This window comes from Centruroides vittatus, unplaced genomic scaffold (assembly GCF_030686945.1).
Source record: "Centruroides vittatus isolate TY-2023 unplaced genomic scaffold, ASM3068694v2 contig_919, whole genome shotgun sequence".
Lineage (NCBI taxonomy): Eukaryota > Metazoa > Arthropoda > Arachnida > Scorpiones > Buthidae > Centruroides > Centruroides vittatus.
Window position 1 is genome coordinate 1 of NW_027122606.1, and position 240,419 is coordinate 240,419.

The 240,419-nt window shown below is 31.4% G+C and overlaps 2 protein-coding genes across 2 annotated transcripts; one reads left to right on the forward strand and one right to left on the reverse strand.

Annotated features, from left to right (window-relative positions):
- The first annotated feature begins 3,158 nt into the window (after positions 1-3,158).
- On the forward strand, positions 3,159-4,463 carry LOC136984444 (uncharacterized). The gene has a single exon (XM_067281431.1). The coding sequence runs from the start codon at positions 3,159-3,161 to the stop codon at positions 4,461-4,463; it is 1,305 nt and encodes a 434-aa protein (XP_067137532.1).
- Positions 4,464-14,905: 10,442 nt separating this feature from the next.
- LOC136984445 (dynein axonemal heavy chain 7-like) lies at positions 14,906-219,776 on the reverse strand. The gene is given in 75 exon segments (XM_067281432.1): positions 14,906-15,097; positions 15,373-15,477; positions 17,699-17,787; positions 22,975-23,112; positions 29,731-29,935; positions 35,426-35,529; positions 37,233-37,418; positions 41,073-41,142; positions 42,665-42,966; positions 47,104-47,244; positions 49,910-50,089; positions 51,288-51,512; positions 54,198-54,342; positions 54,422-54,577; positions 55,452-55,592; positions 56,036-56,208; positions 58,992-59,181; positions 60,690-60,882; positions 63,788-64,002; positions 65,799-65,944; positions 71,009-71,156; positions 75,299-75,540; positions 77,478-77,618; positions 80,489-80,578; positions 82,235-82,366; positions 86,021-86,197; positions 88,570-88,813; positions 93,879-94,012; positions 97,226-97,420; positions 103,516-103,677; positions 105,433-105,625; positions 106,604-106,800; positions 107,119-107,197; positions 107,276-107,350; positions 108,867-109,072; positions 115,567-115,759; positions 116,751-116,917; positions 129,233-129,368; positions 131,602-131,750; positions 133,029-133,340; positions 136,554-136,736; positions 139,855-139,938; positions 140,219-140,356; positions 141,334-141,517; positions 147,457-147,566; positions 155,358-155,477; positions 158,031-158,276; positions 161,024-161,170; positions 161,255-161,347; positions 162,059-162,139; positions 162,141-162,255; positions 163,863-163,992; positions 166,649-166,928; positions 167,627-167,680; positions 168,801-169,029; positions 169,274-169,395; positions 172,980-173,174; positions 174,205-174,399; positions 175,638-175,823; positions 180,533-180,743; positions 183,089-183,210; positions 187,716-187,922; positions 189,210-189,335; positions 189,403-189,538; positions 193,482-193,660; positions 195,551-195,642; positions 201,865-202,039; positions 203,187-203,375; positions 206,039-206,159; positions 208,470-208,553; positions 210,152-210,313; positions 211,758-211,809; positions 214,819-215,008; positions 218,599-218,686; positions 219,539-219,776. Coding segments are annotated over 74 exon segments (11,628 nt in total). The 5' UTR covers positions 218,659-218,686; positions 219,539-219,776; the 3' UTR covers positions 14,906-14,943.
- Between the last annotated feature and the right edge of the window lie 20,643 nt (positions 219,777-240,419).

Sequence of the window (240,419 nt, forward strand, 5' to 3'; positions counted from 1 at the left end):
CCATTTAACAGGATAACAACGATTTAATGGAAAACAAAATATACGTTACAAAAATCTGACATAAAAGGGGTGACATATAATAAGCTATATATCCCTATCACGCGACGGGAGAGAGAGAGTTCACATAAGTGGGGTCCATACCTCTTGGACAATCAGTAATTCAAATATGCTGTTCGTCACGATGATCGAATATTCCTTTCTAGGGAAGGTTCGATGGTACTTGAGGCACAATAGTCAAATATATTCCGTAGGCACACAGGGTAAGATCGCGACTCGATCTTAATCGATGATAGATTCTCCACCGGAGGGAGGAAGGAAGCCTCTTATATATCTTTTTCTGCTGGGAATTTTTGTCACGTGCAGGTGCTTAGGCCATAGGTGTTCCCGGGATTGGAAACAATACGGCGAATTCGGACGCTAACTATAAACTTAAGTTGCAAGATGATCTGTACGCAGCATAAGAACAATGGATAGTTGACAGTTATACGGCCGGGGACGCATATTTTCTCGTCCGGGACCGTTTTTAGGCAGGATGTTTACATCCAAGTCAGTTTTTAGACAGGGATGTTTATAATAGGAGAATTTTTTGATTCGATATAGGGATTCATTTTATTATAATTCGTATTATATTCGGATTATAACCGGATAGAGGAAAGGGGTAATTATTAATTCGAATATAATATATTACAACGTTCGTTCCAGGGGATTTCCAGATCTCACAAACACATTACTGAAGATCATAATGCCTTTAATGCACAATATCAGATCACTCAGAGATTAAAGCAACAAAGTATCAAACAAACAGACTATGGCATATAACAATATAACTCCTTCCATTCACACTGGTATCGTCTCCTCCAACACTGCTAATAGTCACCTTACGAATAACGTCAACATAACTCAGATAAATCTGCAGAGATGCAAAGCTGCTTCTTCTCTATTGCTGAAAACTGCGGAAGATTGAAATTCCGATATACTGTTAATTCAAGAACCGTACCTGGTGAACAACAGTATTGTCCGGTTCGGGAAATGGAGGAAGTATCCTCCAAAAGACTATACAACCCGTATTACTACCGGTATTTTGGTACGTAACAAGAATCTCAACACTCAGTTTTGCCCTACTTGCAGTACTGAGAGGGTTACTACCATCCTGCTAACTTTCGATAATGGCGTCTTGTACCTCTCCTCTGCCTACTGCTCTCCTAATGATCAGCTCGAGAACCTTATCAATGATCTTGACAATATAAACAACTCTATTGGTCATCACCCATGGCTTATTGGGGATGATTTAAACGCCAAATCTACAATTTTGCACAGTCCGTTTGGTGACCCCAGAGGACACCTTGTAGAAGAATTTATGGCCAAAAACTCTCTTACTTCTAGGAACACCAGTAACCTTCCAACTTATTTCACTGATAGAGGCAAAAGTTGGGTAGACGTTTGTCTCACCAATTCTTTTTCCCACCATTTAATTACCTTCTGTGAAACTTCTGACACCATTACTGCCAGTGATCACCGGTATATCCGGTGGAATCTCCAGAATATCCGGACTAGCCACACTAACACTGAGGCCAAATACCACACAGATTGGCATCAGTTCAAAGATGTGTTCAGGGACATCTGGTTGAAGGCTAACCCTTATAAAGTGGATATTAATAAATTAGTGGACACCTATTCTAACTTCATTCTCCAAGCTTACCACAAGGCAACCACTAGTACTACTAGCAAAAAGAAGGGGGCACCTTGGTGGAACAAGGACCTGGAGGTGTTAAGGCAGCAGGTGAGGGCTAACCTTAAGTGCCTACAAAGGTCCCGGGACCCCATTAACAGAGAAGACACCAGGAATAAATATAGGCAATCTCTGAACAACTACAAAACGCAAATTAATAAGGCTCGGACACAGGCCTGGAGGGCCTTCTGTACTAAAATGGGCAATCTTTCTGTTTGGTCGGATCCTTATTACATAGTATGTAAGCCAAGAAAGAACACTAGTATCCCAATTAACCTTTGCAAAGACAATGGGGATCATACTACAACTTATAAAGAAACTATGGAACACCTTATGGACGTCCATTTTCCATTGGATAATGCCTTTTTATATAACGAGGTGTACAGGGCAGTCAAATCTTTAAAAAACAAAAAGTCCCCTGGACTTGATGGTATTACGCCTCTAATGCTCAAACATGCATTCAATGCCGTCCCTACAGCCCTAGTATACATCTATAATAAGTGCCTACAGCAAGGGGTCTTCCCAAATAGTTGGAAGCATGCAGACATCAAATTTATCCCTAAAAGGGACAACGATAACATTAAGAAGGCTGACCAACTTAGACCCATCAGCCTCCTTTCCGTTCCAGGGAAGGTTTTGGACGGCCTCATTATCAAAAGGATTAATCATTTTCTCAATACTAATAACCTCCTAAATAAACAACAATATGGCTTTGTAAAGGGCAAATCTACTTACCATGCCATCAATAGGGTTACCAAATATATTAATAACTCATGGAAAAAAGGAGAGCACACTCTACTCATTTCAATAGATTTTAAAAATGCATTTAATACTCTGTGGTGGCCTGCCCTAATGGGCCAACTTAAATCCTTTAAATGCCCTCAGAACCTTTACAAAATACTGCTCAACTATTTGGAAAACAGGACCGCAGGTATATACAACTATGGTGAAAGAATCATCCGTCTCTTGTCCAGGGGTTGCCCTCAGGGATCCCGTTCGGGACCAGGTCTTTGGAACATTGCCTACGACGGACTGCTTCAACTCAACGAGGATAACACCCACCCCAGTTCTGGTATCATCCAAGGGTATGCGGATGATACCCTTGTGATGTTGTCAAACTACAACAACGAAATACTACAACAAGACGCTAACGAAATTTTAGACAAAATTCACGAATGGTGTGTAAATAACAATCTTCAAGTGAATTTCAACAAATGTGAAGCCATGGTCTTATCTAAGGGGAGACAACTTAAAAAGCCCTTGAGGATATTCATGAATCATCAAAGGATTAAAAATACTACAAGTCTCAAATACTCTTGGGTTAACTTTTGATCAAAATATGAGGTGGGCATCACATATCACCAATGTTACTAATCGTGCCATCAAAATTTCTAACGCACTCCAATGTATAAGCCATAGGAGTTGGGGGATGAACGAGAAGTTCATCAAAATAATCTACAAAGCATGTATTGAAACCATCATTCTCTATGGCGCCCCCTTCTGGGCAGAGGCGGTCGACAATGTTCGCACCAAAAAGAAATTAAACAAAGCTCAAAGACTCTCCCTTCTCAGGTTGTGCAGAGCTTATAGGACTGCCCCGACGGCTGCTCTCCAAGTTCTTTCTGGAGTCCTTCTTCTCAACATTAGAGCAAAGGAGGAGATGTGGCGGTGGCACCTGCTCAACGGAGGGACAATCGACGGACAAGACAGTGAACTTTACAAATTTATGGAGATTGGGCTTTTTCCCAACTTGAACGAGCCCCTTCTTTCCCACCTTACATCTAACCTAAATGGTAAGCCCGAGGTCTCAGAACCCCATCCCAGTATCGCGGGTGATATTTCTATCTTAGACTTTCATGACAATCCCAACTATTATATACAGATATTCACCGACGGATCTAAAAGCCACAGCAAGGTGGGATCAGCATTTGCGGTTAAGGAATGCAACAATAGCAATTTCTCTTACCAGGCAAGCTATCATCTTGCCAGTATCTGCACAATTACTCAAGCTGAACAGTTCGCCATTCTGCAAGCTCTTAAATATGTTAACAACTCTAAGATCAGGAATCGACATATTAGGATCTGTTCTGATAGCCAAGTCGCTATCAGGAGAATAGTCAACAATCTTGGCTCTCTCTCTCTTCTTATTCGGGAAGAAATTCTCTGCTCACAAAACAGCGTGGCCTTCTCATGGATCAGGGGCCATACAGGGGTGGAAGGGAACTCTTTGGCGGACTCCCTCGCAAAGCAAGCTGCTACTTCCTCTGCCACCCCCACCTACTGGGAAGCCTCAGACATCGCTATTAAAACCACGATTCACAGTACCGCCATCCAGTTGTGGCAACGCGAGTGGGAAGACGGACACTCCAGAAGAGCGACCTACCAATACTTTCCAAACATCTCGTCTAGACTTCAAAACAAGAACTTCTGCGCCAACTTCCATAACACACAGCTCCTGACAGATCATGGAAATTTCCGGCAATACCTACATCGATTTGGACTTAGGGAACATCCCTATTGTGACTGTGATGACATCTCCTTACAGAATGCCACTCACTTGATCTTTGACTGCACCAAACATGACAATCACCGGATTAATCTGGAAAGAGTAACGCTAAAAAAGGGCTTCAATTGGCCCTGTCCACCACAAGCTCTCGTGGAAGATCCGGATATTTTTGCAGCCCTAGAAAAATTCATCCGCGCTACTAGCGCACTGGACCCTACCTTTCACTAGTTCGTCCTACTGTTATTGGACCTTTTGTATGTTTATTACTGTATTAATGCATCCATTACGCCTTACTTAGTTTTTCCTTGTCATCTTTTTTTTTCAACTTGTAACTTATGTATTCATTGTATATATTTTGTATATTATCTATTGTTTGGTTAATAAATGCGATGCAAGCGCTCATGAGTCTTTCTACTTCACCATCTATCCTATCTTACTTTTTCTTCACCTCCCGCCTTCCTCAACTCTTCTAATTTTTCCTATCTCCCTTTCACACCCAGGCAATACCTATGAGTAGTCCTGGGTCTTCATCCCCTTTGTGCTACTGCTACTGTAGACTTATCAGAAGAATTTGAAATCATAAAAACGTCAGACACTTTCTGCTTTACCAAACGTCATGATTCTATTGTAAATGTTACGAACATTTGTTCCATAATTAACTAAACTATTTTCTGCCTGTTTTTGTTATTATTTTCATGTTAATTTATTCCACGAGATCTTAAAAAGAATAGTAATTTGTTTTATTATAGATTACTCTTTATTAAATTTTCAAATATTATGTTTACGGATTTCTCAACTAATATGTATATATTGTAACTTGAATATAAGTATTAATTAAGCAGATCGTGTACATTAGAGTGACCTTTCCTTTCCGATTTCGAGACTTTCGAATGGACCCCTGCCCATTTTTTTCTATCACTCAAAAAACTGTCCATATTTAATTCCTCGGCAGTAGACGAATATTAATTGTTGCCAGCTTGACCGTCAATGTGTCAAAAACAAATTTGGACGCGCTTCGTTCGGGGCTGGTCTTGTCATTATACGTGGAGCACTCTCAAATTCTGTTAGACGTATTTGTGCGCCTTTACACTAACATTACGTCGTACGAATTTCGCAGACCCAAGGATTGTGTTTTTAATAGGCAAGGTGAAACAACATATAATCGAAAGTAAACTGCCTGTCAAATAACAAGTGCTCACTATTTTACAACGTACGAGAGGTTAAAGGTCGAGAGGTGGAGAGAGAAAAGAGTGGTGTGTTATACCTCGAGTAGGGTCGGATTTAATGACGACTTTACTCGTTATTAGCATTTGCAATTTTTCTTTATAAAACCCACTCTTAATTATAAAATTAAGATCTTTGCTTTTTTATAATAATTAAAAACAAAAAGGTTTTTAACAGTGTCATAACATAGCGCTAACCACATTTTTTTGAAAAACTGCTAATGTGTTTAAAAAAACACATTAGCAGTTTCCAGAAACGAGTAATAAATTCAAAACAATTTGCCGAGATAATATTTTAAGCTTTTCCTTCGAAAAAGTATTTACATTTTTTAAATTTAAATATTTTTGCAAAAAAAGTTATGCAGCTGGTTTCCGAATTTTTTTTTTATTGACATAATTGGAAGTTTCACCGCAAATAAATATAGCAGAAAACTTTGTTATTCTTCGATGTAATAGTTGTAATTTTAAATGTAAGAACATTAAATAAAATTAAATGTATTGCTTCATTGTTTTATTAATGCACAGAATATTTTAGTTACGAGATAAGAATTTAAATTTTGGTACATGATTTTCGGCGTTATTTGTTTCCTAATACAGTTGTAACTCTGCACGAATGAAAAAAAGAGTTACGGAACTAGTTTCATGAGATACACCTCTTGACAACTTTACTACCTTTATTTATAAATAATTAAATATATATTATGAACGATTTGAACATTTATAAGAAAATTGTTCATTGTTACAAGCGGGAACATGCAAATATGAAGTTATTTTTTGATAATTTAGTAAGCAGTATGGATGCCTAAAAGCGGGCATTTTATTAAAATTGTAATATCTACTTATATCTAGTAAAGAATTTTGATGGACAGTATAAGCGAAAGCATGATACAAAACGAGGGAAAGTTTTACGTATTAAATACAGAAAAGTGAATATATTTTATTTTCTCTATTGGCTGAACGCGTATGTACAGCATCAACAAATACTGTATATAAATGTCCATAAACAGCTCCAATTATCTTTATTTTCACTAATTTCTTAATTTTCAAACTACACTATTTACCGTTGACAAATACACTTTTAGAGTTTACAAACAATTTTAGCAATTAGCAAAAAATTAGCGAAAAATAAAATTTCGTAAAAATCTGATAAAAGATGGCGTTACACGTAGGACAACTCGCCGTGTAAGAAGGAAAGGAAAAGGAGCTGTTTCAACCTATTAAGATAAAATTGATTTTAAATACATTTACATTAAAATATATGTTTTCTATCTCAAAATACTAGTGTCTTGCTTCTGTACATCATACTTTCCCCGATAACAACGGAACCATTCCACTCATGTATGCAACAATATTTAGGGAAAAAGTTATAAATTAGTCAGTTGACTTTCACTTCAGCGCTGCTCCTATAGTGTCCATATTTGGTCTCGGTTTTCATCTGTCTGACCTGTTCCCGAGATTAAGAAAGGACAGACAGACCCACAAACAGACAGCCGACTGGGAATTTGTAGGTCTACAATTTTTTCAAATTTCACCCCAATTAGACAACAGGTAAATTATGTTTATTAACAGGCTGCTGTTTTTATAAGGCGAAGAGTTTCTGAAAATATGAAAATTCTTTCGAGACTGTTCGTCATTTCTTGTGTTTTCTTTGAAATATTTGAAAGTTTATTTAAAACAATTCACTTAAACGGATTTTGAATTTTATGAAGAGATTCGGAAAAGCTCCTTTATCGCTTTCCGCGCAAGACTTCTTCATTGTAACGAAGAAATTTCCCATCAAGGTAAAAATGTAAAATCTTAGACATAAGTAATTCATTGTTTTAATGTCGTATTTTAATACTGTTTTACCGAAATGTGCGAAGTTCAGTATTACGTGAATGTAAAACTTAATTTCACACATTTCGAATGGAGTTATTCTAATAATAATATAAGAGTTTTATCTGATTGCATCCATCTCCTTTGTTACCATTGTGTTGATCTTAAATTATGTAAGTCCATTTTACCTATTAATCTATATGCCTTTGTGTCCTTACTTTATATAGTTTATTACATAAATATCTACTAGGACAGATCGTATTAATAGGACTTATTGTACTGGTGTTCCGTTCCTGCAATTGAGGAAAACATATTCCGAGTAAACAAACAAAGAAACGGAACACCAGTACAATAAGTCTTATTACTACGATCTGTCCTAGTAGACTTCTACATAATAAACCTCTTTACCCGCCTGAATTTTGTGCGTATCAAAACAAAGGAATAAAATAAAATAGAAAATATTTTGTAACAGCAACTTGCAATATTATTTTATTTTCATAATAAAATAAGAATATATTATTTATTGCTTTCAATCTCGTATTGTGGTAACCTAATTAATTTAATACCTTATGGCTTATCACACTAGTGAACATGATTTCAATATGTTACAATCATATTCACTGATGTAATAATCATTAAAATATTATTAAATTATTTCGGTTACTACAAAAACTTAAAATAAGAAACTAAAATAAAATACCCTAACTTTAATGAAGATAACGATGATGATAAATGTAAATCCAGTAAGGCAGCGATCATCTCCGGAGCAGAACAACTTTAATATCTTTAAGGAGTCTCATTAGTTTCGTTACACGACAGGAAGATAAGTGATAAGAAATTATATTGCGAGTTAAACATGTCATGTATTCAGGGCCGGATTTTCCTATAAGCTAACTAGACTTCAGCCTAGGGCCTCAAGGTCAAGAGGGGCCTACATTCAAATTGTTAGCAAAATTAAAATTACACTATTCTAAAAACAGTGAACACTAAAACACTGAACCGAAAATAAGGAGAAATTCTAGGCATATGACTAATAAACAAACTTAAAAATGGGTGGTGAAAGGGCCTCATAAGTGGAATAGCCTAGGGCCTCTTTTCATCTAAATCCGGCCCTGCGTATATTATTACAAACAAGAAGACGTTTTTTCTTCTTGATTTCTTTTTGTATATTGCTAATATACTAAAGTTCACATTTTGTCTACATTTTCTATTATGAACACACAAGAATAAAAGTTATATCCATTATTCTTGAATTAGCTAATATGAACTAAACACACGAGGACCAGATTAATACAGCTTTTATTTGTAACATTACTTTGGTACTGTACTTTTTTACAAAATAATTACAGGATTTTTCATACATCTTATAATTAAAAAACAATTCAAATATACGAAAATTAAGAAACATTCCCATTATTAGTGGTTGTGTGTATTTCGTGATTTAAGACATCCATTGTAGTAACACAAATAAACAATTGAATTACTAAAAGAGATCTTCTTTAGAAATTTAATTGTGTCTACAAACATAATTCCATACCACGTCCTTCATTTTTTACTAATTTGAATCGTCAGGAATTATTTTCAAAGAGGAAATTAATTTCATTTCTTAAATGTAACATTCCATTAACGATTTATTCTGCAAACTTCAAACATTATTGATAATTTCTAAGAATTGTTATACAATTGTTTACATATTTACATAAATGTTTCCTGCAAGAGAAGAATAAAATCAAATAAATGGAACTATTTGTATAAAAAGGTATCTTCGATCGCATCGATTTCAGTGTTTCCAATTAGCAATAATTCCAAATTTTAATATCAATATTGGAATTCGTCTTATTCCATCTCTTTATATCAGAACTTGAAAGACTCCTAAAAAAATTTATGACTATCCTGTTGTTTAGCATTATATAAGCACCAAATGTTATGTCAAAACTCTTAAACGCGTATAGTATACAACAGTGTACGAAAGAATTAGGATGTATGCAATGTACTGTACAACTTTTAATTTGTATTAACTCGTATTAGTTTTAATTTCAAAAAAAAATGTTGCATATAAGAGTCTGACCGAATTCGTTAATTCACACTATATTTAAATAACAGTGCTTAGTTTTTAATTTCAGTAAAAAATAACTATGGTACAGGAGATTGAACTATGTTTGAGATGTTATCTCCAGCCATTGCTATCCATGGCCTTAGTGTTTGGTGTGGATCCTTTCTTAGAATGCAATTGCCAGTGTTCGAGTAGAAGCAATTCTTTAACCAAGTTAGTGAAAGCCATCTATTTCGAAGTGGTCGAATATATTTCTTATTTTTCTTCATTTGTATTAATTCTCTGTAATGTTCCAGTAATAAACGAGTGGGTTCCTTGCGCTAGAGTATTCAAAGTAATTGGAGACGACACAACAATTATCAAATTAACAATTACTGGTAGCATGATGATGTATACGATAATGAACAGTTCGATGAAACGGAGAAAAATGAATACAACGATTAAATTAAGAAATTTATCTTTCTCGAATAAAAAAAAATTAATCGTCTAACAAATTTACTATCCAAGTATCTGGTTTTCGTCATTTGCTATACAGTTGTACTGACACTAATTGTAATACTTACTCTGTTTTATTTTGCTCTCAAAAGAGGATATTACTCACGTAATGAATCATTATTCTGCAATATTGCAACGGAAATTTCTTGCATGTATTTCTTTGCCGGACAAAACTCTATTTGGGTTATTGTTGTTATAATTGTTTCAATACTAAAAACTGGATTTTTGAGTCTATCCAAAGAACTTTTATTAATTAACAAGAATGACAGAGATTTGTTTCGTCAAATACAACCCGTAATCCTTTGTCACGATCAATTGTGGCTGTTTACAAATGACCTAAACAAAATCCATGGCTATGCTTTTTCGCTCGATTACTTTATTCTGATGTTGTTGACCTGTTTATTCATTTACAGTCTTTTATTTGTAAAAATGCACGAAATCGCGATGTTTGTATCTTCTTTCAATACGTTGCTTTTCACGGAGATCTGTCTTATAGTCGCCTTTTTAACATCTAAATTTATTGCCGCAGTAAGTATATTCATAATTGTTTTCATATTGAACATTTAGTTTTCAATAAATTAACTGATGCGTATTCTGAAATCGTGTCTTCGGTTCAGGGAATATCTTGTTAGCCGAATAAAGATTGTTGTCAGAAATGCCCAGTGTCTGTCTATACACCTAGTTGTGACAGTAAAAACAAATAAATTAACATTTATTTCAGATGCATAATGGCTTCCAAGACATTTGGATATTCGCCAATCATCATTTGGATCTCGAACAGAAGCTAAAAGTCAGTATTTATACAATTATCCGGTTGATGTTACCTATGGTTCCAAGATGGCGGCTCGTCTGTGAATTCAGCAAATAGAAGGGAAACAGTGGGGATGCACGTTCTAACCTAACCTAACCTATTCCAATAAATTACCATAATTATTACCAACGAAATTATTAGAATAGGTTAGGTTAGGTTAGAACGTGCGTCCCCACTGTTTCCTTGCTGGAATCAAACTAGTCGCCATCTTGGAACCATAGGTAACATTAACCAATTATCCTAAAACAATTATTGAATTTAATTTGTTGAATTCTCTTTTATGACAATACAATACTGTATCAGAAATTAAATTTATGTAAATGATTTGCTTTAACAGATTTTGAATTTTATGAAGAGATTCGGAAAAGCTCCTTTATCGCTTTCCGCGCAAGACTTCTTCATTGTAACAAAGAAATTTCCCATCAAGGTAAAAATGTAAAATCTTAGACATAAGTAATTCATTGTTTTAATGTCGTATTTTAATACTGTTTTACCGAAATGTGTGTAATTAAGTATCACGTGAATGTTAAACTTAATTTCACACATTTCGAATGTAGATATTCAAATAAAGTACAATATTTCATTTTTTGCCGAAATATATTTACGAATGATAATTTTCCCAGCGACTCTTCGTTGCAATTTCTCGTCAGAAGGAAATTTTATATCTTTTCGTATTTAAAAAGTTTTAAAAAAAACCTTAAGTTGTTCAATATTTTATAGAGAAAAATTTAGAGCTAAATGTATTTGATTATTTATTATATTTAAAGACTTATTACAATAGTCGTATTTGATTTGTTCGCAGATGGCAAATTCTTTGTATTCGATTTATTCGAGTCTGTTGGATTTGAGAAGTGCGCAGCAAGAAACTGTAAATTGTTCAAAAAAATCTCTTCTGTGAAAAGAAGATTCGATTTGAGAGTGAAGTGCACAAGAAATTTCCTTTTTGATTTTTAATGAAGAAAACCAACAATTCCTGCATCAATTTTAAAATTTTATTGTGAATTGTTAAATAAATTCTAAATGTAATTATGATGTAGCGTGATAAATAATGTAATTTATATTGAATATGTGAAAAAGACGAACAGTCTTTATGTCTGTCACTCTGTATTTTGATTTTGTATTTTTTATGAATTTTCAAATTTTAAAAATTATTTTACAACAAAAATTCACAAAACTTTTACGAAAAGTTTTCGGGAAGTGTGTTTGTGAGAAACCAGGATAGTATTTATTGTAATTTCGATAATCTTAATGATAATTTTGCTGATTCCGATTAGCGATGATTTGGATGATGATGGTAATGATGCATAGTCAACATTTTTCATCATAAATTCTTTATTTTTCGCTTAAAATTTTTCTTTATATTTTTCCAAATTACTTTTATTCTTCAAATTTAATTTCGTTTATGCGTAAGTTAGCATTGAAAATTCTTGCAGTGAATATTAATTAATAAATGAATTGCTTGAATTCATAAATATCATTTGTTTTTTTTTACTTTTGTACGAAGACAAGTTTAATCTTTAAACTTTAAAAATTTTCGTGAAATTCTCATGAAAAGTCGCATAATGTGATTACAAATGAAAGATTTTCAGGAGTTCGTTAGGCAATGTCTGTCCTGGTCATGTCGGGCCTAGCTACAATGCGAGCACTCATTGCATGTTAAACCAGGGTTTGGGAGTCGGCAGAAAAATACACGACTTCAGACTCTCGAGTCATTATTTTCCAAAAACGATTCCGGGTGTACTATAGATTACTCCCTATGGAACTTCAGGACTTTGATTATATATTTGAACTCAGGGGACCGAAACGAGTTCAACGGTACCCTATTTTTGGACCGGAGACGAAAAATAAAAAAGTTATCATACTTTTTCACTTACCATACTTTTTTAATGCTCTCATGCAGACGGCACCGTAGTTGCTAGTATTGCCATCTTGCGGTAAAGTCTGCAAACCATGACGTCGGACTACGGTCATCTTCCGGAGGGTAAACACGCGATACCAGAGCGGAGAGAGCGACGCGACTTCCGATCATCGCGCGATCGCGAACATGGCGGCCGTTCCCACTGTTCGTGCTCCCGACTGACCTCTCGTATGGGAGCCACCACACGCCGCCATGTGCTAAACTAGTGATCGATTCACGGTAGTTCTTGAACAAAGTAAAAAAAGGGGGAAAGGTTTACTAAAGGCAATTTTAACGGCAAGCACGCGACTCCCGATCGCGATAGAGAGGCCACTTAGCGGAGAGCGACGCGACTCCCTATCATCGCGCGATCGCCGGAAAAAAGTATGATAACTTTTTTATTTTTCGTCTCCGGTCCAAAAATAGGGTACCGTTGAACTCGTTTCCGTCCCCTGAGTTCAAATATATAATCAAAGTCCTGAAATTCCATAGGGAGTAATCTACAGTACACCCACGATGCCCATTAAAATATTCAACTTTTCGACTCTGCACTAAATCTTATTTTAAGGTAATTTAAAACTCTTTCCTCTCTTGACTGATAATTTTATTCTTTTTCGTTTTTATTTACGTTTATCTTCCAGTTTTTACAAGCGTTAGAATCGAAGCTCCATATCCTAATTTGACACTTTTATTAAATTTTTAACACGTGAGCTCGAATATCGCTCCGGTCTCACAGATTGTATTCAATAGACGCATTCAATAAATGAGATGTAAATGTTCAACAGTTTGTTCAATACCCAACACATTGGAACATGTAAATACCGGTATTTAGTATTTCTTCGGTTGTACTGCACCTGAACTAATCTATGAAGCCTAAACCTGAACACTAACAAAGAAAACAATACAGAGACTACAGATTACACAAAAAAGTATGAAAAGATGAATGCTGGGCATTACGAGAACAGACAGAAAGCTAATCACTTGGATCAGAGATCATCAAACAAATGTATATCATAGAGAAGATCAAATGTTGTAAATAGCAATAGGCCAGACACATTGCCAGACAAGAAAACGGCAGATGAACTACAAATATCATAGAAATAGTTTAATTATGTATATTAAAACAAGACTGTAGAAATAATTGTTTAAATATTTTAGTTTAATAAATACATAAATCCAAATGACTTGTAAGGGCACGTTTGGAAATTCTACCGGTAATACCACCGACGTGTACCAGAAATTCTACTGGTTATTGCACCACGGTCATAGCCAGTTATTCCGGGCTATTAGTGCATTTTTTACACGCTGATTATTTTGTGATGTTCAACACGGTGAAAAGTCGAGAGGAGATGATATTAATTCTATCATTGCTCTCGAATATCGATTCAAAATCATATTACGATGATGATTCGACAAGTTCATCAAAAGATGAAAATGAACTTGTAGAATTTTTTTAACAAGTATGGGAGAAAAAATTACTTTTGTTTAGTTTATAGTGTGAAATCAATAATTTCGTAGCATTTGCTGCCCATTTTCCATGCTGTCTTGTCTCATCTAAAATTTGGGACGATGGCTTTCTGATCTTGGTCACTTTGTGTCGTGGAAACAAAATGTTTTATTTTCTCTAAATTTTTAAAATCATGATTACATTCATCACAGGATACAATGTGTCCGCCATCTTGTAATTCAATAGAACCGCTGTAATTACTTTGTCAACGTGGGTACTTCGGTAAGTACTGCAGGACAACTGACGACGTCATAACAGTGATTTTTAAACGCGGTTGGTTACTTAGGTCACATTTTCTAAACGCCTGGGTAACTATCAGCAGTTACCGGTGTTACCAGTAACACCATTTGAAATTGTAACTGGTAGCACCGGCTACAATTTCCAAACGGGAGGGCTCTAAGGTATTAGTTTATCTTTTTATATGCCGGTTACTATCTAATTGCTTTCGGGGAAAAATGTTTGAAATAACGTGATTTGCACGTTAACTGTAATGTCTAATGTAATGTGATTTGCAGTTTGCATCCCTTTGGATGCAAACCGCAAGTCAAGTTCTTATATACCTTTGTTCAAACATGATGTAGTGCAATCACTCAACCACTTGGCATTTTTTATCTCAACCTTTATTCAGTTCTTATATAGTTAATTGGGTCCTGTTTCTTGTAACCTTTCCATACTGGTCTTGGCTTTCATGTGACTAACTCAATTCTCGAGATTAAAGAAAGACATACACAACAGATACACCGGTGGGGATTTATAAGTCTACAATTTTTGAAACTTGCCATAAAAATTAATCATATTTATACTTATACACATATATAAAATATTCCGATTTATTTATTTTTAATAAATTATATAAAACTTTAAAATTTATTATTTACATTTTAAATTTTTACATGGAATAAAAAACTTAGTGATCTAATTGGCATAATAATGCCGTTCCACGCTTTACCCAATGTCGGGCAGGTTTTCTCGTAGGAAGTAATACTGGTAAGACGTAATTGGTGGAATGACCCGTGGTGGAAAGGGTGCCACGTCTTTCGCCAGTTTTATACAGTGGAGTCCTATATAAAATTTTAATTATTAGTTATTTACTAATTGGAGCTTCCCTTAAAACTAATTATTGAATTATATAAAGAAGACGTATTCAAAATTATTCAGAGAATTCAGATTAAAAAAAACCACCCAAGAAATGAGAACTGAGCTAGATCCTTAAATGGCACTCTCTTTTTTTGCCTGGGGCCATCTGGCAGTTTAATATAAACTACCGAACATTAAGAAAATTAACTCTATCGGGAAATGTAAAATAATTTAAAGTTAGATAATATAAAATACTTACTTGTATCGACCTTCTTCGATGATTTCCTTCTTAATGCAAGGCTTTAGCCAAATAACAGGCATATTATAATATAATATTTTATTCTGTTGTTCAGTTAAAATATTACTGGAAATACAAAAGATAATTCCAGTAAATTTAAATAACTAAACCATGAAGAATTATATTAAAAATATATTAACTTTCTTTTTTTAATTACACTAAAAAATAGAGTACAATATAGAAATGCATCTTGTCACTCCAAGAGACCATTTTCAATTGATGTTATAAAAGTTAGTACTGTATTTCTCTCCCTTACCCTTGTCTTTGTTTTCATCATCGTAAATAAAATTGAGACAATCACTGATGATTAAATTCATTGATAAAAATATGGATGAGTTGATGAGGTCAAAAATGTTCAAAAGGAGAAAAAAATAAACATTAATAATAAGCCAAATACAGTGAAGTCCTGTAAATGTACTTCAAAAATGTTTATAAATAGTTCATTCAAGAGTGCAATGCTAGAAGTACTCTCTATTAACAACCATTCTGAAAGTAGTGGTGGGTAAAAATTGGTTTTGCCTTTGTATAAGTTACCATTGAACCAGCACTGAAAATATGTTTGAAATTGTCATAACGGAAGCACTGTGCTAATGTGCCAATATTAAACACACAATTTTGAAAACTTTTGGTTGAACCAAAATATGTACAATAATTGCAAATGATACAATACGATATGCTTTGTAAAAACCGATTTTGTTTAATTATTTAGAAAATTGTAAAAGTAATCAGTCAGAACTTTATATAGAAAATTAAAGTTAGGCATCTTGATGATAATTTGTATAGCAACATAAACATATTGAGAGCAAAATTGTTGTGTCCGTAAAATAAACGATCACTTGTTAATGTATATAATTAACTTTATTATAATAAAATCGTAACTTTGTGATATTACATATAATCTGGTGCCTCCAGGTCTAAGTGTATCTACAGCCAACACACGGCTGCAAAGGACAACCAAGGTCAAATGTACGAGATCAACTAACTACGTCAAGGGGCAATCTGCTGTGGGTTATCCCCTGGAGGTTCACATACATAACAAAAATGTGATATGTACTCATTTTCTGAATATTCAACATCATAACATTTGATACTTGAAATGTGCAATGCCATAACTTAGTAATTGCCATTTTTCTCTAAATATGTTTTTATTGAAGAATTGAATTCCAAATGCAATACTTTCTGCTGCAAAAAAATACTGTGTCAATAGTGGTGCTGTAAGTGAATGCATTTTGAAGTTAAATCTATGAAGCCACAATGTTTAAAGTGCAAGAGTTCAAGGCATGTGATTTTTGGCACACAGGTTATATTTATATCAATTTGATATTCCAGATAATTTGTAACCTAGTGAATTTGTTACCATTTTATTATAAAATTAACATGAATTCATTGCCTATAAAAAGTGTACTTTTATCTCTCTTTAAAAGTTTGTTTTTTGGCATTTACAACATTATGGCATTGGATGCTTCACTTATAAAATTGATCAACCACAATGCTTAGTGGCTTTCACTTTTAGACTTAACCATAATTCTCATCAGTAAGACACCCAAATATTTAGAAAGGGGTTAACTAAAAAAACAATTTGTTTGAATGTTGTTTAAACAGAACTACAATGAAAAAAATACACAAATTATGTGTTATTTATATTATTTTATATGATTGGTTTAAAGCAATTGAATCTATTATACAAATCACAGATAACTGAAACAAGTCAAACACACAGGTTTGAGTCATTAGTTTCAAATTAATGTGAAAGAAAAAAAAATTCATATTTTTATTATGTTAATAAATATTTGAAAACTGACTTCTATGGTTTAAATTTACACTTATGTGTAATTGCTTTAGTTTACTTTTACACTTACATATAAGCAAATATTGAAATTTACTTATATGTAAAAAATGGATATTAGTAGTAGGGGTGTAATTGCTTCCTTCGCACTCCCTGGCTGCCACCAATTCTCATGGTAAAGCCCTAAATCAGATCTCTATTTATTGTAATCTTGACTAAGAATTTCAAATTTCAAAAAATGTTGTTATATTTAAACATCAAAGTATTAAATATTGTGCATTAAAATTTTTCTATTGCATTCAATGTTTCAAATTTTAATTATTCCTTAATATTTTGATACGTATAATTATTGTTTTTGAAGATTCTACACGTAAAAGCCAAATAAATTCCAGAATGTTTTCTGATTGTTTATTCAAATGAAATAATGTAATATAATATAATTATTAAAGAAATATTTAAAATTAATTTTGCAAATAAACATTACAATAATAATTGGCTTACTGTTCTTTGTCCCATCTGGCTCCATCTAAAAACAAACCATTTATATATGCACCATCCGTAGAAAATGATATCTCAGTTGAGTCCATTACCTATTGTTATATATTTTCTATATAAATAATAATAATAATAATAATAATTTATGAATTATCCATTAATAATTTTTTAAAGAAAGCTCTGTTTTTAAAAATACATTACTTAATTAATTAAATATTAATATGTAAAATATGTACTATTGAATGGTGGTTTTCAACTGAATAGATGAAATATATTTATGAATAAGGATTTGATTCTAAGTGTTTCTTAATTTAAAAACTTACAAATTGCTTTTTATTCCTTACAAAAATATATTTTCCTATTATTCGCTACAATTTTAATTAATTGATTTTAAATAATAATTTTTTTAAGGACGATAAGATAAATAACCAGTGAAAAATGCTTGGTTTAAGAAATTAATATAATAACAAATGAACTAGGTTATAAATAATTAGACAGAATAAGTCTATTGATTTAAAGATACTTAAAAGTTTTTAAAAGACTAAAAAAGATGATTTCACAATTATAAAAGTTCTGTAACTGATTTATAAAGTTACAGAGTAATAATATGGGAAATTTTCTGAGTTACATCCTGCAAAATTGATAAGTAATGCAAAGTAATTTTGTCAAATTCTATTTAAATATTAACTGCTTCATTTCAATCCAAACCATATTATATAGCCAAAAGAAATTCAAAAGAATTATCTTCTTTATATGTATTATTTTGATAATATATATATATAAAGTATTAATATCCAATATCCTCATAATTTCTTATGATTACATGACAATTGATATACAGTAAGACCCCGCGTTAAGCAGAGTCTTACTGTAGGAACGACCCCGCTTAAAGCGGGGTCGTTCCTAGATGACAGAGTGCTAAACGAAACAGCATTAAACGGGGTCATCTTAACATGTAAATAAGGGGGATATGTGAAACAGGACAGAGAATAAGAAAATTTATCAGTTTTTTTTGTTTTATTTTGTAACATTTATTGTTAAATACTTTTTTATTACATTAATTAATTATAGACTTATTTATTGCTAATATCAAAATTTATTCATAAAACATTCGTGAAAATAAAAGAAAAAGTTCGAGTAAAGAAGTTATGTTTGTGATGAAGAAGGTTCTTCCTCATTTGACATCTTTTGTTTTTTTGTGAAGAAGTCATCTAACGTCGTTTGCCTTTTCCAGTTTTGTTCAGCAAGCAGTTGTCGATAGCAAGACATCGCATCCATGACACTTTGTCTTGCCTTTGAACTTCTATCAAAATTGAAATTATTTTGTATAAACTGATCCATTATTTTCTTTATACTGGCTAAACTTTTTTTAGAAAATTCGTTAAAAGTTCCTTTTGTTCCTCATCTTCAGAAACGCTAATTTCTTCATCTTCATGCACCTGTTGTTTTACTAATTCTTTAAGATCGTCATTGGAAAAACTTTCTCCAGTTGTAACTTGCAATAATTCTTCAATATTGTGCACATTTATATTATCCAACCCTGTTTCATTAGCTAGCTTGACAATTTTGTCGACATCAACAATGGATTCTCTTGTGTCAACATACTTGCTTAGCTCCGGCCATACATTCTTCCATACTCCTTTCAAAACATTTCTCGGTCACCTCATTCCAGGAAGGATTGATGTTGTCTACAGCATCCATGATATTATAGTTTTGCCAAAAAACTCTAATGGATTGCTTGTCTGCTGCATCTGTTTTATCAATCAGTTGTCGGAATGTCCGCTGCAGATAATAAGCTTTAAAATTTGATGTTACGCCTTGATCCCAACACTGCACGCGATCTCAGGTAATTTCAATACTACTGCGTAATACCGAAACAGCATTAAGTGGGGCAGCGTTAAACGGGGTCTTACTGTATTACAAAAATATCTGCAAGTTGAAGAGAAAAACAGTTTTCTTTTTTTTTCTTTTCAAGAATAAATTGTTTTTCTCTTTAATTTGATATACTGTATTATATATTTCTTTTTTCTCTGCTTTATGTTGGAGAGAAAAACAATCCATCTTTCCAAAATGCAGACTCGGAACTGCATGGTAGTATGAGGTGGCTAAGCAATGGTCCTCTTGTAGCATGTTCCTAATAAATCTTTCTTAAAAGTCCTTTGTAGTCTTGCACATTTTTATTTTTATGATCAAATATTCAAAGATGCAAGATGTAAATTTTAAAGATGTGACAGTACAAGTTTTTATTCCCATTATGAATTGGAGCAACATATCCATAACTTGCCTCATTTTCCTATTTTTCACTATCTGGTACTATGTATAATTACTGGCCAATGTTCCATTGTATGTTTCAGTATAATTATTTGAAATTTAACCATACTGGAAATAAAACATTTTAAAAATTATAAAACTATCAAAAATAGATATTTCAACAATTTAATTGTGAACCATTAATACAAAATTACTTAATTAGATTTATTTATTATTTTTACATTTATTTATTTTTCCTTTATTCCTTTATATTTTTCTCAGTTTTGTTGGTCTCACCTGAAACAGGCAGTAGTCATGGCAGAGAGTAATATCACGTGATGTTACGTATTACTCGAACGACAATAGTGTGTAACATAAAGAACAAGACTTTATTTTTCGAGTACAAACAAAAAATATTTTTTACACAGGTTCCAACTCTGATTGGGTTTTTCCTAAAGGTTTTTCCTTTATTCCAAATACTATAATAAAAGAAGCATTAAAATGAAAACCATATAAAAAGTTTGGTTATTATAGCCTATCATTGTCATGTTTACTGCATTACTTGGATATTAGGAAATAACACAATTTTATTCGTTAAGTAGACAGCATTTTTTCTAATATTAGCTCTAACAAATTGTTCCATTCACGTCATTTAGAAAAATCATTATAAAAAGTTTTAATTAGCATAAATTTCAGCTTTTGTAATTCTGAGTGACATTTTGAATAAAATTCATTAGTTTCCATGCAATTTTATCTTTATAAGCATAAAATTAAATTAGCTCTTTGCAAAAACCCATCAACTTTGACCTATTGATATGGAAGTTTCGCAAGCACCTCACTGATAATGAGAAAGGCTTAAGTTTAAAATTTGAGCATTTTTAGACCCCGTAGATTTTTCCCTGTTAGAATTTGCAGTGATGGATGAAGAAAAGAAAGGAGAAGGAAACAGAACTTTTTTGGTGATTTTTACATTTTTCAATTACTTATATTTTGGCAACTGCTTTATAGAAAATTGTGCAATTTTGCACACTATTTAAGAAAATTTCCTTTTGAATGAAATAGTTGGAATTACTTCAGGTATTTGGGTGTAGCAAAATCGACTCCTGAATATTGGCAACTCTGATTTCTGTATATATGTAGTCAGTATGTGACTATTTTACTTGGCAAGAAGCCACTACCGTGATTCCTAATTTAAATTTATATCTTAAACTGTATTTGTTCGAATGTTCCATTGCCGACTTATTCTATTTTTTGAAAAAGTTAGCACTTCACGTTTTACATTTGACCATGATCTATTGTATCAGTTGAAAACATTTGTGTTTATACAAATAGTTCTATTATTGCTGAAAAATGTTTAAGAAAATTCATTAACTTAGCTATTTAAAAAAAATATTCTTGAAAGTGCAATGTCACACTTTGTGCTGATAAGCTTGAGAAAGATCAGACAGTTCTTTCTTATGAATTATATTCATAAATATCTTAATATCTTAATTATATTCAAAAAGGTCTCAATTTATATTTAAAAATCATGTTACGCATTAGTTGTATATACATTTGTATATACTCGACCAGCTTTCATCCTAAACCCTAGCCCCAGTGCTCATAGTGGGCAAAAGTGGCTTTACACAAAAAATCTTTCTTTGCTTTCCAACTATATTAATTTGTATCCTTAATGCCACTGCAAAAGACTTGATGCAGTTGTCAGTAAGCATACGTTTTAAAATATGGCAGCGTCCAGCGACTCTGTCCAGAATGGATTACTGTTGTTTACAAAATGGCAGTGAAAAGATTCCATCGAATTCTTTCCATGGAAAAGAGTTGAACACTGCCATGAAGGATAGAAATAGTCACATTTTTTCTTTTAATGTCTGAAAGACTTCATATGACTTGTTTGAATAAAAAAGTCTTATATAAATGCAGGAATAATTGCTTTTATGTGATAATGTGTTTAAATTTTGGCAACAGATTGTATAAACTACGTGGGAAGTATATATAGTTGAAAGTCGAGACCAGATGGGGAAAGCTTAGGGCAGGAGGCCCAGAATTAATTGTATGTGGTTTGGAATGGAAGTTACATTATTTTGATTCAAAATTTTCCCCAAAACATAGTTTGATAGATAACCGGCATGACTCTATTGCTAACAGAAAAAGTATGACATACAGAGACAAGACTACCGCTAAACAGATTGAGAACATTGTGAATAAAAGTTGCAGCCCAGCATTGTAACGATGTCACAATAAATAATAACTTGTTAGAATTATTTTGGTTCATTTGGTTACAGCAACATGACACTTCAGTGATCTACCGAGGGGGGATGCATCCCGAGAAGACTTTTACGGGAAGCTAGACCCTATTTAAGTGTTACTAATGTAAAGAAAATCCAGAAAACTTTATGTGGCCAGTCTGCTGGCTATGTCCAAACCCACGACTAACTAAGTTCGATGGTTTTATCCGCTTATTAGAATTAAGAAAATACCATTCAGAAATGAAAATCCCGAGTTGTTAGATGTGGAAAATTAAATACTTATATACTTACTATAGACTTTCAGAAGGGTAACACTTTCGACACCACACAGACAAGTGCTTTTTGCTACCTGCCTCAGTAATGATACATGTATTTTGCATTGTATCATTGTTGCAGTAAGTGAATATAATATATATTTTTCAAAATTATATTGTTTTCTGTAAGAATTACATTTAGTTTATTGTTTTTTAAATTTTTTGCCAACAGATGGTGTTATATGTAAATTGGCAACTCAAATGTAGATAGAAATTAATTGATTTATATAAACCCAATTGATGTTGTGAGGTGATATGTCCGACATTATCTAAGTTAGATGTATGTGAATGTTACTGCCATGTTTTGTAGCAAATGGTCAAACGTCCTAGGAGTGTATAGCGAACAAATAAACAAACAAGCATCCTCATTTACATATATATAAATTAAGATTACATATTATACATACTGTATTAATTCTAATGGTATTTATATTAGCTATAAATGTTTAAATTCTAAAAATTTTTTACTTACCTCAAAATCAAATGCTAATAAATCAATCGGTATAGTATATTTTCTGGCATGGTTCTGTAGTGTTCCTGTTAAAAATGCTTGCGTGAAATAAAAGCCTGATAACCAAAATGTTTTGGGTTTTCCTTTATCTATCCACATCTAAAAACAAACATTTTAATATTGAAATGTTAGTTGTTTCAGTTTAAAAAAGGTTTCTTAATATAAAAATGAATAACTTATTTTTAAAATTTATGAGGAAATACATCTAAAACAATATAATGAAACTGTACAGGTCCGCTTTTGGCAGAGCCGGTGTAAAAGCAACATGACCTTGGTAATTGGTCCCACCTGGCGTTGTGTCTATAAACGATCGGGAAGACAAAAGGTGTAGCGTCTCTGTTTGTGGGATTTGTGTGTAGGCGTCAATGTGTTTACCACATGGTCGTCGACTAGAATAAATGTAAACAAGGGACGGACGTGACGGTAAGCTGTTTCGTCGGGAGAAGAGCGGATGTTTTTGAAAGTGTCCAGGGGAAAGGAAGAACCCTGATTGGTCATGAGTTGTCATCGAAGAACTCTTTAAATAGTAAGAGTGGCGAGAAAAACGGGGAGAAGGGCAAGAGACGGATAGTACGGTAGTCTCAGGCACTTGGACAGCCCACTGAGCGTAGAGAGAGTGTTCTTCTCAGGCAACGATCTCAGGAGCGGGTAAGTGCAAAGACTGGACAGGCCGTATGGTTGAGCCATCTCCACAAACCGACCGAAGTTTCCCCAGAGTACTATTGTCTCTGAAGGACAAGCTGTTACGTGAGACACCATACCTTTGTTGTACCGTGTGTGTAATGTTGTCAAACTTGTATATTCTGAAATATTTTGTTTTGTAAATAAACTGTAAATATTCACTGGATTGAGTGTGGATGTGTACTTTTTTACAAACCAACATAAGAACATTCTTGAGTCGTAAGAACCAACTCGAGACAGATTATCGTAAAGATCTTCACTGGATTACAATAAAGATCTTCACTGAAACTTCACAGCATAATATATGTTGTAACTTAACAATGTTATTATAGATAACTTAATCATTATTTTTCAATTCTAATCAGCTCATTTATTATAAGATAAATTAATTTGTATCTGCTGCTATCATTAAAATATAAGATTATTTTTGAGATTGATAAAATTGATAAAATTGATAAAATGAGATTCTATAAAATGAAAAATGCAAAAATATTTTATATAAAGAATTCTTATAAAAGAAAAAGCTGTCTATTAAGAATTTTGAAGATATACATGCATAATTTTTGAAATACAGTGGAACCTCATTTAATGAGCACCTCGCACAACAAGTATTTTGCATAATGAGCAAAACAAATTGAAAAAATTTGCCTCACTTAACAAGCGATATTTTGCATAACGAGTGATGAGAAGCGGGGAAGTCCTGAATTGTGCGCATGCGGCTTGCTCTATCAGTCTGTGTTTAGTACTCGTTCCGCTAGCATCTTATTAGTGTCATTTGTGATCACATTTTTCCAAACTTGTGTTCACACATATTACTTATAAACATCAACAACCATAGCCCGTTATATAATAAACACGCCAAACAATATGCCAAATTCTTGGGTCATTAAATTTAATGACCGATTCCAAATTAAATTTTAGAAATGTCTGAATTAAAAATTAACTATTTATAATTATTAAATTTAATACGAGATGGAATCATAACTGCCTACCTCTAGTCAAATTAATTAATTTCTAATATTTAATTATAGCCTTTACATAACCCAATAATTTGGCATGTTGTTTGGAGTGTTTATCAAACATATTAGGTGTGATTTTTTGTTTCTGCAAATCGAATTCTCATTCCAGGATAGTTCATTTTGCACTAGAAGAAAAGATGATGATGATCTATGCTCCTTAACAATGTATATTGTACAATTTTTTTTGAATAAACATTATACATAAAACATTTGAGCATTTTTTTGGCGTGGAACGCATTATCTTATTTTACATTAATTTCTATGGGAAAAATTGTTTCGCTTAACGAGTGTTTTGCATTACGAGTAATACTCTGGAACGAATTATGCTCATTAAGTGAGGTTCCACTGTATTTGTGTGTGTGTGTGTGTGTGTGTGTGTGTGTGTGTGTGTGTACATATATATATATATAGGTTACAGTCAAAACCCGTTTTTAGTTAGAACCCGTTTTGTCTAGTTAAAACTAGTTTTAACTCAAATTCATTTTTGACTAGCAGTAAATTCTACTTTTAACTAGACAAAACAGGTTTTGTCTAGTTAATTTACTGCTGTACATGTTTTGATTTTAGATAAAACTAGTTTTAACTTTTAACATTAGTTAAAACTAATTTTAGCTACATAAATATATTTAGGGGAAATAAATAAAGTTGTGTGTAGTAATTCGGGGGAAGATGCCTAACATTTTACTTATGAAAGAAATTATAGCAATAATTCGGGTTTTGGAGGCCTCTAATGAAAATATCATATTCTTGAGCATGTTTTTCAAATAAAACTTTGGAGTATATGAAAAATAAATATATATTGTGTTTGCAATGATGACTTTTTTACTGTCTGGCATTTTAGGCATCTCACCCTAAGTATCCAGGTGAGATGCCAAATGCCATTAGGGTAAGATAACGAATATAATTGCATAAAATTAATTTCCGAATATCTTAACCAAATTTAATTTATTGCATATGTAACACAAAGTACTTCATAGTAAGTATAACAGCGCAGTATAAGTATTGTTAAGTTTCCGCCCATTCTAACGTACTCTATAGCTAGCTGAAAGCTGTTTTCAGTCCTAAAACCTTTTTGAGAAGTCCTTATATAATTTCTATGCATATCCTGCAATAAAACGAGAAAAGAAAAATTTATTAAAAATAGGCATATTGGAATTCAATTAACAAAAAATAGGCATGTTACCCCAAGAAAAATGTGGCACCTTTCCCATTTGTCGGGGTAAGATGCCTGGCGGAGTCACCTGTTCTAGCGTGTCTGATCGGGATCGGCAGTAGCTCACAATGGAAACTTTAGAACCTTAACTACATCACACATTAATTGTTTTTTGCAATTTTTAATAAATTCTATTTTAACTTTTAGTTTTAAAATGATTCTAGAAACATTTTGCAACAAAAACTTCGTTCTTATCTTGCTTTTATTCTTCTCAGATGTAGAAAATGAGATAACGGTAGCAAACTACAGCTTTCCGCACTTGATATTGACCCAACAATTCATCATACAAACACATGATAATATCTGACGTCAGCATTTGAAAATATCGAAAAGTAGGCATCTTCCCCTGCTTACCATCTTACCCTGAATCATTCTATATGTTGCAGTCAAAACCAGTTTTTAGTTATGTTGCATTTTAACTAGTTGAAACTAGTTTATACTGGATGTCTTTGTTAAAACCCGTTTTGTCTAGTTAAAACTAGTTTTAACTAGACAAAACGGGTTCTAACTAAAAACGGGTTTTGACTGTAGCATATATATATATACACACTGTATATAGAGGGTGGTTATAATTAAAGTTGCCCTACTCAGACCTGTATAGAGTGCATTCTCTGACGTATTTTCATGAAACTTAGGATATACGTTATATGGACCAGGGGAAAAGGAAAATGCAAAAAATATAATTAGTTCAAATTTCTACCACTAAGTGAATAAATGGCACATGAAGAACAAGAAACACAAAATGGAAACATGCAAAAGGCTTTTATTCACAACATTTGTTCAATGTGAAATCCATTTGCGTCAATCACATGTTCAAAGCGCCTTACAGCATGTTCATCAGTAGCCCCATATGCCTCCTTCTATAGAATCACGATCTTTCAGATATCCCCACAACCATACGGACTCTGCCAGAATTGAAGTAAGCATAACATGCCATATTGCTGCAATTTCTCAAGAAACATATGGGGCTACTGATGAACATGCTGTAAGGCGCTTTGAACATGTGATTGACGCAAATGGATTTCACATTGAACAAATGTTGTGAATAAAAGCCTTTTGCGTGTTTCTTGTTCTTCATGCGCCATTTTTTCACCTAGTGGTAGAAATTTGAACTAATTTTTTTTTGCATTTTTTTTCCCTCGTGGTCCATATGACATATATACCAAGTTTCATCAAAATATGTCAAAGAGAATGGGCTCTATACAGGTCTGAGGAGGGCAACTTTAATTATAACCACTGTGTATATATACATACATATATATATAGATACAAACACACACAAATATTTTAAAGATTGTGAGATTGTGTATGTATATATATGTGTGATGCTCAAGGAAGACTTAAGTTCAAGTGTCAAAAATTTAATAAAAGTGTCAAATCGATGGATCAAACTTTGATTCTAATGCTCGTAAAAACTGCATTAAAAAAATATTTGCAAATAAAATCAGGAAAAAGCAAAATTATTAGTCAAGAAGAAAAATAGTTTTAAATAACCTCAGAAAATCAAGCACAGAGATTATGTATCAGACTTACAAGAATTCAAAACAATAGTTAAATACGAGCAGATGTTTCAAAGTATGATTAATTTCCCTTGATTACATAAAATGCGATGTCGAATTTTTGTCCCTTTGTGGCCTGAAATGCTCTGTTATCTACCTGGATACAAGAAACCACCCATCGGAAAGCTAAAGAGCCGGGGAAGCCTCCTTTAAAAGCTTTGATCTCAAGGAAAAGGTAGGCTTTCCTCTGTCTCACGTTATGAATTATCCGACTAGTTTTCATTGTTCTACATACAAACTCTTTAACCCTAACTTCACCATTCTGCCTTGGACTGTTTTGTTTTTTTGACATTTCATCACCGGATTTCCCGACACTCATAGAAACATCTCGACTGACTGCACCGGAGCCATCAACTCTACTACTGACCAGCTCCAACAGTTGACGCTCTATAGAATGTAAGATTTAGCATTAATAAAAGAGTTTATTTGTAACTGCAGGTGTCTGCCTCACTTCCATCCACCCCACATCAGATAAATCCTGACATCCCCAATTCGTCAACCTCACATGTATATGTATATATATATATATATATATATATAACACACAAGACTATTTATTATATATATGTGTGCATACACAAGATGTCTAACAGGTTGCATCAGCACTTTCCACAAGCATCTCAATTGGAGGACTGGTATCAACTTATTCCCAGGCAAGTGGGTTGTTCACAATTGCTCTTTGCATCCAGCCGACTTCAACCTGCCTGATGTGTCTCTTGATCCTATTCCTATTCCTGGGCCTGCTATTCTGAATGATGTTCACATCTTCACAGACTGCTAAGTCTGAGCTTGGTGTTGGCTCAAGTGTATGTGTCTACCTGTCTACATGAAAATTGCTGGCATATTTTTAAGCAGCATTACAATCAGGCTATCACTATATATCAAGCTGAATTAGCTGCAATCCATCAGGCAGTTCGATGGAGTTTGACAATTCCTGACAAATTCAAATTTATTTCAATTTTTAGTGACTCTAAAACTGCTTTGACCTCTCTTATGAATATTGACTCTTGAAGTAGTCAGATTAGAAATATTCAAGAAATGGTAAACTTAAGTTTGAAATGCTTTAAATTCTTCTACGCCCCAGGTCATGTAGGTGTGATGGAAAATCAGATGGCAGATGCTGTGGCAAAATATTGCTTCTAAAGATGAAAACTTACCTCTGACTTTACAGCCTTATTCTAGAAATGTCCTGACAAGGATAATTTATGACCATCTTATCTCTGCATGGAACCAGTCATGGACATCTTCAACTAAAGGGAATGTCACAAAGATGTTGTACCCATCAGTTTATGATTGTTTATGATTTTCTTGAGCATCCAATTAAGAATTTTCCTATTCCTTTTCTCAGATTCTAACTAGTCATGGTAACTTTAATTGCTATCTAGCGGCAAGTAATTTGGCCAGCAGTATCTTATTCTCATGCACAACGGGTAAAATTGAAACTGTAAAGCATTACATGTGACAATCGTAAATCATGATTTACGATTATCACATCTATGAAATTGAACGCTTTAGGTTAATGCTAGTAGTTCTGTCCTTGAAATATGGTTGGCCTTGTTCAGCCCATATTCTTGTGTCCAAGGAATTGTGTGCATATTTTGCTATTTTTATTTATATTAAGGCTTTAAGAAAAAATGGTTAACTGCTTATTCAAATTCCAGTTGTTAGCTTGCCATGTTTGATTTTGTATGTGTTGTTCACTTTCTTACTTACCTTTTGTCATTTTTATGTATGTTTCTACTGATTTGGTGTAATACTCATTTTAGAATGATGCACTCAATAAAAAAAAAAAAAAAAAGAAAAAAAAACACAAGACGTCTAAAAATTCCTGCCATTTTAAGTTTAAGAATATCTCTGACACAGTACAAGCCTCATTTCATTTGAATTTATAAAAATATTTCCTTAAACTATACTCACTTATTGCAGAGAAAAAATGCATTTAAAGTTGGTAGATACTTCTTGGTCTAATTAGTTATGTAACTTTTATAAAAATTATGTATATACAAACTCAAAAACAATCTTACAGTAAAAAATTTAAAACAATACATCTTTTTAATTATTATTATTTAAAGTGAAAACTTCACGTAATAAATAAATTTGATAAACTACCAGCTTTTAACATAAACCAAAATGCATTAGAATGAGCACATAAGAATTAATAGTGTTTTCATTATGTTATCATCAAAATTAAAAATAAAATATGAATTTAAAATATTTAATTTTATATATAAATGTGTTTTTGTACCTTGAAAAATTTAAGACGTTCACATAAATCAATAATATAACTAGCAAGAGGTTTAATGGAAGGATAAGAATGAGATATCCAAAGTTCAGGAACTTTTCCTATCAAAATATTTCCGGCTAGGTCTTCCAAACTTTTAGACAGAACAACTGTTCCTTTTATAGCTGCTTGGAATGTTTTTAAACTTGTCTTAATAATATTTACTAATCTATAAATAAAAATAAATTTTATTTTGTAAATAATATATTTATAAGAAATAAAATTATAAAATATTCCAAATTATTTTACAATGTTTTTAAAATTAAAATAAATATCAATAAATTATAATTTTAGTGTAAGATACGAACGCAGTAAGTGTAATCCAACAAGAGTATATGCACATAACATACACTTATGTTCTTTCTTTACCCATGTTTATTTTCTTTACAGGATTCTTTTATATATTCCGACACTCCTCATTTTTGTTCTTTTACAAAAAATTTTTAAAGATACTCAGACAAAATCATTGAGATAAATCTCGCGACAAAAAAAAAAAAAAAAAAAAAAAACACAACCAAAGATATTCACCGCAGTACAAAAAGGAACTATGGTTAAATACTTTAAAATTACTTATGCTAAAAAGAAAGAGAATAAAGGATAGACAATAGGATAGATGGAAATCTAGTGATAGTAAAGAATAGGTACTCAAAGTTGTCAATGATTTTGGGGTGATGGTGGTGATTGCTGAATTATTAACTCTCCAAATTGTAGAGACTTATGATTGTAGAACTATCAGATTCTCTCAATAAGCTTCCAAAGGTATTATTATATATTGAGATATTTTGGGCTTCTCTCAAACGCTAGCTTAGGCTTATCTTCTCCTTTGTTCTCCAGTCATTGCTGGAACTACCTAGCTCTCCTTTAAAGCCCTGGTCACACTATGGAATTTCCAGCCACGCAGGCGATGGCTGTTTCCGTTAACTGGTAATCCCCCCTCGAAAATCGGCGCGATTGCAACCGCAACTAGAAACAAAAAGTTCTGCTCTACTCGCGACGGTTGCAACACGCATCCAATCAGAAAACGTCTTTGTGCCACGTCATACTTTGGGTTGTGTATTTGTCATCATATCTTGATTATAACATTTGTATTAACTCAGTTTCAGTACATTTAAATGCTATATTTTTTATAAATCAAATCTGAATTTATAAAAGTTATTGTTAGATTTATTTTAAAAAGTTTGATTACTTTTAATAATATACAATTGAATAAAATAAATGCTTATATAAAAGAAAAAATATATCGATTATAAATGAATTAAATCATTCAAGCTTTCCTCTATATAACACTTACCCTTCAAATATTCACTTTTATAGGATTGATAAATAGCATCCAAAACTTCTGGGATAATGACTGATATCGAATTATGGGCCACTCTAAATTGGTATGCCAAACTACGAAACGTTTCGCCTAAATTATATATAAGTATAAATTATATTCATATGGATATATCCCCTATAACCTTTGGCATCCAAAAGCCTTAATTCATTCATCAGCTGGTGAAAGCACGATTGTTTAGCCCGTTGATTTTCATTTCGCCAAGTTTTAACCCAGCATGAACGTTTTTTCCTATTTTTCTCTTCGTATATTCTCGCCAACTCTAACAAAATTATCGCCTTTTTTCTTTTATTCATTCCAGAAAAGGAACTGCTTGCTATTTTAATAAGAAAAGTAGCTAAAATTTCGTAAATACTCTGAAGTAGAACGTAAAATGTCGGTAAACTCACAAAAGTAGACAAAAACAAGTTACTATACAGTAGAGTCGTTAATCGGAACCCCGGTAATCGGAATCGCTGGTAATCGGAACAATTTTCAGTCAGACTGTGTCGTGCTGAATCGAACATTTTTGATACTAGATTTACTTCTAAAGTATAATTTTTCATGTTTTTATATTTTTCAATATATTTATTTTGTTTTTACAAAATAAAGAAATAATTTTTAACGATACAATAGTCTCGATTATTATTATAAAAATTTTCGTTAGGCTTAAAATCGATGAAAATTCAACACAAAGCGACATGCAATGGAGAAAAATTTCAACATCGGATAGGTTAAAATATTTTTTCGTACATAATTGGTAATCCGACAAATCATTATCCGAACAACCCCAGTCCCCAATTGATTCCAATTTTCGACTCTCTACTGTAATTTTATTGGTTCATTATAAGGTCACGTGTTCTCAGTTTCAACATCAACAAACAATGTGTGACCACGAGAAGACATGCACGACTCGTGCTTGTTGCGGTTGCAGTCACCTGCATGGCTGGAAATCGCATAGTGTGACCAGGGTTTAAGCCAAAAAGTAAAGACCTATCTTACTCTTAGCCCTCAAGGCTACCCCTTTTCCTTTGTCTTGTAATTAGGTCACCATCAGCTGAAAAGGGAAGGTTAGGGAAGAAGTTTCTAGAAGGTGATAGAAAAAAGAACCAAGAACAAAGAGAAAGAAAATGAAATAAATACTATGAATAATATGTACAATATACAAAATAATCCATATGACCACAATAGATACAGTACATTGCATGAATTTATATCAAATGTATTGTAGCAATATGTGTGATGATATTTCCCTAAGGAAGAAAGAGGCAAGAAGTGCAAAAAACCATTACTGCCAAAGACTTAATGAGTTATAAAAAGGTATGTTACCAGGAGAGTTTTTCTCTATGATTGCAGGACCTGTCTCATCTACTCCTCCTATATCTATAAAATTTGCTTGTAAAATAAATGTAGGCAATATGTTTTTTGTGGTTATCTGTTATTTGACCTTTTCTCTTGTTACACGCAGAATTATTGAAATTTTACAAAATTCTCTACAAATTTCCAATTCAAACTGCTTGTTTTAGAGCAACTTGAGAAATTCAAATGCTTTCATGTTTATTTATGATATTCAGATTCAGATTTATTAAGCAATGTGTGTCAGAAATGACATTTGATTGAGAACATTATAGAAAAACACCATAAACCAGCCATTCAAGTAATTTTTGGCTAATGTAATGAATAAAGATTTGTTATAGAAGTTTTTTAACATGTATCTGCAATACTTTCAAACTGAAAACAAATGAAGCAAACATTAATGCAAAGCAAAATAATAATAAAAAAAATGAACAACAACATTTTTAATGTTTGAGATTCTTATTACATTGTTATAAAAACAAACAATTTCAAAATGTCATAAACCACTACTCTTGTAGTGTTGTGCTACTTTATTGTTTTGTTTGTATAGTTATATATTATATTGTGTATATAAAACATCGTTCGTTACGTGTCGGGATCTACTTTTTGTATGATTGTTTGCGGAATAGTATACCGTATCACCGTTCCTATCTACACCAGTCAGAGTGGGTTAATTGGCCAAAGACAAGTCACATGAGGAAGGGAGCATTCATGCATGATGGGTAATATAAAAGGGACCATCACATGTGCTGAAGAACTTTTTCTTGTTTTTCTTCATGGAAGACCAATCCGTTTCCATCTGTAAGGACAGGACATCCTCGGCCTCGTGGTGTGCATCTATGGACAGTATATAGTTTACGGAACAAAGTAAGATTATTATTGTAAATGTGGTATATTTGTTTACAATAATTTATTTGTTTGTAGTGTTATTGTTCGTCAGTTATTGTATTTGTTATAATTGTTTATTATTGTAAACGTGGTATACCCGTCAACCATACTGTTGTTGGCCCTGATCCTTGATTTTATTAAAGTCGTCGTCGTCATTGTTCTGTTCAATTAGTATTGTACAGTCCTTTATTTCATTTACACCCAGACTCAATATATTCTGATATATTAGAGATCAAAAACACTTTTAAGGATCAGAAGTAATCTCTAAGCTATCTTAAGTGTGGTTCCAGTACACTTTCAGAACCTCAAACGTGAAAGGCAATTTATAAAATAATTTTATAAAACTATTGTGGCGATACGCCATATTGTTGTATATATATATATATATATATATATATATATGCGTAGCGTAAGCCTAATATTAAGTTTCCTTAATCTTTTGTTCTATATCTTTTCTTCGAATTTCCTAACGGTCTTTTCTTTCCACTGGTGGGGGCGCAATTTCGAGGAATAACACCGGAAACAAGGGTGTAAAACGAAAGACCCTGAGGCAAGTCAGGGAGTGGTGTAGGTCATTCTTGTGCTAGCGTTCGAGAGAGGCAGATGGTGAAAGAAGGTCAAGATCGCCAATTAGCAGGACGGAGGGACCTTAAGTTGTCTGCAAGAAGACGAACGATATAGACTGATGACAAAGAATCGAAGGACTTCTGATCTTCAGGATCATCAAGTTCAGAGATATAGAGAGGACAGTTGAAAGCGAATCGAGCGCAATTCCCCGTTTTAGAAGAGTGACGATCTACGGAAGACCCGGGTACCCCGCCAAATCTTTTCTTCTTCTTACCTCCTCTCTCTTCCTTTCCTTTTTGTTTTCTAGTTAGTAAGTTAGTTTAAGATAGGTTAAGTTAGTTGTAATATTTCGGGAAAATACCTAAACAAAGAAAAGTCATTGTCGCGAACACGTGTTACCATCCTTTGTTATCACAAAGATACAACGTACCAATTTTCTGTACATTGGAATTGCCTAGTTGGGATCCGAAAGAATCGAGGGTACATAGAGCTGCGTGAACTGTTAATAAAATATCATTTTTGTGTAATTAAATCTCGTATTTATTGTTCGTCCATCCTGTACACCACACTATTAATGTCAAAAGGCAGAAATTCTATAACCATAAAAGGGCATGTTTGAATTGAATGAAAAAAAAAAAAAAAAACAGAGAGTAGTTCTCATATTTAAACAATAGAATAATGTAAGTCCTAAGATCAACCATCTTCGATTGGAATCAAATTGACATGATTTTGACTCATCCCACAATCTAGGTTTTGATCTCGTTACACTTGGTAACAAGTGACGACCAATTAGAAAGCAGAGATGAGTAAAAAATGACCAGTTGAAGTGGTTGATGTGGGATCTGAAAAAATTATAAAAATTGGAATTTCAAGGACACAAAGAGCTTCTCTACCTATCTTTCTATTGTGTGACTTCTCCTTGGTAGAAATATACTCTGCATCAATCTCATCATCATCTCTCGCTATGGATTACCACCCAACAATTCCCTGAGACAGTCAACTTCCAAAATGAACTCAGGTGATTTGTACTGTACTTGCAGGACCCTTACCTTCCACAAAAGAAGAGTAGACTTGATTTTGCCTGCCATTTGAAGACCATTGTAGTTGTAAGAATCTTTATTGTAACAATAAATTGGGACAATTGCTATGTAACTGTGTCTCTGTACTATTCACTCCCACATATGATATGGAACTATTCCGTCATTTTGACCCTTTAGCAAAGATTAGTGACCTCAAACTTAAAGATTAAAAAATGCTTAAATAATGCTAATAGTATTTAAATTATTTTTTAGTTAAAAATATGTTTATAATTATTTATTTTTATTTTTTGCAATATGTTGTTTAGAAATATAACTATACTAGTGTAAAATAATAACATGAAATTTAACAACTATTTATGAGCAAAGTTTCTTAAATAGTTGTTGAATTTCATGTTTTTACAAACAGTTCAAAGAAAATTTAAAGTTACTTTAAATTTTATAAAAAATGGAATATTTTATAATAAATTCTAATATATAAAAATAAAATACTTACTGATTGTATCTTTCCAATTCTTGAACCAAAACTGTATTCATACTTTCGTTATATTTTACTGGATATTGAATTTTAGCTTTCTTTAAATCAAATTCTTCAGGTAGCTAAGAAATTTGAAAATGAAAATTATTCCATTTAACAATATGAACATTTTCTTAAAGTATTTAAAATAATAAAATTAAGAAAATAAAGTAACTGTAAACAAATCATGATTAAACTTTTAACAGTCATTAATATTGCTGCTGTTGGTTTCAACCATCCATGGCTTAGTGGTTATCGTCTCAGTCTATGAATTGGAAGGTTTATCATTCAATGGTAAATTAGTTTTGCACTTTTATGTTCACTTTTTCAAAGTGTCAAGAAGGTTCTCATATGTTAATTGTTATTTGAATATTTCCGCAATGTCCTCGCACACTATAAAAGCATAAGCTATCAGACTGAGAGTCAATTCTGGTACTGTGAGCTGCACAGGTAGTACACTTTGTGGATTATTAAAGAATCCTTTCATGTTTACAACAACTCATTAGTGCTGTTCCCCTCCATCTACATGACAATAAATTCTATATTTGGCATTTTTAGGATACTACTCAGCTTCAGAATTTACAAAAAATTACGTGATATTTATATTAGAAAACAATCCTCAAAAGGCTACAGTCTATGATCATGTATAACCTACATTATCATTTATTTACTGAATCAGTGAAACTTCAATGAGAAACAACGGGTGAGACCAATGCCATTCAAGAGTAAGACTGGGTATGGAGGAGTGCTATATTTGATAGGTTTATGTCAACATAATTTTATAAAGTATTAGGTGACTCAAGGATACTTCCTTTTATTTCCACACATAATTTTATAGTAAAATCTCACATTTGTATAAAAATAGCAACTGCACAAATCTAAATTTGACAATGAACAACTAATTTGTCACATCCTAGTATTTTTGCATTCAAATTACAATTATCTGTTTGATGAATAACAATGTATGTCATATGCGATTGGGACAGTTATCTGCCCTGTAATTTTTATATTTACCATTGTATTATGTTATGTTGTATTTTATGTTAAGTTAACAAACTATTCATAGCTTGTTTCTTTGTCTTTGCGGTTGGCACTTGCAAGATTATTTTGACTTGAATTATATAATCAACAATGACAGAAGAGAAAAAAGTCTGATTGGAGGAAAAAGATATTGTTTTAAGAAGGAATAGAAAAGAAGCAAGAAATGAAAAACATTTTTTAAAATTATTCTTAGGTCTCTACAAGAAAAGAAGTCAACTGAAGATGAAAGAGAGAGTAAGCACTTTTGATGATATGAATAAAATTAAGCACTTGTAACTTGTATTGGTAACCAACCACTATTTGAAAAATATGTTTTCTTACTATTTTATTCTATCAAATTTTTTAAAAGTTTTTCTTTTCTTTTAGGGAAAGATAATTTAAAAAAAAAACTAACTCTTTTTGAGTCATTAACACTGTCTGGTATATAATCTATAAAAATTTTTGTAAAATATGTTTTTCATAATTATAATTGTATTTGTTGGACTCTATCTCATATCAAAATGAGTCACATCTCACATGAATTTTATCTTTTAAAATTCGTTTCCTAATGTAAATATAACATAATTTTATATAGATTCCAATAATGGAAGCTTTTATGATGCACTAAATGAAAAGTAATATTAAAGACTTTTAAAAAGATTTATTTGTTGTCTTAAAATTATACTATTTAAAGCTGTTTGTACAATCAGTTATTTAGCTTAAGAAAATAAGTTTTACAAATAAAATACTTTTAAAAAGTCTTTACCTTCTCCAAAATATCTGAAACAATTTCACTTAAATGTGAGTCTGTAAATTTAGCAGATATTTGTTTCTTTTTTCCCTGTAATGCTATTACTGAACTGAAAAGGCATTTCATTTCTCTTAATTCTTTTGAAATGTTGACATTGGGATGCATTCCAAATATTTCAGGATCCTGAGTTGTAGGTAAATTCTAAAAAATACATAATATTTTACAATTATAAAAATTACTTTTAATAAAATACAGTCAAACCTGTTTTTATGCAGGGGATAGGGACCGCATTAAAAAAACGCATAAAAAAAATCTCATGAAACTTCACGAATGGCTGTAAATAATAGTTTTCACAACACAATTAAAATATATTTTTTTTATGCAGTCAACAGGGACCGCATAAAAAAAGTCTCACATAGAAAATAACTCAAAACCGTACGAAATAGAATTTATTGACAACAGATGTCAGCACTTGACTGCATCATCTGGTCTATCGTCTGTTTTACATATTTTTGTCCAGGTGGTGTTTTGTTGACTTAAAAAGTAAATTATTTCATTTTTCGCATATTCATGCAATAATATTACTATAATAAGTGCATTTATGCTATAATAAGTTTATTTAGCTATAATAAGTCAACGTAAGACATGACGAATCGCACGAGACTAGTCGCCAACTATACCGCACAAATTAAAAATTCGCATTAAAAAAATGGCACATAGAAAGAGCGCATAAAAACAGGTTTGACTGTACTTTGATATATAAAACTTTTGAGAAATTTTAACTTGATGAAGTAATAGGACATAAAATAATAATTGTAGTCAAACATCCTGTATTTTACAGAATTGTCATGCATTCTACTTTACTGTCTTGCTGTCCCTTTAATCCAGCAAAAAATTTTTTGTGTATGTATATATACAAGATGTGGCAGAAAAGTAACGAGACAAACTTCTTTTTGCAACAATTTTATTTTATTTCTATACTTTAATGTTATCCCTTCAAAGTAGTTCCCTTGGGTGGAGGCATTGTTGCCAGTCTTTGTAGCAGTGCTGGAAGGCTTCAACTGGGATCGCCAGTAGCTCTGTGGTTATGCTCCTTTGGATGCTATCGACAGTACCAAGATGACATCCTTTCAAATGGACTTTGATATTGGAAACAAAGAAAAGTCACACAGACTGAGATCAGACAAATAGGGGGCCTGGAAACCACAGGAATCCCTTTTTCTGTCAAAAACTGGTCTATGGCGATGTGACGGAGCATTGTCATCGTGGAACATCCACGTGTCTGCAATGTCCCATCTGATGTGAAGCACCCTTTTTCTGAGCCTTTCAAAGGACTTCTTTATAACCTTGGTTGACAGTTTGTCCTAAAAGCACAATTCTTTGTGAACAATCCCCATACTGTCAAAAAACAAATGAGCATGGACTTGATTTTTGATTTGCTCATGTGAGCTTTCTTTGGTCAAGGGGATTTGTCAGTGTGCCATTCTTCACTTTGACATTTTGTTTCAGAATCATACTCAAAAATCCATTATTTATCACCAGTGATCACACAACTCAGGAAACCTGGGTCTTTTTTGATTCTGTCGAGAAGGTCAAGGCACACATGCATCTGATTGTCTTTCTGTTCAATTGTAATATATATATATATATATAAGGTGTGGCAGAAACGTAATGAGATTGGCATCACTGAGAGCTATCTGGTAACACTCTGGGCTTCCCTTTTGTGTAGTTTGTATGTATGTCAGTCCTTCCCAGATGTTCAGTAACAGTTTCAACTAGGGTTTCTCAAACGGGATTCTGGGATCCCGGTCGTTTTTTTAACCCGGGAAATATTCCGGGAAATTTTTCTTTTCCCAGGAAATCCCACAAATTTTTTAAAAATTCACTTTTTTCTTATTTTATGTTAAGGTTGAGGAAATTTTGCAAATAGAAAGTATAATTAACTCATAAACTGTCAGAATACATTTGTATTTATTAATTTTAAACCTACTTATTAGTTTTTTTTAACTTTTGTTCATTATGGCAGGTCACAAATGGTCAATAATCAATACGTAGCTTATTTGTGGCAGAACTCTCAAAATTCTTTACCAGTAATATCTGGAATAATTGTGCTTATGCTGTCTTAATTTTTAACCATGCTTAGTACATTCAATAACTGCGTAACGCCAAGTTGTGCAAATTGGGCAAGGATACAAACGAGTACGAAGTCTGCAAGTATGAAGTTTCTCTTCATAACCTGATTATTAAAGACAAACGAACTGCCGAATTATTGGGCTATGATCTTTCTATTAAAGCAGCCGAGGTAAACAAATCAAGAATACTAGAGAACAAAAGAAGTACTACAATCTCGAAAACAAACTAGAAATCTTTCAGGATACAGATGAAAACACAATATTTGTCTTCTCTTAAATGCATTAAACACGATTCCAATCACATCAATTGAATCGGTAAAGGCATTCTAGGTAGCAAGACTTTTCATTACTAAAATAAGAATCAGATTGAGTGATCGGAGTATCGACCATCTTTGGTTTTTAAAATCTTATAAAAATTTACAATATTTTGTATTATATTTTATTTAAAAAATCAAAAATTACCTTCTAAGTTAGAAGTTTGATCTAAGTTCATTTTTTTTAATTTTAAACTCAATTCAAAGGCATTTTTGTTGTTGCTGTATGCAGTTTCCAGCAAACTTTAATAAATTTTTTCTATTTGTGAAAATTTCTACATAATTCAAAGGTAATTTTTAATACATATCTTATACAGCATTATTAATATGATTTTGGAGGATGCAGAACGTATTAAATTACTTTAAAAAACGAAAAATAATTATATCATTTGATTTCATGACAATTTGTATATCTTAAAAATAATTAATTTTGCCTCGGGATTTCCCGGGATCCCGGGAAACAGTTCACTTTTATCCTGGGATTCCGGGACAAGCAAAAGACCGGGAAATGAGAAACCCTAGTTTCAACCTCATGCAGTAACTACACGATATTAGAGAGTGTGATAAGTGAAGTTTTGTTTTTGTATTGTGTTATGGAAAATGAAACAGCAAAATTTGGAGCAATGGTGTGCCATCAAATTTTATGTCAAGCTTAGTGAATCCTCAAGTTTGACCCATGAAAAGTTATATATATATATATATATACTTTTGCAGTGATACAGTTTCACTACAGGATAAGAGGGGAGAAAATTGTAAAGAAATGTGTCCAGCCATCTTGTGAGAAAATTCAAATAAAGAGCAAAGATAAAATGAGGAAAGTAGACGGACACTGAAAATCAGTAACAGTTGTAGAATTTGTGAGGCCCATTAAATAAAAGTGTGATAGAGGTAGAGGATAGAATTATTTAGTTCTACAATAATAAGAACATTTTTAATATAGAAATAGACAGTAAAACACACAATAGTTTTACAATGAATTGGAAAATTCAATAACTGTACAGAAATTCATCTACAAAACTGCCCTCCTGTTTTAGCAGATTGAATTTATCAATTTAGAGAGAAAAAAATCCAGTTCTGCAGCAATGTCTCTTTCAATGGACAAGATTGAAAGTGACTAAAGTCTCTCTTGACATATTGGTGTTTGGAAGTAGTTCTCAACTAATTTTAATTTTGAAAATGCCTGCACTACATAAATGAAAAATGAAGAATCAAATTTATTGGTACAATCTATAAGTTTGGCAACTATAAGATAAACAACTATTCACTCTCATTTTTACAGATATTTTAAAAGTAACATCAATTTATCAGGGTATAGATTACAGTCATTAATAATCCACAGACCATTAGTGGCAGTAATCTTAGATTAATTTGAAATTAAATGAAACTATCAAAAATATTTAACAACTTACTTTTATAAATTTAATGTGTTCTTCATAGTTCAATTTAGATGGTATATAATAGGTTCCAGAAGAAGACAGCCTTAAAAAAAAAAAAAAAAAATAGTAATATAAGACATTATATTACATATTTAATTTGATTGCTGAATTTTATAGTTATTATCTTGCAATAACATCAAAGACTACTACAATGTTCAGAGTTAAAAACACTCTTATATATATATATATATATATATATATATATATTAATATTCCAACATAATCAATTAAAAAATTTTCTAGTCTTTGTTGAACACATTAATGCCCATAAAAACGACTAAAGTTAAGAAGCATGGCCTGGACTAATACTATGAGTACATATAGTGGGATGTTGTGGAAATGTTGCTGATAAATACACCCAGAATGTGATAACTTTGACTGGTTTGAAGCCTAATAGAAGAGGAAAGGTAAGTATCAAGAAGGTATCTGACTGTATATTGCAGGGGTGGGCAAGCAAAAGTTCAGTGGGAGCCAAAATGTAGGTTTTGCAAAATGCATGGGAGCCGCAGGTCTGTACTTTTTTATTCTGTACTGCAGTTCTGTACCACGATTTTATTATATAATACTAGCTGACCCGGCCACGCGTTGTTGTGGCTCAAAATGTATCTATTATAAATGTATAACACTTCCCCGTGGAGGGAATTTCAAAAAATCCCTTCTTAGTGTACATTCTCTTGACGTACCCTATTAAAACGCAATCAAAAACGCATCTAAAATAGTATAATAAAAGCCGAGTTCTTCACAGTAAGCCTTAATCCCGTCACTTTTCCCGCTGGGGAATATCGAAAAATCCCTTTTTAGTGTATATTCTGTTGACGTAACCTATTAAAACGCAATTAAAAACGCAAAAATCCGCATGTAAAATAGTATAATAGAAGCCGAGTTCTTCACGGTAAGCCTTAATCCCGTCCATCTCCCCCCACTGGGGGGAATTTCGACATGTATATTATATAAAAACACGTGCGTATTCGAATGCAAGGTTGTGTCAAAATTTCAAAGGAATCGGTAGGAACAAACAAACGTTATATTTTATTTATATAGATAGATAGAAAATGATCTGCTTCAGTCCATTCTCACAGAAAAGCATAATGCCTGACAGAAAAGCAAACTTAGGTCGTCGGAAGTTAGCGCCATCTGTTGGAAATAAAAGCCTTAATCCATATATAAATATATTTTTGAAAGGGGGGAAATGGTGTAGGGGTATGAAAAATAGATAGTAGCCGATTCTCAGACCTACTGAATATGCATATGAAATTTGGTAAAAATCGGTAAAGCCGTTTCAGAGGAGTTAGGTAACTAACATTGTGACACGAGAATTTTATATATAAGATAAATATAATATAAAACAAATATTGAATTTTTTTAATAAACATATTTTCATAAAATTGTGGAAATGAAACTGTAAAAATAATAATAAAAAGCAGAAATTAACACTTTCAGCAAGAGCCACATGTAACTCAGAAAGAGCTGCATGCAGCTCTTGGAACCACATTTGCCCATGTCTGATAATAGCATTTATAATTAATAGAAAATATTTACTAAAGATTTTTATTAAAAAATAATACTTGTATTTTGGATCACTAATAATGTTTTCACTATATAAATCTTCTAGAATGGTAAGAAGACATCGACGATCCCATTCATCTGTAACTCTTCCACCATAATTACATTCTCCTGTCATGTAAAATAAAGCTTTGAATGGTATTTCATCATATTCGCTCATAAATCTCTTCAAGTGTAGTAGTGAAATTCTTAAATCCGAATCATCAAAACCATAAGGAATATTCCATCCAATGGGTCCGAAAGTTCGTCTTTCTTGAACAATTGCGTGAAAGAAGCATAAACTAAAGACTAATTTATGAAAATTCTGAAAAAATTTAAATAAAAATTATTATAACACTTAATTACTGTTAAAATTTCAGTTATTTTAAGAATTAATTAAAAATTATTATTTTAATTTTAATATTCTTATCAAATTGTAAAAATAAATTTAGAAAATATTTAAACAGTAATTAAAAATAACTACAACATTCAATTGAAATTCTAAGCAGAAAAATATTGACATAAGAAAAACTTCTAACTGAACAGAATACAACAATTGTAAAACAAAGAGCATTGAAATCCAGCAAAATTTATTAAGAACAAATATTTTCAGCCATTTCAGACCATTTCAGCTAACATCAGATTCTAGAATAAAATCTAACTCAGAAATTTTAATGTCTTATATCTTGAATTTGCCTCATTCTAATATCTGATGACAGCCATTAAAGATGAACAAAAATGCTTATTCTTAATACATTTTGATGGATTTTTATTGTATTTTTATATTAATATTATAAAGTTTATTCATATAATAACTAAATTTATATTGTCAATTAAAATAAAAGATGAGCTGAAGAGTTTATAAATTCATCTTAGATGCAGTAATATCTGCGACTGCTTAAGATTTTAATATAATATTTAAGATTTCTTTACTATAAAGTAATGAAAACGTTTCATATTCACATATATTGAGTGTATGTGTATTATTATGTATGTGTATATTCACATATACACATACATAAATTCAAACTGGATAAACATAAATAAGCACTAAACATAGAATCAATATCCAACAAGAAAATACATAACTACAGGAAAGCAAACTTTTTCATCCATGTAGAACGGAGTAGTTGAATTTTGAACTGTAACGGTCAATAGCCCGTTGATGACCGTTCAACATGGAAGAAAACATTTGCTTTCGTGTAGTTTTGTATTTTCTTGCTGGATAGTGGTTCTATGTGTAGTGCTTATTCAGTAGTATAAATTCAAACCTAAAACAAAATTTAAACTTCTTGTATAAGAATAAAGAGAAGAATAAAATTTTACTAAAAATATTTTCAACATAAAGGCAAATATATGTATTTTTAATTATATTGAAATCACTATAACTTTTCAGTAGTTTTCTATATTTAGGCAAGAAAAGCCTACAAATGAAGATAAAAATACAAGATTATACTATGAAGACAATGGTGTGAAAAGAGCAAAGTGAAGTTTTTCAAGTGCTGCATTCCAAATGTGGAAGTTTCTTACTGAAGTTCTCTGTTGAGTTTAACTGGTATACTTGAGTGCCAAATGGAGTTTTTCCTCTCAAGGTTTACAGAATGCACTTCAATACATACAGGTTCTTTAAATATATTTATTGACTATATGTGAATTAAAAAACAGAAAGTATACAAATAAAAACAAATGTTGATCCTTGCATGTTTGACAATGATCTGAGAGCACCCACTTTATACTGATAAGTGAGCCTATTTACATCATCTGCTATGTCTTCAATGTTTGCTCCAAGTGTTTTGCTTCTCTTTTCTTCTCTTCTCTTCTACTCCAGTAGCCTGTTCTTGCTTACCTGTTTCCTATTGTTTTAGTATTTGCTCTTGTGCCATGTCAGCTTCTGAGAAAATAGTTTTATACCTCTCTATCTTCCTGACTCAAGAGACAGGTAATTTAGTAAGATGATCACAAGTCTTTCCAGGAGAATTACTAATAATAATCACAAGCTCTGACGAGTGAATTACAAAGACTCTAAAATTTGTATCTTCTGATTAAAAATATCTTTATATAAACAAATTAATTAAAATTTACAGGTACTCTTTACGACCGAGTTCCATTCCGACGACTATGTCATTAAGCGAATTGGTCGATAAGTGAGGAGCTTGCGCCGGGAATATAGGATTGTTGTAAAATTATACAAATTATGTAACAAACTTCAAATTTATTCATAAAAAGACTATTATAGTATACGCAAGCCTATTATAGTATGCTTAGTGTGCATGTCACCATTCACCACTGACCGACACTCAAGCTGAGAAAGGGGATTCCCCCAATTGCAGGTTGAAACTCGATTGGTCGTAAGTGCGAGTGGTCGTTAAGCAGATAGGTCGTAAAGTGAGGAGTACCTGTACTAAATTCATAATCTGTGTTAATCACCAAAATGAAAAAAATCTGAGATTAAAACAGTAATTATTAGGCTGCTACTGGAATGGCAAAGATCATTTGGCTTTAATCAATTAAAATCAAGTTAAAAGTTATTGTTTACATATATTTAGAAATTGTTGACATCCAATTAGGACAAAATAAGATGATAATCTACTTTTGAAAAGTTTATGAAAGGAACGTTAAGGTTTTGGAGGATAAAACCAGAAAATGAAGAATTGAAGTAAAAGCAAAGATATCAGAATGATGGTAACATTGGAAATAATTTATAAAAGACTGCATAAAAAGTTGTGAATAGTAAGGACAAAGCGACTGATAATCTTCTAGAAATGATTATGTAAGAGAACTGGTGTTTAAAAACTGTGATGAACTTTTAATATAGCACATTATGGATTTTGTGTTAGATGGTCTAAGTGTAAATACCACAAAGTAATATGTTGATGTGTGTTTATAAGGAAACAAAAAAAAAAATACATTTTTATTTCAAAACTTCTTCAACACTATTTAATTGGTGAAGTTTCATGTCAGCTTAAATTAAAATGAAACATTAACTTGTTTCCATAATATTTCCAATGCAATTTGCAAATTAATAAACTGCAGGCAAAAGCCTTTCTGAATTGTCTTAATTAAACAGATAAATAAAGGTTACATAATTATTATTATTATTTTATAGACATATTTTCCTTTATATTTCATATTTTTTCATAGATATATTTCAAAGTTAATATGTTTTATTTTATTATAAATCATCAAAAAATATGGTTATTTTTTCTTTTTGAAAATGCAATTAAAAAGTCAGTTGAAATCTCAAAAGCTTGTTATCTTTTTGCAAAAGAAAATTAGTGCATTTCTCAAACAATGTTCAGAAAAATTGCACCATTATAGTAAAGGAATTTTGTGTTTCTAAACATTATAAAATCCATTAATTAGCATCCTGCAGTTAAAACAATCATCCATGATGTTGGTGATGATGCCTGTTGTGTTTGACTTTAATTTTATTTCCATTGATCAATACATTGATACAATTACAAACTTGATGGAATCAATTGATTCCATCAAGTTTATAATTGTATGTGATGCTGATGCTGATATATACTTAAATTAAAATATTCTTTTAATCTAATACATTTTTACATTAATTTATCAGTTTAGTGTTGTACAGTGAATTATATGGCAGGCCTATTTAATTATCTATATAATTTAATTAATACATAGTTAGTTTGAAATATTTTAATTGCTATTAATGTCTTCATATTCTTTTCTTGGTTAATGTTACCTATGGTTCCAAAATGGTGGCTCGTCTCTAATTCCAGCAAATAGAAGAAAGGAAACAGTGGGGATGCACGTTCTAACCTAACCTATTCTAATAAATTTTGTTGGTAATAATTATGGTAATTTATTAGAATAGGTTAGGTTAGGTTAGAACATGTGTCCCCACTGTTTCCTTTCTTCTATTTGCTGGAATCAGAGACGAGCCGCCATTTTGGAACCATAGATAACATTAACCCTTTTCTTTTATGTGCCAATGTGCAAAAATTTTGTATACAGTAGACTTACTTTATTATTTGTAAAATTAAATTAGAATTTTCCAGATTATGTAGTAATAATTATTAATTCCTTCATAAAATGTTTTGTTTTGTTTGCTAATGGGCAACAATTCTTGTGGAAATTTTAAGTCCTGAAGATATTCTGCATCCCTGAAAAACATATATAGTACACAGTTGCCTTTCTGTACTTAGCTGGATAAGAGTAAAAGTTATCTGTATTTCTGTTGAATTAAAAATAAGCAATAACTTTACTTGAGCTAGTGTATCTCAAATATACAATTCACCACAAACCCCTCATTAAATCACTGCTATAAAAAGACAAGATTAACTTTAGAACTATGGATAGGCTTAATATTATCATTGTTTGAATCTTATTTGCTTATTTCAGATGAATTTGATTTTTAGATTAAGCTAACGTTACACATAACATAAAATATGAGTCAAGTTTTTTTAAATAAAACACTTCAAATATGAAATATTACCTCTTTTTCTTTTAGTCCTGACATGAAGAATTCTTCTGTATTAATTGGATCACTTAAATAAGACCGTAGCAGATTTTGACGTAAACCAGTGGGAGTTTCATGAATGATTTTAACACTGCTTTGTAAAATAGAAACTGGAAACTATAATATATAAAAAAAACTAAATGTACTTTACAAATAATATAACAAAAATTAAAAAAGCTAATTAAATTTGTTAGGGTACAAATTATATCGTTAGAGTAAATGTATTATAATTATTGTATTAGGCACATAACCTGTAAGTGCAAATTTTATTTAAATAAGATGTAAATCAGTTTTGGTCTGATTTGTATGTAATAACATAAAATAAGCAATTAAATACTTTGTTTTATAAATTGATTAAATCACTACTATTAAAGTTCAATTATGTGATTTGATTTGTTTGAAAACAGGTAATAAACCATAATTCATGGATCAGGGAGTTTTATTTCCAAATTAGCACATAATACATGAAAAGTTCATTAGACACTAAAGACATCCTTTTTTTAAATTTAAAAATTAAAAAATTTTTCAACCAATGCCATTCTATTTTTATACATAATGAAAAAAATAAAGGAATATACCAGATGACTATAGATAAAATACTCCTGTTCAATGCTGTTTGGAGATAATATAGCAGTCCAAATGCAACCAAATCTGGTATGGTGACATCTCAAGACATGAAGAAGACATTTTCATTAAAAAATTTAGTACTAAAACTCACCGTTAGGCACTTTTGACAATGCAAAGAATGAAATAACAGTTTTCCTTACATAAGGCACAAGTATTTCTGTCAAATTTTGGGTATAAAAGTGGACACCACTGTTGAATGTTAATCTTATCAGCCATTATCTTGCCAGAATGTGCATGTCTCATAAATGAAAACAACAATAATGTTTACAGATACATCTGGAAATTTTGCCATTCTAATAATTTATGCCATAAACTCCACAAGCTCTTGAAAAAATAATCATTTGATTCAAAAAAATTGAACGTCTGGGCAAACCTGGTTGAGTTTAAAAGCCTATCACTTCAAAGCTGTTACGAAGTTACTATGGCTGTTACTTAACAGTCAATGAACAATGTTGCATAGTTCAGTAGTGCATGTACTGTGTCAGGGCAGTTGGATGCATGCCTTAGGATGCACAATGGGAAAGGTATTAAGACAGTTAACACATTATTAGCTGTGTACTGTGCCAACTTTTAGTTGCTTGTTGCTGACAAAGAAACCTAAATGATCTTTGCATTGACCTTGCCAGAAAATGGATGTGTTGTGACCATGGAAGATCCTGTAAAACAAAAAGGCACATGTTTATCTTAGTGAAACAGTAAACATCTGCAACTATCATATTTGGGCCATAGAAAACCCTCATGTTTTTCGGCAGATTCCACTGCACTTGCCAAAAATTAGTCTGGTGAGATACACATTTATCCTTGCACTATTCTTCTTTGAAATAGCTAGTCCCAATTGAACACACTACTTATAGCTTTCATGTTTTACATCTTTAGAATGGGGACTATATTGAGCAGTATCTCCCTCATCACTCAGGTCTCTGCATAGAATGTGTCTTGTACAAATAAAATGTTTGTTGATTTCAGAATCAAAAGTGCCATAGTGAGGAGTTTTTATACTAACTTTTTTTTAAGAACAGTTCTTAATATGTTTAAATATTACCATACCAGAAACTGGTTGCATTCATGAGATTCCAGACCAAGTCTGAACCTGCTGTTAATTGCACTAAAAATATATTTTATAAAGCAGAAAGGAAATTGTATTAAATAAACATGGCATGAAGTGATGTAAACATAAACAATGTGAGTTCTGAATGCAACTCTGACATGTGTTAGATAATAGATCAATGTCAGTTTGAACTTTGACTCTGATGCACATGTAAAAAATGAGAGAAGTTAAACTGATTTGGGAAACTGGGAAGTTTAACAAAAGAAAAATGTTGCATGTAGTAGTTAAAATTCCAAAATGTCAGGACAGAAACAATAATGATCTAAATTATGAGCATAAATTTCAGAGTTCCATCAACATCTGATCAGAGTCAGGAAGTGGTGTTGAGTTGAATACCAAAGACCAACTTTTCTTGTGACCCAATCCAATCTTATTTTCTCCTGGAGACACGAAAAGAGACCAACTGAAAGACAACTGAAAGAGACCAACTGAGGGAATCAAAACCAATTAAAATAATGAATTAGGAGATGATATCCTTTAAATACTCTGAATTTCAAGGAAAAAGTGTGGATTTTCCTCCATTCAACATTTCAAAGCAACTCATGTACTCCTCTCTCCGTGTTTGTGTGCCATTGTCTCTGCTAAAGTTCCCGACTTTGTCCTGTTGTCACTTCTCCATCATCCTCCATCCACTGGACTTGTACATGACACCACTCCAGGCCTGCCAAGAAGATATAGAAGGGACACCTTTGGATATTATCTAACTTAAGATCTTTGAGCATGAAGGTGTCTCTTCCTGATGACTTTATATGTTGTCAGTTTACAAACTTTAATAAACAGGTTTTAATTGTAATGGTTCCTCAGTCAATATTTCCAACACCACCACCCATGTATCATCCTAAACCCCTCGTACATCTTGACTTGAGTGTAACTGACTCTCCCTTTCCCAGTCAGAAATCCTCACACATTTAGACTACTAAATATCTTTCTATATAGCTTTGCCATAATTAACACTGATAAATACTTTAATTATGATCACCCAGTATAATAAAATATTAATTTTATACCTTGATGTAGTATTTAATACAAATGAAAAATAAATATTACCATGTTAGAAGAATATGTTGTAAGCCATAATCTAAAATCTTTATGAGTGTTTTCAACTGCAAATGATTCACAGATTTGTTCAAGAGTATTCATCCATGATTCAGCCAAATGGCAATTTTGGATAAGAACCCAAGATCCTTTCTTTCGACATCTTTCAATCATATCTTCAGCTTTTGGACCCTAAAAATAATATTTACAATTAAAAATTATAAATATTATGCAATTATCATCATCATACAATTAAAAGTTATAAATAAATATGCAATTATTATAATCATACTCCATTGTCAATTATAAATAAGACAATGAAAATTAAAATTTATTATATTTAAACAGAAAATTTAAGTTAAAATAAGTCATATAAAAAAATAAAATGCATTTTAATTATAACTGAATACTGGTAACTGAAGTTTATTGTATTTTTTTCTTGTACAATATATTACGCACAACAGTATGTATATAATCAGTCAGATGAAGTAAGAAAAACAAGAAATTATTTGTGACGTGGTCACAATGCCGAGCTGCAATTTTTAATCATACTTTTAATTTAGAATGGGAACTACACTACTTTCAATATATGGTCAAATATATAGTCTCCACCTGAAATTAGTACAACTGACCCTTGATAATCCGACGCTTTTGTAAACCGACATGCTCAGTAGTCCGACGCACCTCCCGTCAAGGTCACCGTAGTCCCCATCCTGTTACGTGTCTGCTTGCACAGAAGGATGTTGCGACATGAATCTCCCCACCCAATTCTTACACAATGACACACATATCTTGTGTTTTCTGTGAGCAGTTCTGTACATACTGTATTATTTATGCCTATACATACTTTATGTACATTTAATGGCTTTCATATTTCTTTTAATAAACATGTTTTAGTTAACCAAAATGGGTGTTTCATTTCCATATTAACCTAGGCAGCATTTTACTCATAAAATGTAGGAATATTGTAGGCTACTGCCAGCAAATCAATGCCAAATATGTAATCACTTTCAGTAATCTGACACCCCTTTGGTCCCATACCCGTCAGATTATCAAGGGTCAGCCGTAGTGGCTTGCCTCTGTACATCATACTTTTCCTTTAGCACTTGAGTTGTGCCAGTCATCTATTAACTGCTTTCAGGGGTAAGTTTTGAATTGAAATAATATGACTTTTGCATTGGAAGTTTATATGTAGTTAATTGAGACTTCCTGTCCCTAATCTTTCCGTATCTGGTCTTGATGTTTATCTATCTAATTCTGTTCTTAAGATTAAGGAAATACAGGCAGATGGACAACAATGAAAATTTATAGGTTTTCAAGTTTTTCAAATTGCAGCCTAATTATATGTAAATTAAATATAAATTTAATTCTGACTCTGAGTTAAATTTACCTGTCCTTGTCCAAGAGAAATTGTTTCAAAATTATTACTGTGAATTCCTTTGCTTTCAGCAAATTTCCATAATGTTGACAAGGGATCAGCTCCGGGTGACAAAATAAAAACAAGTGGCAGAACTTGTGAAGAATCTTCATAATAATGTTCTAAATCAGAAGGTGGCGGATGACTAAATCTTCTCCCCAGATTATTATCGATAAATTTTGATATCATTTGCATAACCTAAAATGTAAAAATCAATTTATAATTTTTTAATAAAAATATGTTTTTAAAAATAATTCAAATTTTTCTGAAAACTACAAAATTTACAATAATTATTAAATGATTAAGTAGGAATTTTAGACTTATTAAGAGATTACATCCTTAGAAAGAAGACAAAATGTTAAGAACTTGTAAATTGAAGAAAATGTGTTTTTTTATGTTTATTTTATTCAATCCTATAATAAGGCCCACCAGTGGCCAAGTGGTCTTTGTTCCCTAAATACTGGGAATTCGGTCGTGAGTTTGTGTCTCGCTCAGATGGGCTGGCCACGTAAAGTTTTCCGAGTTTTCTCCACATCTGTAACGCCTAAATAGGGGCCAGTTTCCCTTAAAAAGACCTCCTGGAAGGTATCCTCCCTAGGCAGATCGCTCAAGTGTTGCGTTGCCATAACTTAAAACAAACAATCCTATAACACAATAAAATAAATCATATTTTACTTTGCTGTAAATTATCTCAAGTTTCATGGATTAACATCAACTTTGTTATTGGATAGAGAAATTTTTTCTTTCCACCTCTGGGTAGTAAATCTTAATTACTTTAGCAAGAGGTTGTCAGCAGTGGCAACAGATTGCCACTGTTAATGTCTTCAAACCACTAATTGTTTTATTATTCTATAATGAAAGAAGTTGTAAGTTGTCAACCTGTAATTAGGTATTTAATAAACTTGTAATTAGGTATTAAATACTGATCTTTATTTTCATTAGAACAAAAGTATTCATGCAGAGTGGATAGGTGTAGAGTATGTATGCTTATGCATCTTAATTAAAACTGTTAATGATCATGATAATTAAGTCAAATCAATTGACACTAGAATGGAATACATTGGAAGGAAAAAAGTAAAAATTTTTGTCCATTATTGTTTATTAGTACAGTAGAGTGTCGAAAATTGGAACGTCAGTAATTGAAATGGCCGGAAACTGGAACGATTTTCAGTCGGACTGTGTCGTGCTGAATCGAACATTTTTGATACTAAATTTACTTCTAAAGTATAATTTTCATGTTTTTTATATTTTTCAATATATTTATTTTCTTTGTACAAAATAAAGAAATAATTTTTAACGATACGATAGCCTTGATTATTATTATAAAAATTTTCGTTAGGCTTAAAATCGACGAAAATTCAACACGAAGCGACACGCAACGGAGAAAAATTTGAACATCGGACAGGTTAATATATTTTTTCGTACATAATCGGAAATTGGAAAAAATCACTACTTGGAATGACCCCAGTCCCCAATTGGTTCCAGTTATCGACGCTCTACTGTACCTCGACATCTTTGCAAAAAATATTTATGAACATTCAAAAACAGCAGCACACATTAATGCCAAACAAATTTTAAAAAGTGAAGAAAAGCAACTAATACATACAGTAATCTATCACTTAAATAATTCCACAAATAACAGTTCTTGGTTCACATGCAGCTGTTAAATAGCTGCATATGAACTGTGTAGTGCTACGCTACTATGGGTTACATTTTTTATTTCGTTATATAAGTGTGTTTCCATTATTTTATGTCAAGTTTAAAAAAAAAAAAAAAAGGTTATATGGAATTTTGCATTGTTTTTCCTTTTTGTGCCTTGGTGTCACCTTTTTCTGTGGTGAATCAATTGAAACCAACTGATTGGTCATGTGCATAAAATGTACTTCCGGGTGGCGGGAGTTATAAATTAAGGTGTTTTCACCTGTGGATCACCTTTTTCTTTCTGCTTCCCTTCTGGACTGTTAAGGAGAGAGTTGAACTTCGAACCGTGGACAGAAACGTTCATCAAGATCATTGTTAACAAAGGAACATTTCGGCAGAACTGAGTCAATCCATGTTCATCTTCATGAAATTGTTGGTTATCAGCAAAGATTGTGCACATCGTGCTTGAGAAGATCCTGAGGACATTAGTGAGACTTTTATTTTTAATTAATAGAAATTAGTAGACATGTGTTTTATCACACTTGTAATCAGCAGGCTACAGTGATGTCAATTAGAATGATCTTTCATGTAAAGTTGTGTGAAGAAAGGCAAGATTGTGAGTACCATATTTTATGGACTATAAGATGCACCTTAATTTTTAAGCAATTTAAAAAAAAAAATACCTATAAGACGCTACGGACTATAAGACGCACCTGAATTTTGGAGGCAATTTTTCGAAGAAAAATGTGCGTCTTATAGTCCGTAAAATACGGCATATGCAACTGTGTAAATATTTGTAATTCATTAGAACACGAATTTGTCTTGTCGCACAGAAGTATTTTTTTGTTGTTTCCCTTGGTTTTCATGACCGTACTACTCAGTCCCTACAATATATGGATCAAAGCCAATTACATCTTACTGTTGCTAAATTAAACAAATTTTGTTTTGTTTTATTGGTCTAGTCAATTGTTAAGTCCTTCTCTTATTACCCTATCAACATACTTGGTATACCCTGATATATCAGAGTTACTACAACTACAAAAGTTAGTTAGCATGACAATACCCATTTAACATGGTTGAAAACATTTGCATTCGTGTAAAATTGTGTGGAGATTGGCTTTGAATTCATTTCGTTTATTAAGTATATCCAGTTTTGAGTAGTCGAATGTAATTATTTTACTTTATAGTTTTAATTCTAACAATAATTTAATTGACAGATTGATTTAATCATTGAAATTTTACCTTTTCTGGTCTTAAGCAACGTAAAATTAATATTTTCTGAAATTCCTTCAATTTTTCTTGCCAAGGCTGAGGAAAGGGATAAGAACATGGATCCTTCGTTTCATAAACTTCCTGCCAGTTATAGAGATGATCTTGGAAACTTTCTCTAGATAATTTTATAAATATTACATAAATCATTTATTATTATTAGTTAATTAAATAATAAAATGTATTTAATTTCTTACATAAAATTATCAAAAGCTGTCATTTCTGACAAATAACATAAATTATCCCAAGTGTTATCAGGAATCCATGATGCAGGTTTCTTAATTTTGTTTTCAAGACCAACAGCACCAGTTAAGAAAAACTGTAATTCTTCAGGTGATAACTGTTTATGAGCTCTGCAAAACATAATGATTTGTTATCATCCATATTTTATGTCAGTTTTCAAAATAATACCAATAAAATCAATAATATTAATTTCATTACTATATAATAAAAGTAATTTACAGTTCTAAATAATGATAACAGAAATAGATTCAAACAGAATTTTTTATATTTTATACATTAAATTATATTAATATATGTATTATTTTCAAAAAATTGTCAATTAAAATTTAACTACATATCTCAATCACGATAAATTTTTCCACTTTAATAAAATAGCAAATGTTATTTGCTATTTTATTAAAGTACATTAGGTCTTATTGCATTTATTTATCAAATTTTATTAAGAAATAATTGAAATTATACATAAAAACTTATTTATGTGAGAAACAACTATCAATACAATAATTAACTAATTTTAAAAGTAAATATTCTAAAATAGATTCTATATCATAAAAAATCAAATTATTATAGTACAGGTACTCCCCACTTTATGACCGAGTTCCATTCTGACAACTATGTTGTTAAATGTATCGGTCGATAAGCAAGGAGCTTGCACCAGGAATATTGGATTGTTGTAAAATTACACAAATTATGCAACAAACTTCAAATTTATTCACAAAAAAACAATTATAGTATGCTTATTGTGCATGTCACCATTTTCCACTGACCGACACTCAAGCTGAGAAAGGGAATTCCCCGAATTTCAGGCTGAAACTCGATTGGTCGTAAGTGCAAGTGGTCATTAAGCAGATAGGTCATAAAGTGAGGAGTACCTGTACATGGAATGATAATGTTATGGTATTTTCTTTATAAATATTTAACTTGTAAAATTATCTAGCAAATATCTATAAATTAATTTTTAAAAATAGTTTAAAATATACTTACATCAACAAATTACAGCAGAGGAAAAATGTAAATGCTAATTTATCTTTTTCGAACAAAGAACGACATACATTTCTATATAGACTATACGTAAAATGATCTGTCAAATATCTTATTCTTTTAGATAATGTTTGAGATCTTGTGCTATATGAATAAAATAATTTTCTATCATTATAATTTATAATGAACCTATAAGATTTTTAAAAATAAAAGAGAGAGTTTATGACTCAACTGTAATCTGAAAAAACTTTCCAGATTTTAGCATTTTGAGTTAAGTCTATAAAATATGATTATAAAAAATAAGTTTCTTCTATCAATATGTATTTTCACAATTCTAGAAAACTGTTATTCGTCTTTTTAACGATCTCAATATCAAAATTAATACTTTTATCTATAACGTGTGTTAGCCTGACTTATAAGCACTAAAACTATAATGCTTTAAGGTACAAACAGTGATGCATGCTGTCATATTGACAGTAAAATCCATAAATATCGTTTTCAAATTTCGTTTTATGTTTAAATATCATTTTAGATCATACTCAAAAAATCTATTAACAAAACAAAAAATACGTAATAAATCAGACTACCTTTTATTAATAGACAGAATGAAAAGATTGATAAACCAACTTAGTGAAAATTGATAACTCGATTCTATATTTGGAAGATCCTTGATAGAGAAAAACAATATGGAAGAATGAAGTGCAACTAATTTGTATTCCATACGAGAGTTTTCAATTTTTTTTTCTGTTACTTCTGTCACCTACAAAAAAGTAATAATAAATAAATTAATTAATTAATTTAAATATTTTAAAATTTCAATCTTTTAACTGAAAAATTGGAATTACAAAATGTTACCATAATTTAATTAGCAGAATTATACTCTATGCTAACTAAATTATGATAACATTTTGTAGCTTCTTCCATATCTGAACTAATGTGGATGGGAGTGATTGGGATGTTAGAAAAATCCAGATAAGGGAGTGTGATAATTTTTAAATAAGACTGCAACATATGTGCCTACTGTATGTATAAAAAATGCTTATTTTGATTTTAGCCATTATTTTTGACAATTATAATTACAATTAATTTGAAAGTACTGTGTTAAAGTCGTTTGTTTCGTTCTTCTCGAATCACCGACGAGCTACTACACATGGCGGTGCCTCATCGTTATCATGTCAGTGGTGGTTGATGCATTGTGCCAACTATAAATTTCAATGCAAACTTAATAAAAAAAAAAATTAAAAAATGCACACACTAGTATGGAAAGATGAGATTCGGAGTAGTGTACAATATTTTTGAAGTTTTGGTTGCAATTGATCAGTCTAGATACAGGAGAGTCTATTGTATATAAGATTTATACAAGCAATTTTCTGATTTTATAGCGATATAAACAAAAACTTTCATTTAAACTGTAGTACTTTTGGGCTTTCTAGCTGTTCTCAGGTATATCAACATCATTGTTGGGATGGGTTGGAAAGAGCAAGAGTACTAATGTTTACATGAAATTTATTTTATCTTAATTTTGAAAAAAAAAAAAATAGAATATGTTTGTGGATATTGAAAAAATAAATTTTGGTTGACATTCAGAGTTTACTTAATAATATCTTGTCCTAGCAAGTTATTGCATGAGAAAATGAGATATGGCATTATTTGATATTTTTACTGGAAATACTGTAATACCATTTTTCATCCTACATCAACAGAATCTCCTAGTAATGCAAAATGAGAATTTTCTATTGAATTACTATGAGATTCTGTTATATTTTAGTGATGTTAAATATAATAATTCTCTGTTCCTTCATCTTTCAACTTCATTAAAATTTCTCATTCCTAATTTTGCTTTTGAAAAATAATATATGCTTTTGTTGAAATGAAGGAGTTTCAGAAATAACCAAAGATAGTAGATGAACAAAGAACACTTAAATTGTACTATTAAGATAATGTACAAGTTTGTATACCAGATGCCTGGCAGTCTCGATTCTGACATGCGACACTTGTAATATTAATTATTAGTACTAGAAACAGATAATCATCAAACCATACTGTGCAACAAAATCTATAAGATTGGCGAAAAATCTCAACACTGACCACTTGGTATAGCACGTATACAATATCATAAAATAATCTGAAACTAAAACCTATAACTAATTATATTACTAAAGAATAGGATAGAGGATAGGACAGATTGAAGGAATAGAGAAATGGGTACCCAATGTTCTGTATCTGGATTCTTAAGGTGGTCACTTGTGCGTGGATCTGTCTTTGATGTCGAAAATTGGGGGTTACTGTTCTTGTCACTTTAGAATTAATTACTCAGTTCTGACATTCATGTTTTAATTCCTTAGATCGTCTAATGGCTTCTCAATGGCTCTCTCTCTGGTAGTTTACGTCCCTCGTCTATTCTGCACGGTGCCAAAATGTACTGGAATAGCTGACACTCGCATCCATCTCTCCCACTGCTCAAACCCCAACTGTCCTCACTCCCTCTGGGCTACATACCCTTCTATTGTTTCACAAGGTTCACTATGTCCATATAAGGAAATGAAGTTTGAATAAGGAAATTCCAGAAAAGATAGACAATAGAACAAAAGAAGAAAGCTATGAAAGAGAAATAGAAATGATAATAAAATGTAAAATACGTGCATATAACTACAAAATACATATGGCACACAGCGATGTGCAAGACGCAGATGCAGTTTTTTTTCGTTTTTGCAGGAAATCGAACATATCTTTAGACCCATCTAAAAATTCTCTAATTAGTCTGGAAACAGGGGGACCCAATTCTTGCATTCTGTAAAAATGGGTAAGGTTGACTATAACGTAATAATCTTAATCTTCGCTATTGTTACTTTTGCCCGAGCAATGCCAGGCCTATCTGCTAGTTAAAATATATTTACTGTAATCTTGTTTACATTACAGTAAATATATTTTAATTGGAAACTGTGTGTTTTTCTTCCCTAGTATAACAAGTCCTAGTTTATAAGAATGTCCAAAGTGGACAAAAGTATAATATAAATATTGTTTACAAATATTAATTTTTTAAACATAATCTAGAAACATGGGCTATTATTCAACAACACAATTTCAGACTGAAAAAGTAATTACTATTTTCCTTTTAAGAAATATAAAGTAATCAAGTGATACAGCCAGATTTTTATCAAGCTACAAAATAGCTAATTAATTATTAAGATAATAAATAATTTTGACTAGAGATATATGGTTAAGCCATCATCTTGTGTTAAACTTAATCATTAAAGATTTTGGAAAACTAGAGATAGGAAGCCTAACTGCCTATCTCTAGTTTTCCAGAATCTTTAATTCCAGAATATGGCTAATTACATAGTATTAGGAATCTGGAAAACTCCTAATACTATGTAATTAGCCATATTGTAGCTTGGCTGTATCATTTGATTATTAACATATAATGAATTTGGTTTTATATGGATTATTATATAGACTGGTAATGAAATTACAGTTGCTTTATAATATACATTATTATTTATTAAAAAATAAATTGCATTTTAAGAACAAATTTTAAAATACCTTTTGTTTAACACTGATTTCATCAGCTAAAATTTTAGAATTGTCCAATATATTGAGTGCAACTTCATCTTCTAAAACATTCTTCTCTGATGACAAAGTTTTTAAAATTGTTTCTTCTAATTTTGCTAAATCATTTCTGTTTTCTGAACTTTGGACAATAAGTTCTTGCCTTTCTTTTTCTAGATTTGGTCTATTTATTAAAATTCTTTTGTTAGAAGATAAAAACCCTAAAATTTTATTTATTTTAAATTTATTTCTTTACTTAATTATAAGTTTCATTTGCTATAAATGTATTTAAATTTTTTTAAATCAAAAAGGAAATTTATTAAGTATGAACTAGATTAAATAACCACTGTAATTAATTTCCTAAATTAATAAATGCACCTTTAAATATGGGCAAACACATGTTTAAATAGCAGGGATAAGAACCTCCTCCTCCCTGGCGATAGTTCATTAGACTTTATCATCAAGAACTGTTATCACAGTCCACCTCCCCATGCTTGTTTACTCGCCTGTCTGACTTCCTAACTGTCATTAGTATTCCACTTTCATCTGTCTGCATCTGAAGATGGCCCATTAACTGAGTCAAGAACATTAGCATTCCTTCAACTTCACCCACTATTAACGGTGCATCAATTAATCATTATGAAGGCAGGTTTTGTTTTTGCCACATCGAGATCATCAAAATATTTATGTATTAAATATATACGTGTATTCATAAAAAATTGTTATGTTTCATTTTCTTTTAGCTTTTAGATTAAATTTTTAAAATTTGTTTATCTCTATTTTCAATATTTTTAGAATTTTTGGTTTTGCTTATTAAATTTTACAAATTATATACAGGGCTGGCTCGATGAGTGAGGCAACAAGACAACTACCTTAAGTGGTAAAGTTAAAGGAATGGCAAAATGAGCAGTCAAAAGGAGAAAAATATAAAAAATAATAAACCCAAGTACAGTAATTATACATTAAAGTTGTTAATAAATTGTTCATACAAGAATGCCAGAACTGGAAGTGCTCTCTATTGGCAACTATTCTGGAAACAAAGGCAGTGAAGTGGTTTTTCCTCAAGTGCAATTTACTGTCAATCTGGCACTGATTATATACAGTTTCCTATTAAAATTCTTTATTTAAAATATTTTAAGAAATTTTGTTTTTTTTTCTTAAAATATTTTAAGTGTGCAAGTCTCGCTGCAAACAGAATTTTATAGAATAAACAATAATCTACCACTCTATGCGACAGAATTACAGAATTAATTCATTCATAAATGATGATTTATATATGTATATTTAGTAAAGTATAAAATAAATATACCTTAAATTGTTTTCATACAAGAATAAATATTTAAGAATTTTATTTTAAATTAATTTTTAATTATCTGCCATAATAAATTCTAAATTTAATCAACATAAGATATTTTACACACTAATAATATAGCATACTTTCATGCATATAATCCATAGTATGTGTAAACTGTGTTACATATACAACTGCTTGTGGAAATAAAATTTTTAGACAACATGCACAACTATATACCCTGTGCATAATGAGCAATGGCTGCTTCCATAGGTGTGAGTTCATAATTGTAATTTAAAATTACCATATAACCCACACCCTTTTCAACTGATTATTTAAATATAGATAACCTGTGGAATGTATGCATGAAAATATGGTAGCATACTGCAAATAAATTTTACCTTTCTTTAGCCACAACAATTTCTAGTAATTGATCTTGAAGACCCTCAGGCGTTATCATAAAGTTGATTAAAGTAACTTTATTTGTGATTTCTGGCAAGTAATGAGGATTTTGAAGTTTAGTAGTAATATATAATTTAAAATCTGAATGGAATTCAATTATTTTATCACCAAGTTTTATCATTTCAACTCCACCTGCCAAAATTGTAAATTTGAAAAATAAAATTTATATTGTTTGTTGGTATATATATATATAGGATAGTCCAAAAATTAATTAAATGTACACTTATTAACTGTAATTATATGATTCTTATTCATACAAGTGTATGAATAAGAATCATAAACTTTTGTAAGATCATTCTGACACTGACGAAAAAAAATTACCAATACCAGGTACTACTTGTTGATTCCAAATTGAGCAATTGTCTATTTCCTCTATCTATAAAATACTATGTACTGTATAACAGCAAAGTTTCTTAATTAAAATAGAATTTACAGATAACAAATGACTTTATTTACTAGAAACTAATTATATTTATATCTGGAAAAGAATAAAATCACATGACTAAAAACAGATAATGCAAATAAAGCAATAAGTACTAATAAGTTTGCAATGCAAGGTGAACTATTTCCACTTCTCCTACATTAGCAGAACTTTGCTTTCCAGAAAACACCATAAATATGGAATAGAAATATAATTATCAACATTGGAGGCCTGTGATGAAGAATACCTTCAATATCAGAAACTGTTCAGTCCTAGCAGAGATCAGCCAGAAAGAACCAGTAAAATGACTTGTAATTCAGGCATGAAGTCCATGAATTTGGCTTTCAGTTTTATATCAGAGATTTTCTCTCTGCTAATTAGAATGTAGACTTATACCTTATTTTGTATTTATACTAGACATTTCCCAGTTGCTACTGAAATTATTTTTTTTTCACAAAAAGACATTACTAGACTGTCCCTTAATAAAAGCCATTTTGTATGTGGATGAAAATACCACTGAGTATCATTCTCTCTCCTGGGAAAAGTTGTCAGGTGAACAAAAAGGAGTAGAATGATCATTAAGGAAAAGTCCAATACCAACAATTCTGAGTGTTATCTGGTAAACTACATATGAAGAATCTTTAGAAGTCTTCCTACTAAGAATATAAAGAGTAGATTTATTTTGTATTTTTATCATTAACATGAAATCTTTTGAATTAATTTACATGTTCAGATTCTTGAACATTGTCTCCAAATGTTTGTTAGATTACTTATATTTACATTTGTTCTCTTAACTGTGTCATTCCTCGCTACAGAGAAATCATCAGAATCCTATTAGAAAAAATTAACATGTTTTTCTTTTACAAAATTAATAGAAGCATGATAAAAAGAAATACAATAAAATTAATTGTATCTTTACTTAGTTTAGATAATTAATTCCAATTTAGTCTTTACAATGGTTAAATGACATTTGGACTATCTTTTGCATTGGTCTCACTGACTAATATGAAATATTTGAGTAGAAGAAGACTCTAAAAAAAATGTAGTAGTACATTTAAAGGATTCTGAGTGTATTACCAAAAAATCTAAAATCTCACAAAATTCAAATATTTTAAATCCAATGAGATATCAAAGTTTGATTCTCAAAGTCTCCTAGACTGTCATACTGTCCATTAGGAAACTAACTTAAACCCCATCTGCCTATTTTTGTTCTATTAATTTACTATGCATTATTTTAAATAATAGCATTATCATTTTTTCTTTTACCACTGATTGTTTTTTATTAGACTTTTTAATTATTATTTACAGTTATTTAATATATTGTATATAAGTAATATTGCTTAAAAATGATTATAAATTGCAGCACAGATATGAAAGTGTCATGAAACAACATAAAATATTATGATTAGACCACTAAAAGCAATCTAGAGAGAAGTGTTTAGTTAAATATGTATATAAAAATCTATAACTGAAAATAAAATTTAAAAGATTATACAGTTTTAAAATTATGATATGCATTTTCTTTAAGATATCTCCATCGTATATTTCTTTCTATTGTTTCAGATTATTGGTAATTTCGTGCATAACTTTTGAAAAGTTATCTAAATAAAATTTACAATATTCAGTAATATTTTCAATTATTAACTACATTAAATCATTATCAACATTACTATTTCCTTTCCTTGTGATGAAAACTAAAAACAACTTTTTCCACATTTGTTTGCATATTTAGGTAATAAGGTATGCCAAAAATGTGTAAAAGTTTAACTGTTAGATTATTATATTTCAATAATCTTTATATAAAGAATGTTCAACTCTAATGAAGAGCATTTTGAAATGAATTCTCTAGCTTATAATTTCCCACAAACTTTAAAAGAAATGAGGTTTAAACTCTCTAGGAAAAATTTCATGCTACAAGTCATAATTTTTAGAGTATATAAGGCACGATCTAAGTCTTTATGCATACGTTTTTATTTTAAAACTACAATGCCTAGAAACAAAATGAAATATAAATGTGATACATTGGACTCTCCTCTAATGTCTCATACAATCACCCATATAATGTCCTATGTTATTCAAGCATTTGTCCCTTTCGACAACCAAATTTTAGCTCCCATTGTCATAGAAAGTTGACAGTTTCATATTGATTCATACAGCAGCCATGACATCTTTATCATTGACAGAAATGTTGTATACTGAAGAATTTCTTCAAAGGATTCTTCAGACTACCATTTATTGATGCTGGTTGTGTAGAATTGTCATTATCATGCAGGAAAGTAACATCTTTTTCCAGGCATTGCTCATTATACACTGAAACCTTTTCACCATGAATTCAAAAGGCACTCAATCCTTTTGTCCAGAAAATCAAATGACTATGCTGTTCACATGCAGTTGATGACTACAATGTCTATGTCATTTTCAAATGTCTGGAACCCAGATTCCTGGATGTGTACAATGCTACTGCATAAGATCTTAAAGGAAGGTCCAATCGTTTGTATTCTTACGTAAAATAGTTATCATATCTCATAGAATGCAAATATAAAATTATGTGTAAAAACAATTTAACAAACTGTATATTTCATTAAATATAAAATTAATCAAAAATTAAAAGTTTACCTTGTGTAAATGTTTGTTTCTGTAACAGTGAATAAAAAGAAAAATCTATTTCTTCAGTGGCATTTTCTATTAATACAGGAATTCCAAACTGGATACATCTTTCTAAAGACTGGAATAAATTCTTATCGGTAAACTTTACCATTTCAAGTTTTCTTATTTTTTCCATATTTTTAATCCAATTTTGAGCTTGTCCTTGAGGATCAATTAAGAGTGACCTAAAACAGTAATTTCAAGCATTTAATGTATTTTTATTTATATACATAAATTATGATTTTTTAAATAATAGAGCTTAATTATACAAATTCAGGTCTACTATACATTATTATTTATTTATTTTTTCAGTTTTGGCTCCTTCTGTCCTGCCTACACTAAGAGAGCCTTTTTTCCCATTCAAATTATAGGTTTGACCATATCCATAATGGAATGGCCTGGTGATGAGGGACAAGGTCTAACATTGTGACGGTACGTCATAATTTTGTATATACGCGATAGTCATAAGCATAACATTAATCCCTCAATTCTTTATTCTTTATTTCCCTCATTTCTCGATCTTTCTATTTTCACTTTCCTTGCAAGTGGGGCAGTCCTTTTCCAGGAAGTAAGGGGAAGGACAAAGGAGTAAAAAGACCCTGAGGCACAAGAACGGGAGCAACGGTCATTCTTGGTGTGGAGCTGAGACGGAGCAGATGGTAGGCGAAAATCTGAGCGGCTCATTCAGCGGAACAGAGATACGACTGGAAAAGAAGAAAGATAGTAGCCAGTGTCGTAAATATAATTCCCCGACCCGAAGATCTTGAGGACGTATCATTATCCTGGGTACCCCCTATACTTTCTTTCATATACTTCTCTATATCTATCTAACTCTTCTTTTTTTCTCTATAGTTTGTAAGTTAGTTTTAGTCTTAGTTTATAATATTTCGGTTAATATTCCATTGTAACACACTATCATTGAGTCGCACTTCTTTTGTATGAACCACGTGTTTTTTTTCGTTGTCTACTTCTCCTTCGCCTACTCACGTGCGAGGTCCCGAGTTGGAGTCGTAAAAGAATCCTGTGTATCATCACGCGAAAAGGAAAAGTGTTTTATTGATAATTGTTTTTTTCTATAAAATTAAAATTAAAGTTTTGTTTTATTGTATTTCCTGTCCTTTCGTTGGCCATGCACTCGCGTGATCTAACAACATATCCATGATACCTCTCATAAAAATTTTCTGGGATGGTTTGCCCAGATTCAATCCTAGGTACCCTAGAATGGTAGTCTGACACCTTAACCACTTCAGTCATCCAGCAGTTGGTCTAATGTAAGTTACATTGGTAATCATTAAAAAATTAAATTTTAAAATTAAATGATGTTTTGAGTAAAGTTTAAATGCTAAAGCTTTGGAATATGTTAACTTTTGTAAAATTAAATACACTTGTTAAAAATAAGTTACACACTAAGGAGGAGCATTGGAACTGAATAGACTCTATTAGTGCAAACATAATGATAATGACAAGTGAAGTATAAGGTATATTCTGACATGTGTCTTGATATCTCTTTTATAAAACAAAAAAATAGGCTGATACAACTTCCTAGACACTTTGTATCCAACAAGCTCATGTATGCTTCAATTTTAATAACATTAGCTGATGAATACTATGTGTATCATCTAATCATATTATTATATATATATATTTATATATTAAGTCTAGACTAATGAATATTAGTTATTAGTCTAGATTCCAAAAATATAATTTGTATTTACTGCCATTTTGAATAATCACAATGACATAGACATATCATTTGTTCAGTGGCTGCTTGCTTGCAATTAGTGCAAGAGTACTAATACAAATTTTTTTGTTTTCAATCATAATTGTATTCAAATAATATTTGGGAAGAGTTTTCTAGTTAATAAGAATGTAGCTTTACAGTCTAACTTGCTTGCAGGACTATAATTTCACTGCGTAACTGTTATTTTATTTTAAAAAATATGAATCAATTGAAAATAAAATAAAGTAACATTATACAAACCATTGATTAGTTTTATCAACAATTACTGCATTGTCAATAGAAAAATTATCATGTGGAAGTCCAGCTATTTCCCAATTCTGAATTGTTAAAGGATCTCCTAAAGTTCTATTCAGAAAAAATTCTGTTGAACATGGAATTTCATATTTCTGTTAAATAAAAACGATGAATTATAAAAATATATTTTATTTTTATTATTATATAATGATTTAATATTAATAATAAATAAAAGTAATAAAACAAATTTAAATTAATTAAAATATGTTGTTCTTAACAGATATACAAAAATTTGCTTATACATTATTAATATACACAAAAATACTTATGTCAAATCTTTTCACATTAAATTTTTTGTTTAAAATATAAAAACTTCCTCTATTATTTAAATATCTCTTGAAATTTCAGTATAGTAATGCCCAACAATCTACAATAGATGTCTTTTAATGTAATCACTTGGGCCTGGATTTACATGTTACAAAAGTCCTTGAAATATGTATGAAATATGTTATGAAATGGTGCCTTTTAGATCATATTAGTTTAAGATTTTAATGTTTTTGAGAATTATAATAAGGGACTTCAGAAATAGACACCATTAATGAATAACTAGTCATAAAACATTTTAAAAACTATTATGCAAGTTCGGGTACCTACATGCCAACTAGTTTTAATAACATATTTATATTAACTACTGTATAATTATTTCAAGACTGTATAATTTTAATTTTACCTAATTGATTTTAAACAAATGCATAAAATTCTGATGCAAAAATCTTGAAAACTTCTAACAGAATAAATAATACATATAAAAGTTCTCATAATATTTTGTAATTTTAATAAAATTTATTGAACTAATGTTTAAATAAATACATAAAATATTTAATTAAATATTGTATGAGCCAACAAATCATCAGATTATAGGTTTTTATCAATAATTTATTATTTAAATTTAAACTTCCACCAATAGATAAACAATAGTATGTATGTTCAATGTATGTACTTTTTTGGTACAGATCACAGAAAATTATTTTTTCATTTGTAGTAAAACATGTCTGAAAATTCTCTGAACCATATATGGAAAGTATGGCAGCTGTTACATTTAAATTTATTAAACATAAAAAATTTTTAATAAACTTAGGCCTAAATAAATAAATGCATAAAAATTGTTAATCTATTAAAAATTCAAATGTGAAGAAATACTTAAATCACCAATTACAGTTTGACTAACTTTATAAATCTGTCTAACAGTTAATATATTCAAATCAGTCACCCTAATTCAGATAACATGCCAGGAATAATGAAAAATATAGAAAAATATGTAATATAAAATTAGCATAATTTGCTTTGGTTATTGACAAGGTTGTCGAATATTGAATTTCGACTTTCGTACATATCAGCAAGAAAACCATGAAACATGATTCCAGACCCTAGTAATCTCTTTGGGTCCTGCTTAAACTGATAATTTAAAATAGATTTCCGTTTACAATTTAAGAATAGATTTTTCAGGAAAAATTATTAAAGATAATCAGTTAAATCAAATTATGTAATGATACAGATACTCTATTGATGACAGATGAATCAATTATAGCTTATCATTTGCTGCAAATGATAATCTTAATTAATAATAACTTTAATAGCGAGGTTGAGGCCAAAGTTTTAAATCTGAAAACGTGTAAGTTGGACATTCTGCGCCGCTTTCCTGTAAGCCTAGAAGTTTGACAATGGCATTTGGAATGTTGAGAATGTTGAGTACACTGACTTTCCAAATATCATTGTCAAACTTCTAGGCTTACAGGAAAGCAGCACTGAATGTCTGATGTACATGTTTTCACATTTAAAACTTTGGCCTCAACCTCGCTATTGTCACTTAAGGAAATAAATATAAACAAATTTTCAAGAAAAAATATAGAATAATCAAAAACTGTAAAGAATTATTTATACTAACAAGTTTACCTTTATACTTTTTGCTTTGTTGGAGACTAAACAAATATCTTTCCTAATCATGACATTTTTGGCCTTTTATCCCATTGTCAGAAGTGCAAAAAATATGTAATTTCTCAAATTATTTACATCATTAATGATGAAATTTAAAAAGTATTTTAGATAATTATATTCTTTTGACTTTTATCTATCTTAGTTTGTAATGGACTTGACTTAACTGCGTGCACAAAATGTATATGCATAAGAAGTTTTAGAAATAATAAATTTTTATTAACTATTAAGTTTATCCATCGTAAGAAAACGAAGCAAGAGCAAATAAGTCCACTCTAATAACCTTAAATAGCTTCGCAACTATATTTATCCACAAACGTTTTCGGTCCCTTAGGACCTTCTTCAGGTGGGATATAAGCAGAGAGTGTCCCTACGAACTAAACTCCCGTAACGGATACATTCCAACCCCCACTCCAGATGTGTACTATAAACAAACATCGCTGCGCATGCGCGGTTATAACGCCGGGTCGTACATCGCTTGCCACGCCTTCGAAAGTTGTATTTCGTCTTTAAAGTTGATAGAGACGCCCTGGCAATCAGCTTTAAAGATCTCCAGCGCCTCTAAATACTTAAGGTGGTGTGCTTGCCTGGTTCTCCTTATCAGGGTCGCGCACTGCAGTCCCGGCATAATACCGTTTTCACTAGCATAAACAGCTAAGGCCGTATTGTTCTTTTTCTTCTCGATATCCGTTTTATGCTCTCGGATGCGTTGCCCGAGGGATCTTTTTGTGGAGCCGATATACACTAGATCTCTACCGAATCTATGGTCTCGGAGCGGAATTCTATATACCCCCGGCTCCCTTTCAACGTCCACCAGATCCTTCCCGTTCCTAAGCAGGGAGAAGACGTCTGGTTTCCGCTTATAGGCTATTTTTGTATTAGTATATGCACCGATCTCATGGTATAAGGAGTGCAGATGCCATTCATACGTAATAACAACGAGGTGGGGAGGCATACTTTGTTGCCAATTATTCTCCCGAACTGCATCAAGCTGGTTTACAGAGTTGCATTCTTGATCGTTTGCTATACTCAGTATAAGCTTCTTGCTATAGCCATGGTTCTCAGCTATTTCCGCTACCCTCTCTATCTCCTTCCGCTTATCTCCCTCTCTATTACAGTGCGTGTGGGCTCTTCTAGTAAGGGCCCTAAAGGCCGCTAGTTTGTAGCTATACGGATCATTGGAGTCGGCTGGGATGTATATCGGGATGGCGTTCGGTTTTCGGTATACATTAGTGTCGTAACCTCCACCGCTAACGGTGATATTAATGTCTAAAAAATGAGCTGCTTTGTCGCTCATTTGTTCTAACTCGATCAAAAGACCGTATGGGTTGTCATTCATACAGCACACGAATCTGTAGATGTTCGGTTTCGTCTTCCAGATGATGCAGATGTTGTCAATGTACCTTTTATATAGGTCGATGTTATCGAGGAATTCAGGGGTGACCTTGGCCTCCAAGCGACGAACTACGCATATTCTCGGGAAGGTGTACCTCCAAAAACGAGGAGTACCTATGGGTAGCCCCCTATCTGGGGACTTGGCAGAAATGGTAGTTCGTTGCTTGGAGGCCAAGGTCATCCCCGAATTCCTCGATAACATCGACCTATATAAAAGGTACATTGACAACATCCGCATCATCTGGAAGACAAAACCGGACATCGACAGATTCATGTGCTGTATGAATGACAACCCATACTAGCGGCCTTTAGGGCCCTTACTAGAAGAGCCCACACGCACTGTAATAGAGAGGGAGATAAGCGGAAGGAGATAGAGAGGGTAGCGGAAATAGCTGAGAACCATGGCTATAGCAAGAAGCTTATACTGAGTATAGCAAACGATCAAGAATGCAACTCTGTAAACCAGCTTGATGCAGTTCGGGAGAATAATTGGCAACAAAGTATGCCTCCCCACCTCGTTGTTATTACGTATGAATGGCATCTGCACTCCTTATACCATGAGATCGGTGCATATACTAATACAAAAATAGCCTATAAGCGGAAACCAGACGTCTTCTCCCTGCTTAGGAACGGGAAGGATCTGGTGGACGTTGAAAGGGAGCCGGGGGTATATAGAATTCCGCTCCGAGACCATAGATTCGGTAGAGATCTAGTGTATATCGGCTCCACAAAAAGATCCCTCGGGCAACGCATCCGAGAGCATAAAACGGATATCGAGAAGAAAAAGAACAATACGGCCTTAGCTGTTTATGCTAGTGAAAACGGTATTATGCCGGGACTGCAGTGCGCGACCCTGATAAGGAGAACCAGGCAAGCACACCACCTTAAGTATTTAGAGGCGCTGGAGATCTTTAAAGCTGATTGCCAGGGCGTCTCTATCAACTTTAAAGACGAAATACAACTTTCGAAGGAGTGGCAAGCGATGTACGACCCGGCGTTATAACCGCAGCATGCGCAGCGATGTTTGTTTATAGTACACATCTGGAGTGGGGGTTGGAATGTATCCGTTACGGGAGTTTAGTTCGTAGGGACACTCTCTGCTTATATCCCACCTGAAGAAGGTCCTAAGGGACCGAAAACGTTTGTGGATAAATATAGTTGCGAAGCTATTTAAGGTTATTAGAGTGGACTTATTAAGTTTATTTTGACAGATGTTCCAGCAGCACATACTAAATTATACCTATTTTTGTGTTTTACTATAGAAGTGTCTTTGGAAAACCTGGAAGTCAATAAAGAAGGACAAAATTTCAACAAATAAATTGTAGTTTGGAAACTTGAGATCAATAGATTTGCATTGATTGTGCTGTGATTGTTGAAAGTATTTTAAATTGCATTAATAATTTCTTGTTGAGTGCAACGAAAATTTACTAGTGGAAGTAATATTAGATTTTTTTAGATGTAAGTGAATGAAAGCACTACATTGGTTTTATTAATTAAAATGGAATTTTTAACTGAGATTGTAGAATTTACAAATAGAAATTCCAGAACATTATTTGTCTTAGATCATAAGCAATAAACTGAATTGTAAAGAGTAAAGAGTAAAGAGAAAATAATTTCTCAAATTATAAGTTTGAATATTTCAAGATTATTAATTATTATCAATAAGTTTTATGGTATTATTTTACTACAATGTTTGAATTTTTTTCCTCTTTCTCAAACTTAATTTCAAAAGTTTTCAGCTGATAAAAAAATGTTGACAGTATTACTTTTATATTATAAAACAGATTTTATAAACAAAAATATATTTCTTATTAAAAAATCAGAATTACCAAGCAAAAAGAAATCCAATTCTTAATGCATTCTTTACGAAAACTTGCAGTATAAACTCCTAAATAGGCAATTACAGCTGATGCTAGAAGAACATCGCCAGGTAAATTTTCGAAAGCAATAGTGAGACGTTCGGCTTCCAATTCCCACCTGATAGAAAAACAATAATACAATTTTTTTTCTTAAATTTTATTACAACAATGAAAAAGAAAGAAATGAAGCACATTTTATTTCGTACATAATAATAAGCTTTTTATTAGATTTGTTTTTAATTTTAACAATTTATTTTCAGAGGTATGCCATAGTATTTCAGTGTATATGTGCAAAATAAATTTTGATGCCCCAGAACACAATATACATTATTAAGAAAGAGAGAGGTGTACCTTACTTTATTTTTACATTACATTTGTGTAATGTAAAACTGTAATAAATGTAAATTGTGAGGACCCACAGTCAGTGAGAAGTTGCCAAAGTTTAACAGGCTGCATCCAGATTGCTATGTATGATTGACGCAAAGTCTGGATGCTGAAACTTGTTAAACTCCTCAGTGATTTCTGTTCTGTTAAGGAATAAACAAAAATCAACGTAACTCCTATGGATATAGACTTATGCAACACTGTATATCGTAGATCAGCGCTGTCCAACTTATCATAGCTCGCGGGCCATATTTTCTTCACCAAACATTTCGGGGGCCAAGAAGGTTGATAAATGAAAAGTCAGTTTATGTTAATTAAAAAAATATTTTATTTATACTAAAAAGAAAACTTTAAAATATTCGTAATATATTAATGAGAACATTGTGGCCGTAATTTTCACATAGTAAAATAATTTTAATATTAATAATAATAATTTAGTAACATAAATTTATTCATAGTAAAATGTACTCGCGGGCTGTAAAAATAATTTGGCGAGCCGTATACGGCCCGCGGGCCGCCAGTTGGACAGCCCTGTCATAGATGATGCAATTTCCATAGCCATTATTGTATATTTTTACCTATATTTATAAACGAAGCAATTCTTATTTTGTTTATAAATAAAGTTATTAACTTTTATTATTGCACTAGCCTTAATATTAATTTGTAAGAACAATATTTGTAATGAATCACCATTTTATCAATAGTTTTTCTTCAGAATATAGTGATTTTAATATAATTATCTATATTAGATTTTACAGTGCTTTTATTGATACACACATCGTTTTTGCTAGAAAAAAGAATACAAGAAATAAAAATCTATTAAAAAGCTAGCAACAAAATATGGCTACTGTAATAAACTAATCACTAAATTGGCTAGAAATTTAAAATACAAGTCAGGCAAGAATCAAGTCAACAAAAATCTGATTGCAAATTTGTAACAGTTGAATTTGACTCCAGGTTATGCAAAGTTTATTCTAGCATAGCAAAAGACATATAAGAAGATATAACATTTAAAAGAAACCAACTATATTCAGATTATTATCCAATGGAAAAGAGCCCCTAAAGTGTACACCATACCTCTAGAAGATTCTAGATTCAGCAGATGCCCAAGTTATATAGGCTCAACTAACAGATCAACTGAGGCCAGAATAAGAAAGTATAAATATGACATCCATAAAGAAAATTATAACACTGCCTTAGCCCAGTATGCAACCAAGCCCAGGGGGTCCCCATGTTGGGAAAATGGAAAATTATTTTTTAAAAATATTTGATATACAAAAATTAAGCTAAGTGAAACCATCGATATCTATAAAGCAGCAAGCCAAGGCTTTGCATTAACAACAGAGAAAGCCTCAGAATATCACAAGCTTGGCAAGCAATTTTTTTATGTAAATGTACTTAAATCAATAATTTTTTAATAATTGTCTCCATATGCTTAATATTTATTACAGGTTATTTTACCTTTCAATGAATAATTTTATTTAAATTTATAAATCTCAAGTTACATCATAAGAAATTTAAATAGTGTAACCTCAAAGAAACTTTGGCTTGTTCCATTTTGGAACACAGAATAACTCTTTCTAATTGAAATGGCTTCTAACCTGAAGAAAGCTTGTAAATCAAGCCAAAAAACGTTCATAAAAACTATAAAGAAGTGCTGGAAATATATGTAAAGATGTGTTTGTTAAATATAATTTATAAAAAATTCCATCTTAAAATAGAAGATTTATTATTGATAATATTTAATTGTTTGCATTAATACTAATGTAATAATCAATAGGCAGATAATTATTAATCATGTGACAATTAAGGTGATAAAGTGCACATGAAGTTGCTTATCCTAATAATTTTTGTGGGAACGCCGGGGGAAGACGAAGTCGTACCCCCTTTTTGTCGGCGAACAGGTCGGCAAGACCCACCCCACTGTCAAGGATGGCTAAATTTATCGCGATATCCCGTTTTATCGGGATCGGTAATTTAATTGTCAGGTCGAGTGGAAGAAGTGTGGGGTCGTCGATAAGAAAAACGGCAATATCCGTAGTAGCAGGACAACACAGATAAGATTTATTAGAACAGAGGATCGAGTACATCAATGCGACGCATTCCGTCCCTAATCGCGGGAGAGAGAGAGCTCACAATTGTTAGGGGATTCATACCTCTCGGTTATCGCTTATGATCGAGAAGGTTCTTCGGGTCGGCTGAAGGTTCTTCTAGCGTCTTCCCTGGCGGTAAGCGGCAGGATCGGCTTCGAGGCGGAGGCTCTGGCGTCTGGAATGGCCTTCGTACAGGACTCGGGTCAGCGGGTCGTTCCCCTTCTTCCGACCTCTTTCTTAGATCTCTTCCCCCTTTATATACCCCCGGTCCCTTCCGTAACGATCACCAATCGCGATGGAGGGTGGTGATTTGAGTTCCATGACTCAGGTGGGATCCGGAGAAGGAGGGAAGCGGGTTTGACGGCGGAAGACTGTACATCCTTCGAAGCTTGATCGTTATCGCGAATCTCGATCGTTATCTCCCGAGGGGATTTGAAATAATGAAAATTTAAAATCGGATTGGCTAAATTCGGTCCTCACATTTTTATAATCATCTAATTTCTTTTACATAGAATTATTAGAGTTAAAAATAAATATTCTGGTTTATCTTATGAAACACTTTAAAGATCAATGATGAAGTTTAAGCAATAACCAAAACAATTTAATTATTAATATAAAACTATATGTTCAAAACAAATGTAACTAGTCTGAACATTACTGAATATATAACAAAAAACACATCAAATTTTTGTACCTTTTTTTCTAATATTTGGAGTATGGTAATTATTCTAATTGTTCTACAGTTATTCATTAATTTTAAAATGAAAATTTTCCTTTATTGGAAAACTTACACCATAATTAGATTTGGAAAATTACACCATAATTAGATTTGAAAAATTACACCATAATTTGAATTAAATTATAATTATTGTGGGTGAAGAACTATATGCGAATAACTCTAAATTTTGTAGTTTTCTCAGTAATACTGTGGTCCCCAACCTTTTTGTACCTAAGAGCACATTCTAGAATACCGGCCGGACAGCGGGCACCATTTATTTTTTCAAGGTGAATTTATACTTGGACATAGTTAATAATACATACACATAATGTACAGAAAACATTTAATTTCAAAAATGTAATAAAACATACACAAGACTATTAACAATAATTTTTACAAAACAAGTAATTACTAAACAATGCATACAAAATCTACAGAGTATAAAAATTCTTTATGAAAAATATAAATCTGAAAATAAATGTGATTTTTTACATTGCATTTCATTGGCCATTGCTTCGTAATTAGGAGAGTATGATGATATTCCTGCTCGTAAGCAATCGTCAAGGTGTTCATCTGTAAGTCGTGATCTGTACTTTGATTTTATGATATTCAGAACGGACCGGTTTATTTCATTTCAGGTATGGGAAATTTGGTTGGTGAAGATTTGGCAGAGGGGAAAAAGAGATCGGTCGCATTTCGCTTTGTGCTTTTATCTGTGTTGGACGCCATTTCTACTTTTGAGTGGTTAATCATTAAAAACGAAAAAATTTTTACATAGCATTTTATTGAAAACCGAAATATTTTTATTTTTATCGTGGTCGCACAGCGGCGGGCATAGGGTTGGGGACCACTGGCTGTAGAGTATTCCTATTACTATTTGGGACAGTAAGTAAAAATGAAAAATTTCAAAGAGTTCTATAAAAAGCACATTTTTCATGGGCAATTAAAGGTTGCTCATCAAAAATAATCTATTTTATTTTTAAACCCTATTTTCTGAAAATTACAGTTTTATACTTAGCAATGTATGGTTATATGCCAATACAATTGATACAATCTCAACTTTACCTTTCACGTTCTCCACCCAATCCACTAATCATCTTCTTGGCTCTCATTAATTGATTGGAACATCTTTCAACTTCTGATTCTAAAGCTGCTTTCTGATTTGTCATATCTTCAAGTTCAGCTTGAAGTTTTTCTAGCTTTTTCTCAACTTGTTTTAATTCAGAATGTTTCTGTTTTAATATTTCAAGAGTCTCGTTTAAAGACCTTTCAGCTTCTTTAAGTTTTTCTCGTTTAGGAGCCACAAACTGCATGGTTAAAACAGATAACAAAATTATTATTACTACATAGATTTACATTTATTAAGTTTGTAGAATATTGAAAAAAAAAAATAAGTGTTAAAATCAACAGGTATAACTATTTTGAATCTTTAAATTACTAGATGATCAAATGAAAAGATGGAGAAGTAAAGAGTAAGCTTAGTGATGATGAGAGTTAGTGGCACCTGACTAACTCATCACACATTACAGATTCTCAGGTGTAATGTTAGCTTATTATTGTTAGGTCATAAGTGTTATGATAACTGGAAATACCTCATGTTATAGAACAGTTAGTACTGTTGAGAATTAAAAAAATGTTACCAAAAATTAAAGCAATAGTTTATCGGAAAATATCTTAAATCATCTGGGCCTACTACAGTTATTTTACTTTTTAAATAAGAAACAGTCCATTGAGTCTGTATATAACAAAAAATTATCTGGGGAAAGACTTCAAGATCTTCATACACACTTAAAGTAAACATTACAAAATCTTTAAGGCATTTACCTCAAGAAACAGGATTATGTTATGATTCTGTTCACACAGCTGTAAAAAATCCAGCAACAAGTTGCTTAACTTTCCTGACAATGTTTAAAATTGTGTGTGTGGTGCCATCTGTTAAGATATTTTATTATTAAAAATTTTTATATTTTTAATTATTATGAAATGGCAAAAAGCTTAATTTTGAGTAGGGATGTGTTTTATAAAAAACTGTAAATGCTAATAATGAGTAAAATCATCATTAAGTCCAGCCCTACTCAAGATATGACACATGATCCCTTTTTATTTTCCACTCCCTCAACCTTTAACCGCCAAAATTTAATAGCATCAATCATCCTAATACAAAAACCTTCCTGCAAAATTTCAAAAATTTTCAACAGAAAGAAAAGGAGTTATTAAGTTTCAAAGAGGGTGAATAAAATTATGCCCCAAACACACACACACACATCTATACTAACATCTGTAAATACAGGAAAGAAAAAACCCCTAAATTTAAAAAAATTCACAAAAGAACTCTTGTTTGGACATAACTGTATAAGTGTCCTTCACCTGTTCTCTCTTCGTACACCTTTAGGATTAACAATTTCACTGGTGGAAATGACTGGTCTTTAGAGGCTATCATTCCCTGCCTCGATATGTAAAACATTAAAAAAATTTCCTCTGTGGCAGCATGCACATTTAAAAAATTACAATACATTTAATTAAAATATAATTATTAATGTCTCGGCTAATATATTTTTATTAAACGTCTTATATTTTTTTAAACATGCAAGCCACTGCCAGAGGGAATTTTTTTAATGTTTTACATATTGGGGCGGAGTGGAATGGTAGCTTCTAAAGATAGGTCATCTTCATCAGTGAAATTGTTAATCCTAATGGTGTACAAAGGAACAACACATAAAAGATACTTATACAGTTATACAGTGAATTTTTTTAAAGCATATTTATGTCCCAACTAATATATTTTTATTAAATCCCTGAATTGTTTTGAATTTCTTAACGTTTCAAGGTTCTGAATCTGAAAATATAAAAATCTTTGGAGGGGTCATTTTTTGACCAATTGCCATACTTTCTCTCTGTTATATTGTTATATATAATAGAAAGAAAGTAAAAATAAAATTTTTGTCTTATAAAGTAAGAGTTGTGCACACAAATATTTATATATTTAGAGTTGAAAATGTTATATATTGAATTCAAAAAATATATTTAAGATTTAAGTATTTCTCATGATGTGTAGCAAGGCAGTAATAAATATGGCAAGCTCATAGCATCACAAGTCTACACTTTGCAAATAATCTTTTTTTTTGTTTGATCATCTGGTAAATTGTAATTTATAATACATTTTTAAATATAAAAAACAATAAATAAATAATAATAACAATTTCTTCACTTTTCAAAAATATGGTTTTAATTAAAAAATATATACTTTTGCAACTCTATCATATAACTCCATTGCTAAGACCCATTTGCAAAGACCTTCTGCTGCAGGTGATGCTCTAGCAACTATTTTTGGTTTAAATTCAGGAGCTCCTATATATTCTTTCCTTATTCTTGTCATTATATCAGGCTTTTAGAAAACAAAATATATTAAAAATAAATTATATTTCAAATTATATAAATTTTAATTAAAACAAAGCTTTAGTTTTATTTTGATATTACTATATTAACAATAATAATTTATAGATACATGATAATTTTATTAAAATAATTTACCATATTTACTCGTTTATAAGACAATCTTGCCTATAGGATGAGGTGTGACTTTAAAGATCAAAACAAGTAAAATGGCAAAGCTGTATTTGGGACAAAACTATGTCTCGGAGATTCACTTAAGCACGATCACTTTGACGTTCTCATTCTCCAATCTTCTTTGGTATCGCTGGTTTTAAGCACAATCATTCAAATTTTGCCAGCCTCGGCCACGACCACGAGGTCGTCCACGATGCATTTTCGGTGAAATTAACCTATCCAATTTCGACATTTCTCTCCATTGCATGTCGCCCCAGGTTGAATTCTTGTTGATGACTAACAAAAATTTCCCATTTTTGATAAAAATAATCCTGGCCATTGTATCATCCAAAATTATTTGTTTTTATTTTGAACAAACAAAACATTAATAAATATTAATAAAAATAAAAAGAAAACAAATTATATTTTGGAAGTTAGTTTTAATATAAAATTATAATGACTAGCGCCATCTACTTTCAAAAATGTTCCAATGCTGAAACGAGATATCTTGGGTCAACCGGTCAAGGTCAGCATGTTGAGATCAGAGATATGTCGGGAATAACACGGAGCAGGTAAATGGGTTTTTCAAAGATTCGTTTGTCAAAATTCGATTTTGCAATGTTTGCGTTTCAACTTCCCAATGAGCAATGCATGTGCAAATTTCGCACTACTGCCTGTTTGTAGAGAGTGTTGCCATTTTGTATTTTATTTTGACTTAGTTCTCGGTCTCGAGTACCTACAAGTCCGGTCTTTTTATGCGCGCATGATTTGGGCACTTAATACTCTGTGCCAAATTTCAACTTCTGACATACCCCTTCATACCTCAAAGCTGGCTACCCAGCTGGCAGTACGATTTTTATAAACAAGACATAGTCTTGTCAATAAAGAAAATTAGATTTATTAATACATTTCTAATTTTATTTGGTTTAATCACAAATAAAATATCAAATTCACGTAAATGCACACATTGACCTGCAAAAATTACTGGCATTTTAAACTTTAAGGAAAAAATCATGTAAAATTGACAACATAATTTCTTTGTGTAAAACTGGACAATCAGAAATGTTTTATGCCAATTATTAACAGTCGAATCCACTCTCTGTCGATTACACTTATGAGTTTCTCCGAATTCTGATTCCCACATGAAAACATGATTATTCAGAATGGTTTAAAACTTATATCGGGCTTCCATATGATTTTGGAATTTCAATTCAAAAGCTTTTCAATTTCCTATTGCTATTCATCTTTACTCCTGACAGTACAAAAGAACGATTCAAACAACCCAGATAATACTTTTATTTTTAAACACCAGTAGGTGAGCATTCAGTAAAAAATGCAAATACACAGTTCACAAAAATTATTGCAAAAATGCAAAGAATCCTTCACATGTGTGTATAGGAGAACTTAAGTTTTTGAAGCAGTGAAAAATGAATAAAAACCTTGTCTTATATGTGAGTAAATACAGTACATGAAATTATTTTTATAAAATTACATATTTTAAAATTTTCTACAAAATAAATAATTTATACTATGAATTATATAATTTATGGCTTATTCAAAAGAGTACAAAGAATTTGATATTCAAATTCATCTCTTTCAATTTCTTTGTCATATCTAATCCCTTATTTTTGGGTTTTGTTTCTGTATTAAGCCACATTATTGGTTGGAAAACTGAAATATGGGAGATTTCAAAAGTTTGGCCCGAAAGTTGTCACTGTTAGGACTACACATTGATCATGACATGATATAAATTTTAAGACAGGACCTTTGAAAAGCTCTCTCTTTGGAACGATTCTGAGGAAATCAATGCAACTGCTGTTTGGCCCTGAATAGATGTGGTAAGAGCCTCTGTATTCGCAAGGAAGAAGTGTAATAGTGAAAGCTCTCTTGGACAATGCAATCATTGTATGAATGTTTTAAAGGAAAGGGTTAATAAGCTCACCTGTACTGGAGAAAATTTCCTACTGACCCAAAACTTAAGATAAAAATATAAACCAAGTTTTCAAACATATTATTTTATTATATAGATCAATTTTTTCCCATCATCAGACCCAACATCTCTTCTCACCACCAGCATGGAGTAATATGGCCAACCTTTCTTCCCTACATATTTTTCTGCAAGTCCTGATTTTTTATTACTAAACAATTCACAATCCAGCACTGGGTTTATTGTATCTGTGGCCATAGAATTTTTAATTTTTCTTGTCAGGGGACATTTGCTCTGTTACCAATCTCAGATGTGTTAACCCTAAAATTTGGTCCTCAACTGCTACAAAAGTTAGCTAGCTACAGTATTGGTAATTGATTGTTACATGTTATTCCATTGAAGACAATAGTACTAATTAGTTAGTACCCTGTCTCCATAACCTGAATCTGTGCTCATATGTCTCTGTAATCTCTGTAATCTCTGTAATCTATTTTTCTCTATTAAAGGTAGTTTTTATGTAAAAGTATCTATTTTGTTTTGGCTTGTGTTCTATTAATCATCAATAAAAAAATTAAAGGGGCACAATCCCTTTCTTCTCATAATAATTATGTACATTATGAACAAATATATATAAGTGAAAACATGATAAGTAGAGTATGTTATCATTAAATAAATGATATGAACATGAATATATATATCATATAAATTTAATACAACTTTAATTCAAAAATTACAAGTATAAATATTTTAAATTTTCATTAAGATTTTTAACATAAACTTACTGAAATGTTATCTTTATCGTATGTCTTCAGATCCTTGAAAAAGTTTAAATCACTTAAAGCTTTCATTGAAGGTCCCCAATAATCAAATATCTTTGAGAGAAAAAAGTTAATTATTTTACCATGTTATAATTTTAAATTTTTATTTAATTATGTTATTTTATAGAGCTATGATATATAATTTCTTTAAAATAATCTATTTATATTAGTAAAATATAAGCTATCAAAAAAGTAAGGAAAATACTAAAATTGTTCTTATTATAATATAATTACTATAAAAAACATTAAACAAAACATTTAAACAGTTAATTAAAATAAAAAATGTAAATTTAAACAAAATTTTTTTTGAAAACATCTGTTTCTATAACTAATGTTATAAAGCCGCATTGGCTCACTAATTCACTGACATGAAATGTTTGAGTATAAGCAGACATTTTACAGAAAAGTTAAATGGTATTGTTAATTGAAGGTGAATTTCAAATGCATAAAAAATATCCAAACTATCAAAACAGTCAAATGTTTTAACCACTAAAATTGTTAGAGTTCAACAATTGATGTCTCACAAATATACACAATATCCATGCAGTTAATTAATTGTCATTTATGTATTTTTTTAAATTTGATAACTATGGTATTAATTTTCTTGTATTATTTTAAATTACATATTCTTTTGTCTTATCATTAATAATTCTTTCTTAAATTTTTTTATGATTTACAATTATTTAATTAATATATAAAAAAACTAATAATATTTATAAAGAAAATAATAATAAAATGCAACCCAGAGAAGGAGTGTGTTGCAAAGTAATGCAAAAAGTCAGGTTTGGACTGTTGGAATCAATGATCGAAATTATTGTCGAATATTATGTGACATCGTTACGTACAACGAATTGTGTCACGATGTTTTGTAAATGTTCTTCTGTTATGTAATAAAAGGTTGGTGCTGTTGAACCCTCAGAGAACCGTTGGTGATGGTGACCTAGTTTTACACTCCCCTTCTCCAGCACTGACCTTCCGTGACTCAAGACAGTGTAATCTTTGTGTATTCTTTGTTTCTTTGTTATATGACCAGTTACGTGAGTCTAACTAGTTTTTACTAATCTCTCCGACAAGCAACACCTAGTCTAACATGGACCACCAAAGGCTTCTGCTTCATTGGAGTTTACAGAATTAAATTAAGTGATATTTCTCTAGCACTTTCAGGAAACTAAGTGCATCATCAGAGAACAACTAAACCTAACTTTTCTACAAAATCATATGTAATTGTTAACTTAAGTCTTTATGTTTGAAATTAAGATCAGTCTATAGATTTTCAATTATTTATTGATGTTTTAATTTTAAAAATTTTAAATATGGAAGTAAGATAACATTTGATAAGACACAGGTTCCAAGTCTGTAGATAGATTTTGGTGAATTTTTACATAGGGAAAGTCCTATCCTTCTATTTCCCTGTGGAAAGACAAGAAGAATGGAGTAAAGTGTTATGAGAGACATCTTTTTTACCCCGTATTTGCCTTCCCAGAATTCTTGCTTTCTTTCTGCTCAGAAACAGGTCTATACATAAGCAAAAGTGGGTCAGGGCAGGCCGTAACATTATAGTATCACTAACAATGGATCTTAAGATAACAAATGTACTTGATTAAAAAATATTTAAGTTTGATAATTTTTATTTATATTAAAAAAATTTGAAACATCACATAATTTTAAAATATTTTTATTTCATTAAAATCTTTCAACAATTATTATTACCTTTTTACCAACTTGTCTAGGATCATTTATTTTAACAGGTTTGATATTTTTCATTACACAAACAGCAGCCATAACTAATTTTACTGCTATGGGTGGATTTTTCATTGACTTCAACAAACTAATATCAGCTGGCTGAAAATAAGTAATTAAAATTAAAATATTTTATAATTCCAATTATAATTTGTTATATCTTTCAATTATTACATGTATTCAATTTAAACAGAATGTTATCAATACTATTTAAAAAATTCACTTTTATTAGGAATTAATTTTGCTTTTGACATCTGTTATGTATTAACTGTTACAGAAAAGACATTTATTTTTATTTATAAAATATTCGAATTAATGTGTTTCTTTTAAGTAAATACTGTTAATTCAAAAGATTACACATTTTTAAGACCTCTCTTTACTTATTACCGACTTCATTTTTCTAAATAAGGTAATAATCAATTTAATTTACAATTAGATGAAGTTTTTAATGATTTGAAGACAGAGTTTGCTCAAACAGAGACCACCATTTTTAATTCTGTGTTTAAGACAATACAATTCCAGTGATCAACCTTCTTTTTGAGGCTACTAGCCACCAAAAATGCTAAAAAGTCTTTTTAATAAACACAAATTTTCCAATTAAAAATATAAAATTTTCTAAAATAGGAATTGGTGACATACGAATGTCTTCTTTAAACCATCTAACCTTCTTGGGGTGTTTTCGGCTTCAAACTCTGTCTTCAATTCATTAAATATGAAAAGAACCATCAGATGAAACGAAATTATGAGTTAGATGAATATTTATGTTAATGAAGCTTTGACTACATTGACCTCAAATAAATAAACAAAAGACTAAAATTTAGAGTGTAATTCAGATTCGGTTATCAACTTATACTAAGTGATCAAATGAAATATTTATTGAGATTTGAAAATGCCAAGTCAATGCACATGACTCACTCATCACATTTGTGAAATTCGGGTTTTTATCTAGTTTTTCCGAATTAATTATTCCTACGATTTTAAAAACGAAAAAGAGAATTTGTGGGAAATTTTATAATTCTTCCTATTAAGGCAACCGATCTCATGCTGTAACATCATAAAATTGTACACTCAACATCCGAATTCATCATTTTCTTCCCTCTGACAGTGATCTCATGACTTAGTTCCCACGGCAAATCTATAAAAACTGCATCTTTCCCCCCTCAGGGGAGTTTCATTCGGTCTGCCAGTCGTACGTGCTCGTGGACGAGCCGCGAATTATTTGTTCTACACAGTCGCGACAAATTTGACCTAGTGCCTAACTGGACTTGTGGACCTAATGCCTTTTGGATTATATACATTTGACCTAGTGATATTCCGATGTCTACGGAACTTGAAAAGAGGTATTAAATGATGTATGTAAACTCTCTCTTGAGCTCCACCTACGCGAAATTGAGAGTTAGAATTGTAGTTTAGAGAACTTAGAATTGTAATTAAATTTTTCGTCGATTTTAATATATATTGTTTCGTTGTTAAAATGGTGTCTTTATTCGACTGTTGGCCACACCTAATCATCGACCCCATCTCACCTCCTCTCCACTCGCGTAATGCATAACAAAACGTAACAGCCATCCTTGAAAAGTGAGTAGGTCAACGACCTGTTGCCGGAAGGAGGAGTCGGACTCTCTCTGAATGCTCCCGGGGCTCACGCATTTGTCACAATAATGGTAAGTACATTTATTTATTTATTTTGAGTTTAAAATATTTTCCTTGAAGTCTGTAGTAAATAAATTTAAGATTTAAGTATTTGTTAACACCTTAGATGAGAATACACAACAGTTTACATTCACTTAAAACCTTTGTCAAGTACTGCACTCTAAATTGTCCAAGCAGACAATAACCATGGAGATAAAAACACAAACTGGAGCTCTCGCTCTACAAACAAGTATCATATTTAAATATCAACATTTGTTGGAATATCCTGAGAAAAGTAACAAATATGGCTGGCTAATGGCATTGCTAAGTTTATTCCTCACAAGTATACATTTCATTTGATTATACTGTATATACAGAGTTTTTTATCTTGAGACAATGAAATATCTTAATTGAATCTCATTATTTTGGAAAAAGGTTTAGACAAAAGTTGTAGGGTTTTGAAGAAACAATCAATTGGTGACCTTGAAAGTCATGTTGAAGGTCAACTCTGTTTTTTTCAATGGGAATACATATTTTTGACTCTGGAATGGAAAGAGTGGGACATTTCACAATCGGATATACCCTTGACCTTAAGGTCTAGGTCAAAAGTCAAGATTATTTTAAGTTTAAAATTAAAAGCTTTTTCTAATAAGAAACCATACTTTTTATTAATGGAATAGACAGGGAGGTAAAATTTACATTTTTTCATGACGTTATTACTTTGACCTTTAAAAGCATTCACTACTTTTAGCACTACCCACGAGTAACAACGTGGACATAGTAGTTTTCTGCTCCCTTTGAGGTGCTTATTTTCATGAGTTTCCTTGCCTCTCACTATCGGGGTACTTGTTTTCGGCGAGTCACTTTACTTCTCGTTGTTACTTGAGATATTGGTTTTGGGGAAAAATTTTATAACAAATGTTCAAAATGATACTCTTCCACTTTAATGCATTTGTTGAGCCGTGTTTCAAATGATCGTACGTGAGATGACCTTTAGAGGTAAAATTCAAAGTACTCAAGGTCATGGCTGATTGTGAAATTTCCTGCTCTTTCCATTATTGGAGCCAAAAATATATATTACCATTGAAAATAACAGACTTGACCTTCAAATGACCTTGATGGTTACAGTCAAGGTCACATCCAAGGTCACCAATTGATTGCCTCTTCGAAACTCTACAGCTTTTGTCTAAATTTTTTTCCAAAATAATGAGATTCAATTAAGATATTTCATTGTCTCGAGATAAAAAACTCACCCTGTATATATTCAATATAAATATATTTATACAACTGTTTATTTTTAAACAAATTAACAGAAATGCATAATTGTAATCTAGCATATTGATTCAATAATAAAATGAAAGGATGATATAAAATAAATGTATGTGATTTACTGTTTATGTACTAATTGTAACAATTTCAACTGATATGCATCTATATCAGCTTAAATCATTTATGCTGATACAGTGCTCAGACAATAAATCATACACAGAGATATCAGAAGCTTATATGACTTTAGTCTTTATGTAATTCATTTCTTCAAAAATTAAAACTGTTTCATTTTTAATAAAAAGCAGTCTTAAAGATTTTATTTTCTGTTAATAAAAATAACATCAATTTTATAGAGGTAGGAATAACTATGAGCCTAGGAAAAATACCCAGTTTCCCTTCTTTCTCACAAACCCTGATCATATATAATTATAAATTAATCAGATCCATTATAGATATGAAGTAAAAGCCTTGTTAGTGCACATAGGGCAAAAGAAAATTTTAAAAAACTGGAAATACCAATTTATTGAAATGTTACATTATTACCATAATTATTACTATTATAACGTTTATGATTATAAAAGCTGAAATTTTTCTAAATCAGAGAATCTTTATCATCCTATTTTTATTCTTATTTGAGAAAGATGATAATACAGATAAAATCTAACCAAAGGATATATTCAAAAATATCATTATGCAATTTATAATTACAGAGAAGTAATTTTATTCATTGTTATAAAACAATATAGAAATTATTTCATACCAACTTGTACTTCTGTTATAATTTTCACCGTAAAAAATTTAATATAAAAATAAACCGAGAAAATTAAATAACAGAAATTAATACTGTATATTTACTTTAACTGTATCTAAAGCAGCAAGAGCAGCTTCAAGAGCTGGGATAGCTTCTTTCAAATCTGATTCGCATTCGTCCTTCAAATTTTGTGCGGCAATAGCTTGATTGTTAGCTGTGGTTTCTTCATTGCTAACGATTTCTCTTGTCTGTGCAACTGCAGAAGATTCCTTCTCAATTGTCTAAAAGTTCAAATAATCCAAAATTAATTTTACATAAATAAGAATTATATATATGGGGTATGCTGAAAACAGAGAATTGTTACCAAATAACAATGTAAGCAGTAGCATATTGCTTTGTGTTTTAATATATAGTTTCATTATATCTTTGACGAAACATTTATTGAAGTTGTATAAATCCAGCTATTTTCATGCAATTCATCACAAATGCTATGATTAGATTCTTACATTCATACAATTAACACAAACATTTGTCTCCCATCTTCAATAAACAAAAAACTGAACAGAACGCACCACTTAAAATTAAAAGTAATCTGATCTAACAGTAAAAAAAATTCTTCAATTACAGGAAATATTTGAAATATATAAATGTAAATTTAAATGTGCTGTTTTTAATAGAAAAACATCAGACTTTCATATCTCTTCACCAGAAAAATATTCATACCAAAACTTAAATTCCCTGCAGGCTTCCCTAATCAGTGTATGAAATCAAAATATCTGTTGAGAAGGTGCAAGCCATCTGTAACAATTTTATAAAGTATCTTCTATGTATCCAGGTGCATGAAAGTTAAGTAACAATTGTTCCTTGTATAAGTATTTATTGTTATTTTTGTATTCAATCCATATCTTCGAAAAATATATATTTTACATTGTTGTCACCCCGTATACGTAGAGCAGAGTAAGAATGATATGAATATATAACCGTACATATATAATACAAAATACATCAAGATTACATAAAATTGTGGTGTACATACAAGTGTTAACGTACTATCCGCGAACGTAAGTACAGAAGGACCCAACAACAATTAAACAAATAACAAATGTCCCTTTATTACACTTTGTACAAAGAGGTTCAATCAGGTATCCCAACTATTTTACATAAAGGTTTTAGACCCAGCATAGTTTTCACAAAGGCTTCCTTTTTGCCGAACAAAGTACGGGGTGGCTGTTACCCAATCGCGTGACAATGAAATTTCGTATATCGCAGAACTAACCTAACTTAATTCTAATTTAAAGCTAACTTAATACTAAAGGAAATAATAAGGGAGATAGGAAAGTGAGAAGAAATAAGAATCGAAATGTTGCTTCACCCGGGACTTTCTATTTCAAGCCGATATGCACTTGGGAGGGCCTCGGTTCTTTTATCCTGACTTCCGTTTTTCCAAAGTTCGCTTCACTATATCGTTATTCGAAATTCTTTCCTTACGATAAGTTCTCTGACTTGATTCCTGCTTGGACAGCCTCGGACTTCTCTCTCGATCAGCTCCTTCTCGAGCTCTTCCTTACACGTCCGATCTCCTCCGTGTCTCGTCCAAAAGTGCCTCTTCTTGGGCGCTATCCACCCGGCCGCACATTCTACTCTTCTTTGTTCCGATTCTTAGAACCACTAATCCCACCCCAAGGCAATAACGCTCTTTGAAAGATTAGGAAAAGAGAAGACAAAGAACAAAGGAAATACTAAGACTAACTAAAATTACTAAAATACAAGTATAATATTATGGCCGACGGCCACAAAATCTTTCTACATACAAAATTAATTGATTAAAATCTTTATTATTCCTAGCTCAAAATGAAAATAGAATAACATTTTAAAAGCAATAAGAGTATTAAAATTAAAAATATTATTATATTTTAAACATGTTTTTAGATACATCAAAAAAATCTTACATGAATGCTTCAATATGTTATATTTTTTCAAAACTATATACTATATTTGCAAGTCAACCACTGGTCTTCATAGCATTAAAAAAAAAAGCCTCAAGTTTTATGACAAATGAAAATAATTAAAATATTTTTTCTTCTACATTTGATAACAATCAATATTAAATAATTATTTAAAGCAATTATGAGATTATCATTATTTAGGATATTTTAAAACTGAACACTTGGTTTTTAGTTTCACAATAAAGATATTTCACTTGTATGCAGTTTCAGTTAATTATTTGTAAAAATAATTTTATCATATTTTAACTTAAAAGTAGAATTAAATATGTTAAAAATTCTATAATTATTATAGTTTTTAAGAGATATACCGTATTTTCCGGCGTATGAGATGACTTTTTAATCCAGGAAAATCTTCTCAAAAGTCGGGGGTCGTCTTATATGCCGGAAAATATGGTATGTTATCTCAAATATGAGATTACCAAAAAAATCAATCAATAAATCAAAATATTCATTACTGTCATGTTAATTATAAAGATTAACTAAGTATATATTGAATATCTAGTTACACAATGTATATATTTAGCTTTAACTCTTTCTTTTATCATCAGTAGTTTATTATTAATAATTTGTTTTATATTATACAAATAAATGGAGAAAATTATAAAAGTATTGTAATGTTATGATGTTTAAAAAATTATCTTACTTACAGCTAACATTTTTTCAGTGTTTTCTGCCGATATTACTAGTTGTGGTTTTAATTCTTCTAAAGCAATTTGCATTTGACTGATTTGTTGAGAAGCAAAATCGAGTTTTTCTAGACCTCCTTTATAGCGATCTCTTGTACTTGCAATTTCTATTTGTCTTTCGTCTAATAGTCTTTTAAACAATGCAATCAAATTTAAATAAGATGATGGTGTAACATAGCAATATCTCCCCATTTCATTCATATACCTATTTATTAAAACACAAAATATATTTTTAAAGAAATAGAATATGAAATGAAAGTGAAAATACAAACTGAGAAATATTTATTTGATATTAATTTACAATACTGTCTAAAAATAAATAAGAAATATATTTTAATAAAAATAAGAATCAAAAATATACAGTGACCTTTCACTTATACACCTCTCATTTAAGAAACTCTCAGTTATGAGATGTTATTCATTGATCCTGGCTGAAGCCTATAGGAGATAATGTCTAAAATCTCTCATTTGAATGACTGTTAAACAACTCTCTCAGTTCTACACCCCTACAAATGTTTCAGAGTATGTATGTTTCCCATTTACCATAGTAATTATCAATCACATGAACAGAGTGGGGTCACTTTGCCACAGGTCAAACTGGTGGCTAGGAAGATAAGAAAGCAGAGAGGATTATCATACTGGACATAATATCTGTGTTTAGAAAGAGAATGGCTACTGGCTATATGTTATGTTTACAACTCTAAGATCAGGAATCGACATATTAGGATCTGTTCTGATAGCCAAGTCGCTATCAGGAGAATAGTCAACAATCTTGGCTCTCTCTCTCTTCTTATTCGGGAAGAAATTCTCTGCTCACAAAACAGCGTGGCCTTCTCATGGATCAGGGGCCATACAGGGGTGGAAGGGAACTCTTTGGCGGACTCCCTCATAAAGCAAGCTGCTGCTGCTCTATTAAAACCACAATTCACAGTACCGCCATCCAGTTCTGGCAACATGAGTGGGAAGATGGAGACTCCAAAAGAGCGACCTACCAATACTTTCCAAACATCTCGTCTAGACTTCAAAACAAGAACTTCTGCACCAACTTCCATAACACACAGCTCCTGACAGATCATGGAAATTTCCGGCAATACCTACATCGATTTGAACTTAGGGAACATCGCTATTGTGACTGTGATGACATCTCCATACAGAATGCCACTCACTTGATCTTTGACTGCACCAAACATGACAATCATCAGATTAATCTGGAAAGAGTAATGCTAAAAAAGGGTTTCAATTGGCTCTGTCCACCACAAGCTCTCGTGGAAGATCCGGATATTTTTGCAGCCCTAGAAAAATTCATCCACACTACCGGTGCACTGGACCCTACCTTTAACTAGTTCATCCTACTGTTATTGGGCCTTTTACTTGTATGTTTATTACTGTATTAATGCACCCATTACACCTTACTTAGTTTTTTCCTTGTCATCATTTTACTGTAACTTATATATTCATTGTATATATTTTGTTTATCATCTTTTGTTTTGTTAATAAATGCGATGCAGGCGCTCACGAGTCTTCCTACTTCATCATCTATCCTATCTTACTTTTTCTTCACCTTCCGCCTTCCTCAACTCTTCTCATCTTTCCTATCCTCTTTTCACACCCAGGCAATACCTATGAGTAGTCCTGGGTCTTCATCCCCTTTGTGCTACTGTTACTGTTACTGCTGGCTATATGTTTAGATAAAACAAGTAATATTAAAACCCTTTAGCGACCATTGTCGTGTATTAATACATCCAGACTATTGTCGAATTCCCTTAAAGTTGCTGTCAGGTATGTATTGACTAATAACTTTGGCATGAATTTTGTGTCAGGTCATGATTATTTACATAATTTTCAAATTTTGACAAATTGACCTTACTTGACATGTATTCTGTCTAACTATATCAAAGTAACTTTCAGATAATCAACGATATTTCCAAAATCCATGTACTTCCAGTTTCTGCTCTATGGAGATTTTAACAAAAAAAATTACAGTACTATACTTCAGCTCCACATACCTACTTTTGCTGCAAAACTTGGATATGGACGTTAATTTGTGCGTGACAAAGGTAGCAACATTGCCAGATTTAACTCTGTATTTTGAATTTAAAAGAAATAATGCTTTTAACTGTGGTAATCAATACTAAAAAGATTACAGTTATATTTTTAACATTTTTCATTCAAGTTAGTGAATTGCTTTTGTACAACTCTCTCACTTATACAACTTTTATCATTGGTCCTTTACCAGGGCCGGCCTTCTCGATAAAGGGGCCCGGGTGCAAGAAACTATTTGGGCCCAAATGTTTTTCTAAAATAAAAAAATTTACAAACACGAACATATATTAATGCATGTTTATTTAAAGCGTGATTTTGTTCTTGCTAATACATTAATTACTTCAGAAAAATTACTAAAAATACTGCATTCTTGATAATGTTGGGGCCCCCTCAATCGCGGGGCCCCGGTGCGTAGCATCCGCCGCACCCCCCGATGGCCGGCCCTGTCCTTTACAGTTGTATAACTGAGAGGTCACTGTATTATAATTCATGCAAAAGATAATCTGTTAAATGATGTTAATTGAAAAATATTCACAAAAAAAACCAAACATTCATTAAATATGTTACTTTTTGTTGTTGACTATTAACATCGTAAAAATTGCAAGAACCCAAACACAATAGGATAATAAAGATGTAAACACATAAAAAATTTTTTTTTTTTTAAATAAATAATTTGATAACAGAATTGTTGTAGATGTTTATTGCATACTTGTGTATTTCAAGCAAATTGTAATTTTTAACTGAAATAATTGTATTTTAAAGTAAATTCAGGCAACAAATTCAAATGTTATTATCTATTCCTGTTTTTGTATGAAGTACAACTGTAGATTAAATACACAAGCAAGTTCTTTCTACAGATTTATAAAATTATTTGCAAAATCATACATTTATTTAAAGTTTGACTTCAAGTCACTAACACTCCTTTCTCAGAGGAAAGGAGTGTTATAATCTTTATAAAAAAAATATTTTTTACAGGAATTTTCTCAAATTGTCTTTTGATTCTGTTTGAATCCTTCTCTATTCTTATATACCATCATGAGACAATGTTCTACAACTGGAGATTTTTTGCAGTACATTCAAAACAAAATTAGCTGTTCTTTTTTTTCTACAAAAAAATAGTATTCAAAGAAATCCTAACAAAATTTGTGACAACAGAAATGACACTTACATTCTAAGACAATCATCAAACACATTATTTGGAAAATAATGTCATGTTCATCTTTCATCAAAATAAGTGTATGTAAATTATTCATAATTATTTCTTTCCTTTTTAATCATTAAGAAATGATTTTAAAAAATAATGATTAAATTAATTTCTATTTTACTTAATTATTATTATCTTTAAATTCTGTGAGGTCCCGGACAAGTCCAAACTGTCATGAAAAGCACAGAATATAACAACAGTTGATTTAAAGAGAAAATTTAATTGTTTTAAAAAGGTTAGAAAAAATGGTTGTAGTCTGACACCTTTTGTTTATAACAAACTGCGACACAAAAATCATAAATCATAGAAGGAAAGTCATCAGTGAGAGATCGAATTCAGCTTCAATTTTGACCTTTCTCGTGCTCCAGGTAAGAGTTCTGTTACGCTTAGTAATGAGGGACCAGCCACTTGGAAAGCATGATTAAGGGAGAATGACTAATCAGAATGGACAAAAGAAAGAACTGTGATTCATACAATCCTCGACAATCAAGTGTGGCCGTCGGCCATGATATTGTATATTTTGTATATTTTATATTGAATTAGTCTTAGATTTTCTTTGATCCTTTGTCTAACTCTTTCTAGAACTTTCTTTGTCTAACTCTTTCTAGAACTTTCTTTTGTCTAACTCTTCCTAGAACTCTCTTTGTCTAACTCTTTGCCCCTGGGGGGAGGATTATCTTTCCCTCAATAGTAAGAACAAAAGAGGGAGTGAGGCCCTGAAGCAAAACAGACAGTCTTGGTCGAGCTCTTGACGAGAGAAGGTAGCGCTCCAGATCGAGTGTCCGACGATTGGAGGCTACGAGGAGCCAAGGAATCGATAGGAAGGAATTCCTATAAGAGAACTTTGAAGGAAGTCTGGGTTGGAATCCCGAAGAGGTAGGAGCTGAAAAGGAGTGCTCCAGAAAGGGAGAAGGGTGATCTAAGAGGATAAAGTGCAGAGAGAGATCATCGAGGAAAGACGACTCAGTCTGAAAGAAAAAGATTATAGACGAAAGATCTATAAGGAAAAGGGCTAACAAACGTAACAAAAGAGAGAGATCCGAAGTTGTTCCCCACCAAAAGACACATCGCAAAGAAACCCGGGTATTTCTACTACTTTTCTTATCTTTCCTTATTTCTTCTATTCTTCTAATTTCTTTTAGTTTTAAGTTAGTATAAGTTAGTGTAAGTGAATACGGTCCTCGTCAGATTGTCGCGTGTGTGCAAGATAACTGTTTTTGAGGACAAACATTTAATGCCTATATATATTAAATTCTGGAAGTTGTAAAGTTGGGATCCTATGTAAAGAACCTGTTCAGAGAGAATAAAACTACTTTGTATTAAGTTTTATTTTGTACCATTTCGCTCGCGGGATCGTGTACCTCTTGTTACGAACACCACACAAGGACACGTTGCACTCAGTAAGTCATCGCACTTAGTTAGTTAATGTTCCAATTAACAAGACGCCTTGTGTCAATGCAAAAAACAAGCAGTTTTTTTGTCTACTGTGCCCAACCAATAACCTGTGCCACCTCGATCTTAGACCATGTTGCTAATGCCAACTAATGGAACTTCCCCAACTGCCTTATGGACTTGTCAATGCACTGCCCCGGGGCCACCTTCAATCAACAATCAAGAAAACAACATTGATACCCAGATATCCAAACAGCCAATTGTTTTAAAGCAAACTATTTTGTTCACAGTGTAAGTTACTCTTATCTCTCAGTGTTAAAATAAATGGTTTTTGTTAGACACTTGTCATCTTTGTCTCTGCCACCATCACCCACATACGAATGGATCCTAGACCATCCATCACTGACACAAAATTAACTATAATTTAGACTTGATAAACACTAATGTTGTGTGTTTTTTCTTCAAAGACACACAACATTAGTGTTTATCAAGTCTAAATTATAGAACAAGACACGGTTTTATAAAACAAATCAACAAAATTAACTGATTCCCCCTAAAAGTCGGCTTCTTACAATTCCTTAATTTTTATTTATACAAAATTTGCATTAAAATTTTCTTTTGCTGTACTCACCTAATAGATAATTCTTCAGCACTTTTATGAAAATCTTTACATACTTCTGTAATATTAAATTTTAATTTTGGAGATACCTCTAAATTTTTAAATGAACGAATTGCAACAAGCTCTAAAGCTTCATCTGGCCACTTCTGTCATAAAAATATGAAATTTATATCATTAGATTTTTAAAAGATATTTTAAAAACAAAATACAATGTTATTTATAAATATATTTTTATTGTTAAATTTTAAAAATCTGCAGTAACTAATGTTAAATTAAAATGTAAAATACATCCATATAAATGTATGTTTACTTTTAATTTAGAAATAAACCACATTTAACAAAGAATTTAATACTTTATTATTTTTCATCTGTAACAAAAATTATTTTAAATGTTTTGTTCCTTCTTCTGATATGATGTAATCACTCCACTTCTAAGATATTCATAAACTATCTTAATTTTATTCTAAAATAAGTACTAATGTTTTCAAATTATCATCTGAAACAAATTATAAAATTATAATTTGACTATAGGACTTTGCCCACTTGTTGAAAATTTTGATAATTCCCCATATCACTATTTCTATTGTGTTTTTTTTTTCTTTCTTTTGCAATGGAAAAGTCTGTCATGACAATTTTAAGCTAAGTATTAAAAATAAATTTAAATTTATATTTCTTATTTGACAGAATAAAATTTGTAAAATTGATGGAATTCATCATTTTGTCTACATCATACAGACACTATACAAGTTCTTTTTGCTTGGACTTTGTTAATCACAATGTCAGAGGAACATGTGCCATTTTTAGCTGCAAGCATGTGTCATTTCTTGACAAGTTACAACTGTGCAACTTAGTGGTGTACAGGAACAGTTTTGAGACAGACCCTTTGTTAGTTGCTTGCAAACTGGAAGCACTCACTGTCTGTACATTCAACATATTGGCAATTTGGCATACTGGAAATTCTATGCTGACAAAGTGTTAAGTAACACCTACACATGTTGCATTAATGTGTTTACGAGGGGTATTCAAAAAGTATCAGACCTTTATTTTTCCCGCATAAACCAATGATGTGTGGGAGGCCTCCTTCAGTGAAGATGTGGAGGGAACAGTCATGTCAGTCCTGAATTTTTTCCTGCCAGCAGGAAGCATCAGTTGCTGGCAGTCAGCCTATGAGTGAGGATGTGTAGTGAGCACTCGTCGGATTCCATTAAGTTGGAAAATGACTAAACAACATGAGCAGCGATATTGCATCAAATTTTGCCAAAAGCTTGGCAATACTCAAGCGGAAACCATTCGCATTATTCAACAGGCTTTCGGGGATGATGCCATGAGCAACACATGAATAAAGGAATGGTACAACCGCTTCAAAGATGGCTGCACATCAGTGGACAGAGAACCGCACTCAGGCAGTTTGCTGTCCACTGATGTGCTCCTAACTCGTTCGAAAGTTCTCTGACTGTGATACGACGAGTCCACCATGACCAAAGTCCGCACTTGCTCAATGACAGTCTCATTTCGGCTTGTTGAGGGTCTGCCTGAATGTGGTTCACTGTCCACTGATGTGTAGCCATCTTTGAAGCAGCTGTACCATTCCTTTATCCGTGTGTTGCTCATGGCATCGTCCCCCGAAAGCCTGTTGAGTCTTGCGAATGGTTTCCGCTTGGGTATCGCCAAGCTTTTGGCAAACTTTAATGCAATATCGCTGCTCATGTTGTTCAGTCATTTTCCAACTTAATGGAATCTGACGAGCTCTCACTACACATCCTCACTCATAGGCCGACTGCAAGCGACTGACGCTTCCTGTGGGCAGGAAAAAATTCAGGACTGCGCATGACTGTCTCCTCCACATCTCCACCAAACGAGGCCTCCTGCGCATCATTGGTTTACGTGGGAAAAATAAAGGTCTGATACTTTTTGAACACCCCTCATATTTGAAAGTTAAAAGTGTGAGGCTCTGGACAGGTCCAAACCCTCACTAAAATTATTTTTTTGAAAGAAAACAAAAAAAGCTAGAAATAATTTTTTTGTATCAAAATGTGATGCAAAGTTTTAAACAATAGAAGAATGTAAATCCTAAGATCAACCATCTCCAGGAGAGGTCAAAATCAATTAAACATTGATTTTGACCTCGCCTGCAATCTAAGCTGATATCTTGTTACACTTAGTAATGAGTGGTCAACCTCTTGGAAAGCGAGAATGAGGAAAAGTGACCAATTGGAATGGGCGATCAAGGTCAGAAATTAATAAAAATCTGGGAATTCAAAGACTCAATGGCTTTTTCTCCCGAGAATTCCAAGTGTCAGACCAATTGTTGTGTCTGATGCCCATCTTCATCTCTGTCTCGCATCCTCAGATTGACTTCTTCCCATTACCAGAGGTCAATCACAATGTCCCAGAGTTGTCAATGGAACTGTCATACACAAACCAGGAACACCCCTTCATTTGGGATTATCTTGAAAAGGAGAGGAAGACCCACAGGCCACAGCCGACTTAGAACTTCCAAAATCACGAAAATCTTGTAAGATTCTTTCATGTCAAATAAACAATTTCTTGTAACTGTAGAATCTGTCTCAGTACCAATTGCACCCATATGTGACCCTCTTGACCATTCGTCAATTCTGACCATTGCGTCTCTGTTGGTGTCCTTAAAAATGACAGTTCTATAGTTTTTAGAGCCTTATCCATATGGCTATAATTTAAAAACATGACTTCCATAGAAACAGTTGGCATATGAAGGCAATTCATAAATTTACATAATATAATATAGATACTATTTTATATAACAATATATAGAGAGAGAGAAACAGAAGGAGAAAAATACAGAATAAGGACAACTTCAGATCTGAATAGATAATAATGCATTTAAAATCAAATCAATTTAAATTAAAATCAAAATTTAAAAATTTTGATGTATTAAAATTAAAATATATTGAGATGTTGAAACATTAAAAAGAATCTACAATAACAAAGTTTAAAGTAAGAAGATAAATCTACATTTAAAAGTAGCTAGATTAAGCTTGATAATTATAAATAAATTCATTTCACAGACAATTTCTTATATTATGAGTTGATACAACCCAAATATAAATTTACATTAAATATCATTTTTAAAATATTTAAAAACTTACAATAAGCAGGTGGCTTTATAAAATAAATATGTAATAAAAGTTGATTAATTTCTTTATAAACATAGAAGAAACATAAACATAAAGTATATAAAGTACAAGTTATTTACCAAGGAAAATAACTACTGTTTAAAATGTATTTTATTAAAACAATATTTTGTTATTTAAAAGATTTTAAATTTATAAAAATTTCAAATTATTATTTATTTATTTATAACAAAAACTAAAAATTCTTACATCAAACCAGTCAATGGTGCAACAATTTATTAATGATGGAAATTGTTGAAGGCGATAACGAAAAGTATCTCCAACTGGACTCATGGCTATAATAATATGTAAATTTTCTTGGCAAAAATTAACAAAATGGGAAAAGAGTTCTATGGGTGTATAATCTGCCGTTCTATTCTTTTCTTGCATAATTGCTTGAACAGTCTAAAAATTTCATAAAAATTGAATTTTAAAAACTCCTAAAGCTTTCAATTAATATTTAATATATATTTTTAATGTAAAAGATGTCCATAAACACCCAAACAATTTTCAAATATATATTGTGTGTGACATTTAATTTGTGTTTCTTGCAATTTAAATACTAACAGGTATTTGCACAGCGGATCACTTGGGGTTTGGACAAAGTATCTACTAACTAAGGAAGGAGAAAACATGTGGACCCAACTAAATTCACATGCATTGGTACAATGCTGAAATGTCTTCTGTTATACAAAGCATAAGAACTAACGCTAACAAATGATTATTTGTATCTAATATTTACATACTAACTCTCATTATAGTTGTGTACAAGCATGTATTAGCAGGCACTAAAGAGAGAAAAAAATAAGTGCTCATACATATCTTCACTCACTTCTCTCAAGGTGAGAACCTGTTGTGCTGAGATCCTTTTATATCGATTTTGTTTTTGACATTGTTTCACATAAAACACATAGTTAATTAACAATTAACTTTATTCTCTCTCGGATACAACTGACTGGGGTGACGACTGCACAAGAACTCCCCTCCCAGACAACAAAAGTATGTAGGAATTTTCACCCTCGACCTGACAGTCAGATCAAGTTACAACAGATCTTCCCCTCTAAAATGAAGTCTCGGAGATGTGCAGGTAGTGTCTGTGTTCTAAAGCTCTTTCTAACAGGTGGTCCTTTGTCTTGATGTTGATTATTCTGGGGAGCTGGATGTTGGTTATTCTGAGAAACTGGATGTTGCCTGTTCTGGAGTGGTTGTTCTCTTCAAGCTATCAGTTGATCAATATGTCTCCTTTCTATAGTTCCTTCTGGTGAAGCTATCATGTATGTATATGGTCCGGTCTTCTTTGTCACCTTACCTGGTTTCTACTTCTTTGCGTCTCTATAGCACCTGTAATTGATGCTGTCTCCTATCTGGAATTCTCATATTCTTGTTTCCTCTTTTCTATCCTTATATAGGAGTGGATTTAGTCTATCATAAATGGTACGTAGTCTTCTTCCCATCAACAGTTCTGCTGCCGTTTTACCTGTAGTGCTACTAGGAGTTGTGCGTAAGATAAACAAAAGTCTGGGGAGCAACACCTCAGTTTTTTCTTGGTTGTGATGTAATTTTTCAATTCTTCTCTTTATAGTTTGCACTTGTCTCGCTACTTCTCTGTTGGAAGAGGGATGATACAAAGGGGTAAATATGTGCTGTATCCCATTTTTCCATATAAATTCCTCCATTTCTTGGGATTTAAAGCTTTGATGATTGTCTGATACAATTGTATTTGGTAGTCCATGTGTACTAAATATTCTCCTCAATAATTTCACGGTTTCCTGGGTTGACTGCGTTTGTACTTCTTCTACCTCCACCCACTTCGAATAAGCATCCACTAGAATAAAATATGTACGTCCATAGTGTGGTCCTGCATGATCAATGTGTACTCGGTCCCAGGGTCCCGAGGGTGATGGCCAATAAATATCCTTAACTGGGGTTGGGTTCGACCTCTGTTCTTGGCATTTTCTACACATTGATACCGTCTCTTCAATTTGGGAGTCCATTTCAGGCCAGAAAAATAGCTCCTGGCTGTTCTTTTCATTCTAGCCATACCTCAAGTATGGAGTGTAACAGGTGTAATAGCTGTGGTTGCAAGGTTCTAGGGATAACTACTCTTTGTCCCCATAAAATGCAACTGCGGTGAATTGAAAGTTCTAGCTTTTCGCCTAGAAAAAGGCATAAGTTCTTCTGGACTACTAAGTGGCCATCCGTGTAAGATTGCATGTTCAACTCTTTTTAACACTGAGTCTTTGTTTGTTTCTCTGCTTACTTCCAGAGATGTGATGGGCAATTCTGGCTGTTCAAATATAAGGAATATCTCTCCTGGTTCAGGGATAGTCTTATCTTCCACAGTAGTTGGTATAGGAGATAATGCATCAACATTAGTCATCTCTGCTGACCGACGATGTTCAATCTTATATGAGTATGCTGCTAATCTCAAACACCAACGAATCATTATGGGCGAGATTAAATCAGGAATTGGTTTAGCAGGGTTCAGAAGGCCTACAACTGGCTTACAATCTGTATATATAGTAAAATTTCAGGCAGCTAGGTAATTATGAAATTTTGTAATGCCAAAGATTATAGCTAATACTTCTCTCTCAAATTGTGAATAATTTCTTTCTGCTGGGTGAAGTGTCCTCAATGCAAAGTATATAGGAGCTTCAGATCCATCTGGTAATATGTGTGAAAGCACTGCTCCCACTCCATATGGTGAAGCATCACATGACAACAATACTGGTTTATTTAAATTATAATGGATTAATAATGTTTCTGGTGTTAGCAACTTTTTTATTTTCACGAATGCTTTGCTGTGTTCTTTTTTCCAGATCCATGGTTTGTTTTTATCTAGGAGTCTATATAATGGTTCAGCTTCGGTTGCTTTATCTTTCAAAAATCTATCATAGAAGTTTACAAATCCCAAAAATGCTTGTAACTCTTGTTTGTTTTTCGGGTCCTGAACCTGTTGGATCGCCGCAATTTTATCCGGTGTAGGCTGAATGCCCTGAGCATCTATCAAATATTCTAAAAATTTAAGTTGATTTGTCTTGAATATGCATTTGCTTTTGTTCAGTTTTAGTCCAGCTTCTGAAATCTGGTTAAGAATTTTCCTCAACTTTTGATGTAGGGCTTCTTCATTAAGTCCCAGTGTAAGGAACCAAGTTCGAGAGTTATTTTATTTACTTTTATTTTGCTTATTATTCTATTTTTTTTGGGGCTTATGTTTTGTTAGGATGAAGGTTTCCTCACCATTCACCTTAAAAACTTAAAAATAGAAGAAAAAAAAAAACCCAACTCACCCACGAAAGAAAAGCGCCATAGACTCGCACACACTTGCGCTTCCCGAGTGGAAAAAAGTAAGTCCGCACCGAGAAAGAGGGGGGGAAGACCCCACAAACACGAAGTAGGGACTCGCTAGACCTTAAAGAATAAAAACGTCCCGAAAAATTGTGGAAACGAATAGTGTAAAAGGTTAGCAAGTATTGTCGGAAAATAGGCTGCCAGACAAACGAAAAAAGTTTATTGTTAGCATTAAGTATGTAAATGAGGGGAGTGATCTCATTCAGAATTGTGACGTCACCTCACACTATAAATCCCGAGTCTCAAGTGAAGACGGAGAGGTGAATTCCGGATAGCAACGAGTTTTGGTGAGCTTCGTATCAGTGAATGAGAGAGGTGTCCGATAGGATCAAATAGTTCCAAGGCGATTTTGAAGTTATTCGAATTGTGGATCGACGATTGTAGGAAGTCTTGAGAGTTTGAGGAAATAGGTTCCTAGTATATTGAGGTGACGGTTAGGATCCGTAATTTATAAGAATTATTGTTTATAAGTTAAGTCTTTGATTTTGTCGGATTCCCAAGGGGAATAGAATTAAGTTAGAAATAGATTGAATTGAGTATTGTCGGGGTGATTCTTACTGAATTTCATTGAATAAATTATTGTTTGATTTTATGAGTACTGTATATAGTTTATTGCTAGAAGATTAATTAAATATTTGATTTTGTTATTGACAAACCTTGTCATTATTTAATTCGGTGCACGCTTAAAGTCCAGGCCTGGCATGCTAACGCGAATCCGCGTAAAGTACCCATTAGGGAACGGTTATTTCCAGCACACAGTAGTGTCGATAATCGTTAGAAGAGTCGGAAACTAAAACAGTACTTTACACCATGACAAGTATATCATCTATCATTACAATTGTCTCTGGAATACCTCCTATGATCTTTTCCATCTCTCTCTGACAAATAGCTGGACAACTACTCACTCCAAATGGTAATCTTTTCATTCTGTATAAACCCTTGCATGTGTTAATAGTCAGTATCTCAGACGACTCCTGGTCCACAGGAAATTGGAAGTACTCTTCCTTGAAATCAAGCTTGGCAAATACCTTTCCACTAGATAATGAAGCAAGTATATTGTTAAGGGCCGGCAATGGGTATACATCTACTTTTATTGCCTCTCTGTTTACAGTGCAGCGGTAATCTCCACATAAATGTACACTACCATCTGGTTTTGCAACGGGTACCACAGGAGTGGCCCACTTAGAAGTTCTAACTGGTTCTATAACTCCTAATTGATGAAGTCAATTCAACTCTTGTTCTACTTTTGTTCTCAATGCAAAAGGAACCTGTCTTGCCCGCATAAAAATAGGCTTAGCTTCTTTATTTATCGCTAAACTGACTGCCTCACCTCTAAATAGATCCATTTCTGAATTACTAAATAAATGCTGGAATTCTTGTATCAGATCGTTTGCATCGTGTTGGTGATAAAGTCCCTCTATTATGATTCCTAATGGTTCAAACCAATTTCTTCCAACAAGTCCTGGTCCATTTCCTTTGATCACTAACAATGGCAAATTCATAACTTTTCCTTTAAATTGTACCCTCACCACTGTAGTACCCACTACCTCCAGATTCTGATCCGCCCATGTCTGTAATTTGACTTCTTCCGGTTCTAACTTGTCTTGCTGGATTTTAATTTCTTTTAAGGTCCATATGCTCACTACAGTGTACCCAGCTCCTGAATCAATTTCCATCATGACTGGCATATTTTCAATATTGATTAAGATTTTTAAGGATGGTATCCTACTTCCCTGTATTTTGAATAGAGATATATATTCCTCAACCTGGTTAGACATCAAATTTTTATGTTCCTCAATTCGGTATACTTTGGCTCTCTGGCTGGATACCTCTTTCCGTTGTGCCCCAATCTGGTTTCTTCCCTGGTTTGGAATTTTTCTCTGTCCACACTCTTTGTGATACACGCCTTTTCTATGTGTCCCTTGTTTCTGCAGAATTTACAGATTACCTGAGAAAATCGGCAATTATTCAGGTTATGACTTCCGGTGCACCGAAAACAGCGTAATATGGCTAGCTGATTCTTTAACTTGTAATCCGTTTTTAAGTTATACACTTGGGTGTTGTTTCCGTCTGACCCAAGCTGGCTAACATCTTTAGATGCTGCCTCTGTTGCCAATGCTGCATCCAAAATGGCCTTATAAGTAGTGTCCGTTTTTGCCAATATCACGTGTTGTATTCCTTTATCCCTTAAACCAGCCACTAGCCTATCTCTTAACATACGCTCTAGTGAGGCGTCAAAGTTGCAATTCATTGCAATTTTCCATAGTTCCGCGACATAGTCATTGATACTCCCAGTTTTTGCGACCTCTGGTTAAATTTGAACGATTCGACAATTTCACTAGGTTTCAGGTTAAAATGGCTATCAAGAGCGTTAAGTACTTCAGTGAAGTTAACTTGTGTTGTTTCTTTTGGCGCTATGAGTTCATATAAAGTTTCACCACATACAGTAAAAAATAAAGCACACTTATCTTGGTCATTTTCAATCTAGTTTGCCTTCAAGCAAAAATTAAAGTGGTCCTTGTAAGTTTTCCACTGGCTGTCCATCTTAAATGGTTCGAAACAAACTCCACTGATTGGTGTTCCTGAGATCAACATTTCTGGCTTTTTATCTCGAATTTTCCGCTGGCAAGTCTGTATATTAATCCTCGTCACCAATTTTATATCAATTTTGTTTTCGAACTGTTTCACATAAAACACATAGTTAATTAACTTTATTTTCTCTCGGATACAACTGACTGGAATGACGACTGCACAAGAACTCCCCTCCCAGACAACGAAAGTATGTAGGAATTTTCACCCTTGACCTGACACTCAGATCAAGTTACAACAGATCCTGTTGGTGGATCTGCACTGGTATTAGTATACCACAACATTGGTATTATGGTGAAACCCAATATTCAGATAAAATTAGGAGAAAGAAAATATGACAGCTTGAATATCACTTGTCTGTGTAAGGGTTTATACTGAAGTTGAATAATTAATAATACAAAAAACTACAATTATAACTAAGAAATATATCAAAACATATTCAGCTAGTATAAATAATTTTTACATAATAAAATTTTAAGAACTGTCTAGGGCATCATGGACACTATATATACATTAATAATATATAAGTAATATATTATATAAATTTCATATTTACATACTTCTATAATTTCTAATCTGTCTTCTGAATCAAAAAGATTAGCAACTTCTCCAGTATTCAAGAGACTATCAATATCTTCTAAAAATGTCTCATTTGTAATCTGATGATCTGAAATCAAAAAAGTTGTAACAGTCTTTTTGGCTCCAGAATTCTTCAGCATTCTCTGTAAAATAAAATATGGTTCCTTTCATTTTAATATGGTCAATTTCACTATATAATAAGCAAAATTTAAACTGAATACATAAAAATTAATTTTCATAAATGTTGTCTTTAATAATTAGATATTAAATATTGGACAATATAACAATAAAAAGTGTGGAAACAAAATTTTAAAATTTATATTACCTGTTTTATAACAAACTCTTCAACTAATTCACTAAAATCTAAAAAACTCAAAAATTTGTTTTCTATATTAAGAATAGCTAAATTATTGAGTGTCATTTCTATTATAACATTTCTTAAAGTATTTTTACTCAATTTTAATTTAGAAAAACTTCTTTGCTTAATGCAAAAGCCCCTAAACAAAGTTACATATATAATGAAATTTCAATATTTGAAAAGCATTTGTGCACAAAATTCACAAATTTAGAAACTTTCTTTGGAAAAATGAGCCAAAAGATGATTCAAACTGAGACAAAACTAACCCATACTCCAGTTAGAGAAAAGAAAAAAGTATGGTATTGGCAGTGGCATGTTATAGCTACATGGGGCCTGGGCAAATTTGAACTAGAGGGCCTAATGTAGAGTATTGACTTCAGACATTTTTCTTTGGAGGAATTTTTTGGGGAATCTCCCAGTTTCTTCAATTGTTTTTTAATGTGACCTCTGAAAGGTTTTAATTAAGTTTTGTGATGCACCCCACCAGCAATGTAGTGTCTTCAAATATGACGCCAAATTTAAATTGTGATATTCTTACTACAGTAATGAGTTTATCACTCAGAATCAAAAGTAACAATAGTCAGTCAGCTATAAGAGTATTTTATTATACCACACATGTTGCCAGCTCTTGCAACCACTTATACTCATACATTACAGTACTTAATATATAAGGTTTACCTCTTTAACTTTGGAGATGTAACAATATAAACAAAATAAGTAAATAAAAAACAAAACAAAACAATGATGCTAATGTATTCAGTCTAAATGAAGGTTCTGTAGTGTTCTTAGAGTCTGACTTGTCTTTCTGAACTAGTTGATTGACAATCAGAACTGACCCCATGAGTTTCACTTGGTTTTTGATCTGTGATGTTAGCAGATTGATTCAGCTGACAGCTATTGTTACTCAGTGATATATAATCTTATACATCAGGAATACATTAGTTTGTCTGTGGCTTCCTACATGTCTTCTAATGTGCTTCCTATTCTTTCTAAACTCTGTTTGATTTTTTCCTGTGATTATATATGATCTAGGTTTATTACAGTTGTTTTTTATAATTCCTTATTCCATCTTAATCTATTCCAGTACCCAGTGGCATGTTATCCTATAGGCAAAAATGGCAATTGCTTGGGGCCCCCAAACCAATCTTCTATAATCTGTTGACATCATCTAAATACATATTAATTCATGTAATCACATTGTTTAAGAATATATAGCAATAGGTAATCCTTACTGCTAAAAATTTCATTACTGTCACTTTACATTTTAATACGTTGTAATAACAACTTTTATCATGCTGTTAAAAAATATTTAAACTAAAAATGACAAAGACTCCTGACCCTAGGCATAGTGTTAATCTGAACCATTTTGTCTTAGTGTTAATCTGGCCTTGATGAAAACTATAAATTAATAAATAGTTAGATAATTAAATTGCAGTACATAAGTCATATTTTGTGTAAGTATATGTGATAAATGAATGAACTACAATAATTTTCAAAACAAAATAGTTTAAAGAGAAAAGAAAATAGATTTAATTCTTACTTTTAAATCATCTTCCCATTCTATTCTACTATAACTTTTGGTAACTTCTGGTTGGAATAAAGTTTGTCCTGCCATTGAAGCAGCTAATTTAGTCAAAGATTGTCTTCCACTTCCTCCAATTCCCACAAGTAAGCCATTACCTCCGGGTATTGTCAAAATACGTGATATTCGAGCCAAATGTACTAAAACATAACTATAAATTTATGAAAATTATTTTAAAATTTATATACTGTTATTGATATTATTATTATCATAAAAACTAAAATAAATAATATTATCATCATTATGTAAGATTTATATTATGACTCATTGCTTCTAATAATTATATATATATATATATACAGTGATACCTCAGTTTTCGTCGCTAATCTGTCTGAAAACAATCAGCAAAATCTGAAACCTACGAAAACCGAGGCAATTATTTCCATATGAATCAATGTAAATGCAATTAATTTGTTCTAGACACTCCAAAATACATACCAAAAACATTTTATAGAGAATAAATGTAGTGTTTAATACAAAAACAATAAGAAATTAATATAAAATGACTATAAAAGAGTAATGTAAAGAATAAATGAACATTTAACATGGCATTCGAAAGGCTACTGGCTCAAAACTTTCTTTGGTCCCATGATGAAGCTAAAAGGAAAGAAAAGCAATGAAATTGTTTGGCTTTTTTTTTAACTCTCTCCACCTTATTGGCACTAAGAGGGTCTCTTTTAGCCAACCCATTATGGGTTCAGCCATGCCCACAATGGGGCACTCGGATGGTGAGAGACGAAATGGAGCCCGACATATCCGGACTGCCCAATTGCTGGAAAATTTCTAGGGATTTTTTTTCCCCTTCCGCATTTAATCCCGGGTCCTCCAGACCAGAAGGCTGCCACCTTGACCACTTGGCCATCCGGCTGTCATAGGATTGTTTGGCTAGACTTGTGGAATAATGTTCACACAACGAGAAACAACGCCAAACTGAGCAGGAGAAAGTGTGGGTCGTCTTTTGTTTTTGCAAAATTAGTAGCGAGGTCACATGGGCATGCCAACAAAATCCGAGGCAACTAACAAAAACAGAGGCAAATTTTTCACAAAAAAATCGACAATAACCGAAGTCAACGAAAACCGAGGTATTACTGTATTTATATATTAATAAATAAATAATTTTTAAACAAACCTGAATATAACAAGGTCTAACTGAGCTTTATTCATCATATTATATTCTCTTAGAGATAAAATAGCAACCATTTTGAATGCTTCTAAATCTTTAACTTCTTCATATAAACGTTCTTTGGGAGAAAGATCTGGATTCATATAATTCCCAAACATCAAATTGATCATGTCCTCATTAGTTATTTCATTTCCTTTACCATCCTGTATTATAAAACATATTTCATACAATTTATTAATATATGTATATATAAGGTTTCTAATTGATAAGAATTAATTGGGATTATCCTAAAATTAGATGTTTAATCTCAGACAAAATTTAAAGATTTTTTGGTTTTAATTTATTGAACATAAAATTTCTTCTGAGTGTTAAAGAGTGTAGAAATAGGAAAAGTATCAAGTCAATGTATCTTATTTAGCAGTGTAGTGCAGCAAGGAAACTTTGTTGGCTGTTATTTGAAGGAAATTACAATAATTTAGTTTTTACCATTAAGAAAAAATAAAATTTATGAATATATTTACCCCACTTTCTTCTTTTAAATAAGAAAACAGAGAATCAAAATTTTCATTAAAATAATCATGTATACATTGTTTAACAGTTCTGAAATTTTTTAAGTTTATAATTACAATTAATTAAATGATAATTTTTATTTTATATAAAAATTAAATTATATCTCACTTTAAAATCCATTCTTGATCTCTCTCGTCAATCAGACGATCATAAAAAACTCTATATATTTCATGAACCCATAATCTGAACAAATAAACAAGTAATTTACATTAAATTAAACTAATTCTTATTTAGAACAAATATATGTAAAAATGTTCTAAAAATATTGGAAAATTATGGAGAGTAATTAGATTTTTGTAATTAGAATAAAAATCATAATAGCAGCAATAACTATTAATTAAAAATGTAATAAAATTATTGCTACTTAATATGCTAGATTATCAGATAATCTGAATGATATTACAAAATTTGTAGCAAGTTTTGGCTTCTGGACATTAAATTTATAAATTAAAAATAAAAGTAATATTGTTTTCAAATAAAGAAATTGTTGTTTGTTTTCTTCTCTTTAGTACTTTCTAATTTTAAATAAATTTTTAATTATGTCTTATAAAAATTAATATAAAAAATTGGTTAATGTTACCTATGGTTCCAAAATGGTGGCTTGTCTCTGATTCCAGCAAATAGAAGAAAGGAAACAGTGGAGACAGACATTCTAACTTAACCTACCCTATTCTAATAAATTACCATAATTATTACCAACCAAATTATTAGAATAGGTTAGGTTAGGTTAGAATGTCTGTCTCCACTGTTTCCTTTCTTCTGTTTGCTGGAATCAGAGACAAGCCACCATTTTGGAACCATAGGTAGCATTAACCAGAAAATTAATTAATTGTAAGCTTACACAACATTTCTTAGTGTACATTTTTCTAATTCTAGTATGTTTGTTTTCATTAAGTTTTAGACTTTATGCAATTTGCATGTAAAAATTCATGATTACTGTAATGAATTAAACAGATAATTAATTAGTTTTCTATTTAACTTAATAACTTTCATTAATAGAATTTACATACTTTATTTCTATAATAAAATTTATTTTGATTATTTACTTTTTACAGATCATAAACAACTCATATAAGGAATGATTAAAAAGTATAATACATTATCAATCTGTATATATTCAAAATAATTAAAGATTATTATAATATATAATTAATTTTACATTAATGCTTCTAATCTGATTTTAATGCTTTAAGGTCTACAAATAACATTTACAGTAAATAATTTAATAACTTTATTTTCTATATCTGGTATGCTATTGTTTCGACAGTTGAAACATGCTGTACATCCTTAAAATTAATTTGTCATGATACTATACAATAAAGTTTAATAAAGTTTATTTTCTCATTATTTATCTGGCCATTATTTTTACATAAATCAATATTTAAATCAGAATTATAAGTTCTATTGAAATATTATGCTGATATTCAGTGGTACAGTGACAAAATTTTGCATCTATGGAAAAAAGTGAAAAGTTTCTTCATAACTGTACTGTATGTATTTGTATGAATTTTCAAGTTATTCTTCCCAAACTAAGTAATTATTGATTTAAATTAATAAGTAAAATAAAAATATTGGTATTTTCAATCATATGACACCTATGGTTGAAACCACCTTGACCAAATTCTTATGCACTACTGTAATGTTGAAGTATTTCCTAGCTTTTTTGATTAGTTTATATTTTAAAAAATTATAAATTTACCTAATAAAGATTTTTCTTCCAGTCACAGATTGCTTCTGCAGTAAACAACAACCTTGAATAACTTTAGAAAAATCTCTTAAATTAAATAAATAATGAGACTTATTTGGAGTAGGTCGTAGATAAGATACAGCCAATTCATATATTTTCAAAGTAGCATCTACTAAAGTATCTTTTATTGAATAAACTTCTGATGGAAACAGATTAATCTATTAAAGTAAATAATAAAAATAATAATTAATTCATGATTTCAAAAACTTTTTATGCTATAATTATTTCAAATGTGTAAAACATATTGTAATATTATATCAAGCAGATCAACATCATTTTAAATATGGGTAAAATGCATAAATATTGAAGGTTGACACTAATTTTGTTTATCAAAACTCACTTGTAGCAATATGTAATGACTGTTGATTGTCAGTGTAATGAACAATGGATGTAATAACAATTTGGGGGATACTTATAACACGAAAAAACCATTCTATCAGAGAAAGCAAGAGAAAGTTAGGGAGTTCCCGTAAAACATACTGCATTAAGACACATGTTATCTAACTTAGTCTTGCGTTTATTAGCGCTACTCATTCATAATGAACATTACAGTTAGATTGTTCTTTGAAGAGTAACATGTCAACAAAAGATGATGACAAGCCATATGAATAAACAGTATTGCAAAAGGCAATACTGTTTATTCATCTTGCAAATGCAAATGAAATGCTAGGGAAGTTGCATGAAAGTGAGCCTTATGATTTCCTACTGCCCAACATCTGACTGCCTTCACCATTTGCCAAGCTGTTTGACAGCTAAGCGAGACTGTCAGTATTACAGTTCATTCTCGAATAGTGGCATAGTTATTCATGTACAGCCCAGCTTTCTATTTGCACAATCCATTTCTACAAAATGTTATTTCTTATTAATTTTATGATGCTCTACAACTTTCTGATTTACTTTTTTCTGTATTTCTCATACTTTCTGAGAAAGGAATTCCAACTTCCAAATGTCACTGCTATCAGTCTAATCTGATAGTGCATATCTCACTCTTCCATAGCTCCAGCTATCATCCTTCAAAAGTTATTTAGATGACTTTACTTTAACGTGTGTAGTAAAAACATAATAATAACTGAAAACCATAATTACAATAAATCATAAATAATCAAATTTTAATGATTACATAACAAATTTTTCAGATTTCTTTCATTGTAATATAAAATATTTTTTAATCTATATATCACCATTACAGATAAAATCTCAAAAAATTTTAATAACATTTTATTGATTTAATTTTTGTTACTGGAATGTATTTTATCCAAATAATAAATCAATATAGAGGATTTGCAACATACAGAATAGAAATTTAAAATATTTTAAGTTACCCCTGTAGTCACCACAATTATTTTAAATATAATGTTATATATTAGCAATGCATGATTTTAATGATATGCATTGTATATAATTAATAAAGTAAACATTACAAATATTTGTCAAGATTCTCAATAAATTGTTGACAGACAGAAACAGAGACTGAAATTTTTAAAAGTGGTGTTCTAGATCAGGTCTGGCCAACCCGCGGCCCGTCACGTTAAATTGTGTGGCCCGCTAAGCGATATTATATATCTATTAAAACTTTTGTTTCCCATTATGTGTATACCAAAACAATTAAATAAATGAAAATTTGCATGTGTCATTGTTATAATGTGCAAGAGCGAGTACAAACTCTTGGTATAACAATAAAATCTTATTCATTTTGTATTTGTTTTACTTTTTTAAAAGCATGTTTGCCTAAATTGCAGTGGCGTGCCGTCATTGGAAGCGATGGAAGTGCCGATTCCACCTTCCAATGACTTTCCCTTGAATTTTATAAAATATAAATTTTCATATTTTAACGTACTTTGAATTAATTAAAATTAATATTTTATTATAACTGCATTATGTATCTTTTACAAATTTCTATACTACATGTGAAAAAAAACGATAAGATTGCTATTGTATATTCGAATAATTCGGTGGCAAAAGGAATGTCGAAACCGGGTCAGTCTCCAATCAGCCAGATTATATAGGCATTAGCACATGCGGTTTACAGTGCACCAACCTCACCCGGTTTAGCTGGTAGAAGCGACACACTCGTAAAGAGTACAGCTTTATATCCCGGAGCGGTTGTGGGCTGTTAGCCACCTGCCTGTCAACTTCCAAGCAGCCAGATTATAGGCATTGGCGCATGCGCTTTACAGAGCACCAACGTCACCCGGTTTAGCTGGTGGATGCTTCACACATAAAGCTTCTAACTTTATATCCCGAACCGGTTGTGGGCTGTTTAGCCGCCTGCCTGCTAGATATTCGGCCGCTCTCGCCCGATTACGTGAATCACGAGTAGACTAGATCAACGGCGGGCAACCCCGGCCCGCGGGCCAGCTATGGCTCGCGAAAAGTTTCTATCCGGCCCGCGAGATCTTTAATAGATTATTAAATTGGAAAAATAACTAATTAATAGTTAATTTTCCAATTCTTTGTAATTTTCGAAAACGATAAGAGAAATAAATGTAGTATAAACTTTTTATTTATTTATTTCATATTTGCAGACTAAAAAAATTACGAGTTACAAAAAGGCGTCAATTAACTACTACGGCCCGCGGAAAAACGTAAAATTTATTCTGGCCCATGTTATAAAAAAGGTTGCCCACCCTAGACTAGATTTATAACTTAACCCAACCGATAGGAGTTTACTGGCATGTTTTTATGATAGTTCTGTATAGTTGACGGGAGTTTAAAAAAATCCATTAAAATATTTGATATATTTATTCCGCTCTCCATCTTATATTACTTACGGATTTCAATGTTAAACCGGTGATATTACGATTATAGTATGTCCCATCTGTAAGGGAATGCAGAGAAAACGTGTACAATTCTTGTATAATGTTAAAAAATTAACTGTTACTTTGGCATCATTATTTACAACCAAATTTAATGAATGAGACGTACAATGGTACAAAAAAAGCTCTAGAATTTATTTTCCTTAAATGTACGATCTAAGTATCGGTTGTCATAAAAATTTCTTTCCACTTTTTTCCCAAGACTACAGATATTCGAGTACAAAGTAACTGGTTTCGAGTTATTTCTACTAAAAAGTAGTTAAATAATTAAGAGATTAGGGAATGGTGACATAAGTAAAACCCTGTTGACTTAAACAAAAGCTTAACCGAAGCAATTACTAGCTCAGTACAGTGGGGAACTGATTTCCGTGTACACCTGGTACTAAAACGAATTGCAGTAGTTAGAAAACAAATGACTATTAAGTTTAACATATTTACATCTATGGTGAGAAACGTTTAAAATTTACAACGGCCCTGTCGCGTCCTTTGAGATATACTAGTGATGCGACAAAAGAGGCATTTGACATTGACCAGTATCAGCACCCTCGGGATTTGTCATGCATGCATTCACTGTACACCTACCAAAATCTTCTCTGTTTCCATTCGTGAGCCACTCGCAGAGAGCAATTTTAACTCAGTGGATTGTTTAAATATTTAAAAATAAACAATATTTTATGTTATTTTTATATACGTTTCTTCGCAAAAGTATATTCATACAATTGAATATTTTGTACCAGGTATGTATAATTGTATATCCATCACAAATTTTATTTTACTAAGTAAGTTTTAATAATTTTATTTTTAATTTTAGCCCTTATATCATGGCTAGCGATTTAAACTGTAATTGTGATATTGAAAATTTACTTAAAAAAAGTTTTGGCTCAAGACAATATAATGAAAAAGAAGCCATTATTAAAAGAGAAAGACCAACGCCTAAATTAAATATAAGTACTTCGACAAAAAAATTTGTTCGACATTTTCACGATAAAATTTATCAAGACGTAAAATGGCTTTGTGGATGCATAAAAATGCAAAAATTGTTTTGTTGGCCTTGCCTATTATTTTCAAATGAAATTAGTGTGTGGAATAAGAATGGCTTTGACGATTTAAATAATTTGAGTAAAGCTAGAAAAAGACACGAAAATCGTAAATGTCACATCGATTCTTTCGTAACATTAGTAAACAATATAAAATTAATATTGAAAATTATAACAAGATAGTTATGGCTAATAGATATATTGTATCTAAATTAATAGATATTACATGCTTTTTAGCAAAGCAAGAATTGGCATTTAGAGGGCATAGGGAATGTATTGAATCTAATAACAGAGGTAATTATATTGAACTCGTTTCTTTATTAAGTACGTCAGATAATCAATTAAAAATGCATTTAGAGAAGTCTACAGTTTTTACTGGCTTATCGAACAAAATTCAAAATGAGCTCGTTAATTCGTTAGGAAACGTTTTATTGCAAGAAATTAAAAAAGAAATTGAAAACGCAAAATTTGTTGCTATAATTGTAGATGAAACAACGGACATTAGCCAGAGCCCAGATGTCGACTGTATTTCGTTACGTGAAAGAAAACGGTAACGTCGAAGAAAGATTTGTGGGCTTTACTGATGTGAGTGAGAACAGAAACGCAAATTCGTTATTCACTCACATTAAGAGTTACTTAGACGAATTTCAATGCACTAAAAAATTAGTGGCACAAACATATGACGGTGCTGCCGTAATGGCCGGACAACATAATGGTGTCCGAGCTAAAATTAAAGAAATATCCAAACATGCTATTTTTGTACACTGTTATGCTCACAGATTGAACCTAGTTTTCTCTCAATCTGTTGGATATATAAAAGAATGTAAAATATTTTTTCAAACTATGACAGGATTTTCTTCATTTTTTTCTAAATCTTCTAAAAGATCTCACGCCTTAGACCTAGAAGTCAATAAGCGTTTTCCTTCAGCCACACCTATTAGATGGAATTACAATAGCAGGATTGTAAACTGCATTATGGAGTATAAAAAGAATTAAAACTTTTGTTGTTGAATATGGTTGAAAGTCCAGAACAATGGGATTCTGATACTACAATTGCCGCAAGAGGATTATACCATTATTTAATAGATTTTGATTTTCACTTTTTATTACTAGTTTTTCATCAAATATTTGCACATTCAGATATCCTTTTTGATATATTACAAAAAAAAAATTTTAATATAGCATATTGTATTACTAGATTAAATCACTTTATTGATTTTTTACAACAGAAAAGAAATGATTTTGATTTGATTTGGGACGCTTTGAAAAAAGATGAAACTTTTTTAGAAATTCAACCAAAAAGAGGAATGAGACATACTGATATTGAGTCTAAAAAGGATTTATATGGACGTCTGTTTTATGAAATAATGGATACATTGATACAAAATTGTATTGACAGATTTGCCGACATAAAATCTCTAGAATTTTTATCACTTTTAGATTTTAATAATTTTAAATATTATGAAAAACAATTTCCCGAAGAGAGTTTTAATGCTTTACGTAAATTTTATGGAGAATTTTTTAATTTATGTAAATTACGTAGTAAATTGCAATATTTATATTCGTGTCCGGACTATATTGGCAAGTCACTCTTAGACATAAAAAATATTATAATTAATGATGACCTAAACAAAGACGTACTAATAGAATTATATGGTTTAATATCATTAATTTTTACAATACCATCTACCAGTGCGTCTGTTGAGCGTAGTTTTTCAACAATGAAGCGAATTCATACATTCGCCAGGAACACTCAGTCGGAGGAAAGATTGTCGTCACTAGCGTTGCTTTCTATAGAAAAAGAACTTTTAAATACGTTGATGGAATCAACGACGAGTGACTTTTATGATAAAGTAATTAACGACTTTGCGGGAAAACATCGCCGAATAGAGTTAATTTATAGAAAATAAAAAAAAGAAACAAGTTTTTCTATAATTGTATTATGTATGTATTATTTGTATTTTAGAATTAAAGTACATAAATTGTTTATTTTTGTCATTCGCACGTACGAATGGACCCTAGACCATCACTGACGCGCAATTAACTGATTGCCCCTGAAAGTCGGCTTCTTACAGAAACACAGCTTCCCTATCATCAAATGTCACGGCACGCCACTGCTAAATTGTGGCCTTCTCCGTAATGTTACGCATGATCAAAGTGGCCCGTGAAACAATTTGGGTTGGCCAGGCCTGCTCTAGATAGTCTTTCAGTAAGTTTAAAAAAGTTTAGATTAAAGAATCTTCTGTAGATTATGCACTGCGATATTACCATCATCCATTAACCTGTCAATATTTGATCAATTATTATTCCTGAGAGAATTTTCTCTATATTTCCTGTATCTAAAGATTGAAAGTTGTAAAAAATTTTCAATTTAGACTATATTCCTCTAAATTTATTTAATCAAATTTTCAGTTCTCAATAAATTAAATACTAATTTTTTATTTTTATTATATATTGACATTCTGGAGTTGAAGAAAAAACTCGAAAAATATTTAAATTTATTTATATTAAATAATTATTGATTTCTTAACTATAAATAATTCTTTACTTTTATTAATGGTTATACAGAATCATAGTATTTTGTTTTATTAATATGATCTCAATAATAATGGATTGAATTATAAATTATAATTATTTTAAAATCAAAGGTAAAGTTGTCTGCTGTGAAATCTAATAAACTTAAAAATATATAACTGCTGCAATTTGTTTATCATCATTAATAAATTTTACTTCTATGAGTTTAAACGTTTACAGTAAGTTTATAGTACAATTTTTTAATATAAATTAGAATAAACTAACCTTGAAATGAGTGAATAATAAAATAGAAAAAATTCTAGATATTGTTTCATTGCTGAATGGATTTATTCCTAGAGTAAAGAAATGATGAAGAAAACGAGGAGAAATATTGCTTCGAGTGCCAAATGGTTTCATAGCAGCCAAGAATTGAACATCATCTAAATATAATTCGGCCATATTTTCTTTTAATCCAAACCTGTAATTAAGAATTTATAATACTTAATATTACAGGCAGAAAATTTTCAAAAAACATTCGGATTTTGAATATCAATTACGATCTAGAATTATTGAAGAAATGACAGACTATCATTTGCTTAACATCCATACTTAATACGTATATATGATTGCATATATCATTAATAAACAGCAAAATTACTTTGATCATACTTCTGATCTGTACTGAAATGCTGTTTTCTATTTTTTTTAATTTCCAACTGCAATTGAACTGTTACTATTTATGATATATTATGTACTACATACTTATGATCAAATAATTTCAAATATTTCCTGTAATTAATATGTACTGTAAGTGTTCAATGTTAAAAGTTAAATGCTATATGACAAGTGTTAAATATTGTTTTTATTTCGGTGGGTTTGTTTATTTAATTTTTTAATTATGAGAAAGTTCTGTCTAACAATATTTTAAGTTTCGATTTTGGCTTAGACTCACTGCATTTTTGTAACTGTTAATGTCAATCAAATTAAATCATTAACTAAGAAGTGTAGTTATTTCATCCTTCAAGGAAACATATCAAACTGATGGATAAAATAACTATCTGTATCAATAAAGAATATCATAAGAAAAAACGCAAATATAAAATTGTAAAAACATATATGACACATCAATTGCCATCATCATAGACCACGTCACTTCTTTAAAATTCATTGGAGTCCATCCCTTCATCCTTTCTTCTAGAATTAACACTTCACTTTTGACTTTCAATGCCTGATGTCAAAAACATTAGCCTTCTTTACACATATATGAATTGTTTATAAAACTATCTTATTGGTAAAATTGTAAGTTGTGTTATTTGTTTAAAGCATATGTAATAAACTAACACATTAAAATTTAGTGTTCTACACATACATCAATCAGAATTAAAATAAGTGAATACTTTTCACTCATTAATTTTTCAATATTCTACTAATTATTTTCAGTTTATTTATAAAATACAAAAATATCTTACCAAAATCCATGATCTAACAATTGCCTTAACAATTCTATTGGAGGTTGAGCTCCAAATTTTTCAGGTGCAGGCATATTTATGTCATCAATAAATATAACACATTTTTTTCCAATTGGTGGACCATAATGTCCTTTTCTTCTTTTATCAACTTTAGATAAAATTATACTCTAAAATTATATTGTAATGAATTAATTTTAAGATTAAAATTTTATAATAGAAAGATGATAATAAATAAAATAAAGACAAATTATGATAAATTTAAAGCATAAACAATTACTATAGTTTACCAGATTATTTTAATACTGTATCAAAGCTAATGATTAAAGACATAGTATTATTGAAGTTAGACATAATTATCATCTGCTAATAAGTTTAATTATTGTCTAAATTAATTTTAAATAATAATTTAGAAATTCCAAAAAAAAAAACAAAAAAATTGGTATCAATTTGAACTCAGCACTCACAAATCCAACAGGAATTTTATTAATTACATGATTTAAATACTCCAAATTAAGTTCTCTCCTAGACACAAGTAATTTTAGAATTTTAATTAGTAATTGACTGAATAGGGGATTTTGGCTGAATACCACAACAGGTAACTGTAGATGTTAGGTAAGAAGCAATTGTAAACAAGCAGTTAACATTGTAATTGTAAACTAGCAATAGTAACATTAATGCATTATGTCGAAATATTCTTGTTGTCATGCTGAATTAAGTAACTGTTGTGAATCTGTAAGACAACAGTATGATCAAGACCAAAAACATGCATGAGAATAACATTCATAATTGTAACAGAAAAGGTGAAAAGAATTGATACAGAATTTTTTAAAACAGTCCAGATGAGAACAAATATTAAGAAATGGAAATTGTGCTAGTATGTCCTACAGATGTGGTAGAGACAGGGAGAAAAAAAGAAAATAATCACAACCATAAACAAGCCAAAAGGACTATCCCAAGGTTTTTTCCTTCCTGTCTTGTATTGTAATTTTATCAAATTGTAGTGGTTTTTCATTTGTTTACTATATATGTTTCCTTAGTCCATTTTGTAAAAGATTACAAGGTAATGTCAGTTATTGATCTAGATATATTTTATAATTCTAACTGTAATTATTGTACATCTAAGATTTATTGTAATTTTGGCAATACTTACCATAGAATATTTTGTCGTAAATTGCTATCGTTGTATGTAATCCAATTGAAAAGGTTCACTAAAGTTGAAATGCATTTTGGAAAGTGTTAATTAAATGTGCTGGAGAATAATAAACCTGGTTTATTAGTTATAATTATCTATGTTTTTTGTAAGTTAGTAATACAAGCAAGAAGCTTATTAATATATACATTTATCTCATTTACATTGAAAGATAGCAAAAGCTACTTTATATTCAAGTTACTTATATTTCATATTTCAGAACACCAATTTCAACAAATGGCATTTTTACAATGAAATTACATATAGAGACAATTTTTGATGTTATAATTTCTAACATAAAATGTTCTCCTAATAAAATTGATTTTTCTCAGTTAAGAAATAGTAGTACAGTAGAGCGTCGATAAGTGGAACGTCGGTAAGTGGAATGGCCGGAAAGTGGAACGATTTTCAGTCAGACTGTGTCGTGCTGAATCGAATGTTTTTGATACTAAATTTACTTCTAAAGTATAATTTTCATGTTTTTTATATTCTTCAATATATTTATTTTGTTTGTACAAAATGCAGAAATAATTTTTAACGATACGATAGCCTCGATGATTATTATAAAAATTTTCGTTAGGCTTAAAATCGACGAAAATTCAACACGAAGCGACACGCAACGGAGAAAAATTCAACAGGAAGCGATACGCAACGGAGAAAAATTTGAACATCGGACAGGTTAATGTATTTTTTTCGTACAAAAGTCGGAAACTGGAACAAATCATTAACTGGAAGGACCCCAGTCCCCAATTGGTTCCACTTATCAACGCTCTACTGTATATTGTTTTTTTAGATTAAACACATCAACAGATCTCCATTAGCAGTCTAAACCTAATTTCTCAGCCATACATAAAGATGTTTATGGGGATTCTTCACATAGTACATTCATAAATAATTTTTTAAATAATTTCAAATACCTTATGCTTCAAGCATCCATGGTTAAAATTCAACACATTTATTATGTTCAATTACTGGTTAATTTCTTTAATTTTAAATAGATAATAATTACTACAGTTTATATGTTTATAAAAATATAATTTTTGCACACTATGTATATAATAATTATGCTTTAGAAGAGAGTATTTCATTAAAAAGTCATCCTTACTTCCTAACTAGACTTTGTTTTTCAGTTTATGTAATACATATTTCTCAATTACGGTTCTAACTTTCTCTTCAAAATTAACATTAAAAATTATGTAAACATAACATGTAATTTAAAATATAAAATTATAAAAAATAAATATAACAACTCATATTAAAATTAGTAAAATAATAAAAGAATTATTTATTATTTTACTAATTTTAATAATAAAAGAATTATGTAAATTATATGATAAAATATGGAGCTAATGTAAAAGCTAATATGTAAGTGTCAAAAATAAAAAATGGAAATTTTTAGTGTAGAATTATTGATTCAATGTAATGTAATTGTTATGTTTGTTAAAATTTACTAAACTGCTTATAAAGGTATAAAACAAAATTCTAACATTAAATTAAATTTGAAAACTGTTGTAAAAATAGTTGACTTTGTAGGAAATTGTAAAGATTAAAATTTATGTGATTTTAAAAGGGAGAAAGAATGTACATGAAGGTATGTTGTAAGTTTCAAGAGCATTTTAATAATATTGTAGTATTTACATTTGTATATTTTTAGCCAAGAGAAGAGTGATTTAAACCCAAAAAGCATCTTGGCAATAAATGTATAATATTTAAAGTGGATGTGTTGATAGTCTATTGCTTTATTATACCACTTCATTGTGTGTAAGAGAACATATCATTTTTAAACTTTAAGAATAAAATTTAAGAAACTAAATTTGGTAGAAGTTTACTATCTGGAACTATCATGGCCACCCTTCCGGAATCTCGAGTACAGGCGTAATTCGAAATGGTCGGTTTCAGCAAACAGAAGAAAGGAAACTGGGGACGCATGTTCTAACCTAACCTAACCTATTCTAATAAATTACCATAATTATTACCAACCAAATTATTAGAATAGGTTAGGTTAGGTTAGAACATGTGTCTGTACTTGAGATTCCCAAAGGGCGGCCATGATGGTCCCAGATAGTAAACTTCTACCCTAAATTTTAAGTAAATATGTTTAAATTACAAAACTCAAAACGAAGCAATTAATAATTAAAAATATTCTGTAAATATAAGTTATATCTAGAATATTTTTAATTATGCAGTTTTTGATTAATTGTTTATAATGACTGATTCAATTATTCAATGAACTGATCAGGAGAGCCATTATGATTAATATATTTATAATGAAGGGGGCGCTCTAAGCGTCATAGCTGCTGGCGTGAATTTCTGTACACTTCCATAGTCTGCCTAGTTCTTTTCAAGAAATGAAGAATACTCAATTTTTTTCGACAAAAATTAATAATATTAAGTTTCTTATTATATTACTACTAATTGCTGGTATAGAACCGAATCCTGGTCCCTTGCAGAAAACTCCCACAAAGAGAGGAAGACCACCACTTACTAGACAAAAATTGCTATCAGATAATATCAAATCGTTGGAACTGGAATCAAATCTTATCACTGAGTATATCGAACCTAGAAGAGCTGAATCATCATTACAAACAGGTGAGCTAATTAATTTAACCTCCTCTCAAGAACAATTGCCTTCGGAACAAATAGACATTTCAACAGCACAATTATGGTCTAAGATAGCTGAACTGATAACTAATAGTAATGAAAAGTTGGTTAGTCAATTTACACTCATAAGACAAGAAATAAATATAATTCAGAATGAAATTAAAAAATTTAAAGATCAACTTCAACAATTAAATATGAGAAATGATAAAATTGAAATGGAATTTAATAAACTAAGACTAGAAAATGAATTAACTCAATATAAGATGGATACTGTGACTAACACTATGAATAATAATAAAATAATTATATTTGATTATACTAATCAGCTCAAAGATATTACGAAAAATGACTTAGCAAAATTTTTTTCCAATACTTTAAAAATACTATGTAATGAATCAGAAGACATTGAAAATATTTACTCAATACCCAATCCGAAAATTCATATAAAGTGCATAATACTAAAATCAAATCAATTAAGAAATAGAATCTTTGCAGCGTTTAATAAGTTGAAATATAACAAGACACGGTAACTGGCAAGAAATTAATGTCACCTGATTTAACCAAAGATTCTCGCAAAAAAAGAAAAAAACTTTTACCATATTATTTGGACTTAAAGAAGCAAGGATTCCAAGTAAAACTTCGTGATGATTATTTGATAATAAATCGTCAAAAAATTACATACAGCTATATTCAGGATAAATTAGTAAACGTTGATGATTTTTTGTTGTATTCTCTTCAGAAAAACCCAATAACCTAATTATTCCAGAAATAGAATATGAAAAAAATCTAGGTACAAAAATCTCAAGTAATCTTAAATTAAATATCACAAATTGGAATTCCCAAGGATTAATCCACAAAATAAAAACCCAGGAGTTTTCTCAATTATTATTTAACTCTGATATTTTGGGCATAACCGAAACCTGGTTAGTTTCACCAGCCAATGAAACCTTCAATAATAAAATAGAATATACAATTATATCTGTGGAGGCTCAGAAACCAGTAGGTCCTAGGAGACTGTATGGAGGACTCTGTTTACTGATAAGAAAAAACATTGGTTCTATCAAATGTATACAAAAAGCAGCTAATTATATTTTAACCTTATTACAAATCGATAATTCTGATATGCATTATTTATTCAAAAAGTTAATTATAGTAATGCTAGTTTATGTTCCACCAGATCAGTCAGACTTACTAAATGACATATTTAAAAATCTTGAAAAATGGAAAATTATTTCTCCATATATATTGCTGCTTGGTGATTTTAATTCTAGAATAGCACAGATGATAGATTCAGATTATAAAGGTCCAAATCAGCTAATTCACTCTAACCGAGAATCAAAAGATAAAAATTATAACAGATTGGGTATTCAACTAATAAAATATACTCAACAATCGCAACTAATAATTTTAAACGGAAGAATAAAAAATGACTATCCATCTGAAATTACTTGTGTTACTAATACTGGAAGCTCTGTAATAGATCTAACGATATGTTCCGAATTGCTATCTGATTTATGTGTAGAAATTTTAGTTTTAAATTGTGACTTATCTGATCATTTCCCAGTCAAGACCGTTTTTGAAGTGTCTAATATCCAAGTTAATAATAATAAATTTCAACCTTACCACAAAATAAATTATGATTATTTAAATTTTCAACTGCTAATTGGAGAAAAAATTAAAAATTTGCCAAAAATCATATCGGGTAATAGAATAGAGATATATTCTCAATTGGAAAATCAAATTAAAAAATTCATTAAGATAAAAAAATTTAACAATAATAAACTCAAGTTCAAGAAACCGATGGTATGATGTTTGCATGTGTATTCTCACGAAACGCGTCATTAGTGTTAGAGCAATGGGTATAGGCCCTACGGATCAGGGCCCGGTAGGCGGAAATTTTATAGGTAAAGGGGTCGTTCGAGGCTGAGGGGATGAAGAAAGGTAGAAGATTAGGCTTATGGAATACACTAGTGGTTATACAACCGCGGTCTAGGAAAATACTGAGGTCAAGGAAACGGGCCAACCTATCATCCTGCTGATCAAGCTTTAACTTAAGCCCAAACGGATTGTTATTAACAGTCTGCAGCAGCTTACCAACGTCCGGTTCGGATCTCCAGATAATAAGAATATCATCAACATACCGCGTGTAGAGTACAATGTCTGCATTGAAGGTTTGTAGGGAGTTGCTATCAATTTTCTAACCACTACAAACCTTCAATGCAGACATTGTACTCTACACGCGGTATGTTGATGATATTCTTATTATCTGAGATCCGAACCGGATGTTGGTAAGCTGCTGCAGACTGTTAATAACAATCCGTTTGGGCTTAAGTTAAAGCTTGATCAGCAGGATGATAGGTTGGCCCGTTTCCTTGACCTCAGTATTTTCCTAGACCGCGGTTGTATAACCACTAGTGTATTCCATAAGCCTAATCTTCTACCTTTCTTCATCCCCTCAGCCTCGAACGACCCCTTTACCTATAAAATTTCTGCCTACCGGGCCCTGATCCGTAGGGCCTATACCCATTGCTCTAACCATGGTATGATTTTACATGTTATATCTCCAAGCTAAAGAAAAATAAAGCCTTAAAAGGCTTTATTTTTCTTAGCTGGGAACAAGTCAAACGAAGTAAATCTTATAAATTACAAGAAACATAAAACAATGTATCATAATTTGCTAAAATCCAAGAAAATAAAATATTTTAAAAATCTAGAACATCAACTAATGTTAAATAAAGATAATTCTCTGTTTTGGTCAACAGTCAAAAATTACGTAGACATCATTCCGAGAATCATTCACAAATTAACTTTTTAACCTGGTCATCCTATTTTAAAAGAGTAACTGCTATAACTAATTTAACTAATATAGAGCCGATGAATTCAGATAATGAAATTTTGACTTCAATAATTACCTATGACAAATTGGATGCATCAATTAAGTAAAAAATGAAAACAAAATCCTCACCTGGAATCGACCTTATTACAGTGAAATTTTTAAAACTATTACCACCATCTGGAAAACGTGTACTGCTTGAACTATTTAATTCTTTCTATAATTCAGCAAACTTTCCGGAAACTTGGAATACAGCAAAATTATTAATGATTTACAAAAAAGGAGACAGAAAAGACCCTGCAAATTATCGTCCAATAGCCTTATTGCCAACACTACGAAAATGCTTTACTTCTATACTGGCTTTACGATTCCAACATTGGACAGAGGAACTTAATTTGAACTCGAGATTTCAATTCGCATTTAAAAAATCAAAAGGAACCGAAATGGCATTATTCTTCTTAATATCAATAATACAAATCTACTTAATAAAAAGGCATAGAAAAATCTACTCAGCTTTCATCGATATATCCAAAGCTTTCAATTCAGTCAATGTTCCAACTCTGATAAATAAACTACAAATCTGTGGCTCTGGAAAAAAATTCTCAGATACTATTGCAAAACTGTTTTCAATCTACAGAATTACTATTAGTCACGATAACCAAATATTTCCAGAACTAAACTTAAACCGTAAATTATTACAAAAAGAACCGCTATCGCCATACCTGTTTAATTTTTATTTACATGATATTGATAAATTATTTCTACATAATACTGAAGGAATTCAAATCTCTGGAAAATCCTATTGTGGTGATTCGTGGTGAGGTAATATGTTCCGCGAACGGACCAATACAAAATAAACGAATCAGATTATACTTTTAACAAGATATGATTTTTTATTTTTGCCAGAAAAGAACAAAACAGATTCTTTGCAGATCCCAACTTCACAAAGTAAAACGTCGTACAGGCGTTCTGTCCCTCAGTATACAACAAAGGACGCGTTCGAAACGGAACCCGACAAAGTCCGACACGTGAAGACCTTAAAACTAAGCTTATCCTACTTATGACTAGAAGAGAAGAAAAGTGAAATTAGGTGGAGGTAGAAATAAAAGAAGAAAGAAATACCCAGGATTTTCTTTTCTTAGTGTCTCTACTTGAGTGGGACACTGCTCTTATGTCCTGCTTGATTATTATGAACCTTCCATTCTCTTGGTGAACTTCTCGTTCTTCCATAGTTCGCTTTAGCTCTCCCTACGATAGCCTCAGAAATTCCCTTCCTTTCTTAGGCCTGACCTTTTCGGCTCGTAGTCTTCGTTACTTTTCTTTCTGCTCTTAACCTATGCACACCGTTCGAGCTCAATCCTTTTCTCTGCCCTCTCTCTCCACCGTCCAGTCCAAAAGTGACTCCCCCACTCTCTCCGAAGCCCTCAGGGTCTTGCTCTTCTATTGTTTCCATTGTTTACTTCTTTAAAACAGTAATCCCACCCAGAGGGTACAGGAAGTGAAAAGGAAAAATCCAATGTTATTATATTTAGAAACAATGTCAAACTTCCAAAGCAAGAAAAATCATTCTACTGAAACAACCAATCTCTCTCCTTAGTAAATGAAATAAAATATTTAGGAATATCATTTAAATGGAATTGTAATTTTCAACCGCACTTGAAGAAATTATCCAAAAAAATCACTACTTTAATAGACAATGTTATAAATTTATGCGCAACTCTAAAAATTACGAATATAAAACCACAGATGAAACTATTTAACCTGCTGATTATCCCTTCAATATACTATGGAAGCCCGATATGAGCTCTAGATTTATTACGTGATTTAGAAAAATTCCATGTTATCTACTTAAGAAAACTATATAAAATAGAAAGATCTGTTCCTGGATATGCAATTTGAGCCAAAACAAATAGATTTCAACTGTTTCCGTTTTATTTAAAGAGACTGATTAAATTTTATTATAGATTAAAAAATACTAATGAAGATAATATACGATTCTTACATCAAATAATGCTAAATCAAACTACTAACTTTGACAAGAATAAAAATTTATGGCAATATAAATTTAATAAATTACTACAATCCTATGGTGTATCCAATAGTTTATTTGATAATTCTGAACTGGATTGGCAATACGGCTACTCATTAATGATTGAATCAGCATTTTCCCAATCAATTATAATGGACTAAAACTCACTATATCATTCAGCATGGTATATCAATGTTTTAAAAATCCAGTCTTATTCGAATATCACAACTGCTAATATCAATATGAATATAAAACGATTGCTAATTCAATTAAAACTCAATAAATATTCACTTTATATTAATAATACTTATTTTGATTTTACAAAAAGCAGATGTCACTGGTGCAACTCAATTGAATATTCTTTGAATCATTTACTAAGAGACTGTGATTGGACAATACGGCTACTCATTAATGATCGAAAAAATATTATATACAAGGAAAAATCAAGACTTTAGAACTAACTTAAACAACCTTACGTTAAGTCAAATGTTTAAAATTAATGGATTTTTTATTCAAATTGCAAAAGAACTAAAAAATATATGTTAAATTATTAGAACTAAAATTATTGATTATCAATTATGTTACTCAAACTAAAACAGTTTAGAAGAAACTAATGTTCTAAATTTATTAATGTAACGTTATGGATGACTATAACAAATATGCATATTGTTTGTTTGTAGGATATAAAATGTACACTAATAAATCAGTGGCGTGCCGTCATTGGAAGCAATGGAAGCGCCGATTCCACCTTCCAATGACCTTCCCTTGAATTTTATAAAATATAAATTTTCATATTTTAACGTACTTTGAATTAATTAAAATTAATATTTTATTATAACTGCATTATGTATCTTTTACAAATTTCTATACTACATGTGAAAAAAAACGATAAGATTGCTATTGTATATTCGAATAATTCGGTGGCGGAAGGAATGTCGAAACCGGGTCAGTCTCCAATCAGCCAGATTATATAGGCATTAGCACATGCGGTTTACAGTGCACCAACCTCACCCGGTTTAGCTGGTAGAAGCGACACACTCGTAAAGAGTACAGCTTTATATCCCGGAGCGGTTGTGGGCTGTTATCCGCCTGCCTGTCAACTTCCAAGCAGCCAGATTATAGGCATTGGCGCATGCGCTTTACATAGCACAAACGTCACGGTTTAGCTGGTAGAAGCGACACACGCGTAAAGAGTACGCGACTTTATATCCCGGAGCGGTTGTGGGCTGTTAGCCGCCTGCTAGATATTCGGCCACCCTCGCCCGATTATGTGAATCACGAGCAGACTAGATCAACGGCGGGCAACCCGCGGGCCAGCTAAGGCTGGCGAAAAGTTTCTATCCGGCCCGCGAGATCTTTAATAGATTATTAAATTGGAAAAATAACTAATTAATAGTTATTTTTCCAATTCTTTGTAATTTTCGAAAACGATAAGAGAAATAAATGTAGTAATTAACTTTTTATTTATTTATTTCATATTTGCAGACTAAAAAAATTACGAGTCACAAGAAGGCGTCAATTAACTACTACGGCGCGGAAAAAAACGTAAAATTTATTCTGGCCCATGTTATAAAAAGGGTTGCCCACCCTAGACTAGATTTATAACAACCCAACCGATAGGAGTTTACTGGCACGTTTTTATGATAGCTCTGTATAGTTGACAGGAGTTTAAAAAAACTCCATTAAAATATTTGATATATTTATTCTGCGTTTATTCCGCTCTCCCAACTTATATTACTTACGGATTTCGATGTTAAACCGATGATATTACGATTTAGTATGTCCCATCTGTAAGGGGATGCAGAAAAAACGTGTACAATTCTAGTACAGTGATAAAAATTAACTGTTACTTTGGCAGCATCATCTACAACCAAATTTAATGAATGAGACATACAGTACATACAATGGTACAAAAAAAAGCTCTAGAATTTATTTTCCTTAAATTTACGATTTATATATCCGTTGTCATAAAAATTTCTTTCCACTGTTTTCCCAAGACTACAGATATTCAGGTACAAAGTAACTGGTTTCGACTTATTTCTACTTAAGAAGTGACTAAATAATTAAGAGATTAGGGAATGGGGACATAAATAAAACCCTGTTGAAAGAGCCAGAATTTTACTTCAACAAAAGCTTAACAGAACCAATCACTCGCTCAGTACAGTGGGAAACTGATTTCCGTGTACACCTGGTATTAAAACGAATTAGTTAGAAAACGAATGACTATTAAGTTTAACATAGTTAGATTTTTACAGCTACGGTGAGAAACGTTTAAAATTTACAACAGCCCTGTGGCGTCCTTTGAGATATACTAGTGATGCGACAAAAGAGGCATTTGACATTGACCGGTATCGGCACCCTCGGGATTTGGCACGCACACACTCACTACACACCTACCTGGACCAGCACTAGTTCCATCCATTAGCTACTCGTATCAAGATATTTGACTAAGTGGATTGTTTTAAGATTCAAAAAGTAAAGAATATTTTATGTTATTTTTATGTACGTTTCTTTACAAAGCTATATTTTAATTATAATTTTCTTTAAAAGTATATTAATACAATCGAACAATACATTGTACCAGGTATGTATATCCATCGCACATTTTATTTCACCGAGTAAGTTTTTATAATTTATTTTTAATTTTAGCCCTTATATCGTGGCTAGCGATTCAGAATGTAATTGTGATAGTAAAAATACATTTAGAGAAGTCTACAGTTTTTACTGGCTTATCGAACAAATGAATACGAATGGACCCTAGACCAGTGATTCTTAACAGGGGGCCGCGGCCCCTGGGGGTCCGTAAGAAGTTTGCCGGGGGCCGCCAAATTATGCAAAATTTCCTTCAGAATATAATAAAAAGAAAATTGATGTATAATCCGAATATCGTATTGAAAAGTGAAATAAGAAAGATAAAGTTTTCCTATTTAGTTTTTATTTATTTATTTTGTATTTCTTCCTACATACAACTTTGTTAGTACAGAAGAAATAAATTGTAAATATGCTACTTACACCGCAGTATTTACTTCTTTTATTCCAAAGGAATTTTAAGAAACTATTAATGCTTGGAATTTTAAAAATAATTAGGAAAAATAGTAGGCTTTGAAAATTTAAATATTTTTGCAAAAGTTATGCAAAATCCTTACCACAAGTGGGCGTTTTAGTTTTAGTTTAGTTTTAGCATCGACATTGGATCGATTTATCGACATGTTTCTTATTTTATTTTCTGTTAAAAATTAATGAGTTTTCATGTTTAATTGTGAAGTTTGAATGTTATTTAAATAGATAATGAAATAATAAAGTTATGATTTACATTTATTATATAAAAAATAAAGCAATAATAAAAAAATCAATTTATTATAGATAAATTATCAAATTATCAAATATAAATTATTATTAAAAAATGGGGGTCACAAAAAAATTATGAAATATTTGGTGGGCGGCGAGTATAAAAAGGTTAAGAACCACTGCCCTAGACCATCACTGACGCGCAATTAACTGATTGCCCCTGGAAGTCGGCTTCTTACAGAAACACAGCTTCCCTGTCATTAAATGTCACGGCACGCCACTATAATAAATATTGTAATCATTAAACCCCCTGTAACAATGCTTAGCCTTAATGCAAATAAAATTATTATTATTATTATTAATATATTGATAACTAAATTATCTGCCATAACAAAAAATTAAAACTGCTTATGAAAGAATATGGAAAAAAAATGTATTCAGTGTTTAATTTTAATAAAAATGTGTTACTTATATCATTATTTGTACTAAAGTAGCATTATTAAAATATTATGTATTTATATCATACATACTAAAATATTTACCTGTGTTTGTAAAGCAGTAATTTGTGTTGACAATGAAAAGAAATGAGGGATAAATTCTTGTGGCAATGCATTTAACAATTTATCTTTAATGCATGAACTTTTTCCAGTTCCAGTAGGACCAACCAATAGTATAGGTCTGAAATTTGTAAAATTCAAATTATATTCATTACAATAAACATTTATATCAAAATATCTTTTTATTGTATAAAATAAATCTACAAGTATACCTCATTAATACTACAGTTAAAGTAAATATCATCTTAAAACAAACACTCTTTTTTTTTCATTTGTCAGTGCTTCCAAAAGATATTTACTCTATCATTTATTAAGTGTGTAATAGCAATAGGCCTAAAAGAAGGTGCAAAAGTAAAAATAATATTTAAAAACCACTTGAAAACCCTCCTTAAAAGCAAAGCAAATACCAAAAATAATAAACACAAATATAATTTAAAAGTACCATATTAGCAAAGCACTAAGTATGCCTGTTTACACAAACATTATCCAAATTTTCTATTTACAAAACAGAAAATTTGGATAATGCTTATTATATCATATAGCATTAGTGGATTACTACTCACTTTTCTATAAACAATGTTAGGAACTTCCATTTTCATTGACAAAAAATAAAAATTTTGATAAACCTTAACAGTTTTCAATCTGATTTCATATATATAATTGTCAAAAACTTATCCGATGAAAAGTTTTCTGTTTTCTTTACATCAAATATAATAATAGTAATACACAGTGGCATGTTTTTGGCTTCATGGGGTCCAGGAAAATCTGAATTACGAGCCCATGTATACAGTGTTGGCTGAAGACATTTTTCTTTGGGGAATTTTTTGGGGAGAATTCCCTCATTCATTTTTTTTAACTTGACCTCTGGAGGGTTAAGTATACCAGCAATTGAGGTTTCCAAGATATGGATCCTGATTTAAATTTTGATATTCTTACTACAGTAATGACTTCATGAAAGATTGGCTCGAGGGCTCCTAGGCAATTGCCCTTTTTGCCCATAGGATAATGCACTACTGGTAATACATAGAAGATATGAATTACTATGTGATATGCACATTACACTTTAAACCACTGATTGTCTTTAATGATTTATAAAACAAACTCTATCTAAATAACATAAATAATTATTTATATGTTATTAAAATAGAAACAAATTGAACCTTTAAAGAAATTCCAGGTAATTATCTCAAACTCTTCAACTGTATGTTATTAATAATAATTATGTATTATTTATATTAAGGTAGTACTATTGGAGCATCTAATCCTTTTATCAATAACATAATGTGCTATTGTTGTACTGTAATATTAGGATGGATTGATTTGAGAATATGAAAGCTTGAATGGTAAATTAAAATCCCAATGCCTAAATTATTTCACATTCTATCAAAACCTTATAAAACACCTTTTAGAGTATCCATGTCATTGAATGTGTGAAAAGAGAGACTATTTTAGTTATTAAGCGATGTTAGTGGAACATACACCACAAAGCAATAGACACAGAAGTTATTGATAGAATCTTTCTGCTAGTTTAATTTTAAAACAATTTACCGATGCAAATGTTACAAATACCAAATAAAGTGGTCGTCTCTATAATATCTAAGAGTTAAGACTGATCACCAGAAAATTTTATGATTTTGTTCTTATTTTGATCTTAACCAATCTAAAAAATATATCTCCTGAATCCTGAAAACTCTATCCAAATCTAAATCCAAAAATAACACTAACAAAAAATGTAAATAATTTTTAGATATTTCACTTTGTATCCAATCCCTATCCATCCCATCAACTATTCTTTATTTTAGTGAAGAACTGAGATGATATTGTCATATATTATCAAGTTTTTATAATAAAAATAAATTTTACACTTTGCACATTTAACACTTATATTTGCTATATTCTAATAGATTTTACTATGCAAATATTTTTTCATTAGTATCACATCTTTTATTTTCTAATTATAAAATAAAAAAAAGTAATATTTCTTAATATGCAGTCATGAAAAAATGTTAATACTCTTACGTACTGACCACATATTACTTTATTTTTATTATTTTAATCAAGTTTACTTTCAAACATTTTAATTTTTAATTTAGAATTTGCTTTGTAATGACAAAAAATAAATTCATAAAATATTCAACAAAGAAGTAAAAGTACATTCTTGATATGAATTCATTGATTTAACAATTATATAGTCTTTTACGTTTAGTCTTTTATATTGATAACATATTCCATTCTTAAATTATTTAATTTATTACACAAATTTAACAAATTTTATAAATTAAATTGAAAAAATGATTAAAAATTCTTAGAAAATTGTTATTCATAAATTTTAGAATTATCAATTTTATACTTACTTTCCACATCTTATAAATAAATCTAAGAAATATGTATATCGAATCGTATCAACTGTAGGTATGGTAAATTGGTGTAAATTCACCAATTTAGAATAATCAACTGGCTGTATGAAATCAAACCATAATTTCCACGAACCTTTGCCTTTATTCTAAAAATAAGTTTTGAAAAATTAATACAAACTACATAATTGACTAATAACTATATAACTATTAATATATCAAAATTTATTTTTCGTTTTTATATATAGAAAATACATTCAAAGACTCCACTGAGGGCTGCCAAGAGCATTTACAAGATATCAGGTAGAGTGGGCCTCTTTTACTCATTTTTTGAACAAATGAAGTAAACAGAAAGATTTTATTTTCTGTTAGTACAAATAAGGATAATTTTAAAAATAAAAAATACTACAAGACCCTAAATTTTCTCCAAGTCCAGAGTTCTCCCTCTCCCTCCCAGTGAATGCTTGACTCTGCAGATAGTACTGAGCTTTATATATATTGTATTCATATGTATATACACCATACAAATTAAACTTTATCATAGGTATGTGTGCGCGTATATATATAGACACACATACATATCTATAATAAAGTTTAATTTATAAAGTAGGCACAGTAAGAGATTAACAACAATAACTAATAATAAAATAAAACAATTATAATAATATATTGTAATAAAAGTCATGTGAATGTGACCTTGACAAAGTATTTCTTTCCTTATTAAATTGAAAATGTTTACTTTTCACTTAAAGGCTTCTCTTTAGCATATTTTCAGCATCACTACTCTTGAGCTTTGAAGCCATAATTAAGCAAAACAAGGGTTACTCAAACACAAGCACTGTGATAGTGCAACAGTCAATCTGATAACCAAGACAGCAACTAACTGCTAATGACAGATAATATATACAGTGCTTATACACCAAATACACTGACTCGTGTCCCGGCAGGGATGGAGCAGAATGGCACAAGATCAATTTTAATTTGAAATAATATACTCGTAAATTTTGTTGAGAAACTTTAATTACATCGTATTGAAATCATTATATCAAATTGTGCATGTAAATGATGTAAACAATAATACAGCAATATAATAATAAAGAAAAAATAGTGTACAAAAAATACAATATAAAAGAATTATTTTGTACTGAATAAAATATTTAGTACAAAATAAACTTAAATGAAAAAAAATAATGTTTAATAATAACTGACATAATACGTGTAATAAATTCATATAATATTGGAAAAATACATGAACTATTAACAACTAGAGTCGGAAAAATAAGAATAATCAAATAAAGATATTTATATGTAAAGAAATACGTTAAGTTATGATAAATTAATTAATTAAGCAAGTATATTTATATTTTTATAAAAAATTCATTTCAAATTCCAAATATAATTTATAATACTTAAACAAATATACTAACCTCAAAGGCATAATGATATACAGTGTCAGAAGGAGGAATTTTCATTTCTACTTTTCCAATATTTTCAGGTATTGGATAACTTTTCAACATTCCGTTTATAATTTGTCCAATAAAAGTGCTAAATTTTATTCTTGATTCTGAATCTAACATCCCTCCTATACTCCAAGTAAGTGAAAATATAAAACACCCACTTATCCATGATTTTAAATAATGGCTGTCAAAGTTTTCTTCAAAATTCATTTCACTGATCAGTAATGACATGATCTTCAGCATGTTGTTAACATGATGATTTTTATTAAAATGAATTAATTGCTGTAAAGATGTGTTTTGAAATATTTATACAATAAACTAATGAATTATAATAATAAACAGATTTAAATAAGATATAAAATTACAATTAACATCAAATTTTATGATTTAGGAATTATTTTAATAAAATCTTTATAGTGGGTGACAAGTTATAATATAAATTTTAATAATATATTAAAATACTTCAAGTAATTATATTTAAACTGAATTAAAGAAAGAGTGATAATAAATTTGCGCAAGGCACTCTCAGACAGAGCAATAATTTGATCTGCTTGATTTCTAATTAATCAGGATTAATATTTCCTAAATGATGTAAATCTTTAGTAAAATATAATCAAAAGTCAGAGAACTTAAACATATAAGAATTATAAAACATTGTTTCAGTGCAATATAAATTTAAAATAAAACTTATTTAAATAAACATATTTTTTTGTCTTTTATATTTATATTGGATATTTTTAGACAGACATACCTATTATTATTCATAAAAGTGGCAAAAAATATTATGTATAATTTTAATTAAATTTTTATAAATTAAACATACAAAAATTTGAATTTAATATAATTTTATATTATAAATACGATACTATTTTATCATTGTTAACTTCATACAGTCAGAAATAAAAAAATTCTGTTTTGTAAAGTTATTATGAAATAAAATATTTATTAACAAGTCTGTTTCTAAATTGAAACTAATACGTATCAAGAAAACTCAATATAAATTTGATTTTACATGCTATGTTTCATACAGAGCAGTGGTTCAATGAAAAGAGATGAACAGAGATTGGAGGAACTTTGAAATGTGGTGTTGGAGAGGATTCCAAAAGATTAGATGGACAAAAAGAAAAACCAATCAGGAAGTACTGGATCTAGTAGAAGAGGAAAGGAAAATAACAGAAATAATCAAACACAGAAGAGGGAAATGGTTTGGCCATAACATGAGGAATAGTCAATAGATAAGAACACTCATGGAGGGTAGGATACCAGAACCAAAGGAAGACTGAGACGAGATTACATCAAACAAATGATGAAAGATACTAGAACGAGTAGCTATTGGGAACTCAGAGAAATGACAACCAATATGGAGAGATGGAAAAGACATTTTCAAAGTGCTGCCCACCAGTTTTACAACTGAAGGAACTTACAAAGATACTGGTATTGAACTATGAATAACTATGTACAATAATAGCAGTTATCCTAGACACTTAGCCTAGCTATTAATCGACCACTGATGTAATAATCTTTATACAAATTGGTTTCTTATTTTTAACAAATACTTTCACAATATTCTTAGCACACCTAGTCACTTCTTGTTCTATCACCAATGTACTGTGGCTATCACCAATCAACAGTTATTTACTGCAGTTTAAAAACTGAGATGAAATTCAAAAAATACATTTAGTAATAATTATTTATCAAAATATATTGCAAAATATGTATTTATTTCTACACTCATATATTATTTTTATACAACAATGATATAGTTATATATATTTTTCTGTAATTTTTTTACGTAATATTATTATTGTTGTATGTGGGAGGTTCAGAAAGTTCTTGAAATTTCATATAACAAAATACAAAATCTGGTTGAATTGTTTTTTATTTTTCAATATAATCTCTGAGAATTACACTCATTCCAGTGGTGTTCCAATGCCTACACTCCAGCATAAAAAGCCAATTCATCTAGTTCTGCAAAATAGCTGTTGACCTCTTCAGGTTTGGAAAGAGGTGAAAGTCACTAGAAGCCATGTCGTTATAGGAAAATATTTTTGGAATATTTGCTAGCGTTTCTTTTCCTTTAACTTCGGGGTATCAGGGCCCCTTGGCCCACCTCCTGGGTGCACCATCATGTGGTCACATACCAATGCAAAATTCTTGTGTTAATGTCAAAATCATCCTTTTGGAAGTTGTTGTCTGCATAAATTTTTATTCATCTTAGAGCAAACGCACAGCATCCATCTCACAAAAACTTTAGTAATGCATAGTTCTTGAAGTAGAAATTTGTATACTTGGTTAGCAGAGATGCCCATGACCAAAGCAATCTCCTGCACTTTCAAGTAACAGTCAGCCAGCCATATCTTAGATTTTGTCTGTTTTCTGGGGTAACAGCAATTGTGGGTCATCTGCTACAACTGTCATCTTCTACACTTCCCAGCTAAGTTTGGAAACATCACCCCACTAGCTTACCATAGAATATGATAAAGCAGACTCCCTCAAAACTCAATCTAAATCAGCTTTGATCTGAATCCCTTCTTTACCAGATACTTTATATTTTTGTATTTTAATCTTTATACTTTTTAATTTTTGTACGTAATCAACGAAAATAACATAATTAAACCATAGTTTTGGATGGTTGAATTACCAGCAGCATTCCTATAAACCTGCAGATGCAGGATTATGGAATTCCAAATCTAATTTTCTAATTAATTTTTAGTTTATTCTATCTTCATAATTACTTTACTGATAGCTTCACTTCAAAACAGCTTAATAAAAGTCAATATTTTAATATTTGCATTAATTTATATTTAAAATTATTGTATAGAAAATTGTTTAAAATGTAGTGATGCCAGCAAGATTTATTTTAGGAAGGTGCATCGGCTCACAATGTAATGATTAATTCAAGAAAGTGATTAAAATTAATTCCTGCCATATTAGTTATGCAAAATTAAAAAAACAAAAACTTTGCAATTCTCATTACATTTTATTCTTTTTCTCTCGTATTCACATTATTTGTTTGAGTTAGGGGTTGAAAGGGGTTCCTTGCATCCCCTTCAGAGAGCTCTTGATAAAATAAAAAATAATTCTTATTAATCTTTGTTTAAAAGCCATCTATTTATGTAAGTAAATACTTTAGTATATTACAGAGCTTTAAATTGATTCATTGTTATTTAATATCTACATCTCTCGTTAAAAGTAGTAATTATAATATTTTAATTAATTTAGAATAAACTGGAAGAAAAGAATCGGCCCAAAGCGGGATTCAAACCCGCAACTCTCGCTTACCATGTGGACGCATTGCCAGTTATGCTACCCAGACCTCCGTTCCGATCTCCCCTTCCAGTATATACAAGTTTTAACAAGAGATGGCGCCTAATGCCTAGCTCTAGTACCAAATTTAACCCATTCATTTACGGCTGTTGTGAGTGTATTTACTTATATTATCGGGTTTCCTTGATGTATATTTGTATAAATTAAAAATTTGTAAAAAATTCTTACTGTGCAATTTGTATTAATAAATTCAAGAGAAGCAGGTATTAGCCAGTTGCAAAATGAAGATAAATATTCCTGTTCTGTTTTCAAAAGTTCAGATAATGAATCAATCCACGAGTCTATCAAAGGCTGGATTCCGAGATATGATGGATCCATGTATATCATACCACATCGACTTACTGTTGCAGGCTTAAATAAAAATAAAAGTTATTTTAATTTTTAAGAATTGTTTAAACTTTGTATTTAAATAAGAGGATTTGTTTTATTATTTTAAGATATTAGAAATAAACACAAGGAATATACAAAACTCTTGGTTAATGTGAACCTAGGTATACAAAATGGCGGCACTTCCGGTCGCCATCTTGATTACGAGTCACAGTGGCAAATATTTATGCAAATTAGGCTTTGCGGAATATTAGTTACTAAATCCCAATTTTAAATTTTTGATATTTAAATAAATGTGTTTTTTCAAAATAATAATTATTTACTTACATTGACATTTTTCCCTTTTTCCGATGGTTGTTTTCTACAAAAGTCGATTGTTTGACTTGTTGGTTTTCGTTTTTTCTTACTGTTTTTATTGCTCTTCTCCGCAACATCGCATTTCTTGCCTGTTACTTTTTTACTTTTTTCTTATTAGTAGAAACAGGAGCGGCAGGAACAGTCTCAGGTTCTTTCCATTCGGGATTTCTTCCAGATCCAGGAAATATCTTTCTTAAATGCTTTAATATATAAAATCTTTCGCCAGGTTTTTTGGATGGCCAATTTAAAAACTTCTTGTACATAAATGCATACATGTAAGAGTCGGAAAGATCTTCAGTATAATATTTTGGTAAGTTTTTTTTTATTTTTTAATTAACTCCACAGTCTTTCAATACTTTGTGTGTGATCGCCAGTTATTGGATTGACAAAGTTTTCTGAATGGTTAACAGTCCTGTGTTCACTTTCAATTCCATGCAGATCGTCTATGTTGGTATATCCTTTCCACTCATCAGTCAGAACTGTACTCCCTGAGTTTACAAATTTAGATATAATCCAATTTAAAGTGACTTCTGATTGATCATTCACTTGACAAATAAAGCAGTTCTTGTCTTCTCTACATATTCCGCCAACAACCCATTTGGTGCTTTTCAATTTACGTCCTTTTTCATATTTGCGTTTGCATATGACTGTTTCGTCTACTTCTATAGTTTTGTTCGGTCCGCCAATTTTAAATGTAGTTAGATTGTGCATAGCCACCATCATTACAAAATGGATGTTGTTCGACTAGTCTATTCCAGCACTATTAGATACTCCTGAAGCTAAAGTTGCAGTGGTAGTAGAGCAGTCTAATCCAATATAATGCCACATAAACGAGAGTATTCGAGTCCATGAAATTTTGCCACATTTACCTTTGAATGCTCCTGCAAATGCTGAAGTTTGCTTCTACATGTTTGGCATAGCATCGCACAAGATTCTCGGTCAATTCGATAATTATTTTACATAAATTAGAACACTTTTTACACACATCCCGTACATGCTGTATTCCTAAAGTTACTGCTAATTTAAAACCTTTATCAATTCTGGTATCAATACCTAATTTGGAAAAGTCAGATTCAAACAATTGGAAAAATGAATGAGAAGTGCATTCAGCCAAAAAATCTTCGGAATTAGCATTAAAAGATTCCATTTTTAACGAAATAATATTAATAAATAATTATAATTTAACATTATGGTTTTTAAACTAACTCAAATCTAGTATTAACGCAAAATTTACTATACTCCTACTGTGTCAGTTCACGAGGGGCGTTGCTATTATTAATTTGCATAGCACAACACGATACTTCGTAGTGCCCTCTACTTCTTACGTCATTTGATCGTTACGTTCAAGATTGTCGGAAGTGCCGCCATTTTGTATACCTAGGTTCACATTAACCAAATTCATTGCAGAATATAATAAAACATCAACGATTTAATCAAATCGATCTTTTCAATATTATTGTTTAATAATGTATATTAAACCAAATAAACTTTGTCTTTTTAATAAAATATAAAATATGTGTTATTGTAATTTATAATTAAATTAAAATTTTATAAACAAATGTAATCCTTTTTTAACATAAAGAAAAAAAAAAAAATAGTAAAATATAGTTCACAAAGGATAAATTAGACTATTTCTATTACAATACAAAATCTGGCACTTAAATATCAAGAATATATAAAATCACGTAAGTATCACATTTAATACATATATATGTGGTAGCTGAACAATCTACAGCTGTTATACAAAGGCTCATTTCATACATCATTCATTATTAGCACATAGGCATATCAGACATTTATAATATGCATGTAATATATAATTTAATATGAAATCGTTATCATTGTTTACATTGATGGAGCAAAAAACAAATAATAAATTTTGTTGCAACTCGGGTAAAAGTATGACCAAAACACTTATGAAATGAAAAAACAAATATACATTAATAGTGATCATTTATTCAAATGAATTAACTAAATAAGACTTCTGTTAGGAAAACAAAGCTAAATTCTGTTGTATGACAATATCTGGCTTCAATTTAAAGTGATAATTAAGAAATTTTATCAAAAAGTATTGTAAAACTAATTCATTTTCTTTATTTGTATGATTATTTCCTACAAAACATTTTTTGTTCCTCAAAATTAAATTGAATCCAGAATACAATGCAAATAAAATTAGTTTCTTTTGCATACATAAATTTTAAAAAGTTATTTGGCAAATGTATTATGGGAAGGTTTTGAATAATATTCATTTTTTTCTATATTTACATAATCTGGAATTTAATTGCCAAGCTTTGTATATAGTAAATAAATAAGAGTACACTCAAACCTGTTTTTGTGCGGTCTTTTTTCGTGCGATTTTTTATACGTGCAATGTGTTTTGTGCAATTATTTTTGTGCAGTATACCAATTTGATTGAAATTCATATATCGCGCACAAAAAATCACACAAAACAAATTGCACAAATAAAAAATCGCACAAAAATAGACCGCACAAAAACAGGTTTGAGTGTATAATTAAAACAACATATATAAAAGATTATTGAAACAATTTATAATTTCTTTATTTTCTGTAAATAAAAATAATTTTATTCTGTAATTAAAGCCCAATATATTGATAATGATTAAAGAAATTTTAAAATAAGTTTTTAAATAATTTTATATGTTTTTCATGTTAATTAAATTTATCAAACTTTTTCTTGTATATATTTTAATAATAAGATTTGTACACTAATATTCTACTATTAGCCTTACCTTATTTGAAACAATATAAATATTGTGTAACTTACAGAAGCTTGAGTTAAATCCATAACTTCAAATATTAAATTCATATTCTGTGACATCTGAATTGTCTCACCACTCATAAGACACAACTAAAAAAATAAATGTATTATTTTTTATATTACTACGAAATTAGCTTCATGAACTCATTAGTAACTTCATTAATCAAATCTCTTGTTATGTCTAATCGTATTTCTATCCTGATCACCAATAAACTCAAATTATTTTGTATTCCTATATGTTACTATTACATATTCATACACTATAAGACAACTAAGTAATTGTTATTTTACATTAAAACTCAACTTTGCTTTTTTTAATAATATATATTGTTTTAACTCATTAATTTTATTGTGCTTAATTGAGAATTACCTTCTTGTTATCATCAAGTGCAGTATTCATACTTTCTACCCAGAAAGTATCTACAGGACCATCAAATATAATCCATTTTCTTTCTGAAGATTCAACAGCAAACTTTCGGAAGATACTTGCAGTAATTCCATCAGTCCACTAAATTAAATAAAAGACTTTTTAAATGTTTTATTAAATATAATACTTTTTGATAACATGCATCAAAATTAGATAAAAATATAATGAAAAGTATGAACTATTTTAATATATATTTCAATTTTTTAATATGCATTTAAAAATAACTAAAATTGCTAAATATTGATCACAAATATACATTATTAACATGTTGACTTTTAACATACTTTTTGGAGTCAAAATTTCCAGAGAAGATTCAAATATATTTACTCAGAAATGTATTGTCATAATTTGTTTCAATAAAAATCTTACTATCTTCTAAATAATTTGAAGTTTTCTTGTAAGTCTCAAAAGATCATGTGTCTTGTAACATGATGTAAAAAATGCAATACACTATCTACTATTCAATACATATAAATAATCTTATGATATTCCTATTAACTCCTAATTTATATTTGTATGCTTAAGTGAATTGAAATACATAAATAATTGCATAAAGTTTTTATTTATAATAGCATAAAGAAAACACTTCTCGTGTCAACTGTTCAGCAGCATCAAGCTGTCACATTAGCAAATATCATAAAAAGAATAAATAGGACATGAATTGACTTTACTGAATGAATTCTAGAAGTAAAGTGTATGTTATTCTCTCAATAAAAATGATAAGAATGGAATAATACAACTGCTAATCCAAATGGATTGAAAAGCAGTTATTATATTAACTTTATTAATATATTATAAATTGAAACATTAAAAAATAATGTTTACTCCGCATCTTTATTTTCTGTATTTTTATAGTTAATTCCTGTTGAAATTATCATTATGTTATTATCAGTATAACATTTTTACATCAATTTTTCAAATAAATAAATTATAAAAATAAATTTTTTTTTACTTGTACTGAAGCATAAATGAAAGTATAATTATTAAAATAAAGAACCATTTTAATTTAACTGAAAATTCTATTGTAATTAACAATTTAATTTTACTATTCATTTTACCTCATGAGAAACAACATCAAACTGGCCAAATAACTGACCCACAGTAATTGCCTTTGGGTTAATTGTTCTGTACAAAACTTTTTCTTCTCCTTCCACTCCTTGTTCTTTTAAGTTATTAAGTGTTTCAGCTAAAACTCTCAATATTGTAGTTTTCCCTCCAAGTGGTCCTCCCAATAACATGAAACTAATGAATAAAGTTGTTTTACTTTCTAATTTATTTAATTATAGTTTTGGTATTATCATTAGTAAGTAAATTTTAAAAAGATTTTCAGTGTCTGATTATTTTTAACTAAACACAATAAATATCTTTATCAGTTAAATATATACTTAGAATGTTATTTTTTTAAACTTTTACTAACGTCAATTTAAAATCTGGTAATTTAGAAATATAATATAGTTCAGGGCTCTATTAATTACAGTTACAGCCCTTAAACTGTACTTGAGGAGGTTGCAAAAAGTATATCAGTGTAAACAACAAAGGAGGAGGTTGACTGAAGATGACTCAAAAACTGTACATGTAATTAATGAATGGTCTTTTAGCAAATATACATATATATATAACTTAGAAATTTGCTAAGGAATCATCTATTATTTACATGTTGTGAATGTTCGTAGCAAATGTTATGTAGTTCCACAAACAGGAAAACAAAAAAAAGCCAAATCAGAAATATATATATATATATATATATATATATATATACAATAATCGGATGTTTCTTTTTCAACAATTGGAGTGATTGAGTCGCGACAAAAATCCACGTGGGAAGGAGACTTACAACTATAACTTAATCTACTTACAAACTAAGGCAGGGAAGAAAGATATATGGTTAAGGATAGGAGTAGAGGAAGAAAGAAATACTTGGAAACTTTCAGCCACGTGGTCTCGGATGGGTCACCGTCCTGTGGTATTCATCTGATTTCTGCTATTCTTCTTAATTTTTCTTTTTCTCCCCAGCATACCTTTGCTGGGGTATCCTCATAGTCTCTTACTAAGAACCTTTAACGGGAGAGCTTTGATTTTAGTCACAAAATGTTCCCCAGCCCTCAATCTCTTTGTTCAAGTTTTGGAGCTCCATACAATCTGACCTTCACTCGTCAGTCGTTCTTCTCCAACTCTGCTTTTTATAAGGCCTCGTCACCTCTGATCTGTCTCTAAGAAATCAGGAATACGACTCTTCTCCAACTCTCTTAACAAGGTCCCATTACCTATAATCTGTCTCTGTGAGATCAGGAGTACAACCCCTCTCCTTCCTCACTCAACGAACATCAGACCACAACTGCCCTTCACACACTTTCAAGTCTCTTGGGTCTCGTTGCTTCTTTTGTTTCTCAACGTTATTTCTAAGAACCAGTGATCCCACCCAAGGGAAAAGGGATTAGGGAAAGAAAGTTCTAGAACAGTGAAGGCAAAGAACAAAGAAAATACTAAGCCAAAAATATAATAATTAACAAAAATATATATATATTAATATGGCCAACGGCCACAATGTACAGTTTTTGATTCATATTTGTTTGAATTTTTTTATCTATGTATCAGAAAGAAATATGTTTGAATTATTTATGATTGTTATCTTCTCCCCACTGTTTAATATACAGTCAAACCTGTTTTTATGCGCTCTTTTCATGTGCGATTTTTATTTGTGCAATTTTTTTAATGCAAATTTTTAATTTGTGCGGTATAGTTGGCGACTAGTCTCGTGCGATTCGTCATGTCTTACGTTGACTTATTATAGCTAAATAAACTTGTGATGTGTGAAGCGCGATAGGAATACACAGACACGTGAATTCAATTAAAACAAATTTAATTTCGCGATAAACAATATATACAGATGAGTTCTTTTGGATTCCCTCGGTCCAATTTCTCTTACTGTCCGTTAGTAACAATAACCCAAGTAGCTTACCTTCTTGGAAACTACTTGCCCGACAATACTAATGAAACCCGCGCGATCCTTAACTAACTTAAACCTAGGGATAGAAAAGTATAGAGATAAGGAAATGAGAAGAATTGATAGGATAGTGGGGTACCCTTGTTCTCGCTGAACTCGATGCTGGCTGGTGCTCTATTCTGCGTGTCTCTGGGTTCGTCAATGTTTTAAATATCTTCTACTATAATTTCTTTTCGGTGTCTCTGATTCGAAAATCCAGATCCTCACCTCACGGCTCTCCATTCAGCCCTCGTAGAATTCCGTCTCACGAGCTCGCCGTTTTCGTCTGTGCTTCTTCGTGTCCAGCTGGGGAAAAAGTGACTCTTCGTGACCCAGATTTGACTCGTCCTCCACTCAAACTCTTTGTTCCACACGGCCCCCTGGTGGGTGGGGAGTGGGAAGCCCCCGTTCCCAAAAGCCAGAACAATGAACAAAGGAAGTTAGAAAGAAGGGTCAAGAAAGAGAGAAAATTATTAAAACTAATTAAATCTAAAATACATATGTACAAAAATATGGCGTACAGCCATATACGCCCCATCGGAAAGGCTCAAAGTCCATGATGGAGTTTGTAGTAATCTACTCTCCTTTTTCGAAGGTGGTATCGACCCTCGCTTGCGGGAACAGCTTGATGCCCGTCATCCGATTCAAGGGGATTCTCTGGTGATGCATCGTCTTCTTGTCGCCTGATAGATGTCATCGGCTGTCTCCTGTACTGTAATGCAATCTCATCACCTCCATCATCATCGGTTATATTCGGGGAATCATTGTTGTTGGGTCGGTAATGGTTTTGACCCTTATATACAGCATATGAATAATATGGTTTCAGACGATTGAAATGCACAATACAATTTTTTCTCCCATCACTACCACCCAACTCTGCGGTTACTGGACCAAAAATTCTCGTAATACGGTAAGGGCCCGAATACTTAGGGGAAAATTTCCCGAACTTCCTACCCTGGTGCTTGCGTAACAGCCACACTCTCTCACCAGCACTAAAGTTACGCCCTTTCCTTTTTGTATTGCACCGCTGACATGTCCTACACACCCTCACTACCGATCGGACTATCGATTGTAGACCCCGTATGTAGTAATGCCTGCCAACGGTATTACAAGTCTTCTCTATGCCCAAGTGCCCCCCAAGGCCAGACTCATGGAACGCTCTAACAACCTCCTCACCCATTTTCTGACCTACACATATCCGCTTCCAGTTATATAGTCCATATCTTCCTGGTTTAACGTGGACTAACACACCTCCTTCCAACTGGAATTCTGGCTGGACACCCTTTCCGGCAAGACCCTGATGCATGTTCCTTTGAGCCTTCGCAAGACCTAGTTTCATTTTTTTAAAAAAATCGTCTTCCATTTGTGATTCCACTACTCTATGGTGGAAACTGGGACTATGCATAAAAAGATCGGTGCTTTTCAAATCTTCGACCCCCTCCGAAAACAAACCGGGATACTTATCGAGGACGCGAGTCACCTGATTTTCGTCATTAGCTTTTGTAGTTCCTGGGGTTATGGCGGTGTCAATCGGAGTACTACTTAAGCAATCGAAATACATGATCGATGGGCGAGGACTATGGTTCAACACTCTAGCTTCACGATTTATGAATGTACATCCATCAATTATCAATGACGGGATTGAATTGATAACATCCATCCCCAAGATCCCTTGGTATTCTAGCCTATCCGGGAATTCCATACAACAAAGGGAAGCGGGTATTATCTCATCCTTGTAGCTTATGGATCCCTTTAGGACTTCCTTACATGTGGAGATCGTGCCGTTGATACCTCTGATATGGGTGATCTCACCCCTTCTTGAAATTTGGAAAGACTTAGCCATTTTCGCGTTTCGAGTCAGCGCTATATCAACTAAAGACCTTTCTGCACCAGAGTCAATTAAGAACTTAATCTCTATCCCTGCTACCCTGCCACTTATTAACGGGAGTCCCCTCTCCGAAGGTGAAAATTCGGTCAGTTTAAATGTGAGGATGGGAACGCGACACTGACCCTGATCGGGTTCCCGGGCTGGTTTCAATTCCGAACTATTTCTTTTGGGGCATTTCCGAGCCAAGTGATTTGGGCTATTGCAAATGAAACAAAGTCTGCCGTTAATATTAGGCGACTTAGTAGTCTGGGTCGGGTTTTCGGCCATCTTGGAAACTATTTCGAACAGGGTCTTCAACCCTTTTTCTAAATTAGCCAATCGATCCTCATCCTTTAGAGTATTATTAGAGCTTACTTCAGGACTTGTACATTCAGCACCCACTTTGCTCTGGAAGTTATGACAGACCGTTTTGAGGTCTCTAGGATTACTACATTCCCTTTCTAGCTCTTCCTCCCTTTCAGCGCATTCAAAGGCTTTCTCTAAGGTAGCAGGTTCCCTGCGACACACGTGACTTCTGATACTTATGTCTAATCCCCTGATGAACCTCTCCTTGATAATCTCGTCTCTGAATGTCGCGATATTTGGGTTACTCCGGATAGCCCTAGACATTATGGTTCTAGTCCTAATGATATATTCACTGACTAATTCCTTTCCTCCTTGCCTCAAATTTAATAATTGATCGAGTAAGCCCCTTCCTCTCCCTTCGTGCTTCTGGAAACATTTAATTAGGTCTTGCTCAATTTCCTTAAACGTTGGTGCAGGCGTTTGCTCCAATAAACAAAAGAAAGTGTTTAATGGTTCACCCTTTAGTTTAGCTTGCAACGCAGCCACCTTAACCTCGTCCCCCCATTGGGCTAACTTAGCCACATTATCAATGGTTCTAAATAGTTGATTTATATTTACCGTATCGTTAGGAGAATTCGAGAAAGTGGGGATCATCCCTAAGAATCCAGTAACCACGAGTGGGGGGTTCTCACTGTGGCTTTCTGCCACTAAACTCATACTGGGGGTACCTTTGTCCTCCATATAACTTTCAACGATGGCTGATAATCAGTACAGCAATACAGAGAATTGGATCAACGAGGAGGGAATCCTGTCGCGGACGCCAATGTGATGTGTGAAGCGCGATAGGAATACACAGACACGTGAATTCAATTAAAACAAATTTAATTTCGCGATAAACAATATATACAGATGAGTTCTTTTGGATTCCCTCGGTCCAATTTCTCTTACTGTCCGTTAGTAACAATAACCCAAGTAGCTTACCTTCTTGGAAACTACTTGCCCGACAATACTAATGAAACCCGCGCGATCCTTAACTAACTTAAACCTAGGGATAGAAAAGTATAGAGATAAGGAAATGAGAAGAATTGATAGGATAGTGGGGTACCCTTGTTCTCGCTGAACTCGATGCTGGCTGGTGTTCTATTCTGCGTGTCTCTGGGTTCGTCATTGTTTTAAATATCTTCTACTATAATTTCTTTTCGGTGTCTCTGATTCGAAAATCCAGATCCTCACCTCACGGCTCTCCATTCGGCCCTCGTAGAATTCCGTCTCACGAGCTCGCCGTTTTCGTCCGTGCTTCTTCGTGTCCGGCCGGGGAAAAAGTGACCCTTCGTGACCCAGATTTGACTCGTCCTCCACTCGAACTCTTTGTTCCACACGGCCCCCTGGTGGGTGGGGAGTGGGAAGCCCCTGTTCCCAAAAGCCAGAACAATGAACAAAGGAAGTTAGAAAGAAGGGTTAAGAAAGAGAGAAAATTATTAAAACTAATTAAATCTAAAATACATATGTACAAAAATATGGCGTACATCCACAAACTTATTATAGCATAAATGCACTTATTATAGTAATATTATTGCATGAATATGCGAAAAATGAAATAATTTACTTTTTAAGTCAACAAAACACCACCTGGACAAAAATATGTAAAACAGACGATAGACCAGACGATGCAGTCAAGTGCTGACATCTGTTGTCAATAAATTCTATTTCGTACGGTTTTGAGTTATTTTCTATGTGAGACTTTTTTTATGCAGTCCCTGTTGACCGCATAAAAAAAATATTTTTTAATTGTGTCGCGAAAACTATTATTTACAGCCATTCGTAAAGTTTTGTGAGATTTTTTTTAATGCGTTTTTTTTAATGCGGTCCCTATCCCCGCATAAAAACAGGTTTGACTGTATATTTTATCACAATATACGGTATTATATTAAAAACTTAAGTAAAAAATATTTATAAACAAGAAATTTCAAAAACTTTTAATAAATAAATATGTTATTCATTATTTGATAAATATATATTGCTTACCCATGCCTAACTGCCATCATTTCATATGTTTGAATAAGTTTTTTAAGAAAATTATCAACAGGCTGTAAATTTAAATTAGTACAAACTTTTCTTGCAGCAGCAATAAACTCCTAAATAATAGAAATATAATTTTATTATTATTATTTTAAAATAATATCAAGCAACGATTTAATAGCTGATTATTATTAATAATCCTAATTATGAAACAATTTTTATAAATCTATTGAATTAAAAAAAAACTACTAACTTTCTAAACACAATATAATTTAGAAACTAATAATTATGTTTTTGATTTATAAAATGTCTCTCCTTTTTGTTTTATCTTTCGTACAGAGTGGCCTAAACTTATTGCTACGCAACTATGTATTATTGTTATTATTATTATTATTAATTATTTTCTCGGTTTCCTTTTTGTATGTATCGGGTTTTCTTGGTTTGTACCGTGTCGCGTGGAATTTTCTTATGATGTCACCTTAGGATACGTGAGAAGCTTTCTGATTGGTCCAGAGTGGGACAATAAGTGAAGCGGACTTCCGGAGAGCGGGAAATATAAATTGAGGGACTCTCACGATTGAGGACACTTTTTGGCTGCTTTTGGATTCGTCGAGGAAGGTTGCCGAGGAAGGGTCAGCAAGGACGTCGGAGTTAGACCGGGAGAACAGGAGTCTAGAAAGGGCGACCACTTTCAGTCGGGAAGCACAATCCGTTTCCATCGTAGTGTAATTGAGAAGTATCAACGAGGGACGTACTTCTGGTGACGTAAATTACGTTCAGGTATCGGAAAGAACTATTAGTTTTGTGAATTAACGTAAAGAAAAGGAACGCTTGGAACTCGAGATCGTGTTGCATTTACTTAACATAATACCGTGATTCGTCGAAGGCTAATATATGCAATTATTGTATAGAAGGAAAATGTGTATGTATATATGTATATAGAGTATTGTAAATTTCGTTAGTTTTAAGTCGTGTATCGTGTAAACTTGAGGGTTAGGAAGCATCTCGCGGTTATTGTACTGTTAGAATAAATTACTGTTGTTTCGCCAAATTCGTGCACGTGTAATTGGTCATTACTTGAGTCCTTAACATACATCCTTATTACATCCGTGGACTTAGATCCATCGGATAACCAACATTGGCGTCCGCGACAGGATATTGATCGGGTTGTTTGTTGTAAAAGGACCGACCAAACGTGCATCTTGTATTAACCCCTCATCCTACTGCCGCTTATATCTGTAATTATAGCCATTGGAATTGTAAATTATATTATTGTAAAACCAAAAGGTTTCGGTAAACTATGGATGAACAAATTACCAGCGGATCTTCAGGGGCAGGGGAATTGGGCAATGTGCCTATTGTAACGGGATTTATGGGCATGATCCCATGTTTTTCGAACCTGCCCGGAGATATTTTAGATGTGAGTAGGTTTTTCCAAACCGTCGAGAACGTCGCGTCGTTGGCAAGCTGGGATGAGACTGTGAAGGTCACCGTAGTTCAAGCCCGCCTAAAAGGTGAGCCCTTGTCTTTATTTTTCGATTTAAGGGACCAGGGCGTCATGAGCTATGATGAAATAAGGAGGGCTCTTATAAAGTGCTTTGGTCGTAAAGAAAAAGAACAGGACCCGTTTGATCAGGTATTAAAGATCTCCCAGAGAAGAGGGGAGAGGGTTTGCGAATACGGGATTAGGATTAAGTCGTTGTTTTCACGAGCGGTGACGCGCAATTCTAATTTAGCGACGCTTCGCGACAATGCTGTTAAGGAATGCTTTATAAAAGGACTACTAGCGGAGATTAGGAGGCAGGTGATGCAGAGGCGGCCGGACACCTTGGATGAGGCGATAGTAAAGGCCGAAGAAGAAGAGGAAATCGAATCGGCCTGCAACAAACGAGGTGGGATAAGTGAGGTATGCGCAAATGTTGAGCATGAAAGGGGGTTGGAGAGAAGGGAAGTACAATTGGGTAAGCGTGTAGAGGAGTTGGAGACTCAAATAAGGAGTTTGACCGAGTCCATGGCATCTTTACTCGAGCACATGAAGGGGAACAATAACCGCGAGAGGTGGGGAAAAGAGCGCCGTTGTTACACGTGTGGTGAAATAGGCCATATTTCGAGAAAATGCAACAAGAGAAGAGGTTTAAACTAGTCAGAGGTCATTTGAAAGGTCAGGCGAATGACCGGTTAGTTAAATTAGAACTGACCAGAAAGATCCACTTGTCAGACCGGGGGTTACCGATTGTAAGAGGTGTAATCCTAGGACGTGAAATTGCTGGTCTAGTAGATACAGGTGCAGAAAGGACCGTAATTAAGAATGAATTGACTGAATATATCAGGCGTGAAAATAGGAATTGGGTGGTCCCAAACAATTCATGTATTAGTGGGATGTCGGGAGCACTCATAAACAGTGATGAGGCCGTAGCAATCGAGTGCTGTTTCCACGATGGGAAAAAGGTATGCACGACAACACCAAGTGTTGGGTTTCCTGAAAGGGCAGGTTACGAGATGATCATCGGGATGGACATTATTTGCCAGCACCCTGGGCTGTTGGTGGGGATCGAATCAGTGGTTAAGGCAGATAAGCAAGGTCGTGAAGGGAGATTTTGTATTAATATAAATAGTGAGGTAGGGGTGGCAGAGGTAGAAAGAGAGGTGTGGAGATTGGATCACCTAGATGAACCGGTTAAGAGGAAAATAATAAATATTTTGAGAAAGTATCCGGACGCTATTGCTAGCGAAATTGCCGAGTTATCTGGCACTAGCAGACATATGCACTCTGTTAGCCTGACGTCGGAACGTCCGGTCAACGTTAGACAGTACCGAATTCCGTACAGTTACTTACCTGGCCTTAAGAAGCAAGTTAGTGAGCTGATAAAAGCAGGTATATGTGAGGAGAGCTCATCGGAGTGGAACTCTCCTATACATGTTGTTCCTAAAAGCTCTGGTGAGATTCGTATCACTTTGGACCTGCGAAAAATTAATGATATAACAGAACCCCAAATATTCCCGATGGCTCGAATAGACGACATCTTATCCCAACTTAATGGGAACAGATATTTCTCGGTATTGGACTTAAAAGCAGGGTATTTCCAGATTCCTCTAGATCCCAAGGTAAGACACATATTTGCGTTCTCCACACCATGGGGAAAATACCAACTTTGTAGGATGCCTCAGGGTGGGAAGAATAGTGGGAGGTTTTTCCAATACATTATGACGAAGATCTTAGCAAAATTTGTCGGAAATAGCTGCTTTGTGTTTCAAGATGATATTGTATTATTTTCACAAAGTTTGGAGGATCATCTTGAGCTTGTCGATCGAGTAATTAGTACATTAAGGGATGAGGGCCTAAAATTAAATCCGAGTAAATGCCAAATATTAGCAAAGGAGGTGAGATATTTAGGACATATTATTAATAGCGAGGGTGTGCGACCTGATCCCAACAATGTTGAGTCGATCAAGAAAGTGGAAACACCTCGTAGTGTAAAAGAGGTCCGCAGTTTTCTCGGTGTGGTTGGATTTTTTCGGAATTTTATCCCGTCGTTTTCCGATATCGCTGCTCCATTAACAGAACTCACCAAGAAAGGGAAGAGATTTTTATGGAGCCCAGAATGTCAGAGAGGTTTTGAAAAGTTAAAAGAGGCAATAGCAAGCCCACCAATTCTAGCTCACCCGGATTTTGATAGACCATTCTATTTGCACACTGACGCATCTGACAACGCGGCAGCTGCGGTGCTCGAACAACGGCACGAAAAGGGACTGGCTCCGATAGGCTATTTTAGTAGGAGATTTCAAGGGGCAGAAATCAATTATTCCACAATTGAGAAAGAATGTCTAGCAATTGTTTTAGCCTTAAGACACTTCAAATTTTTAATTCTAGGCCAAAAAACGATAATACTCTCTGACCATAAACCCCTTGTGTTCCTTAGCAACATTCAAAATGGGAGCAAGCGTCTGACTCGTTGGATAATGGAGATTATGGACTACCATATAGAAGTCCAACATGTGAAAGGCGTTGACAATAAAGTAGCGGACTTCCTTTCGAGGAACGTTAACGGGGTTCATCACTTCGATGTTGAATCTACAAGGGCTGTAATCCCTAATAGATACGAGATTGGTTTATCACAGGATCGCGATGAAACTTTTGGCCCCATAAAAAGGGATTTACTGAGAAGCCCCGGGAATAGAAATATTGGGAGCTATATGCACCAGTATGTAGTAATAAGCGAATGCCTGTATAGAAGAAGCCTCTTGAAGTCCCGTGACAAGTATGTTAGCCAATTATGCGTAGGGGAGGATCTTGCTAGGGAAGTGATTAAGGCTGTTCACGAAAACAATCTGTCGGGGCATTGGGGCGTGCGAAAAACTATAATTAACATTGAGAAACACTATTATATTCGGAATTTGAGGGAGAAGGTCGAAGGTGTCATTAAGACGTGTGAAAGGTGCCAGAGGCATAATGTACACAAAGGAAAGGCTCCTTTCCAAGAAAACGAGACGGCTGAGGCACCTTTCCAAAAGATTGCTGTGGATATAGTAGGACCTATCCGCACATCGAGCAGCGGTAACCGATTCATCCTTGTAATAGTAGATATTTTCACTCGTTTCGTCGAAGCACACCCTTTGAAGGACCAAACTGCATGGTCTGTGAGTAATACAATATTTAATGAAATCGTTTGTAGGTACGGTGCCCCAGAAGTAATTATTTCCGATAGAGGTACCAACTTTCTATCATCTTTATTCTCGGACTGTTGCAAGTGGTTAGGAATTAGGAGGAACATTACTACCGCTTATCGACCTTGTGCGAATGGCACGTGCGAACGGGTGAACAGATCGTTAGTCGAAATGATAACTAAATCCTCTGACGATGGGAGAGTCGAATGGGATGAAATGATACCTTCTGCATGTTTTGCCTATAACAATTCGCACCACACTGCCATAAATGAGTCACCTGCCTTCCTCTTGTATGGTGTTGATCCCCGTACCCCTAATATCGAATACCTGCCTGATGATATGTCTACCGATGAGCGTAGGGCATTCCTGGTCACGAAACTCCGTGCATTACGGGAAAATGCGAGTATCCATGCGCGAAATTACAACAAGAAAGGAAGGGATTATCGAAGCAAAGGGAGAACATTAGTAAGTTTTTCGGAAGGGCAGAGGGTTTGGGTGAGAAAGAAAGGTGTTAAAGGGAATAAGTTTTCTTATAATTATAAAGGACCCTTTCGGATCACCAAGGTGATAAACCCAACTACGTATCGTGTGGAGGGTTGCAATATGAAGGATCAGGAGACTGTCCATGTCGATCGCCTAAAACCTTGCTATGGCTATCCGATTTGTAATAAGAAAAAAAAGAGGGAGGATAGAGGAATTGTACTGGAGGATGATGATGAAGTCCTGGATGATCGGTTGGTGAGGAGACGTGGGGTGGTCACTAACACGCAAGGTGTTGACACAAGTGGTGTGCAGAAGTGCACTGACCTTGAGGTGCGTAAGAAACCTTATAACCTACGTGAACGCAAAATTGATTTCCGTAGTTTGCACTACGGGAAGTGAGTCGCTTGGGGGGGGAGATATGTAGTGCTACGCAACTATGTATTATTGTTATTATTATTATTATTAATTATTTTCTCGGTTTCCTTTTTGTATGTATCGGGTTTTCTTGGTTTGTACCGTGTCGCGTGGAATTTTCTTATGATGTCACCTTAGGATACGTGAGAAGCTTTCTGATTGGTCCAGAGTGGGACAATAAGTGAAGCGGACTTCCGGAGAGCGGGAAATATAAATTGAGGGACTCTCACGATTGAGGACACTTTTTGGCTGCTTTTGGATTCGTCGAGGAAGGTTGCCGAGGAAGGGTCAGCAAGGACGTCGGAGTTAGACCGGGAGAACAGGAGTCTAGAAAGGGCGACCACTTTCAGTCGGGAAGCACAATCCGTTTCCATCGTAGTGTAATTGAGAAGTATCAACGAGGGACGTACTTCTGGTGACGTAAATTACGTTCAGGTATCGGAAAGAACTATTAGTTTTGTGAATTAACGTAAAGAAAAGGAACGCTTGGAACTCGAGATCGTGTTGCATTTTCTTAACATAATACCGTGATTCGTCGAAGGCTAATATATGCAATTATTGTATAGAAGGAAAATGTGTATGTATATATGTATATAGAGTATTTTAAATTTCGTTATTTTTAAGTAGTGTATCGTGTAAACTTGAGGGTTAGGAAGCATCTCGCGGTTATTGTACTGTTTGAATAAATTACTGTTGTTTCGCCAAATTCGTGCACGTGTAATTGGTCATATAATTTAGAAACTAATAATTATGTTTTTGATTTATAAAATGTCTCTCCTTTTTGTTTTATCTTTCGTACAGAGTGGCCTAAACTTATTGACTGAATTTATTTACTTTTTCAGTGCTTTGAATGAAAAGTAGACAAAATCTTATGCAAGTATCATTCGAATCAACTTGAAACCATTTAAATTACAATATATTCAATGCTTGCTTCCTCTGAACAATGCAAGAACAGATGTAAAGCACTTTTAAATCATTGTGAAGAATGGTAATTACAGAGCCTTGCAAAATTCCCAAAATGTCAATCAGATCCCCTATATTCTCCTTTCGTCTCTTTTAAAAATTCGAAAAATAATTTCTTTATTTCTTTTAGAAGTTGAACTAAACTGATGGGAATCAAATGATCCTCTGTTGATTCATGGCCTTCTTTAAAACACTTATACTATTTATACTATTGTGTACATAAAACAGTATCATTATCATAAGTTTCTTTAAGCAAATTAAATGTTATGGTAATGGTAATACCAAGTTTGATGTAGAATTTAATGTTGATTTGTTGCTTGAGATCTGTCATTTCAAAATACACCCACATACTCCAATATTTTGATGTTTTGCATTCTACATGCATCTGAATACAGGTATTTACAATGTGCCAAACAAATACTGATATATTTATGTAAATGTTCAAATGCATCAATGTTCACAATTATAGTTGTTCCTAGGTAACATCAAAAGTTTGGTTTATTTTTGACTTTACGACATATAAATGACTCCAAATGCTGATCTAAATGATATTTAAGTAATATTTGTATATCTCATTGTTCAGTCATAAAACATATTAAACTTGATAGGTTGGTTCCTGTAAATAATTTATAATTTAACGTTATAATTTTTAATAATAAATTTAAATATAATTACTCAAAAATTTATTTTATGATTTTTTTAAATATTTTAATGAATATTTAGTATTAGTAACAATTAATTAAAAATAATGATTTAAATGTTTAGATATTGTTTGTAAAAATAAATAAATTGTGGGGAAGTACTCGATCTTTAGAGTATTCCCCATGTAGGAACAAAACAAAAAGAAACTTCAAAGAAATAAATCACACACTCTATGACTCCAATGCAAGGAACTTAAAGTTTATTTTAGTCCTTTCAATCACTACTCTGTCCCTTCGCTATAACAGACACTAAAACAAAAGAAACAACACACAAAAAAAATCAATCTTGCGACTCTATCATCTACACGTCCTCTCTCTCTTTCTTTCTTCCAAAAAAGTCCCCCTTCTTCCATTGAGCATGCGCGATCTCCCTCTCTTCCTCCGGGTTTTTTTTTTGTTGTCATCGAAAACACGCCCCATCCTTTCCTTTATGCTGCGGCCTACCCAAGGATCACGCAATAGAACACGTGATCTTTGGACCACATATCTCCCCTCCTCCCATTAACTTTTACAACAGGAAGCTTTTACGCTATGAGGGCCTGTCCCTCCTTTACACCGTGAACCACCCAAGGGGTTGGTTACAAGCTGGTTAGGCAACAGAACACGTGGTCTTCAGACCACAAAATAAATATAATTTATGATAGAGTAATGAAAATAATAAGTTATTAATTTTTTACTTACAGTATAATCACTTTGATGAGCTTCTGTATCAGGAAAAAGATCAGAAATAATGTCTTGAAAAAGTGGTATATCATGAGAGAGAAATTTTGGTAGATTTACATCCAAAAGGGATCTTAATAACTGAAATTAAATTGAATAATTGATTAAATATTCTATAATACAGAGTAATCGTTTAATATAAAAATAAATTAGACTCTGTTTATTATAATCATTTTGGGACTTGCTTAGTTATCAATAACTGATAGCAATAATTGATGATGAATTAAGTGGATAAGTGAAAATAGGGCTACAAATAGTAAAAATTCTCATTTTATTCACTCTGGCATTAAAAATAATTAAAAAATGCATAACTTAAGAATTTATGTATAACTGAAGTAAGAATTTAAACTGTTATATTGCAAGCAAATAGTTAAAATGGTTAATGTTTAACATTTAAAGCACTCAATAAGACTGATAACAATAACTGAATAATTATATTATCAGCCACATATTAACAACATAAAGAGTTTAAAAATGCCTATTTATCTAAAAATAATGATAACAATAACCAAACTCTGGTTACAAAAAGCAAAGTTTCTTGTTTTTAACTGTTTTTGGAAACTGTTAATTTGTTAACATTAAATGGATAACAACAATATCCATGATTACAGTAAGCAGAATCTATGGTATATATCAGAGGTGGGCAAGCAAGAGTTCAGTGGGAGCTAAAATGTAGGTTTTGCAAAATGCATGGGAGCCACAGTTCTGTACTGTCGTGGCAGATAGTATAGTAAGGCAGGGAAAGATAGGGTGTCCCCCATCCAGGTTGAGAACTTGGAAATAAATTACTAAATATTACATATATATAATTACACATATTCACAAAATTGTGGAAATAAAATTGTAAAAATAATAATAAAAAGCAGAAATTAACACTTTTAGCAAAAGCCGCATGTAACTCAAAAAGAGCCGCATTTGCCCGTGTCTGATATATATGAAAGCAAAATGAAAGTTTTTAGAACAAAGTTTAAACATTTAAGTCTTTAAAAACAAAAATTTTGATGATAAATTTTAATTGGTTATTAAATGCAAAAATTACATCTCCAAATTCTTATTATAATAATTTTAATTTGGGTGAACAGTCACGATGCTCAGTTTGCCTGATCATGCATTACTCGTTAAACTCTTCTATCAATGAAATAGTACTTCCAGCTCAGCACTTAAGAATCTTTGAAACTTAAAACATTTATGAAGGGTCTTCTGACTATTGAAAATCTTATAAAAATGATTTTGCATTTTGGGAAAAGTGAAACTTTTGCTGTGAAACCAGAATGGGATTGCAATATCTGAAAAAAGACATTATTACTGTAGTAGTGGAGCATAAAATATAAAAGTTTCATGGCACAGTTTCATGGAAATTAGATATATCAGACACAAAAGTGTGAAAAGTTTTGTAAAGGCACTTTCGTTTTTATCTGCATAAGATATCCCACAGCCAAGAATTGGTTTCTGGTGATAACAACAAGCAGAAAATGTTAGCCATGACATTTGTAGATTGGATGATGATTGATGGTGCTCTGACAAATTCTGAAAAACAGTGAGGCTCATTTTTATTTGTACAGTAATGTGAACACGCACAACTGTCATATTTGGTCTAAAAATAATCCACCAAAAAAACATATTCACCAATAAATTCCATTGCACTCAAAGATAATCGTGTAGTGTAGTTTCACAGCATTAATCCTTATTTTTTGATGAAATTTTTGTAACTGGGCCAATGACATGTTCTATTAATGTCACTAAATATGGAATTATGCTACAAAAAACATTGTCATACATAACTGTCAGCACTGAAACAGAAAAATTATCCGAACACCACAATCTTTATGCAAGGTGGCACACCACCACATATCAGCTTAAATATTCAAGCCTTGACCACTTTTTCATGTGAAAAATGTTGCATTATTTTTACAATTACAATTACTAGACCTGAACTCCTGTGATCTGGTTATGGGACTACCTAAAGCATCTCATTTATAAGGTAATATTACATATCTAGCTGTCTTAAAAGCCAGAATTTCATAACATATGAGACAACTCCATTATGTTGGAGCCACCTTGGAGTGTGTTGTGTAATAAATGTAGTTTTTAGAACATGGAGATGGAGGGCACATAGGGCCATATCTTTTATGTATACATCAATTCCACATTCCAAATTTGTAATCACATCTGTAATTGAAATAAAATTATTGCACTTTTGTTTCTTAACTCTTGGAATTTGTTAGGAAACATAAATAATATACACATTAAAAGGACATCATCATCAAATTTTATCCTAGCAGCTGAATTTTAAAGTAAAATTTTTCTTGAAAATTAAAACCACATTCTCAAGATAGTATGTACCATACATCAAATTTTGTTAAGATTTGCCCAATAGTTCTTTTTACAAAGAGCTCTGAACATCTACTCTTTATGATCACACTATACTTTTAATGTGTTTGTATTGCTCCTCATATAACTTCAGACAATGTATCCTAGTCTTAAAAGTAGTGAAAAATTGAAAAAAACAAAACAGTTTGTGAAATTTTACATTTTCATTATTATTATTTGTTAAAATATTATAAATTAAAATGATTGTTTAATTATTTTATAAAAAATATGTTTTGTAAATACTTAGAAATAGATGCAATTTACCAATTTTTCTTCTTTTTTATTTGGAAACTTTAACTTCATATTATTCGCAGCTGTTAAAACGGCAATCACTGATCGCATACCATAATCATAATGCGACTGATCAGATAGCTGTTCCGAACATAGACGATAGGTTGTTACAATTTTATTTGATAAGTTGCGAGCGTCGACAAATCCTCCTGAATACAGCCTAATCTCTCCAATCATTGCATAATCAGGGACCATCATTGCAACAGTTCTGAATAAAACCTAAAAAAATTAAACGAAAGGAATTTTAAGAACATTTCAACATTCTTATTGATTTATTAAAATGAAGTTAAATTACATTAATAAATAAAATTTAAAATTATGGAGAACTAAATGAAACATCTCTAAACTTCTAATCTAGGTTCATTTTAACATGCATGGCTTCAATCCCAGATATCCAAAGCATTAGGCAGGCATCTTAACCACCCTGCCATCACAAAATTGTGACTTACAATTGAATACATTTTATAATAAAATTATACGTAATCAAAACTTATTAAACAAAATAAGTTAGTTCATCTGAAAAATACTCTTGGTTTGACATTGGAAAACTTTCTATATATACCTAACTATTAAATTTAACATCTTAAACCAAGAGCATTCTATCAATGCCTAATAGGAATTGATAGAACGTTCTCGGTCTCCAGAGAGCAAAAAGAGTAGCAATAAAAAATTTATTCAAGTAATATAAGAATTATATTTTAAAATCATTTAAATTAATAAGGTTTCCCATTATTTATATGACTTCATAAACTACAATACATATTTACAAAGGTTATAAATATATAATGGAGTAAAAAGTTTTTTTATTACACTTTAGAAATGTTCAATTTATTGATATATTTATGGACTCTAAATTCAAAGTTATATAAAATTTAAATAATAAAAAATAAGAATTCTATTTATTAAAAATAATGTAACATTTAGATTATTCAAATTATTTGTAATATTGTGAAATGTATACAAAAATAACTGAAAAGTGGTCAAACATAATTAATTGCTCTGTTCAGTGATAAATGATACACTTAACAGTTTGTATTCATTTTACTTTTATTGAAGTTATAAAATAAGTAATAAGAATAAATGAGAAAAGATAACTAGAAAAATTTATTGCTTAAAAGTTGCTTTTGCTAAAATTTTTTCCTTTGATCACGTTTAAAGTTGTTTATAATTAATGACTGTTTCTATAATTAACTGTAGAATAAATATTAAAAATATTCAGTTTCAGTTATATATGTTATTTATAATAAAATTCTAGAACCAGTTAGTATCTGTCATACCACCATAGTCAGCAAATTCTTTTAATCATGCACTCCTTTACCAGTAAAGAAAAATATGCATCTTACAGCAGAGATCAACCAGACATTTTAGAGTTTTAGACTTACTATATCTCTAACCGCACTACTATAATACATCAAAAAACTCAAAAACCTTTAAAATGCAGTCTATTTTGTTTACGTACCAAACGTTTTCGGTCAAATTAACTGACCTTCTGACCTTCTTCAGGATCGAACAAACAATTTAATTTGCCAAATGGAAATTCTAAGTTCTAGAATTTCCATTTGGCAAAGAATTTTCCATTTGGCAAATTAAATTTTTTGTTTGATCCTGAAGAAGGTCAGTTAATTTGACCGAAAATGTTTGGTACGTAAACAAAATAGACTGCATTTTAAAGGTTTTCCAGTTTTTTGATGTTTTAGACTTAAAATAAAATTAGCACAAGTACAGTACAACCAAACATAGTATAAAAAAAAGTATTCATTTCATCCTACTTATTACAATTTTATCAATGTAAACTCACTTTATTACAGTTACGTTTAAAATAATATTTAATTTTCCTACTTATTGTTATTTTAATGTTATTAACTCATTATTGAAAATGTAAATATAAAAAAATTGATTATATTTAACTTTAAAAATACTGTTGAAAATAAGTTTCTTGTAGAATTTTGCTGTGTGTTTTGTGACTGTTCTAAACATAAAATAATATTAATTCAAAAATATTTAAATACAGTTGATTTTTTCCAAAATAATTTTTGAAAATGTAAAAAATATTAATATATGTGTAGTGTTCTGCCACTTATCGGTTGTTGTTCGGTTTAGTATTTATATATGTAGTATATATCATTTGTGCATAGCTTCACGTTAGTTTTATTATGTTCATTATTGTATCGGGTTTTCCTTTTTTCTTTTGTTCAGTTTTGTTTTGTAGTTTGTGATTGACACACGACCTTCTCCTTCCGAACCATCTTCTTAGAGACGTGTGTAAGGGGGCTTGTAGATCAGTTGTAAAAAGATCACATGGGGACAGCAAGAAAGGGGTATAAATAGAAGATCCAGGTGTGAAAGTGACACTTTTTCATTTGTTTGTCTTGGTTGGTGCTATTGTCGAGATATGAAGAAAAGTCATGTGTAAGGAAGAAGGAAATCATCCAGAACATCAGAATAAGGTGAAGGACTATAATCCAATTCCATCTGAGGCAGTTGAAGGAACAATGGAGTGAAGGGGAACAGAAAGGAAGTGGAAGTGTCTGAGGTATCGTTTTGAGCAGTTATTTTTGTCTTCATGTGCGGTAACTGTCGGTTACACATCCCCATTCAAGTACGGAATTACTGTGTGTTCATGGTTCTCATTGAACCTTTCTTGTTAATTAAAGTTTTGTGTAAACTTTGTTACGCATTAACATAGGGAAACGGAGAGTGAAGGTATATGTGCTATTTGTACTCAGAACATGTGAGAGAAAAGGAGCTTCACAGAGGAGGTCATATGAGCCTTCTGTTTACTGAGCATTTGTTAGTTATAAATAAATCAGTAAGCCGACTTGTTATTTGTAGACCTAGGTCTAGCTCGAGGGTCTCAACACACGTAATAAAAATGTTAGAAATAAGTACCAATTTTGAAATTTATTATTTGTACATTGAATAAATCAATTCATATACTACACAATTTAATTTTAAATAATAAATACCCTTAGATTATCAGGTAATTCTGAACGTCCACTGTATCCAGGATTCATGGTAATACATATGTAGGTATTGGGATTGAACTGAAGTTCAGTTCCTTCAAACATTAATTTATGAACACCAGCTTGTACTGCTCGAATGATGCTTAGGATCTTCGAGAATTAATATTTAAATTTTACAAAATATCAGTTGTATCTAATTAAAATTTCATTAATTAATTAAATAATTATAATTACTTGTTGTGCAATTACAGATAAAACTTCTACTTCTATTCTATTAAATTCATCAAAGCATGCCCAAGCTCCAGTTGATGCTAAACCTTTAAAAAACTGTTAAGAAAAACAATGAATTGATGAAATAACAGTAAATATAAAACATCAAAATGGAAACATTTGTTTTATTTATTAAATATAATGAAAATGAAAATTAAAACAATTAAAGCAGTTAATCAGAATAGGTTTAAGAAACAGTATTAAAAATATAAAAATTAAGATGTCAAATGTATACTTTTTCTTTTGTTTCATTAGAACATGAGTAATCCTCAATTGAAAGTTTGATCTTCATCCATTTGGTCTTTAAAATATTATTTAAGTTTAAGGATTTCTTTTCTAAAGTTTTTTATCTTTATTTAACATTGGCTGCATTCAGCAGACTCAACAGTTGTAACTGAGCAAATCGGTAGCTGTTACATAACAACCTGGATCTGCTGAATGATGAGTGACGTTGCACTAAAACAAAAAGTCTCATTGGTCAGTTTCAGGTAGCAATAGATAGCATAAATGAAAGACACTATCAAATGTGATGTCAAAACTCCAAACACATTCCAAAAGAGCACTACCATAGAGGGCGTTCAGCTGAAAAATACTCAACGGCTCCGGAACTGTTTAGTCTGCTGAATGCAGCCATTGTAATTTTGTACTTTAACTTTGGTTCTGTGACATAAGAATAAATAAACATTGACTAACTTTAGAAACTTCATTAAAAGTTAATTTATCAGATATTTTCATATTTTTTAAATTATAATAAATTCAAATACCCACCTTTCCCATAGCAATATAATCCAAACCTTCTGAACAATTAAAAACAATACATTGTACTGCAATTGCTTTGGCTAAATCTTTTAACGGTTTCCGTTTTTCCAGTTCCTGCAGGTCCTTCCAGTGATCCATTTAAATGAAGAGAGTAAGCACCAACAAGGGTGCGATAACATCTATCAGTTAATGGTGTTATAACTAATCTAAAATAATTGGATTAAAAATATTTAATTCAAAATTAAAAAGACAAATAACTAATTAGAATTAATAATATAAAATTATAATAATTTATGAAAATTTATTTAGTAAATCAATAAATTTATATATAAATATAAGAAAAACATGTAAGGTTATATATGCAACATTTATCAATATTAAAATACAAGCATACCTTGCTAATAGGGTGCTTTTCAAGTTATACTCATGTTTATTATTTTCAGTACTTGCCTTACTTATAAGGGGATTTTCTGGGTTATTTTATTTAATATTTTTACTATTACACACTTAATAAATGATATTGTAAATATGCATTGGCAAGTAAAAAAATTTTGTTTCACTTTAAGTAAAGAATCTGAAACCTAACCTGCCATATCAGTGGTGTATGTACATGTTATTTGGACTAATTCCTTGATTATTAATGTTAATTAAAAAAAAACATCACATATATTTGAAGTCAACATTGTTTCAGCTCCTATAAAATAATATATTAAGATATTAATTATTGCTATTTTGCTCAAATTCCACAGTTAAATATAGATCTTGATTTGCATTTAACTACATCTGGGATGATTACTAACTTCTTCGGCTTAGAATCAGTTATTCAACCAAATAAGTCAATTATTTGAAGAAAAACAATGTTTTATGCAAAAAAACAAATTATTTAGTTAATGTTTAGTTAGTTTCCATTTTTAATAATTCTGTAAATGAATTAATATTCATAATCAACAAATTTATTGTTATCTAACCAATTCCTGTTCAATAAAATGAATTTAAATAGATATAAAATTTACAAGTTTTTCTTGTTTTTTAATAAATATTTTGTTGTGGCTTTTTGTAATTTTACAAAAAAACAAAACTTAAACTGAATATTCAAAAAAAATCATTTAGAATAATGATTCTTAACTGATATGATGAAAACTTATCACAGATAAGCTACAAAATCTTGAAAAATAATTTAAAAATACTAATTGTTTCTCTAATTATTATTTGCATATTTTTTTATATACAAAAAATGCAGACTTTAAATGTCACATTTTTGTTTGTAAGAGCATTTCTGATATGACATTGGCTTGTCAATTTGCCACCAACACAATCAGACAGTTGAGAATCAATGACTTAAAGTAGCTGTAGATAAATAAAAAAACTACAAGTATATGTAAATGTATGTGTACAAGTGCATATATTAAACTAATCTGATATAATTTATATATACATTAAATTCTCATTAGCATCAACTATTGGTTAGTAGCCAGTTTTTGATGTCTTGGCAAAAACTTTATATTTTACTGTACATTTAATTCTGCTTAAAGGAAATTTGGTTAATGATTACCATCAACATTTTTTCTAGTCTGAGGTGTATTGAATAATATTGGTTACATCAATCCTTACAAGTTATTCTTGCAAGGGTAATATTAACTATCCAAACTAACATATTATGAACTAATATAACCAATATTAATGCTGATGAGAATCTACTGAATATGTACTGCATATAAAAAGAGTAAAATGAAATAATATTTTTAATCAAAATATGCCAAAATTTATGTTTTTCTTATTTATAACCCAAATACAAATTTACTAATATACATACCTGGTAGTATTTCCTAAATATTCGTAACTATAATTTATTGTTGCATTGATTATTCTAACTTTCACATCGGAATTATCCCAATAATAACGAAGCTGAGCTAACCATTGAAAATCATCTACTGAATGTATTCCTACAAAAAAACAAGATCAGATAAAAAATTTACATAATATAAATTATCATAATAAACTTTTAGTTAACATTAACATTATTTAATATTCTAAATACAGTTGAACTTGATTAGGATTTGGTTTTATTCAATTATGGCAATGTGACACATGGACAATCTGCCAAGGGGAATGCCTCTCAGGTCTTTTATGGGAAACTGGCCCCTATTTAAATGTACCTAAGGTAAAGAAAACCTGGAAAATGCCACATGGCCAGCCCATTGACAAGGTTCAAACCACAACCAACTACCAGTGTTATCGACTTGGCAACTGGTGGATGTCAAACTCAGTTATAATGAGTATGAAGGAACTGGCAAGATTTCCTCATTACAACCATTACTTTGTGGTCTGAAGACCACGTGTTCTGTTACTTAACCGACTCGTAACCAACCCCTTGGGCGGTTCACAGTGCAAAGAAGGGAGAGGCACTCATAGCGTAAAAGCTTTCTGTCATAAAAGTTAATGGGAGAAGGGGAGATGTGTGGTCCAGGGATCACGTGTTCTGTTGCGTGATCCTTGGGTGGGCCGCAGGGAAAAGAAAGGATGGGCCGCGTTTTCGGAAGAAAAACAGAGAGGGGGGAGGAGATCGAGCATGCGCAACGGGAGAAAAAAAGTGGAGTTCTTCGGAAGAAAGAAGAGAGAGTAGACGTGTAGACGGCAGAGTCGTGAGATTGTTTTTTTTTGTGTGTGTTTTTTTCTTTTGTTTGTGATTGGAAGGACTGAAATAAACTTTAAGTTCCTTTCATTGGAGTTTCTTTTCATTTGTTCCTGCACGGGGAATACTCTAAAGATCGAGTACTTCCCCACAACTTGTTATATCTGTGAGAGCAGTGACATAACTAGGGAAAAAATGGGCAGCTGCTTCAGGTGCAAACACTTAGGCGTTATTGAATAATATCGGGGTAGCAAAATGTATAGCTATGCCACTGATCATAAGTAAAATTTATCTTTTAATTTTCTATTCTAAATAAGTTAATTCCAAAAATATATATATGTAAGCACAATATATAACTATTAATAAAAATACAGTATAAACTACAATATAATTAATACTAAACAATTTACTTTTTCATAATTAAAGATAATACTAATTATGAAAAATAGAGTTACCAGAACATATCCTTTCTACTGACAAAAATCGAAGAGAAAAACAGAAATTATGGCATGATGACGCTTCCATACATACTGCTATAAGTGATATACAGTAGTTTGCATAAAACAACATCAGTACAATTGACTGGCCAGCACTCTCTCCTAACCTGAACCCTATCAAAAATCTATGGGGCGCCAAAATGGAAGACAGTTCTAAACCGATTGGAGAGTTGAAATTAGTCATCATAAGAGAATGGCAGAAATCAGTGTTAGAGGACTGCAAAATTTAATTATTTTAATGACAAAGGATATATTTGCAATTATTTCCAAACACGGAAAATCGATAAATGTACAAATACTTTTTTTTTGTTTGCAGTTCGTGGAATAAATAGAAGGTGGTGATAATTTTTCATCACCTTGATATGGCTATTTTTGCATAATTAATGTTTAAATTAATCGATTAGGATGATATTTGGTGTAATCCATTAGAAGATAATGTTAAATAATTTTGTAAAATTTTGTCAGTCTACTCTAAATAATTCAAAAGATTTTTTTAAAAATTACACTGGCATATAATTCTGCAATGCACTGTATATATTTTCAAATAAATACCTTATAAAATATCTTAAATACAGTTGGATCTCAGAATAATATTCAATAATAAAATGCCAGTAATTGGTACTATTTTCAATATAAAAAATAAAAATTATATATATATATAAATGTTCTAACACAGTTATATTCTAGTTTGTTATATTCAAATTGAATTCAAAAATGTTAAATCAATGTGTGATCATTATGACTATGATTCTAACAGTAAATACTCTTGACAAACAACAAATGGATCATTAATTCCTTCTTCATAAATTTGATCATCTGTTCCCTATACAAAAGATAGTCAGTTTAGACTGTCATCTTCTTGCCAGATACTTTTCCTGATGCAAACTCTTTCTCTTTTATCCAGACTTAGCTTCACTAGAGCTATCATGTATTAGACAATTATAACAACATCCTTGCCATCTGTGACTAAAGTACTAATCAAGACATATATTGCTTCATTGATCTGATAAAAACCAATAAGTTTGGCAACCATTGCCTTAACATTCATACTATATATTGTGCAAAAACTAAACAGTTTTAGAAGAATATATGTCATAAATATAAAAAGATGCACAGTACATTATATTTCTACTCAACAATGTGATTGAATCTTACAGTAACATTTAATATAAGATTATCTGTATCAAATGCTTAATTTCAGATAGCCAACTGTTTGAATTTACTACGAAGGAACATTTTCATCTTGTTTTATGACAGCATCAGCTTCCTAACAAAAATTTAAATAGTTGGCTATTTAAAATTAAGCATTTAATACAGATAATACTATGAAGCCAGAAATACATGAAGTAATATTTTTTAATATCAGATTCCAGTAATTGGTATAATTATTAATACAAAAATCATATAAATAAATGTATCTTAAGTTATCAGCTTTTAAATATTTAAAGATAAAAAATAAATTTGAAATACCTTTCTGAGCTAACTCCATTATGACATCACGGGCGTGAACATCGATCACAATTAAAGTTTCCAAAGTTATTCGTGTGGTGCTGGTGACTCTTCCTCTAACAATATTTGCAGTTTCTGTTATTTGCATATCCAGTTGTTCACAGAGATCAAACAAACTTTTCCTCTTTTTTCTTCTAATTGTTTCGTGAACTTTTGATGTCCAATATATTTGAGACACACAAAGGACTACTTGACCAGGCCAAGAGAGCACCCACCTGTATCTGTTATCTGATGCATAACCCTGACATGTTTTAAAATTTTATGATATAATAAATTATTTATATAGATAATGCATAATTTTATCAAAAATTTTAAATTGAAGAATTATTAAACTTAAAAACATTATTATTATATCAAGAAATTAAATAATTTTGATTTTCTTGATGTATTCGTATTAAGCACATTCTCTATTTTTCTTAATTTAAAGATTAATTTAAACAACAAATGACTATGTTCTAGAAACCAAAATTAGTCTTGATTTTGTTTCTAGAAACAAAATTATTCTAACGGCTTCCTCGTCTTAACATATTTTGAATTACATGTAGCATGCTGCAATTTAAAACACTAACGGACAAGCTGTAATTTAATACAGCATGTAGATTATAAGATTTTTCATTAAAAAATTAAAATATTTATTTAAAATTGTCAGTTATGTAAAATTCTACAATAAATTATTAAGTTGAAAATTATAATTATTCATTTTTCTTTACTTGACCAGCCTATTAATAAACTTTATTTTTCATTTTTTTAAATTGAAGAGAAGCACAATAATGTTTTGATTTGTGTAGTATATAATCCTTTCTTAATTTATATTATGTTACTTTTACAAAACATTTTAAAAAATTTGTTTCTAAAGCTTTATTTAAAGCAATACGTAATACGGAAAACATTTGAAATATAATATTATAATAAAATCAAAATTATAAAACAAATATTTACTTTAAAAGCTTGTTCAATAATACTGCGTAATGACTTTACCATCATATGTTGCACCTATCATATAAAAAATAATAGTTATATATAAATACAAAAAATTATCATCAAAGTTGTAGACTAATATTGTGACAATTATAGAACTTAAAATTTTATCTACTATAAAACATAAAATTAATATCTATAATTGTAAGGTTCCAGATGGGTCTGAAATTGCGACAATTGTGTTGATTATATAAAAGATCCTGAGACAAAAACAAAATAAAAGTTATGTAAGGGAGAGAGGAAAAAAAACCTGTAGTTGTCTAAACAAATGCGACACAGAGATAAATGAGGAGTCTTGGAGACTCACACATGATAGATCATAGATAAATGTAGATCAAGAGAGATGGAGCTTTGACAGGGGTGCTCATATACAATTGACCTAAATTAGAAAATCAGAAAAAGGGGAAGGGTTGATAGTCAAGGACATCGTGCTAGATCGTTGGAATTCTAAAACGTTAGAGAAGAGGCAATAATAGAGTAAAATACAAGTGCAGGTTTCATAATTACATCAACATCTCCCAGTCAGAGTCAAAGAATAATATCAAATAAACTCCTCAAAATGTACCTTTCTTGCAACCCAAACTGGTCTCAGTTTTCACCTGGAGACAAGAGAGATCAATCAGGAAGTGAGACAAGAAAACTAGAACCTATCAAGGTGAGATTTGAGGGAGAAAACTATAAAATTCCTAAATCTCAAGGTCGAGATGGAGATCTTTGCCCATTTACGCACGATAAATCTGTGTTGCTTCTGCCTGGAACACTCCCATAGTTACTCAACCTTGACATTGCCACCCAACTTTTCTGAGCAAGCATCAAGACCAACCACCTCATCGTCATCAAAGAAAGACTGTTTTGTTCCTTGAATTGAGCTTGAAAGAAATGTAAAGACAACTTAGTTTCTTCTATATTTTTAATTGTAGACATACACTCAGCCATTTTACTTGAAATTAAAAATAATAATATTATATTAGAAAATTATACCTAAGTTTAGCATTCAATTATTAAAAAGAGATTACAATAGCAAATATCAATAATATATGTTATTAGTATGTCAAGTTAAGAAATAATACTAATAGTATATAGTCATCAAATAAAATATTTAAGAATTAGTAATTAGAAATAAGAAATTTCATACTTCTGAAAGCCATTGTTCCACTTGACCATGTGCTAACTTTGTATCAATGCGCGTTATCATTGAAACTTTTTCTCCTTCAGAACTGAACATAGCATATATAACTAAATTATTATCAAATTCGAGCTTGTCAATTCCTTCAAAGCATTTTTTTAAATATGGTTGAACACGTAAAGGATTTTTAGTTTCAGAGAGAATTTCCAAAATTTCATTATCAGACAAAAAGAAGAATCTAAAATCATTTAAAAACTTAATTTATTAAGTTATTTCATAAATAAAATTCAAAAATATGTTACAATTATAAATTAAAACTTCCAAATAAATTATATTATCAGTTATAATTTTGTATGTAATTTAATTTATATTAATCTTAATGTAAAATTCTTAGATTTTTAATGTATGATTATATATAATACAATTAATTCTATAATATATATAAAATGTAATCAGAAAAATAATATAATATAAAATATCACCTTGGAAAAAATAATCTCTTTGTTTCTAGATATTGATTTAATCCTCTATTAATTTGGTCTATTAGTTTGTTACAGTTCTTCATTATTGTCAATATATTGGAAGTTCCAACTGCCATTAAGACCTGAAAAAATGTATTTTTTTAATGTTTTTATAATGAAATATTTATATAAAATGAAACAAAATTTTGTGGTTTACAATGTGTTCTACTAATAATTTAAACTATGTAAATTAAAAATTATTTTAGATTAAGAAAAAAATTTCATCTAATATCTGAACAGAAAAAATGCATTTAGTGTATGAAAAAATCTTATTTGTTTATTGCTTGAATACACAGCAACATGCATAAATTCAATATAATTCCTCACAGTCATCATTCTCAAAAAGAATATTTAAAAGTGATCTTGTATGAAAATTATGTGAATTTTTGTTATTCAATTTTTATCTACGAAAACTTTTTACAGGCACATTTCAACAATGTTAATCTAATGTAAGTGCATATAGTATATGATATGTACAGGAACATATGTGTACAGTACATACAGGTGCTACCTTGCTTATGAACAGATTAGGTTCTCAAGGTTTTGTCCTAAGTCAAAATGTTGACAAGTCAAAAACTGGCCGACGGCCACACAAGAAAGTACATCTGCACACAGAATAATCATTTATTGTTAGTGTTTGATACTTCAATATACTTAAATAGACATTACACTCATTTATCTGCTCATTATTGCTCACTCTGCTCACATTTGAAACACTTGCTAAGGTGTTTCAAATGTGAGCAGAGTGAGCAAATGTGATTTTTCATCTAATGCACGTAGTTTTATAATGACCCATTTAGTTTTATGGCAATAAAGCAACACTGCTAGATTTACTATTAGTTTTTGATTGCATTTTTGAAGCACTAATCGTTGAAGTTTATAGCAATTGCAAACAATAGTGAAAAATGCCATTACTCTAATGTTACCAACTTCAACACCACCTCACAACTGAAATAAAACCTCATAATTCATATGAAAACAAAAAATGAAATATGTAATAGAAATAAGTTCACGTTAATTATTTATTACAAATCATGCTTCATATAGAACTATTTGAACATGAAATTGTGCCTTTCGTCTTTTCCTGCCCCCCTTCGCCACGTGGTGGGTCCGACTCAGTGGAGAGGAGTTGTGTAATTCTGGGTGTGTAACAGAGGGTGAGAGTTTTATTGGAGGGTGTGTCTCAGGGAAAAGTTAAAACAGAAGTGGAGAGAGGACGGGGAAGAAGCAAAGTAGTGGTGGTGTGGGAAAGTTCGCGAAAAAATAGTCGGAAAGTGGAAAAGTAAAGACTGTGAAATCAAGTCAGTGTGGAGATTTTGAATTTCAAACTGTTTTCTGCCCAGTGCAAAGAAAAGGAAGAGGTGCACTTCGGACTCATTTGTCAGTATGTTTTATGTCCTCACTTTACGGGAATTTTGAGCAGTATATTGTCGGGAGATTTGATGTTAACGATATTCGGTATATTGGATTGTTGGGCTCCATACATTCCTGTGTTTTTTCCTAGAAGTACTGTATGTTCTCAGGAAAATTAAAGGGTTATCTTGTTAATTTGGATAGTTGTTTTTGTCTAGTTCCTATTGAGATCAGTGGATTTCCCCTGCTAAGCATCTGCTCTATCAAGCACACTTGTTCTAAATTTGTCCCTTCGAAGAATCACTAAAGTTCTACATGTCGACTCATTCTCACGTTTTATACTCTCACAAAATATTTTAAAATTAAATAATTATTTTAAAATATTTCATGTCTGTAAGATTGTTTATGATTATGCTTCCTTATATGACAGTTCTTGATAGCACAACAGTCCAAAACAGACACAGAATAACTGCAATATATAAGAAATACATTTAACTAAACAAAACAAAAAATATAAAATTAACACACAAAAGTTCAGATACTAGTTAAAGAGAGCAGTCTTCCATTTTATCAAGATTGCCAACAAGTTGCATGTATGAACCAGTGGCGGGGGTGGTAAGAAATGATGGAAGCACCACTTCCCCTAGTTTCAAACCCATGCTTTGCCACTGGTATCAACTGAATATAACTAATGCATTATAATTTGAATGAGAGGCAGATTTGGCCATGACAAACAAAAACTGTAGACTTCTGTGGCCATATATACAATATTAGATGTAAAATCATGATGATTAGTAATGAAAGAATAAAGATTTACAGGAATGGATAGCAAATAAATAGCTGGTCCCATCACTCCTTTGTGTTGATAACTTCTAGGTGTGATCTGAAAATAAAAAATCTCTCACAAAACATGTTCTTTAGTTCAGATTGCACTTTTTCCTCACGCTTCATGACAGCAGGATCTTTGTCATGTTCAGTCAACCTGCAAACTTGGTAATCTTTATCACAAAGGCATCTAAATACTGCCAGAAAGGTCCAAATAAACAATAACTAGCACACATACCTTTCAAAAACACAGAAGTTCTCAAAGCATTCAGGTCACAAACAATACTCACATTCACATATTCCAGAGAATATGGGAAGATGTAAGTTTGAGTGTTGCCTGATGACTTGAATGCTGTGAGAATTCATATCCCTGAAAGAACCTGTGTCTCTCTAATTATATCTAGACAGGCCAATCTGTGGACTCTAATGAAGTGATGATTACTGGGTCAACAATTCATATTTTATTGCATTCAGCATTGGAAACAAATAGATAGATTCATACGAAAGCAAAGTTCAGAAATGGGGGATTAGATACAACAAAAGAAATTATATTATAAATGAAAGACAAGAAACTGAGCCAAGACATAGGCAAAGCACAGAGAAAAATGCCTAAAACACTTCAAGCATAGTTGTTGTTCTTTATGAATAGTATTGTTTTTAAGTTTTGATCTGATGATAAATGTAAAATAAACTTTTCTATTTCTTACCATTTCAATTATTATTGAAAAACAAATTCAGTTTTACTATTGAAGATTTCTAGAAATGTATTTTATATTAGAAATATATTATAACTAAGTTTATATTAAATCTTAAATTCAACTAAAACAAAGCAATAACGTTCAACAAAACTCACTCAGCAAACAATAAACTATACCACAACACCTTAAATTGCTGAGAAAAATTTATCAAAATGTAACTAACGTTATTGGCCAAATCGATTGGCCATCCTCAGGTTAATTGAGAGAAAAAATTAATAATTAATAATGTTCTAAAAGTAGAATATATAAATTCGAATACAAATACAATGGAATAAATACAAATACAAAATTAACAGAAGGAATTATAACAAATTATATATATATATATATATATATATACATGCATAAAAATAAAATAAAACAACAAACAGATATAATATTATATATCATGTAATAATATCATACATGATATACGAAAAATGTATAAAAATGCAAAAATAAAAATTAAGGCATGTTATGAGCTCTTAAAAAACTTTTTAACTAAGTACTTCCACACAGATGGTAGCCCTTCTGCATCCCTTGCATTAATGCACGTATCTTGTAGCGTGCCCTTATGAAAACATTAGTTACATTTTAATACATTTTTCTCGGCAACCCAAGGTGTTGTGGTGTAGTTCAAAGCAATAACTTTTCATTATTTATCTTAATTTTTATGATTTAAAATTTAATGGAAATAAATGAAATTTTCATAAAATACTTCTTTCTAATATACTGTAATTGTATTTCTTTACCAATGGATTAGCAGCAACATCTATCATTATTTCTTTCCATATACAATTTACTTCAGCAAACAATTCCCCTTCAGTAGGCATTTGTTTTATAATGTCTGCATTTGAGAATATAGGTTCTAAATACAACCACTGTGATTGAACTTTTAACCATTCATCTATTGTATCTTCTATTAATAGTAGTTGCTTTTCCCAAATCTGAAAACAAAACAAGTTTATTATATTGAATTTAAAAACAACCTGGATAATCTCTCAAAAAATGTTAATAATAACTATAAATTACAGTGGAACCCTGCTTAACAAGCATAATTTGTTCCAGAGTCTTGCTCGTAATGCAAAACACTCATTAAGCGAAACAATTTTTCTCATAGAAATTAATGTAAAATACAATGATGCGTTCCAAACCAAAAAATGCTCAAATGTTTTATGTATAACGTTTACTCAAAAAAATTGTACAATATACACTGTTAAGAAGCGTGAATCATCATCATCTTTTCTTCTAGTGCAGAATTAACCACCCTGGAATGAGAATTCGATTTGCAGAAACAAAGAAAAAAAAATCACAGCTAATATGTTTGATAAACACTCCAAACAACATGCCAAATTATTGGGTTATGTAAAGGCTATAATTAAATATTAGAAATTAATTAATTTGACTAGAGGTAGGCAGTTATGATTCCATCTCGTATTAAATTTAATAATTATAAATAGTTAATTTTTAATTCAGACATTTCTAAAATTTAATTTGGAATCGGTCATTAAATTTAATGACCCAAGAATTTGGCATATCGTTTGGCGTGTTTATTATATAAACGAGCTATGGTTGTTGTTGTTTATAAGTAATATGTGTGAACACAAGTTTGGAAAAATATGTGATCACAAGCAACACTAAGATGCTAGCGGAACAAGTGCTAAACAAACTGATGGAGCATACCACATGCACACAATTCGGGACTTCCCCTCTCCTTTTCACTCATTATGCGAAAGATCGCTCGCTAAGCAAGGCAAATATTTACAATTTGTTTTGCTTGTTATGTGAAATACTCGCTGTGCGAGGTGCTTGTTAAGCGAGGTTCCACTGTAATCAATAAATTCAGTTAACAAATGACATATTAATCATTTTTGGTTTTTATTTATTATAGAATATACATATATGGTTCTCTGCATTTTTGGAAATAAAATATTTAAAAATTAATTACTTTATAAACCTATTTAAATAGTCTCTTACTTTTCTTTCTTTTTCAAAAGGTCGAGCAAATGGAGATCCTTTCATTGTTTGAATTTTCAAAATATGATCATCCAATAATAACTGAATTTCATCTATAGATGATAATATGTATGTATCCTCATGCTGAGCAATGGCAAAACATATGCCAATCCATTCACTTTTCAATTTATCAAAAGTTGTCTTTAATATGTATTCCTAAAATGATTGAATTAAGATATTTTAGTAATTACAAATTAAAAATTATTTTATTTTGCTATTATTATGATTAAATATAATATAAATATATAAATAAATTAAAATAATAATACATAGTCTGTAGGTAGTGTTGCCACCTTTACAAAATCACTGACCCGGATGACAGGTCAGGTTCGTTCGAACAGAAGTTCCTGATGCATGTGCAATGTCATTTTATAATGCAAAGAATAATGTGCATGCTGGTTCTAAATCAGTTACAGTTAGGGGACTAGGGACTTGCATAAGAGTAACATACATGCAAAAAAAAAATAAAAAAAGGTTGAGAAGCAGGTTGCACGTCATGCGTCACACGTCAGCATAAACAGAGTAACATGGCAGAATGGCAGTTGAGTTTCAGTGAGTGTAAGGTCTTTTGTTGTTCAAATGGTGTAAATTTATAACAATATTTGCAAGAACTTTGTTTCATCATAATTTCACCATTTCTACCAAATTCCCGGACAAAATTAATCGTTCACCCGGACAGTGAGTCAATTCCCGGACTGTCCAGATAAAAACCGGACGGGTGGTAACACCATCTGTAGGAAACATTTGACAGCGTTACACATATTTAACTGTTTCATACACTGCATATTTATATAACATATCTAACATTTATCACATTTCTAGAAAACATCTCACAACATTGAAGAACATAAAAGAGCACAAAGAATGATATTGTGTTGTTGTGTTCACAACAACATATTATTATTTATGCTCTTTTAGATTATTTTTCAAAATTCTATTAGAACTCCTCACCATAGAAAGACCCAGCATCATAATCAAATTTCTACAGAATAATGTGACAAAGAACTTGTTCCAGGCAAGATATTTGGTAACCAAACTGTTGTAAATATTTACTGCTAAAGCTAGCTTGCATTGAGTCAGAGCCAGAGAGAAGATTCCAAATCTCAACAACTAATACCTTAATACTTACACCTTAATAACAACACTTGCATCATATTGCTGAAAACACTAATATTAATAGTAAATATATAATAAATCAGTTGTTAAATAGTTATACCATGATATTGGCCTTAAAAAATATTTTCTATTAATATAAACTAAATATTATATTTACAAATAGCATTAATAATAAAAAAAATTTAAAAGTTATTAAAATTAAGAAAATATTCTGAAAAAATAATATAAATGAAAAAATTTTAATTTAAATATTCTTTTTATCTAAAAACATAAAATACCTTTGAAGCAGCAATTGCTATTGGTTTAAATTTATCTAAATAATTTTGAACTTGCATAGACAGCATCTTATGAAGAGTCATTCGATAATCAGGAATTAACTTTTGGCCAACAATCGACGACATTTCTTCCCAGTGATAAATTTTTAAACCAGGACTACATATTATTTCAAGTGTTGGCAAATATTGCTGTAAGAGAAAGAGAAACTTTAAAATTATCATTACAATTTTAGAATTTAATAGAGTAAATGTTTTAAATAAAATATCCATTTACTTGTAACATTTAAACTGCCTAATAAAATATAACAAAATAAAAATTATCAAAATCTTTTAGCAGAAAGGAAACAAACTGTTTATTTAATCAATGCAAATGTTTTTGGTCATTTCTAATAAAGTTGGTCATTTTTTTTTTTAATAGAATAGTTTTTCCTTTGTGAGTTTTCTAAGGAAAATAGTGAGGTAATTAGAGACTGAAACCAACTTATTGATTTAGATTACAATAACGTGCAATGTAGTAATTTTCATTAGTATATACAGACTATTAGTTTGGATGATAAATGCTTTTTCATTAAAGATAAATCTCACATACTATAATTTAATGATACTACTTCAACTAAGATTAAGCATTTGGATTCTAAAATAAAAATCAAATATAATTATTTTAGGAAAGAAATGTTGTAATTTTTGCAATAAAAGTTTATTTTTTGCATTCCATATTTTTATAGAATGTAGAGTTCAAAATTATGAGAAATAATTATTTATTTAATATTGGTGTTACAAAATTAAATAAAGATAACGTCCATGTAATTTTTTATAATATTACTAAATTATCAATTATTAAAATATCTAGTTATGTAATAGAAGTATTTGGAAAGATGTCAGATGAAAATATATACAGTAGAGCGTCGATTATCCGAATCAATTGGGAACTGGGGTTGTTCGGAAAATCGATTTTTCGGATAACCAATTATGTATGGAAAAAATACATTATTAATATAGTATATCAGTATATCCCAATAAAAGTATATTATAGGTTTAACATCAATGAAAATTCAACGCAAAGCAACACATTATGTGTCGCTTTGCATTGAATTTTCGTCGATGTTAAACCTAACAAAAATTTTTATAATAATCGTGGCTATTGTATTGTTAAAAATTATTTCTTTATTTGTACGAACAAAATAAATATATTGAAAAATATAAAAACAAAAAAAATATACTTTAGAAGTTAATGTAGTATCAAAAACATTCGATTCAGCACGACACAGTCTGACTGGAACGCTTTTGGTTAACGGATGTTTCGGTTGATCGGCATTTGGATAATCGATGCTGTACTGTAATACTGAATGTAATACTAAAGATTGAAATGTGTAATTTTTAGAATGGCTTTTATAAGAAATGTAAATATATATACAAGTTGACCATCACTAATCCAGAATTATTGAAACCTGTAGAATGCTGGATTCATGATTTTGCCAAATCACAAAATGGTTAAATTAGAATATATTTAACTCAACAACTAACCAATTCATCCTACCTTTAAAATACCCTGTAAATTACTACAAGTCAATTAACAAAAAAAAAAGAAATATCAAATAAAAATTCTTGTCAAATCATTGTACAATTTGCCATTATCATAGAAGTACTGTTGTTAAATATTATCGTACAAAAAAATAATTGTTATAAATTTGGCAAAGCTCAACATCAAACAGTAGCAGCAAGTTGGTATGGTGACACAAGAAATTTGAAACTATGCTAGTTCAAATTAATGCCACATTAGTAATGGTTAATCCATATTAAATTGTTGTTTGTTTTAAATTGAAAAAATGTAACATGACTAATTTTATTATGTTGTAAAATATACTCTCAATTATGGATTGTATATCTTGTAAGGAACTGAGTCTGAACGTTATTTTTATTTTATTATTATTATTTCCGTTTTATTATCTTTTGTTTGGGGTTTATGTTTATTTAGGACGAAGGTTCCCCACTACTCTCTTGTTAGTAATGAAAAATGAAGATAAAACAACTCACGGAGAAATAAGCGCCGTAGGAAAAATCTTGCGCACTTGCGCTGCCTGGCGGAAGTAACAGTCCGCAGAAAAAAAATAGGAGGGGGGAGTCCCCACAATCACTAGTAGAGAAATACTTGATAAACCGTCTTAAACATCCCAGAAAATTATGATAAATATTTTGTAAACAGTTTATAAGCTTTGTCGGAAACTTAAAGCTGCCAGAAAAGAAAGTTAATGTTAGCAACTAAGTATGTAAATAAGGGGAGTAACCCAGCTCAAGTGTGACGTCACCTCACAGTATAAAACCCGTATGTTAACCGAAGAATGAGAGGTGAATTCCAAATCGAGGCGACGTTGAGAGTGAGGTAGATTCAAAAGCGAAGTATTTTCTGATAGAAGTCCAGATTGATAATTGGACGATCCAAGGTGTTAAAGAGGAGTTCGATTGACGATTTGACGATATCGAAAGGATTGAGGAAGTAGTTTCTTCGTATAGTGAGGTGACAGATAGACGTTTAATTAGTAAGAGATTTTGTTCATAGTTTCTAAGTATTTGATTGTCGAATTTCAAAAGGGGAATTACTATTAAGTTAAACTAAGTAGCTAAGTTTATTGTCGGGTTGACTTGTTGATTTTCGTTAATAAATTTTGTTTGGATTATTGACATTTGTACGTAGTACGTTCTAGTTGCTAATTAAATATATTTGAACTTTTGATCTGACTTGATATTTATCGTTATTATTACTAATTTTTCGGTGCACGCTTAAAAGCCCAGGCCTGGCAAACTAATTTCAGAATCCGTGTAAAGTACCCGTTAGGTTAACGGAAGTTTTACCGACCGTAATTATAGTCGGTTTCCTAAGATACTAAAAATAGTACTTTACAATCTTGGACTAATAAATGAAACTAAACTAATAGATATAATTTATAGCAAAAATAATGTAATATAGTTTTTATAATAAAGTAAAAATTTAGTATTTTATGATTATTTCTATTTTATTTTTATGTAATTTACTTTAACACAGAAATGCTTCCAACTTGAGCACTGGGGTGAAATCTCTCTGGAACCTGTAACCGGACAAAACGCGTATATATTGTATATCATGAGTGACTAACATTTTCGAACAAGCACGTTGCTCTTCTTCAGGTCAACTCTTCTTCAGGAGTTGACCTGAAGAAGAGCAACGTGCTTGACCGAAAACATTTGTCACTCGTAATATACAATATATACGCATTACGCACTGGTTACAGGTTCCAGAGAGTGTAGTAATTTACTTTTATAGAAAAACAAAAGTGAAACAAATTTAAAATAATAAATTAAGATGATATGGATAAAAGAATAAACAAGTACAATGGGTGATCGGTTAACAAACATAATCTGTTTCAAGACTTTGTTCGCTATCCAAATTGTTCCTTAACCGATTATTGATTTACCATAGGTTTTTATGGGAATTTGATTAATTCATTCTGGAGACCCCAAAAAATAAAAAATATATACTTTCTTACTATGTTTATTTATACGTAATAATAAAAAATGCATATACACACAGTCTTGCATTTTTATTAGTCATATTTTTTTTATTTGTGGGGTTATGTCGATTGCTTTTCTCTCGTCTTTGGGTTTTTTTCAGAAATAATTAATAGCATTGTAATTGTAAGTCTATTAATTTCAACCTGGTTTGGATGCCATTCTAAGGCCATTGTTCTGACATCCTCCTACTTTTCAAACGATGTTTAATAGCAGATATCAGCATTAGTCTTCTTTTTCAGAAGAAAACATATCTCACTGAGTTTCTTGGTGTTCTTCATTCAAGAATTCTTGGCTTGGCATTTTTCTGTCATCAGATCTGTTTCAGGTTCCATTATGAGCTCTTCAATGTTCTTTATTTCTCAGATGTGATTTATGTTACTCCTTAAACTGCTTGAGTCTTCTTGATTATATAGTATCTTTCTTAGATAAGATTGAACTGTGGCCTACTGTAGACCTGTTCAAACCATACTGCCCAGCAACATCAGACATCTTCTGCCCACTCTCTACCTTTGCTATTATACTCTCTTCTTTTGAAAATAAAAACCGACTGAAAACTTAACGAGTGCCAATGAATACTATAAACAAATTGTTTCTGTCAGAAAAATAAAAGGCTGCAATTACAAGGCAGAGTTTCAAAGTTCAGAGGAATACTATCCGATCAGTATATACCAAGTTGAGTGTCAATGTTGACGTCTCCCGCACTCCAAAAAGTTTCAAATTGTTATCTGAAGACAAGGGAAGACCAATCGGTATTCATTATTTTACGTCCCTTCTTCTTATGTTTGTTCTATGAGGTGTTCATTAACCGATCGCCCATTCGTATTTAAAGTCAATGTAATAATACTATGATAAAGCAAAATACAAATTACATTGATTTTATTTATTTATAAAATAGATGATAATTATTGTAAATTAAATATATTCTGTATAAAAATAAAGTAAAGTAATCTAAAGTTTATTTCATTTCATATGTATTTTCTATAAAAACAGTAACAGAACTGTATAGATAAAACGTGGTATAATATCGATTTTTTTAAACAAAAGTAACATTTTCATTTTATGAATTTTGCTCTGTCTGCATAATTAATTAAGATTTTTAAAATCTTAATTAATTAATTGAAAACCAATTCAAATTTTTTGTTTTGAAAACGGTTGTTCTAATTGTAAAAAATAAAAAACTGTCTTAAATAAACATGTAAAGCAGTTTGTATTTTTTAATGTCATTTGCAAGAAAAACTTGTAATCTATTATATAACAAGTCAATAACTGGCCATGATATTTGAAAATTAACTATGATTAAAATGAAGTAAAATACAAAAAATTATATTATAAAGTTTTATATGAAAATTTACCTTAAAATTACTAATTCGTTGAAAAAGATTTTCGCAAATCACTAATGGAGGAAAAACTTCATCTTGTTTTGCACCTCGCTGCTGTTGCATTAATTCATTTTTCTGAATGTTTTTAAATATCTTTAATAATTTTAGACATTCCTGATTATGCAGTGTAACTGATTTTTCAATAGTTTCAGAGTTTAAATCTGTGAATAAGCCATACAGCCATCTGGACAAAATAAAAAATAAGTTAAATAGAAAAATTAGAAAACATTGTAGACTCATTATAAATATATTAAATACTGATATATATATATATATATATATATATATATATATACATACATATATTTAAATATAATATATATATATTGTTCACATGTAAGCCAATCAGATTAATGCACAGTGAGATATGAGTCTATTATTGTGAGAAATCCAGTTCAAATCTGATCTAGACCATTATAATTAATTATGAATAATTCAAACCAGGCTATTATTTTCCTTTCTGTGCTAGCTGATCTCATTGCAGATCAAATCTGCAATAAGCAAAATTGTGGAAGTTATATAATCTTTAATGTGCTAATGTCTTACATTGACAAAGCAATCGTTATTTCTGTACATAAATTGTCTATGATTATGTAGAAAAAAGTATTGCATATGGATCAGACAGGTATTCATAGAACCACTAAGCCAGGAGATAGTATAAATATTTTAATGGTATTCTATTTATAAAATTTACTGTTCAAATTTCAGAAGTGTTCTGTTTTTTCTCATCACAAAGTTTTCTCACAACTGATAAAAATAAAAACCCATATATCACTACATATATTTATTTCCATATATCAAGTTGTTTAATAAAAAAAACAACAAAAATAAATGCATTGAAAGTAGTGTATTAAAACAAAATTTCAAAATACTCAATTGTCACATTTATAATAAAGTGTGTCCTCACTTATTTACATAATATTTTGAAGACATTTCAACAATGGTTAATTGTACAAACTGTGAGAAATTGCCATAAAATAGATAAAACTCACTCATATAAGGCTATATGTTTCCCTTTAACTTATATGCTTAAATTGGCTGTCCTATATGCACCCCCTCTTATTTATTTCCAAGTACGACATTTTAATAAAGACCAGAAAAAATATTCTAGAACAGTGATGACAAAACTGAACGCCCATGGGCCAAATAAAGTCTGCCATAGATTATATCTCTAGTAACCATCTAATTTTACCATCACAAACAGTCAGTACAATCACCATAATGGCAATCAATCAATGAATAGCATAGAGAATTCATGTACATTAAATTCAAGAATTTTTGAGTTGTGCTTTGCAACATATAAGACATAGCAATTAATTCCAATAATAATGAAATTTTAATTTTGTGCACCCATGCAGTAGTCTTTGAATATTAGTTTTATTGCTGAGAAATCGAATATAGCAACAAGTCTTATACACTAAATTATGAAATAATTTATAATATATATATTGTATTTACTCGCTTATAAGACAATCTCGCATATAGGACAATCTGAATAATCGTTTGTTTTCACGTGGGAATGGATTAAAACTTATATCCGGCTCCCATGTGGTTTTGAAATTCAAATCAAAAGCTTTGCTTTACCTATTGTTATTTATCTTTACTCCTGAAAATACACAAGAACAAATAAAACAATCCAGATAAAATACTTTTGTTTTTAAAAACCAGAGGGCGAGCATCCAGTAAAAAATGTGAAAACATGGTTCACGAAAATTATTGCAGAAATGCAAAGAATCCTTCGCTTGTGCATATAGGACATCCTAGGTTTTTAAAACAATCAAAAATGAATGAAAACCTCGTCTTATATGCAAGTAAATATGGTATATATATATATATTTTTTTTTTGTCAGTTATCAGGAGGATGGCATCATGAGACCTTCTGCTTTTGACATAGTTGCTGTCTGAATCTGAGTTGAGAAATTTTGAGGGACCATATTCTCATTAAAAATAGATAAACTAGTTATATATGAAACTTTTCTTTTATATTTATTAATAATAAATATTAAATTTTGCATATAATAATTTTAGAGTCTTCTTATCTTATTCCTATATAGGACTTGTAAAATTCTAACCTTTGGCCTCCAATAACATACTTATTCATTTCTGGCCCTCAAACATTTTGAAGTTTGCTATACAATATACTAGTTGAAACTATTGCAGTTTCAATCTGATGATACTAATTTATATAGACTGGATAACAAAAGGATGCATAAGATTTATTCTGGAATTTTATTTCCTGTTTAAATTGCTTCACTATAAAAAAATTGATAAAAAGTCTAATATTTCTATTGTAGTGAGAACAACAAATGATGTCTATGACTGAATTAGCAAAGAATGTCTTTTCTAATTCATTCATACAGGATTATAACTTTGTAGACTCAAGTACTTGTGTCTCTCTAATTACAAAGATGTACATATGTAATAGAGAATTTTTCATTTGTTTTTAAATATTTTTTTAAATTAATAAAATAAATGCTAATTAAAATATCAATCAAGTTATGAATACTTAAAAGAAAAATTTATTTTTACCTATCTTCTAGTTTCTCCCAGCTCAAAAAGTTTGCATAAAGTTTGATGTATGGCTCCATTTCTTCTGTAATAGTTTGTGCTAGAGGAAACTTTGTAAGTTCAATATTAAACAATACTTCTTCCTGCATGAAATATATGATTCATATCAGAACAACATAAATAATTTTGTAATTATTTAATTTTTAAATTTGAGTAAATTATTTATATAAATTACAAAACTTTTAAATTAAATTAAATTGTTTTTTAAATTGTAATTTAATTTTAAAATAAACTGTGTATGCAAATTATTTAACTTTGATAAAAGTTTAAAGGAAACAACATTTAAAGAGAAAAACTAATATTGAAAAACTTTGGCACGATTCATTAAAATTCTACTACAGATCTGAATAAACTTAACTAGAGTAAATATGTAAACTGTAATACAAAACAAATTACTAAAGAAGTAAATATTGTAGTTTATTAAATCTTAACATAGTTATAAAAATGTATATAATTATGTTTCTAAGCATCAGCAACTTAGGCTTTTAACTATTGCTTTTAATAAAGTTCTTTAACTTGTTACTTCATTATTTGTAACTCCAGTATAGATCTGTGTGATTCTTCACATATTTCTCTGAAAATATTAATACTTAAGTAATTTCTCCATATGTTTTGTTTTAAAGATTTAGAAAGTAGTCATTATTAAAACACATTTGTCAATATTGGTCTTGATTCAATACTCAAAATTCAGTAACAATTAAAAAATGCATAATTATGATTAACAGCGCATGGAGTAAATCAAATAATGGTGCCCCTTGAAACCAACTCTAAAATTCTAGTTAAATTTAAATACATTTTCAAAAGATTATAATTTTCTCTAAAAATAAAGATATTAAAATGTTGAAGAAATGAAATTTTTTTGTTATTCTTTGTTTTTTAAACAATAAAAACGGTATCTTCAAAATTTAGCACTCGGGTACATACCACATCTACTCCATTCTAATTATATCACTGCTAATTAGAACTGTAGACCTTATGCAATTTCAAGTTTCATGAGATACAAACTTTTCATTTACATTAATTTATATGGGAGCAATCTAAAACTGATAATGAGTCTAAGAAATAAAAGTTATTGTCTTTCAATTGAAAATGAAACACAGATTGCTATTACTAATTTTTAAGATCTGCACTTCTTACACTAAATGAATTAAAGAATTTACAAATTTATTATTTTTTTTCAATTTAATATATGTACCAAAACATTACATTATTACAATTCTAAAAACTCTGTCAATGTTAACAAGGAAAATAATAAAAATTGAAACTTCAATAAGATTCCATTAACATTCAATTGTTAATTTCAAACAGCTCTGAAATATAATATAGAAAATGTATTAAATGAAAATAATTTATAAATATGATAAATATAATATAATTATTTAATGATTAGAATAAAGATCAAATCCATAAATAGTTTATTTGATATGTATTAGATAATTTTCTTTTGGTTTATGTAATGACATTGCATACATAAAACTATTTGAAAGGAAATAAATGTATTAAATTATTGTAAATTAATAAATCTAAAAGTGAAATTACATTAATTTTGGTTCTAAATACAATAATTATAATTATAAATAATGCAATACCGAATTATGCCAAAAGGATCCAATACAAATGATTTTTCAATTGATCTGATCCTTGCATGTATTCATAATCTACAGATGTTGGTAATAAATAAAGCCCGAAAACTCATTGGTTTAGAGAACATTCACTTTGTACACTAACCATTTAAATCCAAACAAAAACATCTGAGAGGTAAAAAAATTATGCTAAGTAAAAATTTATGACAATTTAGATGACTGTCATTATACAAGTTTTTCTTTGGTAAAGATAAGCTCGGTGCTTGTAATGTAGAAACAATAATACAGTAAAAATCTTGTGAGTACCACTTCTAAGCGCCAAGCTTGTCTTTACCAAAGAAAAACTTGTATAACAACAGTCATCTAAATTGTCATAAATTTTTACTTGGCATAATTTTTTTACATCTCAAATGTTTTTGTTTGGATATCAATTGGTTTTGTTTAATTGTATTATTACATCAAGACATAAGATGATAACGTACAATTTGGTCAGTGCTCAGCAACTAAACATACTGTTGACCAAATGTGCTGCCAACCGAATGCTTTCAATATTCATTTTGGTCAATGCCAACCAAACTTGTTTCCAACCAATGCACCTCCAATCAAAAACACACTACAACCGAGACTCTCAATACACTGTTTAGAAAAATCATTATAAAAAGTTTTCATTCACATAACTTTGAGCTTTTGTTATTCTGAATAACATTTTAAATAAATTTCATTTGTTTCCATGCAATTTTATCTTTATAAGCATAAAATTAAGCTATAAAACTGAATTAGCTCAATGGGAAATTCCCATGAACTTTTTCCTATTGACTTCCACCAGCACCTCACTGATCATGAAAAAAGTTTAAGTTTAAAATTTCAGCTTTCTACATCCAATAGTTTTTTTTCTACAAGAGCCTACAGTGCTGAAAGGAGAAAGAAAAAGGAGGAGAAGAAAACAGAGCTTTTCTGGTAATTTTTGCACTTTTCAATTGCTTATATTATGACAACCGCATTACACAAAATCGTGAAAATTTGCACACTACCTACAAAAACAATTTTCTTTCAAATGAAATATTTGGAATTACTTCAGTTGTTTGAGGGACAAAGAAATTGATCCCTGGAAATCAATAACTCTAATTCTTGTATATAGAGTCAGTCAGTAACTTTTTTACATGGCAAGGAGTCACTGCCATGACTCCTGATTCAAATTTTAAAAAATAAATTGATTTATAGGCACATTTCAGATTCAGACACTAGGCAACTGTAATTATCTAGTTTGCCTAGACCTGACTCCAGCCCTGATTTTTAATAAAATATTCAAAAAACGCCTTGAATTAATTTATAATATAGAAAAATGCAAGATTGAAATAACCATTGCCAAGTTGCCAACTAGCTTAAAATATCACCAAATCTGGCAATGAATTGTGAGACCAGACTGTTCACATATTACTTGTTCATTACTATGCATCATCCCCAAAAGCTACAACCAAATATCATAGGGCCACTGATGGTCAATCTTGCACAGAGAGGATAAACTAACCCACAATAAATAGAGTAACAGCATGACATAGTTATTGCCATGATTGAATGCTACCATGCAAAACAATGTAAAGAGTGCTTATTGAGAAAAAGATCAGAGCACAGATTAAAATTTGTAAAATGAACCAAGTTCAATACGTCAATACATCAAAATATCAGATCAGTACTTGCTATCATCTTTATTAATATCACGCTCACATTTAATTTTAATAATAAAAAATTACAGTAGAGCATCGATTATCTGACCCCCGATTAACCGTCACATCTTAACCGACCACGTTCTAGTCGGCAAATTCAAATGTCCGCTAGTGATATGGTGCTACAATATTTGGCTACGTCTTGGCTACTTTAATATTATTTTTAAATTTTTGCATGTTTTAGCTGGCAACACTGACTCGACCATGAAAGGGAGGCCAGTATTTAAACCAGGCTAATTTTCTATTTCTTTTATTTTGTATTTATTTTGTGCAAAATAAAGAAATAATTTTTAACAATACAATAGCAACAATTATTATTTTTAAAAGAAATTTGTTAGGATTAACATCGATGAAAATTCAATGCGAAGTGAGTTAATAGCAATATACTAATATACTAATTACATGGGATATACTAATATATTATACTAATAATGTATTTTTTTATACTTTTCAGTTATCTGTTTTTTCCGTTATCCAACCAACCCGTCTCCAATTGAGTCGGATGATCGATGCTCTACTGCAGTGGTTCTTAACCTTTTTATACTCGTGGCCCACCAAATATTTCATAATTTTTTTGTGACCCCCATTTTTTTAATACTAATTTATATTTGTTAAATTATCTGTAATAAATTGATTTTTTTATTATTGCTTTATTTTTTTATATAATAAATGTAAATCATAACATTATTATTTCATCTATTTAAATAACATTCAAACTTCACAATTAAACACGAAAACTCATTGATTTTTAACAAAAAATAAAATAAAAAGCATGTCGATAAATCGATCCAAAGTCGATGCTAAAACTAAACTAAAACTAAAACACCCGCAACTTGTGGTAAAGATTTTGCATAACTTTTGCAAAAATATTTAAATTTTCAAAGCCTACTATTTTTCCTAATTATTTTTAAAATTCCAAGCATTAATAGTTTCTTAGAATTGCTTTGAAATAAAAGAAGTAAATACTGCAGTGTAAGTAGCATATTTGCATTTATTTCTTCTGTACTAACAAAGATGAATGTAAGAATAAATAAAAAATAAATAAAAAAAACTAAATAGGAAAACTTCATCTTTCTTATTTCACTTTTCAATACGATATTCGGTTATACATCAATTTCCTTTAATTATATTCTGAATGAAATTTTGCATAATTTGGCAGCCCCCGGCAAACTTCTTATGGACCCCTAGGGGACCACAGCTCCCCTGTTAAGAATCACTGCTCTACTGTATTCTCATTTTAAAATTTCAAAATTAAAAACAAACTCATTTCATATATCTTACATTATTAATCCATTTAATATCTTCTTTTATGTCTTGAATATATTTTTGGATTGTTCGTACTTCTTGCCAATACTGAGGAACTAAACTAAGTTCTCCATTTTGTTTAAGTTCTTTAACTCGTTGTTTCATTATTTGTAACTGAGTATATACCTGTGTTTGTCTTTTACTAAGTAATTCTTCATATTTTTCTCTGCAATTATTTAAGTTCTAAAAAGAAGTAATAAAAATCATGTTGATATAATTTATGATTTGAATATATACAATAAAATGTTTAGTTACATTTAATAATAAAAATCCTTATGACAATAAAAAATCATAACTTCTAATATTGAGAATATACTGTAAAATAACTTAATGTATTTGTTTGTATTCAAATTTCACTTATTTTGATGCTGATAAGGAATAGAGTTTTAATCAGAATCTTTAAAAAACAAATATTTTTTTTTAAATGAAATACAATAAAAATTGTAAAATAAATGAAAAAAGTGTATTCAATACAATTAGAAATATTACAGAAGCAATAATTAACAACACTGTTATATTAATAATAGATTAATTTTAAAAATTTTATTTATTATTTGAAAACTGTTGTAGATGTAGTGATTATCACTAATTGTTGTTAATATTGTTGATGTATATAAATAAATTCCATTGGCACGTATTGGTTTGTCGTGCATATATTCATTCGTTATGTATCACATCTTGTGGTGTGGTGATGCAAGCCTGTGATTGGCCCCTTTTCTCATTGACATACGTTACCACGTGATATCAATGGCAGCACATATAAATTTTGCAACCACATGTAAGAGACACCTTTTTCATCTTGAGGATCTTCAGCTTTGCTCTTCGTTGTGTACCAGGGTTGGATTAAAAGAACATTAGGAGAGTTAGAAGCCACAATTCCTATTGTCGGTTTTGGTACTCGCTACGAGGTAAGACTTTACGATTCGAACAAGGAAAGCGAAGCTACTGCGTTGTCAAGAGGAAGATTGGGACTGAGTTATAGTGCTAGTTATGAGAAGATTTTGATATTACCATTATATATATTAACAATAAGTCAACCTAGAGATCATCTGATTATCGTCCTGTAAATTATTGTAATAATTTTGATTCCACAAGTTCATGATTATTGTCGTGTCAGGTAAGATCAGTGTCAATCGTGATAGGGGCCATGTATAGGGAATCTCTTTGTTCCGTAAAAACGGGGAGAATTGATCATCCCGTCAACTGTGTAAATGTGTAAAGGAATCTCAGAAATATAATTTTTGTTCGGATTATTGTGTTCGTGTCTATTTTATTTTTGTACAGTCCTTCACTATTATCTTACCCCATCTTTAAACTGTATACTCCAGTAGACCACAGTACTACATAGATAATGAATAAAATATTGTACTAAAAATTGTATTTTCAAACTATATCAATATTATGAAACATCCTGTATTTTTTACAAATTAAATGGTTAATCATAAAAATTTCCAAGTTTTAAAAATATACCTCATCACACTGGGAAAATAGAGGTTTTAGCTGTGATGGCCATTGTTGCACTTCTGCATTCAATTCTACATCATCCATTGTCATTGTACTTATTTCTAAAAGCACAAACATTCTTCTTGCTGATTCCTGTTGAAAATACAAATGAAAATTGTGATTTTTAAACTTAAACAAATATCTTTAGTGAATAGTTTACCTTCACTTCTTGTAGCCAAAGGGGGTACTGATTATTTAAAATATCTTCAGAATAATTTATCTGCTCAAACATTTCCTTGGAATTTTCAGGTACTTTCATTAATTCAATATTTGCATTTTGAAAATTTTTACAAATTCTGAAATATTATTATTTATTAAAAATGTTTATTTTTAAAATGTTTAAGATATTAAAATCACTTGATAAATACTAAAAATAGCCAAAACAGACTTTTGAGCTATCATTAATTGAATAATTTAATCAATCAAATTATATAATTTGGTTTAAAATTAGGCAGTTAAGCTGCAACCTTGAGCTAATATTAATTATAAATTAATTTTTTGAATTAAATTGAATAATTTATTTAAATCCAGATGAAAAGAATGACAACAGAACAAATTTGAACTCAGACTTATATAATTCAAATTAACATGTCTGGAAGAAAAGCTCAGATGAAGGTTAGGTAGTGTAACTAAGTTGGCAGCTGTGCAATAATCAGAAATTACAAATTCAAGTCCTGCTCTAGGTCACTATTTCTTCCAAATTCTTGTAAATTATTTAATTTCATTCAAAAAATTAATTTATAATTAATACTAGCAGAAAATAATAATGTGTCTATCCTTTAGTCAGTTAATGTTACCTATGGTGTCAAAATGGCAGCTCATCTCTGATTCAAGGAAACAGAAGAAAACAGTGGGGGACGCACGTTCTAACCTATTCTAATAAATTACCATAATTATTACCAACCAAATTATTAGAATAGGTTAGGTTAGAACATGCATCCCCACTGTTTTCTTTCTTCTGTTTCCTTGAATCAGAGATGAGCTGCCATTTTGGAACCATAGGTAACATTAACCCTTTAGTCCAACTTATATAAAAAAATCTGGATTGTAGATCTCATATAAAGAATTCTTAATTTTTCAATTGTAAATTTAAGGTTAAGTTTATTTAAATTATTGATTATCACTTATATTCTATTGTGTTGTTGATTTGTTTAAACTAGTACAATGATTATCACAACAATTATAAATATCTCATTAGTATTACGTGTGTAGTTTGCAAATGAAACGACAAACTCATTATACAGGATGTCCAAAAAAAAACTGATGTATTATGAAAAGTATTATATATTTAAGGAAGTTTTGCAGACAATTATATTACATCATTCTTCATATTACAAAAACAGAGGGTGCTCCGAATACTGCAAGTAGAACTTTAGAATGGAGCTATGAGTAGAGCAAGATGGCTCAATTCAGTTTCCATCTGCTCCCAACAAAACTACTTCAGACTTTTTCTTTAGGATTATATGAAGGATCTGGTTTATCGAATACCTGTTACAGATATTGAAACATTAAAAGGTCACATAATAAATGCAGTTGAAACTGTCACTCAAGACATGTTATGTAATACCTGGAGGAAATTCAAATATCATATCAATATCATGAGAGTAATGCAAGGATGAACATAACAAGATTTGTTGAAGATAAGAAATTTTTTTGAGTTTGCTCACTAATTAGGAGAAACCCTGTAGTCTGTATCTATTTTCCTAAAATAAGTATGAGTTTATGTAATCCATCAGTTCCTTTTTGGACACCCTGCATTATAAACTATGTTTTATTATTTTCTATAATAGATTTAAATGAAACAAAACAATTGAGAAAATTTGGTTTATGATTCTTGGTTTCTTCTCTGTACAACACACTATCATTACAATCATAGTTTAAAAATGCTTCTTTGTACATCTTTTGATTATATTTTGGTATATCATTGTGACGATCGGGATATTGTGAACTTTATCATTTATATGTACCTTTATAATCTTTTAACTATATTTTATGCAAACTCTACATTTTATACAAAACGGAACGAAGTAGACCAAAAAGGGTTAGTTAAACGGGAAATCAACTGATAAATTCTGTTGATAAGAACAGTTTAAACTCGATTCCCACGAGTTGAGTTCCTTGTTAAGATGAGTCAAATTTCGGTGACACGACTACGTCACCAATAATTTTATTGGTCCAAGAAGATCATCTCTTCTGACGAAATCAAAGAAGGGCCTGCAAACTCCCTCCCTATATAAAAAGGGAGTACGATGAGTAAGACGGAGAAGTTGTTACTGACCGCGTGTTTGTGCGCTCAAAAGGATAGTTACCTGTCGCCGCCGATCCTCCCTCATCATCTATATTCAAGCCGAACTGTCATCGTTACACTTCCTATCTGAACAACTATTACCTGTTAGTGGACAGAGTCATTACCAACGATCTACTACAAGATCATTTATTCTTAGCCCGAACACCTACAACGGTCTATAAGGATATCATCGATTATTACATCGACATCCGACTACATATCTTAAGGTATTTATCCTACACACGAATATTTGTAAGCTCTCTCTCTCTCTCTAATCCGCGTAGAATTTATGTTCGCGGATCGTGAGCCATGTACCTTATCACGTGTTTCTCTGTAAAGTAATCGCTTGTATCTAATTAGTCCTATGGAGAAAATAAACGGGTATATTTTTATATATAAATCTCTGGGTGCGTTCTTTCCGTCATCCTCTCCACTCGCTTCATTCCGGGTCTACCCCATACGTAACCGCTCGCGCAATTGATTTTCTGTATCAATCTAAAGGTACAGTGGTGTCATCCTGACGTGGTATCAAAGAGATACCGGCCCTATGGTCACATCATTGTTGATGCAACTTTCACTGCTACTGTAGTGAGTTCTTCTTTTGTGACAATTTGATAGACATGTTTTTCAATGCCACTAGTTTCAGAAACTTGCACTTCAATAATTGTTCAAACATCTGTAGATATTGATTTGATTATCTATCGGTTTTGTTTTCCCCAAATTCTGAAAAATTGTATGTTGAACTCACATTACTAAAAAAATTTCTTATGCAGTGCTGAATTTAGAAAAAAATTGTATTTGAGTGTAAATTATATGCATTCATTATTTTAATGTGAACAAATTAGAAAAAAATATGATAAAAAAAAATGGTAATAAACTGAACTATAACCAAATTAAAATAGAAAAGCCAGGATGAGTGTAAACTGAAATTAAATCATATAGTTTTGATGCCATTTGGTTCATTAGAATGATATTCTTCAAATATTTCATATTGAAGAGTAATAATAGAATACTATAATTATTAGATATTATTGTAAAAATTATATCTTAGGTTCATCATTCTTGGCATATGTCTTATAATTATTACATATCTTAGATTCTGATATGGATCTAATTATATTTTAGAATAAATTCATTCATGTATATATATGTATTATGTTTAATATACAAAAATCCGTAATATTTTTTCTTACTTTTGTATATTTAAAATGCACACTATTGAAAATGTCATAAACGTTGTAAAACAAATACCTTTTATTTTCACTTATTTCATATATCCAATATCTCTCCTAAAGCATAATCAAAGAACAAAGGCCTACTATATTCTCTTTAATAAATTGATAATATTAATAAAAATTAAAATAAAAAATAATAGGATATCTGTAATATAGTAACTATTAAATGTTCCATAAAGTAATCAGTTTCTACTGTTAAAATTTCAATGAAGTTATGAAAGTGAAAATGAAAAGTGAAAAGTGAATGAAAGTTATGAAAATGAAATTATAAAGTTAACAATAATATATAATAATTTTACATAAAGCCATTTCATTGCTATAAAAACAATAATGATCAAAATAAGTGTATAGATCTTATATAGTGATTTTCACTAATAAAAGCAACGAATAGATGACAAATGTCTGAGGTAATAAAGGCATCAGCTTGCTGCTCTGGAGACTCAGGTTTGAAGTCTGGGTTGACTCAGAAATTTTCATGAAGAGATTGATTCAAATACATTGAGCTACATGCTTCAATACTACTTAACCCACCTGCATTCTGAGTCTGACTGAACTCATGATGTGCATGAAAACATCTCCTTAGAACTCACAATTTAAAATTTAAAAATAAACTGTATGTAATAATTGAAGTTAAGCAATTTAATTTTTAAAAATAACCTTATTTAATTTAAAGTTAAAATTTTCATTTAATTAATTTCATAAAAATTAAATATATACCTCAAATTGTCTTCTGTATGCATAGTTGTTAAAGTATTTAGAAGTACAGTAATTAATTCATTTGTTAAAGAAGATAAAGTTTCTTTCAAATTATTGCAGTCAACAGAAAATATAGCAAGCTCTTCATTACTAAAGATTCCTTGAATCTCTGTGTGCAGAGTTTGATAAAATGTCACTTTCTAAAAATTTTAAAATTTCTATATTAATTTTTATATTGTTATATAAATCTAGTAAGTTAAATTCATTATTACAAGATATGAATTTTTAATATTAAAACACACAAAAATGCTCTTTTTTTAAATTAAAAATGGAGCTTTTATGCTTTCTTTGGTAGCACTACAAAGTATTAACTTCTTTACTGGTGCCCAAAAATATATCCAAAGAATATTTTGATACTATAAACTCATTTTTAAAAGTAAAAATTATAAAATCCAATAAAATGAATGCTTCATATTTCTAGCAAATTGACCTTACATTTTCCAACTTGAAAAAACAGTACAACCACAACTATTCAAGACTCAATTAAGCAAAGTTCTGCATTATTTGAAGCAAATCAGTAAGTGGTCATACTGCTTTTTTGTAATTCATAAAAGAAAGTTTCAAATATTAACATATATTACAAAATAATTTCTTTCTGTTACCTTTTATTATTTACATTCAATGTAAAACAAACAATTCATATTAAAATATAACTACAACAACACACAGTTTTATTCTTAAAACTATTGTATAGTACAATAGTTTTAAGAATAAATATGTGTGTTGTATAATAAATAATGTAAAAATTGTTGTATATATGAATAAATTCACTATGGTAAAAAAGAAGCTCAAAAGTGATACCATATAAATCTTTTATATTCTTAATTTGAAATGGTCATGACTATCTATTTCTAGTTACCCAAGGTGGCATTAGTCCACATTACCTCAGACAATTGGAGTTCTACCATATATCAAATGTTAAGAGAATTAAATAGCAAAAAGTAATAAACAAAAACAAAATATAAACAAACTTATAGAAAAAGTAGAAAACAAACAAATTATGACAATGAGACTAGATGCCTACTTTGGAGAGAAAGGCCCAAACAAGATGGAGGAATATTAAAATACCAGAATATCTAGGCAGGGCAGAAAATAAAGAGAAAAAGATTTAAATATGATGGTATGATTAAGTATAGGATATAAAATCTGTATAGCCTTGTTGAAATGATCGTAATGAAATAAAAAAAAGAATATTTTTTTATTTAGTAATTTGAAGACCTAGTCCTTTCCAAAAGAGAAACCACCATTTATTGCTTTTGTGTTCCAAAAATTTTGACGATACAATCTGCCGACAGACCTTTCTTTATAGGCTTCTGGTCACCAAACGTTAAAAAGTCTTTTAAAAACACAAAAAAATTCCAGTTAAAAATACAAACATTTTTAAAAGGTAGGAACTGGTGATATTAGATGTCTTCTGCTTTCCCATCATACCTTCTACATTTAATAATTCCTAATCTACATTTACCAGCACTCACTCAGTTGTAGATAAAAGCTGAAAAATCCCAAGAAGGTATGATGGGAAAGCAGAAGACGTCTAATGTCACCAGTTCCTACCTTTTAAAAATGTTTGTATTTTTAACTGGAATTTTTTTGTGTTTTTAAAAGACTTTTTAACGTTTGGCAACCAGAAGCCTATAAAGAAAGGTCTGTTGCCAGATTGTATTGTCGAAATTTTTGGAACACAAAAGCAATAAATGGTGGTTCCTCTTTTGGAAAAAACTAGGTCTTCAAATTACTAAATATAATTGTCGCCATCAGACAAAAATTATCAAAAGGAGAATATTTTTATTGATTTATTGAAAATACTTCTATTTTATATAACTTTATAATTGTTATTATTAAGACAGTGTTTCTCAAAATCCCAGGGGTCCACGAAAATGTTGACAAAGTTCTGCAAGTTCTCACAAGTAAGAAAAAAGGAATATTATATTGTGAAATAAAATATGTAAGTTAAACTAAGTATATAATGTTGTTTATTATATGGTAGCTACAGCCAACAAGTATAACATATAAATCACAAAAATAACTACCTCAACCAATTCATCAAACTTTGGATCTTGAGATGCAAGTTCATGAACTTCTTTGGAAAATTTTCCATTAATTAAAGATTCATATGTTTTATCTGAAATCAAAAGAAAATTATTTTCAGTATGAATATAGCTCGGCATTAGTTAAGTTGAGTAAAACACACATATTATATATATATATATATATATGTATATATAATCCACCTACTTGTGGACAGTAAATGATAATATTTATTGAGATTACACATACATATAAATTTTGAGATTATATATACAATTATATTTACTAACACACAGGGCCAGATTTAACAATCAGAGGCCCGTGGGCACAAATACGGTGGGGACCCCCTTTAAGAGTAGGCAAATTTGATAATTTAGAAAATTTACATAAAATACTGTACTTTCAACTAGATTTAGATAGGAAGATGTAACTTTCATTTAAAAATAAACATTATTGTAAGTTATTGTAAACATACATATATTTTATTGTGTAAAACTAATTATTTTAATTTAATTGAAAAATACCTATGTAAAATTTTTTTCCCAAAATTTTCTGGTATGTTTCATAGGTTTTTTTCCCGGGTTTGGTTTTCTCTACTTATAGCCCTCATGATTAGGTCACACTAGGCTGTCACGGTAATAGAAAAAAAAATGTTTAAACATAGTTTTGTGGGGGCATCTATTTTGTGGGGCCCTAGGCACTAGCCCCAAATGCCCTTATGTAAATCTGGCCCTGTTAACACAATACAATATAATTTTGTCAATGCAGATGCTCAAAGTGCAGTTCATCACAATTTACACAGCTTTGAACTCTACATTTTACCATTTCATGCTTTGACAAATATTTTTGCACAAGTATCTTTGTGTTGTGGCGGTCGGCAACACTGCGACTGACCACCGTCCCCGACCAACGTGACGTCAGAGTCGAGGCTAACCACTTTTTGGGCTCGACGTGCTTCGTTTCGGACGTCCACCTCGTGCGCTCCGACCATTGTCTCCACGATCGACATTGTTATACTTTCTGTATATATAATTGTACTTAGTTGTAAGTAAACACGTAATAACGGTATTTAGACTTTTTCTTCGATCCGAGAACACACCACTCAACGTCACGACGACCCTTTTCGTGGATGCGATCGGATTGACCGATCTAGCCGACTTCGACTATCGAGAGGTACCCTTAACGGTCCCCTCACTGGTGACCCGAACGTGATCGACAACGTGGGAGCAACACCGAACATTCCCAAGCCCGAAGCCCGAAGCCCAGACGACATTTACGGAAATTCAGGTAGGCCTCTTTTTCCCTTCCACGCCGGTCAAGCAGCCGAACAAAGATGACGGAGCCCGAACCCACCGCAGAAGTGAACAGAGTGGCTCTCAAACTACCCCCATTTTGGGACAAGACTCCAGAGTTGTGGTTCGCCAATATAGAGGCCCAGTTCGCCATTTCGGGCATTACCAAAGACAGTACCAAGTACTACTCTGTCGTTTCGGCTCTCAACTCTGACATTTTGAACTACGTAAGCGACATCGTCCTCAACCCACCGGCCGAAAACCGTTATAATACTCTTAAGTCCAGACTGCTCGCCGATTTTTCAGACTCGGAACAAAGGCGAATCAAAGCGCTACTCTCCGATATCGCGTTGGGAGATGAAAAGCCTTCACATTTACTAAGGAAAATGAGGCAGTTAGCCAACAATAAATTAGGGGAAGATTTTCTTAAAACCTTATGGTTACAACGACTGCCGCAACAAACCCAGGCGATCCTGGCAGCCTCCGACGACGGTTTAGAAAACTTGGCCACCATGGCCGACAAAATAGGCGAAGTAACGCACGCAAACGTAAACGAAGTCCAAAAAGGTCCCGATAACGCTCAAATTCAGCTAAGCGAGCTCCAGATGCAAATAGAATCCCTGAGTCAAAGAATCGAACGATTAGCTCGACCCCGAGACAGGTCTAGGCAAGGAAGATCACATTGGCGGCGGCGTTCAAAGACGCCCAAGGGGGACGTTAGCCACCCTTGCTGGTATCACCAGAAATACGGGAGCGAGGCAAAACGCTGCCGCTCCCCATGCTCTTTTCGCCAGTCGGGAAACTCTTAAGGAAATCGCACGAAACGGCCCGCTGCGATTTCAGCCCCAATAACAAGAGCCGTTTATTTATTTTCGACCCCATTTCTAACCGCGAGTACTTGGTGGATAGCGGAAGCGACGTGTGCGTTTTACCCTTCTCAGGAAATGGCTCGCGGGACGACCCCCATGCTGTAAAGCTGTACGCGGCAAATGGTACACCGATACGAACGTACGGCACCAAGCTAGTTACGCTCGGGCTGAACCTCCGCCGCCGTTTTCAGTGGCCTTTTGTACTAGCCGACGTCAGTAAGCCAATCATAGGCGCCGACTTTCTGCGGCAATACGGATTGTTAATCGACCTAAAGGGCGCTCGTCTCCGGGACTCAATTACTAACCTAGCCACCACGGGTAAAAAAATCGAAACAGAGATTACTCAAGTAACGCTGATAGCCAGCTCGTCGACATACCGCAGTATCCTGGAGAAGTATCCCGACATTTTCCATCCTTATCCCGCAGGGACGGCCAGGGCACCCAAACACCACACCGTGCATCGCATTATAACAAAGGGACAGCCGGTATTCGCAAAACCCCGCCGACTGCACCCAGCCAAACTCGCGGCAGCTCGGAAAGAGTTCCAACATATGATGGAGCAAGGAATTTGCAGACCCAGCACCTCCAACTGGGCCAGCCCCTTGCACATGGTGCCCAAGTCAAACGGCGACTTCAGACCAACGGGCGATTATCGAGCGTTGAATCGACTTACGATTCCCGACCGCTACCCGTTACCACATCTGCAAGATTTCTCCTCTTCCTTATTCGGCAAAATGATATTCTCCAAGGTCGATTTAGTCCGCGCGTACAATCAGGTTCCTGTTCATCCGGACGACATTCCAAAGACGGCGATCACAACCCCTTTTGGCCTATTCGAATTCATGTTCATGCCTTTCGGGTTGTCCAATGCCGGGCAGACCTTCCAACGGTTCATAAATGAGGTACTCCAAGGGCTCGACTTTACCTTCGCATACCTCGACGACATTCTAATCGCTAGCGAATCGAGGGAGCAGCATGAGATTCACCTAGAGGCGGTTTTCCATCGCCTCTCAGAGTACGGCGTCAAGGTAAATCTGAGCAAATGTATATTGGGTGCACCAGAGCTACCGTTTTTGGGGTACTTAGTCAACAAGGAGGGCATTAAACCTCTACCCGAACGCGTAAACCCCATACTGGAATATAAAATTCCAACAACGGTTCGCGAGCTCAGGCGTTTTCTGGGGCTACTTAATTACTATCGTAGGAATGTCCCAAACGCAGCCCATGCACAAGCCCCACTAAATGAGTTACTAAAAGGACCAAACCTTAAACCCAACAGCAAAATCCAGTGGACTGAGAAGACAATCAATGCCTTCCACCATTGCAAGGAGGAATTAGCCAACGCGACGCTTTTGACACACCCGAATCCGAACGCGCAACTGGCACTTTTTACCGACGCAAGCGACATAGCTATCGGCGGCTCACTAAATCAAGTTGACTCCTCCAACGGCACACCGAAGATGCAGCCACTAGCTTTCTTCTCTGCCAAATTAACAGAGCCACAACGAAAATGGTCGGTTTTCGATAGAGAGCTTTATGCCATATACGCATCAATAAGGCACTTCAAGCACATGCTCGAAGGCAGGGAGTTTACGGTTTTCACAGACCATCGCCCACTGACGTACGCTTTTAGTCAGAAGCCAGAGAAATGCACCCCTAGGCAATTAAGGCATCTTGACCTTATAGGTCAATTCAGCACGGACATCCGCTACATTAAAGGCAGCGACAACACACCAGCGGACGTATTGTCGCGGATCGAAACTATCGAAGTGCCAAACGCAATAGACTACGCGAACATCGCGCAAGCCCAGATCAGCGACCCCGAATTACAACAATTACTGTCTTCGAGTACAGCCTTGCAGCTGAAGAAAATGCCCTTCACGAATGCAGGTCCCGAATTATTCTGTGATATATCTACGAACAAAATTCGCCCATATATCCCGGTTAATTTCCGCAGGCAAGTCTTCGACGCCGTACACAATCTGGCTCATCCCGGAATAAGAGCTACCGCCAAATTAATAACTAGTCGTTTTGTTTGGCCTTCCATTAGAAAGGACTCACGTATGTGGGCCAAAACCTGTATTCCATGTCAACGAGCGAAAATTCATAGGCACACGTGGAGCCCTGTCCAAAATCTTCAGGTCCCTAACGCACGTTTCGAACATGTGCATATGGATATTGTAGGTCCCCTTCCGCCTTCGCAAGGTAACATATATTGTCTCACGCTCATCGACAGGTTCACCCGTTGGGTGGAGGCTTTCCCGATCGCCGATTGTACGGCAGAGACAGTGGCAAAGTTTTTCTACGGTCAGTGGGTCGCGCGTTACGGTGTACCGAAGACGGTCACTACCGACCAGGGTAGGCAATTCGAATCACACCTGTTCCGAGCTCTGACTAAATTATTGGGTAGCAGCCATATACACACGACTGCCTTTCACCCAATGGCAAACGGCCTGGTGGAGAACAGCCACCGCAGACTTAAATCGGCTCTCAAGGCTTGCTTGACCGACCGCTGGACAGAGGTCTTACCGTCAGTGCTGCTAGGGATGCGAGCCGCCTTTAAAGAAGACATCAAGGCAACAACCGCCGAACTCGTCTACGGGACGACCTTACGACTACCCGGCGAGTTTCTCGCCCCTACACCATCAGACTCAAATGCAGCAGTTTTCGTTCAACAGCTCAAGGAGCAAATGCACCAACTGACACCAACCCCAACGAGATGTCACGGAGCCAAGAAGATATTCGTCCCTCAGGACCTACAGCGCTGCACCCACGTTTTCGTGCGGCACGACGCCGTACGGCCACCTCTGCAGCCGCCGTACGACGGACCATTTCCCGTACTGCAGTGTGCAGACAAATTCTTCAAAGTCCGCGTACAGCAAAAAGAGACAGTTATCTCTATAGACAGACTTAAGCCAGCTTACTGTCTGGCAGAACATCTTTCACCAAGCGAGAGACCACCAACAGACGACAAGCAAGAGACCGACACGGAACAAGTTCCCAGTTCAACGGAAGTACAAGACCCTAAATCATCGAGCACCACGCATTCGAAGCAAGAAGCCGAAACCAAAACTACGACGCGCTCCGGAAGACGCGTCCGATTTCCGGCACGTTTTCGTTAGCCACACGATCGTTACACTAGGAAGGGGGTACTGTGGCGGTCGGCAACACTGCGACTGACCACCGTCCCCGACCAACGTGACGTCAGAGTCGAGGCTAACCACTTTTTGGGCTCGACGTGCTTCGTTTCTGACGTCCACCTCGTGCGCTCCGACCATTGTCTCCACGATCGACATTGTTATACTTTCTGTATATATGATTGTACTTAGTTGTAAGTAAACACGTAATAACGGCATTTAGACTTTTTCTTCGATCCGAGAACACACCACTCAACGTCACGACGACCCTTTTCGTGGATGCGATCGGATTGACCGATCTAGCCGACTTCGACTATCGAGAGGTACCCTTAACGGTCCCCTCAGTGTATTAATTTCTTGAAATGCATCTCTGATGTAATTTTTCAACTATAACCATAACCAATTTAAATATAAACCATTGATATAATATAACCCTAACATGAACCCTATTCCGCCTACTGTCCATTTACTTTTGGATCACTCTGTGTATATATATATATATATATATATATATATATATATTTCTATTTTTCATAATTTCAGTTTACTATTATTGCTTTAATTTAGCATTACATGTTGTATGATAATCTTCTTTTCACATAAAGAAATGATATGAAAACTTCAACAAATAAATCTTAATATATACATTATTTTTGAACAAAACTCATAATAATTAGTTTTAAATAGTGATAGACAATTGTTGGTAATGGCATGGATTTCTCTAGACTTTCATTTAAAAAGATAGAAAGAATAAAATATGATAAATAGCTATTGCAACATTCTAGAAACAATCAGAAAATTACTTCCAATGATATAATTAATTCGAAAATTCTCTCAATTGCCTTGTAAATGGCCTATGATGAGGATTTTCCTATATCATAAGGAATCAAGACGAATCAAACTTTTGTGAATAAAAAAATCATATAATGACTTTGTTCTATCATTCTTGGAAATATTGACCAACTTGAAAAATCATTCTAATGTAAAAATCTGTAAAATAAATGAATATATAACATACCAAAATATTTAATTCTTTCCTGTAACTCGTTGCAAAAAGGTTCCAATGAAATTTTCAATTCCGTCTGTTTACAGTTGAAAGTTTCATCATCCAAAGACACTTTAATCTTTAAAGGACGGGTTATTTCCTTTAACACTGATTGCAAAACTGGTAACCTTTTAATGCTGCTATTTAACTGAAACAAAATAATAAATTTTAAAAAAGAGGATAAGTTTGCATAAATATAAATTAGCCGAAATTTCTTCAATATCTTTGTAAAAAAAAAAAAATTGTATGACAAAGTAAATTATGATTACTTTTAAATATATAAATTCAATAATTTGAATTTTGATTATATGAGATCAATATTTTAAAGTCATCTTTTGCTTACATTAATAAAAGTACCGTCTATCCCGGTGAATAAGACGATAGTTGAATCATAAAAAAAGGCCCCGAAAATCCGGGGTTGTCTTATAGGATAGATACAAAAACTTAGATTAAAATTTATATAAATTAAAACCATTATAAAAAAACAGACAAACCGTAATTATTTATTAGTAGAGAGTAGAGCATGTGCACAAAATAGAATAGCCCATATGACGTTTTTGTGAATAGTCAAGTCCCGAATGCCCGAACCACCGAATGCCCATTACCTGAGTGCCGAATCACTGCAAATGCTTGCAGCAATCGCAAGGCAGTGCTGCCAGATGCAAGAAAATAAATTTGTTCATTTGAAAAATTACAAATAGGACATAATTCCATATACGCTATACAGTATTATTATTCAGATGATGATCGCTGATCTAAACTAAATTCATAGGCCGTTGATAGTTTGAGGTCGTCTTATAGGACAGATATAAGCTAAAACTATAAAACTTTGACAAAAATTTGTACCTCGTCTTATCTGAAGGTTGTCTTATCCGCCTAGATATACGGTAAGTAAACTAATACAGTATTTACTTCAAAGATTTATATATTCTTTTAAACCAACTCTAAAATAATTATAATAATAATTGAATAATTAGAACTGTTATATTCAAGTAGTATAGCATCTAATTATAGCACGGTACTATGCTTAACTAAGATTGCTCTATACAATATCAAATTTTTTCTTCAGTGCCAGCATCTAACTTTATTCTAAAATTTACTTAGTCCTCATTTTAATGAATTTGAGAAAGAGGTTAAAATAGAGTATTAATCACATCATTTTTGTGCCATGTTTGAGACTAATCAAGTCTCTAAATATCTTCATATCATTCAAAAACTACACCTTCACTTTTTAGTCAAACAATTAATAAAGTATAAATATGCTTATCAATTATAAAACAAGAAATAAAACTTACAATTGAAATAACTGCTAAATATGCTTCTTGAAGTTCGACTATTGTAGGATTCGAAGATACTTCATTATTTATTACAATCAGAGATACTTTAAGTACTGGTTTCCATGGTGCCTTATGTGATCGAACCACTAACTTATCCTTAAATAACAACATATACTTTTCAATAGTTTGTTCAATAACCGTTTTGGCCTGAAAATTTAAATTTTATAAATTTTTCATAAAAATAACAAGATGATGTTAAGTTAAAACATAATAATAATGAAATAAAATATTCAATATTTTTTAATTCACTTTAATGCAAAATATAAAATCCACCTGTCAAACTTATTAACATATATAGTAAATAAAAGCTTATTTGTTTATAAATCTAAATGTAGATTACAATTAGAGAAAGAAAGAGGTCTACATAGATATGTAGACCTCTTTCTTTCTCTAATTGGACTTAATAGGATATGTATTCATAGATTTAACTTAGGGTGCACGGGGCTTAATAGATATGTATTCATAGATTAAACTATGCACAAGATTATTTGATTTCTTGATTGGAATGAGTATTTTTTATGCTTTTCCAGTTTTGAGTAGTCTCTTAGTGGACAGATTTGAGGCAATACAGTTATTCTACTTTAAGCAGGTGTTCCATATTAATAGATCTGTATCAGGACCTGCACTGAGAATGGAATTAGGAAGACCACCCCTCGCTATTAATTTATTGATAAATTTGTTTTGGTTTTGGAGGAAACTTATTAACCTACTGGAAGATGATTATCAAAAATTAATATTTATAAGACTTTCATGGATAGATGGTAATTCCTTTTTGAAGCCATGACCATAGTTAAAGGATTATTAAATAATATCGGATTGTCCTCTAGTTATATGTATTTTTTGTTCAGTTCAATCTAACAAAATAACAGCCAGTCAATCCAGTGATGTCACAAGTAAACAAACTGGCATTTAGGCTCAAGTTCATAGGCCTATTTAAGGTGATCATTTGGTTATGTATCTATATATAGTAGTTTTTAAGAATTGCATAGTATTAAATGCAAATGCAAATTTTCAGTAATTCAGATTGTGAACCATGTATTAGAAAATTGCAAAATACCTTTTAAATCCTACTTTATGTATTTGATGTTCTATGCATAACCACAAACATCAAACACAGTGTAATAAATATTCCCAAACTTACTTGAAATTTTGGTAATATATAAATAATAATCTCTAAAATTTGTGCTTTAACTGATATTCTAGAAAAATTATTGAATTTCACTAACATCTGAAATAGTATAATAATAGAAGAATTTTTACATGTTTCATTAAAATTAAGTCAATTGTAAATTAAATCAATTCAATTAAAACCAAACTGTAACAAAAATTGTGAATTTAATGAAAAAACAAATGTTTTGGATAGCTTTAAGCCATCATCTTTAGGTTACAAATATAGTTTAAGTTTTGGTTTTAGTTTGTCAGATTTACTTGTCACTAGGCTAAACCACAAGTAACCATTCCCAGTTCTGTATTTTATCTATTAATGCATTTTTAATAATATATGGTTAATAAGAATCTATTTTAAGCTTACAAACAAATTACTTTTTTTCTGTACTATATTAAAAACTAAAATTTATCTAAATTTACGAATATATCTACAGTATGTACATACTTGTAAATGTACATGTTTACAATTTGGCAATGTTTACACTACATTGCAGACTCTTTATTTGTTAATGTGGTTTGCTCTAAGATATTATAAAATAAAATGATTTTGTAAGGTTAAATAACAAATACAGTTTTTAAAATTATTTTGCGATAATGTAAATTAGTTTATTTTCTACTAAGTTCACCAATAAAGACCGCTAAATAAGACGACAACACAGAGTCACAGATGTTTTCATATTTTGTTCTCTAAATACAATTTATAATACTTTTATTCTTATTTATTGTATTATAACATGATTTTATGTGCTTCTAATGCTTTTCTAGTGATATTATGACTTCAATATTTGTGGCAGACAGACATAAAGTCAAATAAAATGATTTAAACTTGATTTTTATTTTTTCTTATATATATATATATATATATTTTTTTTGACAAACAACGTATAATCGAGAGCAACTTAACTTGAAACAACATAACCCGAAGTATACCTGTATCAATATGATTATTATTAATTTTTATTGCATTAAATATTTAATTTAAAGAGTCTAAGCCAGGGATATCCAACATGTGGCCTGCACTGAGGACTACTTAATATTTTTATGCGGCCCCCTGCACCCTAAATTTTTAAGGTATATTTTCATTTCTTTTGGTAAAATATGTTGTAAAAATTATTCTCATTTCACTGGATACACTTTGATGTCATAATGACATAACTGGTGGTAGAAAACTGTTTTATCTAGAGAACTGTTATGCATGTGGGGTAGTCCATACTGTTGTGAACAATAATTTCCATAAATGAAAAACATCAAAACTGCTGAAAGAAATAGGTTGAGTGATTCTCATTTAACTAACATTATTAGAATTAAAACTGGTACCATAAAAGCAAATATTGATAATATTATAAAAGGAAGGCAATGTTAAAAATTGCATTGAATTTATTTTTTTTTTTGTGCGAGTATAATTTCTTTTTTTACTGTCAATAATACAGTATTTTTTGTAATTTGTTATTAAAATTTGATATACACATTTTGAACTTTTTAAAAGCATATATTTATATAAAGTACCTTTGTGGCCTGCTGAATATACCTAAATTTCTAATTTAGCCCATTACGAAAAAAGGTTGGACAACCGGGTCTAAACCATACTTATTTGAAACAAAATTAATATCTATGTTTTATAAATAATAATAATAATAATTAACCTTGATACTCAACAATGTATTACAACAGTTCAACAAAGTTTCCCTAGTATCTCCCTTGTATCCACTTAATGCTTTCTTCAAATCATTTGTAAGAACTTTTACAATGTCATGAAACCATGTTCTGTAATTTTTGAAATGAAAAATAATAAATATCTAGTACAAAATCTTTTGTGTATTATAAAAATCAGTTATTTTTAAAATTAAAATATTTTCTTAATAAAAGAAAACAAAGTTTCAAAATGGAAAATGTTATAATTAAATTTAAATTAATAATTAAAGTAAATATTAAATAATGCAAATTCTAAGATTAATTAAAAGTTATAGCTAGTAAATAAATTTGCACAAACAATAAAAATGTTTAGATAATATATCAATATGTAGTACAGTAGACTCCCTTATAACACGGGTTCATATAACATGGATTCGTATAACACGGCGAAAAAATTGCGATCATGTTCCTATAACACGCTAAAAGAGACTCATATAACACAGTAAAACGTCATCGCCGACTCGTGTCGTAACAGGATTGGTTGAATCTGGACCAATAACGGACATTGCACAAATCGTTCAGTTTAAAAAAGCAGCGGACCTACTAAAAATCATTTATTATTTAACAGCCATAAAAATTATGTTTCTATTAATGATGTCTCCAAAGTTCAGCGAATTTTTCGCAAAAAATAACTTACCAGGAAACACGCGCCTGCCGTTCGATGAGCCACTCTGCGACAAAAACAAGCTTAAGCAATGGTGTCGTCGAACGGTGCACACTCGGTAAGTAATCATACAATTTTTTGTTTATAGCATAGTTTATATGGATTATTCCCAAAAAATTATACGTGTTTTGGAAATGTTGAGTCAAATTAGTCTAGAATCGGTTAATTTTATGGAAGAAAACCTTTCAAACAACCGTAGCCCCTAAACTGAACACGTGCCAGGCTGTGATTGGCTCATGTATTTAAATGACTCGTACAACACGGAATTCATATAACACGGAACGTATCTACCGTGTTATAGGGGGTTCTACTGTATTAAAATAATAATAATAATATAAGAAAAATTTAATGCTGGCAATGACTCTTTTGACTGTATAAACAGCCATTGTCAGACTGCAATCATAAATTGCACTCTATATAATCAAAATAATTTTAAAGTTAACATTTTTTCAAATATTTATAAATTTGAAATAAAAAATAATGCATTAAATTGAATTTATTATTTAAAATTATATAAAATACATCTATAAACCTGTTTATATAAGATCAACTATATTTTATGTTAGAAAGTGCTTCTGTACTATTAAAATTGATGTATTATTTATCAACTTAAACTTAACTTTTAACCATTGAATGATTTGATTGTAAAACATATATTAAAAGATTATTCTAAAGTGTTTTTTTCATTATTTAAAATGCTGAAATTATTTAGTTTGTTAAAAATGCAGCATCAATTTCATAAGTACTATAACCATAAAGTTTTGTATTGGTCAACTTTAAGCATCTATGAAATTTTCTGCAGAAAGAAAAACATTTATACTTATAAAATAAACACTATCAAATTATATATAAAATTTAAATTTCTGAATTTTCTAAAGCAACATAAAAGCATCACATATGGTACAATCTATCAAATGTTATACTGTAAACAGAAAAACTGTACACCATGTAGAAAAAGAAGCATTTTTAAATATCTAATAAAATTTGAATTTCAATTTGATGTATTTCTGAAGATAATATTTATGATTTCTAAAAATATTTGAATAAATCTCATCAAGGATTGTGTATTAACAATTTTATGAGTTTTTTATTTAAAATTTTTGCTTTAATATACAATCGAATGCGCATAAGTTGACACCCGGATAACTCGGCACTCAGTTACGTAGTCAGTTTTTTGTGGTCCCGGCCAACTTACGTAGGCATTAATGTTATTAACCTTAAAAAACTCAGTTTACTCGACATTGTTTAACTCGTTACCACTGGATAAATCAACATACTTTTTCTGTTTCACACTTTTTAAAATTCTGATAAGTCGACTCTCCCCCTGAAAAATGAGTTCACCTCACACAGCTTATTGTACGGTGTAAACTCATTTTTTCAGGAGAGGAGTCAACTTATCAGACGTCTAAAAAGTGTGAAACAGAAAAAGTATGTTGATTTATCCAGTGGTGACGAGTTAAACGATGTTGAGTAAACCGAGTTTTTTAACATTAACAACATTATTGCCTATGTAAGTCAGCCGGGACCACAGAAAACTGACTAATTAATCTACGGTGTCGAGTTATCCTGGTGTCGACTTATGCGGAGTCGACTGTATATTAAATTTTTGTCAATAAATTTTCACTCTATTTTGTTTACTTCAATAAAATTCAAAAATCATTATTTACTAAAATATTTGAATCTGTACAAAAAAAATTGTAAAAATAAAAGAAACTTACTCATCCATTAATACAAATTCTGCCTTATTGCATTCACGTCGGATTGCTTCATGCATTTCAGATATAGTCATTGAGTGTTGTAAACTGTATTAAATAATTAATTAACTGAAAGATTAAACTATTTATTTTAAAATTCTTAGTATTTTCTATTAGTAGTAATACATTATAATATTCATAGGTTTATTATTAAATTATTACATAAAACTTAAGGATAATATATTCTATTAATAATAATAAATCATTTCTTTATAATCTTATTTAAGATCCTGAAAAATATGAAATGATTTTCTATAGCAAACCAAGAGGAAAGTTAAAGATAACTTATTATGTATCAGTTAGAAAGAAGCAGAAATTTGGATCAGTCACTCCAACTTTTGAGAGTTCAAATTCATTGAATTCTAATGAATAAGTGGAATATAATAAGACAGCAAAATTTTGATATCATAGATTAGTGTATATATTTTAAAACTTAAAGTGTGGGGTTGTAGATGTTGGAATGCAACAGCTGAAACTAATTAATTATTGATGTATTTATAAATTAATTAAATGTATAATCTATTATATAATGATTGTATTGCTTGTGCTTTGATGGTAAGTAACTGTTCCTTAGGAAATCATTAACTGTAATGATTTATAGCGATTTCCTTTTTTATTCTTTCTTCTTTCTGGTTCTGACCTTTGACTGAATAGAATTATATAATCTTTAACTCTATCTTGTTCTGTTTTTACATATCAATTCCTCCAATGTAGCATGTAACATCCCATATTTTGTTTAAATGGTATAGTCTCCTCTCCACTTATTAATAGCATTAATTAATATAACACTTCTAATTCTTTGTTAACAACAAGAGTCAATATTATGTGATATGATTTTATTTTTTAAAAATATGATGTAGAAAACATGAGCAAATTTTAATCTTTAGAGAAATTAAATTTGATGAGAAAGATTTTACAATATCATTGATAAAATAGATATTTGTATTCTGTTATAATAATTTTACAATCTTCTGACATTTGAATTTGTTTCTACAGCCATTATTTAAAAACGTTTATTTTTTTCATTAAAAAAAATGTATCTTGTATATTTAATTGTAATATATAAAATAACAATAGTTATTAATTCTAACTATACACATGTAAGATTCAAATAAAAACAATAATTTTCTTTTAACATTACTGTAATGTAGATGGTATCAACACATGCTTTGGTATAAAATAGGAACACATGTCCTGTTGGCATTTGGAGCAAGAAATGCAGCATTTGATAGGCATTCATATTGAATCATGCACCATGACTCACACTTCCCGACAAAGAACATATAGTAAATAATGATATATGTTGACTTATCAACTGAAACCCACTATCAAAAGCCAATGCCATGAATTGCAGCCTGGAAAGTCTGTCTGTGAACATGATAGTTCTTAACCCATATTTCAAACCAAAAGGCAACCACATTTACAAAATTTAAGCTGGAGATACTAGAGCAGTCACTTTATTCTATTAAATTACTTTCCCAACAATTATCATCTTTTAGGCCAATAAAGGAAGCGACGTAACTCGAGGTATACCTGTAATTGACTGTTGAAAAACTTTACAAAGTAAATGAGTATATTAATCTTTTCCTATCTGATATATAAAAAAATATTTTAATCGTCATAAATGAATCATATAATTAACCAACCTTCTTTCTGAAAATCCCAGCATTGTTGTTGTAGGCAAATATTTATTACATATCTTGAGAATTCTATAAGATATACGATTCATTCTATGAAGTTTCTTATTTAATATTTTGAGAGAACTGCAGAATCCATTTCTCCAAGCTTCATCAATTTTTAATGGAGATCTTTAAAAAATTTTATAATTAAAAATTAGATAAATTATTTAAATATACATTAATATTTGATTAGTATAAATAATTAGAACTTATTCACAAAATGTCTACATCATGTTTAATGAAATATTTATTATAAATTACTTCATTAAATTATTGCTGTACTATATGTACTATATATATATTGTTATTGTTGACTCTGTATCATAGAATAGGGAGAAGTGATAGTCTATTGTATCCAAACATCTCATAAAACAAACTTATGTGAGATACAATAAGAGAGAGAAACAGTCTGTATTGTGATATAATTAATGAGGGAAAAAATCATCACACTCTTTGCAGACATGGAGCCAACAGATATTCTGCATACTAACAGTTGCAAGCTGATATTTCCATTCTGAAAGATATTTTTTTGAACATGCTAGCTTCATCTATTATTCCAGAAATTTCTTATTTCAAAGTATTGTATGTAAAACTGAGAGGAAAATATCATTTTAAATCCCCAAAGTATATTATATTTTTCTTTTTTTTCAAATTTAGAAAAGAAAAAACATCAAATATTTCTTTTCATAAATTTCTTTGCAATGCTGAGATATGTAAAAGATAGATTTTAAAATATTTCCAGAATGGAAGTAGATAAAAACATGCACTCGGAAGACTGTATACTGATTTCTATTTTTATTAATATATTACAATAGAAATAATTGTATTTATCCATAATTATAACATTAAAATGAGACTAAAGTATAAAAATATAATTAAAAAACAAAAAAGGAAAAATAAAATTAAAACTATAAAATGTGGATCTTTCCATTTGATAACCATTTTGCATTGAGCTTTGAAATGCAATGTGAAGATTGAAGTGAGATACTTGTCACTAGAAAATGACAAGAACAATGAGTTGTGTTATTGTAATGTATCGTCAATTATTTTTAGAATTTTGTTACTGGTCAATGATTTTAATACTTATTTAAACTATTAATATTCTTTTGTTTTAATCTGTCATTGGAACTTAAAATATAAATATGGAAGCATATAACCATGCTTCCATATTTCAAATTATTTTTCAAACAGAGATATCGAATGGGTTATTTGTACAGAATTACAGCACTTTTATAAATGATTTAATGGATCAAATATCATCCTCACAATCATGCAAGCACTTTCAACCTTATCTTCATCTTCAGGCAAGTCTATTCAAATGCTAAACCTAAAGTAATCTTCATCATAGGTGCATAAGCTGAAAAGCATTTTCAAATTTATGATGATATATGTTCTGTTAAAGTACTTTACTAGTTTTTGTTTATTCTTTATTGTATTGAGCTTTATGGTTATTTATTTTACAATAAAATATGCTGTTTTTTATGAAAAATAATATAAAGAATACAAAACAAAAATAGTGATGTTTACAAATAAATTATATTGTCATTAGAATTTTACAAAAATAAGTTTTTACCTTATAATATTTATTTGTTCCTCTTTGTGTTTGACATTAATGACTGTTTTAACTAAAAATAAAAGAAGAAAGATTAGTATATCAATCTCACAAATTAAAAATTATACAGTAGAGCGTCATTTATCCGAATCAATTGGGGACTGGGGTTGTTCATATAACCGATTATGTACGAAAAAATATATTAACCTATCTGATGTTGAAACTTTTCTCTGTTGCGTGTCGCTTCATGTTGAATTTTCGTCAATTTTAACCCTAATGAAAATTTTTATAATAATAATCGGGGCTGTTGTATCGTTAAAAATTATTTCTTTATTTTGTACAAACAAAATAAATATATTGAAAAATATAAAAACAAAAAAATTATACTTTAGAAGTTAATCTAGTATCAAAAACGTTCGATTCGGCATGACACAGTCCGACTGGAAAGCTTTCGGATAACCAACATTTCGGTTAACCGGCTTTCAGATAAACGATGCTCTACTGTAGTTAAAAAAATATGTAAGAATAAAATTTATATGCTAGAAATATAAATTATTATTATTTTATTTATAATTTTACATTTTTATATGTAATATAATACTTTTATAGTAAATTTTATAATATCCTATCACTAAATTGCTTACCCACAAAAAATTTCTTAAAAAAATAAGAAGTTATAAAATTTTACTAGTTGTAATTTTTTAAAATATTGATTTTTTCATTAATATCTAAAAATTTCAATCCTAAATTCTGTACATATACAATTTATTATAAAAATTTTTCATATTTGCAAAAAGTTTGGACTTTCCGACAATGACCATTAGTTGGATATATTATGCATATCTAGAATATTTATACATGTTATATTACCATAACATTATTCCATAAAAACAAGGATAAAAGTGTTAAATTTAATCTAACAGATCCAATGGAAATCTTCAGTAAAAGTGTGGCTTTCAAGATTGGTTGATCTTTATAACATATATGTGCCCATCGGAATGCTAACTTAGATGAGCATTCCTCACACAATGAAGTTTTTATTACTTTAATTACTCTGAGAGAAAAGTGAAAAGTTCAAGATAACAAGCAATTATTTATTGTGGCACCATCACATTTCTGGGCTGCAAGTTTGCCTCACAATGTACTGTACTTAAGGTAGTAGTTTCTTGCTCCTGTACATCATACTTTTCCTACTAACAATGAAGTCATGCTGGTCATGTAGCTAAGTCTGTTCAGGAGAAAATTTTTGAATTAAACTAACATGACTTCCAGCCCAAAGTGGAAGTTTGTGTATAGTTAATTGGGCCCTCTTGCCCCTAACTTTGACTTTCATCTATCTAACATCATTCTCAAGATTAAGAAAGGACAGGCAGACAACAGTGAAAATTTATAGGGTCTGCAATTTTTTCAAATTGCAGCCCAATAACTGAAGCAGAAGAAAAACATGTTTCCACTCATGTTCATGTTTTCACTCATGTTTACTCCTAAATCTCTGAAAAGCTGTCAACAAAGTTTCAACTAGAACCTTGTAGTTGTGTGCCGTGAAGTTGCAAAAAATGTTTGTAACAACATCAAAACTTGCATACCAAGCATCCTACTCCATGCTCTTCATGGTGTTAAAGATCAGATAAAGATCATTCAACTCAGCTAGAATGAAAGGCTTGCACCTTATGGTTTCACCATCTGACAACACAAAATCTTAATCATGATTATCTGTACTTGCAAGTACACTTGAATCTTCATTGCTTGAACTTGAAAATTTGGTGAAAATAGGGACAGGGATTTCATTGCAGTGAGGAATAGTTCTTATGGCAGAGGGTAAGTTAGGATATTGTAGGGAATGAAGCCTAATACATTCACCATACAAAAATAGCAGTCATTAACATGGTTTTGTTGCTCTCACCATACCATTGAGATTTCAAAACTAAGGCTTTTCGGTAACCAAAGCATTAGTAAAGTGATATGTAACATTACCTTTACTTACTTTCTTCACCATCTTATAAGGAAACCTAACCTGATTGAAAAAAATCAATATGATTTTTAGGTTCAGCACCCTCAAATTACTTATAATCAACTGTCAGCCTGAAGTCAGCAAACTTGATGTAGACTAGGGGCCGTATTCTGGCCACATCTCTGGTCTCTCATCTCTCACAAGCTGGTTGCTGATTAGCTAATCATTTGTTCACGTCTCGAGAAATCATCGCATATCTCCAAACGCAATTCTAAACAATGTTTTCTCTTGAATAATCTCTTCTTCTGCAGAGACGAGCGGATAGTTGTCTTTCAACCAGTCTTTCGTCTTTTGCCTCAATTTCATTATATCCAAAATAAGCAACTGGATGCTACTTGCATTGTACAATCATATTAGAGAACATTCACTATCTCAAGAAAGAATATTTTAAGAAAGAAAATGCTTCAGATTTTTCCAGTGCCTACTTGGAAATACCACTGATTACATTTTTGTAATTATCCTACATCAATTACTGAACTAATGTTAACTGATGTTAATCTAACTTAGATAGTTAAGGAGAAATTAGATGGTAATATTTCAAAGAATATCTAACTTAAGTTATTAAAATTTTTATTTGTTATGAGACAAATTGACATTACAATCTGTAAAAATATTATAAAACAAAAAGCATATCTTCATCTAAATTACAGGCTTTATTTGAACACATGCTTTCCTTGCCATGTGATCTATAATTATGTACTCTGTATTTTTGAAAATTTTACAATTTCATTGGTTAAAATTCTATACTGTATTGCGCACACAGATAACCCAAATTTTAACCTAAATATGTATAATCAATCTAATAAAATCGTGACATCAACAACAAAGACGAGATCATTAAAAGTGACCAGAATCGCCACTGCCTCTGAGAGATGAATTTCGTCTCTCGTTTTCACGTCATCCGTCCTTCAAAGAAGAGGCAAGAGATAAATGACCAGAATACAGCCCCAGTGTTATTATTGGATTTTAAACTATTAGTTTCATATATAGATATATTTCTATTTAAAATGGAATTCCATAGATATCATATATAAGCCAATATATTAATAATTTAATTTTATAACTACTCACCCACAGCCTCTCTCATTCCAATCTGATATTCATCTTTAAATTTTAACATTTCACATGCTAAGAATTCTTTCATCTGAGGATTTCTTTTTAATCGAATTGGTATAAAACTTTGAATTTTATTCATCCATTCTACTGATATTGGTGAAATTGGCACACTTAGTGCACTATTACGAATTATGTTTTGATAATACTAGAAAAGAAAATTTTCATTTAAAATTATTAAACATAATTTTTTTTGTATAATGTATAAATATTCACATAAAAAAATGTGCACAATACAATATATACTACTAAAAAACCTGTTATTATATAAATATACTTATTTATATATATTTTAAGTCCACAGAGCATCTTGATTCAAAAGCATGCATAATAAAATTATAAATTATTACATTCCACATCTTACATATAACAGATGGAAAATATGCCAATCAATCAAAAATTGAATCCCCCAAGATTTTTACATTTTTTGACTCTGAGTATCTTGAAATATTGAGAAATGTAAAAAAAACTGTGCTTTCTTCTGTATGATTGGGTGTTTATGTGTGTGCGGGACACAATTTTGTTCTTCCTCTTTGAAGCTTCATAACTCCTCTGCTTTTTGTTGAAAATTTCTGAAATTTTTCAGGGAGGTTTGTGTATTAATGAGATTGATGCTACTAAATTTTGGTGGTTAAAGGTTAAGATGGGTGAGGAGATAGAGGAGATATATATCGTATCTTAAGTGGGGTCAAACTTAATGAAGATTTTACTGCTTATAAGCATTTACAATTTTTTTATAAAACTCATCTCTACACTCAAAATTAAGGTTTTTGCCATTTTATAATAATAATAATAAACAACATCGTCCTAAATCAGCATTAGATCAACCCTTCAACATAAAAATAGCAGACATAGCCTGATTGACATAGTAAACCTTCACTACAAACAAATACAGACACAGAGTTTTTCTACAAAAAACAGGAAAAATCAAAGTTACATAAAGCACTAACTCAAGCAGACTCAAATAATAAATGCCATTAAAATTTACACTCACAACATATAAACAGCATAGATACAATTAAGCAATCGTGGTTCAAAAGGCACTCCATGGAGCAATCCCTACGACCTGGCCCAGGATTTTGACGACAAATCTGCATCAAACAGTTGGTTAGCTTGAGGATACCTCTTTGGGGAAACAGAAGGATTTATGATTGCCATACAAGATCAGGTCATAAATACTAAAAATTACAGAAAACACATACTCAAAGATAGAACACTCACAAATGACATATGCAAAAAAATGTCACAGCATGCCAGAAACTATACAGTACATCACTAACAGTTGCAAGCTCAAGAGCTTGCAACTGTTAGTGATGTACTGTATATACAGATTATTTGCACAGACAGATTATTTACACAAACATAATCAAGTAGCAAATATAATACACCAAGAGCTTGCAAACAAATACAAATTATTAGGCATCCACGAATCATACTACAAATACATTCCACAGACAGTATTGGAAAACAACATGCATAAAATGTACTACGACAGAGCCATAATCACAGATATAACAATTTACCAAAACAGACCAGACATCACATTCATTGACAAACACAATGAAATCACATACATTATAGACATATCCATTCCAAACACTCACAATATACAAAACGCATGCACTGAAAAAATTAGCAAGTACACAGAACTTGCCCAGGAAATAAGGCATCCGTGGAGGATGGATAGGGTGCTTATTGTACCTGTTGTTCTCACCTCTACAGTTGTCTTACCACACACACTACACAAAGCCTGGGAACATTACAATTGAATAGAAATATATACATCACTCTACAAAAGGCCACTATATTGAATACATGCCACATTGTTAGGAAATTCCTGAATACAGACACAGAGTCTGTCACTGACACACTTATTTAATTTTAGTTTTGTTTTGGTTGCTTTGCCTTGACTCTGGTTCGGCATAGTACACAGCCACCAGTGTCAACTGAGTATAACCCACTAAACCCAAAATAATAATAATATAAAAAGTTTAATATTATAATATATAATAAGTTATACATTATAATAATAATAAGTCCTAATAATAGATATGTCTTAGTTGACAATTTAAGTTTAAATTATTAAATAATATAAAAAGTTTTTCAATAAAATATCATAAGAAGGTGCCACATGCAATTTTAATGTTTCACTGGAAAAGTTACACAATTCATTGCTGGATTTTTTTATGTCTACTTATAGCATTTCTAAATGCTGAAATTTATTACTTCTTTAACATTATCATTTCATTGTTATTGTTAAAGTTGAAACTTTGAATATTTCGAGCATCTATTAATATATTTTTTTCTTGTAATAAAAATGAGATAGAGTACAAATAATTTAATAAAATTAATTAATTTTATATTGATGATAACTTCTTTAACTAAAAGTAAAAAGAACATTTAGTAAGTACTTTTTTGAACTGATAAGAGCAATAATTTTTGTCATGTAATTGTTTTATTCTAAACAATTACACGACAAAAATTATTTCCTCAGATTAAGAATTCTAGAAGATATTCTACAATATAATGTTTTAAATTGGAGTTGATAAGTGTGATACTGTATTTCATTAAGTAGCAAATACCTATGTACTTACTTAACAAATAGTAAGATGCAAAACTTTTCACTCTTGGTTAATTATTGATGAAAGAGTGTAATTATATTTTATCTACAATAAATAAATGATGTAAAGAGAAGAAAAAATAACACTCAATGTTTATCTTTCTCTTCTAGTTATGGCTATAGATTTCAACTTTAAACATAAAATTAAATGGTAAGTTTGTCTAGACTCTAATAACTAGAATTTAATCAAACATTTGTAAAGGAAAGAGGAAAAGCTTTATAGCAAAAAAAACTCAATACAAAATTTCAATAAAAACTGCAAGAACTACCTTATTGTATGTAGACTATAATGTTAGAATACAATTATTGAACTTATTAATAAATGTAATGTCTATATGTATATATTGTTATGTCATAACAATTTTGGAACGTGTTTCTCTATTACATAATAAAAGATTGGTGACATTTATGGCAATTCCTTAAAGAACTGTTAGTCACAGTCATTTCCTTTTATTCTCCCTTATCTAACACCAATCTTCCATTAGACAAGTTGTATAATCTTTGGCTCTTTTTCCACATAACTGTTTCTGAGTTTAATCTGTTATATCATAATCTTCTACCAGCTTAAGTAGTCAAACACAGTTATTTCAGTGTAATGACCAATAAAATAAATATTTTACATGTATACCATTGCTTTATAAATTAAAAAAAAACACACAAAAAATATTAAAGAATAAAGCAAATCTCAGGATGGCCAATTGTCTTCCTGGCTCAATTCTGTGGATGCTCTTGTTCTAGTATCAAGTATTTTTTTGTTTTTCTTCTCAAAGCACATTGCACTTCTTACTATTTTTTGTGTTGTGATGTGATAGCAGAAAACTGTTCTACACTCAAATAAGCAATAAAAGACTTGCATGCTTTTTACTCACACAACAATATTACTGATTTGCAACACTTTTTACTTATGCCTTTCGTATTGATCAGTTGCCACTGATAAAAATTACATATCAGTGGAAACTAATGATGTTTAGAGGCCTGAAATGCATACTTAAACATAAATTTTAAAAATTTATACATTAAAAAATTTTATTTTTAGCTTATTAAATAATTTCTGCTTTCATTAATTTATACTTTTTCTTTAACAGAATACAATAAAAAATTTATTTGAAACATCTTACCTCATTTTCATGTGGAAGTTCTTTAGAACACTGGCATTTAGGTGTTACTTTTTCCTTCATATTTTGTATTTGAATAATTCTTTCTTTTCTAAAAATGACAAATATGTTTTAAAGATTTTATAAGACTTTACAATGAAATAATGAAGTTTGAATTCTTTGCTTTCTTAAAAAATAATATAAAATACTATAAAATACCATTCAGATATATAAATCTTAGTTTATTTTACATCATAGTCTGTACTACATACAATAATGTTTCTAAACTTAATTTCTTTTTATAAATATATCAGCACTTGAAAACATTTTCAAATCTTTAATGTTATATACAATGGTTGCGGTTGAATAAAAAGAAATAGGTTAGTTTCCGCTCGTGGTTTCCTGATGCATACACACAGTACTATGGAAAAGTCCAAATTTATCCTAACCAGTGTTCCTGCACCTATGAATTTCCATTACAAGTAGCAAGAGTTATTTATAAGTGCAAGAACATTGGACTATATTCAGAGTTGTAGTTATCATGGTAAGAGGGAATAATGACATGTTCAGGAGAAAATTTTATATAAATTATTTAACACAAAAAAATTTGCTACAGTAAATGCATATAGGACTTAGCCAGGATTGCATATTACAATTCTATGAATTGTTTATTTTAAAAACTACTACTATGTAAAACCAACAAAAAAATTTTTAAACATGGATTATAACAGCAGCTGCAAGATAAATCATTTTAAGATTTATCTTGAATTAATTAAATTAGTAAATAATAAAAAAATAGTATTGAAATTTAAATATTTCACATAAATGTAATCAATCACTGTAATTAACAATACTGATGCAATTAATTGTAAAATATTTTTTACATTTTTTTCAAATTTAAATCTGTATTTAAATTTGATTAATAAACATTTTTAATTTACTAAAATATTAATTTATTACTTACATCCTTTTCTTGTATTCGATCTCAAGTTCCTTTTTTCGATTCGTTTTTAAAAGTTCACTGTCTTTAAAAGGATCATTGTATATACAAGAAACATCTGGTATCGAACGTGACTTTTTTGTATTAAAAATACCCGATCTGATCTCTCTTCTAATTTTCTCAACATGGCTCTTAGATAGTCGAGATTCATATTCAAGTGTTTTTGCCAAATTTTCAATTGTTTTCTATTGAAAATAAAATCAAGTAAAATAAGTTTAAAATGATTATTAGAAAGTAATTTTATTCAAAATATTACTTTATAAATTTATTATAATTTTGACTGAACCTTGCTAAACACAGTGATTCTCAAACTGAAGTTAAATAGTGCATATTCCAGCCAGAGACAGTGGAAAGACTGGTACACTCGTTAAGCTTAACCAGAGCACAATAGCTCTGACCAGCCCAAGTTCAGATAAAGGGTTTACCCATAAATCAAGTGTTCTTGTTTAAGAGGGAAAGGAGTGTAAGAAAAGACCATAGAATACTATATATTTTAAGGTAAAAAAAAACAGCTCTATTTTAATACAATTAATAAATTTGGAAGACTTAAAATTTATATACAATGTTTAATAATATATTGATATTTTTACAGTCACTGATTAAATTAGCTGATTTTATTGAAATATCAGTGTATGGTCTGTGTTAAGTGATAGCGTTATTTGCAATCCTTGTTATCTTCTTTGTCCAGCATGTTGGCTGTACAGAAACACACAGTGTTTTACAAAACTCAGTTAAACATCAATGCTGACATTAGTGTATTGAAAATAAAATAAATCCTTTGTTTGAATGATTGAAAAACTGTACTATAAAGGAATTTGACTCTGGAGAATAATATTACAATTTATCCAATAACTTTTAATATAAAATTAATTATCATCTATAATTAATAGATAACGTCCTAAAATATTTATAACTTTGGAAGAGTGGGAGGAAGAGAAATGAATAGATACTGCAAATTAACAATAATAAAAATAACCATAGTTTGAATCAAAGATACATGGAGCCAGTATGAAAAAAAGTATAATTCATGGGCATTAAAAATATATTCCAAGTGTGTTAATAAATCTGATTTCTTCATTGTATTTTATTTTGTCAACATAATGTAACTTTTCCATAAAAGGAATCTTGGAATTAAAGCGATTTTGAAGAGAAGGCCATGGATTTTTTAGGGTGGGGCTAGAGACCAGATTTGACCACAAAAGGGTGGACAGATTTAAACTTTCTTTAAAATGGGGCAGGCTGTTTATGAACGAACCCAACAGAAGAAAAGTTGCATCAAGCTGGCTTATAATATCTGCTTAATATGAATGTTCCATGTTTGTTTAGGGACCAGGAGAGTTGGTCCCAAACAGACCAGAGTAAAGAAGTATAAATCTAATTTTGATCTATATTACTAAAATTTCCATAACAGTTCAGATATAAATATATTCTTGTATCCAACTTTTTCTGTTTTAAAAGTATTCGATAGTATCATGAGTAGTTATTAGACATTCATTAGAATATCAAATGAATTTTGCCCCATTCAGCAGTTATCAATCAGTAGTGTACAGTATTATGCTATAAGCAAAAAAGACAAGTGTCTGAGGCCCCCAAACCAATCTATTTTAAGAAAATATTTCCCCCAAACAATTCCCTAAAAGAAAAAAGTCTAAAGTCAACACTGTACATGGAGCCCCGATTCAAATTTGCTTCGGTTCCATGAAGCTATAACGTGCCACTGATATCAAATCAATACACTACAACTATTGTCCACCACTATTTTATATATAAATAGTAAAATACATTTATATATTGTTCTCACAAAAAAGATCACAAGTGAAGTTAAATTACTTATAAACATTTATGGAAAAATTACTTTAAAAATACTCATTTTTAAATTTATGTGAAATTATGTTTAAATTAAAATAATATATTCTCATTATTTATGGAAGTCTATTTTCAATGCGACGTTAATGGGTTTCATACTAATGTTGCATTGAGAAATTATACATTTGTAGGCCCAAAGAAAAAATTTGTTAATGTTTGTGAAATCCTAGAAATAAATAAATAGTTTCATCTAAAGGTATTCAAGATTTAAAGAGAATAAAATATAAAAAAAATAAATGAATTTTAAAACATGAAACCTGCCTCAATCAGTAGGCTGCGATCAAGGAGGCAGCCTACTGATCTGAGGAACCCAGGTTTGAATCCAGATGGGTCGATAAATCCCCAGGAATTTTTCAGAGATGGTCCAGGATGTATAGTCCCGTCCCTCACCACTTGGCTGCCCCATTGTGGGCCTGGCTGAACCCGTTATGGGCTTGGTAAAAAAGAGGCCCTCTTAGTGCCCACAGGGCAGAAAGAGTTAAAAAAAAAAAAATAGGCCTAGCCCACAATGGAGGGAACAATGTGCAGAGAGATGGAGAACCAGACACATCCAGGTCATACTATCCATAAAAATTTTCAAGGTTTTAACCTGAACTCAAGTCCAAATACCCAGAACAATAGGAAGATGCCTTAACCATCTCAACCGTTCAGTTAACGTTCTCTAGCTGTAATATCGTAAACAATAGTGTAGTTCTTTCCTCCTCCCTATTTCCTTTAAAGCAGTGATAAATAGCCTCAGTAGCACACCCAGAGGAGAGACCGAGGGACCCCGACACTCTTCAAAGGAAAAGAAAAAAATCACACTCCAAAATTTTCCAAAAATCTTTTCCTAATTAAAATTCTTTTTTTTTTTTTTGTATTTATATTGTGTCGTGTGTTCTATTTCTATACTACTTATGAATTAGCAATGCCATAAGGTGAGAATTTTATTGAATTCCGCTTTAAAATTTTTTATCCGTTTAACTCAGCTTCTCCAAGATTAAATCTTGAGTACGCCACTGAATAACCTTCTCTGGATGCCAGCCTGCCAAGTGCCAACATACTCAATTATTGCCAATACACTTTGCACGAAAATAATATATGTTAGAGATATGCAAACTAAGTAAACAGCCACACCCCGTTCATCCAGATTTCCGAAATATTCGAATTTGTTTGCATACTCGTTTCTTTTTAACTTTTGATGCATTTTGTGAAAAAATTATTATTTTTTCTATGTTTGTGAAATCATTGAAACATTATTTACGATCTTAATACACGTCTGCAAGGTTAAAAATATTTAAGACCTACTGTTTGTACTTACTGAATAAATTTTATGCTTACTACTATTTTAACTTAACTTCGTAAAGCATGTAAATTTATTTTCAATCATTAAAACTGTTTTCAATGTAGCATTTTATAGTTTAATTTCAATACTTCATTGAAGTAATAACTGAGAAAAATATGCATGCTGCTACCTGCATGTTCTCTCACCATTATTTTCCAATTGTGAGTGGCTGAGAAAAGCAACATTACCACCTTTTTGTTAACCTGATAGATTGAAGGATGTTACTTATAGAATGAATTTTTAAATTTACAATTTTAAACAATACAGTTATCAACTTTTTAGATATCAGTCATGGCTGAAAAGTATCGGTCAGTAAGATTTACAGAAAAATGATTATTCTCACAAATGGCCGAGTAAATAAAACCACTGAGTACTGGTAGTTGGTCTCGGATTTGCATCTGGCCAAGGGGCTGGCCATGTGGGATTTTTTGATTTACTTCGTATGTCTAATACCTAAATAAAAGCCAGTTTCTTCTCCTAGAAAGTCCTGTGTGTTGCCCCGATGTATCCGGCCGTCCCTGTCCACCTGATTATCTCTGTTGTGAACTTAACCGAACCCATAATATGTATTGAAAATGAGGTCTCTTAGTGCCTAGAGGGCTAAAAATAAGAGAAAATAGCGAGGTTGAAGCCAAAGTTTTAAACGCGAAAACGTGTACGTCAGACGTTCAGCGCCGCTTTCCTGTAAGTCTAGGAGTTTGACATTGGCCTTTGGAATGTCAAGCACGATTCCACTGACTTTCCAAAGGCCATTGTCAAACTTCTAGACTTACAGGAAAGCGGCGCTGAACTTCCCACGTACACGTTTTCGCGTTTAAAACTTCGGCCTCAACCTCGCTAATGAAGAAATGAAGGCCACTATTGTCATCGAATTAAATACACCTAACTCTTTTTTTACATGATTTTGAAATAACATGGTCGAAGAAAACGCTCCGATACGATTTAAAAACTTAATAAAATAATAAACTAAAATAGAAAAGTGATGTGAACAAATAAAACAAAATGAAGGAAGAGAGTTGTCGAAAAGTAATTTATTAGTTCATGTAAGTTTTTCAAGAATTGTATCATTCAATCAGTTCATTTTTGAAGTATCATGCTAATGATCGGTTAATCTACCGTATAAATTCTAATTAAAATATTTTAATTAGAATTTTTACATAGATTACGAGTTTAGAATGTCTAAAATTACAAAGGAAGTGAAAAGAAAAGCCATTTCGTTAGAAACAAAAATAAAAATCTTAAACCGTATTACCAGTGAAGGTTCAACATCTGTGGGCAAAAAAGTTTTGGCTTGAACTGTCAGAACAATTACGAGAAATGAGAATTCTAGACGAAAATCTATCATCTGTGGCCGAGAACTTAGCTCAAAAACATCATAATACAGTAGAGCAGTGGTCCCCAACCCTATGCCCGCGGGCACCATAGCGCCCGCCGATCGTTTTATGTGTGCCCGCCGCTGTGCGACCACGATAAAAATAAAAAGATTTCGGTTTTCAATAAAATGCTATGTAAAAGTTTTTTTCATTTTTAATGATTAACCACTCAAAAGTAGAAATGGCGTCCAACACAGATAAAAGCACAAAGCGAAATGCGACCGATCTCTTTTTCCCCTCCGCCAAATCTTCACCAACCAAATTTCCCATACCTGAAATGAAATAAACCGGTCCGTTCTGAATATCATAAAATCAAAGTACAGATCACGACTTACAGATGAACACCTTGACGATTGCTTACGAGCAGGAATATCATCGTACTCTCCTAATTACGAATCAATGGCCAATGAAATGCAATGCCAAAAATCACATTTACTTTCAGATTTATATTTTTCATAAAGAATTTTTATACTCTGTAGATTTTGTATGCATTGTTTAGTAATTACTTGTTTTGTAAAAATTATTGTTAATAGTCTTGTCTAGAATTAAATGTTTTCTGTACATTATGTGTATGTATTATTAACTATGTCCAAGTATAAATTCACCTTGAAAAAATAAATGGTGCCCGCCGTCCGGCCGGTATTCTAGAATGTGCTCTTAGGTACAAAAAGGTTGGGGACCCCTGCAGTAGAGCATCGTTTATCCGAAAGCCGGTCAACCGAAACGTCAGTTAACCAAAAGCTTTCCAGTCGGACTGTGTCGTGCCGAATCGAACGTTTTTGATACTAGATTAACATCTAAAGTATAATTATTTTGTTTTTATATTTTTAAATATATTTACTTTGTACAAAATAAAGAAATAATTTTTAACGATACAATGGTCTCGATTATTATAATAAAAATTTTCGTTAGGCTTAAAATCGACGAAAATTCAACACGAAGCGACACGAACGGAGAAAAATTTCAACATCGGATTGGTTAATAAATATTATAGAGCAAAAGTCACTACGAATATATAAAAAAAACTACAGGAATTGGAACCATCAACAAACCTTGAAGCAACTCAAGTAAAAATACGAAGAAAAAATTTTTTCTGCTAGTGAAGAATGGAAGATTTTTAAAAAGAAATGCATTTCACAATATTAATTAAAATTAAAGGAATAATTGCATCTGCAGATGAAAACGCTGCCAAGAGCTTTCCAGAACTGGAAATCAGATCAGATTTCCAGATCTGGCTTTCCAGATGATCATGAACCTGTTCCAGATGATCATGACCTGTTTCGTCCGCATTGAAAATCTGATCATGGAGAGCCATGATCAGATTTTCAATGCGGACGAAACAGGTCTGTACTGGAAGAAAATTTTCTCCCCTCTTTTACTCGTTTTTCGAATGAAATATGGTTATTTATTTCATCTTACGCGGTTTCTTAGTAAGTTGGGACGTATCTTTTTTGCGCTGTTTTTACAAGATTTTTTGAGGAACGTATCTTCCATGTAAAAAAAAGAGTTGGGTGTAATTAAGATTGTTTATACTTTTTGTATAAAATACTGATAAATAAAAGCGATTTAAATAAAATATTTTATTTTGATTTAATATTGTTTTGACAATTTATTAATACAGCAGATTAACATATTTTAAATTATAACATATCAATATCATATTAATCGCAATTTATAAAAATATATTCTTAAAAAGTGAAATATAAAAACGTATCTGCATTATAATAAACTAAATATTCAAAACTTCGCTTAAAAACGCTGTTTTAAATAGTTTCCCTTCCGTGCTAATTTTATCCCTGATAATGACTTCTCGATATATTGGGGATACTATAGATTACCACCTATGGAATTTCGGGTCTTTGGGTATATATCTGAACTCAGGAGACCGAGACGAGTTCAACGGTACCCTATTTTTGGACCGGAGACGAAAAATAAAAAAGTTATCATACTTTATCCCGGCGATCGCGCGATGATAGGGAGTCGTGTCGCTCTCCGCTAAGTGGCCTCGCTATCGCGATCGGGAATCGCGTGCTTGCCGTTAAAATTGCCTTTAGTAGACGTTTCCCCCCTTTCTTTACTTTGTTCAAGAACTACCGTGAATCGATCACTAGTTTAGCACATGGCGGCGTGTGGTGGCTCCCATACGAGAGGTCAGTCGGGAGCACGAACAGTGGGAACGGCCGCCATGTTCGCGATCGCGCGATGATCGGAAGTCGCGTCGCTCTCTCCGCTCTCGTATCGCGTGTTTACCCTCCGGAAGATGACCGTAGTCCGACGTCATGGTTTGCAGACTTTACCGCAAGATGGCAATACTAGCAACTACGGTGCCGTCTGCATGAGAGCATTAAAAAAGTATGGTAAGTGAAAAAGTATGATAACTTTTTTATTTTTCGTCTCTGGTCCAAAAATAGGGTACCGTTGAACTCGTTTCGGTCCCCTGAGTTCAAATATATAATCAAAGTCCTGAAATTCCATAGGGGGTAATCTATAGTACACCCCCTACTTTTACACCGGAGACGAAAAATAATAAAGTTATCATACTTTTTTCCAGCGATCGCGCGATGATAGGGAGTCGCGTCGCTCTCTCCGCTAAGTCGGCCTCGCTATCGCGATCGGGAGTAGCGTCGCTTGCCGTTAAAATTGCCTTTAGTAGACGTCCCCCCTTTTTTTACTTTGTTCAAGAACTACCGTGAATCAATAACTAGTGACGTTTAGCACATGGCGGCCTGCCGGCGGCTCCCCTCCGGAGGTCAGTCGGAAGCACGAACACTGGGAACGGCCGCCATGTTCGCTGCCATAAGTAACATTAACCGAGAGTGGAGAGAGCGACGCGATCATCGCGCCGCTCTCTCCGCTCTCGTATCGCGTGTTTAACCCTACTGGAGATGATCGTAGTCCGACGTCATGGTTTGCAGACTTTACCGCAAAATGGCAGTACTAGCAACTATGGTGCCGTCTTCATGAAAGCATTAAAAAAGTATGGTAACTTAAAAAGTATGATAACTTTTTTATTTTTCGTCTCCGGTCCAAAAATAGGGTACCGTTGAACTCGTCTCGGTCCCGAGTTCAAATATATAATCAAAGTCCTGAAATTCCATAGGGAGTAATCTATAGTACACCCGATATGTTCTATGTTCGTATAATGAGTGGGAGATCATCCGCCATTCAAGCACGAAAGGTCACACATAAATCTGAATGAAAATCTATGAAAATTTCTGAATGATACGGATTAGAGTCCGAAGGGGAATCTTATTACCACAGGTCGATGCTTCCAAATGATTCATATTTGAATAATCGTTCGATTATTCGGGTTAATCGATAATCAAATTCACATATATACTTTTATTTAGTGAAATTCTTGCAATTTGTCACATGCTTACAGCTGGGTTTCAGCGTGACGCTAGAATGACGCTTTACAATTATCACATTATGTATATAAACGAGAAATTACTCCGACAACTTCTAACATTGTATTTTTAAAAACGTAATTAATTAAGTACAATTAAAACTATTTTTACTTTAAACAATAACGTTTTACTGTTAAAATGTATCGGAAAAAAAGAGCAAGGGTTTGGTTTTGTTTGATGTTAATTTGTTTTGATGAAATAAACAAAGTAACACAACACATAGGTGATCTGCCAAGGGAGATATAACTTCCGGGAGGACTTTCTATGAGGAATTGACTCTTATTTACACGTTAGACATGCGGGGAAAAAACCGGGAAACTTTACGTGGCCGTCCTATTGAGAAGCGCGAAACCTCAATACGTTAGCGAGGTTCAGGCCGAAGTTTTAAACGCGAAAACGTGTACGTCGGACGTTCAGCGCCGCTTTCAACTAAGCCTAGAAGTCAATCCCCAGGAATTTTTCGGGAGGCGGTCCGTTCAGATATGTCGGCCCCGTCCCTCACCACCCGGGCGCCATTGTGGGCCTGGCCGAACCCATAATGGGCCTTCTAAAAGAGGCCCTCTTAGTGCCCACAGGGCGGAAAGAGTTAAAAAAAAAAAAAAAGCCTAGAAGTTTGACAATGGCGTTTGGAATGTCGAGCATGATTCCACTGACATTCCAAACACCATTGTCAAACTTCTATGTTAGCGGCCGGATGGCCGAGCGGTCAAGGTGGCAGCCTACCGTTCTGGGGGAACCGGGATCGAATCCGAACGGGTCGAGAAATCCCCAGGAATTTTTCGGGGGGTGGTCCGTTCGGATATGTCGGGCCCCGTCCCTCACCACCCGGTCGCCCCATTGTGGGCCTGGCCGAACCCATAATGGGCCTACTAAAAGAGGCCCTTTTAGTGCCCGCAGGGCGGAAAGAGTTAAAAAAAAAACTTCTATGCTTACAGGAAAGCGGCGCTGAACGCCCGACGTACACGTTTTCACGTTTAAAACTTTGCCTCAACCTCGCTATTTATTCAATCGTCATTAATCGAAGCGAACGAGGGAATTCGAATAGTTTTTTTTTAAATAATTCGAGATGAATTCGAATAATTGATTATTTTTTATTCGAATGACTCATAACTAAATAAAAATATCTTTGAAACTGTATTTTCGAATTGAAAAAATTGTGATAATTTGTTTTAAATATAGAATATATATATATTTCATTTTTATAAATAAATAATCTCCTAACAAGTATAATTATTGATTGTTCATTCGAAGGAAGCTGTGAATTGTATCAAATCTAGCAAATAAATAGAAACACATTCGATAAAATACAAAAAAGAAATATTAATAAATTAAAATATATTTTAAATTATCTTTAAATTTTAATTATTATTACACTTGCCTTTTCCATTTTGAATTAAAAGGAAAATATCGGTTTAATTAACAAGTTAAAAGCAACTAAATTCAGTTGACACGATTATATTTATAATTCTGTTACCGTAGAAACGAATCACGTGGAAATTATAAACAACACTAACAGCGCCCTCTGAATTTTAAAAATATTTTCGGTTGGATTTTGTATTTTTTACAAATTTTTAATTTGGGTAAATTTACGTATTATTATAAAAATTAAGTAAAATTCTAAAAGTTCGTTATTAAAAAAATACTAAAATGCATCCGTATATAAAATATAAATATGTGAATTTTAAAATTACGTTTTAAACAAGATAAAACAATGCTAAGATTTATCTTTCTGATATATTTAACCTTTTGTAACATGAAAATTTGCTTACACTATTTTTTACGTAAATACAGTAAAACAGCATTAATTCAAAATTTGCGGAATTAATGATTGAATTAATGAGTTCAAAATCCAGTTTTCTCAAATTTTCTGTTATCAAGCCATTTCTTAACAGCTCAGAATCGGTCCGGGATATAAAATTCGATGCTTTATGCGTGTGTTGCTTCTACCAGCTAAACCGGGTAAGGTTGGTGCTCTGTAAACCGCATGTGTCAATGCCTATATAATCTGGCTGATTGGAAACTGACCCGGTTTCGACATTCCTTCCGCCACTTATTCGAATATACAATAGCAATCTTATCGTTTCTTTCACATGTAGTATAGAAATTTGTAAAAAATACATAATGCGGTTATAATAAAATATTAATTTTAATTAATGCAAAGTACGTACGTTAAAATATGAAAATTTATATTTTATAAAATACTAGCTGACCCGGCCACGCATTGTTGTGGCTCAAAATGTATCTATTATAAATGTGTAACTCTTCCCCCGTGGGGGGAATTTCAAATAATCCCTTTTTAGTGTATATTCTGTTGACGTCACCTATTAAAACGCAATTAAAAACGCAAAAAACCGCATGAAAGATAGTATAAATAGAAGCCGAGTTCTTCACATAAGCTTAATCCTGTCCTTCCCGCTGGGGAATATCGAAAAATCCCTTTTAGTGTATATTCTGTTGACATAGCCTATTAAACGCAATTAAAAACGCAAAAAACCGCATGCAAGATAGTATAAATAGAAGCCGAGTTCTTCACGGTAATCCATAATCCTGTCCATCTCCCCCTCCAGTGGGGGGAATTTCGACATGTATATTATATAAAAACACGTGCGTATTCGAATGCAACGTGGTGTCAAAATTTCAAAGGAATCTGTAGGAACAAACGAACGTTATATTTTATTTATATAGATAGATAGAAAATGATCTGCTTTAGTCCATTCTCACAGAAAAACATAATGCCTCACAGAAAAGCAAACTTAGGTCGTCGGAAGTTAGCGCCATCTGTTGAACATAAAAGCCTTAATCCATATATAAATATATTTTTGAAAAGGGGGAAATGGTGGTCTTCACATATGCCAGAAACCTTCGCGGGAATGTATTAAACAACTTCCCAAAGTTTCATGGCAATCGGATAAATGGTATAGTAATGCATGAAGAACAAACAGACAGACATGCAGACAGACATACATTTGTTTTTATATATATAGATATAGATATAGATATAGACAAGGGAAGGTCATTGGAAGGTGGAATCGGCGCTTTCATCGCTTCCAATGACGGCACGCCACTGTCTGATTAAAAATATTTTCTCGTTTAAGAAAATCTTCAATTTGTTTTTTTTGGGGGCCTTGGATATTAACGATTAATTAGTAAATTGATCACTAAAACGTTAATCGAAATAACGTTACATTGTTGGATGAAATCTCGACTATTTTACATCTTTTAATGTTACTAATGTTAAATATAGCAAATAATAATAATAATTGGCTGAAGAAACACTTAGACCTGGAGGCACCAGATTATTTGTAACATCACAAAGTTACGATTTTATTATAATAAAGTTAATTATATACATTAACAAGTAATCGTTTATTTTACAAACACAACAATTTTGCTCTCAATATGTTTATGTTGCTGTACAAATTATCATCAACATGCTTAACTTTAATTTTCTATATAAAGAAACTTTATATAGAAAATTAAAGTTAAGACTGATTACTTTTACAATTGTCTAAATAATTAAACAAAATCAGTTTTTACAAAGCATATCGTATTGTATCATTTGCAATTATTGTACATATTTTGGTTCAACCAAAAGTTTTCAAAATTGTGTGTTTAATATTGGCACATTAGCACAGTGCTTCCGTTATGACAATTTCAAACATATTTTCAGTGCTGGTTCAATGGTAACTTATACAAAGGCAAAACCAATTTTTACCCACCACTACTTTCAAAATGGTTGTTAATAGAGAGTACTTCTATCATTGCACTCTTGAATGAACTATTTATAAACATTTTTGAAGTACATTTACAGGACTTCACTGTATTTGGCTTATTATTAATGTTTATTTTTTTCTCCTTTTGAACATTTTTGACCTCATCAACTCAACCATATTTTTATCAATGAATTTAATCATCAGTGATTGTCTCAATTTTATTTACGATGATGAAAACAAAGACAAGGGTGAGGGAGAGAAATACAGTACTAACTTTTATAACATCAATTGAAAATGGTCTCTTGGAGTGACAAGATACATTTCTATATTGTACTCTATTTTTTAGTGTAATTAAAAAAAGAAAGTTAATATATTTTTAATATAATTTTTCATGGTTTAGTTATTTAAATTTACTGGAATTATCTTTTGTATTTCCAGTAATACTTTAACTGAACAACAGAATAAAATATTATATTATAATATGCCTGTTATTTGGCTAAAGCCTTGCATTAAGAAGAAAATCATCGAAGAAGGTCGATACAAGTAAGTATTTTATATTATCTAACTTTAAATTATTTTACATTTCCCGATAGAGTTAATTTTCTTAATGTTCGGTAGTTTATATTAAACTGCCAGATGGCCCCAGGCAAAAAAAGAGAGTGCCATTTAAGGATCTAGCTCAGTTCTCATTTCTTGGGTGGTTTTTTTTAATCTGAATTCTCTGAATAATTTTGAATACGTCTTCTTTATGTAATTCAATAATTAGTTTTAAGGGAAGCTCCAATTAGTAAATAACTAATAATTAAAATTTTATATAGGACTCCACTGTATAAAACTGGCGAAAGACGTGGCACCCTTTCCACCACGGGTCATTCCACCAATTACGTCTTACCAGTATTACTTCCTACGAGAAAACCTGCCCGACATTGGGTAAAGCGAGGAACGGCGTTATTATGCCAATTACATCACTAAGTTTTTTATTCCATGTAAAAATTTAAAATGTAAATAATAAATTTTAAAGTTTTATATGTTTTATTAAAAATAAATAAATCAGAATATTTTATATATGTGTATAAGTATAAATATGATTAATTTTTATGGCAAGTTTCAAAAATTGTAGACTTACACAACATACACACCAGTGGGGATTTATGTCTTTCTTTAATCCCGAAAATTGAGTTAGTCACATGAAAGCCAAGACCAGTATGGAAAGGTTACAAGAAAATTAACTATGTAAGAACAGAATAAAGGTTGAGATGAAAAATGCCAAATGGTTGAGTGATTGTACTACATCGTGTTTGAACAAAGGTATATAAGAACTTGACTTGCGGTTTGCATCCAAAGGGATGCAAACTGCAAATCACGTTATTTCAAACATTTTTCCCCGAAAGCAATTAGATAGATAACCGGCATATAAAAAAATAAACTAATCACCTTAGATCCCTCCCGTTTGGAAATTGTAACCGGTGCTACCAGTTACAATTTCAAATGGTATTACTGGTAACGCCGGTAACTGCTGATAGTTACCCAGGCGTTTAGAAAATGTGACCTAAGTAACCAACCGCGTTTAAAAATCACTGTTATGACGTCGTCAGTTGTCCTGCGGTACTTACCGAAGTACCCACGTTGACAAAGTAATTACAGCGGTTCTATTGAATTACAAGATGGCGAACACATTGTATCCTGTGACAAGTGTAATCATGATTTTAAAAATTTAGAGAAAATAAAACATTTTGTTTCCACGACACAAGGTGACCAAGGTCAGAAAGCCATCGTCCCAAATTTTAGATGAGACAAGACAGCATGGAAAATGGGCAGCAAATGCTACGAAATTATTGATTTCCCACTATAAACTAAACAGAAGTAATTTTTTCTCCCATACTTGTTAAAAAAATTCTACAAGTTCATTTTCATCTTTTGATGAACTTGTCGAATCATCATCGTAATATGATTTTGAATCGATATTCGAGAGCAATGATAGAATTAGTATCATCTCCTCTCGACTTTCCACCGTGTTGAACATCACAAAATAATCAGCGTGTAAAAAATGCACTAATAGCCCGGAATAACTGGCTATGACCGTGGTGCAATAACCAGTAGAATTTCTGGTACACGTCGGTAGTATTACCGGCAGAATTTCCAAACGTGCCCTTACAAGTCATTTGGATTTATGTATTTATTAAACTAAAATATTTAAACAATTATTTCTACAATCTTGTTTTAATATACATAATTAAACTATGTCTATGATATTTGTAGTTCATCTGTTGTTTTCTTGTCTTGCGATGTGTCTGGCCTATTGCTATTTACAACGTTTGATCTTCTCTATGATATACCTTTGTTTGATGATCTTTGATCCAAGTGATTAGCATTCTGTCTGTTCTCGTAATGCCCAGCATCCATCTTTTCATACTTTTTTGTGTAAACTGTAGTCTCTGTATTGTTTTCTTTGTTAGTGTTCAGGTTTAGGCTTCATAGATTAGTTCAGGTACAGTACAACCGAAGCAAATACTAAATACCGGTATTTACATGTTCCAATGTGTTGGGTATTGAAAACCAATGCTCCCTTGAACAAACTATTGAACATTTACATCTCATTTATTGAATGCGTCTATTGAATACAATCTGTGAGGCCGGAGCGATATTCGAGCTCAAGTGTTAAAAATTTAATAAAAGTGTCAAATTAGGATATGGAGCTTCGATTCTAACGTTTGCAAAAACTGGAAGATAAACGTGAATAAAAACGGGAATGTATAAAATTATCAGTCAAGAGAGGAAAGAGTTTTAAATTACCTTAAAATAAGATTTAGTGCAGAGTCGAAAAGTTGAATATTTTAATGGGAGTCGTTTTTAGAAAATACCGACTCGAGAGTCTCAAGTCGTGTATTTTTCTGCCGACTTTCAAACCCTGGTTTAACATGCAATGAGTGCTCGCATTGTAGCTAGGCCCGACATGACCAGGACAGACATTGCCTAACGAACTCCTGAAAATCTTTCATTTGTAATCACATTATGCGACTTTTCATGAGAATTTCACGAAAATTTTTAAAGTTTAAAGATTAAACTTGTCTTCGTACAAAAGTCAAAAAAACAAAATGATATTTATGAATTCAAGCAATTCATTTATTAATTAATATTCACTGCAAGAATTTTCAATGCTAACTTACGCATAAACGAAATTAAATTTGAAGAATAAAAGTAATTTGGAAAAATATAAACAAAAATTTTAAGCGAAAAATAAAGAATTTATGATGAAAAATGTTGACTATGAATCATTACCATCATCATCCAAATCATCGCTAATCGGAATCAGCAAAATTATCATTAAGATTATCGAAATTACAATAAATACTATCCTGGTTTCTCACAAACACACTTCCCGAAAACTTTTCGTAAAAGTTTTGTGAATTTTTGTAGTAAAATGATTTTTAAAATTTGAAAATTCATAAAATATACAAAATGAAAATACAGAGTGACAGACATAAAGGCTGTTCGTCTTTTTCACATATTCAATATAAATTACATTATTTATCACGCTACATCATAATTGCATTTAGACTTCATTCAACAATTCGCAATAAAATTTTAAAATTGATGCAGGAATTGTTGGTTTTCTTCATTAAAAATCAAAAAGGAAATTTCTTGTGCACTTCACTCTCAAATCGAATCTTCTTTTCACAGAAGAGATTTTTTTGAACAATTTACAGTTTCTTGCTGCGCACTTCTCAAATCCAACAGACTCGAATAAATCGAATACAAAGAATTTGCCATCTGCGAACAAATCAAATACGACTATTGTAATAAGTCTTTAAATATAATAAATAATCAAATACATTTAGCTCTAAATTTTTCTCTATAAAATATTGAACAACTTAAGGTTTTTTTTTAAATCTTTTTAAATACGAAAAGTTATAAAATTTCCTTCTGACGAGAAATTGCAACGAAGAGTCGCTGGGAAAATTATCATTCGTAAATATATTTCGGCAAAAAATGAAATATTGTACTTTATTTGAATATCTACATTCGAAATGTGTGAAATTAAGTTTAACATTCACGTGATACTTAATTACACACATTTCGGTAAAACAGTATTAAAATACGACATTAAAACAATGAATTACTTATGTCTAAGATTTTACATTTTTACCTTGATGGGAAATTTCTTTGTTACAATGAAGAAGTCTTGCGCGGAAAGCGATAAAGGAGCTTTTCCGAATCTCTTCATAAAATTCAAAATCTGTTAAAGCAAATCATTTACATAAATTTAATTTCTGATACAGTATTGTATTGTCATAAAAGAGAATTCAACAAATTAAATTCAATAATTGTTTTAGGATAATTGGTTAATGTTACCTATGGTTCCAAGATGGCGACTAGTTTGATTCCAGCAAGGAAACAGTGGAGACGCACGTTTTAACCTAACCTAACCTATTCTAATAATTTCGTTGGTAATAATTATGGTAATTTATTGGAATATGTTAGGTTAGGTTAGAACGTGCATCCCCACTGTTTCCCTTCTATTTGCTGAATTCACAGACGAGCCGCCATCTTGGAACCATAGGTAACATCAACCGGATAATTGTATAAATACTGACTTTTAGCTTCTGTTCGAGATCCAAATGATGATTGGCGAATATCCAAATGTCTTGGAAGCCATTATGCATCTGAAATAAATGTTAATTTATTTGTTTTTACTGTCACAACTAGGTGTATAGACAACACTGGGCATTTCTGACATCAATCTTTATTCGGCTAACAAGATATTCCCTGAACCGAAGACACGATTTCAGAATACGCATCAGTTAATTTATTGAAAACTAAATGTTCAATATGAAAACAATTATGAATATACTTACTGCGGCAATAAATTTAGATGTTAAAAAGGCGACTATAAGACAGATCTCCGTGAAAAGCAACGTATTGAAAGAAGATACAAACATCGCGATTTCGTGCATTTTTACAAATAAAAGACTGTAAATGAATAAACAGGTCAACAACATCAGAATAAAGTAATCGAGCGAAAAAGCATAGCCATGGATTTTGTTTAGGTCATTTGTAAACAGCCACAATTGATCGTGACAAAGGATTACGGGTTGTATTTGACGAAACAAATCTCTGTCATTCTTGTTAATTAATAAAAGTTCTTTGGATAGACTCAAAAATCCAGTTTTTAGTATTGAAACAATTATAACAACAATAACCCAAATAGAGTTTTGTCCGGCAAAGAAATACATGCAAGAAATTTCCGTTGCAATATTGCAGAATAATGATTCATTACGTGAGTAATATCCTCTTTTGAGAGCAAAATAAAACAGAGTAAGTATTACAATTAGTGTCAGTACAACTGTATAGCAAATGACGAAAACCAGATACTTGGATAGTAAATTTGTTAGACGATTAATTTTTTTTTATTCGAGAAAGATAAATTTCTTAATTTAATCGTTGTATTCATTTTTCTCCGTTTCATCGAACTGTTCATTATCGTATACATCATCATGCTACCAGTAATTGTTAATTTGATAATTGTTGTGTCGTCTCCAATTACTTTGAATACTCTAGCGCAAGGAACCCACTCGTTTATTACTGGAACATTACAGAGAATTAATACAAATGAAGAAAAATAAGAAATATATTCGACCACTTCGAAATAGATGGCTTTCACTAACTTGGTTAAAGAATTGCTTCTACTCGAACACTGGCAATTGCATTCTAAGAAAGGATCCACACCAAACACTAAGGCCATGGATAGCAATGGCTGGAGATAACATCTCAAACATAGTTCAATCTCCTGTACCATAGTTATTTTTTACTGAAATTAAATACTAAGCACTGTTATTTAAATATAGTGTGAATTAACGAATTCGGTCAGACTCTTATATGCAACATTTTTTTTTGAAATTAAAACTAATACGAGTTAATACAAATTAAAAGTTGTACAGTACATTGCATACATCCTAATTCTTTCGTACACTGTTGTATACTATACGCGTTTAAGAGTTTTGACATAACATTTGGTGCTTATATAATGCTAAACAACAGGATATTCATAAATTTTTTTAGGAGTCTTTCAAGTTCTGATATAAAGAGATGGAATAAGACGAATTCCAATATTGATATTAAAATTTGGAATTATTGCTAATTGGAAACACTGAAATCGATGCGATCGAAGATACCTTTTTATACAAATAGTTCCATTTATTTGATTTTATTCTTCTCTTGCAGGAAACATTTATGTAAATATGTAAACAATTGTATAACAATTCTTAGAAATTATCAATAATGTTTGAAGTTTGCAGAATAAATCGTTAATGGAATGTTACATTTAAGAAATGAAATTAATTTCCTCTTTGAAAATAATTCCTGACGATTCAAATTAGTAAAAAATGAAGGACGTGGTATGGAATTATGTTTGTAGACACAATTAAATTTCTAAAGAAGATCTCTTTTAGTAATTCAATTGTTTATTTGTGTTACTACAATGGATGTCTTAAATCACGAAATACACACAACCACTAATAATGGGAATGTTTCTTAATTTTCGTATATTTGAATTGTTTTGTAATTATAAGATGTATGAAAAATCCTGTAATTATTTTGTAAAAGAGTACAGTCCCAAAGTAATGTTGCAAATAAAAGCTGTATTAATCTGGTCCTCGTGTGATTAGTTCATATTAGCTAATTCATGAATAATGGATATACTTTTAAAACTTTTATTCTTGTGTATTCATAATAGAAAATGTAGACAAAATGTGAACTTTAGTATATTAGCAATATACAAAAAGAAATCAAGAAGAAAAAACGTCTTCTTGTTTGTAATAATATACGCAGGGCCGGATTTAGATGAAAAGAGGCCCTAGGCTATTCCACTTATGAGGCCCTTTCACCACCCATTTTTAAGTTTGTTTATTAGTCATATGCCTAGAATTTCTCCTTATTTTCGGTTCAGTGTTTTAGTGTTCACTGTTTTTAGAATAGTGTAATTTTAATTTTGCTAACAATTTGAATGTAGGCCCCTCTTGACCTTGAGGCCCTAGGCTGAAGTCTAGTTAGCTTATAGGAAAATCCGGCCCTGAATACATGACATGTTTAACTCGCAATATAATTTCTTATCACTTATCTTTCCTGTCGTGTAACGAAACTAATGAGACTCCTTAAAGATATTAAAGTTGTTCTGCTCCGGAGATGATCGCTGCCTTACTGGATTTACATTTATCATCATCGTTATCTTCATTAAAGTTAGGGTATTTTATTTTAGTTTCTTATTTTAAGTTTTTGTAGTAACCGAAATAATTTAATAATATTTTAATGATTATTACATCAGTGAATATGATTGTAACATATTGAAATCATGTTCACTAGTGTGATAAGCCATAAGGTATTAAATTAATTAGGTTACCACAATACGAGATTGAAAGCAATAAATAATATATTCTTATTTTATTATGAAAATAAAATAATATTGCAAGTTGCTGTTACAAAATATTTTCTATTTTATTTTATTCCTTTGTTTTGATACGCACAAAATTCAGGCGGGTAAAGAGGTTTATTATGTAGAAGTCTACTAGGACAGATCGTAGTAATAAGACTTATTGTACTGGTGTTCCGTTTCTTTGTTTGTTTACTCGGAATATGTTTTCCTCAATTGCAGGAACGGAACACCAGTACAATAAGTCCTATTAATACGATCTGTCCTAGTAGATATTTATGTAATAAACTATATAAAGTAAGGACACAAAGGCATATAGATTAATAGGTAAAATGGACTTACATAATTTAAGATCAACACAATGGTAACAAAGGAGATGGATGCAATCAGATAAAACTCTTATATTATTATTAGAATAACTCCATTCGAAATGTGTGAAATTAAGTTTTACATTCACGTAATACTGAACTTCGCACATTTCGGTAAAACAGTATTAAAATACGACATTAAAACAATGAATTACTTATCTCTAAGATTCAACATTTTTACCTTGATGGGAAATTTCTTCGTTACAATGAAGAAGCCTAGCGCCAAAATTGATAAAGGAGCTATTCCGAATCTCTTCATAAAATTCAAAATCCGTTTAAGCAAATTGTTTTAAATAAACTTTCAAATATTTTAAAGAAAACACAAGAAATGACGAACAGTCTCGAAAGAATTTTCATATTTTCAGAAACTCTTTTCCTTATAAAAACAGCAGCCTGTTAATAAACATAATTTACCTGTTGTCTAATTGGGGTGAAATTTGAAAAAATTGTAGACCTACAAATTCCCTAGTCAGCTGTCTGTTTGTCGGTCTGTCTGTCCCTTTCTTAATCTCGGGAACAGGGTCAGACAGATGCAAACCGAGACCAAATATGGACATTATAGGAGCAGCGTTGAAGTGAAAGTCAACTGACTAATTTGTAAATTTTTCCCTAAATATTGTTGCATACATGACTGGAATGGTTCCGTTGTTATCGGGGAAAGTATGATGTACAGAAGCAAGACACTAGTATTTTGAGATAGAAAACATATATTTTAATGTAGATGTATTTAAAATCAATTTAATCTTAATAGGTTGAAACAGCTCCTTTTCCTTTCCTTCTTACACGGCGAGTTGTCCTACGTGTAACGCCATCTTTTATCAGATTTTTACGAAATTTTATTTTTCTCTAATTTTTTGCTAATTGCTAAAATTGTTTGTAAACTCTAAAAGTGTATTTGTCAACGGTAAATAGTGTAGTTTGAAAATTAAGAAATTAGTGAAAATAAAGATAATTGGAGCTGTTTATGGACATTTATATACAGTATTTGTCGATGCTGTACATACCTACTAATAGAGAAAATAAAATATAATCACTTTTCTGTATTTAATACGTAAAACTTCCCCTCGTTTTGTATCATGCTTTCGCTTATACTGTCCATCAAAATTCTTTACTAGATATAAGTAGATATTACAATTTTAATAAAATGCCCGCTTTTAGGCATCCATACTGCTTACTAAATTATCAAAAAATAACTTCATATTTGCATGTTCCCGCTTGTAACAATGAACAATTTTCTTATAAATGTTCAAATCGTTTATAACATATATTTAATTATTTATAAATACAGGTAGTAAAGTTGTCAAGAGATGGATCTCATTAAACACTGCACCTAGTTCCGTGACTCTTTTTCTCATTCGTGCAGAGTTA

Bases quoted from the DNA above. Each gene is read 5' to 3' on its own strand.
- LOC136984444 (XM_067281431.1), top strand. From the start codon at position 3,159: ATGAACGAGAAGTTCATCAAAATAATCTACAAAGCATGTATTGAAACC.